The sequence below is a fragment of the Falco cherrug genome, chromosome 8 (assembly GCF_023634085.1).
Source record: "Falco cherrug isolate bFalChe1 chromosome 8, bFalChe1.pri, whole genome shotgun sequence".
Classification (NCBI taxonomy): domain Eukaryota; kingdom Metazoa; phylum Chordata; class Aves; order Falconiformes; family Falconidae; genus Falco; species Falco cherrug.
The window spans coordinates 63,166,333-63,445,316 of NC_073704.1; the positions used below are offsets into that span (position 1 = coordinate 63,166,333).

A 278,984-nucleotide genomic window follows, 5' to 3' on the forward strand; every position below is an offset into this window, starting at 1 on the left:
TATTTTTACCTTATCAACTCTTGAGCTTCTAAAAGTCCCAGACTTCAGACCCGGGGCTGTGGGGTGCAGCGTCCCCAGGCGTGTGACCCCATCCCCGCTTTGCCCACCAGGCCTTGCAGTGCCCAGCATGCCCGACCTACCGAAGCTGGACCTCAGCCTGCAATAAAACACAGTTGCACGGAGTCTTGCGGCGTTTTTACAAAGTGGACCTGGCCTAGTTCCCGACTCCCCCCCCAGACGTGTGTTTCCAGTGTCCGTGGCCCCTCGGGGACACCAGGAAGCAGCCCTCTATCAAACATGCCCCTGAAGACTTCCTTCCTTACACCAAGTTCCATTTTATAAATTCATGAGATCAAAGCTAGGCAGATACACAACTTGTGTTTGTCCTTTCTTTCCTAGTAAACAAGAGTGGTTTTGTTTCTTCCCTTTCTCCAGCTATTCCTTCCCATTCTCTTTACCGCTTGCCCTTTATGGCACAATTGTCTTTGTAGTACTGAAGGACTCTATTGGCCCTTCCAATTGTTTTATAATATTTCTATTAAGTTGTTTTATAATATTTCTAGTGTTTCTTTCAAAGAAAAATCTGAGGAAATTTGACATTTCCTTAACTGCAGAATTTTGGGGGCTGAGCCTAGCCCGGATCTTAAAAGCAACTGTTCCTAACAGAATAAAGTCATTACACTACAACTGCTAGAGAGACAATATAATATGCTCTCAAAAACAACAATCAGGTAACAACACATTTTCAGTCCCATAAAATCTATTGAGACTAATATTTTTTGGTTTTTTGTTTGTTTACTTCATTTTGAACTGCTGTGGTAAAATGAATGTTTCCAAATACCACGTCTATTATTGTTCCAAAGGTCAGAAGTTTGTACTCTTATTTGGCAGAACATGTTATCCTTTTTCAACTTGAGTACATAAAATATTATTTCCAGTAGTGTGGGAATCTTCTGAGATTCCCTGCCAGGAACTCAAATTGAAAAGCTGGAGATAAAAAGTTCTCCTGAGTAACTGAGGAGAAGCAAGTAGAAAAGAACTGAAGCATGAATCCTTTATTAAGAGATTCTTTTTTTCTTATTTTTTCCTTCAAGTTCTTTTCTTTCTTTTTTTTAACCAACGATGTAATAGCAAATCAAGTAACTTTTCTTTATCAGCTCAGTTTATAGTTAAAGATCGTATAAAAGACTAGTCAGTACTCCCCAAGTGCAGGTGGCTGGGGAAAGAAGAACTTGATGGCAGACTAGAATAAAAAGCATAACTGAAATCTATGCATGCCAGATCTCAAGGATCTGTAATGATTTACATCCTGATCTCAGTTTTTAGGAGGTAACTCATTCTACCACCTGTTCTAGCTGTTCAGCATTCCTGCAATCAAAATAACAAAGTGGGCATTCAACATGAAAATAAAATCAGTAACCTAAGTATTCCTTTTTCTTTTGCACACAGATTGTCATATTCATTGTACATCGGCCAACAGACATGGATCGAGCAGTAAGGTAGACAGAGGTACTCGACAGGAGCCAAAGCTGCCATTCCAATTTAATTGCTTGGCTCAACTGACCCGTGAAACAAGACTTTCCTCACTCCAAAAATGCCTGAATTTGGGTAGGTAATGGCTCTAATAGCTGCAATTATTCCAGGGGCTATTTTAGTTGTCAGGTTTATTTTCCCAAATATCTGGAGAACAATGGAAACGAGTGTCATGATCCTAACTGCTTACTGGTGTTACAGCCTATGTCTCCACATGGTAAAGCCTATGTAGTTAAACACAATTAAGAAGCTTTCACAAGTGAGTAATTTCAGGGCTGGGATTAAAGGAGGTGGCCAAGCAGGATGCCTATTGTCTGTGCAGAGGGGAAAATTTGCTTCCCTTTTGTCTGGATTGTGTCGCTCTGCCCGAATAAAGCATCATTAGTTATCACATAGGTTTTTATTTATTGGAAAAGAACAGTATCTGTAGTCTTGCATATAAGAATTGAAGGTGTCTTGCTATTTATACAGATGAGTTGCAGTCTCAGGAGATTAAACGTTTCTGCTTCAAACATCTATGAATTTGAGAAGATCAGCTAAAATGCAAAGAACATCTCCTCCTGGTATGTTCCCTCAATTGTTCTGGTTCACTGACACTCCCAAAGATGTCTTTCCATCTCATGCCTTTCACGACCATGTGCACATCCCAGATTCTTCAGGGTAAAACTCAACTTCCTCACCTCTCCCAGTGGGAAAGATACATGATCATCAGACACTGAAATATTTTTTACTTGTATTTTGATGTATTCTATATATTTCTCATTCCCGTGAGTTTTATTACAGCCTGGCAATTTCCTTCTTCTCATCCTCCAATACGGCTATTGGGCTATTGGTTTTGGTTTCTTAGCTTTGGAAAAAATTCCCCTTCAGAGATTTATTCAAATCATTGGCAATGACTACTAGTAAGTATGTAATTAACATACCGCAAGGAGGACATACAAACTAATTCTCTGCCTGAATAGAGGAAAATAAAATGTTCTGGGATCCCCCATTGGGAAGAATCTCTTCAGATTGTTTTACCATATATGCTTATTCTGATGATTAACTTCCCAAATAGAACACATTCAGTAAAAGTGCATGAAAGTGGGGAGGCAAAGGGATAGTTAATGATTTTGTGCAAGTGCACCTTTTGCAGGAAAGTTACATTTTTGCAGATGGCCCAACACTGAACAGGTACCCAGATGAGAACATTGATGTCCTGTCTAAAGCAGCATTTTGCAACCTAGAATTTCAATTTCTGAAATTATGTCCCAGAAAATATGAAATACCAAATTATTTCTGCAAAATCAATAGAAAGAATGAAATGGTCATTTTGTATTGTACCACTAATTTTACTCCATCTAAGGCAAAGTTCCCCGCTGTGGATATTCCTAAAGCTTCAATGCAAAAGATAATGGTAAAATGTCAAAATGAAGCATGAGAACTGTGAGATCTTTGTGTTTCTGCTGTATTACAATTTTTTTAAGACTAAATACTCATCTTTGTTCTCTTTAACTCAAGACTAGCATGGCTTTCCTTCCACGTACAGACTTTTCCTGAAGGGTAAAACTAGAAAGCCATGTACACCTAAGCAATGACGGAGCTCATCACGACAGTAAACCCCTTATTTTTCAGCCTTAATCAGCAAGACTGAAACAAATGAAGCCTAACGACTTCTAAATGCAGGGATACAATGCTTTACCTTCGGTGGCAATTTCCCTTGCTTTTCACGTTCCCTGTCACACATCTTTGAGGGTCTCTAATGTGCTGAGTGCTGGTGTGAATGTACTGTGAATACAGTGAGCCTTAAGATTGAAAGGTTTTAAGATTGTATTAACATGCAAAGAGAGGGGGATGACAAGCCCCAGCTGCTCCCTGGAGCAAACTGAGCTGTAGCTGTGGCTGGGGAGATTAACAATTTCCTACATCTTAGCTCCCAGCTGAAAGGGGACGTCTCTCGACTGAGGGCACTTTATGGGATGTCTTTTGGAAAGGCTTTGTGGAGGACAGGTGATAATTCGGAAATAGCAAATATTTCATGGTTGAGATGCATCGTGGGGTTAGGAACATCACACCATGGCCGTCATGTCAGGTAATTCCCTGCCAGTCGTGCACCAGATCACTTCTGGAGTCCTAGTTCCCAAATTAGGAGCAAACAGTTAATTAAGTTATTGGCTATTCATTTACTAAAGTTTCTATGAAAACAAAGACATGCATTGATACAGAGTCCGAAAGTTGCCAGTGAGGACAGTGAAAGCTATTTATGTTGAAATAGCACTGGCTGTCTCATGACACTTTCACGCATGTTCTTGTCTACCTCATCTCCCGTCCATGTCCAAATGCGAAGAGACACGTATCAAGAGGGGCATTCCTCTCCCGTGCCAGCTGCTGAGTGACTCAAAAAGTGCAGTGAAGTGAGGAATGGCTGGCTGCCCATCCTGCGCCTGCCGCCACGCTGCTGCAGAATTACCAAGCTCTGTGAATGTGAGTGAGCGGGAGCAGGAGTGAAAGGACTCCTGCCAAGTCACCAGAGCATCCAATCTGCCCCAGGCATGGTATAGTGTACAACGTTATCAAAAGTGTCTGATAAAACTGAATAAGAACTGACAAAACCATTCAAAATTGTTATAAAATACCATCTAAAATAAAACCAGCTGTTCGCTCAAAGGCAGAAGTTCTTGCCCCAAACGCAATGAAACAGCTCTGTACGAAACAGGCTCTTCTATCAAATGGTTTGTCTGCCTTCTGCTGTTTTATTTTTACTATGCACAACCTACAGATACTTGATTCCAGCCCCAGCACTTCGTTGGCAAAAGCTAAAAGAGCATATGGACCTGTCTAGATATTGGAGGTATCCAGCAACAGTATACAGATGTCCAAGCTCTAGCCTGAAAAAATTAAAGATGGGGGCGGGGGGGCGGGGCGGGAACCGGCCCTGACAGGAGGCAATCTGGAGCCTAGTGACTACTCCATTTGCATTTTCTTTGTTGTTATAATCAGGTTAAGACTTTAGCTGAAAGATTTTCTTCATTTGTAGCAGGAAACCTCATGCCAAAAAACATTAGGAAGAGAAGGGTGGGTAAAAGAATGGGCTGGGCACAGATAAGATGAAGACTTTTGAAAAATAACAAAAGCAAAACAAAAAGAAAGAACACTCTTGCCATGGGAAACTCCCCACCATTAATCTGGCAACAGTAACCAATTCAACATATCTTATTGCAAACATTTAATGTCTCTTTCATTAATTTCGGGGGTCAGCTTCAAGTTGTACAACTGGAAGTTGCAAGACGATTTCACAAACAGTGGGGATTTTGTGACTGTGACCTGTTGTAACCCAGAGAGAACATGCAATGGTATTTGTATTTTTCTACTGAGTAGCTGTTTTCAGAGGCAAAAAGCCAAAGGCTTGCATAACTCCATATTACCATTCTGTGTATCTGTGACATTTCTAAGTGGACAACATTTTCAGCTAGTAAAGGAACAGGGCATGCCTACGGAGAGGAGCCAGTTTAAATACGATGAAGACTAGAGTAAATAGGAGTTCAGTCCTCCCCCTTTTTTAAGTAAATGGAGTAATTCTGTGAGCATGTGGAAAAATAATAAACAACCTTTCTGCTGCCAAATAACAGGCCAACAGTCTAGACTTTTAACTGGCAATCAACTAGATTAAGAAATTGTGGATAAACATCTGACATGCTATTTCTCTGCTCTATGCAATGGAATATATGCTACTTATTTGTGAATCCTACGAGAACCATTACAGCATTTGGATCCAGATCAAGGCTGGGGAAGACTTGCAGTTCTTACCATTTTCTTGCTGCTGGTGTCACCAGCAGGATACTTTGCAACCGTGAGCATTGCTGTCATCCCTGAGACCAGTGCAACAATTCAGCCAGCATCACATCAGCTTTCCACTGTGTGCATATATTTTGTATGTTTGTAGGAAGATACGTGTCTCTGTGCTTCTGTTTCTGTGTGTGTGTATAAACTGTAATTTGATTACAAAGAAATGTTGCACACTTGAGGAGACTCGGTTCAGGCCCAGGAGCCAGGAATGCTTGGTGAACTCATTGCAAAGTTATGTGGGCCAAAACTCCTTGTATCATCCTCTGGTTTTAGTCGCATATTGATGCTGTCGGTCTGATTTTTTTGATGAAGAGAGTATAAACAGCTCCCACTGACATTAGTGCGTTAGCAAGCACTCAGCTCCTCTGTGCTGTTAAACTGGGTCCCCTTGCATTGAAGCGCTCGGTGTCAGAGGCAGTTGCTTTTATCATCTGCCTTCGCACAATGACATACAACCTTATTATTCCTTATGATCTGTTCTCCAGCTTTTAATGACCTTACAGAGCTAATGAGATGTTTCATTCCCCCACCCAAGCACAACCATATGGATGAGATGGTGGGAGCTCGCTGAAACCATTAAGTCTCAGGCATGCAGAATATCCAGAAAGTTCCTGTTTTCAGCGTGTCGGTTTTAGTCTTCAAATGCAGAAGCGTATGGCATGCTCACATGATGTCAGCAGCATAACAGAACAAACTGTCTCCTGCAGACAAAATCCTGCCTATTTTTAACTTTAAAAAGAGCTGCAGATGACTCTTCTTCCACTTGGTGTGGTTTTCCTCCCTTCCTCCCCTCCTTCCAGAGGCCCTGGCCTTGGTAACATCCCACAGCAATTCTGTATCATGGTAGAAGTGATGGCAGGGGATATCGGTCCCAGAGCCCGGGGTGGCCTCTTCTCACAGCCCAGAAGCTCTCCTGCAGTGGACAGCTGAGGTGCTTGTGCTGAGAGACCACCAGACTCTCTTTTCCCTTCATACATCAAAAAGCCAAGACATCCAGGAATGCCAGCCGTCCTTCCTCGGCTGCAGTGGAGGGACACGGACCCAAAAGGAACGGCCTCGCCAGGCGCAGCGTGGGAGCCGAAGGTACAGCACCTGCAAGAGCCAGCGTGCAGGGTCAGACAGCTCCTGCAAAACCTGCTCACTTCTCCTTTCGGCACACAAAATGAGGAGGAACCCTCACTGCAAAGCCTGCCATCCCACCCCAGGGTCCGCAGCACCTCCTGGCAGGGCTGCCGGGGCAGGGGAGTTACATGTGCGGGGAGAGGGAAGCGTTACTCCATCCTGTGCTTTTCAAGTGGATGATTGAACCGGTTGGATTTTTAAATGCTAAAAGTACAACCGCTCACAGTCTTCCTTGAATGAAAGGAAGCGTTGTGTATGAAACACAGGAAGAATTTCCTTTACTGTAACTTGTAGGGAGCAGAGCAAATAAAAGCAGAACAGCAGCTAGATGGAGGTCAGATGATCGTGTGATTCATACGGTGATGCAAGTTATCAAGTGCGCAGCTCAGTGCACCGCCCAATAAAACCAGATGCCACCTAAGTACACAAATATCACTTACCTCCAGTCACTTACCCCACATGGAAGTAGTGTCACTCAGAGCAGAATGGGCTGCTTTTTTTTTTTTCTTCCCAGTTTCCTACTATGAATTTAAAAATCAGGGAAAGATCTATCAAGTAGGACAGTGATGATATTGAGGCAGAAGCTGGTTTTTTAGAGTTTTAGACCTTACATTCCACCTAGGTGAAGGTTGAGACGCAAACGTTCCCCAGTCGAAATACTGAAGAGGCTGCGGTTGGGTTATCGGCAGAAATGTATTTTCAATTTCCATTAGAAATGGGAACACAACAAAATTCATGCAGAAACCAAGGCTGTAGGAAGCACACTGACTTCCAGAAACACCCCGACACCAAGAACAATCTTTTCAAGGAAATACTCTTTTTAATAGCTGCATATGAAATGACTGCACAACTTGAACCAGCAAACTTTGACTTTTCTGGAAAGCTGAATGGGGCTCGCTGTATTTTGACACGTCGCAGACAAGCTGTCCCCCGAGTGCCCCAGCTCCCCTCCATGCCATTGGGAACACCCTTAGTGCCGTACCGGCATGCTAAAAGCCATGGATGGTACCAGCAGATATCTCAGCATCTGAATTCTTCAAACTGCTTTAGTGACTAATATTTTTCTCAGCGCTTGGGCTAGTGGGCAGATTCTTTCCATGCAGGTCTGCATTGCATTTGAATGTTGGGTTTCATCACTGTCTTTGTCCAAAGCAAAATTGCCTGTGCTGTGCAAGTGTTTTCTTTTATGTAAATAATTGCGTAGTAGTTGCTATTTTATGAACTACTGGTTGGCTCTGTCTGCGGGAGGGTGTTACAAATGCACTGCACTTTTCCAAGAAGGTACCAAGAGAAATGGAAACAGTCTGTGGGCTTGCAGTTAAGGAGACCTTGAGGGAGCAGGAGCCACCCCAGAGTTTTTTCCAGTTGTGGTCGAAAAGAAGGATATGCTCACAAATGGTGAAGACTCTGCAACCAAAAATGGCAGTAAGAGTATGTCCTGGCTTTTTTACAGTAAAAAACTAAGAGCACAGAGCTCAGCAGGACCCTGTGTCCGGGGTGGGAATTACCAGTAGTTGCAAAGGCATCTCCTGGGGTCTGGCCAGTAGCCGGCACTGACAGACTGTGCATGGAGACAGGTGCCAGAGGCCCCACAGGGGTGACAGTGCAGGGACTGTCGCACTGCCTACCAGTGGCGGTGGTCAGAGTCACAGAGTCACTGAGGTTGGGAAAGACCTTTGAGATCAGTCCAGCCACTTACCCAGCACTGCCAAGCCCACCACTAACCCACGGCCCCAAGCACCGCACCGACGTGTTTCTTAAACACCTCCAAGGACGGTGACCCCACCACTCCCCGGGCAGCCGGGTCCAGCACTGGACAACCCTTTCTGTGAAGGAATTCTTCCTACTCCCCCATCTGAACCTCCCCTGGCGCAACTTGAGGCCGTTTCCTCTTGTCCTGTCGCTGGTTACCTGGGAGAAGAGACCGACCCCCCCTGCCCAGCCCCCCTGTCAGGTGGCCGTAGGGAGCCACCAGGCCCCCCAGAGCCGCCCCCTCCCCAGGCCGAGCTCCCCCAGCCGCCCCCCATCAGACCGGAGCCCCAGCCCCTTCCCCAGCCCCCTGCCCGTTCCTGGACACGCTCCAGCCCCCCAGCGTCCCCCCTGCAGTGAGGGGCCCAAACCTGAACCCAGGGTTCATGGTGCAGCCCCCCCAGTGCCCAGCACAGGGGACGGTCACTGCCCTGGGCCAGCTGGCCACACCGTTTCAGATACCAGCCAGGATGCTGCTGGCCTCCTCTGCCACGCCGGGGGCTCATGCCCAGCCGGCCGTCAGCCAGCCCCCCAGGGCCAGCAGATGAAACTGTAGGTAACACCGTGGGCAAGGAGGGGGTGACAGGTCTGTTGGGAAAGTATTTTCCTTGCTGAGGTAGCAGGACCGCCACGTGCTCCAGTGATGATGCTCAGCTGCCTCTTCAGTTGACCGTCTGAACAGGAAATAGTTGAATCACAAATTAATTAGAAATGCTTAATGAGCCCTCATGCTTTGACTGTGATGAAGGCAGAGGACAGACACTGCTGATGGAAGACATTGCCTCTAAAACTGCCTCTGTGGTACATGTTCTGAAAAAGAGGGAATTCACCCCGTATTCCTGAGCCTGATGACTTGCTCTGGTCAAATCCCACGTGGCTTCTGCCGACTGCTGCCCGAGCCGGCGATTCCTTGGCAGACCCGAGGGTGACCTGCCGCCGGAGCCTGCGATCCAGCGGGGTCAGCAGCGAGTGAGCCCCGGAAAAACCAGACAAGGATGTGACAGTCAACTACAACCTATCTGAAAAGTTGTGTTTCTGTTACGGATTATTGTCCCCCTAAGACTGGGAGCCTGAATTTGTGGCTGTGGAGAGCTGCGATGGCCAGCGACATGGGGGTTCTCACTAGCCCAGGGCAGGCCCCTCCATTTTAATACTAAATGAATTCAAGCCTACAGTTCTTAAAAAACCTGTATCTGTTTCCTTGGGAAGGGCCTGCTTTACCCTAACCTATAATTTAAGAAATGGTTCGCAGATTTAAGCTGTATTTTGAAAAATAAATTTGCCTCCAGGCTGATGGCTTTTACAGCCTAACCAGCCCCAGAACACTGTCATGTGAAATGACAGAGATCAGGACCTTTATTTAAACTGTTGGAGCCGTACAAGAAAAACAAGCTTGCAGAATAAAGCGCACAATCATTAATTACTGAGGCACACGCAACACAGCTGTAATTATCTTGTTCACCAAGAATGTCTCCCGCAAATTTTATCAGTCATATTGTTAATAAATGCAAACAGGAGCCCTTTCAGCTCTTTTGGTAGTGATCAAAATTAGACAAGATTTCTAGTTACAGCTGCTATTAATAAATCTGCTCCTTGAAAACTTGGTAGTTAATTTCTTAGGATTCAGTGCACTCAATAAGCTATTGAAAAATATAATTGCTCGTGGCTGTAATTTTGAAGTAATTATAGAAGAATTGCTGAATGTAGTCTTTTCAAATGCATCAAGCTTCTCCAAAGTGAAAAGCATCTCTGGCAGGAAAATAAAGCGCACAAACCCATTTGTACCCTCTTCCTAAAGTCATGGTTTACAAACGCCTTTGCAGCGCAATGACCTTTCGCGCTCGCCACGCCAGAGCCTTTAAATGAGGCCGTTTGCCCCAGAGAGGTCCCACCACTGATCCCATGGCAGCGCTGGGAGCTGCCCAAGCGACCTGCCATCGTCACCCCTACACGGGCTCAAGCTTTGCCTCCGTGCGCTCTCACTGCTGCCATCACTGGTGACATCAGTGGAAACATTCTAGAAATTCATTATATTATCCAAGAAAACTGAAGTATTTTGTCTTTAGGAAGTAAGATGCTCATTTCTCATGGAAACGCTCTCACCCATCTTTCTCAGCCCGACTACACGCACTTCCATAAGAAACACGGCTTTCATTTTCTGTGCCACTCAAGGAAAACACGTGTTTTCCATTAACAGGCTGGGACAAACTCCACCTTCAGCTGTCCCACCCAACCCCAGCGATGCCACAAGCGACACATACGTGTGTCCCAGAGTGCGACCTCAGCCCATCCTACTCGAGAAGGAGATAACGATGAGAGTGCACAGTCCTGCGCCTTGCGCATCGCAACCGCTCCAACACGGCAAAGCTACATGTGGCCTGCACGGCGGGACATCGCTGCAGCTCTCTGTGCCTCCTTGGTGGTTTTCCTTAAGAAAAAAGCTAGGTCTGTCCTACCAGCAGCACAAAAGCTCATGCTAAGGAGTTAACGAAGAAGAAAAAGCAAGTTCCAGATTAAACAGACACTCTGGTTACAGTGGTTAGAAGGAGCAGCCAAAAGCATAGCGGTTGGAGAAAGTTCCTCTCTCTTAGCAGTTTAGAAAGTGCAGGATAGATAAAACCTGGCAACAAAAAAATACCGGCATTGAACCATGCTTTTACTGGGTAAAACCTGGTGGGCCCAGGGACAGCCCCCACCTCTGGCAGCTGTGGCTCCCTCTCGTTCCTGCAGGTTCTGGTTTGGTAGTGGGAGAACAGGTGAGCCAGGGCAGGACGGTTCCCTCCTGCCACCCTCGCCCCCAGGTAATAAATGTTGAAGACTTTCCTTGGTCTTTTCTTCATCTCTGAGAAGACACATCTGCAGCAAAACTGTTACCAAAGGAGCTGGGTTGCAGGTCCTCATGGAGAACAGCAGCAAACAAAGCACAGAGGCGCTCGGGGAGCGAGGGGTGCATCGCTCCATCCTCCCCCCCAGACCCCAGCTGGGGCTCCTCTCCCTGCCCCCGGGCTGGCTGGGGACGGGGCACAGGCAGAGCAGCTGTGTCACAAGGAGAAGGTCCCTGCTTCTCTCCTGTGCTGCTTCTGAAACCCGGGACCAACCTCCGGCCCAAATTCTTCCTTTGGGGTGTTGCGACAGGGACCTTCCGGCTGGTCCCGGCTGCCCATCGGTGCTGAAGGCAGCTCCGCCGTGCTCTGCCCGGGAGCCACGGTTGCCCACCCTCGGGTGCTCAGCGCCCGGGCCGTGGCTAGATTGCGCTGCAAGGCGCCGGGACGGAGCTCTGGTGGAAATCTGGCCTGGAACAACCACGTGTGCCTGTGGCGGGGCTGGAGCGCCCGAGCCCCAGCGTGAGGAAGCCGCCCGGCCGGGCTCACCCCGCAGAGCACGGGGCCGGTTATCCAGCCGTGCAGCCCAGCCGGCGGGTCCCCCGTGGGTGCCGGCGGGTCCCCCGTGGGTGCCAGCGGGTCCCCCGTGGGCGCTGGTGGGCCAGCGCGGCGTGCACAGGCTGCCCTGCCACAGACCGGCCGCGGCGGGCGTTGCTCAAACCCACAGAGACCTTGAGCAACAGGTACCGGGCAGAGCTGGGCTCAGCTGACGTGCACCAGCGTCACGGCTCGGGACGGAGCACGGGGCACTGCTCCGGAGCTGATGGCGTGGCAGAGCGGCTGTGCAGGGCCCGCAGCCGGCAGCGCAGCAGTGCCGCTGGGCGCCCCACCACAAACACTCAGGATGTTCTTCAAGTCGCCTTTCCTGCAGCAGTGACGCCTCAAACCACAGGCCCAGCTACTCGCTGTCGTCTGCCTTGCTCCTGCACCTTCTGCCTCTCCGCAGTAATTACCGGTGGTTACACGGAGCTCCTGGTGCCCTGCGGAGGCTGGTGCTCTGGAGCGCAGCTGAAGGCAGGAGCTCAGCGGGGACTCCCCACCCTCGGAGCAGGTGTCTTCAGCTCCAGCTGGGAGCAAACAGCTGGAACAGGCAGAGGTTCAGAAATCAAATTCTGCTGCTGTACAAATATTCTTGGCAATGAAAATAAACAAAGACATGGGAGTAACATGCTTCCCCCTGCTACTATGCTTCCTAGGAGGAGACGGGGTGTAAGAGAACAGGGGACCTGCACAACGGTCACACACTGGCACAGGCTGCCCAGGGAGGTGGTGGAGTCACCATCCCTGGAGGTGTTTAAAAAACACGTCGGTGCGGTGCTTGGGGCCGTGGGTTAGTGGTGGGCTTGGCAGTGCTGGGTTAGTGGCTGGACTGATCTCAAAGGTCTTTTCCGACCTCAGTGACTCTGTGATTCTAAGGCCCAAGTGGGTGACACGAGGGTGATGGCTCACGCCAAGCTGTGCATTCCCAGAGGCCACACGACACATCCAGCCTTGCAGGCCAGCCGGCAGAGCTTGGGAGGCTGGAAACGCTGCCCAGCAGCAGTGCCCTGGGGAAGGGTGAGCCACAGCAGCCCTCTGACACACAGCCCCTCCTGCCAGCTCCCTGATTCCCATGGGGATCCATAGCTCCACGGGGATCCATAGCTCCATGGGAAGCTCCATGTTGGCACCTCTGTGCCGGCTGGGGCAGGACCTCACAGCGCTGTACTTGGGTGCTGAGCAAGCTGTGTGCCCTGCAGTGACAAAGCTGGCACAGCACCGCTGAAACCTGGAGGAAATATATTAAAAATAAAGTTTTTCTATTACAGACAGTATAGAAGTGCATGCTCTGGAGCAGCAGTTAACCCCTGCTCTGCCGGGTGGGAACTGTGCAGTGCCTCTGGTGTTACCGCAGCCAAACACTGTTCGTGTTTTTCCCACTTTTCCCCCCAGAAGGTGGGGATGGGGGTTCCTGCTGACCTCCAGTATTAATTTACTACCACAATTAATGACACAGGGCACAGCTGATTTACCTGCTAGCTCCTCTGCCAGGAGAGGTCTCAAAGCAAAGCCCGCATTGCCGGGGAACCAGATTCTGCTCTAAAAGCTGGCATAGATCCCAAATGGATTTGGACTTGTGGTTCTTCGACTGTCAAAGCTGAAAAGCACCGATTTCAGTAAAGCAGCAACTCCAGCCAGCACCAGCGAGCACTTTTCAGCAACCCGAGCGCTGGTGTGTTTAGATTTGCCTGTAGCAGCAGCACAGATGATGTTACTGTACGCGGCAGGACAGGACGGCCATGCAGTTGGTGTGCAGCCTGCAGCCGCTCCTGCAGCCCATAAAAACCGAGAGGGTGGCTGGAACAGAACGTGCCTGCTGCAGCACACAGAACAGAGGCATCACTTTCAGCACAGACTCAGAAGACGTGTGTATCTCCAGGGTGTCTGCTTGTTTATAACTCCAGCTATAAGGTCACTGTTTTTTAATGACAAATGTTTAAGTCATGTTTGCAGCGAGAGAAGAAAGCGGCAGCAGTCCAGCGGCGAGCTGTGTGGGAGCTCTGTGCGCCGGTGCAGCCAGCAGTGACACAAGGAGCTGCTTTCTGCCCCGCGGGTCCAGCAGCTGTCCTGTGGCTGCTCTGCACTAAGCCACACAGAAATAACCGCCCCTGCTTCTGCAGACCCCCCGTAATCACGCAGGGGGTGAAAGACGCTGTGGTACTTGGTGGCTATGGCTTGCTTCCCTGCCTTTGCCTAGGCAAAAGTGAATTAGGTTTCCCCTTTGTTTCAGGAAGATAAAGGGAATTACAGAAGAGGAGTAATAATACATTAAAAATATTGGCTGGCAAGCACGGTATCGCAGTATAGTTGGAGTGTTAAAAGGGAAATCAATTCTGGGCATTAAATCAGTGTTTTCTGGATGCTGCAGTGACTACACGACTGAGTTTACTGCTAACAGGCACTTGCCAACACCCACACAGAGACACCTGACCCCAGCCAGCCTCGCACATCACGGCAGGAGGGCCCCTCAGGACCACCTACCCTGTAACACCAAACTCCCTGCCCTGCCTTAGGTGCCCGCAGCCAACGGGGTCAGCGCCCGGCACGCTGCAGGAGGGCTGGCAGCCTGCTTACGGCACCGATGTCCCGCAGCAGGGTCTTGCCGCCTCTCCCGCTGCACCAGCCGGGACCGAGCATCTCCCACCGCAGATCTGGGGGGCCCTGGACTCGCTGCTGCCTGCCCCACATCTCCAGCGCTGCTCGGAGTCGCAGGCTCTGCCTTCCGAATCCCTCATGGCACAGAATGCGGGGCCCAGCAATCACCCCGTCTTCATCGTTACTAAAAGGCAACTAATTCTCTGTTGATCGCTTCTCGCCACCGCACCCACACGCAACACGAAGCCGTTTGCTACCACGCTACTTGGGATGGGAGGTGAGGAGCAGTCGGAGCGGCTCCCCCGCTCCCTGCTCCTCGGGAAAGCTCGCGGTGGTGGTACCCGCACCTCCGCCGGTACAGCCCTCACTCCTGGAGATGAGACCAGAGAGTCTGGTAACAGGAATCTTCTGACCAGAGAAGACTTGGCAGGTGCAGGTGGAAGCCCTGGAAAGCTCCGGCCTCTGCCGCGCTGCCGGGCTGCCATCGGTGCCGGTCACCCGCCCTGTGGCTGGTTCTGCAGGATGGGGCCCGCGGCCACTTGCCTCTGCTCGCACCAGGCTCAGCCTGTGCCAGCCCCGCACCCAGGGGCGCCCGGGGAAGGCACGTGCCAGGGACACAGACCGTCAGAAAGCTTATCAAAGCTGAGGGTGCAACCACGCCAGCGATCTCCATCTCCTGATTATCGATTCCCTCTCCAGCAACACAGGACCCGCAATAATCCCAATGCTCTAAAGGCCGCCGTACGTACACTCTACTACACCTTCCCAAGTTAATTCTTTTACCTGTTGTATAACCTACTACTTCTCTCCTCTTGACAGCACTCCATCACAATCTGAACTTACATTTAATAAAACCTTACAAAGACTTCTCGATAACCTTCATTTGCAGCGGCCCAGAGGGACAGGGAAGGGATTGTAACTGGGGAGATGGGCACAAACCCGGTAACTTGCAGATGAGGAATTACACTCGACCCGTGTGACCAACCGCTTTGCAGGCAACTTTAGGAATGACCGCACCCACCCGCGCGACGACCGCGGCTTTGTGCATTCGTCTGTTCTCCTCGTGCGCAGCCAAGCGTCAGTACAGACGGCCAGGACCAGCCTCCCACCTTGCTGTCGCTTTCTTCAGGCCAACAACATTCACAGCTGAAGGGACAGCAAGTTCAAACACCAGTTCCTCTTTGAAATGATTAATTCCCTGAAAGACTCCAAATAAAACGGCTGCAGCACCCTTAAGTGCTAGGCAGCAGGTCTCAAAAGGCATCTGTGATAGGGGCAGCCAGACGTCCAGCTTGCGGTGGTTAAAGCTTAAACACTCACCAACACTCTCATGCTATGCGTATAAAAAACAGACACAAAATGTACTAGAAGTAAATTGACATACTGTATTTATTGCACAAATTTCCCCTAAAATTGGGAATGGTTATTATAATACAAGTGCACATCTTGGGAAATATATACAAAAACAGAAGAGGTAACAAGTATGTACATTTTACCCAGCATTTTACAAGTACCACCATCTAAATAATTTAGAGAAAGCAAAAAATTGTCATAAAACACCTATAATAACTAATGGGGAAAACATACGCAAGGTGTAAAATCCTTTCTTTTAAATATTTTTTGTTCTTAGCAGCCCAGTGTTTGCCAATTGCAACAAAAACAAATTTGCTAATTTGTGTGCCTAGTACACTTAGTTTTTAGCCAGAAAATTAAGACATGTTAATGGAGATTGGTAATAGTGGAAAAAAGAAACCAAATGTTAGTTTTCTATTCACATAAAACAATCGCAATATACTTTTAAAAAGTCGATGCTATAGTCCTGTAAAAGATCCCTTTTTGTATTGTTTGACAGACATACGTACCGTGTTGTTCACGTACCCGACAAGTTAACTTACAGAAAACCTTCCCATCGCACGAGGGTTTTGGCTGTGCCGGACCATGGCGCTGCTCGGCCACCCCCGCACCAGGAGCGCCGCTGGGGCTGGGGCTCGGCGGGGCTGGCACCGGCCAGCGGGTGACGAGGAAGCCGCATCGGTGGCCTCGTTCATCCATGGCTGATTGAACACACCGTTACGATGACGTTAACGGGCTGTGTTAGGCAGAAGACAGCAGAGAAGGATGCCCACCACCCACCACCTTTTCCTCCTCCAGTTAATACCAATTTAAGCTGCGCAGCTGCGCAAGGGCCTTTCTTGAGTCAAATCCATTTCGAAGCGATACCAACAAGTCGCCTAATGAGGTTACGTGGAGGAGAACAGAGTGTTTTCCTGCAAAGGTGCATCATCAGCAGAGTCCCGGGAGGCGCCAGGGCGCAGTGCGGCGCTGCCCAGCGTGCAGGAGCCCCCCCGGCGGCAAGGGCAGGAGCCCAGCCCCGCGTTCCTCTGGCAGCGCCGTGACGCAGCCCGGCAGCACGGACATCACCAGGCTACAGCTGCAAATCTATGTACAACGCTCAGAATCGGAACTATCAGCTATATAACGTATCATAGCAAAGAGTTAAAAATTCATGTTCTGAGCTCAATCCTGTATTTCATCAAAAACATGTTTACACCACTGGGCCCCTATGTTTTGTGCTCCTTCCAAAAGCCAGGTGTAACATCATTGTGTGGTGAAGAAAGGACATTTGAAGCATAGGGGAGAAACATATCCTTAGATCACGAATTAAACACAAGTTTCTTCCCTGCAGCAGTCAGCGTTAGATTTTATATACAAAAGTTTCAAATGACACTGCCTATATTAACGTCTGGTTTACTTACTGACACAGACTCGGTACTACACGGAAAGGGGTGGGGGTTTGCCATGTAGATCTTTCCTGGAACAGAGTCCTTACATTACAGATTTTGAATATTACTGAAAAAAAAACCACTCCGGGTGAAATCCTGGCCCCAGCAAAGGAAGGGAGGAGAGTTTTGTCGTTGACAGTGGTGGGGCAGGGATCTCTCCTATTGTTTTCAAGTTTATCAAATGGTTAAAATAGATTTGTGTTTAAAATAACTCTGCAAACAAGAATAGCAGGTGTGCTACACTACTGAAAAGATGATTACAGAATGACGTATTTCTAGAACTGTTTATAGAGTCTAGCGACCAAGTGAACACGTATCTCCGACTTCTGTGGATAAACCATAAATTGCAATATACCGAAGAGAATCAATGAAAACAGACCCTAAAAATCAGCAACATTAATTGGCTGCTAGGACAAATACGCAAAGAAAAGCCTATAATGAAGTGTCCAGTTAAACTGAGGTAGTAGAGCCTTTGAAAACATAATCCACCTACCACTGTATATTTACATTACTTACACCAGATTGGGTCCATCAGCTATTCGTACAACTATTGTATATACAATGACAAAACAGTGATGGCTGAGTGAAGGAGAAATGCCGAGAATAAAATAAACAACATTTCCTGCTGGTAATCGCACAAGCGAGTAGAAAAGGGATTAGAGACATCTGCATCAAGGGTATATTTTTGAAAAAATAATTTTGATATTACTATACTATGGTGTAATCAATGTTCAGTTTTTGTAGAACGGTTTTAAAAAATATATCAATTAGTTACCTGAGCAATTAAGGGTAATAGCCTTTTCAGTTTTTCCCCGATGCTTTGGTACAGTTATTTCTAGTTCATTATTTCAATAGCTGACTGACTGCTGTAAAAAGAATATGATGTTGCAAGAACATTATAGACCATAAAAAAGTTAGAGGTAATAGTCATGTCATTCTGGGGACCCCACAGGGAACTTTCAGCCAACATTCTCTTTAGATTTTTTTTTTTTTTTTTACATTTTGATTACATTGTGGAAGAGAAGCATCACTTAGTATAAAGCAACATTTAAACATTATAAACATTTAATACTGGTTGCAACATCTGGCCAAGAAAGAGACTCTCCATCGCTGGTTTGTCTGTTGGCCTCTTCCTCCCTCCTCCTTGTGCCCTCCCACCCACCCCTGTTATTCCCTCTCCCCAGGACAAAGATCATAAATAAATTTTGGAGCCGAGTGACATTAATAAGCTTTTTACAAAAACAAACCAGCCCTCCCACCCCTGTTCTTCCTCTGGGAAGTATCCAGAATTTGACTATGACATGAAAAAAATAGAAGTTGTTTACAAATCATTGCAGCTTGAGAATTACGGATCTTAACGAGGTCCTAATCAGTAGAAGCCAGTCTGAAGACAACTGCTGCATTCTCTTAAGTTTGTAATTGGTGATAGCATCACGTATGTCTCAAAGCAGTTCTTCCTCACATTCCCCAATATAAAGTACAGTTAGCCATTGTGGTAGAAACTGGTAAAAAATGCAGATCTTCAGCTTTTGCTGAAATCTTCGCTTTCCTGTGGCTGAAATCTTAGGCTTACTCATTTCTCTTTTTTCTTCCTTTATCCTTTTTTATAAATGACCAAGTGGGAGAGGGAAAGTCTCCAACTGTCTGTGTAACGTGCAGTCATATATGGAGGTGCTGCGGCTCCAGGAGCAGTTTGTTTTAATTGCATCAAAGAGAGAGGAGCCAGAACAACTTCGCCTTCCACTTTGTTTCCAGAGGGGGGGAAAAAGTCAATCTCTGTGGCCTCTGGCATTTTAAAGTAGTATCTGGGCAACATACGGAGAGTGAGTGCTTGCCACAGCTGCCAGCAGAGGGAGGTCACTGGATTCAATCCTAGAAGGAAGCAGAAGAGTCACGTCTAACCTAACCCGAAGCGTAGCTGGGCTGATCCCGCGCGGTAGCGGCCGCACCGCCTGCCGAGCCTGCGGCGCTCGGGCCGCCAGCGCACGCTGCGCCGGGTGGCCGGGCGCGCCCCACGCCAGGGAAGCCCGTCGCGCTCCTGTGCCACGGCAGCGCCAGCGCGGTTACACCGCGCAGCCACCACCCTGCTCCTGCCTCCCCTCGCTCACGCTGACAGCGACAGCTCTGCGCCGCCAGCGCCGCCCCGGCTCCCACCCGCCTGCTCGGGTGGTTTTTTCCCCACAGGGCCAACAAACCGGTGAGAAAGCAGACGGGGGGAGAAAACCCAGCAGATTCCTTCCTCCTCTCAAAGCAAAGGCAGCAATAGCTGAGGGGCCAAGCGCAGGAGCAGAGGACTAGGCTGAGCTGCGTCTGCAGCTCCCAAGGAAGCCCTGGCACTGTGCGGCAGCTCACCCCGCTGCAGCTGCTGCCCCATCTCCAGGCTCCACACACGCTCCGTGTGCCCGCCTGACCACCCTGTACTCCTCTGCATAAGAAGATACTCAAATCCTTCCTATAAACACCCCGTAAATAGCTTCTCTGCCTGTGCCCCACACCCACAGAGAGGTATTATGTGCCTTACATGACATAGAGGGTGTTTTCTGCCACGTAGGGAAAGTCAACCTGGAGGAGTCAGGTGCCCCACGCTGTCGAGCACTGACTGACCAACTAAGGAAGGAATCTGATAAGCTCTGGAGTGCTGAGCCCACCTTCCTGCCCGGAGGGAAGAGAGAAAGGTTGGGGGATCCTCGGGACCAAGCACTGGCTAGGGAGAAGCCTGCAGCCATGGGTGATTTATGCCACTCTACGGTTCCAGTCCCACTTAGGAATCCGTTTCGCTGTGCTTAGAACAAGCCCAGGCAGAGGATTTGGCACCAGGACGCGCAGGGCAGCGCTGCTCGGAGCGAGTTTGTGACCGTACCCCAGCACCATGCCCAGCTCCTTGACGTGAACTCTCATCTGGCCCTTGAGATACTCGGACAGCATCTTGCTTTTGAAATAGAGCTCCTGCAGCCGATCCTCCAGGTGCATAACACACTAGAAAGACAAAGGGAGTTGTGTCAGGGAGGAGACAGCGCCATATCCAAACCGCACCCACCTCAGAGCAGAACACCGCGGACCCCATACATCTATTGCCTTTTCCGTGGCCGTGTCTAGGTGAATAATTAGTAAGATATTCACTGGCAAGACTCTTACTTTTGAGCAGAAGCCTTTGACTGCATGTTAAAACAGAATTAATGAGACAGCTGTCTCGGCTACAGAGTGGTGTTCAGACAGCTCAAAGAGTTACATCAGGGGACGCACTGGCTATGAAAACTGCAGCTACGGGTATGTAAACTAGGCAGAACCTTACAACCTCTTTAACCTGTGAAGTGAAAGGATGCTTTAAAAACACCGCTCACTCGATTGTCATTCATACTTACAAAGTTTGGAGATAAATTATGCTTGTAAAGCTGAAGAGTGGAATGAAGCAGGTTGGAGACGAGACTGGAGACTAACACTTCTTTTCCCAGCTTATTATCAATCATTCGCCTCTGGCTACTGGCCACTTGCACCGTCCACTTGTCTGTGTCAGCAATAATGCAAACGGCTTCTGCAATCGGTTCATCCAGAACAGGATGCTAGAAACAGAAAAAGAATAGCAGAACCCTGAGAATGGCAAATGACAATGGTCCTTTCACAAAACATCACCATCCTGGATAGCAGGGATAGCATCCCAGGCACTGCTTCATCTAAAATACAGCAACATGTGCTAGCATTGCATTCCACCTACTAAAATCAGAGCTTTACTGGAAGCAAGGTACAGTCTTAGGAGGATAGTTGCCATTTTACATTTTCTTCCAGGCTTGGAAGTGTGTCACTGGCTGACAATTATATCTTTTGATACTTGATATAAAGAGTTTTGACGTATCTGAAGGATAATCTAAACCTCTAAAAAGGAAAGTACCAAAAATCCAACTTGCTGTTCGACAAGGCTGTGTTAACACGGTTGGATTTATTCCCAGTTGTCACTGGTTCCCTTTACGGGAAGGCCGGCAGAGGGAGTCAGGAACCCAGCCTGCGCCCAGCTCCTGCCTGCTTCCAGCCAGCCCACACCACGGAGGTTTTAGAAAGGGGGAGCATGTGGAACCCCACTGTCCTTCCCCGGCACATTTTTGGGGCTGACTGTTAGGAAGCATCTCCTTCCAAAGAGTCCCACAGGGACTTCACAGCGGGCTGGGATGCACTTACTATTTAAGTTAAACATATAAAATGGTGCTCGGTCCTTTTGTATCCTCTCAATCTTTGACTTTTGCAATTGAAATGTAAATCTCCTGATGGACATGCACCACAATTCGGTTATCGTCATCATCGAATGGTTTGGGTTGGAAGGGACCTTAAAGACCATCCAGCCTAGTGCACTGCCACAGGCAGGGACACCGGCCACCGGCCCAGGCTGCCCCCAGCCCCGTCCAGCCTGGCCTCGGGCACTGCCAGGGATGGGGCACCCACAGCTGCTCTGGGCAGCCCGTGCCAGCGCCTCGCCATTATGTCTCAGACACATCTCTCTCACAGCAGCAGCTACCTCACACTGCTGCTTCTGTTGCCTGTAGTTCAATTACACTTTGCAAATGGTTTAAACGTTCGGCTTAAAACACAAGGGTTTCAAACAGCCCCTAGAACAACCATGCAGGGAGCACACTCACCCCCTGCGGGGCCGGGCACAAGGAAAGGGGGCAGTAAGGTGGGCCGGGCTCCAGGTGTGGTGCACAGCCTTAACTTCAGAGGTGGGGAAGAAGGGGACACTCCGGAGGCTCCCAGGGGAGCGCTCAGAGAAGCAGACTGCTCACCAGTCTGTGCACGGGTCTTTCCCCATTCCCTCGGGAATAAACTAGAGGGGAGCACAATCACACTCTGCAGCGACAGCCTGCTTTCCCCTCGTCTCCTGATGACTTTAAAAGGGGTAGGAAATGCCACGCTTCCCAGTCATGCCCCAGTTCATCTAAGGAAATGCTTCCGTGGAGAAAAGATGATTGCCAGCACACACGAGAACTGCGAGTCCCCTGAGGACAATTACCTTCATATTGGTTTCTCCTTTCCTGACAAAGCCAGCCGACACTATAGGACACTTTGACTACAATCCTAAAAAAGGAGTAAAGTCCCCAAATACTAAGCATTCCTGACGGCTTCACCACAGGTAACATATTTTGCCCCGCAAGCAGCAGCACACTGGTTAAACGTGCGTGGGAAGAGGAGGGAGCAAAGGGAGCTTCTGCACAACCACCGCAGCCAGACTGTGCCCGGGAAGATCGGCACAGCAACCTCAGCGTCTGGTTGTGATTAACATCATTCCACCGCGTGGGTGTGCAACCACCAGCAGACTGCCATGCCTACAGGAGACTCCTCTCTAAGGCTGAGCACAGAGATCCGTCTTCCCAAGGGCATGAACCTCTCCACTGGCTTCAGTGGAAATATTAAGTTTTTGTGCTCCAGATTTGCAGTGAAATACCCGTGTTTTTGCAGATGTTAATTGAGAGAGAGGAAAAAAATCGGTGACCTGGGACTGGGGAAACCTGAAGAGGCTGCAACAGTAAATATTTCCACTTCCAGCAGGTATGTACATTCAAAAACATTTGCCTTTCCCTACTGTGACAAATACATTTACCAAATATAGCTTAATTACCTGCACAGCGTGAGACAAATCTGACACCAAACAGTGCCTCAGCTTTTCATCACTTCCTATTCCTTGCAAAACAAAGTCAGGGACGTAAGATGAACAGTAGCCACCTAGTAAGGATCTTCCAAAATTGGCGATACTGGGCTGGACAGAGTTCACTTCAACTAATTTTGACCTGCAAGAAAGGTGTATCAGAGACACATACAATTTGCAAACAACAAATTCAGCTGACAGAGAGGTTGCATTTTCACTTCTATCACATCTCTTCTAACTTCCATTCAAGCACTTTTTAAAAAGCAACAGTTTAAAGTCAGCTTTTGCAGTCAGCCCATTGTGGAAGGAAAGGAAACAAGCCAAGACCACAATACATCATTCGTATTTTTTTCCAGACCACTGATCCCTCGATATTCTTCTACGACCAGCGGGCGCAGGAGATACTCTTCCAGCCACTGATGCCAAGTTAGGCAACGTTCCTCCAAACATGTGACATGAGAAGAGGCTCTAACTTTTTTAGGCTCTATTACTGCTTAATAGTACTTACCCAGGGAAGGGAATCTCGTATTCTTCTGCCCAATCTTCTTGCTCTCCTCCATAATAGTTACCGCTTAGTCTAGTTAGATCATGACCTGTATCCTCACTTTCGCTGTCACCCAGGGCACTATCTGAACTCTCATTTCTTGGAATGTCCCAATCAATTCCTGGGGCAACTTTTTTCTCCACGTTTTCTCTGTCCCCATGGGGGACGCGAATAGAGATTTTCTCTCTTTGGTCCTGCTCATTAAAGCAGTTTTTGTAGGTCTCTTGTCGAACAGAGTCCATAAATTTACAAAATTCGCTAGGTGGTTTGCTAGTCTTTGTACACAGCTTTTTAGAAAAGTCTAAACTACTGTTGTGAGCAAGAAGGTCTGTAGCTGCTTGCCCTGGAATATCATCAATAGTCCGGGTTTCAACTGAACTGTCATCAGTAAAATACTCGTCAAACAGACTCATGCTCTCGGCGTTGTACGGATTTGGATTCCAGCTCTGATGCTCACTAGCAACTTCAGGAAAGGGTTCAGCTGTCCCACAGTCTCTATTTTGGTCCTCGACAGTTTGTTTAGCTTCACAGTTCTGATCAGCAGACGCTCCTTCCTCCGTCGCTGGCGGGCTGTGATGCCTAGCAATTTGTTCCGCTACTGCCTGACTTCGGAGTTCGATGTCTGAATCAGGTGACATGGAATCTCCGATGAGGAAAGTCACCTTTGTCTGCGCTTCGGCAGCACTGCAAGAAAATGCATCGCAGAAGAGCTTATCTGGTGGCTTCTTCTCCACAGCAATGCCAGGTGACCTTGTTACGCTGACCGCCTGGTTGCCCGATTCCAGCGAGTCTTCATTCCTCCACACATTTGCTGTTGGCTCCAAACCAGATTCTGTCACTACACGTTTTTCTGGTGAAGCTGACCCTGCGCACACCACGGTCTCTAGTTTTGTGTCCAGGCAGGATCTTGGTGGATTAATATCAACAGCATCTTCCTGGCAATCGTCAGGAACGATAGTTCTGTTCTCATCTGAAGAAGTTTCCAGCTCTACCTTAGGAGTGCTTTGCGTGTCTTCTCTCTCTTGCTGCGAAACACCTTCTATGTTTTGTGCAAGGGAAACGGGACATTTGCAGTATTTACAGCTACAGTTGGGAGTTCTCATTTCTTCAGCCTCCGCTGGTAGCAAGTTGCCCCTGTTCTTGTGCATTGTGACAAGCACATACTCGGATTCTTCTACTTCTCCCTTCTCCAGCGTGGTAGTTATAACAGTTCCAGGCATGACAATGGCTTCATCTTCCCCATTTTCTAGAAGATGCGTTTCTTGAAGTTCAGAACATCTGATGAAGTAAGTAAGGAAATAAAGCAACCTCTGTACCAGGTCATGCCTTTTGCCAACCACAACTGTTTTTGCTAATCTCACAGGTGATCCAATAGCCCCATACAGGTCACCTAAACCAGGAAAAGAAACAGATAATTATTTCCCACCTTTATAATAAGTTGTTCTTCTAACAGACAATTGTTGTGGCCAGTTTTCAAAGGCCAGGTCTACAACAGAAAAATTAGTACTAAGGCAGAAGAGCGATGACAGCTATGCTAGTTATTTTGTTTTCAATACAGAGAATCTCAAAGATGCTGTTGGTATCGTATGTAAGGTGACACACTGGTCAGGGAGACATCTGATCTTGCACATTAGGGAGCGTTCGCACCACCTAACTTCAGTGCCTAGCTCTGGAGGCTTGTCTCCTGTGTTCCTTATATAGCCATCAAGAGAGAGGAGGCATCTGCTCTGAATGACCCTGGACAGTCTGGAAACTGGGCTGAACTTTTACCCACAAAGAGAAAGCTGTAAGGAGAAACAAACCTAATGCCAAGGACCGGGGCAAAAAGCGGCAGTGGTGGGTGCACAGCTGAACCCAGCCTTCTCCTCCCTCCCTCCCCTTGAGCTCTGCCATGCATTGTTTTGACTGTACTCCAGATTCACCTGGAGAAGCGCCTCTGTGCATGTGCTGTTCTGGAGGTCTTAGGGCACTGCATGAACAGGGATGAAGGGACGAGGGATCCAAGAGGCCTCGAAAGCCAATGTAACCACAGTGGATCCCTTCAGTCCCATGAGGTCTGAAACGAACTCTTCTTGCCAACTCCCTGGCCACTCCTGCCTATACCCGAATAGGGCAACCTCGCAAAACCTTTCTTTCCCTTCCCTAACCAAATTCCATGAGAGTTTGTGTGCAGAGCAGGACGAGCTGACCAGGAAGTAGGAAGCTCATCTCCCCTTCTCTACTCAGCAATTAGAAGACAGTATGACCAGGTACTCAACTGACTAGTCTTTGAGACCTTACCCAGGGTTTGCCTCGTCATGATTTCCTGTACTACGTCACTCCTTTGCCTGCTGTATTGAGGGTATGTTCATTTTTATCAACTGATGGATCTTCTTGCCTGGCTCTTTCGAGAGCCAGGCTTACTGATAGCAGCATCCCCCAAAATAAGAACCGATTTCCTTACAGAGGCAGGACCAGAGGGGGACTGGAATCCTCCATCATCACCAGGGCAGCTGACCTAACTTAGGTGATCTGCCACAGATGACTGAAGAGGTCTTTACTTTTTGGCTGTCATTTCATCATTGATAATGCCTTAAGAAATTAGGGCCCATATAAAAAAATACAGTGACCACCTCTAAGTTTGAAATACGCGCTTTTGTCTTGTTTTGAATTAAACCAAAAATTAACGTGGGGGGAAGTAACAAGCATCCATAAAACCCACCACGCGCATACCATTTACATAAAGCTTTGGACGGTTTAGTGATGTTTGCCACATACCGAGCTGTGCCCACAGTGGGTTGTACGGGTGAGTTTTGGCCAGCATGTCCACGCTCTGGGAAGAATGCTTTTCCAGGAAGATTCTTATAGGCGGCTGGCCGTTTGGCATGACAGTAGGGACCCAGGCCAAGTGGTTAGTCAGGACTGCAGTCAGTAAAGCTGGTAAAAACCTGAAAGCAAAATGTTCAACACAGGTTTTTTTCTAGGTACACACTCAGGATGTTAAACTGACAGCAGTTCTACAGCCTGTATGGATCAAGGATTGCAGAAACAACCTAACGAAGTCAACAGAGATTATTCCTTCAGTCTTGGCTCTCTGGGGGGAGAAGGGAGGGATGTACCCTCCCTCCCACCCCTGCAAAGCTCTTTTTTAGAACACAAATTTAAAGTAAAATGAAATATTTTAAAACTGTGGCATCTCAGTTCCTCTGTTTGGTAATAATTATGAGACTTCCTATTTTGCAAGCTTTGTGTTGTAAAACATCTCAAAACCAACTTACTTTGTTCGCTGTAAGAAAACCGCGGCACTGTGTGGCCTCTGTACACTGAGATCCTAAACCCTTAAGATCTGTGACTGTTGGTGAGAAGGAAGTCTATTGCGACCAAACCTGTAAAATACCTGGGTGCTGTGTTCTTTCGTCTAACTGTGATGTGATTTCAGCACATACAGCTGCTTCGTTCCAAAAATAACACACACAGCCCCCCAAAGTTCTCTGGCTCAGCCGGAGAAGGCTGTGTCCTTGCACTGGCAAAGCAGTTTTCACTAGCTAAGCAAGTAAGGTGAAAAACCTTTCTGACAAAAGTTAACTATCTGAGTCGTTGCAAGGACTGAGAGTGGTTTCTGCTCCATGGAGGGAAGACTTTCCTTCCCAGCCCTTTCCTGGCAGGAGCAGGCAGAAGCACAGCCCCAGAGCCCCCCGCATGCCGACCGATGGTGCTGGCAGACGCCGCAGCAGCTCAGGTGCACAAAGGCCACCGAGCCTCAGAATAACGTCATCTGAACAGTCTGCAAGCGTCAGGAACCCTGCAGCTTAAACTTAGCCGTTTCCTCACTGTTGCCTCACAGCCGAAGGAGGAAAGGAGATTTAAAACCGGATTGAAATGATATGGGGCTCGATTTTCCTCTTGCTTCTGTCAGTGTAAATCTTACTATATTTAAAATAAAGCAAGCAAACCCAAACAAATGACCATGTAAATGTAACAAAGATGTATAGGGATCAGAATGGCAGGGTCCAAAGGGGCCAATCCCAGGAAAAAGCTTCCACTGCAGCAGGAGATGATTTTAAGAAAAAACCTCTGAAGCCCTGAGCACTCCCTGTGGTTTCTCCCATTGCACTGAGGCAGGAGAAGGCAGACCACGCTGACCACCAGCGGTCACCCTCCCATCTGGGGGAGAGAAAAGAGGACAAGGTTGGCGGCCGAGCTGGAAGCCAGTGAGCAGCAGCCCCTTCCCCCCCGCAGCCAGCAGCTTCCCATGAGCTAACAGCTGGTCCTTCAGTGCCATTCTCACTCAAACTTCACATGTTTGTGCTTGTTTTAGGACTTCAGTGGAGCCAAACGCTTTAAAAACTTCCTCTATTCATGCCCTGGGGAAAGAGGATGAAGTGTTGACAAAGGAGGAAATTTATCAGATTCTCCTGAGTTTATCAAGAACATTTTCTCTCTCAGTTTTTAACAACTGCTCACGGCTTTGTCCTGAGGGCAGAAAGGTGAGCACTAACGAAGCACACCATTTCTCCAGTGGCACTTTACAGAAGTCAGGTTTAAGAGCAATTTGCGGTCAGACAGTATTACAGGCACGGCCCGAACTGAATGTCTAACCTTGCTCATCATATGATAACTGATTTTGAAAGGTAGATTAATGCATTTCATAAGGTACGTTCATCCCCTTCCAGACATACACACCCATCACACGCTTCCCATGGACATGTTTCAAATGTTTAGCCTCTACCGACATTTAGAGGACTGCGGGGAAGCAGGCATTTAATGAGATCCTGCCTGATTTCTTTTTTGTTTTAAAAGGAAGGTATTTCTGGATGGTCTTTTGATTCTTTTGATTACCAGGATTTTAAAAAACAATTCAAAAATTGGTTTGAAAGAACAAGGCATAAACACATATATAACTTAAAAACTAAAATCCACCATACTGGTTTTTAGAAGCATTTTCCATCAGGAAAGTGAACTCCTTCATGAAGCGGTGGCAAAGCTGGTTCTTTTCTGGTGTCCCCGACATCATAGTAAGCCAGACAGGCTCCCCAATGCGTGGCATCGTGTACAGATTGCAAATAGTTGTTCTAGAAAACAAAACCAAAAAATCCAGAAGAGTGAACAAAAGAACGAAAGGCAGAACTCCCAACTCAAAGAATTTACTGCAGCATTCAGTTCCAGCTGTCATTCCTATCAGAAACAAGTTTTCTCTCATCAACCATTACCCAAACTGTGCTGTTCATTAAATCGCATGAATTCACCCTTCCACCTCAGAGTGAAGCCTCACAGGTTCTTCATGCACCTCCCTAAACCGAGCCCAAACACAGCAACAACTCACTGTCAGAGGGCAAGAGCTGCCCTGTGCCGAATGGAGAAGTACATCAGTTTTTGTTACCTCCCTGCCTTCTCGCCATTTCATTCAAAACATGTAAATCCTCCCACAGTTCTGCTTGATTTAACGACTACGGCAAGTTTATGTGTATCTGACTTTTAAAAATATCTTAACTTCCTCCTTGCTTTAAAAAATAGGTGTATCTCCAGGCCAAACCCACCAAAGCATGGATTTGTAGAGCAGGGGGGCCAGCTTACTTCTTTAGCTTTGAATACAGCATACGAGAGTCAAAGTCACCCCAGGGTTTTCCAGGATTACATACCTACCCACATCCTTTTTGATTCTACAGAGGACAGTAAACGTCTGATTAAAACTTCAGGTCTGCAGTAAAGCACCAGATTAACCCCCCACCAGTTTATTCTTAAAACAAAACTATAGTTTAGTTTAGATTTTAGAGGCGTTTAAGTGCAATGCCTCTGCTATGACAGTATGGGAACCTGCGTTTTCATCACAGTATAAGCCTGAAAAACCAAAACAACAAAGGAAATGACTGATCAATTCAGGTTTCTCCCCACTACTTTTTCTAGAAGAGGTATTTTCGTTTTACAAGACAGAGATTTACATTATCCCTAGAACCATCCTTGATTTGTAAAGACCTTCTATGGATACACTTGGCTAAAAACTTATCGACACTTCCAGCAGTAAAGCAAGGGCTGTGCATGTCAGGCAGGCAAACACACTGGAGCAGCAGCTGCCAAATCTTCGTGGTTTAGTGTTTAAAGTGAAACTCCCTGGGAAGTGAGAGCCCCGCACGTCAGCAGCAGAGCAGCATGCAAGGGCGCCGGCGCAAGGGGCAGGAAGGAATTATTCCCTGGGTATTCGGCAGAGAAGAAAGCAGCTGTACAGTGACAAGACCCCCCCAAGAGCAGCTCCCCAAAGGGCAGCAAAGGTGACCAGGCACTGTGCCAAGGTCACCGTGACTGCTCAAGTAGAAAGGCGGTGAGGAGGACAATGGCATCTTCTGCCTTATTTCTTCTATCAGTTTTCATTACGTACAAAATCCATCCTGTGTGTTTGCAATCAACCCCATCTTGCTCAAAGGTGAGATTTTCAGACACCCCACTGCCACAGACATGAGAGGAAAGTCAGAAGAATGGTCAGTGGGCTGGAGAGGGGGCAAACTCAGGTTTCATGCTTACCAGAACACAGCACCCAGAGGGCCTGCTGCCTGCGGGGCCAGTTTCCAGCAGCCTGGGAGCTGCTCTACGTTACCCTCTGTGGCGGGTCCTCTCTCGGGGGGAAGCACAGCCTGCTTACGGACCTGGGCACGGCAGTCCTGCCAGGGTCAACCAGTGGGGCAGGCAGCCGGGGATACCGCACTGCCGCACCGGGGTGGGGGAACCGGAGGGTCTCCGGGGACACCAGGATTTCATGGCAGTAGCAAGCTGGGACTAGAGGTGGGATTATTAAGAGAAGGCTTTCTGTTCACAGCCCGTTAACAGATGGATGGATGGATGTTGAAGAGGCCCAAAGAAAGGGAGAAACCCCAAATCCAGGGACTTCAAAGCTCCATGAGTTTCAAAGCTCTAAACAAGTATCGAAACTTATATCCCCCCACACAGCTGACCTTAGAATCTGAAAATAAATTGCACGACTTAAGGTAAAATACAGCTTATTTCTCCTTCATATGCAAACGAACCCAAGCCAAGCCTCTTGCAGCTTGGCTGTTTTGATAAAAAGAAACGACTTCTATGCTAAAACCAATATATTAAAATATTTGTTTTTGTTGAAAAGATAGACCGAGTCTTGTGATTCGTTATTTACTATTCTGGTAACCCTGGCTGCATCTGCAACTGATAGTGTTTCCTCAGAGAGAGATCAGATTGCCCTGGCCGGTGGCCAGCAGGCATGTGACTGCAGTGCAGGGAACCCTCCATGCCAGCGCAGGCAGCAATGGCACACAGACCAAGGGCAAGGATTAACAGCTTTCCAGCTCTGCAAACACGGGGGGAAACAGCTCCTTCAGTTTCTTAAAGAACCACAAAAAAAAAAAAAAAAAAAAAAGCCCCCACACCCCCCCCCCCCAACAACAAACCCTAAAACACTACAGGGAATTTACCCGGATTTAAAAAATAACAACCATTGAAAACCAAATTGAAGACCCCTCAGCCATCTGCAGCAAGAAGCCCCCTCCCCTCTGCTTGCTGCCTCCCCTCCCCACCCCCCGCCAGCATGGAGCAGTGGCATGCAAGGGAAAAGTTCAGTTAACGAGAGGGACTGTTCTTTTGAGGGTTTTGGTACATTTGAACCGATTTGTATCTGGAAATGCTTCTGGGAGGCAGAACTCCAGTCTGGACTGATGGGCACCTCAGCACCAGCAATGGGTGCAGCCAGCACAGGGGGCCGGGGGAGCTCTGCAGGAAATTGCTTTGCACTCAACAGCGGCTTGAAACCCAACAAAGCACAACCCAGCCATACAAAAATGAAGGCCTGAGCAGAATCCCTCCTGCAAACCCTCTGGGGTTTGCTGCTCTGCAGATGCAGATGGCACCGAGTCGAGCAACCCTGCTGCCTGCAGACAGGACGGCACTCACGGTGCTACGAGTGCCACGGCAGCCGCCCCTGGCATGGCATGGCGGCAGATCAGGTGTCACGCTGCTACCTGCTTCACCCTCACCCAAATACATCTCAAACCTCCCCGGCCTTTTTCCTGGTTTTTAATACCAGTCTGAGACATCTTTCCCTGGCGCTGTACAAACCAAAGGAGCCAGATGGCTCCTTGTGGATGAGAGCATCCCTCTGCAGCGCCCTTCCTCCCTAAGGGAAGCACTCCTGACCCTCAGCACTGTGCAGTGAGAGCTGCTTTGCTATTTAAGAGTTGCAATATAATGGCAAAGCTTAGCTTCTCTTTAGAGATTGTTTCAAAAAAAGAAAAAAATCAGTGGTTTAAAAAACTTAATTCATACGCATCTGCTCCCTATCCTCATCGCTTCTTTCCAAAGATGATTTTTCCTTAAAAAGGGGAAAGAAAACAAAGGCAGTAGTAATTGCTGCAATGACTGCGGGAGCGGGGCTCCCCCACGCAGGGAGCCCGCAGGACTCCTGTCCCATGCTGGCACCGGGGCCAGCCTGCACTGCTGAGCAAAATGCACCACTCGGTTCACAGCAGCATAAGCTGCTTAAAAATTACTAGCATAAAATAGGATCAAATCTGGCTGCCAGAAAGCAGAGAGGTGTTTCCCTGGGCCTTGCCTTCAGTGTTTCCTTGCCAGTCTGTGTATTTGCCACACAGGTATTAGTCAGATGCGTAATCTGTATTATCAATGTGCTGCGTTGGCCTCAGGGACCGGGGGAGTCGAAATGTTTATGCAAGTACAGTAGCTTATTTCCTAAGTCATGTGTCTGCACAGCTGACATCCAAAGAGAGTTTTAAGCCTCTAAGTCAAGTGTTAACAGCTAAATCCATCAGTGCTTTAGAAAATTAAAAATTGCTGGAAATTGAATAATGATGCAAGGGTAGGCCTGGAGCTGGGCACCAAACTGATGCAAATTCACCAATAGCACAAACCTGCAGAAGCAGCCTAGCCCTTCCAGAGAAGGCAGCTTTGTTTTTTGCTGGATGAGACAACAAGAGCAAAGGAAGAGGTTGGTTTTGCTACCTTCTTTTTCCCCCTCCACCCTCCAGTACCAGCAGGTAAATGCCTGCCAATGTCCAGCTGACCCTGTAGCCGGCTCCTTACAATAACCCTGCTTGAAGGCTAGCCAGCCGACCTACAACCACAGCACCTTCCCTGCAGATGGGGACTTTTGGGTGGCAGGAGGGTATGGTAACAAACGTCACACTCCCTCCTCCCTTCTGGGATCAGCATGGCAGCGTGTAGCTGGTCCCCCATGCCCCAGTGACTTGATTTTATTCTGATCACCACAGGAGTACACACTAGCTACACTTGACAACCTCTGAAAGCTGGGGTTTAAAAAAAACTGAAAAAAAATCTCCTTCAGAAAACAAACAAAACACCCCAGACTGCAATGAGTTAAACCAGCACAGGATTATGTTTTAGAAACACCAACCCACTGAAGTCAGCACCCTTCTTCCCTCCAGCACAATTTGCTAAGAGAGCAGGAATCAACACAAGTCTCAGGTTCACCAAAGGACTCAGGCTCCTGACTTCCCCGTGACTTCAGTGGGAAAGCAGACGCCTGAAGAGATAATACTGGCCTAAATGGGTTTGCTGGACCTGTGCCAAAGCATCTTTGCATCCAGCCTTCAGTATTTAAATACGCCTTGTTTTCCTTACCAGACCCACATCGTGTTGCTTTGAAAAGCAAACAGCTTTTGCATGTTACAGAAACGCTTTTCTTGATGGCAGCACACACTGCCACCCTGAGACACCGCAGAGGCACGAGGACCTTGCCCGCTGCAGGACCTGCCCGGGCTGGGGGCACTGGCTGGTGCACGCCTCTGAATGCACTCACTTAAAAAAACCAAAAAACAAACCCAAACCAGAATTGCCAAAGTCTGCTGCCCCAGGAAATTAATTTATATGAAATTAAACTGGATTTAATTTACTTCATTACAGTACTACAGGGTAATATTTGTATCACCATGGAAACCTCTGCATAAAACTGGTAGTGGGACACATGCTCCCAGCGCTGGTTGCGCAATGGCCGTGTCAAGTGAAGGACGGTGCTCGCCGCGGCTCAGCAGAGTGCTCAGCAGAGTGCCAACCCTCCCATGTCCGCCGGGACATTATTTTCCTCCTCAGCCCGATGAGAGGAGACTTCCTTGTCCCGTCTCAGCTCAGCATCACCGAGCCTCCCTCCAAGGAGGAAAAAGCAAGCACGGGGGATTTTGCCTGGGTTTTCAGGGTTATTTTTGCTACATTTGACTTGGGATACATGCCCCTCCCCAGCACTCAGGAACTGTTTAACTTGGAAGGACAAAGGAGAACGGGCAAAGTCCACTGAGTGTATCTTGAGGGGGAATGTTTGGGGGGAATTTTTGGGAAAACAGCTGGGGAGTGGTGTTAACAAGGGGTGGGAACATGGAGAATGGCTCTGGGTGAGAGCAGGAAGGAGAGCAGAGCTGGGGGGAGTGGAGGAACCACCGTGGCTGCTCAGAGTTGCCGAACTTGTCTCGGGCCCCTGGGCAGGCTCGGCGGCTCCCAGCAGTCACAAGCTCTCTCTGCTCCCTCTCTTGGCACTGCTTATCCCAATCCACCTCTCGCCGCAGGCCCACGTGCTCTCTTCCCTGCCTCCTGTCCCTGCGAGCATATCCTCTGCCCTTCCATGCAACTACATGGAAATGAAGTTCTAAAAAAATAGAAAACAAACCAAATACACTGTGCCTTCATCCTGCAAAACCATCTAATCCGTGGCATTCAGGTAGTAACTGCAATTGCAGAAAAATGAGTGAGCCCTCAGGATCCTTTGCTGTTCAGTAAAATACATCCTGATTGTCAGGATTTTCTTTTTGTAACATCAGAGTGCTCTCTTCTATAATGCCTTTTAAACGCAGCTCTACACTGGTTGTAAAAGGAAGCACTTTGCCACTCCCATCTGAGAGGAGATGAATCACTTGAAACAGACGGATTTCATCTTAATTCCCTCCCCATGACTTAAACTCTGGAAAGAAAATACAGTTAAATGCCAGGGATGTGCTTATCTGCCTTACTTTGTACATTAACTGTTGAATGGAGATGCTCAGCAGGTACTGATAGCAAGAGATTACAATACTGCATTTTACTGTGTGAAAAAGATAGTCCTTCTTCTTAGTAGCTGGTTATCTGAAACGCCTTTAGAGCGGAATTTAGAGATGAATAAAAGCTTTGCTCACACATAAGAAAATACACACTACAGGAAGATTTCCCTAACATGGCTTTGCAATTTTTTTCCCTCCTCTCATAAAAGACAATTCAAGAGGTTGCTAGGAGCTTCATTACTTCCTAAAAAACAGAAAACCTTAATCGTCTGTGTCCTGTTCACACCAAGCCCTGATGGATATACACACTTGGCAAAATCTAAAACCACAAATGGATTATCATGGCTTGCTATCACCAATACCTTTATTGTACTCACTTTTGCAGAAGACTTCAGACATTGTAAGTTACCTATCCTGCCCTAAGAAGATCCTTCTAAAACAGACTTGAGTGCTTTTGAAGAGACAGACACAACAGATAGGAGACAAACTGCTCACCTGAATTCATTAAGGGCATCAACAATTCTGTTATATGCCAAACTCCGCTGACTGGCATCAGCTGATCTACGACTCATTTTCATAGCCTTGAAAACAATCATTAAACAGATAAGTAACACATAGCTACAGAAGGACAAAAAAATGGAAAAGAGTCATGTGTTTTACTTTATCTTTCATGCAACTAGTCATGCAACTAGTTTTTTTAAGTGATAAAATGATGTTACAAGTGCCAACTTTCATTTCTGAGGAAAGACAGGTGAGGCACACGCAACTGCAGCCTCTACTACCTGTGTGTTTTTCATCATTCAAGGCATAAAAGGGGTCAAAGTTTTCATTGTAGGGGCAAAGTAACTACTATTTCCTATAAGAGAGATTTGAAGCAAATCTAACCGCACATCTGAACCTTCGATCTTCAAAAATTTCCTACACATCAGAATCCAGAATCAGAGGGTAAAATAAAGGGAAAGAAAAAAAATCTCGGTATTTATTTACAGCCTGGAAGAGCCTAGAGATGGGTTCTTACTCTGCAATCCACTACACTCAGATACAGCTGAAATGGAGGTAGAGGTGGCCTTAAAAGCACCTTTCCCCCTTGGCTGATCAGGGCTTTGCTGGGAGCTTACACAGCACAGCGACTGTTCTGGCTTTCAGCAATCCCTGTAATGCAGCATGCTCTGTTCTCAGCTCCTCTTGTGCTTCTACGAGCAGTATGAAATATCGTCAAAGATGTCACGGAGCAAAACTGGTGCAATTCCTACACCCAACAGCAAGCTGATCCCACTTTTGTAAACTATTACAAGAGTTGGGGATTAAATCTGACAGGGCTGGGGGGGAACATAGAGCAATACAAGTGCAAGAATCAAAAGAGATTGTATTTACCTGCTCTATTGCACTCTTCAGTTTGTTCATGTGACTCTCAAAAAGAGGGAAGTGTGAGAAGAAGAACTCATTAAATTTGTTGTTTTCATCTTCGTCTCTTGAGAGTGAAAAAATAACTCCAATTGCTATCTTTTTCTTCCTAACAATTCCTTGGCTAGGACCAGAGCTGTCATCTGACAAGTTAAAGCTTTCATCCATGGACCTTGAAGCATGAAAAAAATAGAAAATTAACGTAATCCACTGCTTAAAGTTGTACCTCTGTTTCCTATGTAATTTCAATTCTTGAACATTTAACTTCAATAAGCACCTTTTGTGTGCATGTGTTGTCAAACTGTCACCTTTGATAACATCCACTTTGCAATTTTTTTACAAGCAACCATTAACTGATCCTGCAATCACAAAAGCTGGAGCCAGATTCAAAGCGTCTGTGGGATCAGAATATAGTATTCTACTTCTCTCCCACCTCTGCCAAGCATTTGTTTGGAGTAGGATTTTAGGGCTTCTTATCCTCAAAAGTAAAGCCTACAGGTTTACATTTTGCTGAAGGCTTTCTAGTTTAGTCCAAAACAATGAATGCCACGAAGAAAACAGATGTTAAAAAAGATCAGGCGTTGAAGTGCAGCTTGACTTACACCTCTGTGAATATGCCACAGAAAGCAACAGCAAGAGCAGAAGTACATAGGCAAGAGCAGAATCAAGCTGACAATGGTGGAAAAATCTATGGGCAGCAACCAGCATTTTCACTCCCAGCTCACCATCGAGGGAAGACCCCATTCTCCAAGCTGGTAGTCTGGCTGCGACGCCAACGCCGCTGGTAACTGCTAGCACAGCTTTTGTTAAACGAAGAGCCCGGAGATGGAAACGGAGTGATGAGCAGACTGCTAAGAGATGCTGCAATAATAAGAGGAATAAATAAAAATCTCTTCAGAAGAAAGAGCACTTGGAAAATAATACTCGGAACTAAATGAAGCCCCTCAAGGTAAACTGGTGTTGCTTCTCAAATGCCTTCTCTTTTGCTTATCTGTGTTTCTTATCTAAAAATAACCAGTTCATAGTATTAACAAGATATACAAGCACTACAAGGGTGGGACAGTCCTGCAGCTTTACATAACAGGCAACATACAGGCTGCACCTTGCTCATCAACCCTGAGTATTGGGCAAGAAATTCCTTGTGGAAAGGAGTAATGTTACATCCTTCAACAGCCTTTCCAATCCTAACCTTAGGTGCCCAATATCCTGAATGTGGGGGGAAGAGAGGGGGTCATGGAGGCAAATATTAATGTTTTAACATTACCATCCACCTCAGCTTGGAAAGGACATGACAAGTATCATTTAGAAATGCTGCACACCCATTTTAATATTTAATTTGCCTTGCTTATTTGCAGCACGCTTTAATATAAACTGCACTGCTGTTCAGATTACCTCTGTGAGGTTCCTAATGCAATACCCTCGACACCTACAACATCTGTACACATAGATACAGGTATGCATTAATGCTTATATATAGCAAAACAGAACAATCACATTTTAGCACAGGAAAAACTATTTCGTGATGTCTAAACATCTCACTGGTGGCTATTACTGAATATTTTTGGAGTCTACAGGGTTAACACATGGAACTGACATTACCAGATCTTGCTATACCGCTGTCTCTGTCCTCATTCTGCTCCCTCCCAGGCATATCCATAGGGTTGCTATGAACTGTAAAACAAGGAATACCAATTAGCAGGGGAATATACAGTTCCTTTCTTGTTTGCAGATCTCCATGTAATTAATGAAATAAAAACATGCTCATTAATTCAGATCAACAGCACTGCACAAGGCCATCACCAAGAAAGACTGCTTAGCTGAACAAGCCAAAACACTTATCTGAAAAACTTGTATGTATTTTTCTGAAGTCCATACGTTTATTTTAGTACAAATTAAAACAATTACACTTTGTTTCTTTACACAGATATTTTAAAATGAAATTTTAATGTACCAGAAGGATGCTGGTCACATTAGTAGTGCACAGGGTACAGACAAAAAACTCACCAAAACCAATACAAACATGACTTCATTCATATACCAGCTTTCTCATATTTAAATTATATACATAATTTAAAAAGGATTTTACAATGCTGTCTTGAAGAAAATAAATATTTTTAAATTGTGATCATCGCATTGGTTGTTCAACTAAGCTGTAAGCTGTCCAGATTCACAGTCTGCATATACCCAAGATCAAAAGCGTCTCAGGCTCAATAGTCTTTAAATGTGATATATTTTATACATGTGTGTGTGAAATAAAAGCTACTCAGCCATGGAAATAAGACCCAGCCACTAAAAGTAAGAAATGTCCATTTCAAATGAACCTAGGTTAGCTTTAGTTTTTACAGATTGGTTGAAACAACTCCAGGTCAAAACAGATTGACACTACTGTGAAGTATTATTTCCAGAAATATAAAATCCACCATTAAATGTGTAAGTTCCCAATATTAAAAAAAACAACCAACCCACCACAAAGAGGACTATTAAAATGCCTGCTGTCCTCTGGGGATGTAAAACATGTGTCCAAAAAGGTGTGAGAGCAGACATCACATGCTTTTTTTTTTTTTTTTTTTAAAAAAAAATATATATACATACATCTTATTTCCAGGGCTAAACTACAAATCCACACAGTTTTGTCACACCAGCTAGACTAGCCACACAGCACAGCACACAGCACACTGCAAACCTGCAAAGAAAGAGGCGCTCCGGATCAGGCGGAGCGGACCTTGCTCTGAGAATGCCCGCCTAGGGCTGCAAAGCTGTGAAAGACCTACATGGCAAAACGTAAAATACACATGAAAGAATGAGGTTAGTAAAGCAGAACAGTCTGTAGGGAGGGGGCCAGGGCAGGGAGAAGATATAAGCCAACATAAATGCAGACTAACATATGCAGGAGAACAGCTCTTACGCTTAACAAGAACGTTGGTTCAAGGATATGCCTTACACTTGGACTATATAGTATTTATAGAATTAAAATAATAGACCCAGCTTTACGCTGTCTCCCATACAACGATGGGGTTCCTCTACAAGGGCTTTTTTTTTTTTTTTTTTAAAGTTGAAAAATGATTAATTTATGCAGGCTCAAAGCCTAACTTGATCACAAACAGGAGATTCATGGTGGAGTACAATGTTTGTTTTAACATCCACACTGGTGGGGTGGCTGAGGAACGCTGCTGCTGAAGACAGGGAGGATGGGGGAGAAGGCAGGCAGAAATTCGTCTTAGTAGAACCAACAGAAAATTACAGGCTGAAGTAGTTCTGAGGACAGTCAGTACATCAGCTTAGTAAAATGATCATACAGAAAACAAATGTTAGCAGTCTCAGCAGTCCATTTTAAAAGTAATACTGGACCCTAGATATACCAGGGAAAGAGTGTATTTACTGTACAGAGAGCCAGGAAAAATGCATGTGTAATTTTAATGAGTTAATTGCCAGTTCCTCTCCTCAATTTGAGGCTTCTGCTCACTCAAAACTTTCTGATTATACAAAACATGAAGGTTGCACCTCAACAAAGCTCCCTTCCTTCCCCTTAGGTCTTCAGTTGTTAAAGAAAAAGACAAGACCACCAGTGCTGTGTTTTTGTTTTTTTTTAAACCAGCATATCTAAAAAAAGCAGCTTGTAAACAGTTCGCAACCAAAACACACAGACCCTTCTCCTATTGCAGGCTGGCGAGGGCCAGTGAGTCAGGAGCAGTCCTTGCTGCTGAACACAGTTGCTAGAAATGCCGCAGTTACAGATTAACTTCTTTACCTGCTTTACCCATGGTTCCCTCAGCGCTGAAATGGGAGCTGTAAACCAACACTGTCGAACCAACTGAAAACTTGTGCAGCTCAATTACAAAGAACGTTTCAGCATCCTCTCCTAGCAGGCAATCTCATCCCTTCCTGTTGCAATCCTTGCACCGAGGTGCCCCCACCTCCGGGGCAGCTCTCGGGGCAGTTGCCCTTTCTGCCCGGTGGGAAGGGTCACCCTCACTACAGAGCCGGGCATGAACACGTGGCACTGGCTTCACCTACATCACACTGAGTCCATGCTTAACAGTTGCATTATCTGAATTTGCACTTGCAGTTTACATCACACTGGCGATACAGCAAACTTTTGCCAAGCACGAACCACAGGAAAGCCCTAAAAGTAGATGGAGTTCCTCTTAGACCAAGCACCTCATTCACCCATGCACTGCAACAAATCACAACTGAAGTCTGACAGAAATACTCAGTATTAAGAAAAATGCATCTTTTAAACTTTCCTGATTCAGTAAATTCAGGAAGCATTTAATAGATAATAAGCTCTTATAACTTTAATTGGCTTCCCTTATATAAGGGAGCTTTATATAAGGGCCCTTACTGAGCCTGAAAAGCATTTAAGCCCAAAAAGCATTTAAGCCCATACTTAAATGTTGTCTCATCGAAGTCAGTGTGAAGGAGAGAAGTAAACACACCCATCAAGAATTAGGACCATGTCAAAGCCAGAAACCCAGTTAAAGTAACAAAGTCATCAAATTCACTCCTTACTTCCCACCCCAGAAAAGTGTGTTTGACACACGGCAGTATTTTGGAAAGCAGAAAGCAGCCCGATATTCCACCTACTACAACGGACATTTGCTTGGGAAGTCAGCAGTCTAAACCAAGGGAAAGGGAGGATGTGCTGAAGAGCTCATCAGGCTGCTCCACTGGACAACCAAGCACTGAAGCATCTTTACTATCAGCCCCGCTGCCCTCCAGGGGGAAAGCCAAGACCCCCTCTGTCTGTTATCTGAAGTTCATGGAGCCTTCACCTACAGCACTTCCATGAAGGCTGAGAACCAAAGATGCCAGAAAGGTTTTCAAGACTGCTCAGCTTCCACAGACAGAGAGAGAAAGAGGAAAGAACAAGAAGCTATTCTGTCTAATCTGATACAAAGCTCAGCACAACTGTGCAAGGTTATCTTACACAAGCATGGAATGTGTGGCCACATGCACTCAGGTGGCCAGAGTACAGAACAGAATGAAAATTATTAACAAAAATAAAACTGGGAAACTGAGCCAGGCAGAATCAATCCTGCCTGATCTCAAACATGCTGCTTAGAAAGCTCTACAGACTGTTATTTTCCAATATTTTCTGTATTTGAACTTAAGTATATCTAAATATTTCTATTATGCATTTTATATATACATGTACAGCTGTATATATTGAACCACTGTTAATTCCTTGAACTGTCCAATTTATTCTCCTCTAAACCCCACCGATATTAATCTGTTATGTCTTTAGCTTTTTTTTTTTTATTTGCTTCTATTTAGAAGACTTTCATACTCTCAGTTTACTCAGATTACTCAGTTAAAGATAGCAGGAAATAAAATCTGGTTTTAATTACCTATATTCCCAAGAAGTCCATTCATAATTGTACTGTGGTCAGGCTTTAACGTATTGCTGTCTTGATTAATGAACTCAAGACTGTCCTGCAACCTGTTACAAACATAAAACACACAACTAAACCAGTGATTTGCATTTCAGTAGAATACAGAGTTACTTCATTATAGCCCAAATAGAATGGACAAGATAAGAAGGCAGGCTTCCACTAGAAAAAGCTTTTCATAGCCTGAGTCACATCCTCAGGTGGGCCAATTAATTCACAGAAAACTAAACACTGAACCCTCTGAAGCCAGATGTTTTTTAACATCTTTTTTTTCACCTTGGACTGAATTCCCCAACTCCAGTGTTCTGTCCTCATCCCTTCTCCTTTGGTGGTTGCAGGTACATTTGTATCTCACAAGATCAAGCTTCACCATATCAGCATCAAAGGAATGGTTCATTCATTTGCTTAAAGCAAACAAGAGAACCACAAGGGAAGGTGAGGACACTAATGACAGGATGTAACAGATCAGGGAACAAGAAGTTACTTTTCTAGAGAAAGAATATGGAAGGTCCAAAAACAAACTTCTGTGTTTTTACGTACATCTGCTTATGTGCAATAGATACAATTTGTAACGGACTCACGTATTCAAACTTCCGTAGATGCTGCTTCCAGTGCGAGCTGTGAAAACCTTGCTGAGCATGAGCTGAGGAGGTGAGCTAGAGGACAAAAAGGAAGATGTCAGTCAGAAACACAGTGCCAAGACAGGCTTGTGCTTTCCATTCCACAACCCTCCAGATTTTACAGACCTAAACACAATGTAAGTCTTTTGTGTCAAAAGGGACATCAGAGTAACCCTAAAGCAAACTCAGAAATGCCTTTTACTCTCCACTTGCGGCATTCAATTCATTACATATTAGCACTAAGGAGTGAGTCTTTTGAAAAATTAATCTTACCGGATCTGGTGAATTTTCAGCGTGGAGCCCTTGTAGCTCATGGCCACAGAGCCAAACATCATCTCTCCAAGCATGTTAGCATCTGAGGAGCACCGAGAACCCTGCAAAAAAATACCCTTCAACATTTATTTTTAAGCATTTTAGAAGCATACTTCTGTCAAGCCAATATAAAACAAAGGAAAATAATTCTTTATTTAAAAGATAAACATGCAAAATATCCTGCTGTAACACTGCTGAACACGCTAAGTTGAACAGTTCAATGAAGATAATGCCATCACAGAAAACAGTCTTCACGTTGGCTGTGAGCTAAACCACTAACATGCAACAAAGCTTAACCCATCCACAGGAGGTGAGGGGAAGCAGTGGGACAACACTCTTTACTGAGTAAGAGCCATTAAGCCTAAACCTTGTGTCTGCTTGACAAGAAGGATTACAAGTTCATAGAGATCTTACACGGACTGTGCATCGGAGCCAAGCTGGACCGGTGCTTTCTTGACAAAGACTGATTCCTAACTTATCCATGGATGGTATTTTATATTTGATGCATTTTCCCCTGCTGCTCCCGTGATGGTACCAGCAAAGAGCTGCAGCGTCATGATGCCAGGATTAGGTTGTGCAACTTCTGCTTCTCGGTTGCTAAGAGCTTGCTGCAAGGCATACTGGCTAACTACAAAGGAGGAACATCATTATGCCACATCACAGGCTAGATCAAACACTGCAAGCAAAAATCTAAAATTAAAAAGTTACTCGGGGCAATTGAGTGGAGACAACTGCTCAGCTGACAATCATCTTATTTGTATACCTTCAACAACTGTTATTACTGTCCCTTTATCCAGGGCTGTTTCATCTCTAGGTGAGCAGAACATGAGTGCTGGGTCTCCATTTGTGCCTTGCCCTGAATAATTGAAAATATCGTGATCACTCACTCACAGAGCTCAGGCAGTTCATAGATGAGGTACTTTGGTACTGTGCAAGACAGCAACGCATTGCCTCCAAGGTGCATGACAACTCACAACACTTCTTGGAGTACTCCCTCCAAAAGGCCCCTAAAACCAGTCACAGAAATACCTTGTGTTTGGAAAATGCTGAGCACCATACCTCTCTATCAGTTATCCAAGCTCTGAACAACCAGGATCCTCACTCAGATTCCTACCCAGGCTTGGAATACACCTAAATATTTTGCCCAGCATCAGACAGTGAGCTCAGACCACAACAAGGGGACAGGGTGTCCACATCGCAGACTCCTGCCAGCAGTAAGGAGTGATATGAAAATGACCACTTTATGTTTCTGCTCACGCTAGCCCGCAGAACAAGGGCAAGAGCCAGGAAATGCTAATCAGCCAAAAGGCAACGCGCTTCGAACACTTTTCAATTTTTAGCTCTTCTCAAGCACTCTCAATTAAGATGATGGTACTTTAACAGACATACCATTAACCTCTGAAATCTGCTATCAGTGCAAGAAAGAAAGGGGATGACTAAAAGCAACTGCAGTTATAAAAATGAGGATACAGTTGCAAGGTTTGTTAGCGTGCGTATGTCAGGGCAAAATCTGATCATTTGCTGGGTTTCACAAAATTTCCATGTTTACCTCCCAGGATATCACGCTGCCTAGGTGCACTGTAGGCAGTACTGGAAAAACTAGACTTTAAAATCAGTCAGTATGACCCAGCAGCTCCAAGGAAATGCAGGCACAGATGTTAATGGCTCTAGGAAATGACAGGTCTGCCAGCATCATGAAATCCTGAAGAACACTGCAAATTACTACAGCCAAATGTTATGATTGTTATTTTTAAGTCTGTTGCAGATCTCCAGTTGAAGGACTCATTCTGAATGAATGTCAGGCCCTTGATGGTTGGTTTTGGTTTCAACTTTCTGCTGTTGTGAAAATCTAATTCTAAAGCTGAGGAAAAATACTTTAAGATAAAGTATTGATTTTCTTTGTCAAGCAACTGAATTTAAAAAAGCAAGGGAAAATCGGCTGCTTTCAAATTTAATTATAGGGGTTTCCCTTTCCTCTGAAAGACAGAGACAAGCAATGCTGAAGGCAAAGAGCATGATAAGATGCACCCATGGCCTGTTTCAGTCTGGCATTTCATTTACACTTAATAATTTTACCATGCATAACAGAAGATACACATATGTAACGCATTTAATATGGAAACACTGCTACAGCTCAACTCTTTGGGCCTTTAATGCTGCAAAATAAAGGTCACTCAAGACCAAAGTAGAGTGCAATCAACTGAGGAAAGGAGTTAAATATTAAAAACTCAAACAAAAAATAGCCAAGGAGCATCTGGCAAAAAGGGCACAACCTCCGGCACTGACAGCTTGGACACAAACCAATTCCCTAGGTCATATTTACAAGCCCACATAAAAACCGATCATAAAATACCCACCAATGTTTGTTACTGCACATTAGCATATTAGAGGTAGTAAAATTTGCATGATTTGGAAATTATATTTCTGAATATATTCACAGCATTTAGTATTCCATTTACTGTACCTACTGTCCTATCAATAACTAAGTACCTATGTAAATTAAAAATGCAGTACAGAAACAGATGACAAATGTCGTCATAAACAGATCAGAAAGGCTTTCAGTCCTGACTACACTGACAAGCAGGTACCGAGGTAATGCCAGCACCGTAATGTGCAAGTAATTGTGGGCAAGCTTAGAACCAGCCAGCTTCATCTTAATGGATTCTAATCACATTTGTGAGGGAAGGATAGGATGTAATTAAAAATATGGAAGCCTGGAACAAAATCCTGTATTTCACCTTGCAATTGAAATCGCTCATATATAGTCAAAGTGTATTTAAACAATGGGAAACATAAAGAACTATTTTAAAAGTCCTACAGCATTGTATTATTTGGACTTCCATTTTACAGCTTTCAAAACAAACAAACAAACAAACTTATAAATACCGCAAATACATTAAGTAACTCCCGAGGTTACTAGACACAGCAGCTGGAAGTTAGGAAATGCCAGGCTGACCAACGTCTGTCTGGACAAACTTACTCTGGCCCTTCTGCACACATGATACAAAACTTTACTGTGCAGTAAAGAACTCCTGTACTTATGGCGCTCTGCTCACTTGCTGGGGAAGCCTGAAAGGAGTACAGGGAATGCAGTAGATATTTTACAATAAATACACTGTGGAAACCAACTGAAGATGAAAGTTTATCACACGCTTTCTGAGCCGGTCACATAGCTGCACGTCATTGCAGTTCAACTCAGTAAGATTTTGACTAAAGGATACGCGTGAGGAAATGGGGACTTAAAAAGGAAAACTTTCCACAGCTTTAAAATACGCTGTTGTGCCAACCACTAAAATTAATTTCCTTTAATAATGTTGACCATTGTTTGCATAGAGCCTCCCAGCAGGAGAGACAATCTATGGATAGTGGGGGGCATCATTTTGCTTGTCACACAATGCACGAAGGAGGTTATTTTATGCTGGAAGGAAGCTGCTGACAGAAACGCCTCTTCCTTTCATAACTGCGGCTAAATGCCCTTCCAGGAAGGGAGGAATGGAAAACAGATCTTCAGCCACCTTACTAAAGCTGTGGAAAAGAGTGTGATGAGAAAGAGAAAACAAGAATACGCGGTTTGCCAAATATAGAGGAGCTAACGTGACAGTGGGAAAGTCAGCACTGAAAGGTTCTTCATTTATATCTACGGTAGATTAAGACATCAGTAGTACTGTACTTCAGAATAGGTTGTGGAGATAGCAGCTTCCCCCAAACACACAATTACTTCATTACAAAGAGTGGAAGGGCTTAGATCTATTTTAGGGTGGCTTAATATAAAACACTTGTGATCCATGGAAGGAGAGATGACAGAAATATATCCGTGTCAGATGACTCTAGCTACCCTCATGGCCAAAATCTCTTAAGCAAAATTAAACTCTAATGCACCCAATCCCTTGTTACACAGACTATCCCAATAGATTGCGTGTTACTCTGTTATTTCCCTGGCATTCAGCAATAATGTAAAATAAACTACCTCATCTATACCAAGATAAGGTATTTGAGCCAAGGCTGGTTGTACCAAAAAAGTGTTATCACTTGGGTCTTAAGACACAGTAAATGTCCTGGAGAAACTGCTGCCATTCAAGAGACATCCTGAGAGAACCAGCTGGTTGGTTTTAGACTTGTTCAAACTCAAAGCTACAGAATTAAACATTACTGAGTTAGGACCAAAGTCTGAAAACTGCTCTCCACCACAAGCTTCTAATTTCAAGCATTTTAAAACATTCAGTACCTCACCTGCCATTAGCATTTGACATGGGTTACGCAAAAAAAACCCAGGAAGAGTGACTCACCTGGTATTTTGGGCATTGTTCTTTTGGATCAGAGAACGAGGAGGATGAATTGATTGAACTATCCAAGGAAGAAGAGCTGTCTCCTCCAGGCTTCAGCTGGCAACATTTCCCAAAAACTCTCACTTGAGCATCACTGCAGAGTTTCTGAAATATAGACAACACGTGACTGACGAAGACCCATGACCTGAAATCACCATTTAGCAGCATTGTACTACCCTGTTTAAGTAAGATATTTAACAGCTGAAAGGCTTACACCCCAGGAAAACAGTTAACAGAATATTTATTATTATCTCTTGCAGCCTGGCTGTATGGAAAAAAAGCTGAGCTGTTTTACTTCCAGTTAGCTAGGAGGTAACAGGTCACTCCAACTCCATGTTCCTAAGTAGCCATCCGACCCTGAAGCTTTACCAACTACTTTTTTAGACCCAAGATTAGCAGAAAGAACAGTACCAAAGCATTTAATGGAAGGATGGCAACAATAGGCTCCAGCTGTCTTCATCTGGCTCCCTGTGCCCACTGGGGCAGAGGTGACATGGCAGTGTGATGGACACAGCCCTCCAGAGCAACGATGCCAGCCAGATCACGACCAGGAGCAGTTCACGATGTACAGGAAAACACACTGATTAGGAATAACCAAGCGAGAACAACACACAATCCAAGAAAGATTCACACTACAAGAGTAAGTGGAGAGAAAAGACACTTATTTTTATAGATCTCTCCCTAGCTGTGTCTAAGTCCCCGGTCTTGTTAAAGAGTGGCACAGAGGTGACATGCTCCTCTTGTTTTCAGTACGAGGGAACTGTGAGGCTGAGAAAGGACAAAGCTTAAAAACACAGTGTTACAGAGAGGCCAGAAAAGTTTCACAAAGCCATGGAGAAATGGTCCAAAGGGTGATCTGCAATATTCGGACAGAAAGCATAGCAAAAAAGGGAGTTAGGAGGGCTCAGGCGGAGCTGGAGCTGACATACAGGGTAGGCAGGACCTGTGTCCACTAAACACACACAGTATTACCGATCACTTGCGTGGGAGATGCCCCACTACTGTTTTGTTCACTAAAAACATTTGCGATTTCCCTGGTGGAATCTCAGTATCCCAAGCAGAATCAGCATCCGTGTTAACGTCATTTACACTTGCACTAGGCAACCCTCTTCACCTAAAGATCTTAACGTATTTTTCATATACTCATTACACTTCAACACACCCACGTAAGGTTGGCATTATTTAAATTTGCTAGTGAGCAGCACTAGGGGACAGAAATAGTCTACACTGCTCAAAATTACATACTAACTCTGCCCTAAGATCTTCCTCATTAACATTTCCTATACAATCACCAAACCAGTAAGAGCAAGCTGGAAGCAAACCCTACGGGAAGTGAGATTCGAGGGACAGATGGAAATACAGAAGTGCTGTTACATGTCACAGCTTCCCCTGGACTCACACGTCCGCATCTCAAACTAGTGCAATCTTTAATAGCTATGCAAAAAGGAAAATGCATAAGGAAAAGTGTGAAATACCCAAGGCAAAGGGTGGTAACTTCATGACTGTTCTATAATCAGAAAAAAATATACAAAAAGATGACTGCCCCTACTGCTGCCAAAGGATTTTGATGAGGGACAAGATGGGAATCCCATGCATCTGTCCTAGGCTGCGCAGGTTACTTTTTTCCCTGCTAAATCTCGCCCACAGTTAGGGATAGGTGACTTTTATTTGGCCCTAGGTGAGATTTTATTGGGCGAGATTTAGCAAAACAACAGAAAATGTCAGGGATTATCGAGCTCCACACAGCAGTCTGCACTGTTCCCCCCATTAGTGACTGCTGCCACAGAAAGCCTTAAGGAAAAATGTGCAGACAAATCAGCAATTCCGTGGCAGAGGGGAAGGAAGCACTCACTAGCCGCTCAGTCCTGTGCTTCACTGACATATACACCTCCCATAGTAGCATCCTCTCATTACGACATCGTCTTGAGTACGTTGAATTCATGCAATATGTAGATTTGCTAATAGCTAGTAACTGTGGCTTGAGCACAGTACACAATGGCTGGAACATGTGAATGATCATCATATGACTTCAGAGGGAACTCGTGAACTAGAATTGCATTTTATCTCTGACACAAACAACAATGTCCTAGGCTAGGCAAGCATCATGTGATAAAACCACATAAAATCCACAGGGTTACAGAAGCTTTTGCAGGCAAACCACATTTCAGCTTGCATTTTCCATCAGATGTTGAAAGTTCCTTCTAAAAAGTTACAGTTTTAACTAACTAAGCTTCCTTGAGACTGTAAAGCCAGTAAATGCATTTCACATGTGAAAAAAAATTCTGTGCATTAAAAAAATAAACTGGCTAAGTTTGCAAACGACTGACTTCTAAATCATTTCTTCTCATTATCACTGCATTTTTCTGCATAGCAACTTTCCCCAGATCCATTGGGAGTCTGGTATCTTGAAGTAATAGTTGCCTAATTTAAATAGCAAGCCAGGAAAATGGCTGTTTGGTCTTTGCAATGGAGTTTAATGAACCAAGACTCCTGCAAGGAGTCTGTAAAGGAGGTCAGGATCTTTCACATACCACTTTTCAGAACGTTGTGAACAGTAAATCCCTCCTAAAATGCAGATCACTGACAAATTTCGGTGTTTGCTCTTTTATAAATGTAGCACTTGCTTAAGAATAACCTGTTGGACAATGAGTTATCTGCAGTGCCCCATTCCTCTGCTCCAAATGTCAATGGTATTTTAGATACTAAAAATCTTAAAATATTATCCATCAAAGGAGTGGGATTACTTGCATTCCAATGTAATATTCCAAAGATATTCAACCCTGGTTCCAAAAATAAAAAGGTAACCTAATTATTTAAGAACTGTGCGAGGGAAAGTTTCAAAGTTGTGGATTTTCTTTCCAAACAGACACAGTTGCAAGAAATCAGATCCCTAGGCAAAGTGCTGCTGGAGTCCTCCGAAGTGCTCACTTTTGCTGGAGAGCAGAACATCTGCTGGAAGGATGCCGCGGGCAGCTGCTGCTCCTGGCTGCCACGCTACTCTCCCCACTGTGGTCACAGTCTTTGTTCTTTCTCTGCCAACTTGCTGCAGATACCGCCCCGCTCTAAAGACTCCCTGACAGTCACAGTTCTTACATTAGAGGTCATCATCTGCTCAAAGTCTTGGAAGACCTATCAGGTAGTACTGAAGATAACTTAAGAGTAACATGTCTTTATAGTACAACAGGTACAAAGTAGTTTTCCTCTACAGTTCTGCTTCTGGAATCTCTTTTCTCCACCTCTATCAGTAAAGACCTTTAACTCTTTGCAACAAGGTCTATGAATTCCTCACTAAGTGGAAAGTACAGGGCCAGTGCTGCGCAGAGGAAGAGGAATTTCTGCTGGACAAGTTTTGGGTCGGGGATAATAAGAAACTTGAAAGAAGCCTGGTGTGTTGAACTAAATCCAGACTGCACGCGTGTGTGTGAGGGCTGTAAGTGACAGAAGGAAAGAGAAATGTCATCATATGCTTTACTCTTTTCTACCTCTCTGCAACAGCAGGTGCTCAAATACCACTGTGGTGGTAGCGATAAAGAAATCTGTATTTCCAAGGAAAGCTGCCACTCTTCCAAGAGCTCTGTACCTCATTTCTAGAACAAGTTTTTCAGCAACATTGAAAAACTATTCCTGAATAGATAAATTAACTCTTTTGCTTTATTAATATGCATTGGTCTGAATAAGTAATTAAATATATGCATCCACCTAGGACATGAGAGTAACCTGAATAGACATTCATTTCCTCCCTTCAAGTGCTGCTCTAAAAATCCAGTAACTTTCTTAAAATGCAGCTGCCAAGTGCTACATTCTCCCTCTATTTCCAGAGCAGTCAAGCTCCTCTATTACTCAGAGGTCAGTGAAAGAAGTAAAGACAACCCTACACTCCCCCACTCCACTAGCAATCTTCCATTTCTGTTTAGAGAGAACAAGCAGAGCTAAGAAGGTGCAACTCGGTCTCTGGGCTTACAGCTTTATCTGTCCGCTCGCTGGAAATCTGTCCACTGAGAGCCACACAGAGACCAGAGTCTCCATTTCACACAACTCACCTAAAATCAAAAGGCTTGCTCTCCAATTACTAATCCCTCAAAGCAATTTGCTGTTCAACATTTATCCAGTGCTGAAGTATATTAGAACACATGGCTAATCCTGGCTTGTTTAAAACAGCATGCCATTTTTTCTACTTTGGGATAAATATGACATTCGGAGTGAAAGAAATTGCTGCAGTAGGGGATCAAATATCATATGACCTTTCAGTTACATTATCTCAAAGATAAAGACAACTAGGTTACATGGCAAAAGTGAACTTTTCATTCCTCAAATCCAAGTCTCCTGTTGCACCTCTAGATCTCAAATTCTGCAGCCCAGGCCACACTTTCATTTCTTCACAAAAACAGAACAAACTGCTTCTGAAAATCGTCTTTTGCCTCTGGGTTGTAGGAACAAGCCACTGCCCTTCTCTGATTCGTTGTCTTTCCCCTTCTCAGCCACACCACCCAAACTCTAGATCCCTGCTCAGCACAGTGCACAGCGTGGCTCTTGCTTTCTCTCCTCCCTTCTCTTCCTCATGGTCCCCTGATGGTGCTTCTTCCTCCCTGGACTCCATGCCTTCCTCTAGGCTTGTTTTTAGACTTAGGAAATCTTTTAGCTTCTTACATGTCCACCAGCACCAATCTTCAGTCAAATCCCAAACGGTAACCACTGTCCTGTCATAAGTCATCAGTGGCCAACTTAACAAGGAAAATGAGCAGCTCAATGAGACAGCTAACCCTGACCCTGAACCCGTTCAGCCTGCTCCGAGGAAAGCCCTGATGCATGGTTCCCCTTCCCAGCTTCTTTGGTTTACTCCCCACTTCTCCCTCGTGGCACCACTTCTGTGGCATCCTTTTCCCAGGCAACTGCCAGCCCTTGGAGGAAAAATCCTCGTACTTCAGCTGGCCTTTGCACACCGACATTTACAGTGACATAACTCATGTACCACGCAACGGCAGCGGCACAGTAAAATACAACACAGCCTTCGCGTAAGGTTAGCGTGAATGCAATGTCAAGGTTGAGAAACCAAGCACACAGGGGTCAGGAAAGGCAGAGCCAAGGCTGAAAGCTCAGCACTGGCCGGGCCACCTGGCCTCTGCATCTTAAAAAGGAAGAGGAGCTGCCTGTTGTGCTGGATTTGAAATTCAAACCAGGCTCCGTATCTGAGCTCTTGGAGGAGTATACCTGTGGTCACACACAGCTCCTGGCTTGGAAACTCAGGGGTGGATGTGGGCAGCACCTCGCACAGCCACAGGGCACCGCGCAGGCGGCCAGGGCCGGTGGTACAGCTGAGCAGAAAGCAGCAGGGAGCTGCTAGAGGAAAAGGAGCAGACAAGCACAGAAATGAGTCTACTGGTAGAAATCAGTCATAGGTTGTAACTCTGTCACCTGCAAATCAAGTAACACAGTCTGATTAGAAACGAGACACTTATTAGCATGAGGAACAAACCCTGAAGTAACTTTCTAGAGGACACAGTGGATCAAAACCATGAGTTTGCCCACAGAAGGACTTCGATATCCAAAAATCCAAGGGATGTGGATGTTTGGGTGTGGAACTAGACTGTTTAGTAAAGGCGTCAGTAACATCGACTTCTCGTATCACACGCTGCCCTGGTACATTCAATATGCAAACGCCTGTCGTGATACATTTGCTCATGACCTAGTGTCACCGGGCTGGAAAGGGCAGCCACTCTCTTCTGGGATGCCCTGGCAGAACTCAAGGCAGGGGAGTTACCCAACTTTCTATGCTAGGAGGCAGCAGCCTTTCGGCTCTGCTTACAGAGCCTGGCTGATCAATAGCCCATCCCCTGGAAAGCTGGGGAAGAACCTCTCCCGCTTAGCACCAAAAAAGGTATAGGACTCACAAAGGGGATTTCTCCGCCTCCCCCCCATGCCAAGTGCCCACAGCTGCCTCAGGCAGATCTTTGCCTGGCCTCGGTGGAAACGCCTGGCACAGCCTTTGGCCAACATTCCCGGTGCAGCCGCCAGCCCTCCGAGTCACCAGACTGCTTCTCAGCGTGGCTCGCCAAGTTTAACTCTAGCAAGACCCAGGGAAAACATTACTTCTCCTGAGCAACTGAAACATTTTAATGGCCAAACTGTTTTCTGTCTCTGTGCAATACCCTCCCAGAATTCTTGTTTACCTAATATTTAGCTTTACTGAAGACACTAAGAGGTTGATTTAATATCCAATGAAAACACAAAATCCAAGTTTGTGTTACAGTCACATTTCCCTCATGGAGAACACGAACCCAGTAATGCTTTAATAACTAGAACCCAGCTTGGCGTGAGCACACACTCTGCAGTTTTCACTCATCAAAAAGTCAGACATTACTGTTTTATTTCTTGAAACATCTATGTCTGGAAAAGTTTGCTCTGATGCTCCTTAAATTTTATAATTATACCTTCCCTTACAGAATTCAGATGACTGAGCCACGTTCAACTTTGGTCCACCGCACACAACTCTTGACATATGTAAAGATTTGATATATAAAATAGAGCAAAGTATATCTCATCCTGCTGCAGGCATACAACTCTTAAATTGTAATTGCCTTCACGTCTCATAAGCAACAGAGAATGGGAACTGAAGAGCACAGTCACATAAAGCAAACTGAAACCCTCTCAGTTCCCTGCATTAGACCAATTAGACTTCAGCCAGAACAGTCTGGCCACCGCTAGGCACTCTTGCAAATCTACCCCCTAGTGTTATTTGTAAATCCAGAGGTATAAATCATGTTTGGAAATGGGGCGGGGGGGACACAAGAGATGCAGAAAGCGTTGGCTCTTGTGGGGTGGTGAACAGATACCCTTTCAGAAGAGAGCACCCAGCCCACACACGTTTTGCTGCAAAAGGGCAAGAGTGCCTTGGAATGTGCTTAGAGCCAAGATCTGGCTTTGTATAGGCAGGGTGTGTCTTTGTTAATGAAAATCATGATAAAGAGCAAGAAAAATAAACAATGCAATTCCTTGAAAATGGCCAGTACGTACTGCTAACTGTACAAGCCTGTACTAAGCTTGCAGCAAGCCGAGCAGAGGACTCTTCTGCACGTTTTTACCTGCAGAATGTTTCTGTTACTGCAGTTTGTTTTACCAGGAAAGTTTTTGCCTCACATTATCTGAGTGCTGCAGAAGGCAGATATCATGGCAAGCAAATGTTTCAATATATTCTCTTTTGAAGTCTCCTAATACCACAAGAAAGAAGAAATGTATCAAGTTACTAGAGATGAGTACTGGGCATTAGGAACACCCTGGGAACAGTCTTCCTCCACCAGTCTCACATACTCATTCCACAGAGATGGTGAATACAGCTATTTCCCTCCCCCCACCCCCCCTTAGCAAAGAAAAAGAAAGGAGAGATTAATATGGAACCATATTAGCTTCATTATCTGCCATTTATTCTGTTGCTGCTGAGCTGCCACGCTCAATGATCTGTCTGAAATAAACCAAAACAATGAAGTTTGCAACTCCACTATGCAAGAACAGATCTATCTTAAAAAGGTTTTAGGCTTTCAAGAAATCAATTGAAATTATGGTAAGAGGATTTATACTGCACAACATCTTTTTTATTAATGAAGTAATACTTTTTAATTAATGAAGTAATAGTAATAAGCACAGCCAGCAATTCGTACCAATAAACCACTTCTAAAGATCTCTTGTCTTTAATAACCTATTTTCCTGGCAAGAACATCTAGTAGAACAGGAACTTATAAATTATAAAGCTATTCTAACAAGTTAAAATTAAAGAGAAAGAAAGTTGCACTTTGTTCAACATTTGTGAAGCTTGCTTTACTTCCCAAATTCTCAAAAAGAAATAGGAAATGGGGATCTTGACTCAGGGCTATAAAAGCGCTAGAGTAAGTAACAGAGAAGCCTGGAATTCAGTGCCTGATGAGACACAAACTGGCTCCCAGAGGTTAGGATACACGGACATAGGAAGCACTGCGGACCAGGATGAGAAGCAATCAGGCTGGCAGCACTCAGCAACAGGCCGGAAGAGTTTACAAAGATGGATGAAGAACCTTCTGGCTGTACTCCCAACACTCAACATGAAAACCAGGGCTTGGGGGTAACATGTTTCTTTGTCTACTCCTGCTTACAGAACTTAGTAGGTCCTACGGGTAAAAGCAACCGGGATCATAAATTTCAGTTCATGCAGTGCTTTCTGCTTGCAGAGCTTAAAATTATTTGCAAATGTTTTTAGAGATGGTGAAAAGGAAGTTCAAAGCAGCGCAGTTAAGTTGTCCAACCTCACACAACCACTTACAATAGCACTGTGGCTAGAAATTAATCTTCTGGCCAGAGCCCTTAGAAGGAAGTATCCTCATCTGACTGCATCCATTACAGTTTCAATTAATAGATTACCATGCAGACCATGCCAAAAGGGCAAACAGAGGAAAAGTTTTCAAGTAACTTTGTGTGAAAAAACTGTCAGCAGAGCATAGAAAAGATTGGCAAAAGCTAACCAAAGGGGACACAAGAGGACACTGGAAGGATCTCCTGATTAAGAATGCCGACCCCACCACAGCATAAAGGCACATCCATAAATATCTGTTTATGCCCTGCCTCAGCTCCCCAGCACTGCCTGCTGCAGCCCCAGGAAGGAATCCTCCTCTTTGAAAGAGCAGAAAGTAGATGAGCCAAGGAATAAAGAGATCACTATAGTATTTAAAGCTGTTAAGAATCACTGAAGCCTGAATGATTTGCAACTTGACAGGAATTTAAATACAGTCCTGCATATAACCAAACTTTCAATGTTAATGTGAATAAAACAGAACATTTGCGATTTATCAATCTTGCCATTTAAAAAAATATAGACAGTAACCGTGTAAATTAGTAAAATACTCACCGACACCGAAACATCTTCTATTTTTCTTTTAGCACTGGAATCAAATAAGACATTCCGTCCTCTTCTTTCGCAGTCCTGATACACAATCAGTCGGATCTGACTTGGGTCAAACTCCGGCAAAGGCCAGCTTTAATTAAACAATAGAAGAGCAGAAGGATCAATTACTACAACTCTTTATTACACTGATCTTTCTACATTATCTGTATATACAACTTTATTAAAATAGAAAGTCGAGTAAATGCAATGCCATTTCATAGAACCTTTTGATGCTGTAGCCAGAACTATGCCTTTTGGTTTTTCCTTTCCCCTACACTTGCCAAATTACATTGGCATAAACGTCACCAATCCACTACAACCACGTACAATGACATGTGCAGCATTACTAGCTCTTGTGCTCTGTCTTGTGATATTTAATGTTTTCTTCAAGTTCCAGCTTTTTGCAACCAAACTCATAGAAGAGCTCAGCTTTTGTGTTTGAAGACACAAGAGCCCCTCATTACTGCAAGCACTAGCTTGAAAGCATTCACAATTCAAAAGAAAAAAGAAAAAAGGTATATATTCACACTGGCCTCTCCCTTAAGGAATGAATTTCCACATTTGCAGTCATGGGTTTTCAGTCTCATGGGTTGGCAAAGCACTGAACTCCACAGCTGAAAAAAGGCAAAGCACTTTTCCTACCCTTCTTCAGGTTTCACAAACACTATATGTGTATAAAACTTACTGCAGCATTATAAACTACAGCGTTCATGTTAATATATATACGTTGATGCTGGGAAACAGCCAGCCATGTGTAGCTTGGTCCTGGCTATACTCAGGTCCTTGCTGCATTCAGACTTAGAAACAATCTTCACTGAAACCACTGAAGTTCAAGGCCATGCTGCTGCACGGGTCAGCAAACTACACGCAGCAGCCCTAACAAACCTATTCCCAAACTGGTTTTGCAGTTGGCAACAAGGAAAGGAGCTTTCCTGAGCCTCTGCCCTCCTTAGTGCTGCTGAGTTCAGAGGAGCTCTGCAGGCTGAACTTGCAGGTCTCAGGCTTCAATACCACTGCAGAATCTTGCTTTTAAAGGTGCTTTGTAGCCATCATCTTAAATTTCCCTTTTAAAAAGCCAGCCATCACCTTAAAGCCCAGCAAGCATTGTTGCCCATGGGCTTGAGAATCCATTTTCACTGCTACCTTCTCAGTTCTTGGAAGACAGGAAACAAGGCACCTGCTCTATCCACGAAACCAACAGGAATCACCTTTCAGCTAGTTACAAGCCATTTCCTAGATCATGCGAAATTCTATCTTCCTTATCCTTGGCTTTTAGGCAAGCAGCGTTAGCATGAAACGCCAAGAAGTGAGAAACGAAGCCCTGGAACTTTCCAGCCATTAATGAAGGACACAGGCTCCCAATTTACCAGAAGGACCCGTACATTTATTTCAGAAAAAAAGACACCCGTAAGTGACAATGCAGATTAAAGTATACATGGCATGCTAGACTCCAAGACTATGGTAAATTTTACACTCCTCTGTCCCTCTAATTCACCATCCAAAAGGTTTCCCCTCTCTGTGCCCCTGCTTTGTGTGATCAGTACACTTATGAGGATTTGTAACCCAACTTCTATAACTGGTCACAGCAGAGAGTCAATTTGATCACCAAAGCCATGGTTACCTACCAGAAGTTTTTAAGACTGTCCAATATAGATCCACAGGCTTTACAACTAGTGTAGTCCTAGCGAGGTGAAACTAAGCACCAAAACATACAGTTAACTCTGTCTCTTGAGAGAGGAAATACACTTCCCAATCTGCTCAGCCCCACCATTTAGCAACAGGAGAGAAAAACAGAAGCCGCAAAGAAGATAGCGTGCAACAAAAGTCAAAATCAACTTACTACAAGAAAAATGCTTGAGCAACTTGAAACTGAAATAACTTGATGTCTAGATTTGGGGGCAAAGACCCACGCATCCTCTCTGGGCACCTAAAAGCCAAGCATCGTCCACAGAGGGACATGCCCACGCAAAGAGCAGATGGCAAACTGAGCCAATTCTCTACCAAAACCCAAGCACAGTGACAGACTCAGAAGAGCCAATGTCTACCGGGGGCTCTGCTAATAAGTCCCATCTTGCACTTCAGAAAATGTAAAAAACCAAAATCCTTGTTGTTTGATGCATGTTTGGAGCGTTACCAGCCGAGAGGCTCATGGGCACTAGAGCTGGGGACGGTTACTGGTAGGAGCCTGACTGTGGCTGGAGGTGAGGAGGTAAGTGAGACCGCTGGATGAACTGGCTACCTGGAGGAACCATCTCCACCTATTCAAGTGACATCAATGGAAGTCTGGAAACTCATTTTGTTTCCAGATAGGCCACTGTGGCTCCTCATAAAGAAACAGTATGTGACAGTAACAACAAATGGCTTGCCAAAAAGATGGTATCGCTTGCTCCACCCTTGCAACACATCTCATTTTCCTTCAAACTCAGACAAAAGCATGCCTTCCATTACCTAGTACTTTTGATATTTGACTTTGAAATTACTGGCAAAGAAGGGCAGTAGCTGTTCCAGATCTTAGGAAAGTCTACTTGTAAAAAGCTCCAAGAGCAGATTACACACTAAGAGGAGAGAAAGCTAAATATAAACTCTTGCTGTATTCAGAAACATATTTGATTGAGGTAAGAAGAGCTTGTTTACTCTTCAGGTTCTTCACGTGACGATTTAACTTTCTCTAGACGAGAATTTAGTAGGTGTTACCCATCGTAATTTGTGATAGTTCCAAATAAGCGTTATTGCCATTACATAATAGAGTCCTTAAGCACATTTCAGCCTTGCAAAAGCATTCCCTGGCAATAGCAGGGCACTTCCCAAACCAGAAGAAACTTTAAGAGAGCTGGGGGAAAGTTAATTTAGACAGACAGTAAACAGAGGCAGACTGGCACCTCTGGCTCCCCCCACGCCCCAGCCCCGATGAAACAGGACGCAGAGTAGCTTTGCTTTTGTTGTCAGCAGCTTTAAAATACTGTTAAGCTGGATATCGGGGTAGATTGTCCCCAGAAACATACAAATTGCTGCGTGCAATACCCAGGGCACGTTCTCAAAACAAATGTAACAGGGCAAAACTCCAGCGCTGCTCTTCAGGCAGATGAACACTGACCTAGATCTTCTGAATATAATTAGTTCTGTTTATAAATGGAAACTGACATTTAACTGATGTTTTCTTGAGATTCTTATAGGAAAACCAGGAGACGTAGAATCAAATGTTCTAGCGATGTTAATGAAAGGTGAGTCTCCATCTCCCACGCTGTTCTGGAAATGACGGTTCTCTTAATGAGGACTTTTTCCTGCATGACTTATCTACCCCTCTTTGATCCTTCCTTGAAACTGATTATATTTACAGGAGAAAAACCAAAAACAATCCCAGAACAAACAAACATACATAAAAACCACCACCAAGAAAACCCCAACAATCTTTTCAGCAGTGGAAATGTTTGTGACTTTGCCGCACAGTTAGTGCTGCAAGTTCGAAAGGAACAGTGATAAATTATTTCTGAGCAAGACACCAGTCCTGCGGAGATCCCCACTACACAAATGGTGATGCTTCTAGAGCGAGATATTCAGAAATACCTATATGAATAGCATGGGGTAGAAATCCACTGCTGTATAAATGCTGCGTGGGATATTTCAGAAACAAATCACGTAACAGCAGATTTCACACGATCACAGACTGGTTGAGGCTGGAAGGGACCTCAGGAGGTCAACTGGTCCAACCCCCCCGCACAGATGCTAATGCAAGTACAAAGCACAAAAGGAAAGGAATTATTTGGCACAGAAAGGCAACATTCCACGTGAACAATTTTGAAATTATTAGAAATTAATAATAATGAAATCAAGTCCTGAAAAATGTTATTTTCATGCATGTTCACACTTAAGCCCTAGTACTGTTCAGCTCTTCTCTTTCACCCATTTCATTTTCCTGCCTTTTTTTACCTTCAACCATGAAATATAATTTGTAGTTTCCATTTAACAGATCCATTATATGCTTCCTGACACCTGTACTGTGAGTTGCATGGCAATCCAGAACTCCAAATGTTCTCCATGGATGGATTTTCGCATATATCTAATTTCTGGAGTTTATTACTGCCATAGACACTTCTCAGCAAGAGGCAACAGAATCGCTTTGAATTGGTATTGTTACACTCTGTGCAAGTTCTAACAGAGGAAACGACAGCCACAGAAATCCAGAGTTACCACTCCACCAACTAAAATACAAGATTCTCCCCTGTATCTGAAAGCAAGTACAAGTACATTCCTTCCTCCCTGTTTCCACTACAACATGAACAGCACTTCTTCATTACATTACAGGTTTAGCTTGGTACTATTTTTCCTCTTGCCCAAGACTTAACTTTTAAAACTATTTCATGTTAACACAGCTTAGATAATTATTAAAAAGTAATTGGATACTAACACAGACATTTTAGAAGTCTTAAAGTAATTGAACAAAACTGCTCAAGATATTAAGCACGTAGGAAATGTAAAAAAAGTTTGCTAAAAAGTAGTTGCTCAAAACTAGAATTTGACTAATCATTGAAAAAGTAATTTGAAACTATCAGTCAAACTATTGTTTTCCTACATCATGTTACCCATAGTTATAAAAATTGCCTGGTGATGAATCACTTCGAACTATTTTTAAATGCATCTACGCACATGATATTTATAGTTTATGCTAGCTTATCTGTTCTGCATGTTTTTCATGTTAGCACCTTTTTTTAAAATGCTGACAGGAACAGCCAGGGCAGACCAGACAGCAGGTCCACCTTGCCCCATGCCCTCCTCATGGGGCTCCGCACAGAAGGAAACGCCTTCCTTTACTCCTATTAGATGAACATCAGAACCGAGGCGTAGGGATCCCCAGGGCTTATCTCCAACTTCTGCAGATGATACTCTTCGTGTATGATTGTTGTTACGGCGGTGCTTAGACCCAGCCAACTTCTACACAAGCATTGGACAGAGACTGTTCCTGTCTTGAAGAGCTTACTTCGTAAATGTGAGACCGTTCCACTGGGTGTGCTGGGATACTTCAGACGCAGATTATCTCCACGTTCCACAGAGAACGCATTCACATTGAAGCGTGCTCATGCGTGCACACACAGCCCAGTAATACTGAGGATCGTGAAGTTGCTTTGTTATAGGGATGGGTGATCAGAAGCAGAAGGAAAATGGTCCTTGTCTGGTCCAGCCACCCTACCATACACCTCTCGCCCCTGACCGAGATGCTTTTTCCAACAAGAAATTCCCTTCTCCTGCCCAAATTCCTCTGCACACTTCTATTGCCTGCTACTGGATTATTTTTTCCTTTTGGCTTTGAGAAGACACAGCAAAAGTTGAGTACACAGGACACACAGAGAGGGTATTGTATGGATTTTAATACCTTGTTACTGCAATTCAGTAAGTCACTTATTATTTGACCATTATTGTACGCAGACAGCTGTGTAGACCTTTCTGAAAGAGCACAACTAATTTGGAAGCAATGAAAACAGCAATGTACGGCATGTTAATGATGCTTCCAGCTTTGGAAGACAATCCATTAGCCTTCTTCAGAGAGGCATGGGCAGGTTAGTTATTTTTTTTGAGAATAACACCTGAAACACAAAAGAACTTTTATCAGGATTCCCATGATAAGGATGATCCAGACTGCACTGCCAATTTGCAAAACTGGCATTTTCAGCAAGAGAGTCCATTTAAATGCTGGTGACTTAACACGACCATACGGCTGCGAGGAGGAAGAAGATCCCTAAACTAGAGAAACCACGGGGCCTATACTTAGAAGAAGTTTTGCAAGATAATTGTCTTTACAAGAGGCGGTCACTTCAGGGTTGTGTGACTGTTGTGGTAAATGCCTGCTGATTCTGCAGAGAAAAACCAGTGTTTGTGACTTGACCAAAGCCACGGAGGAAGCCCGTGATGATCGATTGCGAAGTCTACCCAGCACTCTGGGCGACACTGCCCTCTATCACTCTGATCTCAGCTGGGGTTTTGCAAAACTCAAGGGACGTCTACTCTGGGTGGCTTGGAAAAACCAACAAACAGTGGATCATCTTAGGGACAACCACCCGTGACGGTTGGCTGCTTGCAGCAGTTGCATTTTTCAGGTTTATCACAAGGAAATAGTGTTTCTTTAAAAAACAACAACAACAACCCAAAACATAAAACATAAAATCCAAGCCATCCCCTTTTTATTTCTTGAAGGAGGGTGACATGTCCACAGGCACTGCAGCACTGTAGAGGTCAGCTCCATGCTACATCTATAAATCCGTCTCATTCATTTACCAGCTTAGTGATCCTCACCTTGAATAGCTGCACTACTTGAGCTCCAGGAAACTTCTGCTGCTTATACTAAGCACATATTGTACACTAGCCACATATTCAGTCAGCCAGATATTTCACAGTTGGTATAATAAACTTAGATCTAAACATCAATTGGCTTCCGAGGTCCTTGGCTCTGTCCAGTTCTTTAAGTGTATATGAAACTGACTTTATAGTTTGTTTTGATTTTTTTTCTCCCTTCTACCAAGTTATTTGGCTCTCATCAAGACACCTAATTTATACTCTAAAGTCCAATACATGAGCCAGATGCCTTTCCACAAGCAAAAAGACGTTAATATATATAGGTTAGGTGCAGTCCAGTTAACATATCAATCATAATCTGGAGTATGATATTGAAAAGAAATAGGTTGGAAGGTTTTGTTAAAGAGGTGTAGCATGTTGAGTAACTTTGCAATTTGCACAGCTTCAGAATTTACAATTAATATTAGTAATTTCATAGAATATTTTGGGGACTACTTCACACACAAAAAAAATGTTTGTTCAGCTTATAGCTGCTGTAAGCACGTATATGCATGCAAACTTACGCACATACACACACACACACACACAAGCTCTGTGCTCTTCTGAAATACCCGTTTTAATAAAAAATACACACAAACAAGACACAGCTCCTTTCAGTTAAATTCACCAGCACTGAACACAATGTTTTATATTATTCAAGCAGACCGCACCTCCCTTTGCAAAATTATAACACATAGAACCAGTTCAGGGGGGAAAAAACCCAAAACATTTGTGCCATTTAGCATATAAATATAAGAAAAATCATACAAAAATTAAATCCTTAAAAGCTTCATATGCCTGGAAAAGAAATACTTTCATCACAGACAAAATATTAAGCCATCAAATAATTAAAATAATTGCAAGAACTGTGCGGTGATCGTACCTGGGAAGCATCTTTGTCCCCCGAGCAGTTCCACTTTTCAAAATCCCTATAAACTCCTGTTGTGCCCAGCTGCCAACTCAGGTTAATAATAGCAATGAGCCATATTCATCCAAAACCACAAGACTGTCAGGTGACATATCAAGAGGTCTGAATTTAACTCAAACAAAAGACTCTCCATGCTGCAATGCAAAAGGCTTAATCCTAGCAACAGGATCACAAAAACCACCTTAAAGCGAGCAGTTCGCCGAAGCACAATATAGGCGCTTGCACCAGGCTGTGTTTGCACTGCCCTGGAGTTTCATAACCCAAATCCTGCCCCTCCATTCTGGTGCACAGCCCGGGGTTTCTGCTCAAGTGAATACCGCCCGTCTTCCCCGCGCCTTTGTCTCTTCCCGTGTATTGCTGCAGAGAAGATCAATCTAATTCATCGGAAAGCTAAGTGCTGCTTCGGCAGGCGCCGGAGCGTACATGTCACTGCCATCTATCCTCCTCTAGCGAGCGGATCGGAGTTGAGTCTCATGACCCAAGTCCCCTGGCAACTGTGGCTGCCGTCCTGCACCTCCACGAGCCGCCACCGCCGGGAATTCAGCCTGCTGGGACAAGAAGGGAGCGGGGGGGGGAGCAAAGCAGGGCGGCCTCCTTCCAGGCTGCACCCCCAGCCCTCACATTCCTGGAAGCGACGGGATGCTTGTGCTGCGGCCGGGCGCGGAGGCAGAGGGGTGGAAAGGCGAGCGCGGACAGCCACCACGTGACCCAGCTGTCAGCGCGTGCCACCTGGAGCCGCCATCCGCCACCAACCCCAGCGCCGCCGCGACCCCCGCGCACCATTTCACCGTTAAAATAAAGGCCTTTAAAGGTTTAACCGCGGGGGGCTCGTCCGCATGGGTGCTGGGAAGCGGGGAGAGGCGCCGCACAGCCACCCCTCTTTGGTGCCCGCCTTCGCGTGGCTGGCGCCCAGCGGCGCAGCGCGCTCGCAGGCGAAGCAAAGCCAGCTCTGCGCCGCTATCACAGCAGCGCCCGCTCCCCCCGCCGCTCCTGTAAGAACAAAGGAAGCACTGTATGCCCTCTAAGGGCTCATTAATATTACAAGGGAAGCATCAGGAACGTGCCAGACAACTGGATAGCAATATAGAGGGATTTTTCAGGGGGGGAGTGGGGTCGGGAAAGAAGTGAAATAAACGTCCTAAGAAATCCTGACCGACCTGGTAGCTGTAAACAAGGTTTCGTGATTGCTCCCTGTGGTGACCCAGGCCATGCTAGGAAGGCTGCCCGGTACACGACAAAAGCAAAAAGCTTGCTATTTAAAGAACTTTTTTCTCTAAATTGCGGGGGAGGAACGAGAGAGATGAACAGGGAAGTGAAGAAGGAACCAAGCATCCAAAAAAGCAATGCACATTAAAAGGCATCAAGTCTTGTCACAGGCGTAGGTGGGGCTAATCATTCATACTATTAATTCTGTATTATCTTCGGACAAAACGCAAGAAATATGTAAAGGCAGAAGACTGTAGCATCATAGATCCTACATCCCCGCCCCCCCCCGTATCTGAAAACCTACAGCTTTTGCCAATATTTCAAATACAAAGGCAGCAAAAATCCATTGATCATCAGAATCTCCTGTTCCACTGCATCCCATAAGACAAAGTCTAGGGCTACTGACAATTCCCCTGTATCACAGAGTGGGTGAGCTGACACTTGTTCATGGGCTCTGGCCCCAAGACGCAACAATCCCAACAGCCCAGCTGACGTACTGCCCTCTGAGATGGCCTCCACCGGAGAACACTGAGCTCCCTCTTCTGCTACATGTCTCCTGGACTAAGCTAAGGAAGAAATCAAACTATTGACACAACAAATAAATATGACACAACAGCAGTTTTGCTACTTAATTACAGGAAGGTGCTGGGCAAGTTTTTTGACACAAAAGCAGTAATACTAAAAGATAGGTAGGTACTTGGTTCCAAATCCGAACTGTTATCTTTGGTGACCAGGAATGTTTTACAGGAAGTTTCTCATTTCAAAATGAAGAGTTGAGGCCCTGATGCTGCACAGACATGTATTATAGACCTGCCTTTTCATATGTGACTAGTGCCAGGGAACTCAATGCAACTACTCCCATGAGCAGAATGGGGCATGTCCTATTTTACAGGACCCATGCCTTTAAACCGTATCTTGCCTTTTAAGCTTAAAATGCCGAGGCTTGGGAGTTGTAAGCAATAACATCTGACCTCCTACCTTCCCAATCTAGTGAAAGGAATGTGCTGTGCACAGTAACTTACCTTACCTGTGTGGCAAACGCATTGCTCTCCAAAGGTTACTGATGTCAAGAGTGACCTTTTTTCTTAGACATGCAATGGTGAGAAGTTCAGTGCAATGCATTATGTAAACATTTATTTGCAGAAGTAACATCTAAGGTTTCCATTTTACCTCAGGGTAACCTGATGCGTACTAAAGACAAGTGCTTTGAAAGCAGACCCAGCCTCCATCCAACAACTGACCAGGAAAAATATTGTAAGGAATTTCTCTTCAAACAAAGACAGACTCAAAGTGTACAGAGAGTAAACAGTGCTTTAGCCAGATCAGTAAATATTTATTGCTTGAGGAAGGCCTTCAGATACTCAGTGTTGGTTCATGCACGCTGTCACCGTTCCCATACCCAAGAAACTACTCAGGCCTCTAAGATTAAACATGCACCATCCTCTTCCCTAGGTGTATATCCAGTCACAGGGAACATTCTATTTACTGAGCTGGAACACAGGAGGTAAGTTTTCAAAAACAATGTCTGATTCTAAATTTCTGAGGACACTGAGATTTTCTGGTCACACCAGTACGTACCTACGGTATTTGAAACCTAGGTCCAAGTCTGCGCTCAAATCCAAACGTACCGGCTGCCAAATGCAGACACAAAGCCAGGCTCCGAGAAGGTTCAGGCTGTGCAGGGAAGGGGGAACACAAGGCAGGTGTGCAGAACCATAGCCCACCCTGCTCAGCCAACAGCAGCTTGCAGTGCAGAGGGGCACGGCGCAGCCCCTCGGCCACTCCTCGCTGCTTGTCTGTGCTGTTTCTAGGGAGGGGTGTGTGTGTGGAAATAAAAATAAAACCCAAAATGGGCCACTGATCAGTAAAAAGCTATAACTACAATATTGAGTTATATTCCAGATACAGTAACTTGTTTTCACCTACACCATGAAAGCTTTACAGGTTTTGCACAGGCCTACAGCACCAATCACTGAAAGGTATCTCCAGAAAGCTGCCTTTCCCTGCCCTGCATTCCCCCCCAAAGAGTCCCTCATTCACCACCTAGGCAGTATTTGGCTTTGGCAGGGAATATGATAATCTCCATCTCTTCGAAAGGGTGCAGGCTTTTGTGTGTGCGTGTGTGTAAATCTGAACTCGGAAAACAAAGCTGATAATACTACCTAGCTTCAGAAAGACACTTAACAAGTTCAAAAAATGAAGTGATCAAAAGCTCCTGCCTTAGCACCTCACAGAGAGATCCTGGGAGGGCACTCCAGTATCCACGCACATCCACCCAGTTGCAGATGGGAAGGTGTGGGTGGCAGTGTTCAGCCCATCGAACAGCCCTGAGAATGAAGCACCTCGGAGCCCAATGGATTCTGTGCAGACCCCGATGCCAGACTGCGGCTCTGGCTCCTTCCTAAACATACTTAAGCCAAAAAAAAACCCTTAAACCTCAAAACAAAACAGCACCAAAAAGAGTTACTTTCTTAATTTTAATCCAAAGGCACTTCTGAAAACATTTAAAGCTACTGCAAAGGCTCACAGGCACCTTATTGGGTATAAATCATCTGATTTTAAACCGAACAGACAATAGAGTTTTTCCAACCACAGGCTAAAAAAGTAATGAAATGATTCATTCTCGGTCTCCACTGCCTTAGCAAGTTTTTTCAGTCTTTCTCCTGAAAGAAGGCTTCCCTCACACATGTTGTAAATGCACACAACAAAGAACTGGCAAGCAAGCCAAGAAATGTTTATTGCTTAGTAATGCACGAAGGTAGGAGCTGGAAGCCACATTAGACAAAAAGAGAGAAAACCAATTAGGATTTTATTTGAAACCTGACTAGCAATAGTTGGATACCATTTCTTTACAAATACTCACCTTAGTAAGATCACCACTGAGCCAGACTCTTACAAAAATGTGCTTTCTGTCCATTTTTGCATCCCTGCAAAAAAAATTCCACTGAATTCCTCACTGCTGAAGAGGAAGAGTGGGCAGTATTAAAGCATAAACCCACCATATACAACTGGAGCACATACACATACCTGCACGCACCATAGATAAGCACACACAGACATAAACTCAGCCAAAGGTCAGCAGGAGCCAAAACTATGAGAAAGATCACCGCAAGCAGCCTGCAGGCTTTTCAAAACCTGGGCCCCTATTTCTTTAAAGGAAACCAGATTTTTAATACTGAAAAGTGCTTTTCAGATGCAATTAAAAAAAAAATAAATCAGAGAACAGTTTATAAACTCTCCATACACCGGATTCTAACTAGCAGCAAGAGGTCTCATGACTGGAACAAACTGTCTCCATCGGTGATGTAAAGGAGCATCAGCATAAATACAACTCTGCCTGGGAGCATTCCTGGAAGGTACAACATAGAATATTATCTTTCTTTGTAAAACGTGGATGCTGAGACCTCAGCAAATCGACTGTCCCTTCACTGTTATAATTTTTCAAGTCATGATAGAAGAGTCTTAAAATAAAAACAACTATCAATGTAAAAATCTGATGCATGGTTAAGCTACTGGAACATTGGTGTTTGTTTTGAATCACATTTCCAGTTGCAATCTACTATAAATAAGACACCGAACAAACCTCCGTAATACCAACTGGTACTGCGAGACAACAGGGCATTTTCCCCCTGCCAAACAGTTATTTTATTGTGCACTCTCAGGCGTGCAGAGCAGAATAATCTTCTGCTGTAGCTATTAAAGTGTAAACAGTTCCGTATTGTGTGTCTTTAATGAAAAGTTGGGGAGAAAAGAATTTCCAATACAAATTGCTTTTGATGCACACCAACAGCTGTTGGAAATAAAGAATTTTCTAAAATCACACAGAATTATCTAGTGTAGCAGAAGAGGGTTGGCAGGGGGGAAGTCTTTTTCCCCCTCCTTTATGCTGTGTAACTCTGGTGATGCCTAGATACGTTCTTTAGTGTTTAAATCCACACATAAAACTAACTTCTGTTTTCCACCCCCTCTTCAAAGTGTAAATGACAGCACAACACTCCATGACATGCAGCATCTATCTGTGCCCGATACGTGAGAGTTTCCGGAGCACAATAAAGCGACCTTTGCCTATGAAAGCCAGCATCTCTGTTACATCTGTGACCACTGTTGAGAGTTAGTAATATGATAAAAAAGTGACTGTTTCACAGTGCTAGACAGAACAAAAACAAGCTCACAAGCTTATCGACTGCAAAGTTTGCTTAGGTAACTTAATGGTAAATTGATGCTTTTTATTTTGGCGATCATGGATATTAATAGATGACACAAAAAAAAAGAAGATACATTAGAGTCAAGGTTGACTTCAAGCACTCTGTTGCCATGAAAATTAAGACATCTTAGAGGGATTGCTATAGCTCCACTATTGCTATTGACTCTAATATTAATAATAAGAAGAAATCCTTGAATGACTCCTGATATAACAAGAGTACTTTGGTTGAGGAATCCTAACATTTTCATTTTTTTAATAGGCAAAAATTGAATTTGCTGTATTTATCTTCAGCCTAAAGAGTCTTTAAGGCTTTTATTTTCATGCCCTTCCCAGCAATTTTAAGAACTATGGCAGTTTTCTTTTCACACAGTGGAAACTGAGATTCTCAATACATTACTTCAGAAGATATTAAAAAAAAAAAAAGCGCACTACAAGGTCCGTAAACAAATTGTTAGTGTACTCTAGCTACACCTGACATCCTGACATGACACATGATTTCTGCACCAAGCAAACACACCTAAATAAGCATTCATTCTTTTAACAGATAGATATATTAAGAAATAAATAACTTTTTAAAAGCTAGAAGACTAGAACATAAACAGCTGTATTTTTTTATGTCACGTTTTTTAACCTGTGAGCTGTGCCCAGGGCCCTGGGATGCAGCAGGTCCCTGCCGGGGCAGCTGCCCAGACCCTGCTTTCTCCTGGGCTCAGCACAGCCCCGAAACCCACTGACCTTGCAGCAGGCGGGCCAGAATGATCCCAGACTGGTATCTCCTTGCCTGGAAATACTGCATCATGGAGTACTCAAACCACTGCTACTTCCAATGCCAGGGTATGACAGCAATAAAACTGCCCGCTATAGATCCAGGCATCTGCTGCACAGCCCAGCGCATCCCATGTGCTACCTGGGAGCCCACCACCGTGTCAGGGTGGAGGTAGCCATCTGTTTATGCTGATTAAAACATCCTGTAATACTTGTTTTGTGAGTTTTATAAGGGGAAAAAATATTGCCTTGGTGGTGAAAGTCATACAGCGCAAGCAGGCAGCGTGGGGATTTGAGCATTCCTTGGCTGTAGGCCATGTCTGTGTAATTGATTAAGGTGGCTGCACTTGTGACTGAGTGATAATTGAGAGCCCAATAAATCTCCACACAAGTATTTGCCACCCAGAGATGGAAAGCAATTGTTACGGACCTTTCATAACATGCTGCAAGCAAAACAATTACAACTAAAACTAAAAATACCAAGAATGCCCCCAGACCACTCACAACTTCCTTGCCCAACATTCACATTTTCAGTTAAATTTCCAGGAGTGTCAAACGCGCAAGAACTACACACCTTCAAGCTTTCAGCTAAGTCATTCCCAGCACAAACTCAAATCATCCCACTTTCTCAAGATTTTGTCAAGCACTTCTAAGTCTTCTCTTCCCCCTACCCCTTGTCTCATGTATCTGCAAAGACAGCATTGCTTCAGCCGAGGTTTACATGATCTTTTTTCCCTTGGAGAAAAAAAAAAAAAAAAAAGGCGGCAAAGCTGCAGCTGTTAAGGTTTCCTTGGAGAAGGAGGAAGACAGATGTAAGTAGTTATTCTCCAAAGATTCACAATGATCACTGCCTGAGCAGCATTTTACTCTGTCCCTCATGTGACTGTTTAATTAGGTGTTGATTCACTCAGTCATGAGACACAAGGAAACAGGGCTGCAAGCCCTAACGTCAAAGAAAAAGTAATGCCTGTTCTGCCAGTTTCTGTATTAGCAAAGCACAAAGGGGACATCCAGTTCTGAGAAGCAAAACTCATGTTTCCTTGCCCATAAGCCAAACCATCAAATCGCTTCAACCTTTCCACATGAAAAAAAAAAAAAAAAAAAGACAAGACATGAATTATTTCGGAGCAAGATGCTTGTGAACTCCCCGATTATTCTCTGCCGTAAGAGCTGAGACCAGCTTGAGCGTTCGCAGCGCAAACTCTGAGGCTCTGCGAGCAGGGTGTGCCCCTCCATCTGGTAATCCAGGTCCAAGCTGCTTCAGGATACCACGCTGGGGCTGGTTTGTTTGCTTTCGGAAAAAAAGAATACAAGTTATCTTGCTATGGCTTTATTCCTGGTTGTTAACTGAATTTCTTAGCCTTATAACCAAGAGGCTTTTCTGTTATGGGGTCCAGTTGCCATAGCAACATGCTTTCAAAAATATCAAAGAAATTTTCAGCACATGGTAAACCAATTTCACAAACTGTATATCTGTAATAGGAAAAGCTAGCGAACAATTATTTATAAGTACTCAGTTCAACTGAGGTTTGACGTAGGGATAATGCCAAAATGCTGCTTTCAGTCTGAAGCCTGGTGTTGTAGAGGACTATGGTGAACTTTAGCTTGCTATGTTGCCAGGTCATTTATCAAGACAGTCACGCTCACAGATGATTATCATTTTTCCGACGAAGGTGACATTTAAGCTCAGCGTGTCACTAAAACGCATTAAATGCCAGAAGCTTTTTTCCTGAAAAATACTACCTTAAACCTTTTATTTGTAGCATTTTAAACATTGCGTGTTTTGTAGCCTTACCCTCCACATTTGTATAGATTTTACTCAAAAACAAAAAAACCCACCCCAGACTCTGGATCACCAACTTATTTAAAACATATGCCTAATGCTAAGCACATGAGCGGTTTCGTTGGGAGCAATGAAACTACTTACATACTTAAAGTAAAGCACATGGCTTAAGCAGAGTGCTGACTCAGTCTTATTCCCCCCTCAGATTTCACCAAAAACTCATCTCAGTTACACAGGAACAACTGCAAACTAAAGACAGAGGATGATTGTATAAACAAGTATAACAAATTAATATCTATGAAATGAAATCCCAGTCTGGCCTATCCATACCTGATGCTCATTTACACCGATACCCCATGAGAGCTAATGATAGATACTCCCCATGAATCAACAACTGCCTGACACCACAGCGTTTGTCACTTGAATCTATGCATCCACCAACACCTCCAATGTGATGCCTGGCCCAATTCTGCAACCCTTCTGCACAGAGAGCTGCTTCCATGACAGCTCTGTGCCCAGGGGCCTTTAACCAAGCCCCTTAGTTAACCCTCAAAACTACTAACCAGGAAGTTCACTGCATTTCAAGACTACTGCCAGGCTCTGAACCAGAAACAATTAGGAATGCTTTCACAGAGCTGCCACGTAACATTAGTGAGTATCTAGGTGGACTGGCTCTATCCTACGGCTGCTTTTCAGGAGGGAAGACTTTCCTAACTTGGCTCCAACCCGCGGACTGAACATCCCTCCCTTACTGGCTCTACAAGTTGAACGGGCCCCTGCTTAATTTGCAGAGAGGATGAGATGTTGATTTGTGCAGATATTGCAAGAGCCCCAAGACTACAGTGAGGAGCCTAGACTGCTCAATTCTCCAAGGCAAGAGTCATGCTGCTCAATCGTTGCCCAAATTAAGCATGCAAAGGTGACCTGAAACTATTTCAGGTAGATCTATATAGAGCAGACACTAAAAACATTGCTCGACTTCACTTTTATGTAACTTATAAGGACACGAGGACAAATACAAATCAAGATTCTTGAACAAGCCACATGGCCACACAACTTCATTTAACATCTGCAAAAAACCAGATTGCCAGAATCATGGAACAGCCTGGCTCCTAACAACACACTACAAATGTGAGGTCCCAAATACTTTGGTTCCCCAAAGCAGAAGAGCACTTGTGCATGCTTTTAGCTGTCAGACAGCTAGTGGTCCCTCTGATTTTAAGGAAGCTGCTCAAACTTTAAACGAAGCTTAACAAAGTGCTCTAATGGGTTTGCAATGGGTTACTGAACTCCGCACTCGTATTTCCTGCTGTCCCCACTGGTTTTCTAAGTGTCACTACATGCTCACAGCCCTGGGTTTCTAAGAATGGCAGGAATGGGAAATACAGTGTAGGACTAGCCACTGCCCTATCATGATTAAACAAAATAAGCTTTTCAACATGACTGTCCATCTAGAGGGATTTTCTACTGCAGAACAGCTGAACTGGTCAAGTCTTACTAAGAACTATGCAAGACAGATACACGCAAGCTCTGAGCATCAGCTGAAAACAGTCCCGATGCGTCCACATAGCTTTTCTTACTGCTAAAATCCTAGTCTGCAACAAAGAAATTGCAGATTCAGCTCAGCATGTCCTCCCTAGGAATCAGCACTGAAACTTTTCACGCCGCACATACACACACCTTCCTTATCGCAGGATTGAGCTGAAACACACAGTCCAAACCAGCTCTGCCTCACAGCTCACAGAATCAACAGAAACACTTGATAAAACCTACATTGTTCTGCTGGGAGAGGTTGTACTTAATCAAGAGAGATATATATATTTAGTGTATGTTCAATAAACCTCTTTTTGCCGGTGGTAATGGTTTGATGAGAATGTAGCTCCAGATACTCCCAGCCAACACAGCTTGCCAACAGATGGGGCAACTCCTGCCTGTCTCCCAAGAGGGACTCTCTGGGGGTTGCAGCAGAACGAGCCATTTCCCAACTAGCTCCTATCAGCTCAGCATCAGCTCTTGTATCTTCTGTACTTCACATGCTGCAGTCTAACAAGAACATAAACCCCCCAACATTTATTGTTTCCTCTCATTCCCATGGAGTGGCACTCAGCTTTTCTTTCTCATTCAAAAGTTCTTGCCTCATCTTTTTTCTCCTATTCAGTCAGTCCACACGAGCATCCATAAGATGTGGGAACTCAAAGAACCCTAGTGCTGCAGGTATCCCGCTGTGAACCACTAACAGCGCCCCATGAAGCTATTTATTCTGCTGCATCAAGAGGAAAGAAGGGCTCACGTGCTGGACAGCAATAGCTGTCAATGCCACCAGGACATTTTGGACTTGGTTGTTTTGTTGGATTTTTTTTTTAAATGAGCTCTCGACAAAGTAATCGCTCTCTTGGCTCTTCATTTCCCTTTCCCCTTCTCATGCTAGTGCATGTCATCTGAAGTGACACAGCAGTAACCCCAAACAGGATGCACCCTACTGCTTCTGGCAGGAGGAGGAGGGGACAGTACAGCACCCAGGGGAAACCTTGAGAGGAGAGGCAGCACTGTAGGTCTCAGGCAGAACAAAACTAAGAGAACAGAAAAATGGAATGGAAAATGAGTGAGGCTTTAACTCTTTTCCTCCTGTGTGTGTGTGTGTGTGCGCATGTGTGTAAATACTAGTTTCCAAAGGAGAGCCCCAAACAACAGGGACAGTGATGATGAGGGAGAACATTACAATGAGCAGGGAATACCAACCAAGCAGAAACAGTCCCATTAAATATATGCATTAAGTTACAGCAGCACCACCCAACTGCCTCCAACTACACCTGCACACATATCTTTGTATCTTTCCGCACACAGGACAGCTCCAAAATGCTACCACTTTATACTCATTACACTCACTTCACACACAGCATCTCCAAACTTTTATTTTTTTGTATTCAGCAGCTGTCATCGTTCACATCATACCTTCCAAATAAAAGCCCATGGCACCCCCCTCCGCTCTGCTTTGCTGCAGCTACGCAGAAGGTGCAGGCAGACTACCACCAGCCCTTCTCTCCATCAGCAGACACATAGGCAGTGGTCCCCAGCTGCTCTAGGGCTGCATGCACTGTACTGATAAACGCTGGGAACAATCTATTCCTTGTCCACAAGTGAAAGAAATTCAAAAGTCTCTCCATCTCTTCTGTTGCCAATATCTGAGCTTATATTTATACAGCACCTATTCCCCCCTGCCAAATCCTAACACACAAGTTTTAGAACTATGGTTCTGGCCTAAGAAGCAAACAAGTCTGTCCAGCATTACATTAAAACAATTTAGGCCTGTCTACACAGTGTACACATACACTGAATTTAGCTATCTCACTGTTGGGGAAAAACACAAAAGACCTTACAACAAAGACAGCAGTCAAGCACTGCTGAACAAGGTAGGCAGGCTTCTGCTTCATGGTCTTCTGATGGCTGAGGTGCACATACACTCAGAGCCGTGACAGCCAATGAAGCCACCTGGGTGTATTTTGAAATACACATACACACACATATATATACAGGAGACAGAGATCCGAGAGTAGGATCTTTCTTGCTCTTAGGATCTCTTTTCTTCCAGCATAAATATCCTTTAGCAAAGCTCAAGGCTGCAGCACTGAAAGCCTTCAAATCCCACTGAGTTACACTGAGAACTTTATAGGGTTGGGCCATTTTGCATTTGCTTTGTTTCCAAGTTTCTCTTTTTTTTTAAAAAAAAAAATTATATTGAAACAATCTCTTGCTGAACTCCCTGCACCATGTTATTTTCCTCTGTTTTCTCTACCCATACAAATGAGAACAACCGCCATTAGTGAATTTTACGTCATCTTGCACATTTTTTTCTCCACCGCAGGTATAGACTAATGTAATCTCCTGAGAGTAATTTAGCTGGTTTGTCCTGCTAGCTTGCTAGCTACCAACAGAAAAGATGAGTCTTTAAGTGAATACATACCAATCCGGGGGACAGGATGGGACGTGGACAGAGGACAACACCAAAAAACCCCAAAACCAAAGCCCAAGCAAACAAAAACCCTAATACCCAGTGTCTTACCTTCTAACCCCAATGTGAAAAGAAGTCCTACAGAACACACAAACACAAGCTGTCTGCTGGTTGTCAGCATTCTTCAACCAAAACAGAAAATCTGATGGCACGTTTTAAAAATAGACACATTTTCAGACTGATCAAAATAATTCATTTGAAGATAACTGCACACAAGGTACTATGAAAAAAAACCACTAGAATTTAAAGCAAGTTAATTAAATCAGTCATATCAAAGTGGTATTCTTCCTTATCTGAAAAACAAAGTTTGATAAACATTGCTGTTTATGTAAAGATACAATTCTGTTAGTCTCATAAGAATTTAAGTTGCTTTGATTTTTTTTCATTCTATCCTTTTTAATTATATCTGTTTTCGAAAAAGAGGTCATGAGTTCATGATTAGCATCTCTTGTATGACTAGCAAATGCATGTAGTTAAGAAACCAACACGCTTATTTTCACAGCTTCTCAGCCCTTCATGCTGTCAGTAGAACAATTTCCTTTTCTACTCAGAAAGTAATTTCCAGTAACTCACAGCAGCTGAAATATGTTTAAGTACTGAAAAAAGCCAACCACCTTTTTCTGTCTGACTATTTAAGTTGTATGTCAGAGTTTGGGCTGCCTTTAAATAGAAACACAGTTAGCACTGTAAGCCAGTTCGCTTTTTGAGGGATTTCTTTAACTCTGTCTTAGGAGGTAATACTGTTGTTTTTCCTGTAGGAACAAGAAAATTCTGGCAGACTTCTTCCTTAACAGCTTCTCAGATGTTCAGATAATATAATTCAACTAGGACAACATTCTGAGAAGGAGAGTGCATGTTCTGCAGACCATGTTTTGCAGCCTGTGTTCTCTGAGCACACAACCACAAAGCTTATCATCTGCACCTATTTTTCATTAACATCTGAACTAACATCATTTTTCTACCAATTTCTGGTACCAAGTGTCACCAAAAGGTGTAACCAAATCATTCAGCCAACTCTCCAAACGGCAAGAACTTTTTCTAGGTAGGTCTGGGGTGGGGTGGGTGGGTGGGTGGGGGTGTGTGTGCACGTGCGTGCGTGTGCAAAAAAACCCTCACAAGAATCTCATTCCTGTTTGATAGTTCATTTCTCAGCTAACTGCTCACACGTGCTTCCTTCTGACTTGCTGTCCTCTTTCACAATTACCCTGAAACACGCCAAAATAAGTGCTGAGTCCACAGTCTCTGAAGGTCTGTTTATACCTTGGGACAACACAGTGCAAGGCACGCACAAGGCAAGAGAAATGCAAGTACATAGCAGATGGGTGTGTATTTCAGTACTAGCTAGAAAGCAGAATAACTGGCAAAGAGAAATTTTGATGTCCTGGTATTCACAGTAGTGTGGGACTGGCCTTTCTTGTGGTCACACTATAGCTGTTTCCTGAGCAAACTATGAAGCCACAGGTGTGCTGTCTTCTTCCAATACTCGGGCTGTCCCCACGTCTGCTCTGACATGCCTTCTGAAAAGAGCAACATGACGAGGTGTAGCCAACTCGGAGCTTCATGGGTACTTACGGGCAGGAAGCACGCAACAGCATGTGCAGGATTTTCACTCAAGTTACAGAAACTCAGCTCACTCAGACTTCGGCTCTCGCATTCTCCACCACACATGACTGAAGCCAACCAAAAGGTGTTGAAATTACTAAGAGGGGAGCGCGAGACTGAGCGCAGCACTGCATGAGCCACCATTTCCACAGGTAGCAAGGCTAAAATAAAAACCGAAGAGAGCATACAGCAAAGCAACTGCTCCAATGGGCTCTCTTGAAGTGGAAAATGACAGAGAAACTGGGGTGAAGATACTGCTCTGGCTTAAAATAGGCACAATGCCAGGAACTAAAGTCAGGGCTGAACTGAGCTCAAAGTTTCTTCATTTATCGACTAAAACAGATGGCAGAGAACTGTCATTTGGCTCCTGTTTCCTCCCAGTTATATATCACACAAACTGAAATGGTAGAGGGTTTGTGGTACTGTTACAAGTTTAATGTTCTGTTGACATTCTGGCTGGCGCAAGGGAAAGACATTTGAAGACACTACTAATGAGGCAACAAGCACATCTGGATGAGTACCGTGGGCATGAACAGTACCTATAAATACGATTGTTTCTGTGATGTATTTTACTCATTTTAGGCCAAATCGTTGCTGACAACGTTGTGGAAACATCCTGGAGAAACAGAGCAGGCTCAGTGATATGTAATAGATCATTTCCATGCTTGAAGATTACCACGTCCAGCAACAGCTGCCTCCTGGGTCTGCGCTCACGTGACAACCGCTCACGGAGTATTGCTGGTGGTTCACTTGTTCAAGCTGCAGCAACAGGGTATCTACAGCTGAGCTTCTTACTAAGTGACACTGGCATCACTCAAAGAGTCCTCTACCTATATAAAATGGGGGTTTCTTTCAAGGCCATAGTTTCAAAGACAGATAATACATAAAAGCTACATTCTAAGTGCAAAACTATCGGACAAGACTGCTTAAAATAAAGAGCTTTTCCATTAGTCAAACTGCTTAAGTCCAAAAGTTTAATTACTTGATAAGGGCTATGAAATTACTTTTTCAGAAAAGACAGAAAACTTTGTACAAACACATCGCACTTGCGGATGCGTGCTATGTGCATGCACTGTTAATATGCTGTATGTAGTTTGTATAGTATTTTGTGCTGCAATTTACATGTTTGAACAAGTTTCTCTGCGGTGTATTGTATTCTGAATAACAGTATCTACAGAAGCTATTGGTTTCAGAAAAGAAAAAGGTTGTACTTCTTACGCAAATGTGCAGAATTACCTCAATTAAAAGCTTCAGTTGAGCACTAAGCAACTGCACAACGCATTGTTGTAAAAAATAAATAAATCCTTTTTAATACAAAGACTACATAATAACTGTTCACACTTCTACAGAGCAGAACACATTTGGGTATGTATTTTTAGAAGTGATTAATCCTGCAGAGAGGACTGCGCCTTTTGAATGTAATCATTACGGTCACATTCCTTAGGCACAGCAGAATCACATGTGTATTTTGTGCAAATGAGTTTTTTCAAAGGAGTATTTCCCATATATTAGTTCTGTTACCACTCAGTGTAAGGTGGAGCAGCTGGTGCATTAGCAAGTCATTTACAGATGAATAAAACGACTTCCTGTTTTTAATGGGCAGAACTTTTTTCCCCTCCAGCAGATATTCTATAGATTAAGGTTCTCTATCTATACCACAATGCAAAATTTTTGAAGTCTTCAGAGACAAATTCTGCTTTTTGCCGATTCTGGAAGCCCAGCACAACCACGCTGTGGATTCGCTGGTGCAACTCGGAGCTGCATTTTTCCTAACGTTACTCACGAACATGTGATCTTGCAGACATTCTGCTCCAGATGTAGCAATAGGAGGGAACACAGCCTCTGAGCATGAAACCACCGTGTGCGTTACTTTCCACTCGTAAAACACGCTTCTAAAGTGGTCACCTCCAGCATTCAGCCAAAATTACAACACAAGTTGCAGGCTCCAAGTCACACTGGACCAGTTTATTCCAGAACAGAAGCCTGAATTCATCCAAGCTGTCACCATGAGCATACGCTAACTCAGAAGCGAACACACAGCAAAGGATAAAGCCCTTTGAAAACACAAGAAGGACAATGCATCAGTCAACCAGAGGGGCTGGCCATCCCAAGAGAGCAAGGTTGACAACATGAGACATGTAAACACACCTTCAGTCACCAGAAAAAGAATGGTAGAATTGTTTCAGAAAAAGAAGCCCTCACAGTGGACAAACAGGTACAGACAGCCCATGCTCTTGGCACATCTTCATACCCCTAATGACCTCACCTGGAGAAGGAGGCGAAAAACCAGAACCCTTAAGTTGGCAGAAACACCTTCTTGCAACACTTGCCAGCATAACCCAAGTGTAAAGAAGCATTTTCACTCCAGTATGCCTACACATACACACAGAAACCATGGCAAGAAGTCAGCATAGCCTTTCTCCCACAGCGGAGATGATGGGCCAGCTCATCTTGTCTCCACAGAACAAGCATGGCAGCAGGGTCTGTCTCAGCCACATTGGGTCAAACCCATGGGGAAGAGGACGGCAGACATCCATGCCTTCCAGAGGGAAAACAGCCACATTCTCTTGCCTGGCACGTGCAATCGGAAATCCAACAAAAACTCAGAAGTAAAATCAAAGGATTCACCTGGTCAGCTGGCAAGATCCAAACTAGCACCGTGGCCTGAAGGCCTAACCACCAGAGGTCCAGTGGTGATTCACTCACTCCAGCTTCTCCTCAAAACAATTTCTAACTTAGAGGAAGGAGATGAAATGCTGGAAGGGGAACCAAGAAAGTGACTGTCCCAAGGGCAGCTTAGCAAGGCAAGAGACTGCAGGCCATGCTCAGACAACCCGTGCCATCCCAGGGGGAGGAAGCGATGCGGCAGGCTGGGAGGAAGCCAAGCACACGCACTGACAGCGCCGACCTTGTGATGTCCACTAAGGGCAGTGTGACCTCGTGACGCCAAGTTCTTAAGTCATTGCAAGATCCCAGCCACCATGGGACATGTCAGTATGAAAGGCAGTAAGGGTGACCCTTAACCTGTGAATTAGCTCATTTTGTATCTTTATCTCCTTCCAAAAAAAAGAGAAAAAAAGAACAGAGGGCTTTTCCACGCCACTGTTCATGTTCTCTGTTCCACAAGCGACAGGAAGAAGCTAAAGCAAAGCGACGGCTAGGCAGGGTGTGTTCCCAGCAGGGCAAAGGAAAATTTTCCAAGGGACAAAGTCAGGTAGGCACAAGCACCCCAACAGTTTTCAGATCATTTGGTCACTCTTTGCATTCACATGCACCTAGCATGATGGGGGCAACGATCCAAGTTAATCTCTTTGGATCTAACGACAATACAGGTAAATAACAATCCCTGGCTGGACCACCAACCCTCTGATGTGCAGCTCCCTTCAGCCTTTGCACAGACCCAGCTTGCAGCACTGACTTATTCACAGCTAGCATGTAATACTCAACGACATGCCGGATCTTCTAGCAGCAACACATGCCTACCTGAAGAAGCACTTGGGAGACCTACAGAGTGGTGTCAAGGAGGGCTTGGAGAGCGGCCCCTTCAGCAGAATTTGTCAAAACTTTCTCTGTGCTCCAGAGGTGCTTACTGGAACCTATTAATTTGTACATCTCTGCTTCCAAGACGAAAGCTGACCTAAAGCACTGGAAGGTACATAAAAGCTCAGATGACAGGAAATGCAAAACAGAATCTGGCAAAAATAAGTACTTTAGAAAACAGCAATATATTTCAAAATACAAGCCAAAGTCATTACAGCGATAGAGAAAACCATGCATAAATCAGAGTGAAGTATTTATTAAAACTTGCTACATTCAAGCTAATGAATGCAAGTTAAAAAGCCAAAAACTCTTCCAGAGACATTACAAAAAAGATGGATTATTTTTTTTATATAAAACCCAAAACTTAAGGGACGTTAAAGGGCAGAAGTAATCTTAATAAAAACACATGAGCATTTTCGATGTTTAAGAATTTGAATAGTCTTTAAAAATTATGGGACAAAAGCTTTTTGAATTCATGAGAAAAGATGAAAAGCTAGTGCTATTACAAAATGAAGTCCAGCTAAAGTTCTTTTTGAAGGTAAACTTTGAAGCAGTGAAATGCCAGGAGCTTTACAGCTACTGGTGAAAGACTTGCAGAATGCCAGAAGTGAGCAAATATCAAAACACACTGTTTCATTAATAGCACGTTTTGGTCAGACTGGCTTGACACACTGACACCAGTGCTGAGGAACAGCTTTAAAAAGCCTTGTGCAGTGCTGTTAGGATAATGAATTTGCTAGCTGCATTGCTCACAAGGACTGACACAGCTTGGTAAGAGATTTGCTTCCCTGGGCTCCAGCCAGGCTGTACACACAGCTACCTGCTGTGGATGGAAATTTGATTTGACTGGGTGAAGCAGGATACCTTGTTTGCTGTGGAAGCAGTAATTCAGTAAGAGTAAATTCAGTAAGAATTTTGGCAGTATTTTTGTCAGTTTTTAAGCTCTCTCTCAGATCTGATGATACTACTTAGTCCAGACACTGCTGGCTCTGAGTTCCTTTGGCATTTCATGGAGCCATACCTTAAAAATGGAAAGCAACATGGCAATCTGTGGTGGTTACCCCTGTCCTGAGCACAATAAATTATTTATGTCATCAGTGCTAGCCACCTTCAGAAATAATGTGAAAGCTTGCCAGGAAGTTTGATGGGTAAAACTTTGACTGTAAAAATCAATGTAAATACAACTTTAATGTTCCACTTTCACCTTACTCCATCCACCACTTTAAAAAGTCCTCAGCTACACTTTGTTAAATGTCTTCAAGTCTCTTCATAGTTTATTTCAAGAAATCAGCTCCTGGTTCAAGAAGCATTTATGCCTTTGAAAGAAAGCATACAGCATTTTTACTGTGCAAGAACAATAGCTCTGCAGAAGAGCTGGCTCATGAAGCATCTTTGTATCATGCTACCCATTTCCAACTCCAGGTTTATTGCAATTCCCTTGATGAATCCCACTGCCAAAAATCCTGTGAAAGGAAACAAATCTCAGGATACCATTTAAAATCACTGCCACAGAGAACAGAAAGAGTCTGGGCTGATGGGGGATACATGCCTAGACAGATTTCAGGAAATACTACTTTCCAGCCCGCCTTAGGCCTTTCATATCTCACAAACCTGGCAAACTATTCTCTCAATAAAGGAGCAGCACATATTACAGAAAGACCCCAAAAAGCACGCTTCCAGGATGACAGAAAATGGCCTTCTCCATAAAAAAGAACATCTAAAGTTATTTATTCCTGTATCTTCCCACTTGGAAAACTGTGCCTGTCCTCAGAAATACCCAGATAACCAAAGCAAACCCCTAAAGGAAAAATGTGCCCAAAGATACTCCACACCATTGGTGAAACTCAAAACTGGAAGGGGTTCTTTCAAGCTTGAACAATTACCACACAGCTGTACCTCTACAACAGGTGCTTTAACAAGAGCAAAACAGAGTTTGCAAACATCGGTGGAATGTCCCTCGGGGTGAGATGGTTCTTTAGAGCTCCCTAGATTTAAAAAACAAAACAAAACAAACTCAAAAAAACCCAAAACCCAACAGACACACACTGGAACCTTTATTGAGCCGTAGTGTCAAAAGAACTCCTAATTAATAATCCCTCTACCCCCAGCTAGGTGGGAAAGATGACTAGAGATACAAGGGAACACATATTTGAACTTTATACATAAGATGGGAAAAAACCACTGAGTTTCTCTCCTACATACAACCCCAAAACGTACCAGGTCCCATAATGCAGTATTGTAGGACCATCCATCTCCCTCTGCAGTAGGTTAACAGGGCTCCAAGCCCAGTTACTATCTCAATGGATGCACTCTGCTGCGCTCCTTACAGCTGTATTTACCGTTGGAAATACTGCCCACATATCTTAACAACAAAGATATAAAGCCCAAGACCTCTCAGTAATTTACTGAGCCCATTCTGGAGAACAAAAACCTGGCTATCAGTGATTTAGCAGCTCCCTCTTCTCCCAAGCACTGCAACAGACCCCTAGAAAGCCAGAAGAGAAACAGCAGCTCAAAACTGCTATCTGTGGCAGTCAGTACTGTAAATGTGCAGTGGAATGCTCTGTGTGCCCATACAGTATCTAGCAGAACTGCGTGGCTGCTTCTGCTTAGTTTAAGGAAGTTTTTGTAAGATTGTTTCCATTTTACTACAGAAATTGATCAGAACATTCTGAAATAGTGTTTATTTAATTGCTATTTAAAAGCGTACACACCTTTTAGAGCTTTTACAGCATACAACTCATGTGAACAGCTTTATACATTTTTACAACAGGAATACTTTGATTCTGAAGTTCTAGAAAACAACATACCTGAAATTTCATATTCCCAATCCTGTATCAGCCCAAGCATGGGCTGAGCTCTCCTGTCACCAGCAGCCACCAGTGCCAGATGCTACAATATGGCCAAGAGCTCCTATTTATAGTAAAAGCTACCCTCAGGGAAAATCCACTCACGTGAGTACTATTTGCAGTAGATAGCAGGTACTCTACACCTTGGAACTTCAGGGTTTGTCTCTTCTTTAGAATACTTGCAGGTGTTTCTGTGTTTCTTGTAAACAGATTTTACCACTACAATTTTGAATATTCTTGCTCACCATGTGAATATCCAGCTGTACCAAGAGACTTCAGTCTAAAAAGCCAAGCCTGCCAACTGCCCTCTGTTGAACTGAAGAGCTAAAATACTAATACGTAGTGGATCTATTGTGATTTTCTAAGGTTTCTTCTGTAAAATAAACTGGTATATATATATATGTGGAAAAAAAAAAGGCAAACTGGTACATGAGCAAATGCTTGACACTTGCTAACTTACTGGTCACATCACTAGAACTGTCAGCCTCTCTAGCGCCTACTTCTGAAGGATTGTACCCAGTCTGCCTAGACCCAGGCTCGTAAAATTTCACACACCCACAGCACAGAAAGAGATTCTGAGTAAGGGGAAAAAAAAAAACACCACCAAACAAATAAATCAACAACTAAACAAAGTACACTTCCCCTGAAAAGTATTATTTTATTTTTGGAACAGTGTAAGCTTAGATTAAATAGAATTTATGTCCTGCTAAACTTTGACAATGAACTTGACAGAAATGCAAAATATATTCATAGTCAAAAAGACAATGAACATCAAAATCATCCTTAAATGTTCTGCTATACTGCCGTCATTGCCAGAGTAGTTGGGCTTTTCTCTCTAAGTACATGCTATTCACAAAATCTATTAAGGGAATTTATGTATTTTTTAATAGTTGTTCTACACAGTCTCTTCAGTAAGAGGACAAAGCTTTCAAAGTGAAGACGGTCAGAAATAACAGCGCTCAGAATATTTAGAAAACGTTCTGTTATTCAGAATATAAACAGACAGTAATATATCAATCCATAAACATAACCTAGCCCAAATGAAATTGATGAGGCTGGTGCCTTTAGGTTTACTGGAACCAGGAGCAGTCTAAAAATCCAGAGTGCTTGTTTCCAGTCTCCGAAGACCCAGCTGTAACAAATAATGGTCTGTTTGGTGTGCATTATCCAAGAGTTTCACCAGTAAGTGACTAGACCCATAGTGAGGATTACCTAAAGACTTATCTCCATTTGAAAAATGAAAGCAGCTGTTAGGCAACATGCCTAGAGGGCGTCTGTATTAGTCTTCAAAAAATAGTACTTGGCTATCCTAAGAGCCAGGTCTCTCACCCACCTCCAGAGCCTTAGTCAGAAGAGCCATCAGTCTCTTCCTGGGATTTTATACCTGTGGGTCCGCCAACAAAAGTAACTGCAGATTCACCCGTTACCAGTTGACAGTTCACATCACAACACGAAACAGCGCCATGTAAACAGAGGAGGGAAGAGCAGGCAGTGATATCTTTCTTTAAATTTCACCTCCAGTTTGGTACAGAGTGATGCAGGTGAAGAGGAAATAAAAGACCTTGCCAAGTACTCACTCTTCTCTCCTTTCAACACAGGCGTGATCCCCACATTTCTGCCCCAGGGTCTGCACTGCAGCTGTTGAATTAACCACCAGTCTCTATACAAATTCATTGTTAATGAATGTCTTAACAGGGAAGAAAAGGCAAGGCAATTACACAGAGCAGTCCCGGTGCCCCTTCCCCACTAAGGGGTCTGATCCTGGTATTAAGCTGCTTTAGAAAATGACAGAGGCATCATTAAAACGTTTCACCTCTTTAAAAAGATTATTAAAAAAAAAAGGAACCACCATTCGCAGTAAAGAGTGGCGAGGTGTGTGAGCAGCTGTGACTCCTGTCTTTACAGGGTGTGTGCTAGCAGTTAAAGCACTGGCTTCAGGTAGTGTCCAGGAGCTTGTCCCGACTCTGTAAGGACACAAAAAGACCCACCAACATTCTGTGAAAACCCTGATGCTTAAATGACTGCAGATAGACTATTAACCACCTAAATTGCATCACTGCAGTTAAAAGGGATATCCCACCACATAAAATTAAGCCCATCAGCCAGAGACCTACCTTTACAGAGCAATCCCAAGGCTGCACAGGTAACAAATTTAAAGGCAGCGGGTGGGAGGAGAGCTTTACCACACTGAGAAGTGTTTTAACAAGTGCACAACTCTTACTAACGAAGCGTACTGTATTTGCATCCAAGCCTGCACTTCCAAAACGATTTTGCAGGTTCCCTCCTGCCGCCGCCAGCCAGGCCGAGGCCCGCTCGCTGCCCAGCGCCTTCGCCATCCGCTCGGGGAACGGCGCTTCGCCTCCACAGCCACAACAGCCACCTGTTCCCACGCGCGGCGGCCCCGAGCGGACCCCGGCTCGTTCCTGGGCCCCGGCGCTGCCGCCCGCCCCCACGGGGGACCGGGAACCCCGGCCGCCACGGGACCCCCGGGGGGCCTGTGACCCCCGGGCCGCCCTGCCCCGCTGCCCCTCGACCCCCCACGGGGCTTGGGATCCCCGGGCCGCCCTGCTCCCTGCACACCCGCCTGCAGGAGCAGGGGCCGGGGCCGGCTCCCCCTCCCGCCTCCCGTGCTGGGCTTGGCACCCCTCGGCAGATCCACTCACGTCGCGGATACAGCGTGACAAATTTCACCAGAAACCCCACACCCCTCCCGGCAGCAGCCAAAACTTCACGTTTTATACCCACCCACCCCTCTTTCCTCTACGTTTCTAGAGGCTGCTCCCGGGGGCCGCCTCAGGCGGAATGGCGCCCTCCCCCCCAGCCCGGCCCGCAGCATCCCCGCAGGGAGCCGCGGCCCCACACCCGCCCCGGGAAGGCCGGGGGGCCCCGCCGCTGATGGCGACCGGGTGAAACCCACGGGAAGGCGGCGACGGGCCGAGCTGGGGCTGAGCCCCGCTCCGCAGCGGGCTGCCCGGGCCGGGGGGGCCGCCCGAGCGGAGGCAGCCCGGGGCGGCGGGGGGGAAGGCGGCCAGGCACGGCCCAGCCCTGAGGAGAGGCGGCCCCGACGTGGCGGCCCCGGGGGCTCCCGCCCAGCGCCCGCCTGAGGGGCCGGGCCCGGCCCGGGGCACCTCTGCGCGGCCGGGGCTGCGGCGGCGGGCGGGGGCCGGAGCCCCGGGACCAGCGCTCCGAGCCAGGCTAAGGGGAGCCGGGCAGAGGGGAGCCGCGCCAAGCGGCCCGCTGCAGCACGGGCGGCGGCCGAGGGGGCCGGGGGCTGCCGCCCTCCTCCCGCGGCGGGGCAGGGCGGGCGGCTGGGAACTCGGCGCAGAAGTTTGGGGCCGGGGAGAAGGGCGGCCCCGTCCCGCTTACCTGAAGACACAGTCGTCCCGGGCGTCCCTGGCCGGGGAGTTCAGCCCGTGCTTCTTGTTGAAGAGCTTCTGGAACAGGGTGGGCGGCATCTTGGGGCGCCGCCGCTGCCCCCCGCCGCCGAGGCGCTGGGCTCCGCGCAGCGCCGTCCCCTCGCCGCGGCTAGTTCCGCCCGCCCGACTCCATTCGGTGTCACAGTCATATGACAGAAATTAGTCACCCGGCGCTGCCAGAAGGGGAGGGCCGGCGGGGCGGGCCCGGCCGGGCGCTGCGCGGGCCGCTCACTGGCTGCGGCCCCGGCCCCACGTGGGGAGCGGCCCCGGGGCGAGCAGCCGCCGCCGGTAGCCCCGGGCCCGCCGGCGGGGAAGCGGCAGCGCGGCCACCAACGGTGGCGGGGGACTCGCCCGCCCCAGCAGCTTCTGCGGCGGCAACCGCGGGCGCGGGGGGGGGGGACACACACGCAGCGGCCGCCCCAGGATAACGCGCCCCGGCCCCGCTCTCCGCCAGCGGGCAGGGAAGACAGAAGCACCAAAGGCACAACGAGGCCCAGGCCCAGCACCGCCCCCCGCGGCCCTGCCTGCACCCCCGCCCCGTCCTGCCGCCCCCCCCCCCCCCCCCCCCCCGGGCCAGCGGCACGGCACCTGAGGGGGCCGCCTCCACCTCTGTATTTCGGACTTAATACGCGGCAGGTGAACGCAGAACAAGCATACAAGCAAAACAAAGAAGTGCGATTGCTTTTATAAAAGCAAAAGGAGCCGTGGAGTTTTGCAAAACTTTTATTAGTAAATGTTTAAATGAAATGGAAATCTTGGTTACAGTTAAGAGTCTCCTCCAAGCCTTGCTGTTCAGATACAACACTACTAGAAAGTTTAATTAAGGACTGAGAAAACTGACTCATCTGCTTTCCCTAGAAAATGGAATTAAACTGGGTATGATGTAAGATTAAATTAAGCAGATTATTTTTAAAAGGCCTAATTTAGTGCATGTGTAACATATCTATACAACAACTCTTGACAGTCAGCCATCTGTAGGAACTTTGGTTTTCATCTACTAGAAGTTGAAGATAATTTTAACAGAAAATAGGAAATGACATTTAGATGCAACTTTTCCTCCTTGTGCTGTATGGAAGATACAACTGCCTGTCACAGCTTTAAGAGATGAACACCCCCTCACCACGTGAAAGCCCCCTAGCTTCGAGATGGGCACGCAAATACTGTCTCAGACATAAAAAGTCCTGAGGGAACACCACGAACTAATAGAATTTTGGCCAGAATACATAACTCTGCTTTCAGTAGTTCCACAATTTACAGCGATGAAGATTTAGCTAATATCAAGTACAGTACAATTCAAGCTGAAGAGTCCCTTTAAAAGTAAAATACTAGCCTCTTCCAAAACTCTATTAATAGAGCAAGTGATTCTGGTAGGTATGTCAATCAAGCCTTAACCAAGGGAGTGGAGGGTGGGCAGCAAGAGAAAAAGTGATAAATACAAGTTTAATCGTCCATGCTCTTGTTAAAATCTCTGTACAGGCAGATCTTCATACCTACACAAAGAACACTAGTTTCAACCGTGTCCACTCAGTGCGCGTTGCCTTCGGCCCAAACCTCTCCTGCGTTTAGAGATTATGAGCCAGAACAGAACCATTTGCACGTAAGGGCTTTACCCTCCAACAGTACAACTAGTACATGTACCCGTGTAGCACTCTGGTGTGAGAAGCAAACATCTTTCATCATCTCCAACCACTTTAAGTCAAAGTCTCCTAGAAGTACACTTCAGATAACAGAACTAACTGAACCGTGTTAATGAAAAACCTCTTGCATATTTATATTATATATATAAATCTATATTAAATACAGATTTATGTATAATACATTTACTAAACATGCATTCGCAATGCACAATTCCTAGTGATGAAGTATTATCACAGTTCTTGCACAGACTGACTCACTAAGCAATTCCATTCACGCCATTAAGACTTCATCATGTCTAGGATGAGAGAGAGCAGCCCTATTGACACTGAACAGATTTCTCTCCTGAATCACTGCAGAAATAAGCTCTTCTGTACTACCCGTTAACTGGCTGTGACCCATAACCTTTATCCACTAATATGGAAGAGCCAGTTTCCACTTTGAATGAAATTTTATGCAGTCATTCTTCAGTTTAAAACCAAAACATGGGTAAATGCCTTCCCTTTGAGAAAAGCAGAACAAGAGTAGATATTGTTGCGGCCTCAGCATGAATAAGATTTCCTTCCCTGGGGCAGAGCGCTAGTCTGGTAATTAATTACACTTTCTCTGAGAGTCAGACAAAAGATGAAAATAAGAAGCAGCGCTTTCATAACTGAAGGGAAGGACAAGAGAGGTTGTGGCTCATGGTATTTCTGTCCTTCTAACATAGCCTCCTCACATCAAGAAAAACAAAAGCAAAACTCAGCAGTATTTGGGCTGCTACAACTAACTCCAGGGTTACACACCCTAATTGCTTCTCTTGTACTCTCCAGTTAGCTTGTCAGTATTAGTCTGTTTCTTGCATAGAAACTTCAAAATGGTTTGAGGTAAAGTAAGTGTTTTTGCCTAGGACTCTGAGAATACCCTTATGACAAACATCTCTCATCCTAGATCATCCTTTACTTGAACAATCATCATCATAACGACTTACTAGATACATAACTTTCAATTTTGCTTAAAACTGCATCAAAGAGCTCACCTCTAATCTCCTAGGGGCTCTAGATTCTTGCATAATTACCGGTGGCTTAGTATTTGCAAGAACAAGGATATTGATAATTAGAAGCATACCTGAGAGGACTCCAAGGAGTTATTGGCAGAATTCATTCTACTAACACTTAAAAGGAAAAATAACTTAATGGCATAATTTCTAACCTTGAGCCATATGGTATGTTTATACAATACTTGTTCGTAGACTAATCTAGCAGCATTAATATGCACTTCCTTCTACCCCAGAGCTCAGGGTCTGAACTTTCACAGGTATTTTCAAATGTAGTCAAACTAATTAAAGTTGTGGATTTTCTAAGTCTTCTTGACGTGCTCTTTTTGGAAATACACAACTATTTTCCAGGGCATGAATATTCTGGGTGATAATACTGAGAAACAAACTCAGACTTTAAGAGGTTTGGAAAGCCATACTATAATTTTAAAACATTGAAAAACTTCCTTTATAACTACAAAAGTCTGAGTAAGGGGCAGTGTAGTGAGAACACCATAGGGGATCCAAATTACTTTAGCCTGCAGTGAATTCAAGTGGAGAAAAACCATGCTCTTGTTTTCTGAAGCATTCAGCACGTTTATGGATTAACAATCCACAAACTGAACTGGAAGCACTGACTGGGAATGTATCCTATATGCCACACAGTGTGAGAAGGAACCTGAAAATCCAGAATACTGGCATCAGTTCTTGAGACAGTTCAGCTATAAAAGGGTTTTTTCCACCCTTGTATTCATGTAAGGCACCTACTTCCTTCACCCAAGTCTGAAGCCACTAGAAGACCCAATGACTGAGATAAGTGAAACTACAAAGTGACAGAGATGAAGACAGGAAGGACTCCGAGATGACAGTGGATGTGCCTAGAATGGTGACAGCGCTTATCATAAAAAGCTAGCATGCAGTGATGGTAGGGTGAAGAAGACTTGTTTTCATGTTCTGTAAATGAATTTACAGCAGAAGACACAGAGTCCTGTACCTCCAAAGTTCTGGAGACCAAAGCATTCAAGGAGTGCATTTATACAAAGCATACATGGAGTACACAAGAATTAGCTAGTGTACTATTGACTTCTGGGTCGCTGAAGGTAGATGAATGCTTTACACATGCATTTCCAGGACATGCAGCTACCTTTATAAACAGCATTAACACTGCTTTACTCAAGCAGGGGTAACATCTTTAGATACAAATGCTACTGGAGAAACCTAGAAATCCTGGCAGAGCAAGGGCCAAAAATAATTCCATTAATGCAATTGGGTCTGCTGTTCCCAAGTCACACTTTTTAAAAACCTAAATGAACTGAAGAATCATCTTTAAGGATTTCTTACAGAACAACGCCCAGCATAAGATCTAGTTGCTCGTACAAAACCATTTAATATTAAGTACTTGTGTGAACTATTTACAAGCTTACAGCAAAGCATTGTACTAAATTTCAAACAATGTATATGCCAAAAAAAATAAGGCCATTAATTACTGGTTAGTAGTTCTGTTTCACCTCCCTGCCACAGCAGAAAGACAGTTATTTCTTCTGTTGACTCCTGCTGAAACCCAGAAATCTCATCTGTCTTTAGAGTAGATCCAATTTTTGGTACTCGTAATATTATCTGGTGAAAAAAGGGTAAGTTAAATACTATCAGTTAAGCAGCACATTCTCAAGCGTAAAGGAAAGCTCATTGATCTGACAAGCCATTTAGATGTTCAACAGATATCCATGCTATCATTTCTTTGGAGGAATCTGAATCTTGTAGGTCAATTGCCAGTGAGAACAGTAGTTTTGAGTGTATGTACATTCCTAACGAAGAAAACCATCACTTGAAAGACTCCTTGAGCAGAGATGAAAACATCCAGCATACACCTCACCACCGCCACCTTTATGCAGCCTAATTCCCGATTCCTAGACTTTTCTAGAAAAGCAGTAACAAAACCAAACTAGTGTTCTGCCAACACTGGCTAATTCCTGAGATCCACTTGCCTATCAAGTACAACTTATGCTCTGTATTACCACAGTTCTCTTGGGCACGACTTAACATCCTTGTTCCTTGATCTGTACAGAACCATCAAATGATTGTCATTAATTCATACTTCCACACACTTAAAAAGCACTTCCCTGCACGCTAGATGCTGAATGTAACTCAATCTGTAATGAAGTAGGAGAGTATTTGGACCTAAGAGACTGCAATTACATTGAAAATTTGTGTATATTCAGTATTTTTGAAAGCTATTATGCTTATGCAGTATCTCTGTATTAAATTAAAGCAGCCCAAGTGACACATACAACTGGCAGAAAGCTTGCAGACATTGTCTGGAAAGAACGACTTCAAACTTAGGAAGATGTACGCCATCCAGCGGCACGGCGGGGAACTGCAAGGGAGACTGGAAAGGGAGCGGATTTCGCCTCTACGGTACTGATGAGTGAGTTTTGTACACAGTTCTCATTTTTGTTTAACAAAAGCCTAGGAAGTGAAGAAAGGAGATTCCCCTATGTTAAGGGTCTCAGGAGAAAAACACAGAAACCTTTAGAAAGAAACTGGTAATTTTAAAATACACCCTACTATGAGAACTACTTTCGGGAGGGGGGGTGGGAATACTGAACGCTAAAGAGCTCAGTTTAGCTGAGCAAGATATAAAACACCCCAATGGCTGAAAAGTTGAAGTCAGATATATTCACACTAGAAATAAGGCACAGGATAACAATTTACTAAACAAGCTGGTATCTTTTCTAGGGAGTCTCTATACCAGCACTGAAGCTCAAAGTTACGTTGAGGAGTAACTGGAAGAGGTGCAGATATCCCGCTTACCTAGCAGCACTTCAGGCCTTAACGATCCAGCCTAGGAAACGGCTATACTGTATGAATTCCTTTGCTAAAGGTCCGTGAAGGAGAAAGCGTTAGTGTACTTCCTTAGCGAAGTACTGTTGCACAAGAACACTGTTAGGTCAGAAATTCAAAGTTTTCAGCCTTTTTTACTATTTAGCCTTGTGATTCTTCCAAATATTCAGACTTAACAAAAAGAAGCCACCTTTAAACACTCAAACAGCCAGTGAACTGCACAGTGAACCAGTTCTAAATTCTGTTACCTTCAGGGACTCCTTCGGGAAGGCAGAACGCTTTTGTGTTAACTGGAATTGGGTGAGGTTTGGAAGGCCTCTGGCGTGGTGAAGTTCTAACGATGGAGCAGATTTCTTGTCTGCCACACAGAGGCTGGAAAGATTAATGACATTTCACTCATACAACTATTTCCATCGAAGAAACTCTTCTAGGGAAATTAAAGAGATGACATGCAGATTTCAAGGGATGTCATTAGAAAATATTTAGGACTACCTGTGTACACTTAATATGCTATTAGAAAGGGTGATAGAAAGCTTCGAAGTTTAAAAATTCTCTTTAGCCATTTGTAATACTGTCAGGCTTAAATATATAGTAAATTACATACTAGCATGCCAAAACTGGATTTAAAGAGTATAATAAAATCAGGACCTCAAAACCATTCTTTTCTCCTGGAGTTCAAGGAATATTTCTGTTTCTGAGCTCAGAGATGCAGGAACAGCTTCTTCTGAATTTACATATGGACCTGTGGTATTCAGCAATAGGTCTTCTGCAGGTGAGGCTTTGCACACCAGTGACAAGCTAAGCTGCAGCTCCATCAAAATTTTAAACATACAGCAATAACTGCCCAAATAAACAATACACAACAATTCAAATTGACCAACACTTCTTGGCTCATGCAAAAGATGTTCTGTTGCTTAAAAAATATAGTTTAGGACTCCAGTAATTCCTGTCTTCAGCCTACAATGAGACCCTGACGTTCTCTATTCGTTAATCTAGTATCCATGAAACTCAAGTATGCTTGCAATAACACTAGGAAATCCCAGTATGGTTTTCTGCCCAATACTCTCCTGCAAAATTACGCAGACTTTCTATTTTAGCAGTCTCCCTTTTTCTAAAAGATGTTAAGAGTTTGCCAGTTTCGTTGGGAGCTATGGCATGAAAGCGAGAGATGTCACTTCTATTCCTGCAGAGAGAAGTGGTGTTACTATACTACATTTACTGGCAAAGAATTCAAACTGGCATTTAAATATCAAGTTTTTATCAAAGTAGTAATGCAAGTAAGGCTACCAGGTGCCATTTTTAAATTAGAAGATGTAAAAATACAAAACAGATAACTACCTACAACAAAGAAACGAGTTATTTTAACTGTCCAGCTAATAGAATTTAACATGTAGTTTGTTGTGCGATTTGTATTGTAGCACAAGTATAGCCAGAATTGGACCTTGCCGTGAAGAACTATTTGTTTGGGTTTAATCATTTAAAAGAAAAAAGCATCAGGATAGACACTCACATTTAGCTCTGCAGGCTGAGCATCATCAAGATTATTTTCCCCTGTGATCAGCATGGTGGAACTCATTTGCTAAACAAAAACAGAGAAGAATTCAGCACCAATTATTTGCTGTTTATTATTAGTCCTACAGTATTCCCTTAGTACACAATACCATTTATAACAACTCCATTTAGAATTAATAATAGTTTTTTTCAGGTTTAAGTACTGAATTCCTGTTGTTCACTTTTTTGTTCTTATGCTTTCCAAAATTAAGACAAAGAATCAGTTTACTGCAGCACAAAGCACACACATTTCAGGTCCCCGTCACAACTAGGGGATAAAGCACTTCCTACCACTTCTCATATTTAACTGTAACTTTTGTCAGGATTTAAAACACTCATGTCAATTTTATATCTTTGCTAATCAGCAGGGCACAATGGGAATACTACCCACCACAGCATCTGTCCGTTTGGATGGCAGTACATCTGCTGCCAACTCCACCGATTTGGCTGAAGTGTTTCCCGAGGCATCAAGCTGACTGAATGATAACGTAGAATTTTTTTCCTTTTTCTTACACTTCAGCATTTTGGGTTTAGCAGTTTGATTATCAGACTAAAAGGTGAAACAATTACATTTTGCGTTATAAAGTGAATCTCCATAGTCTGGTGAACATTAACAGAGTCCCGCTGTCATACCCAAACACAACCAATTCAGTACCACTGGCACAGTCTGAAAACCAGTGAGCTCAGGGGGCACCCACGACTATTACTGCTATTCTGAGGTAGAGCAAGCTACAGCTTCACTACCAGATGTACAAGCTACAGGCAAGCACCCCTTTCAAGGGAACTGCAACACTTCTAAGTGGAGTCTTGCATGTATACAGGGAAAGAGCAAGTCATCTGTGTTAAAACCTGGCTGATCTATTAAGGATCCTTCACCTTTCCTTCCGGTCCTAACGGCGAAGAACAGCGCATACCAGTTCTTAGGTCTGGAGTTCTCTCTCTTGCAGCTGTAATTTTACAGACATTTTTCCCTGTGATAAAATTTTCAACAAATTTAATTAACTTTGAGACAAAGACCACAACTACTCTCCAACCCATGTCTTACAGGACAGCTTTCAAAGAGGGATCGTTCCAAAGACACCCATGTAAACACACTTCCTCCCTTCAGTACAACCCTCCTCTCCCTCCCAACAGGGCTGCTTTTACCCTTTCCTTGAGGAAACAAGGTTGCTTATTAATCTTATGCTCACCTGGCTATACTGCTAGGCACTCATAACGTGGGAGCAGAGGAACTGCATAATCACAGCAGTCTTTGCCAGTGGCAACTTCTGCTGCTATTACTGTCCAAATTAAGCACGGGAAAATTATGCGGTACCTGAGCTGTAGCCAGAATTGCATCACTCAGAGTCCAGAACTGTAGCTACATGAGAGACTACTAATAGTATTTGTGAAGCTGCTATAAAATAAGTTCAAGTAAGGAGCATGACACAAACAGTTCTGTTCCTGGATAAGTCAAATAAGACTGATTTTCATTGAGCATCACAGGTGATTCAATAAAAAACCTCAGGGTTTGGGGTTTTTTTTTGCTCTACTAACACATGAATTAGAACCAAGTATTACTCACAGAGAAGGTTTTCAATTCACACTTCCCCTTCTAGACACAGCTGAGCTTAGCCTGTGCTGGGGGACAAATGACCTAGTGGAAGCTTGGTTCTCTTATTTTGGCATCATTTAAGTTTGGGTAGAATATTCTGTTGTCTCACAGCTAGTACAACTGCTTCAGGTTGTATTTTACCTGCCAAAGTAGTTGAAACACTTAACGCTGAAGAACTATAATTGCAATTTGATGGTCGCTTTCTAGAAGAGGAGGAAAAAAGTGAACAACTATTCTGAACGAATGTTAAAGTTAAAAAAAAAAAAACACAACACCACCAATGTATAAGAAAATAATAGGAAAATATAGACTGGGTGAAAAGGGATAAAGCTTCTTTTTAAAAATATCGTTACCGAGTTACTTAATCACACTTAACAGTTATTTGATAGTTTATCATCAAGTCACACAGCTTATTCTGAAGATACTTGCAATTTAAGACCCACAGAAGACATACTCAGCACTGAAGCATATTAGGACAGAACATATTCAAGGAGGATGCAGGGGAAAATTAGGTTCACAATAAAATTCAGATTGAATTGTGTAAAGATCTGTAACACTGTAAGATTGGTATAAATGAGTTATGAATGGAAATGTCTGCATGTAAAAGACTGGAAACAGCAGTACAAGGGTTAAAAGAATTTATACTGTTCCTAGAAAAACACTCACGTTACTCAGGTTTTTATGTCAGGACCTGAAGGCAACACTGTGACAAGGCCAAGTACAGAAGACCCTTCATTGTGACCAAAGCATCCTGCAGATGACTTGTCAACAGAAACCCTGGCATCCTAACAGCAGGAGGATGGCACCGGGGTCGCAGCATATCACATACACCATTCTACTTCCTGGTAGACATGTATTACAAACAACAAAAACTGACAATGGGCAGCAACCTGCCCCAAGACTTAAAAAGGCTGAAGTCAGCATTATTCTGAAGGAAAGGCGTACCCGTATGAGCTGATGATTCCTAAAGAATATAAAAGATGCACCCAAAACCTAGTTTTGTCCTGGCTAACTACAGAACACCAGAGACTTAACGAGGAGTTGACAAGAGGTACCCTTCACACCCTGTTCTGCACAGGCAACGCTGGCCAGACCACCTGGGCACACACACCTTGCTGACTGTGACTGAATGAAATCTGACAGCGTAAGTGCAACTGGATAAAAGCAAGTTATTTAGGGATTTTGCAAATAAACATCCCCTTCCCCAAAATCCTTCAGTGAGTTTTCTTGCATTGATTTCCCTACAGTTACAAGATCAAGCAAATTCTGTAAAGCAAACTCTTACTTGACTTAATGCACCAATTTCAAAGTCAGCAAAGACACAGGTAGCTGAAACTCAGAAGAAGCGTGTGCAGGATCAGAGGTTTATTCATACTGGCCTTTCTTTTAAATACCATTCAGAAGAGAAAAAACTGAACATTTATGTGCATCAAAGAGTCTGCTTTGCACATTACCTTCTAGCGTATTGGTCTTGAAAATCCTCCGGACCAGGTTCTAAAAAAACCATAAAAGCTAAACTTTAAAAGAAAAAGCAATGCAAACTAGGCAATGTTTTAGTGCACAATGAATTATAAGGCAAAGTATTACAAGCAAGCACAGACCACTAACAGGGAGCTGTTCCCCATTATGCAGACATGCCTTAATGAAATTATTGTCACATATTTTACACAGGTTCCTTGCAACAGGGTGAGGTTTGTTTATGTATATATTCTGAAGTACTGTAGAAAAGAATTACCTAATATTGCTGAAACATTTGAGATCTGTGGCATCTTATCTATGGTCACTGCTCTGCTGGAATTCAGGAGAGTAGAGTTCTTGTACTTGCCAAAGTCCTCAGAGTAGAAACTGCTTTCTTCTGGACATAAGAGATATAATTGCAAGCTTCTCATGCTGAAATTCATTGAGTTATTAAATTTGTGGCCAAAATGAAAGCAATCACATTGACAAGATAGGAGCTCCAAAGCAAAGTGAAAGCATTGCCTTGGTTCAAACAGCTGCAGAATAGTTTCAGAAGAATTTGACTCAAAGTAGATTTGTTGGTCATCCCCAATAAGCAGCTTGTGTGTGCTGTTTGGTGAATACTTTTAAGTTTACAGTATCATGCACATTACACCAGGACCTGATTCACACTGGATTGGAGGACCAGATATACAGATCCCATGTTAAGCAAAGGCTGGCTTACAGCAAATATGGTGAGTCAGACCCAAGAGAGGCCACTAGTCTTCCTATTGTAGATAGTCACCCCACATTTTCTACGTCAAACAAAGATCAAAAACCCAGAAGTCTCACCTGAACATCTGAATGTTTCAGGGGATGGGCAACTGCTCAGGCTGTCACTAGTACTTGTGTTACCAACTGCAGTTCTATCCACATCTAAACATTCTAGGAGAAAGGTTGAAACACCTGTAGGAAGAGTCATTCCTGTACCTAGAGAGAGACACAAAAAAGCTGGCTACCAAAAAAGGAAAAAAAGTATCATCTTGCACAAACAATTAGGATTTCCTTATCTAAGTTCCATTCCTGTGATGAGTTAAATATTGTCAAGTCAGTATCTTATACCAATTCTTAATACAGTTAAAGAAACAAATAAACAAAGGGCACCCTGAAGCCAAATTTACACTACCATAAGCTAACAGAAGGCAAGTTCCTTGCCCAAGGCTCACCAGAAATACCTGAAGAATTTAGCCTCTGGTAAGGCAATTCTTAGGCAGGTTTGTTTTCAGAAGGACAAACTATTTACCCACAAGCTTTTAAAAACACAGCGCTGAATAAATTGAAGAACTCATGTCAACAATTAGTTCTGTCAATGATAAAACCAAGATCATGCGGTTTTCAGCAGGCTGGGCTCAGGACCATCTCGGGTCTTGTAGGGGTCCTCTCCTGTTTGTGCTACCTACACTCAATTCATGTGAACCAAGCCACATGCTAGACTAAGAGGCAGAAATCCAGCCAGTGGTCTCAAAACCTTTACTTTCTAATACCACACAGTCAGAACCAGTACAAGAACAGCACGCCAGTACTTTTATAGAACTATAATTAAAATTACATAACAAATTTTCTATTTAGTTTTATATTTAATATTTAATATTTATATTTATTTAATATATTTAATTTATATAATTTTTATATATTTTATATATAAATATATATTTTTATATAAATATATAAAAAAATATATATAAATATATATAAATATATTTAATAATATAAGATATTGCCATTAAACTCACTTGAAGTCCATTCAGCATCTTTCAGACTTTCTTTACTTTCAGAGCTGATTATCAGGGATTCCTAAAATTAAATGACCAATGCAAACAACCTGAGAAAACTGGATGTACACAAAGAAACCCAATTAAATGTATTCCTACATTAGTAGATCAGAAACTTCCTGTCTGGTACTTCACCACTTAAACTTGCTATTCACAGTGTAATTTGTACTAGGGTTTTTCACGCATTGTTAACGAATCAGCAATCTGACTTTAAGTTCTAAAATTCATAATGAATACCCCATCATTTGATCCTAAAGTCTTTGTTGGATGAGACTTCCAGTGAAGGCATACTGACATCAACTGCAGTTATGCACAATAGCAGTGGAGTAACAAATTCCCCTGTCGTTGGTTTTGGTTTAGTTTGCATTTTTTGTTTGTTTGGTTTTTTTTTTTAACCACTGCTCACTTTCAGAATCCCGGACCATTTCTATAATTACAACTATGTCATGTACGTAGTGCATTCTACAAAACTAAGTATTTGCAGGAAAGGTAAGTAACTGGTGGACTTTAAATAAGGGCTAACATTTTAAAGAAAAATATTTTTATACCAACATCACTGGAGCCCTTTGCTGTAACAGATTTCAGTTCAAACACCTGGTGAACTACTTTCTTGCCACTGCAGCATTAATCGTCCTTAACACTTTTGTTCAGTCATCTCAAAATACTTTGTTCCAATTTTATTAATACAAGGAAGAGCATAGCAGTGACTTGCCAAAGGTCTGTGTCTGAACTAGAAGTGAGCAAATTCTCTGGAATCACACTCTAATGAGATATCTTCCACACAACACAACTGCTACAGTCTTTCCTTGTTAAAGGATAATTAGCATTGATGTTTTCTCATGCTACTAATAGCTCCAACAGCTTTTATTCTGGCCAAAGACACAAGGAAGTGTCACCAAAATACAGGACGAAGTTCAGCTGGAAGCGTGTGTGCACACACATGTAACTCACAGAAAATTCTACTTGATTAGAAAAATAATTTAACATGCCACATTTCTTTGATTCATCCTCTATAAATTACTAGCAAAGAGCAAGACAGCATTCTCACCTTCAGTAGTACAGTGCTTTCTTCTGTTTTCTCTACTTTTATTTCCAAGTCCGTTTTTTCTTTGACATTTACCTGATTGCTGCAGTTGAAGAACAAAGCTAAGCTCAATATACAGAGCTACAATGGTCTAGAGGAAAGCAACAAAAACTACAAAATGCCCTTACGAGGTGACAACAAATAATCTGACAAACTTTTTTTTTACTGAGAATTTTTTTTTTCAGTTTTCTGAGTTTTCTCTGAACTGAACTTTCTCTGTTCTGAACTGAAATTTCTCAGTTTACTGAGAATTCAGACTGTGTCTCCCCAAGAGATGTCTCATGCAGGCAAAGCAGTATCAATGATTAGCTAGTGTTAATAACAGTGTATTTGAATGAGTTCTAACAGACCTTTGGTTGCAAGAAGGGCTCACATTGGTAACTTCAAGATTTTCGTTGATATCTGGTAGGGTTTTCACACCAGATTTTTTCTTCAGACCTAAAGAAGAATAAATATTTAGCTCAGTAATTTTAGTTTTACTATTAGAATGTAGATTATTATTTCTAATAGGACATCTTTAGCTGTTTCCCCTCTTCTATGCTCATAAAAATTTTGACCCTAATATCAACAAGCACTGAAAAATCTGAATTTGCTTCATTATTTTTACCCAAGCTTTTTTTCAGCAGTATATCAACAAGACAAAAAAAACCAAACCCAAACCAGTAGACTTCAAGAAATACTTCAGGTGTTTTAGAAACCTTTTGATTAACAGAAAACAAACAAAAAACCAACACTCTGGAAGTGACCTTTACTCCACCTAGGTTCAAAGTACTTCGAGTCTAAATCAGTTTTAAATAGTTTCTCAGGCATATCATAAAAATTTCTATACCACCTGGTGCTCACTCTATATAATTCCAAAGGCCATGGTAACACACTTGCTTAGGAACCAGGAAATTTCAGAAACATATTTCCACATCCTAAAACCAACTTTATAAGCTGTTTAGTTTTGTGGTTACTTTCAGTAACCAGGAACTAGAAACAGCCACACTTTTCTAGAGTGCACTTTCACGACAGCGAGTTAAATGAGCACCCATCCATCTCCACACTCAGCATGGTGCAGAGGCCTTCAGCTGAAGCTTCCAGGGAGTTCAGGACAGGACAGCGTGTGAACAGGGCTCATCCCTTTTCCCTCTTAAAGCATGGAAGTTATGCAAAGCAAGCAGACCTCATGGCGCCCAGTTGGGTACACACCAGTACAGACCACCGGGAGCAGGAGCCAGCAGAGCAGGACCGAGACAGAAAGTAACGTTCATCATACTTGTAACAACAGTTCAAAGTCTTAAACTGTTAAGTTACCAAGATGAGAGTGGCACCAAGACATCCCACGCTGGTCTTTCCCATTTACAAAGTTACCCAGCTACTGCCAGCCTCCACCCGAATCCCACACCTTCTCCTCACACCGTGTTTTTTGTAAGGGCTCCGACTGTCAACACGAGAGCCGCTCAACCGCACTCCACACCAAGACTGCTCCTTTTGCAGAGTACATAAAATAATTTTTTAAAGCGACCTCTCAAAGGCGGGCAAGGCTCTTGTGCGGCCATCCTGACGGAATCAATTAGCTGGGGGGGCGAAAATAAAGCGTGGCTTACAAAAGGAAAACCCGTTTTTATGACCAACAGCTAAAGCAGCGGAGCGAGCCCGCTCTGCCCAAGCTGCCCCCAGGCCGCCCCCGCCAGCCCCGCCGAAGCCACCAGCACTCAGGGGCTCAGCACGGACAAACCCTGCCCTCAGGGCGACCCGACCCGGCGGGCGCCTTCGCCCGCTCCTCCCGCCGCCGTGGGAGGCCGAGCGCAGCACGGAAAGCACCGCCCCGGGCCCGCTGCCCCCGGCCCTCGGCCAGGTCCCCGGCGGCGGGGAGCCCCGGCGGCGCAGCACTTACTGCCGGGCTGCAGCCCGCGGCGGGCCGCGCTCCCGAAGAGCCGCCGCCGGGAGAGGCTGGCCCGGCTGCCGACTCCGCCCGGGTCAGCACCCGGCAGCGGGGACAAGCGGCGCTTCTTCCGCGGCGCCCGGGCGTGCCGGCACACCCGCTCCATGGCGGGCCGCGTCCCCACGGCAGCCCCGAGCGGCCGGGGCCGGCCCCGCTGGCGAGTGTCGCGCCCTAGGGCCGGCGCCGAGCCCGCCCCGCCGCCCCAGCCCGCATGCGCGGCGCCACCCCCGGCCGGCGGCAGGCGGCGCTCCCGGCCCGCGCCAGCGCTCGCCGAGGGGGGGCGGGCGGCCCCTGCGGGGGCTGCTGGGGGCGGGGGCGCCGCTGGTCCCGGGCGCCTCAGCCGCCGGCGCCTGGCCTGAGGGGGTTCTGGTGAACGCGTGTGAACGAGGGTGGTGGGGAGGCGGCGGGAGCGCTGCCCCGGGCGGACCCCGCGGCCCTCCGGGCGGCCGGGCCGGAGGAGCCGTGAGGCGGGCGGGCGGCGCCAGGGGCGGCCGCGGGCTCGGAGCAAACACCGAATTCTGAGGCCAAATAATAGCGTGTCCTTGCCCGGAGCAGCCCTGCGGGCCCTTGCGGGGTGGTGCCGCCCCGACACCCGGCCCGGCTATCTGGCAGGGCCGGTGCTCGGACACCTGGCACCCGAATGCGTGCCTGACCCGGGCGGGCCCTGCCCGGCTCACCGCCCCTAGCACGAACCGTCTGGGCGATCCTTCCCCGCGCCTGGAGTTCCATCCAGGGGAGAGGTGGAAGCGCACGCAAAAACGGGAATGGAGACGGAATGCTTTTAAACTTTATTGGTTTAGACACATAGTCTGAAAAAATACTATGCATTCCCAATTGTCAATTCATATTAAACAAGCATATACATTTGGCTATATTATTATTATTGATTTAAAATAAAAAATGAAACCATTACAGAAAGTGCTGCATCTTCAGAGAACTTTGCAACATTTTTTTCGTAGAAGATTGCTAAAACCAATCTCAGGTTCCAATATTCCTTTGGTTGTTACTTTATTTTACACATAATTTATTTTTTGTTTACAACACGTTTAGTATAGGCACACATTCTGCGTCACCGTACGGATTGCGAGGACAGAGTGCTGGAGCAGCAACGTTTTTTATAAAAGAGCTTTAATCGTACATCAGTCTATGAGAAAAAGCTAACGAGCGGTTTTGAGAAATGGGACAAATTTATTTCTTTACAAAAGTTTCCATAGATGACTTTTTGACGTACATGCTGATATACCAAAACTGCTAAATCTTTAATTACAGATAAGATTTTTCTTTTTTTTTTTTTTTTTACACAAATGCATATGTTCTATTTTAACCCCTTCACCGTTAGTTGGAAATAGAATAGGCAACATGGAAACGCCTCATTTGTTTGCTGCTTGTACTTTGCTAAAATACATAACAAAAAGCTGAAATGAAGGGCTTAAAGGGGCTCTAGATGCCTCAGAAAACATTTTATTTTGGAACAATTCCAGGGATCGAAACCCTTTTACCTCCCAGACTACAAGCATCCAGATTTCTCCTCCAAAAAGCATAGCCTTAGCTTCGTCATTTTACAGGAGTAAGGGTGGTATAGAAACCACTGCATATGCAAAGTACTAATAAATGTTAATTCCAAGAAGAAACAAAGATCTAATTCTGGTAACTTTTATTTTCCATAGACAAAACCAAAGTGAGCTAAAGATACAAAAAGTACACAGACAGAATTGCCTCTAAATAAAATGCTTTTCCAAATTTCCTGTAAGGCATCAAGAGGTCTTTAAGTAATCTGTTACCATGCAAAAATAGTATATTCTTTCCCAGTTTACATTCATCTTGAAGCAGTTTATTTACATATAGATCACCAGTTTGTGCTTTAAACACATGGAAAATAAATTAAAAAAAAATTAAGTTAATTTGTTTCATCCCAGAAGATTAAGTCAGATTAGTTTCTGTTATATGCAAGAATTTCATATTCATGGCAAAAATGACACTGGACTTTATTGATGCTGATACATACTTGCTAACAGTGAGGACAGATTGCAAAACAGTACTTTATCAATAACTCACCGTCTCTCTCTCACCTGATGTGCGTCAAGCATTTTAACTGGCAAATGTGCCTTTCAGGACAGAATAATGCTGTGTATTTCCTGCCAACATGGGGTTAAGACTGGTATGGTTTCTGCTCCCACTTGTGTGTACCAGACCGTTTCTGTGGCAGAATGGTATTTTCTCTGTGCAATATATTGAGCAAAGAACATACGAAACACATAGCTAAGCAATATTATCTTCCTGGAAAATGTATTTTATTCTGAGTTTTGTATATGAGCACTGGAGACAGCCTCCCAGTGGTTTCACAGGCATAGCACCAGACGCGGGAAGAACCTGCTATATTTAACACGCCCAAGACCACCGTCCCTCAGCCCGCAGCACGCTGGCTGCAGCACCCGCCGTTGGGCGAGGGTGCCAAATGCTCTGTCTGACCCGGCTGCGCGAGGCCGCTGTGCTTTCGCCGCTCCGAGCCACAGCCTGGGCGCAGGGGCTGGACTCTGACCGTGCACCCATCCCACCGGCCGTGGCAGGCTGGAGCGGTGCTTGTTTCAGTGGGCTCGCTGGATTCTTTTCATTAATTGATTGCGGAATGAAGCCCCAGGTGACAGCGACTAGTTCAAACCCCAAAGCTGTCAAGAATAGGGCTCTTTACAGGGAAAGGTAACTTGCATCACCATTTACACGCTTGAGTCTAAACTCTTTCAGTAAGATGAATATCAATAAATTAATTTTGTAATTAGTTATTTTGAGGGGGAAAAAAACCCCACACTGGTTACTGAACAGCCCTGGGGATTCTTCCTTGGTAGGCACAACAAGTATTTCAGTTTAAGAAAGCTCAATGCAAAATAAATATTCCTGCAATTTGAGGAGAAGCATGTTTGTGCCTAGCTTATATGTTACGCATGTATTCTTTTCGAGTTTTAATCTCTTACAACGTTATTACAATTACGGTGAGAGAGACTGACCTGCAGAGGAGCATCTGATTACACAAGAAAGCATTAAAGAAAGATTTTAGTTTATTTATACAGCTTTTCACAAGCTCTGAAAATATTCACACTTTTGGTGTAACAACCCAATTTCTCCCAAATTTTGCGTCATCCTAGTGTGGCCACGTCCCTATTTTTTCTTTCTTATTCTTTTGGTGTTCTCATCTTTGGCTCTAGTACATCTGACATTTTGCATCAAATACCAAAAGAAGTTACCCAGCATTATATACGTAAAGCTAACAGCCACCTAAGCTGTAAACAAACTCGTACTGGCATCTTCTATACTTACACAAAGTCAGAGTTTAGTTGTCTAGAAAAGTCTGGTAAACTGAAATCAACTTAGGAGAAAAGCAAATTAAATTCATGTGGTAGAAAAAGGTCAGTGGAAAATAGCTTTTCTGTACTTATGTAGATGACTAGTTTTGCTTTTTATTTAAAAAATAAGTCACATTAAAACAGACAGGAAATTGTATTGAATCTAATTCTTCATTCTTTGAAGCATGCGTATGTAATGACCGTCTTTTGGCTGATACAAAAATGAGATGAACTAGATTCCTCGGAGATGAAAATCCTTTATGACTTGACGTAAAGAGCCAGATTTTATCCAGTAATTCCTATGCCCTGTAGATGTGGCAGACACAACTTCCCCAGGGATGCTGTTGCTGCGTACATTGGTGACAAATGACTGTACAATACCATCAGGTCACAGTAGCAATATTTCTTACTTGCTTTGGACTGATATGAGTCATTGCACTGGAATCAAATGAGGAATCAGGCGCAAAAAGGGATTCAGACACGTACTCGCGCATTTGATAGATCAAATCACCATGTTCTTTCTGTGAGTGATGGTGTTAGCTGACAACAATTTCCTTTGTATCATTTTGTTCTGAAATCACTGCAATAAATCAGTCTTCATGTAACGCTAACTCATTAATTCAATTTATTTCATTTTGAAGCATGCAATGGAATCTCAGAGGGAAAGTAAGAGATCGTTCAGATGAAAAATTTAAACTTTTAGCTTCAAAAGTCTACAGTGGACTCCAGTTTAAGAGAGAAAATAAGTGTGCTTTCACTGTCCTAGCAAAGATGATCTAGCAGGCACAGCTCCATGCTAGTATGCACTGGTGCAACAAACAGCAGCTATTAAAATACACATACGTATTTAGGACCCTGTTTAGCAGAAGGAAGCCACCGGCAATCCAAGTATGCAAGCTACTAGACTTGTTTTCTCATTGTTTTGTACCGTGCTTTGTATCAGGAGAGAGCTCTAGAGTCTGTTCCTACTCCACGTGGGACTTAGCCCTTTCCTAATGGCTGCAGCTGGCTGTGAAATCTAAGGTTTCATCTGGAAAACTTGCTCTTTACTCCAGAGAAGGCCCTGGAAACGATGACAGCGGGCACTGAGGCTTCCAGACGCCTGAACACAGATGTTCTCCCAGCAGGCCATTCTGCAGCCACGTCCAATGTTTTACCATGCTGCGACAGCTTACAGCAGCAGCGGCTGCCACCGCCTTTCACCCACCCCTGCGCACCTTGCAGGGCAGTATTTTCTCCTCTTCCCCGGCCAGCCGAAGGATGCCCTCCGCTGCTGCACCACGGGCTGGCCTTCCTCCCAAACGAATTCATTTTGCTAAGCCCTGTTCAGAATCGCAGCTTATATACCTTGTGCTCCGTTTCTTTAGCACTGCTTCTGAAAGGGAGTTAGTCCAACCGGATGATGCAGTATTAGCAGCATGTAAAGTAATAAATTAGGAACCGGGAGCACACGGGTTAATGTGAACTCCCACAGAAAGCTGCCACAGAGCCAGCGATGCTTTTGCAACCTTCTCGGTTTGAGCAGTTCAGATGTCCGTGAGTGTACTGAAGGCGGCCCTAATGCAAAATCAGCACGCCGTGTATAAACTGAGTTCAGATGAAAAGGAAAGAGAGGGAATTCTAGCCTAGTGCTTCCTACCCTGTTCATGTAATTTCCAGGTAATGTTAATCTGTTCGATGTAATATACTCATAGGTCTACTAAGTACAAATAGTGGGAGATTCATTCCTGTTTGTATTCTGGTTGTTAGGTAGGTCATTAATGATTAAAACAAATCAATGCCAATTATGTCTTGGAAAATACAAAAACTATCACTTAATATATAAAACAATATCCAGCTTGAAGTTGCAGATCAGGGAAAATAGACTTTCATCATCGATCACTGATTGTTTGAGGTAGACCACATTATTGAATTATCCACAATTTTAGTTTCTAATGTATTAGTTTATGTACAATCTAGTATCAACAGACATACGTGAAATTTTCTCTGTTTGAATTAGAAGTGTTTATAGTTATTAATAAGGTACATTTTCATAATTTACTTGGTCATAGACTGAAATTTCCATATGTTTTGTGGCAATTTAGCATAATTCTTAGTAGTACCCTACTGTGTACATAGAGTAAAAAATAAACTATCACACCTGATGGAAAAAGAAGGAAAAATGTGGTTAGTGCTGACATCCTAGAAAAATTAAATGCTCAAATGTAAGATTCAGATGCTTATCCGTTTCAGCTGTGTCATTCTGGCTCTGTACTTTTGAGTATTATTCTAATATTGCTACGAAGTCCATTATTCAGAAGATCCTTGCAGTGATTTCAGATGGAGATGCTTGAATATAGCTCTTCTATTTGTTTTTTGAAGTAATCTCTTAGTTCTGGTCTCTTAGCCTTCAACGTTGGTGTCAACAAACCGTTTTGTACTGAGAACATATCAGAGTGAATATAAATAGCTTTGACCTAAAATAAAAGAGGGATATATTTATAGTGAAAATTACAGGTGCCTCCCTTAATAAGCATAACTCCTTACGCCAGCCTTGCTGCGGTTACCTCTGGCTGTGCCTGGAGCCCAGGGGACCCTTCCGCCAGGTCCTCAGGATTTTCCTCACCTGCCCAAGTTTTCCAAGGTGTCACTAACTTCCCCCCACACCCCTCGGTGCTCTCTGCTCTCCTGCCTGTTCTCCCGTGTCCGCGCTGACCCGCCAGCCAGCCAGCGCAGAAGGGAGCTCTCCGAGAGAATGTGGTCATAAACCCCTTCTCCGTGTGACACCAAGGCCAAAACACAGCGAGGCAGAGCGCAAGGGACCACGTCAGCGTGTGTGATGTTCTACCTGGCAGTACAACAGGGAGGGAGGGAGCCCTTCTAAGAGCCATCACCCCCACTGCACTGCAAAAGTAAGGAAGCAGCACTAATTCGGTCGTGCAAAATTATCGTGAAGTTTTGCAGGCACAAGGAGTGTACATGGTGATCATCTTTAAAGATGAACTGATGGTGGCTTACTAGCTAATTAAAATGATATAAAATCATTCAGCCTAGGCAAAGGGGTTGTGCAAGGCGGCCCTTGTTAGCGGTGGTGTCTCTGAGCACAGCGGGGAGCCTGGCAGCGCAGATGGGAGCGAGCTTTTTCCTTCCAGTGTGTTTATGGGAGTGCCTGTGTGGGAGAAGGCAGAGAACTGCTGCGTGACTGGTCATAGTCCACCGATTTAAGACAAAATTCCCCAGCCATCTGCTGCTTTTGTGACTCTCCAAGCCAGACCGGTTTGCATTTTGCTAGACTGGGAGTTGCAGGAACATAGACTGAGAATCAGATTTTAAATTCCCATTAGATACGTGATTCCTTTTTCCCCTGCAAGCATTGCGGTCCAGTTCCTCCCCCAGTGACGCCCTTCACAAAATCAGTGTTCGTGCTGCTGATGCCTCCCCCACTTGGCTGCAGAAGCCATAGTTGCCATTTCTAGCGCAGCGGTCCAGGCTCAGGCCCCTGGCGCTGCAGACCGGGATGTGGCTCTTTCCCAGACGTGGGATCCCATCCCACAGGAATATTAGCCGTAATACCTGGCTCAAAGGTTGGTTTTAAGATTACGTATTGCAACAGAGACTGAATTTTGAAGCCCTTTAGTTCTGAAATGTGAAATGTTCATTCTTAACTTTTAGAAAGGTGGCAAGGCTTTCCTCGCTACTTTATTAATTGCAAACTGCTGGTAGAATAGATTACTTGAGGATATCTCACACTGTGAAGACTATGGCAGGAGCAAACAAGACTTATTACCACAGACAATTATGTGCATTACAAATGCGCTTTATATTGAATTTAATTTTTAAATTAATTTCTTTTTACTATCATTTCATTTGCATGTGTAACTGAGAAATAAAAAAATAACAAGTTTATGTTTAATGGTGCTTCTGCTGCACTCAGATATGGTGAACTACTCATTAGAATTACCACCCAGAAACAGCCTAAACAAAAGCAGAAAGGCCTTTGCTAATTGCATGTAATGACTAAGATGTTCATTATTTTAACAGAAATAAGCATTTAACATTGTAACATGTGATGGATTTTATTTTTTTTTAACTGTGTCTTTAATGCTGTGTAATCTCTGGCTGATTTTGGATCTCTCCTCAAGTGTTTGTAGCCCTGTTGCAGAAATATTTACACAAGCACCAGAAAATAATTAGTGCACAGGCTGAAAATAAATAAACGAGCAGCATTTCCTAGGTCAGTCATAAGAATGGTAATTAGCGACCCAGTTTCTTTACAGTGCTTTCAGTGGCAGAAGAATCAGTCCTACAGATATTTATCTTGACTTCTGGTTGTCAGACTGGAGATTATCCATGTCCCTGGATTAGGTTTTTACCTCCGCACCCAAAACTTTCAGTAAATTCAATTGAAATTTCAAGCGTGAGTGGAAGGCAGAATCACATGTATATATTTTTCAGAGGAACAAATACAACTTGCCAGCAGTGTGCGGCTGCAACAATGACATGTAGTAACATAACAAATGCTGACAAATCCCCATTCAGTACAAATGGTCACATTGCTCGCCTGACCCCCCCAGAATAATGTATTAATTGTTTCATTTTACCTGCTCAAAGGAATGGAGTCCACTCTCCTTACCTAACCGTACCATATCTTCCATTATCGCTTGCTGCAGTTCCTGGGTTAAAACACATAAATTGCTCATGAAACAGCAGAGTCAACCTTACGCACAGTTAATGTCATTGTTCATCATGAAAACGTGTTTCAGAGTAAAGTTCAAGCACCTTATTGATAATTAATACATAATTAGAAAATATTATATTAAAGAAATGTACAAATGTTAAACTTGAGTGTGGTGGTGTGAACTGTGTCCTCAGTATGGAAAGTACGGTTAGATAGATGCTTAAATTTGCAATCCGTCAATCGCTTGCCAGACTTGGCTGCAGCATCATTTCCCACAGACACCAGTGGGATGGTTCAGTGACATCAGCGTCCATCGATGTGATCCAACTGAGTTATTAGAGAGCATGTGTAAATAAGGCTGCGGTCCTTATTTGGGACATCTAAAGAAACACACACGACCTCTCCTAGTGCCGTCCTGCTGTTCCCTGCCAGACAGACCCTTGGTGCCCCAGTGCAGGAGGCTGCAGAGAGCTGTACCGTCAGTCAGCACACATCCCTGTATCCAGGTCAACCCTGCTTGATTTCAGTGAGGAAATCATTCTTGTCACTGAGATCATTAACAGACACCTACTCTAACTAGGTTATGCTACAGTGAAAAAAATGTCTTTCCTGCAAATAGATAGAAAGGCAAACCTTATTTTTACAGAGTTCTGCATATGTTCCATCGAACCCTCTTTTCTTTGCCCAGCCTGGCATAACTTCGGAATCGGGCACAACAATTCCCACCAGAAAGGCCTGTAGGTGAAGGAGAAGGAGAGCTGCAGGCAAAAGCTGAACATTAAGGCTCTACATTAAAGTGAACATACAAACCGGCTGAATTTGATATGTGCTTATCACTTCCTGTTTCATTACATCAATAATTTGCTAACATGACATAGTGACGTCTATTTTGGTGCCTTCGCCTTTTCCTCAGATAAAACTGTTCTCTCTGACTGTTCCTGCATTTGCCAACAATTTTAACACCTTCAGCTGGGGTTGTGTTCTGCTCGGACATTATTTAAATTACTTTTTACATAAGCCAGAGCAGAACGTAGCCCGTATCATTTCTACACATGCAATTCGTAGGCCTGTGAGTCTCAGGCAAACTCCAATGCCAAAGGAAGCCTCACGTTTGTGGCCAGTGAATGCAGAGGAATGAAGTGCAATGGTTTCAGAAGCTGTACACGTTTGTATAAACATGCAAACAAATGGGACAAGATTGGTCAAAATGGGTAGGCAGTGGTTGTGGAGCAGCGGTGGCTTTGCATTCCTCTGGCTCACGGCATGCAATGCGCCCAAGGAGTGCGCTGGAGGCCCAAGGGGTGACACTGAAGCAAATGGAAAGGCTGGAGCTTTGGCCACAGCGTCCTCCAAGCTGCTGAGGGGCAAACAGCAGCTGAGCTCCTGCGTGGCTGGCAGCCAGCTCCAGCGCAGGAGGGAGACGTCAGGGCAAAACCGTGGCATGATCCACTCACACTTTCCCCTCAACCATGCCCAGCTCTCCATCTTCTATTTACAAAGAATAAAGTAAAAGTTTCTGAAGATTTAGTTTTTACCTGCAGGCTGTCTCCATGGACGTAGATCTGGGCAACAGGGTCACTGCGGATATAGATATTCTCTATCTTCTCTGGTGCAATATATTCTCCCTGAGCGAGTTTAAATATATGCTTTTTCCGATCAATAATTTTAAGAGTCCCATTCTGTTAAGAGAAAGAAATGAGATGCTCTCAGATAAGCTATTTAACCACAGAGACAGTAAGCAGTCTGGTTTTAGCAGATCTCTTTGAATTGCCAGAAAATGCTTCACTGACATATTGAGCTTATTCTACAAAACATAAAATTCATCCTTTGTAAAGATACATCTGCTTGGAAATTTAAGTTTGGTATTTGAAAATTTCCATGGGATAATACAATCGACATGACTACGGATCTGCTCCATACGCACAGGCAGCCATTTCCCAATGTCTCCAGTGTGAAGCCAGCCCTCCTGGTCCAGTGCTTCAGTTGTCTTCTCTTCATCTTTCAGATAACCTTTGAAAACATTTGGTCCTTTCACACATATCTGCAAAAGAGTCAGAGTTGCTGATAAATTATTTTATTATTCTGCTGTAAATACTAACAAGTTAAACAGTAATTAACTAAAATAAAAATGTTTTAAAAGTTGACTTAATGGCTGCGCTCCACGAAACTAAAATATATTTTGTTATAAAATTACTTATGGATTTTTTCAGACTAATGGGAGTTAGTTTTTCAGACTAATACGAAGCAGGGATTGCAAAACTGATATGCTTGAAGTTGATTCGCATTCAGCTTGCAGTTAAAAAACCCCAAAGTTATTTCAATAAGTTTAATTTATGTGCAATGTGGAAATAACAGCAATGTAGAAATCACACAATTCAGCTCTTCTTAGTTGAACTAATTAATTCAGTCTTAGCTGTTAAAGTAATCAGGCATGGCATTGGCTGGAAGTACTGGCACAGCCCCTGTTTAATTAATGCTTTGCTGCTCTGTTGCTGAATTGACGTTTTCCTTTCCTGGTTGTTATATGTAACGCATCAGCAACCATGCACCTTACAAAGGTAAAATGCTTCTATAACTACTTAACACAGTGTTAACTAGTGAGTATTTGATATAAAAATTTGATTTTCTACCTCTCCTTCTCCTTTGGAAGCAAAATAATTCAGCTCTTCCACATCCTTCAATCTGATTAAGTTACAGGGCAAAGGGGCTCCTACATGACCTGGAAATCAAAGTTATCAAGTCACTTGTCATCTCTCCTATAAACAATAATTAGTGTTTATTATTAGTTGCTTGTGTAGTTGCAGATACACTGGATGTTCTTGCAGGAGCTGTGTCTGTGTGCAGAAATAATTTCCTCATTTAATGTTTTGAACTATGAAGACGAAATACACAACCATCCTATTTGGATATAAACCCTATTGTCAAATGTTGACATACAGACTGGAAAGGCTTCCTCTTTTTTTGAGCTTAGCTCATTCTAAAAGCACACAAAGCTCTGGACTCCCATCACGTTAATGACTCTCAATTATTTTAACCCGGGAATACCAACTGCAGTGACATTATGCTGAACACATTTCCCCCCACCCCTACAGTTTCTCCAAAGATGACATGAGGACACAGTCTGCTGTAGCCGACAAGTGCTGCTAGAGCACCGTGGTGTTCCAGACAGTCCTGTTTCCCCCAGAAACAGCCGCTGGGGAAGATGGACTGGAAAGGGGAGTCCCAGCTGCACCGCAGCCCTTTGTGCACAGTCGCTCTCAGGGGCTGAGGTCTCATTTTGCAAAGCAGCCAGATCAAAGCGTGCTGAGGATGGGGATGCGGTCGGGGTGTGAGCGGCTCTTTGCCTGGTGCTGTCAGAACACGGGCAGGGGGGTGGGGGGCAGCGAGCCCCAGGACACACCAGTATCTCCAAGGGGCTGGTTTGGGTTTGAAGAAAACCCAACAGATGGCCACTTGCGCTGGGAGAAGAAAGCATGTGCTCTTCTCTGGGCATGGAAAAATCTGGGTTGGAAAGATGGAAGCATTTAACTGGCCAGACCCATTAATGTCCAGTGTCCAGGTTTTCCATGTGAATGGGTGTGATACCCTTTTCAAAACATTTTTTATAAATACTGATGAATTATATTAACAAGAAATTCAGCTGCAGTACTTGTATGTGTTATGTGAGTCTTGCTTAGTGCTAATTTTTATCTGATTTTGTCAAGGTTCCAGAGTTTTGAAAGCCCTGAAACATATGAAGTATGGAGTAGCGGTGGATCTGTATTCAAAGCCTGTGTTTGCTCACTAAGTACATGAATGTATCCATCTTTTCTTTGTTCTGGCATTTCATTCTAACAAATGTTGTTTTAAATTCACCTCCAGTGTTCTAGAGAGGACTCACAGCACCAGGAGTGCAGGGATGAGAGTATCACAAATAACAGCTCAACGACCAGTTCCAAATCTCCCGAGGCACAGGTGCCCAGCATCTGATCCCTGTGTATTTATTCTGGACTAGCGACACTTTCAGGAACTTTACATTTTCTGAAGATTAATTACATACTGGTGAATGTTGTGTAACACCCTGGATTTTCTAAAGAAATGCACGTTTCTTTTTTTTTTTTGGAAATGTTGGAAGAAAATAATTACCTGATGTCCAGTCACCTGGAGTTGTAAAGGTGCATCCAGCTGTGCATTCTGTTTGGCCATAGCCTTCATAAACCTGACAAAGAAACAGGTATTTTTAGAACACCACAGATGATTTCACTATTACAGAACAAAATTCTAAGAATCGCCTTCTGTTGCACAGTCCTGTGAGCTAACCCTGCCAGCTGCAGGGCACGGAGCACATCTAACCCAGGGACGCGTCCCCAGCTCTTCCTGCGCAGAAAATGTCATGTACCTGGCTATGAATGACCATGGCTCTGCAGAGCTGAAAAAAGTGAGAAGACAAGTTCAGCACTTAGCTTTTGAGTCAAGAAATATGTTACTCTATGGAAGCAAAAGTGGGGGGAAAGGTATTTTTGTGGGACATTTTGAAAATATAACTTTTAAATATTTTTTTGCCTAATTTTAGGCTCTTGAATGAGGCCTTTTCATTGCCCTGGGCTTTGTAGTCAAAGAGAAATAACGCAGTGGACATCTTAAGTGGGTTAAATTGCCATCTGAAGATTATCTTTCTCCATTTATATATAGAATAAAACATGTGTAACAAAGTTCCTAGCACACGCGCAAGCACTTTTAATTGCACATACTCAGTTAAGTGCTGAGTGGCAGGTGGGATGAGTCTATGCGCTTTTTTTGGCAGCTGCCAGCAGCGAAAGCAGCCCTTGCCTGCTGCCCCCTCCCCAGGGCCGCTGGCCGCCCCCCCTCCAGCCCCACAGCTGCGGCAGCCCCGGGGACAGCGGGGCACTGGCTCTGCCCCGAGCCCTGCAGCTTGCTGCTGCATCAGTCCTGGCAAAGCCGTCCTAAGTGCAGTTCTGAGGTTCTAACCCTTCTCCTTGCTTAAATGCAGGTGTGGTGAAAATGGATTGAATTGATTACTGCTAATGAAAAAGTCTTTGTAATTAGAAATCGCTTCACTCAGACAGTGAGCTCGGGGAGCTCAAGGACAACTGTGATGAGCAGGTGGGATTTGTCCTGAGCCCCCTGCACGAGCAAGATATGATCAGGACCATCCCAACAATAAATTTTGCATGTGGCTGTGTCGTGGTGGTGACTCCACCACACTCGTGCATCTGCCCAACATCCCCGGCATGTGTGAGCCTTATGGAGTTCATGAGAGAGTGCGCGCCTGCACTTAGCCTAAACTTAAAAGTTTACATACACTAAGGTGCATAAACTATTTTTGTTTTTCACCGAGTATAAAGGCAGGCAAGCTTTGGGACTGGGCAGAAGCCTCACCCACAGGCGGACGCACCACACAGGAATTTCCCAGTTCCCAGAGACTCCTGGCACTGGCTGCAATGGGGCTCCCAGCCCAAGTGCGGGCCTGGGTGATGTTAAGGTGGTAATTGGTGATGGATCCTTTCCCTAGTCTCTAACGCTTTGCAGGAATGATTTGATGCTTCACCTTTATCGCTCTTTTATCATACTGTGCATAATAATGAGTGCTATTTCCTTTTATCATATTGCATGCTATTTTCCTTTGTTGTATTGTAACAGAATAAACTGCATTTATTCTTGCATTTGATTTGGAATTCATTTCTTGCTTGGTATCCAGTCAATCAGCAAACGAGCAAGTGCCTTTCCCAGCTAACAGTAAGTGAACAGCCCCGGGCAGCCGGGTGAGCCCACCTGGCATCCGAGGGCTGCACGGAGGAAGCCCAGGACGGTTGGAGACGCGGGGGCAGCACCGGTGACAATCATGCGAACGCACCCCCCCAGGCTCGCCTGTTTGATAGCAGGAGAAAACACAAGAAAGCATCACAAATTACTACGGATGGCAAAACCTGGGTAGGCTGCAGACCTGCGGGGAGGCAGCCTCAGCCTGCAAGAAGCACATCTGACTCTGGGGAACCCCGGGTAAAAAACAGGCTCTTCCCCCAAACCTCCTGCCCAATAATAAGCAAATTTTTTGCTTATTTGCAACTTGTCGTTCTTAATGAATTGGCTCCCAAGCCATCTAAAATAATGCTGTCCCTTTTTTAAGGCAGATGACCTTCAAATATTTCTGGAAGGCGTTACATCAATTCCTGTGTTGCAGTTTACTTCTTTCACACCCCCCTCATTTCCTTCTTCTTGTTCTAAGAGTAAAAAGAAAGCCCAGCACAAAAGAAAACAACTCCTGATTGAGCCTGCCAGTCTCGCCAGATCCTGAATCAATATGCAGCCTGGCTCGCCTCGCGTCTGTGCTCCCGGCAGCGCCGTGTGAACTCTGCTATCTTTGCACACTGAAGACAACTAATCCGCGGAAGAAAAGTACAGTCAGTTTCTTTAGTTAAAAATAAAGTGGCATGTCTCCAGATAAGTTATCCGATTGAAAAAACGAAGTAATCAGAGCCTCCTAGAGCAGTACGGAGCCTGGAAAACCTGGTTTAAAGCCAATGTTATCTTTTTTTACTGAGTAGATGTGTGGAAGACAGCAGGGCATTCTGATTTCTTTCTCTCTTGTTAAACCATGATTTACACATGCATTTTTCTCTACACCCTTGTTTTCCTAGGAAAAAAAGCCGTTTTGAATATGCCCCGCTGAAACCGCCCTAAATCCAATTGTATCTGTGGAGAATTTGCAGAAAACTTTGGAGCAACATCTCTTTGATCAGTCACTCCTCTTCCCATGGCCGCCTTCCTGGATTCCACCCGCAGCGGGAGGAGACAGGCGGAGGTTTGATGCCACCTCTCCCCTGCCCGTTGCTGGGCCTGAGCCGGGAGAAGCCACATGTCCGTGGGGCACAGGCTGAGCCCAGTCCCCGCAGGGCAGAGCACCCAAATAAATGGCGGGGGTGACAGCTGCCCTGATGTTGGAGGCTACGATCCTGCTTCTGGGCAACTGCGCTGGGCAGAGGGCATGTGCCTCCGCACTGCATCGCATCCCTGCTCGGTGCCTGGACAGGGGCACAGCTTGTAGCCGGGAGCTGCACAAAATGGGTCCTGTTCTGCAAACAGGGGGTGTTGTGGCAAAAGCTGTCTTAGTCTGCCTTGTGCTTCTCCCTTCCCCACTGGAAAATCCTAACAGAACTGAAATTTTGGCATCTTATGCACAGTGTTTAAAAATAAATGCATAAAGAAATGTGGCAAAAGTTAATGGAACAACAACCCAATGGCACAATCCATTTCATTTTTCTTGTCAATGTTTCGCTCTATTTGCTCGTGAGCAGCAGCTGCCCGCAGCTCACCATGGGGCAAGCGGCCCACGCTGGCTTCAAGGAGAACCAGGCACTGCTGCAAGAAATAACAATTCTTGGACTTCAGACTCACTTCTTAAATTGCTTACCTGTATTTTATTAAAGAAAAGTTTATCCCACAAGCTGTCATTTCTAATGATCCCATTTCGAACTTCAGCCTTTTTCCGTTTTGCAGCAAATTCCAGAATCCAGCGCTTGAGGGATGTGTCTGCCTGGCTGAAGATCTGCGGGAGCGCAGGGTGGCCGGCGGTGGCACCGGGAGAGAGAAAACGTTAGCAGTGGCTCTGACAGCTGCAGCTGCACATCCCACCGGGGCACAGCTGGGTCAGCAGTGCAGGGCCATGAGGCTACGCTAGGGCTTCGTCAGCGGGGGCGGGGGGAGGAGTGGTTTATTTCGCTCCATTTGCTATTGTGCATGCTGTTCCTTGGGGAGCCAAAAAGAGGGCGGAGGACAGCATAGGCTTTGACTACATTTATATGACTGCTATTTCTGTATGATTTCTGTGATAGGATTCAGTGAAATCATGCCATCTGAGCAACTTGAACACCAGAGCAGGTATCGGTGCTGGCTGAAGCGGCGGTGGGGGATGCATTTACCTTGGCTTCATCACTAGCATGAACTACACCTCCACAAACAAGAAACCCCCAGTGCCCATCCCTCTAATAAGGCACCAGAACCCCTGATCCAATGGTCCTGACCTTGGGGAAAAAGTAAATCAGTAGCTTTTCCTTAAGCTCATCTTTGAGGATAAATCTTCTGAGGAATAAATATTCCCAGCTGGTCAAACAGATTTAACATGATGACCAGACATGCCTGTCTTAAACACATTTCAAGACCATCTCTTAGTTTTAAAGATTTCTAGATCCAAAGGCCAACCTCACATTTACACTCCCTAAATCCTCACAATCTTTTTGCAGTTCCTGATTTTCAGCTGTTATTGCCACCAGAAAGAGAGATTCCAATTCCAGAACTGGTTGAAGGGCACAACAAGTCCTGGTGCATCCAGGTTTGATTGGTGTTTCTGTAATGAAAAAAATCCCTCATCTCTGGAAATGTCACTAGTGACTTCAGTGAGAACAGGGCGAGATGCTAACACAGAGGAATTTCATATTAACATGAATAGCCATGTCTGCAGTCTGTGTAAATCAACATAATACAGACCTACAGATCGGAGCAGCTGTATCAGTTATGCAGGGTAAGAACATGTTTGCAGCAAAGCAGGAACAGTATCATCTGCTCAGGGAATCTCTGTGACAAAGGGAATTCTGTCACCTAAGTACAAAAGGGACATAAACTTTATGATTACAAAAAGATAAAATTAAACTCACCTTATCATACATTCTGTTTAACAGCCGTGGCACGACAGGGAAGATGGTTGGACGCAATGCTTTCATATCGTCAGACAAGAGACGAATATCTCCTTGAAAGAACCCAATTCGCCCTCCATGGCAGTAAACTACAGACTGACAAGGAGAAAAAAGAACACATGTAACCTCTTTGCTTTTAATTCCCACGGCAGAGCATCCCTCCCAAGCGCAGAAGTGCCCTTCCTGAAATTCTGCTCTCCGAGATAGGAAAAACAGGGCTTCACAAATACATATAAAAGTAACAGTAAATTTTGCACTGAATAGAAATATATGGATAGCTTTGGGCACTTCTCAGTACTGGTAATTCAGCATTCACCAAATTTGCCACTGTTTCTGGAAGAAGAAGGAAGCAAAAGCTTTTATAAGGGATTTCCCTTTATCCCTTTATTATTCCCTTTATTATCCCTGCACACGGGGGTGGAGAAGTCCAAGTTACGGTCAGATTCTGGATCTGAACTTCTCCTCTGAAGCCCAGACCTACCACAGCAGCTCACAGCATGAGCACCTACTGTCAATAAAAACGCATATTAAGAAACACCGTAAAACATACTGAGCAGCAGCTGATTTTTAGATGTTAATACTTTAGTTTTGTTTAAATTCAACAACATAGACTATGTTAAGAATACAGTGCCTGAGCCTGTATCTCAGAAATAGAAGCCCACTTTGTAGAAGGTGCTTTACTTCTATGGAAACAACAGATCCAGAAGTTTTGTACTTGGTAAGAAAACAGGCCACTTAGATGGGATCAGAGCAGACCTGGACGTGCAGGATGGGGCAGGGGAGGCTGCCTGTGATGCACCAGCTGGCAGCTGAAGCAGCAGTTCTGGCAGTCAGTAACCCTGCAGAGGACTAGTCACTAACTTGGGAAAACTGGTGGTTTATCCCTGGAGAGCATTTGGGGACCAGCATCACTACCCTGCTTTCAGAGTGGAAGCAGGAGAAGGCGTCCTCAGCACAGCACCTGTGATGCGGGAAGCCGAGCCAGCCTTCCTGAGCCCAGGCCAGCGTGCTCTGCAAGGGGTAGACCGGGAACATCAGCTCCCTTTGGTGGGCTTGTCTCCCCCAGATAACTAAAAGAGTTTAAAATTCTTTAAGAGACACCTAAGTCTTTTTGTGCTACCCCTAACAATCTCTAACAGTAACTGGAGCAGTCTTGCTGCTCTGTCATCCAGTTAGAGATTGCCTCCATCAGCTGAAACCACAGGAATTTTATGTCATGTGGGTTTAATGAACATCATGCTGCCAAACCTGTGTTTTACACTGCACGTGCATTAAAAAAAATAATGGGAAAATATAATCAGCGTGCTTGTTGGGAATTAAAACTAACTGCTAGAAATTTTTAGCTTTAAAGAATGTATCTGTATAATTTTGACTGTAAGTTCCAGGAACTAATAATGTTGGCTAAAACTAGGGATGCTGAAACAGCGCTTGCCGTTCAGAATGCTTTTGAAAATTACTTTTTAGCATTTTGGAGAAATACCTTTATATTAATGAGCTTTTTTAGCAGGGAGGATAAACCTGAACATCCTTTGGAGGCCTGTCCCTTTCAATATGGCAACATCCTGTGCAATGAGGTTATTTCAGATGTTTCTAATTTCACACACATACCCCCTTCCCCTATCAGATGACTTTTTAATAGTTATATTCTTCCTTGCCTGCAAAATGGTTTGCCTGAAGAGTGGTGGCACACCGACCAACTTGCTTTACAAGGAAGGAAAGGCTGTGCTGTAATTTTCCAAATCTTTCATGGACTTTCACTTCCAATTTGCAAGATTTTTAACAGGGCAGAATATATTATTTCTGGCACAGATGTTACTAAGGAGTGGGAGGCTTATATTCGGATGCTTGTCTGACTCAAAAAGTATGCTTTCAGCCCGAAACAGTCCTCCCAGAGAAAGCACAGAGCTGCAACTGACTCCAGATCCAACCTTCCCCTGTTGGATCAGTTTTGAGTTTGAAGGCTCTCAAGCCAGGAGAACTGAGGCCATCGTCCCATCTGACTTGCCTAACACACTGGCTGCAGCACAAATCATCACCGGTCTTTTCAGAAAGAGATGTAAAAGGTCAGTTCCACGGGCCGGCATGCATTAGCACTTCTATTTGCCATTATTACAAGGGATGCTGGCTCCCCATTATTGCCTGCCGTACACTGCCCTGCCAGGAGGATCACGTGTGTCACACCATGATCTTAGTTTCCTCTTTTTCAATATCTGCAGGTTTTTTGCAGATCTGGTTATTTACGCAATAAAAGGATTTTAGCTGGTGGAGAAAACATCACGAAATTATTTTGACTCCCCCGATACCTGATCCTAGAGCGCTTTGAAAAGCTGCCCCCAAAACGGTGCCGGTTGATGAAGGGCTGTTTTCCAATCTCAGAGCCACCAGTGTAAGCTGGAGAGCCTGGGAAACTCTCCTGGAATCGCTCTGGACTCACGGCCATGTCACCAAGACCAGAGACCAGGCCCTGGTGATATGCACGTGGCACTTCTGGAGTACAAGTTTTTTTAGTGCTACAAGATATCGCTGGTTATTTAGTATTTTTTTTTTTTTTTCCGCGTGGAAAAAGGTGATTCCCACTGACACTAGGACCTTACCTGTACCATTCTCTCAAACATGTGTGCTAAAGGCAAATAGGAAATGTGTACATCCTCACAAGTAGGAGACCACTGACTCTGGAAGAAAACACAAGGAGCCCCACGAGGCCTCGTCAGTTCAGGCAGGTTTCTTACCTGTATAACTCTTTCAAACATGTGAGCCAGAGGCAGGAAGGAGATGAGCACATCGTCCTGTCTCGGAAAGATCACTTTCTGCAGGTGAAGGGCATGGGAGACAGAAAGGAAAGAAACACTGACAGGAAGACAACAAGAAAGTCATAAAACAATAAAAAGAAAAATGGCACCAGAGGAGCAAAAGGGTAAAGACTGTCAAGAGAGGAAGGGTGCAGCATACAAAGTGAAGCGTTAAGCCACAGTGTCAATGAAGCTCAGTTAGCAGGAGGAGTAAAGAGCACGGAGATGTACACAGAGGGCAATGGAGAGGCCTCTCCATGGCAGAGGGCATATCGTATCCACACAGCTCACGCTGGAAACGGAGGCTCACCCTGACAGAGAATCCCATTTTTATCCACTGCTTTCTACCACGAGGTGCTGAGACCATGCTTTGCACACCCAGCCGCACGCAGACCGCAGGATCCTGGTGCAAACCTGCAGCAGCCCCTGGGAATCAGCGGGGCTCTACGGGCACATCGGTTTTCCACATTGCACAGAGCCCGTCAGAGATTCACAGCGTTACCCAGAGTCACAGCTAGAGAATTTTTTCTTTTCCTTTGGTTAATCATTGATTTGAATCAGAAGATGTTGGAAAAATTAATGATGTTTTTTTCAGCTGCAACAATTAATGGCTTCTGTTAGTGTTTCTCATAATTTTAAGTGATTAAAATGTGATTTTAGGGGCATTATCGCTGCCCCACAGACAGGTGCAGTGGGGAAAAAGAAGGCCGGACAAATTATTCAAAACATAAAAGTGACCAAAGGCTTCAGTTTGCCAAGGTTTTAACGCTCTCTTGCAGACAGGGCTAAACAAGGGCCCCAAGAGCCTTACCTGATCCATGCCCCAGAAGGAAAATAGCCTTTCGACCTGCATTTCCAAGGGTAAGGCTTGCCATAATATTATGGATTAGAAAAACTGAAAGCTTGATTACCCAGTAACTTGCACCAAGGGCAGCGGTTAGTGGAAAATGGGTATAAAATCTATTAGCTCACAGTATTAACAGTTTATACCCACTTTGCATCTCCACTGCTGTGATGGAATCGATAGCCCGTGACCTGGGACATGGCGGTGGATGGAGGCACAGGAGGTTCTTCCTCGGGGAATATTTTATTGAAGTTAAAGCTGGGAAAGTCAGATTTGGGTATGCCCTCCCAACCATTACCTAGTAAAGTCAAACATGATTGACCACGTGGGCATTTTCAGCATCCAGTTTCATATTATTTTGTCTGTCGGTCTGAATTAAGCCATTAGGGCCTGCAGATCTATTTATACATCATTTCAAATTGGCCTCATTTTCTGCAAGCACAGTAATGTAAAACCAGTAGCATCACCAGCTATGCTGCTCTTTTTTTCCCCCACTGCTTTAAGTGCCTAGACAATAAATTATTTGGTTTTAAATTGGACCAAAATGATGACATTGAATAGTATTTCAGGTTGGCACAGTTGTCCGGTTAAATGTAAAATCAAAACAGTTTCTTGGCATTGGAGAACACCCTTATAATAAAGCTCTAGGTTCACTTAAAAAAAATTTCTATTTATAAAAATCACTGAACTAAGCAAAACTGGCACAAGAGCATGTAAACAGCAAATCTACAGTGCTACTCAGCTTGAGGTATTTTTATTTTATTAATTTATACTGCTTTCAAGGATTTTGCACCCTTGTTCGATTTCATTACTGTGGTTAGATGTTGCCCCAGTTGTGTGGATCAGCTATGGGCATTTACACTCTTGCCAACAATACTCTGGTGACAGAAGCTATCAAATTTGCAACCCCTTACACCAGACTTACGTCTCAATCTGATACCTTTGAGATTAAACAGAGTCCCACTGCCATCAGCGAACACTAAATCCATCTCTGTGGGCCACTCCTGGAAGATGCCAAGTTCCCTCAGCTCCCTCTAAATTAGTTTTTTTCTGCCCTTTGAAGCTCAGACCTATCTATGCATCAGCTTTTATTTGCGCATCGCGCTGCCTCTGAAGCCAACAAAACTCCGCAAGCTGTGAGCACGTGAGTTCAGGGGGATTTCTCACATCATGTGTCCAAGTTTCTTTATAGGAGTGTTCTGGAAATCTCAGAAAATTCAAGGATTAAGACAGTAAGAGTGCAGTATTTTCCGCACCGATGATAACACCAGCAAGGGGTAGAAGGTACCAAATTGTCTGTCCTGTGTCTACATGGCTACCTTATAGAATTGCCTGTTCACTAAATAAAAAAAATATTGATTCTTTATATTTGTTAGGTACAAGCCGTATGAAATCCTTAATATGTTGTACTAAAGCAATTCTGTGTTCTGTATCATTTCTAAACACAAGCTTACACGTCGCATGAAACCGATTATATAGGTATTTGGCTAGTACTATGCTTTTTAAAAAATATGTATAGCAGAAACCGAGATATAATTTAGTATCAATGAAATTAAACGTTCTTTTAAAAAACATGCCTGTTCTTATACATACACACACTCCATATGCAGAGAGCTTTGACAGAAATGAGGGCATTGTGTGGTTATGACGGGACACCAAGAGCACAAGCGGACACTGTACTCTTTTTCTCAAGCACTGGTTGCAGGGCTTGTTTGCTCTCCTAATCCTTCAAAAGGAGTTAATTGATTTACAGGAGCCAGTGCCGCTCCTCTGAAGCGCTTTGCACCCTACAGAGCCCAGGAGCCAGTGCTGGAAAGGGGATTTAATGCCCTCCAGTGCTGTAAGCTCAGACTTGCTCCCATTTCCAAGGATTTGGCCCTCTGAGTAAAAGACGTTTCACCTCTTATCTGCAAGAGCATACTCCCAGCCCATGCAGGGGCACACCTTAACCCACACACTCTGCACATAGCAACATTTTCTAGATCAGGGTATTCACCTCCGTCACTTTCAAAAAGCCTGAAAAATCAGCAACCACGTTCCCATGAGTCAGCATAGCACCTTTGGGGTTTCCTGAAAGGAGACAAAAAGTGATTTTAAAAGATGACCCAGTAGACAATTTCCAAAAGCTTAACAAAAACCAAACCAAGAAATGGTTAAGTTTTAAAATCAAAAAAGAGAACTTAATATTTTATGTAATTTTTGCAGTCATTTCTGTGCAGTAACATGCACCAAAAGCACTTACTACAATACCCAAAATTTAACAAAACGATACGACAAACACTAATATTTCTATTGGAGACTCTGAGCAAGTTTCCACCTGGAATAGCCCAACTGCAATTTATAAGAGCACTCAGATGGAGACACTTGACAAGCACGGCCATCTGACCCAGCTGGCTGTTCTTGACTAAGAACGATCTGGAATACCAACAAACCCCATCTCAAAGGCTCTTGAGCTCCGACTTAGCCAGTGCACTGGATAACCCAAACAATGCAGAAAACCAGTAATACATGGTGAAAATCAGGTTACAAGAAGACTCTTTGAGACTGCAGTTAAGGAAAGTCATTAATATTATCAGCAGCAGTGTAGAGGTGTCCTGGAGACACACCAAACCCATCATGGAGCCGGCAAAGCCCCCATGTCACATCCCAGTGCTGGGCACTGTGCCTGCAGCGTTTCACCCGCTGCCTGTGTGGCCACCTCCACACTGTCAATATTTGCTTTTGCACCCTCTTTTCTCTTCTGAGCCAAGAATTCCCCTTTGCACCAGGACACATCTTTCTGTACACCAAAATAGGGAGTTTGTTAAGCAGCAAATGCCCAGGCTGAAACCTCCGGGCACAAAAACCAGAGCCAAGGGCCCCATCTGAAACGCGCTGCTTGCAGTGCTGGCATGGGGGCTCTGCACGTCCTTCTGTCATGGAACTGTCCCTTTTTCAGCACCCTCAAAGGGTTTATTGCCAAAAAGAAGATGTAGCTCAGCTTGAATAAAGATTACAGAGCCAGTCTCTCTCTTCAGCATGTTTCTAAGCAGATTGTTTTAATTCGATCACACTGCTGCAGCACGGCTCCTGCCACACCGTGCAGAAGCAGCTCAGAGGAGCTTTACCTGCAGGTCCCCTGCCAGCCCCGCACGGAGGGCACGGGGATGCGCCAGGGGCTTTGCCATGCTCTTACAGTCAACGATGGATACAACAGCCTCGCAAAATTGTAAATCACCCAGAATTTTATTCTGGCTTCCTCAGATTAGGAAGGGGCAATGGTGTTTTGTGAACCAGTTTCAGCACAGGCAAATATGCTTAATCCTTTCGGATTCAGATGAGTTTGCGGCTGCGTGGCTGGCAGCCCTAGGGTGCAGGCATGCACCCACGTGGCACAGCCTGGCTGAGGTCCTGCTCCAGTGCTGAGCCCTGTGCCCTGCCAGCTCAACTGACATTGCTTCTACTCAGCCTCTCAAAAAACTAAATAAAGGCCCCAAACAAAAGTAGTAATTATTGCACACATTTATTGCACTGAAGCAGGACATTTTGAACACAATGTATTTTAGTGAAAATCCGTATTTGAGATTCCAGGTGCCGTTGAGTAATTCCGTTCCCAATACTTGCAGATGAACACAACGCACAGGAGGGTGTTTAGGCCATCAGAAGCCCAGAGGTGAAGCTAGGGCTGACATCTTTGCCAACCACAACTGCTCCTGTCCTAACACGTTGTACCAGACAGGCTTGCAGGCACCAGCTCAGCCAGGCAGGCTTCATTTCAAGGTGTCTGTTTTCACAGCTGGGTGCACACATGGATCCAGACCTCAAGAAAACTCCACAAACTAATGTCAGTTGTAAATACACGCCAACAACCCAGAAATTACTCGTGTTATTTTACTTGTGTCTAGTCAAATATGCATGTCTAGCCCCTGCAACTCTACAAGTAGTCATACTCCCGCAGCATCGCACAAGTTTCTCTGCATCAGCACCCAGCAGGTCACACACTGGTGGAGGGGATGTGCTTAGTACTGGTTTGGAAATTCAAAACTGTGCCCTCCAGCTATACAAACAGCGGATCTGGCTCCTGCACCTTGATGCAGCTCTTCAGACTTCTTTTGGAAGGTTTCTCAAATGCTTTGAGACCTCAGACTCATTTACTTACTCCACCTCTGACATTAATGCAAATTCAGTACCTCTGCTCAGCTCACCACGACACACTGGAAGCAGCGTGAATGTCCTGACTCCTTCCTCTGTGTCCCATCTGCAGCAGGTTCAGTGTCCTGGACAGGCTACAGCGTTAATGGTGTCAAAGCAGAGCAGCAGTGTTAGAGCCAGGATAGCCTTCACCAGGAGAAATCCAGAATAAAACCATCCTGCCACAGGGGAGCTGCAGCTTTTTGGGCTGGGGAATTTTTAACCTTCTTCAGTAGTTTTGTTTCAAGAGTTAACCTAGCGAAACAGGTGCCCCTTGCTACAAGCCCTTTCCCAGAATTACCACTCCAAGAGAAAAAAAGGTGGCACTGATACTGTTTTTTTTTTAAAAAAAAAATATAAAAAAAAAATCAACGCCAGATCTGTATCACTGCTCTCAAGTTTGAATTTCCTCGTCAAGACATGCCTTGTGTGTGTTCGTATGGAAACGGGCGCACTGTGATCCCCATCAGTTAATAGCCCGGGTATGGCAGTTTCTCCTTATCTTGGTGCCAGGCTGGTTTGACAGTTCTCATAAGCAACAGAGGAACCTGTTCCACATCGTTAAATGGCTCTTTCAAGTAGCAGCTCCAGCACTAACTTGGTGGCATGATCCGTCAGTATTTTGGGATGTAAGCACCTTCCTCCTGCTGGGAGCCTCCGGCACTCAGGGATATCCACTGGCAGACTGTGGGAAACCACTGGGAAGCAATTTTTATCCAATTGGTTACAGTTGGATCCTTAAGGAAAGGATAGTTTGCTTCTCTGGAATGGCCAGCATGAAAAATTGTACCCTGATGGTTTGGAGACATCTGTGTGTCTTTGGCCCACTTCTGTGTGCTGACTGTTTCTTGGTACAACGGTGAAAGCTGGTCTTGTCATATGAGCTCAGCCACCCTGGCCTCTCACTTCTCCCCAGGGAAGCATTTGGACATCTGGTCCTACCAAAGAAAAGCACACATTAAAGTCTATTTCTGCTTGTTTTTGTTCGTTTGTTTTTGTTTGTTTTGTTGTTTTGGTTTTTTTTAATAAACAGCTAAAATTGTTTCCTATTCTACAATTTCCAGTTTACAAACTCTATAGCTAAGATTGTTTCACACAATGCAAAAGTATTTAGAGCCCTTCAGAATTGGAAAAAGCCCTTGAGAACATATCTATTGGAAGAAAATCTAAAATCCAGTCATTAAAAATATCCTGATGTAGGCTATACAAAAAGCCAAGCCTTTTATGTCAAAACAACACATGGAAAACAGACCAGAGTGTTGATGCAGCCCCTGGAAAAGCCAGACAGTGATGGGCAAAGCCCTCCAGCAGAGTGGAGTGGAGGGTGGTTCACAAAGCATTACTCTGTGAGAGTTAATTTGCAGAATTTGAAATCTCTGGTTTGGATGGGAGAAAGCAAATGAGATCCCTGGTTGTCCTATTTCTGGAACTTCAGGCATGTTCCTAAGAAAAGCACAAAGTCAGAAACCGGCCCATGATTGCATTTGCAAAAATAATTTCGAAAACCCTTCTCTATTGAGAATTTCTTATTTAGAAATAAAAATATCAGCAAAAATGTGACTTGAAAAAATAATTACTTTGCACTTCAAAACCCCATACAGACTGTGCCCTGCTGTATCTGCAAGCATGGCTTCTTGGGTTTCCTGTAATTCCCGTTTGTGTCTGGCCACTTTGCGCTGGCACAGCCGGCGCTCACAGGGTACATGGCTGCAATGTCCGTATCCTGCACTGGATTCTATCTTTCCCTTTCAGGAATTCCCACTGTGGGACAGAGCAAAGCCACAGGCTCCTTTCACACAGTGAAACCTTGGGTACTCTGAAGCGCTCAGATCTCAACACTAAGAACAATGCATGAAGGTAAAAAAAACAACAAAACTTTTTAATACATTTTGAGTTTGTACGTGGAGTTGATAAAGCAGTTGCCTACCTGATCTGTAGTACAAGTCTTCCGCAGAGGTGGAAGCTGACGATGCCCCCCCTTGCTCAGCCTAATCCGCAGGCTTTGCTCTCTGCAGGCTGAGCAGCACGAGCAGCTCCCTTGGTGTCGAGAGGCATCTTCTGCTTGCCTGAACGAGTGGAGGCCAAACTGAGGATGCTTTGGGGTAGGACCAAGTGTTAGGCAATCCTGAGAGCCCAGGTGAACCTACAAGAGCTGCTCCAGCAGCCCATGGAGCATGGTGCTTCCCTGCAGTAAGTATAAAAGCAGTTTCCCAAGCAATCATGCCTTGTGCATCTGTGCCGCCTGCCTGTGTAGCTTTTTGGTAGATGTTACAGAGGTTGAGTTCTCAAGAGTAGGAAACTCCTGCAAGCTATATGAAGATCAGGGTCTGGAAATCACTGCATCTGCTAAGAACAGGCAGGAAAATGCTGTGCTCCTCTCCAAGAAAAAGGGGCCAGTGGCACAGGAGTCCCGGCAGGGTGGGCTACCCAGCCTCACCCCCGAGGGCTGACCCAGGGGTGTGGGCAACACACCAGCACGCTGGGGCACGCTGCTGAGCGGACAGAGGTGCTGGGGACATCAGTGGGCTTAGGATACAGAGAATGGAAAGCTGTGGACCTGCATTTCTCTTTTTTTTTTTTTTTTTTTTTTTTTTAACACCTGCAGAAGATAAATACTGATCAATCAAGCTCTTCACAACAACACTGCAAAATGAGAAGCAGAAACATGGGCAGATTTCCAGAGAACTGGAAAATCATTCTTCCAAAGTGTATGCCAGGGGATTCAAGTGAAAATTAAATTAATCATTATTTTTGATTTGCAATCTACAGAAAAAAATATATATATTCTTAAATGCATAGAAATATCATTGCTATAGCAGTATAACAGCAAGTTTGCACATATTGAGGTGGTATTAATAATTCATTTCATAATCTATTCTAACATTATGAAATTAAAATGCCTCTTCTGTTACCTGTAGTGCCACTAGTAAAACAGACAATCGATAGATCTTCTGGCCGAGGAGGCTAGAAATACACAGGGAGAATAAGAAAATCACATCAATCAAATGCAGAACAGTCAATGGTAGACAGTTGCCATCGTATAAACTTGAAGATCAAACCACTTATATTTCAGCTTTCCCATAAAAAGCTTTCATTCCCCTTGGCAAATATAAGAGACCCTCATAAAACTCTTTTTATCAGGTTTCTTCAGTTGATGCAGACTCTATTCCTCCCTTATGTTTTGCTCCAGCATACACTAAGGGCATGCTTTAGTGTATGAAGACTCTGATGGAATATTTGTCTTGCAGTTAGTATTTTCAAAGACACTGTCTATACCTGGAGGCGTGTGGGAAAGCTTAAGATAATTTACTGATTTTCAGATAAATTCTGGAAATGTGATTATTGACAACAGGGGACAACTTCCCGAAGCTGCTGATTGCTCTCGTTACCAGTAAGTGTAGAATATTTTGGGTGCATGTACGTGCTATTTTGGGTCATGAATGAATAAATAAGCAGCCTGAAAATCAGGGGCTGCTTTTGGAAGTTTTGCACTTTTTTGGAAGTATGAGCATCCAGTGAAAAATAAAAATGCAATTTTCAAAAAATATCCCAGAGAAATACTGCCAAGTAGTGTTTCTGAGCTACAGAAACCCCACTGAAAAGCCAGAAGTGCAAACGCATTCCCCTAGTGCCACTTGGGTACAGTAGTGGAATTAGTGTGGCTTAACAATGGCATTTAATTACTGTCCCATTAACACATTCAGCAAGGATGAACTATGTCAGTCAAGTGTCCCAGGTGGAGGGTACGAAGTAACCATTCACCGCAGATATGTGGTGTTATCGACAGTCCTTGGGCTCCTCCTCCACCTTCCACGTGGAGAGGGTGACGGCACACAGGGTTCCTTCTGCCCAGAGCAAAGCCTTCCCTCTCTTGTCAGGGAAATAAATGTAATGTACCCAGCTGCAATTATAAGTGGGAAAAGCAGCATGCCAACACTCACCACAGGCACATGTCGACTCTCACGGCCACAGTCCTGAAAGAAATTAAAGAAACAAAAATGATTCCCACTTTAATTCCTGTGGTGTAACTCACTTGCTAATAATTGCAAACCATTACAGGGGAGCATGAGCTGGAGCAGAAAAATTTGTGGCTAACATTTAGGTCATCTTTTCTATCCAAAGTTTCTTGCATTAACTGCAACACCATTCTTGGATTTCAAGTAGTGCTTGGGCTGGCTGAGCTGGATCCAGGCTGTTTCATAGAAGTGTGAGGCTGCAGGCTTACACGTCGGAGGACAGTGGCTTGAATAGCAACCCCCCTTTGCAGGCTTAAACCGCAGCTGATATCTTACTTGAGCAGGAAGGTTTGAGACATTGGCTCGCCTGTCAACAAAGACTAACACTAAGAGGCAACTGCACTGATCAGCAGTATCAGCCACAAGCTGATACTCTCCAGGCACTGAACCTGCCACATAGTTCATGAGTCCCTGTATACTTCATTGTATTTTTATGGAAACTACAAAATATAGTAAAAGAAGAGGGAGAGCAAACTTACCTCCACCTCCTGCATGGTCTGGATGCAAACTCCACAGCGCCTTCCCCTCTCCGTCAACTCCTTCTCAAAGGGATCCATCAGGATGATGGAGCTCAGACCTGGGGTTTCTCTCCTCTCCACGTGGTCGAGGAGTATTCTGGCTTTTTCAGGTTTGTCACAAATGACTGTGGAAATGTCAGCTGGAGGAAAAGCAGCCAAACAAGCTTTTTAGGGTAAATCTTTTTTAAAGCAAGACTGGCTGCTGGTTCATAGCTAACATTGCATCAGTCCCGATATCCACTTCAGGCTAACATTAGAAGTCTTAGAATATAACATATATTTCTCTTAGAAAACTACTGCAATTCTAGATAACCTAAATCAATGCCAAAGCTGTAGCTGACATCTACAATTATTCTGGGATTCAGCTCAAAAAACTGAAATTGCTCACCATGTGGGGTAAAAAATCTAGGAAGCAAATCATGAAGCAGCACACGAGTGGGTGGCTGTGGAGTAATTCCCGCAGCCAGAGCAGCCCCGTCCCTGGCTGTGCATGACTGGGCACATGGGAAACGCGGCAGAGGCAGCCCTGACCCTGCATGGAGACACGCCGCTCCCCAAAATCCTCTCTAAGTAACTTCAAGACACTGAGTGACTATAATCACCTGTCTTTTGGAAAGCAGAAGAAAATACACTATTCTGAGCAACAAAATTGATCTCCGAGAAGATTACATTAATTTTGTTTTTACCTGTGTTGACAATGTAACGAATGGCTCCAGGACCTAAGGTATCGTAGAGGGGAACCACCACCATGGAGTAGGTATAGCAAGCCAGCTCGGAAATGATCCACTGCAGGAGGACATGGAAGCACGAAGGTGAGAACGGGGCCATGGGAGCAGATATAGCACACTTCAGAACAAGCTTCAAGTACAGAGCAAGCTCACAAGGCAGGAACGTTATCAATACAGCATCAAGTTGAACTTAAAGTCTCACCTCTGGACGGTTTTGAGCAAAGACCCCAATGAACTGCTTTGTGGAAGGCTTGCAGCCCTGCTGAAGAAGGCCTGAACCCAGAGCTTCTGCTCTTTCAGCCACCTGGAATAAGAGGTATATAAGAAATAACAAAATAAGTGAAGGCCTAACATGTATGGGGAGGGTCTCAAATTATTCTATCTAAGAGCCCAGGGCTTTTTGCAGTATCACAAGCCATCAGTAGCTGCCCAGCAGTTGAACTCTGATTGGCGATGCCCATGGCCTTGGAGCATGTCGGTGCTGCCAGCCAGAGCGGGCTCGTGGCACTGAGCGGGTCCCCGAAAGCTGACACACCTATACAAAGCTGGGGTGTGCCCGGCTGGGGAAACCGAGAGCCCCCGCACCATCAGCACCCCCTGGGCTAGCGCGTGCGTGTTACTGACAGCGCCCTCACACCCCTCCTGCCGGGCACCGGGGGGAGGACTTTGCAGGGGGGTTCGTGTTCAGCTCACCTCCTTGTAGGACAGCCACTGGTAGGGCTGCTTGGGCTTCCTGAACCCCAGGCAGGGGCCGTTTTCTGGAAGACAAGCAGAATGACGGAGTTACAGGGGCAGTGCCAGGGGTCAACATGCCACGCTGCAGGGGTGCAGCGGAGCCCTCAGAGTAAATCTGTTATTGGGGCTGGCTCTCGCTCCTGGGGCAGAGCTCATGGAGAGCCCAATCAAATTAAAAACATGAGTGCAGCTAGTGGGAGACCAGCTGCAGGGATCTCCCAGTCGCCTCAATGCTCCTCCCTCATTCGCAGAGGAGACACCAGCGGTTTGCCCCTGAACAGCCTCATTAAAAGGCTTCTCCAAAGGTAGTGTGAGCACCAGCGTCTGATGAGGGCTTACATCCCAAACACCAGCTTCTACTGCTTTCACTGCCTTTTCATTTAAAAGCTTCAAAGTGAAAACTGCCATTTTTAGCACAGCCTACTCTGGAAGAGGGTAAAACAACGCACAGCGCCAAGTGACAGGATGAATATTTGAAAAGTTTAATTGATTTACTAACTGTACTTACTTGCACAAGATTCATCCCTCCATACTAACTACTGAGTTATTTATTTACCCCTGTCTTGCAGGGTGGAATATTTGTAATTCCATTGAGGCTTTTGGTGGTACCAAAAATTAACCTGACAATGAAATTGTTGTGTTCAGTGAGGCAGGACGTCGTAAGCAGCTAACACAGGAAGAGTTACAGAAGAGCAGGGAAGGGTCATCATGGCTTTCTGGAGCAAGAAATGACATCTCACGAGTGTGTGAGAGCTCTTGGATGGTACTGTTGATCATGGGGTAAGGGCGAGGGAGCGATACACCACACTCAGCCTTCCTAAGAGCTTTTGCCAGAGTCCCTCACCCTGCCCTATTGTGGAACAAAAAGTGAGCTGGATGAGTAAGTGATGAAAAGGCAGCAACGAGCAGCACTAAGTATCAATGTTTGCAGCAGAGGAAGAGCTCTGCTGTGTTCCACAGTTCTATGCCCAGATCAGCCCCATTTAATGTATTCACAAATATTCTGGAAATGAATAATGTATAATGAGCTTTGCCAATGCTGCAAAACTGAGGATGTTAAGCTGTCTGCCAGCAGCAGCAAAAAGATCTCGTGGTACCAAGAGACTTCACAGTAAAATTCAATGGCGTTAAGGGCAAAACAATGCACATTGCAAATAATAACCCTAATTAAACCCCCCACGCTCCAAAAGTGTCACCCACACCACCATGGGCAGCACAGGCTGCAGCACCTGCCCTGCCCTTGCTGGGTATCCTCCTTGCTTGGACCTACCACTCTCTGGATCTCCCACTTCCCCGGCCTCTGCCTCTCAGGCCTCCCACTCCCACTGGACCTCCCGCTTTCCCTGAGCCTCACACCCTTTTTCATCCTCCCACAATACTTTTGCCTCATAGGCTCTTTTGACCTCTCATACCTTTTCAGCCTCGCACTCTCTGAGCCTCTACAGTATTTTGCCCTCCTACAAGTCTGGGGACCCTACACTCCTTGGGTCTTTCAAGTTTCAGTGGACACCTCATAGCTCTTCGGCCTCCCACACCTTGTTGGTCTCCGAGAAATCTTTCAGCTTCTACACCTCATTGGCCTCCCACATCTTTTTAGCTTCCCAAACCTTGTTGGCCTCTCACACCTTTATCAGGCTGAACATCCCATCGGTCTCCCACCACCTTTGTTGGCCTCTATACCTCATTTGGTCTCCTACACCTTTTCAACCTCTACACTTGTCAGCCTTCCACATCTCTTGGACCCCAGCATTCAGGCCTCTCAGCCTTTGGCGTCAGCACTCCTGGGTCCTCCCACAGTGCTTTGGCCTCCCACATATAATAGTCCTCTGTAGTTTTGGGGCCTCCCACACTCCCTTAGGCTCTACAGTCTCTGGGCTTCTGCACTTTTTTGGCCTCCCACACGCTTTTGGGCTCACTCTCTCCTTCAGCAATCATATCTCCTTCAGCTTCCCACACTATTTTGCTTCTATGCTTTGTGCCTCCTGCACCCTTGGGAAGTCCTACACTTTTCAGCCTCTTCACTATTTGTGCCTCCCCCATTCGTTCAGCCTCTTGCTGTTGTGACTTCTACAATTTTGTGGCTTCCCACATTCTGGTGGCCTCCGTCTCCTTTTTGGGCCTCCCATGCTCCCCTGGCTTTTGAGTCTGAATGGGTGTCTACACCATTTGGGCCTCCCACACTTTTACGGGCTCACACACTCTCAGCTTCTATGCCCTCTGAGCTTCCCCAAGCCTCTGAGCGCCCCCTCATTCAAGCCTACACATTGCCTGGTCCTCCACCTCTCCCCACCTCTGCCCCAAGGCCTCCTCATCACCGCGCTCTCACCGGAGATGCTGAATCCCCTCCTGAAGACCTCATACATGGTCCTGGCATCGTCGTAGTAGTGTGTCAGCAGCTGCGGGCTGTCCCCGATCACCGACCGGCGTGCCCCAGCCAGGCCCTGGGCAACATGACAAGACACGAAGTGACACAGCCATCAGCACTGCCCGGCGGGCGGGAGATGGGGAAATCCACAACCATAAAGCTCCCCAAATGCCAGAGAGACCTCTGAAGCCACCACCATATTCCTGCCCCAACACCCAAAGGGATGGGGGAGGCGGGACATCCTCCTCAGTGCCCCAGGGACATGGGCAACCACCTGCCCAGAGAGGAGCATTTGACCTGCCTCATTGTTTGGTATTTCCCAAGGAGATTCGAGGGGGAATTATAAATGCGCAAGTAACAGAGTGGGGATGTGCTGGGGGAGCAATTGGGCTCCACAGGTCCCCAGGACTGGCACCGCGGACACCTTCTCAAGGACATCTAGACCAACGCCAAGGAGAGGCTGAAGCAGAGGCCAGAGCCCAGCGGGTGGGTTCAGCGGTGGTGGCTTAGGAGGGGGCAAGGGGAGGCAGGCACCAAGCGTGACCGAACCACAGCTGCCCTAAGGGGAACCTGTCTTGGAAAATGTAGATTTCTCCCACCCTTTTTAAAAGTTGTTGGAATTAGAGGCAATAGCGTTTTAGAGGGGACATCACAAAAGGCTTTAAAAATTCCCATCATACTTTCAGATATTAATTTAAGTGGAAACAATTTTCAGAAATATTTCTTCTCTTTAAAACAGAGCAGCTTCATAAAAACTTTAAAACCTTTTACAGCCATGAAAATTAATAACTCCTCAGCCTCTAAGCATGGATTCAGGTCTATTTTTTCTTATTATTACAAAGTTTGCCACAGCAGACTCGGTAATGGGCACACAGAAGATGTGTCAGCTGATTTGATCTTATCAGCTGTTGCCTTTCAGTGGTTTCTCCCATGCCATGGCAGCTCCTGTAATATTTGGTCATGGATGGCTAAGCAAAAATAAGACCAAAACATTGCCGAAAATCTAAGAGAATAAATTAATGGGCTGTAGGCTAGCTTTCCAGTTTACAGCAAAAGGTGAATTAAGGAGTGAAGTGATCCCTGGCATAGTGCATCACACGACTGATTTCAGGATGAGGTTGAGAAGCCCTCAAAACCAAACAAAAGCACCTCCTGGCATCCCCAGGCATGTAAACCACCGGTGGAACCCAGTTGCTCCCGCCGGGGTGCCTCTGGCCTCACCTCGACTTCCTCCGACTGCATCCGCAGGTCGCAGGGCGGCTTCACGGCCCGGGGCCGGCTGGCAAACCAGTAGGCAACAACGGCTGCGAAGGCACCAATGCCCACCAGTGCTGTGGCTGGCAGGTTGCGGAAAAACTGGCTGAGGTCATCGAACTCAGGGAGCCGCAGGCTCCGCAGGATTTCCTGAGCCTGCATCTTCTCCAGGAGCGAAACGGCAAACTCTGCAAGAGCCAGAAGGATGCTGTCAGGTCAGGCTGCCGGACGAGCGCAGGCAGCATGGGGAGGACATACTTTCCCTTGTCAGCCATTTCAAACACACTGCTCTGCTGACCCACGGGGCGCCCACCACCACAGACCTTCACTTGGGAAGAACAGCATCTATGGAAGAGATACAAGAAAGGAGGAAGCATCCCTACAAGGGCGAGCAGGAGCAGCCAACTCACTTCTAAAGGAGAACTGAATACAAATGTACATTAGGGGATGCAGCTGCAGTTAGCTACAGCAGACAGATGCTGTGACAAGCTCTAGGATCCAGCTATGACTGTACCCTGAGGGCTGCCAGGAGCTTGATCTGCCTTTCCCAAGCAGCAGGGGGGCTGCATGGTGACCACAGCCCCTGGCAGGGTCAGGCAGTGCGGCACCAGCTCCAGCCACAAGCCCTTGGCTCAGGTGGAACGGGGCGAAGCCAGCGTGCCTCTGTGTGCAAAACGCTGTGCGGACACGCTCTGAAACACCGCTTTCTGCCCTTGTGCCAGCTTCATGTTCTCGACTTCAAGTTCCTTATGATTTACATCAGGGTAAATTATAGGTGATTGAAGCCAAGGAAAATTTCATTTCATTGCTTAAACATTTCCTGGAAGAAACAACAAACAGCTGCCGAGTGGGGATAAAGGAGTGCCAGGGTATCAGGCTGAGAGCACGCCAGCGCAGGGTCCCCACCCTGCCATCCTGCCAGACACACCGTCTCCGGATGCTCCCCTGGAGAGATGGGTGGCTCCTGGAGTGGGAAATGCCAGGGCATTCCCCAGCGGGCAGTCCTGCAGGGTGCCGTCCCGGCACCAGAAGGGAAAGGCTGCAGCCTCGGCTCCTTGGATACAGTGGGACAGCCGGGGACCCCCCAGCCCCCACTGCCAGCCCCTGAACTGCTCCAACAGTGCTCAAAGCAAAGAAAAAACCTTTTCTCCAGAGGGTTGTGCATAGAGGAGACGGGTGATAGGACAAGTTTTATGACACAGGATAACGCTGCTGTCCCCATCTCATTCACTATATACCTGCCAGCATCGTTTTGCTGTGAGCGCAAGGAGGGCAGGTCTCTGCCATACGTACAGTCTGCCTTGTGCCAGACTCACAGAGCAGGAACTACTCGCTGGGAAAGCAGAGGACAAGCAGCTGATGGGGCATCTTTCCAAACACAGCCGCTGCAGGTTGCCTTACTGTCCTCTTCTGCATGTACAGAAACGGGCACCAGCAAGAGAAGCCAAGCAGCCGGCTCACTGCTCCCGGGGCACAAAGTGAGGCTGTCCTCAGGGGACTTGTCTTTGGGTGTTGAGTACACAAGAAACATTTTAAGTAACTCGTATTTACAGTAACAGGCCAGTATCAACTCCCCAGCAGGGAATCTCCAGTAACAGCCACCCCTGCAAAGGACAAGCCAAGCAGATGCTGTAGAGGAGGGAATCCAAACAGTTAAGGTTTCCTGTTAAGCCCCACAGCTTTCTTTATGACTTTACCAGCAATCAGGATCTTAAAGAGAAAGCTTTTCTGCCGCAGGAGCCCAGGCAGCCCCTTTCCTCTCACCCTCTGGCCTCGCTCCAGCTTGTGGAGTTACTGAGTGATTAACAGGGGGGCTTCGCTCCCGTGGCAGGGCCAAGACTTCCTCCACAATGCCACCACTGACGTTAACACAAACCAGCTTTTTTCCTCCTGGGAACAGTGTCTGGGTTATGTGGAAGGTCAGGACTACCCTCTCACAGCCTCTTCCCCTATTTGTGCCAAGTGAGCTCTGGAGGCTGGAGCAAACATGGGGGCACCCCTCACCAAGGCTCTGGAGGAGGTTTTCAAGTTTGCACGAGCAAAAAAATTCACAGCAAACAATTAACCTCACCCGTTGTTGGGCTACAACATGGGCTCTGGCCCAGTCATCCCTTGGGCTAGATGTTGCACCCCAGTGCCAGCCCAGCATCCCGCAGCCACCTCTGCCCCCGCAAGAGTTCCTGACTGAGCAAACCCTCTGGGACCAGAACCAGCCTCTCCAAGAACAGCTGCAATGAGCACAGCAAATGGATCAGCATCCAGATGATGTTACTGTGCAATAGCCACCCAGGGGGTAATTTTGTCCTGAGCTTTTAGCATCTTTCCAGAAAACTCCACATCTGGTAAGATATCGACTACATGGGTGCAACATTAGGATGCACTGAGACAGAGTGCTGATTTCTCCCTTCTCCACATCAGGCTGTGAAAAGCAGCTTGCCAAACACACATTTACTAGCAAGCTGCAAAAAGTAGGAGAGCTCAGTGAGGGAGCTATTCATTTACCGATGAATTAGCTATTTGTGCAAAAGCATTTCAGCAAGTCCCACTTAAAACAGCCTGCTCCCAGAAAAACAGCCTGTTGCACCAAAAGTAGCTTCCCAGTTTACCATGGTTGTGGTTACACTGAGATCTTGAGAATGACTCCCTCGACACCAGCCTGTGAGCGGTGTTTTGCATCCACCTGTGCAGCAAACCTGAAAGTGGAAAGCTGGGAAGATGCTTGTGGGAACAGCAAAGCAGCAGCAGCACTGCCATGGGGGGATGTCCGGCCACAGCCACGTGCTTCTGCCCTGCTCGGCTGCGGGTGCTGCCTGGGGAGCACCAGGGCCAGGCCCTTCTGTACATCTGTAGGGGTACAGGGCATCCATGGGCATCTGGAGTTTGTAGCAATGTCAAAATGATTGTGAAAGTCAGGGTCACAATAAAAAGAATGAGTGTTTGAAGACAGATGCTGTTACAGTACAGGAATAAAAGTACTTCTGTTATAATCACAGAGTCACAGCAGGACCAGGGCGGCAAGGGGCCGCTGGAGCTCACCCCGTCCCCCCCGCTGCAGCAGCTCTCCTAGAGCAGGACCCACCACGTCCAGGCGGGTTTGAATGTCTCCAGAGAAGGAGACCCCCCCGCCTCGCTGGGCAGCCTGTGCCAGGGCTCTGTCACCCGCAGGGCAGGGAAGTTCTTCCTCACGTGGAGCTGGAACTTCTCGTGGTGCGGTTTGTGCCCGTTGCCCCTTGTCCTGTCGCTGGGCGCCACTGGAAGGGGCCTGGCCCCGTCCTGCTGGCACTCGGCCTGAAGATATTTGGAGACATGGATAAGGTCCCCTCTCAGCCTTCTCCTCTCCAAGCTGAACCAGCCCGGCTCTCTCAGCCCTTCCTCATCAGGGAGATGCTCCAGTCCCCCCCTCATCTTTGTATCATAATACAGATCATGAAGAAAGCGTGGTCACACCTTTACTGACTTTACAGCCCTTTCACATGTATCAGGTGTGATTTACATCAGTACCCAGATTTTGAAAAATGCTCTGGAGACATCAACAGCGTGGTTTTCATCTGTTGAAAAGATACAATGCTTCAATACGGAATTAAAAATTATTTATAATTGCTAGGAGGTATTTGGTTTGAACAAAGTGATGGGCATAGTGTTCCTTGGGTTTGCATGGAGTATATGCCCCTTATTGGGGGGGTGGCAGGGACACCGTGGGCCATCGAGCACCACGAGCAGGGTGCTATTGGCAGCATCTGCCTGCAGTGAGGTAGAACATACTGCAGCAGTCAAAGTTACACAAGACCTACGGGGAAACTGCTTAAATTGCACTCATTCCATCCGCTCCCAGGGGAAAAATCAGAACATTTACCTCAATCAGATGCTCATGGTACATTTCTGATCACTTGTGCCACATTCTGCTGCCTTCTCCTAATGCCCTGCTCAAGCCGTTATTTCCCACCAACCTGAAGTTTTCGTTGCACAGAGGATCCTATCCCTGGCACAGATGGCAGAATCCTTCATTTGTAACCACATCAGCTGGACTAAATAAATAAGCATGACTGGAAGACAGAAATTCACTTTTCCTCTGCTCAAGGGAAGCTGTTGGCCCATTTCCATGGTGAACTTACAAATTCCTGCAATCATGAAGTCTGCAAGGATTTTTAGATCCCTTGTGATTAAATAAAGCCATACGTAAGTACTTTCTTGTACCCCAGAGCGCACTGCGAGCAGATGCTGCCACCACCTCCGCCTCGGGAGCAGCAGCAGGATGCTCTCCACACCCCTTCTCCAGCAGTTTTGCCCCATTTCTGTTACCTGCAGTGAACCCACCGCCCTGCTGCAGTGCATGCTCCCTGTAAGCCACTGGCCCTGGGCGCAAGAGCAAGCAGAGCACAGCACCCATGCACGGGGCACCTGGAAACACCGGCATTTCCACTTAGTCCAAACAGGACTTCACATTAGCACTGGATTTCTAAAGTATTCCCATGGCAGAGAAAAGGGAACAAATACACAAGGGGGGGACAGAAGAAAGCGGTTTGGGGAGAGGAGGTAGTGCTGGTTAGCTGGGAGGAGGGATCACTGCCCGAGCCAGCCGGCACGCCTGAACCTCCCCCACCCAGGGCTGGGGTGAAGAGGGCTTCTGCAGCCGGGCTTTGGGTAGCCAGCAGGGACATTGGGCTTTAAATCACCCACCAGCCTTTGTTAACAGGGGACAATGCTTATTTATTTTTCCGGTTACAAATAGCTCTATTGTGCGATTCTGTTTTATCTTTTCCTGCTGGAAGTGATTCTGTAACTCCAGCTCAGTCAATGGAGTTCCAGTGACATAAACCAGTGTGGGAAGAGCCTCAAAGTACTGGTGTATCCATAATGCAATTAAAATTTTACCCATTCTGTGTGGTCGTGCAGTCACATCCTTCCTACCATTACATCAGCGCCTGGGCGCCTGCTTGGGAAGGAGAGCTCCTTTTGAGATGCCTTTATCTTCTGCCCACCATGAATTCACGGCGGGGTAGGGAAGAGGCAGTTGATTCATTTTACATTGGAAACCGGGCAAAGCATCTAATTACAATCTCTATACTCAAGCAAAATAATAATAATTTTAAAAAAGCTATTTACATTTGACTTTATAGTACTAAACCAAAATCAAATGAGCAGTTTTTCAGGCTGTCTAAGAGAATTAACAGTTTGCAGTGGAGCACTACAAAACGCAGCCAGTGGGCACATGATGGCTCGGAGCCCGCAGACCCACAGCTTCTCCCCGTGTGAGCTGCAGCGAGGGGAACATGCCTGTCAGCCACCGCAGATCCGTGTCCTTGGCTACGGCACCGGCTGCTCACTCATTTCACCAAGGAAACAGAATTTACAGGATCTAAAACATCTCAATCCAGAGAGAGAGATTTAGAGGGATTTCACTCAAGTGAAACAGTATGAGCTTGTTGAACTCCTAAAGCTGTGTTTTCCCACATTCAACTCCGCAGACCCCAGACTCTGAGATCTGTAGAACCGGGGTCAGTGACAGAAGATTTGCACGAGGAAGCACCTGGCAACACTTGGCCCATTCTCCCCTGCCGAAGAAAAGCAGGCTGGCAGTACTCCGCACACACGGGGCAGGTGACACTGGGATGAGGATACAAATCATCTCATGCTCATGTCACTACGTGAGTCTCCATTTACGTAGGGTAACGGAACATCCAAATTCACAGGGACACATAAAACCAGCAGGTATTAGTCAGACTGCATCACTGGAAACCTAATTAAATGAAAGCTGTTGCAGTGATTAACGTGTTTCTAAAACCATGTGCGCAGAGGCTGCTGTAACCAGGCAGGCAGGGGGCATCTGGGGATTTTGTGTATTGCTTGCAGAATACGATTCTTTTTTTACTTTCTCTAACTTGGCTAGGGTGGCAGCTTCTTGGGAGACCACAGGCTATGAATTCCTAATCACTGTTTTAATTAAAACGGGAGGTGACACCAGGCCAGTCTCTGCCATGCATCTCTGTGCATTTTGCTTCTACAGGCACGAAGACAAGGAGCTGGATGGACCTTCAGTTCCCACCCCAAGGCCCGTCTGGGCTCAGCCGAGGAGGCGGGACACCAGCCACCCCGCAGCAGAGGGGTCGCACGCTCGCAGAGACGGAGATGGAGAAGATTTTATGAGAACAAATGATCTAATGAGATCTCCAACCGCAAACCCTGAAGTCCAGCTTTTGTCATGCTTCAGCCCCAAACGCAATACCCAGTGTATTCCAAACCTGCAGATTTTTTTTTCTCTTTTGTTTTAATTAAAGATGACAAAATTTGGGAAGCTGAGGGTACTTGGCCACCTTTCTGTTTTCAGCTGGGTTTTTAATAGTTTTACACGTAGTGTTTATGGAAGTGGTAATGCCACACTTTACAGCATGTAACAGTTAATAACAGGGAGGAAATGCCGTTATACTTCATGATCATTACAGACAGCTACTGAAAACCTTACAGAAGGACTACGCCGCTGTGACACCAGACGCCAGACAACTGGCAAGCCTTACAAACTGCTTGAGAAAGAGTAAAGGGGACGATAAAGGGGAAAATATGAGCACCAAAAGTATCTGAAACTATGAAAGAATCCATGTGCAGAAGTCCAGTAAACAGCCCCGAAACGAAGCAGAAGATCAAGCGATACTTCGCTCACATACTTCTGCAAGACTCCTAACTGCTTCTGTCCGACATGTGCTGTTGTGGTATAAACCCACTGCCACAACAGCGACGCAAAATCCACCACTGCTCGGTGCAGCCCCCCACGAGCGGCTCAGGCACCAGCAACCCCACAGCCCTGACCCATCTTGCACAGAGATGTGTATGCAGGGACCCGCTGTACTCTGCAAGGATTAATCAGCTGTAATTACTTGGGATTCAGCAATTATTGGGGTTATTGGCTGAATCAAGGCTATATTATTCAATTTTTTTTTTAAACTTTACTTGCCTTTGCTCCTATAAAGTGTCAGGTTTCACTATAGCCCCTTTCCCCATTTCATGCCTCTCACCTTTGGTCAGACCACTGAAGCAAACTCCCATGGCTTCCATGTGATGTATCACTGCTTTGATTTTTGGGACAGTAAATTTCCATCAAAATTGCGTTTTCCATTTTAAAAAAATGCCCCCCACCCACGAAGACAGACCAAAACAAACTCTTGCAGGTGCTTAATTTTACCCACTGCGGGCAAAATAATTGACTCCCAAGCACATCATCTAAGACCAATTACCGTGTTTTACTTAGATTACGCAATTCTTTACAGGGTCAAATAATAATTGTATATTTAATTTCAGAGTCAAAGCAAAGGCATTAGTTCTCATTGACTATGGTTCCACCAGAACTCAGTGAAACATAAAGGGGAAGGAGAAAGAGAGAGAGAGAGAGAAAAGGAGAAAGAGAGAGAGAGAGAGAAAAGGAGAAAGAGAGAGAAAAGGAGAAAGAGAGAGAGAGAGAGAAAAGGAGAAAGAGAGAGAGAGAGAGAAAAGGAGAAAGAGAGAGAGAGAGAGAAAAGGAGAAAGAGAGAGAGAGAGAGAAAAGGAGAAAGAGAGAGAGAGAGAGAGAGAAAAGGAAGACTTTAGAGATAAAATTGCTTTTTTTTTTATTAGTATGCCAGGACTCAGACGCCATAAGGTGTGAGAGGGAATGGATGCAGAATACAGATTTGCTCTTGGACATCTATTTGCATGGATGGTGAACAAGGGAGGAACAGCACATGATGTCTGCGAGCCTGTGGCACCTCTCCAGGGAGCAGAGACTGGAGAAGCACCAGTAAGCAAGAAATTTAATAAAAGCCGTTTATAACTTTTATATTTTGTTTTTGCTAATGAAAAACCTCCCTCTCCCTTTCCTTTGGGAATCAGACCCGTCCAATCTGTTAAATTGGCCTCTTGCCAACAAGACTATTAAAGAACGAGGTTTCAATGGTACATAAGCCTCTTTAGCTTGAATTGCTTTCGTGCTGGCAGAGCCGGCCGGGGGCTCAGTGCACCCCGACCTGGGTGCCTGTGGCATGGGAAGCAGACGTGGGACCACAGCAGTGCATCAGGGACTGTCCCCGTGCCACTGCCTCCCCACTCACCCCCCAGTGCTGTCCCTCTCCGGTCAGCAAGGCAGTTATCTGCCACGGAAAAAGGCTTTACGTCCGGGTCAAGCCTCTCTGATCTGCTGGAGAGGAATAAGGCAAATAGAATTCACAGCAAGCAAGCTGGCGCTGCTTTCGCGTGACCTCTGGTCACCGCACAGAGCAGCGAGAGGACAGGGATGAATGAAAGGGACTGGTTCAGCACATGTGGGGGTTGTGGTATAAACTTGGCCCAATGACGTAAGCTGGATTTATTTTATTTGATTTATTTTTATTTTATTTTTTTTAGGAGGCAGGCACCTCCTAAAAAACTGCACCACTAGTTTCAGTCTGGGTGCAGAAAAATTTTCTCAGAGGAAAGGCTGCCAAAGAATTTGGTACCATTATATACACACAAAATTATCTATCTGTATATGTGGATGTATATGCTTGTGTGTGCAGATATATATAAAATATACACATATAAAAAATTTCCCCTGCTCTGGGTGACTATGATTAACACTTGTGCCAGTAATATTGTTGCAGAGGCATCTTGAGCTCGTGAAAAAATTCCTCACCAAGTACCTCTTGCATGAACAGCATGACGACAGCACCACGTTCCACTGTGGCTCCCGGGGACCGAGCTGGTGGCAGATCCCAGTGCTGGGTGCAGGGGACCCCACTGACCCACCAGCCTTCTCGCCACCCAGCACCAAAGGCAGGGTGCAAATGAAGGATGAGAATCTCTGAGCAACCCAGAGGAGCAGCACTGGCCTCTGCTCCCTCCTGCTCCGCACCGCCGAGAAATGCATTTGCAAGACTCAAGGTCTTTGCAAGCATCTGCTAAAAAGGGAAAAATGCTAACAAGGAGCTCAATGTCCTGAAAGTCCAGTTTTACAGAAAGAGCTCAGTAATCACACATAGAGGTATTTAAAGTAGCTAAAATATCTACAGCATACCAGTCCCTTGCACAGAGAAATTATTCAATAAATAATTCAGCTGCTGTGTGGAGATCTTACTTCATATATTTGGGATGTTTCAGAGAACAAAATCCACCACCCAGCTGACTTGAAATGCCCTGTGCTGGGAGCCACGTCACCAGCTCGTCCTCATCATTCAGCATCGGGTCCACCTATCCAGCTGTTGATGCCAAACCTCCCAGGAAAGCTTTGTCCTCCAGTCGCACACCTCCTCACCACACTCAGGCACCACTCACAGATGTGAGCCAACCTAAAAATACCTCTCACACCCCCAAGCAGACTGGCACAGTGGTACTCTGAAGCCACCATGACTCACGCGTACAGGAAAGCTGAGAGTGGGATTCTGGTCCAAATCTGCCATTCGTCAGGATAACAAAGCCTCAAGAAGCCCGTGCAAGTATTTTAAGTTTCCTACCAGAAGGGAAAAACTCCACAGCTCTGAGCTCTGCTGTCTCAAGTCTCCAATTGCCTAAGGCCTGGTGAATGAAAAAGCTCCTCTAACTGCTGAAAAGTCCTTAAAATGTTACCCAGCACCAGCACGTGTTGTTCCAGAGTCACGAGGTTTTAGTGACCAGGCTAAAATCCTCAGCCTGTGGTTGTAGAGGATGAAGTTCAGATGGCAAAACCCACCTGGGATATTTTTGCACCCACCATCCCCCTTATCTCACCCTTCTTGTGCCAGCGTGGCTGCTGCATGCTCACCCCGAGCTGGCTCAGGGAATTCCTCCAAGCTGAAACAAAACCCAGCCCGAAGAAAAAGCAAACCCCCAAAGCGGTGTGGTTTTTTGTGTCTTCGGTCTTTTGCCTGCAGCGCTATCAGGGCTGCTGTGCCAAAACCAGCTCAGCAGCTGCAAAGTTTCATCTGGGGAAGCCACAGCCTGATCCTGCCCGCATCCTGCCCACTGCCCTGGCTCTGCTCACAGGCGGCATGGCCCTGGGAGCAACCCGTGGAGGTGACTAAAGCAGGAAAGAATTTGCCCCTCAGCCTTATGGCAGAGTTTACAGGTGCCAGCGAATCCTGTTCGTGTTTGTGCAGGCACAATTACAGCAGGGCTGTTCTGTCCCTGCATCCCTGCCAAGGCTTGGGTTCAGTTCTGGAAGATGCTTGCAGAGCATCTGCAAAGCTCCCCCCACCTTTATGATTATCTGTGATCACTTGTAAATCTCAGTTCTTGTGAGGAAGGGGCTGTGTTTTTTGGTGAGGGTTTTGTGGGGTTTGGTTGGGGTGGGTTTTTTTAGGGTGGGGGTTTTTTTGAGTGACATTGACGGTTGACTGTCCCATATACTATATGGTTCTTGAATGCCACATGACAGACAATGAACAAACAGCTTAAATAATTGCATAAAAATAGTTATCTAGGGCAGAGTACAAAGAGAAGCACTGAATGGAGTGAGAAAAGGCAGCTGCACCCATGGCACACTGTTTTGCAGAGTGGAAAGAAAAAGGTGCTCCGTGAAGAGCTCGATGGCTTGTTGCCAGGCAAAGTTCTGACATTTGTCTTCAAATATTGGTCGGATTTAAACAAACCTCCCTGTCTGTAGAGACCATGGCCCAAGTAAGAATCCCAGTAACCTTAAGTTTTTGCAGCAGCATCAGTGCTGGTCGATGCAGAGGTGCAGGGACCCACCAGCCCAATGTGGCAGGGAAGGAAAGGGAGGTCCAACCACAGCACCCAGCAGGCTGGGGAAGTTCAATTCCAGCCTTTGCTAATTCCCATTTCATTGTTCTGGTTTCTTTTTCTTCCCCCGCCCCCACCTCCTTTCTTTCATGACAAGCACACCTTCCATTGCTCAGCAGAGGCTGCAATTTACAGTAGCGCTGCACCCGCGCTCCCAACCCACAGGCTACCCCCAGCTCTTAGGGGTCACTTTTTGCACCCCTGCAGGCTGCCCTTCAACACACCCAGGTGGGATGTAACCTGCTCTGCAGGGCTCGTTCTCAGTCTCCCTACCTCAACACAGCAGAGCCAGGCCTTGTGTGACCATCACAGTCTCCAAAGCCGCTAGCCCAGGGCTGGGTGGAGGAAAAGAGATTTTGGGTGAAATTTCCCACTCTTGCATGCCCAGGCAGGGAAGAAGCAGGTACACGAGCATGCATTGCCCTGGCTAGTGTGGGCTGGCTCTGCTCTGTCCCCACAACAGGTCACTGCCAGGCAAACAGGCAGGTCCCAACACTGCCACTTCCCAGCCCGGCTCAGCTCTCCATGACCCTTCACATGCTGCCCTTGGCCGTGTCTGCATGCTCAGTACGTGTGAGACCAGTCACAGTGACATGGGGAGGGCTGAAGGGACACCAGAAGGCAGGAGCTGGCCCCTGGCTGCTCTCCCACTGTGTACACACACTGTGCCAGGCTGGGTTCCTGCTTGCTGTTTGCACAGTGGGATGGGGCGACCCAAACCCACCCCGCTGCTGGAGTGGGGCCATGGGGCTCCCCGCCCCCAGCCGCTGCTCCCCTCTGCCTTATGCCCACCCTGGGGTGCATGGTGTTGGCCTGAGCAGGCAACTGAGCTGGCACAAACCTAACCGTCCCTCAGAAGTAACAGGAAAAAATGCTTGGTTGCCATACTGTCACCACAGGTGGGGGCTTGGTTGGAATCATAAGCACTGGTGCCGGGATGGAGCCAGAAGGAGGTGTGCAGGGAGGGCAGCTGGAGAGTCTGCTGGCACCACGGCTCAGGGTGGCCTCGTTTAACGCCAGAATGGCAGCGCACAGTGGCAGGGACCACCCTGTGCTTCACCTGGCCACAGCTGGTGGGAGCAGGGCAGCTCCCCAGCCCACCAAACCCCCACCTCCTGCCATACTGGGAGCACACTGCTGCCAAGGCCACGTGGGCTCTGGTGCCCCACAATGTGCCCTGGCTGGACAGCACAGTGAGCCCTGCTGGGCAAGGAGCCCTCCTGCCTCCCCACTCCCACCCTGTCTTTCCCAGGCACCAGCACAACTATCTGTGCAGCAGCCCAGATCACAAATATCTGTGATCCAGCTGCAAACCTTTCTGGGTTTATTGCTGCTGTTTCTTTTTGCAGCAGTACCAGAATAAAGTGGTTTCTGAATAACACTCTGAGCATCTCGCACGGCTGTTGCTTTACGTTCAGGCAAGTATGGCAGCCCTGGGAATGCATCATCCACAGTGATGCACAAACCTAAACAAGCTCATAAGAGAAGACCTTCCATAATGCTTACGAGACAACGCACTGGCATGCTCAGAGCTAGTCCTGCAGAGGACAGGAAAGAACAGGAACGTTTTGTACACCACTTCCCAGCCATGCATTAGCCTGCATTCACTGACAGCTCAGACTGGACTGAAACTCTTAATTGGTCAAATTTCAATTTTGTGGTGCCTTCTGCAATATCAACAGTTACGTAGGAAGCATTTGCAGCAGGGCCAAGTGGCCCAAACTGCAGCTGGCATTGCTTCCAGCCATGAAGATCCCGGACATCAGGGCTGTTACTGTCCACAGGATGCTGCCCATGCCATGTCACACTGCAGATTTTCATCTGCTACTACAGAAGACAGACTGAGAGCTGCTAGCTTGTAATATATAATAGCTAAGCACTATATTTATCATAAGGAGCAATTCTCTTTAAACCAATATTACAGCTTGAAGAGCTCCCAGACCTACTGATCTGCCACCGCAGTAAAAGCAGAGCATGGAATAACAAGCAGACTAAAAGGCCTTCTGCTAGTCATGTGTCACACGCGTGCGCGTAAAGGCAGTGTTATGACTGTCACACCAGAATCTGAAACTAGAAAATGACATTGAAAATGGGAGCTTAAAAATAAAAGTAACAGTAGTGTCATGATCTAACTATAATAAATACAGTTGTATCCCTCACTTACAGTAAGCAGTCTATAATTAGACCAGGTTAATTACCAATCAAGTGGCCTGCAAGTTGTAGTGCTTTTCTGAAGGACCCTGTTGTCGCAGTTGGGAAGGAGCAAGGGGACCCTAACGGTGTAAGCACAGCCAGAGCGAGCAGGGCTGTGCCCGGACCCTGCACGCATGTAACGTGCTGCCTGAATCAGGCCCAGGCTTTATCCCAAAATAAACCAGCAGCTGAGGGCAGGTTCAAAAGTTCCTCAAGGCTTAATTGGCAACCTTGCAGAGCAACAAGGGACAAGAAAATAAGGGTTAGGAAAGAAGGAGGTCATGTGCCAAAAGACCTGAAGGCAAGGCAGCGGGATGGCCAGCTGAGGCAGGAGAAGCGCGGTGCGGCAGCCTGGCCCGCTGCACAGACCTGCCGGCTCCTGCCATGCCCTCTGCCTGCCCGGGCCCTGCGCCAGCACCCGCGGTCACCACTGAAACACGGCGCCTGTAAACAGCCAGAGCTTCTCAAAATAATCTTTGCATATTTTCTGTGCATGAGAATACCACCATGTGTTTAAAGGAACATAACTTTACATTTCACTTTTGCATGCAAAGCCAGTAAAAACAAACCTATCGCTGCAGAAACAGCCTCTGCATCAGGGACCGCTCTCACCGTGCCGGAAAACAGCAAATAACCACGTTTGTCGGTGCAGATTTCCCAAGGAGGCCCCACAGCTGCACACAACCACCTCGGCAGTGGTACCCGACAGCCATGCTGACCTGCCATGCTGTGTACACTGCCAGCAACAACCATGAACCCTCCACAAGCCTCTTGGAAACCCCTGAAGGCACCTTTTTGGCATCCCCAACCCAACCTGTCCCCATCACACCCAAGGATGGGATGCACCAGGGGTGGGGCACACACCAATGCAACACAGCAAGCAAGAAACCACATTCGACATCCAGAGTGGGTATTTCATGCCTACAGTGCACATGCCTAAAAATAAAAGGCACTACTGTGCCTAAAACCAGGGTTACACCCCACCAGCGTTCATACCCCACACACCAGTTTTTCCCCACGTGGATAGAGCACGCACATGGTTACGTGTTTGAGGGAGGTGTGAATCCACAGTGTTTGGTTGGGAACCACATCACACCGCACATTTAACACTTGTAACCTGCCACTGCAGTGTAGCTTTGGCAAAGGCACCTGCCAGTCACCAGCATATGGAGATCCCATGGACAGTGATGTCCATCCCAAAGAGCCTACCTCATGTCTGGGTGGTTGAAACTCGATATATAAAAAGCCTGGAAACTGGCAGGGTGCCAACCACAGCTACATGAGTTTGCCAGTCCCCACAGAGCTCCCGGTATGGGAAACAAGCCCTGATGTGCAGGGGCCGAGAGTTTGGGGGAATAAAGCCCAAAATGGCAGAGCCCCCCCAGGGCAGCCCCAGAAACCAGGTTCCATCTCTGCAGCTCCATCTCTGCAGCCAGGTGAACTGTCCCTGACAGGTGGCCAGAGCGTGGCAGAGGTGCCAGCCCCGTGAGCCCCCGGTGAGCCCCCAGAGGGTCCCCAAGCCCCAGGCTGGAGCTCCACCAGCCCTCAGGACTGGCTGCCTGCGGGGCCGCTGCTCCCAGCGCTGTGACCCCCGGCCCGACCCAGGCTGCAGCCTCTCCCCCCCACCCTGAGGCTGTTAGAAACACCTGAAACAAAAGCACACTGCAAACCACCCCCCGTGCTGTTTCACCCCGCCGGCTCCCCCCGCACTGCCACACCAGCGCACGCAGCCCTCCCCGTGGCAGCGGTACCCGTGGGTCCCTCTACCCGGAGGGATCCCCCGCACCCCGCCTTTTTTGTTGTTTTTGGTGGGGTTTTTTGGTTTTATGGGTTTCTTTGATATTTTTTCCCCGCCAGCATCCCGGAGCCCAGCTGCCGCTGAGCCTGCGGCTGCACCGGCGTGGGCGAAGCCCTCCGGGGTCCCGCCACGCCAAGCAGCTCATCAGCAAGAGCACCCGAATAAACAAATAATAATAAAAATAATATCCACGGACTTACCAGCTCCAGGGAAGCGGGTTTCCCCTCCTCTCCCCTTACAGGCAGTCAGCTCATGGCTGGGTCTCAGGCTGGCGTTCCATGGACTTGTTTAAGAACTGCTGACTCCAGGACGTCCCACCCCCTTCCCATCTGCAAACTGCTGAAAGAAGTTAAGCTTGGCTAATATCAGCTTAGGCTGTATTAGCGCAGCAGCAGCAGTGCCCCGGTGTAACCCTTGAGGCACTGGAGACTCCGCATCCCAGCCCTGGGAGCCTGGGCTAACCCTCACCCCCTCTGCTCTGAACGTTGCACGGGGTTGGCACATCGCTTTATGGTACTGGAGGGTTTAGGGCTCTGAACAGCCTCGAGGAGGTTTTGGATGTAACACTGCAAAGCCTTCCTGCAAATGCTCCATTTAAAATGAAAGGCAGAAACGGGTTTTGGTTTTTTTTCTTTTGGGAAAAGTCATCATAAAATCAAGTTTCTGACGCTGAGAAAGCCTATGTCACCAGTCCTAGTATGCTGAAGTAGAAACTTCATAGCTTGAGTAGAAAGAATGTAAATCATCTGAATCAATAAAATAGTAAGGGAATAACTATTGACAACATCATCCTTATATTGTCACATGTATTAAAAGCAAAGAAAAAACAAACCTGGCATTTCAGCCCAAACCAGGTTTTGTTACTTTACGCTGATAATAACAAAACAAAAACTCTGCAATTCATTTGAGGTGGTAAAATTATTAATGTTTAAGATTTTGAGAGGTCAGGCTGAAGCATTTCTCCTAACTAAAAGAACATTCCTTTCAACTGAAAACTGATAGCCTCTGCTTGCTTCCAACGCCCCACTCCTGAGCAGATAACAGCTCAGAAGTTAGCTCAGCTAACCACCAGCAGCCCTCCCCTCCCCATAGTGCCACAGTATTTTCTGTTCGATTCCTTTCCTTCTTAGAATTATGGCAGTTAGGGAGGCACTCGAGGAGTCCATCCCTCCCAGGGGTGGATACCTGGCTTTGTTAACATTGAAAATATTGTTTTCCTCACCTCTTATCTTTTTTTTTTTTTCCCCAAAAACCATATGTAGGCTGGATCTCCACAATCACTTGGCAGAGAAAAAGGGAGCAAAGGGAGAGATGCTCTCTCATGATTATCACAGTTAATAAAGTTTCTATCTGACCTGTCCTAAATTGTACTCACAATATTGTGCACTTGAAGCGCATAATGGAGAATTCTCAAAGAACACTTAACACTCATGAATGAAGAGAATATTTAATGAGTTTTCAGGCAAGCTTGTCAAACATCACTAGTTTGGCTCACATGTGGGTATTCTGCAATCAGGCTGAATTCAAAAAATTGCTAGGGTAGGGCAGAGGGTCCTGGCCTAAACGGTCTGCAGGTGTAAATCAGCATCACAGTGCTGACTTAACGGGACCTCAGCAATATTCACCAGCTCAGATTCTTCCCCCTTTGTTCCTTATGAGCCGCAGCTTGATGTAGTCAGGAAAATATTTCAGGTGTGTGAGCAGCCCCAGCTGGCTGGGTGCTTTGGTGCCTGTAGCCCACAGATACAACACACTTGTGTTCCTGATGGAGTGCTCCCAAAGGGATGTGGGAACACTGATTTTAAATAAATATTGGATTAAACCCAAGTGAATGTGCTGCATTTATTTATAAGAGCTCTTCTTTCAAGCTCCTGTTGGTAAGAGATGCCTTTGCCCATCTCTGTGGAGCTCACAGTGGGCAATATACCCTCCATGTAGGAGGAGGGCTTCAGTAAAAAAGTCTTTCAGGACAGCTTCAGACCTTTCTACCTCTTCAGTAAATACCCTGAGCAGTTCTCTTTCTTTTGTCTTGCTTTTATTGCACATACACGCAGCATAAGGTCTCGCTTGCTGGAACAACCATAGGAGAAATACAAGTGAGAACAAAGGGAGGAAACTGGATTTAGGCTTCCTGCCTTCAGGGAAGATGGGGGTAAGCACGCTCTAAGTAATACACCGAATAAAAGCTTCCCCAGTGCCCCAGCATTTTCTGCCAGGTGACTTGCAGAGCAGAGTAATCGGGAGAGCATTTTATGGGAAGACAACCACCTTTTTTGGAGGCGCAGCCAAGGGAAAGCATGCAGTTCACCATAAACAGGGCTTTGCTCTGAGAGCCTTTGGCAGCAGAACGCAGCGGGCAGCTCGAGTACGTGTTTAGATCCTCCTGCAGATGTATTAGCTGTGCTCTGCAGAACGTGGGGCTGAGCGCAGAGGTGCTGAGCACCCAGGCGCCCGCCAAGGCAAGAGGAGCCACCAAGCCCTTTGTGCTTCAAACCAGGACTCAGGCTGGCCCTCACCGCAGTGTGTTAAGTAGCAGGGACGTTTATGTGTTGCACATACAAAGGAAGTAAGACTTCACCTTTTGTGCCGATTATTGCTCAGTCTAAAGCCCAGTGAGATCCAACTACCAGTAAAATCAATGGAAAGACTTCAAAGGACTTTTATGGGATTTGGCTGAGACCTCACCTGTCCAGGAAAACAAAAAAAGTTACATCAGTAAATTATAGTTCTATTAATGCTCACAGTCAAACACAACGTGAGAGTACTGTAAGAGAAAGTAACCTATTGAGTTTCTCTATGCTTTTAGGCTTTATCAAAATTAATGAGAAATACATATTAAGGTTGAAATTTAAACAGCGATGCTTATAGCCAGGAGGATGTAGAGCCATCAGAGCAGCTAAGCAAGGCTGTACCACCAGGAAACCATGCCGAGCTCAGAGCCAGCCTGTGGGCTCCTGGGCTTTCATCACTCCACAGCCCAGAGACCCACAAAGCACTTCAAAATTCTGAGGACAAAGCACTGAAGACTGTTGCTTCATCTTTCAGGACGTTCCCTTAACCCAGGGAAATAGCTTCAGTTACACAACAGAAATCTGCCAACAGTATCTCTACGTTCCTTAAGGCTCATCCATGGAAAATCCTGCCACGACTGGAAATAAAAAACAGCTACTAGTTGAAATAATGTAAGTCATGTAAAAGATGAGGGAACTTTACTCCCCTGTGTTTCTTTTCAGTAGTCTCTTTTTCCTTTCTGTGTCTTTCGGTCAGATATTATGCTTATACTGACTATACAGCGTGCATTTTTGACCACTTACACAGAGCAGCAGGAAGGAAGCATGCTGTATGAACAGAGCAGAGAATTAATTCAATAATTAAGGACACTAATATGAGGCTACCAGGGAAGTGTTTCTGCCTCCTCTCCCTCTAGCTCTCATTTCCTTACACTGCAGGGATGCCAGTGGATGGCAAAGAAACAAAAATAAACCCATGATGATGATTTTACTGCTTATGCATCTCTTTCCAGCTGTCAGCTTCAAAACAGTTTACAGCCACCCAGAAGCACGGTCTTAATTTTGCAGCACTCAGCAAGGTGCAGGGGCCACATCCTGGCCCAGTCCAAGGGGCTCCCTGCTGCATCCTGGCATGTCCACAGGGCTGGCACGCACCAGCCAGAGACCCCAGACCAGCCCCAGGATCCCCAGCAGTGAGGGCCTGGCACTGCACTGGAAAATCAGGGAAAAGGGGCAATTGGCATCATGTCCGGGAAGGTTTTTGAGAAATGTGTAATTGGGCTGTGATTTGAGATGTCCTTAAATACTCGAAGTGAAATACTTCACCAAAACTTTCTTTTTTCCTGACAGTAATAACAAGTGGTTACATTGGTGGAATGTTTTTAAATGCTTGGTTTATGTTTCAGGGGCTTTGCTATTGCTTTAGGGCTTTTTTAAATTTTGTTAACTAAAGCAGCAATTAGGTTATTTGTATTTTTGTTTCTAGCCAGTTCCGCTTTCTGATCCCGCACCCTGCAGCACACTGCACGTTTCTATGCCTGACTCTGCTGTAACTCACTTTTGCTTTCCTTTTATCACAGCTGTTTTAAATTCCTTTCCTTGTGAAGACATTTCTGCCCACGCCAAATTTTGCAAACTCTGCCGAAGTCTGTCTTCGGCCACACATAAGGGGATTTGCAATTCACAAGTATACAACACCTTTCTGCTGCCTCCTTGCTGTCAGGCTTTCCCCCACCTGCAGCCCCCTTCAAAAGCAGCCTTTAACCCCCCCTCTGTGGGTATTTTTAGATGTGTCTAAGACACTGGAGCAAGGTTTCAAAGAGTTAAGGTGGGGAGAGGCTCTCAGACAGCCCATTCTTCAGTCTCAGTGACCCAGAGCTTTTGCCTTTTCAAACTTATTTCACTAAATAAAGTGAATAGAGGATATGCAAATGCCTTTTCCCAAAGGAAACACAGCCCTGAATTGTTGTTGGCAGGTCAGAGCATCACACCACCCTCGGCAGCCTCTCAGCTGCGGGGATTTGCCTGGCCAGGGAGAGGCTGCACAAAAAACCCTTTTCAGGCAAAATAAACCCGGGGCTGGGGCGGTCTGCAGGGGCAGAGGGAGGGGGGCATTGTGCATCACTCCCCCAGCAGCCCCAGGGCCCCAGCTGGTCCATGACAGAGCATCTCCCTTGTGTGGAAAGGCCAAGAGAGCTGGGTTGGTTTAGCCTGGAGAGGACCTTATCCATGTCTCCAAATATCTTCAGGCCGAGTGCCAGCAGGATGGGGCCAGGCCCCTTCCAGTGGTGCCCAGCGACAGGACAAGGGGCAACGGGCACAAACCGCACCACGAGAAGTTCCAGCTCCACGTGAGGAAGAACTTCCCTGCCCTGCGGGTGACGGAGCCCTGGCACAGGCTGCCCAGCGAGGCGGGGGGGTCTCCTTCTCTGGAGACATTCAAACCCGCCTGGACGTGGTGGGTCCTGCTCTAGGAGAGCTGCTGCAGCGGGGGGGACGGGGTGAGCTCCAGCGGCCCCTTGCCGCCCTGGTCCTGCTGTGACTCTGTGAGGCGGGGTGTGCCAGGGAGCCCCACAGCAAACACGGTACTGTGGGACCCAATCTCTCCTCAAAGTGGGCATCAGGGCACTGGTACGACTTGGGGAACCTTTTGCAAGCAGGCTGCTCACAAGCTGCTCTCAGCTGGGGTGTTCGAAGGGATTATTTGAACATTTTGCAGAAAACATAATTCTGAACTAGGTCACCTGGAGATGTGTTTTACCTAAAACAGTATTGGAGACACCAAGTAAAATACATTTTACATTCCAAGAGGGATTCTAATATAATTGTCTCTTCCTCCACCATTGGAAACAATCTTGAAACAAGCTCTAGTGTTCTTTCCACTTTTTACATGGAAATACTGTTCTCTGCAGAGATTTGCATCATTCACATCTTTCAAAATTTCAGTGCAAGTTTGCCTTAGATCACTTCTAATTCATTTAAATCAACAGCAGAATGATTTACTCTTTCTAGATACCTTTTCAAAGGGAAAAAAAAGCGCAAATTAAATCAATTTAGCAATCTCAGTACTGGTTCCTGCGCCAGCCAGCTCATACTTGCCCTTGGAGGGAAAAAAAATAAAAATCCCAGCTTAGCAAACACCTCCTGCTTTCCCCGGCTGTGGCTCTCAGCTGGTGCCATCTAGCAGTGACCGGGATACCCCGGCCATCACAGCAATGTCTACATTGCTTGTTGAGCTGATTTTAGGGATTTGGCAGCCCTGGAAAAGGAGTTGCTCATCACTCTGAAGGCAGAGGGGAACATGGCTCGGACCCTCACCATGCAGAGACATTTGCAGGTCCTTCCCTGAGGAGGCTGTTCCTGAGGCTCCGTCTCTCCCCAAGCACCATCACCAGCTCACGCAGGTCTGTGCAGCCCGGGGGCTGCTCTAGCTTGTGCACGGGGGCAACTCAGTGTCTTGATGGCTGGTGGGAGAAGGAAAGGTCACCTTAGCCACTTTTCTTTTTGGCCATGAACAAACGCAGTGGGTTGGCTTGCCTAGCCCAGGAAAGTAGAGCTCTGCAGCTCTCCACTCAACAGATCGCACAGCGGCCCAAAGAGAGCCATGGTGCCCTCTGTGCCCAGCCACGTGCTGCCTATGCTCCCCACAGCAGGAAAAACCCATCCTTTCCAAAGGCAGAAGGTACCAGGCTGAAGAGGACCTGGCAGGATGAGGGCAGAGCTGCCACATGGGCAACAGCCCCAGCAAGGAGGCAGGGCTGCGGTCGGGCAGGAAACACCGGGGGAAAACAAATGGCTGGGCTGAGACATCACGTTGGCATCTGAACAAGCAGGATCTGGGTTAGCCATAAGAAAATCCGAGCTGAAACTTGGAAGGTTTTGAAGCAAAAGTTTCTAGAGCAGCTTTCCAAAAATGAAAGTGGATTCACAGCATGGAGGGTCACGCCTCTGTGGAAGGGCCAGCCGAGGTGGGACCCCACACCAGGTCCCTGCCAGCCCCGCACTCCTGCTTCTGGACCCAAGGATGCACCTCAGAAACAAAAACTGTGGTCAGGCTGATAGCCTGAAAGTGGCTATCCTTCATCTGTGGTCAAAGCACAACCCCAGTGGTCCAGATGGAGCATCCAGGTGTTTGTTCCCAGGTGTGGGACTGGTGCTCCCCTCCTTCCTACCATCACCAAAACCCTCTGCAGCAAGCACAGTGAACACTTGTCTGAGTTTGGCCACTAGAAGATGGGCTTGTGCAGGTAACCGCCTCTGCCACAGGCAAGTGTGGCTAAAAGGCCCTTTGCTGGTGTTATTTTTCAGAATCACCCAGGCTCTGATCACTTGTGCAGGGTCCTGCTCAGACAGGGATCGCTGCTCCCTGGGCCAGCGACACACTTTACCTCAGTGAGCAAAGCCACCTAACACAACCCAGCTACCTCTGGGGCATCAGCCTCACCAAAGCCAACTCATCCAACACTGATTTTGCAGCATTACTGTGCAGTAACGAAGTGGAAACTCTTCACCTTGGGTTTTCTGAGATTGCATCTACACCACAGCAGCCACATCTTTGAGCAAATGGAAATGTGAGCTGCAGTCTTGCAACACCACAGCTCACAGGTCTAAATATAAAGAGTTTTCCTCCCTTAATTGGGGGTTTCCTAATGAGATGGTGATTTCCACTGAATGATACCTTTTTTCTTTTGACAAGTGACACTTTTTTTCCTGTGGCGCAAAAGAAAATCACTTGGACAAGGTGGCTGGATTTATCTTCTTTCAACATTTTCGAATGGTACACCACACAGCCCGGAAGACAGAAAAGCACCTTGCGTGGGTAACGGGAGCTTCCGCGACAGCAAGTGGAATACCTGGGCTTTGTGGAAGAATCATCGCAGGGTCTCGCCAAAGCCTACTGTGAACTCAGCCCCCACCAAGCAGGGGTCGTGCTTTTAGTCACACTTCTCCAAAGCATCTGCTATACCTTGTAGCTATATTACTGCCTGTAAAAGCCCAGGCAGTAAGTAAGGAATGTGCAAAGCAGGGCTACAGCCAGGAACACGGGGCCCAGCTCCGGGGTCCTGTGGGCTGAACTACCCCTACGGCTTTGAAACTCTTTCCTAACTAAAAATCCCTGCTCATCTCAGTGCCTTACTCTTTCTCACCACCAGCCTCCAAGTTTTCCATAGCACTGTCTACAGCAAAATGGTACAATAATCTATATAGAGAGCATAAGAAAGCAGCAGAATCAGGCAAAGCGTCTATCCCCCTCCTGCCCTCAGCCTCACCTTCCTCCCCACCAGCCTCGGGTCACCTTGGAGGTTCCATGACAATGTTTACAGTACAAGGAGGACTTGACACAGTAAATGACTTGTCACCAGCAAGCGCTGATAGCACGCTATAGCGATCAATCCGAGTCCAGCAAAACATTTGCCCGTATCACGCTGTACGGTATCAACACTAAGTTCTTTGGAGTCTTTAAGAAAGGATTTGCAAAGACTGAATCAGCATGTCTGGGAAGAAAGCCCCTGGAGAGCCAGTGGCTCACAGCAAACTACAGGAAAGTGTAGAAAGGAGCATGAGGGCTCCCACTGGGGCTTCATGGATTTTACAGATATATTTCAAGCATACTTACCCGTGTTTTAAAGCTACATGCTCTCTGATACACTTTACCCCACTGCATTGGGCTGGTTGCCAGCATAAGAGGGTCCCTGGGTTCACAAGCTCTGCAAGCCCTCCTGTCCGGAGGGAGAGGAGAGAGGCTGGAGCTGTTTGGACACCGATGCCTTCTCCAGAGGGGACAAGGCCAGACAGCTGCAGGAACGAAGCACTGCAGGAGCTGCCTGTGCTGCTGGCACCCGCAGCCCTGCAAGGATGGCAGCAGGGACAGATGGGCCCCCGGTGCCAAGGACCCGCAGGGCTTTGGCTTCACACGGTAGCACAAGAGACATAAATAGCAGTGATGGAAGAAACTCATTACTTGCATTGATCCATCACCAAAGCAAGCAAGCAGAGCACTTAAAAATAATAAAAAAAGTGTATTAATAGATGTTGTTTTCCTGTTAATTTCTGATCAGAACGAGGGTGATTAAGTCGATCATTTTGTTTGAGTCTATATGAAGAAATAATCAAGCAAAGCCAAGAAAAAAGCCACAGGAGACGAGCTGCCCTGGACGCCTGTGCATCCATCACAGGGCAAATGCCTGTGTCACGTCACGTACCATCGCTTCTGGTCTCACCCAGACTTGCCTCTAGTTAGCTACAAGTTATTCAGGTGCTGGTCACAACTGTGCAGTGATGAAGAAATAAGATGCTGGTATTTCTCTCAAAGAACTATCAGAAATGTAATAACAAGGAAAGGTTTAAACCCTGTGGTACTCTGCAGTGTTTGGTGATGTCAGAACAATGGCAATGGCACTTATACCCTTCCTGATGTAACTGTGTATTTCTGTGGATAACTGGCTAGCTGAAAAGGGTCACATAGACATAGTCCAGCTGGCTGGACAAAAATGCACATCGCTCTCAGCTTATCTGAAGTAAAGCAAAAATACACTGTCTTTGGCTGTTCTTGTTACACAGTAACAGGAAGATTTCGGTGGGAAAAGAATGTTGCAGGTGGGAACAGATAACTACAGAAGAGAAACTAGGGGCGGGCTTGGTATTTAGGCAACTAACCAATAATGAGCTTAACTTTTGTAATATGTATGAGCTAATTATAACAAGGCATAAAAGGTGACTGTAAGGTACAATAAAAGAAGTCTGCTGATCACTCATATTGAGTGACTGTGTCTTCCCTCCGTCGCAACATATTTCTTTGTTGCTGGCTTGCTCTCAAGTCAGCTTTCCTATTTCTGTGGATATTACCATCTGCCTTCAAAGCTTTTCTTCTCTTTTTGTTACTTGAATATATTTGTAATATCCATAGTAGCATGGAGACAAGAATCAAGTAAATGTCTATATTAGTCCAGAGCAGCAAAGAAAAATTGCTATGTGCTGTCTTTCCCTGCAAGCAAGCAGTGAAATCCAAATACATTTACTCTTTCATTTTGATGGTATCTAGCAACCGTTCAAATGGAGCAGTAAGAGGGATGGAGAATAAAAGCAACTAAACATACCTCATCAAATAACACAGGCTTTGCCCCTTGTGCAGCAGCCAGCACACTCCATGGACTGGGCTGAGCAGCCTTGGGCATCTGCTCTGTTCCATACACAAAGCACAGCAGGAAGCATTTCTCATCCAGAGACCTGAATTTCAGGGCATCATCAAGGACTCCCATGTCACAGCCAAGAGCTGCGTTCAGAAGTGCGACTGTAGAAGTCTGTTGTGGCACCAGATGAACCTCTTGCTTCCTTTGCAAGCATACACTGAGAAATATTTGGAGATGTGCCGGTGCTGACAGGGAGAAGAGACACCGTGATGGCAAAACTCCCTTCTGCCTCCACACGTGGGTGCGGGCACCTGCCAGGGCCTCCAGCGCCCATGAGGAGAGCAAACCCTCCTCTTCCTCACTGAAGGCAGGACTGACAGGGTGGGGGGGGTCAGTTTAGGGCTGCAGTCACATGAAGTGAGGGGGGAAGAGAGCAGAGTCGTCTCTGGGATTTCCTACTTAAGGGGAGAGGAGCAAGGGGTAATGTGTAACCTCGTACTGCTTCAACCAACCCAGCCCAACATGCAAATCCGTGGAGGAATTTTACTATACCATTCTGTGCATCCATCAGATCATCCAAGTCTAGACATTGGGAAATAATTAGCTTTGTCTTTCTCTGACTTCTACCATTATTTCATTGAGGTGAACATTATAGCTCTCAACTAGTCAAAACCTTTGTGTAAAGGCACCAGAAATGAATTTAAAATAAATAAGAGTGCTGCACTGGGCTGCAACAGCCAAGGGGCCCCTTGCTCAGTAAATCAGCACAGCCACTGTGACTCCTTTGCAGCATGGGGTGGTACCTGAGGGATGGGGCCACCAGAAAACTGAGACCCTGTGCAAAAGCAGTGACTGCAGACACAGAGCTGAGCCAGTGCCACGCTGCTGGGTCAGGCAGGGCCCTCACCTCTCCCAGTGGGATCCATCTCCCACAGGTGACCTGTGTTGCCATACATCTTGGCTGCTGCTAAAGGCAATAACAGCACAGCTGTCTTCCAAGGGCACTGGTTCTGTAGAGAAAAACATTAGGCTAAAGTCCTGTCCACACTTATAAAAAGAGCACAGCAGGAAAAGGAGGCCATGAGTCAGAGCCGCACCTGGACGGACACATGTGTTGGGATGGCTGGACACACACGGGGATGTGTTTGGGCACAGCAGGATAAACACCGAGATGGGAGGCACAGGGATCAATACCGTAGGGTGGACATGAAGGTCTGGGAGCAGGAGCTTGCACAGAAGAGCTGTTCCCAGCAGACCCGGTCCTCCTCCCATTGTCATAAACAAGCCTGGCGCATCCAGTAAGGCAGCTCGGAGCAGTCCCTGGGGCCTTGGGGCCCAAACCGCTGTAACAAACACTCGCCTGCAGCCTCTGAGCCAAGTCCTGCTTTCTGATTCACCCATGTAATTCCCTCCAGGCCATATTTGCACTGCATGAGTTTTGCTACAGTTCAAAAGCAGCTGATTTAAGCTGCTGATATAAGCAACTGTAAGGCCACTAACTTTAATGGGAGCCACCAGGATATTTTCAGAGACCAAATTCAGGCCAGTGATATTAAGGTTCCCTTTTTTTCCCCCCCCAGTGTGAAACAACCCTTTTCATAATCAAAAATAGCAAGTAGATATGAACATATATAATCATGATGTTTTCTGTTCTTAGCACTCCCCCTCCCCCAGAATATTTACCTAAGGATACAAAGATGCTGTCTTTTAAAATCATTTCCCCCTTTGTATTCATTTCCCTTGGAAGCTTGCCTGCCTAGAGGAAAGCTGTTGGACAGATACAGGGGGAAATAGCACAGACACTGAACGTTACCTTTCCTTAGGACAGGGACTTCACACAGATTCAAAGGATTCAATTTTGAATTGGTGTGGCAGATCATTTCAAGCTGAACCTTCAGATGCCTTACAGATAGCCTCTGATTTCAGGCTTGCACGTATTTTCTAACCCAGACACACTTCGAATTACTACCGCCTGCCCAAGACAATGGGATTCACCATCACTAACGCACAAGCACACACCCCCGCCATGGAGAAAGCACCCTTCCAAATGCACCCGAGATGGACCAAGCGAACGAAACGGCAGGATGATTTGGGAGAAGGGATGTAACGCGTTCCAGCTCAGCACGCCGCACCGTGCTGCACAGCATCTCACAGCATCCCAGCGCGCTGCACAGCATCTCACAGCACCTCAACATCTCAGCGCGCCGGCTGGCCGGGCGCACCATGCGGCAGCATCTCCCATTTCCATCTTGGCCAGGAGGTGCGCGCTCCCGCCTGCCTTTTCCCTACAAAGCGCCTGAAATCCCCTTTGCCTCGGAGCAGCGGGGGCGAGCGGGGAGCGGGGGCGCAGAGCAGCACTCCCAGGGGCTTCCAAGGAGGGGGGGGCGGCATTCCCGGGAGCGAGGAGCCGGAGCAGGGCAAATCCCGGAGGCCGAGGGGTTTCGGGGGGAGCACTCACCCAGCAGCAGCCAGCCAGAGCCCGCGGAACCCAGGAGCGGGGCGAGCATCCCTGCGGCGCGGCCCGCTCCGCTCCGCGCACTGCGGCGCGCTCACTGCGCACCGGGGCGGCCCGGCCCGCCGCGCCCCGCCGGGCCCCGCACGCTCCCCGCCGCTCCCCCGGCATAGGGCGGTATTTTTAGCAGCCCTCCTCCTCCTCTCCCCATCCTGCCGAGCCTTCCAGCTCCGTCTTAAAAGGGGCGATGCTGCTCGCTGGTGTGCGGGTGCTCGTCAGGCGAGAGCATCCCTTCCCCCGCGGCGGGGGAGAGCGGGGAGGGGAGGGAGGGGAAGGGGAGAAACTTCATCCGTAATGACTGTTATACTCGCCTTTGGCCGATGAGATTGCCTCTGGACGGTGACCTGCACAGGAGCAGTCCTAAACCCCCCTGACCGCCAGAGATGCTGAAACACCTACAGCTCCATCAGCAGAGCCCAACAGACAGCAGCATCGCTTCTAGGTATTTCAACACCCCAAAATACAGCTAATGGCTACTTAAAAAAAAAGGAGAGAAACTGTGTATGTGAAACTAAATACATGGGGGAATCGCAGATTTGTGTTCTTAGTTAGCGCTTCCCTCTTTCCCTGAACAAGCTGGTTGTAGAAAAACCAGTCTCCAGGCTCTGTGGTACAAAAAGGGTTTGGCAGAAAAGGGCTTTAGAAGGGCTGCACCAGTGGTGAGACAGCATCTTACATCCCTCTGGCAACCACAGTGCCAGTGGGGTAAACAGGACAGGAGTGGCAAGAGGGAGAACACACTGGGTTTTTTTTCCTCCAGCCTTTTGAGTGACTAACATGGCAGATCTGCAAAGCAGGCAGAACCCCTTGCTCAAAGCTGTGATATGCAGCTAGTTAACTCTTCATGAACATGGACCAAGATACACCCCAAAAAAAATCCCTGCCTGTACCATGAATTAGCACTAGTTCAGGTATGATTACAGCTGTCCAGGGCATATGTTTCCTTTGAAGATAAAGGCTTTTGGTTTTCTTAAAGGTGAGAATGAAGTTGACGTAAATCAAGAATTTCCATTTCATGGAAAACCTGGTTTTTCACAATGTGGTTTCCTTCTGATTCACTATGAAAAGGACTTTGACAGTTTCCTACATACAGAGGACCAGCAGCTGACTAAAAATGATGTCACTTGTATTAGCACCACCACTGCCCACTCCTGAAAGCTGTTAGAAAATTCCAATATCCATTTTGCTCAAGGGCTATTTGGCTTCCAAGATCCAAGGTCTGAAAGCAGAAAACCATCACCAAGCGTACTAACAACCAAGCTGGGAACCAAAGACAACTGAAGTTCCTCAGGCTACAGTTCTCACAGTAAATGCCTTCACAGCCATTGTGACCAGCTACACCTGGTGTCATAAAATCAGATAAAACAGCACTCAGCAAAATATTCTGTAGTAAAGTAGATTGCAGTGGAGACTAAAACAGATTATAGATTAAATACTGCACAATTTATTTCAATTATTTGCCTAGCCTAGTCCTACAACCTTCTCTTTAATGATAAGAAAAAAGTTTCTACCCTCCTCCCTGTAGCAGATTTTGTGTTGGAAGGCTGTTAGCATGTCTCATCTTGTGCAGGCGACCCAAATCCTACCATCCCTGTCTCCAAGCATGCCTAGCCTTCTCCCTGAACACCAGTGCCCTGTGCTGACCCCTGCTTCTGGCCTCCTGAAAACCCGTGTTAGCTAGAAGTGACAGTGCTGAAGCTCATTGATAGGACAAATTGAGTTGTCCCAGTGATATGCGATCTCTTGGTCTTTCAGGCGCTGAACCTTTTCAAATAATATTTCCTTAGGGAAACTGAGGAACCTGTAGAAACTGGTTGAAGTGTACCAGCTCCCAGAACTCCACTACATACACTTACAGCATTGCACATAGATTTGCACATACAGTTACACAATGAGTCCTGAACACCTTTCCTCCATCTACCATAGGAGGAGTGAAGATCATGGACACAACAAATAACCTCCACGCTCCTGCTTCGGGGAGCTGCAAGGTGTCTGCCTGTGCTCTTCAAAGAAGGGCTTTCCTCACCTCATCTCCTGCAGCAGCTCCTCCAATCTCTATGCGGATTAAAAAAAAGCAAGTGCCTTCCTATGTTTCACCACAAGCTTCCTGCCTCTCTGCAAAGTTCTCATGAACTTCTTTCTAATTCATGACTTTAAAACCCTCGACAGCTTTATACATCTCTGTACACTGCAGCCCAAGGCCAGCTTGGCCCAACTGGTTACCAAAAGGCTCAGCTACTGCATTTTCTCAAGCTGTTCACATCTCAACAGCATCCAGTTTACATGCTCTCACTGAATTAAGTGCTTTTTCTTAGTTTCCATCATCTGGGATGATAATAATGGAGATTTTTTTTTGTCTCCAGGTGTCATATACTTGTCACAATGCTGCAGAAGTTTTCCACAGTAAGAAACCACCTGAAATCTTATGAGCCACAGAATTGCTCCAGGTCACTACTAACACCACAGAGCCATCTCTCCTGCAGAGGACAAGCCTTCAGCCATAAAAAATTTAAGCCACAGGCCAATGGCAATCTTCCTAAGAGCCAGAGCAGAGGACATCATCAGAAGAGACTGGCCAAGAAATCTGAGCTTATACCCCTCTCTAAACTCTGTTAGATTTTCCAATTCACCCCAAAACCTGTTAGCACCAGAAGAACCCTCTCCTCTGTGTTCCTTCACATCCTGGTGTGGGTTACAGAGAATATACACTACAACACTTCCACGTGAATGAGCAAATCCAAAGTGGCTTCTACTTGTTCTCACAATTAGGTGCAATAACATTAGTCTGGCAGAGAGGATATATCAGTTTTTATTTCTTGCTTGAATACTTGTATGTGTCTACTCAATGGTCCAGTGTAATCTGTTTGCCCCAAGTAACACTAATATAAAAAACCTCAGAAGTGTTCCATTCCGTTAAATCTTTAAAAAAGATATATTAATATATTTCAAGCTGCAGCTTCTCTGATTTTTATTTCAGGTTTTTCAGTCTCTCCTCATTCCCAACCAGCTGGTAAATAGTTACTATGGCAGCACTTAATGCAGAGTGACTCAGCACTCCCCCACATTTCAGTTGCAGCTTTGTCTACCCTTCTGGTTTTTTATGATTATAACCTTGTCCTTTCTTTATCATTTCATTGCAGAATTATGATTTTTTAAAAATATCATTCTACCCTTGTGTAATTCAGCATTTACTGAGGGAATCAATGCAAGAATCTGCTAAGTAAAGACCATACCTATTCAGGATGCTATTTCAGCTTTCCTTTTGTGTTGATCAAAGATGTTTGAACTGTTTCCATCATCTCTTAGTGTTTCTTTGGAGTTTTATATTACCCATTGCAAAGTGAGCTAGTCCAACATCAAGCCACAGCATCCCCAGTCCCAAAATGTCCCAGTCCAGTTGACTGTGAGCAGAACACCCCCCTTGCCTTCATTATTGTTCAAAGCTCCTTGCTTTCTATTCCTGGGAAGGAACTTTTTTTATTATTATTTATCTTACTTTGAAGGCTGTATTTACACTGTGAGTTTTCTTCTTGATCCCTTCTTTGGTCTTTAGAAGTAAACCAGACAACTAACCCTCATTACTAGCAGCGCTGCTGTTTGAGTACACAGGCATGCTACATACCTTTTTGCCTGTATCTTAAAGCAGAGCGTGGAGAACAGGAATCCACCACACATCCAATTGGCCACATCTAAAATCATGAGATGGTTTTGGGGAGGCATCAGTTTAGAAATAATTAATTCTGATAACAGCGAAGCCTGCAAAGTCTGTGACTTTCCATCTCGTGGTTGCATTGCCCCAGGCCAGAGGGTGTGAAGTGTGAACTCTCTCATGAGTGTGAACTCAACTGCTTTTCCTGCAGTTGAGGCATTTGTTTTACCTTCTTCCTGCCTATCATAACACAGGTGAGTAAACTGGCTGGCTGGGTATCTCATCCGAGTTCATTTCTTAACTTTCACTTTAAGATTGTAGATGACAGGCTTACAAGAAACAATATGTCAAATATCTGTGGAAAGGGTTAGGTACTTCTCCAGTACACCTGATGAAAGATAGTTTTTTTAGGCCCACAGTGCAAAATGTAGCTAAAGAAGAACTTGGTTTTCTGTAAAGCTCCTCAGGTGCCTACCGCCTTTCTCCCAGCTGTTTCCGAGCACTGACAGGCCCGATGTCACGCCGCAGGGCTCGCAGCCGCTCCCCCCGCCCAGCATCTCTCGGGTGGCTCCAGAGCCAGTGACACGATCGCGCCCGGGCCCCGCGGGCTGCTCCAGCACCACGGACAGCGCCAGCCCCACATTATCCTCATTAATTAACGGGCCCATTCTTTGCAACTAATTAAGAACCCATTCTCTGACCCATTAAATCACCGACATTTGTGACGGGCTCCCTCCTGTATTACTTGCCAATATTAGAGACAGCAACATTGATTAACTTATTACCCTAGAAGTTGCAGTCGTTCCTTCCCTGTCTTCCGCTTCTGCACCAGCCTCTTCATTAGCCATTTTATTTTTTTTCTACCTGTGGGAGAGAAGATGACTAAGTCCATGCTGTAATTCCCAATGGTCCTTTCACATGGATGAATGTGGGCCTCTGAGTGAGGGCCAGAGGGCAGCACGTGCACTCAGGATGAACAGAGGGCATATTTACCAGAGGGACAGCACACAGGTCAGCGCTATCCGGCAGCCTGAACCCAGAAGAAGAGATAGGAGGACTGACATTACAATAAATCTATTTTGCATCTCATAGCCAAAAGCAGTACAAAGTGCTGCTGAAAGCTGTACAAATACAGCTTATGGTGCCAGCTCTCCCTACCTGCTGGACCTTGAAGATTTAGAGAAAGATATTTTGGCTAAATGAAGGGACAAGATCAGCCCTTGAGTCAACAAAAGCAGTTACTGACTGACCACTGCACAGGTACCTAAAGCATTCTCAACTTTCATATTATTCTTGTTAGCTTGCAGAGCACTTTGATTTGCTAGCAGCTCTCATCTAAGATATGTTTCTGTCAGTGTGTACCTTACCTTAACAGCAGGCATGGTTACAGCCAGGGTGCAGCAAGGGCTGACTGCTCCCTAAGACATGGTTAAGCTGGGAGCTGAGCACGGCACATCTGACTGCACCAGCCAGACTGCAGTCCCATGGCACCCAAGCACAGCAAGCAGGACAGGCCTCAGGGTGGCAACTGGGGAGGGGCAGCCAAGAGCCCAGACCATCAGGTACCTGTGTGGTCCTGAGGTAGGTCCAAGGTCAGGAAGCCAACCCACAGGCTGGGGTCCAAACCAGCAGGTCCCATGGCCAAGCACAGACGTGACTATGACTGAGCTGGAGACCAGCACTCCTGCAATACAGGGCAAGAATAAAAAACCCTGGGACTGAGCTTAAATGGGCTCCTGGGCCCATGGGGAGGGTGTGGGCAGGAGCCCAGGTGAGGCTACTCAGGACCATCAAAGCTTCTTAGTGCCCTGAGGACTCTGAAAATTAAGACATTTCTACAGTAAGAGCTGCCTCTTAATGTTTGACACTCAGCATTTGGCATAATGAAGGCCCCACATGATGCTGTAATAGCACTAATTAACAGTCTTTCATCTGTTAAACTTTCACAGTAAAGACATTTCATTTGGTAAGTGCATATATGCAACATACATACACACAAATTATAATTATTGGACTCTGAATCAACTTACCAAGTGCAAATTTTTTACATGTCTCATTAATTTAATCAAATTCAACTTATGCATGACTGTTAGCTGAGATGAATGACCTTAGTGCCCAAAATCTTCCTAGCTATAAGGAAAATGCTGGACACAAAACCTCTACTTAACTATTCACAGGAAAAAATCAGTTGATCGTCTATGCAAACTGGGAAAAATAGAATATTTTGTTTTGGGATACAAAAACACCAGCAGGTATTAGATTAGAAATGGTATAATGACCTAGTTTATTCATTTGGTTTCTGGTAACGTCCATCCATCATCATAAACTCTCTCTGAACTACTTCTGTCCGGGTTATGCCAGGGGAGTGCAGGTGCCACTGCTGCTCTGCGGCTGCCCCAGTCCCAGGCTCCAGCTGCAAAAACAAAGTACAAAGTTACAAGAGCTTTTTGAGAAGAAACAAATCCCAGTCCCACTCTTACTACATTACAGTGTAAAATAAGAAAACAAGTAGTTCTATTGTGGTTGTTATGAGACAAATTAAGTTATCAGAATTGGACAGAACTTGTTTAATCTTGTAACCCTTCATGCCAGCTATGCTGAAATCACACCAGACAAACAAGAGATATTCAGCTTAACTTCTTCTGGCTCAGAGCACATACTGACAGCTTGAATCCAAAAGGATCCTGTCAGCACACAGGAGCAAGCTCTGGTCACACTGAGGCCATGGACAATAAGGATTCATTCTGTGGAAGGAAATTATGTGGAGGAAAAACTCCACCAGACTGGGAGTAAAGCATCAGCCCCCTTATATAAAGACAAAGATACATTGTAATGACCTTTGCACTTTCATCAGACAAAAGCTCTTCTTTTGGGTTTGGATAATGGAGAAATACAGATACTGTGATTTGGCTCAAGATTAATGAGCCACACCTCTAAAGCAAGGAGGTGACAAAGCCGGTACCTGAGCACATAGGAAAGTGCCATCTTTTCACAGTGCTTTGGGAATTCCTTGAATTTAAGTGGAGTTTTAAAGGATAACATATATATTAAAATAATTTTGACACAGATTTTGGATGGAGGATTCATCAGCATTTAAGTGGTTTATACTGACTGTTAAACTCCTTGTACTTCACTTTCCTTTCTTCCCCAGCCCAAGGATGAGGGCTGGGAGGTGGGTGAGGGGACACCAGTGCAGACCCGCTAACGGCAGTACCTCGGCATTGTGTGGGCAGTGAGGTTGTGCAGTGGCTGTAAAGTGACACACTGTTCACGCTGGTGATTCAGGAAAATGTAGATCCTATTATTTAAAAGCAGCCAAGCTCCTTTCGAGCTGTAAATGCTGCACAGAGAGGCAAAGCACTCTGTCTCCCCAACCTAGGCGAGGAGAGAGATGCCCTCATGGCCGAATTTTGTTATTGATCAATGATGTGACCTTGTCAACAGCAGCAGACTGCAGAGCAGGGCAATGAGCTTTCTGCTTTGTTCTCTCCTCTAGTAATTAATCCCTTTTGCCCCTCTGGTTTTGAGGAAGCTGCCATCTGCTGTCAGCTCAGGCAGGCAGACATACAGCGCTGGGGACGGGGCCAATGCCAGTAAAAGCAACAGAAGCCAAAGACCTGCAGAAATGCCCCATCCCTGGCAGTGCCCAAGGCCAGGCTGGATGGGGCTCTGGGCAACCTGGGCTGGTGGCAGGTGGCCCTGCCCGTAGCAGCAGGGCTGGAACTGGGTGGTCTTTAGGGTCCCTTCCAACCCAAACCGTTCTGTGATTCTGTGATTCTATGAAATTGTGCAGGCTGAAATGCCTTTTATATGACTTCTTATTACTATCTGTATCTCACACATTTATTCATTATTTTACATACTTAGCTTGTACTGAACTGCAGCATCTTTTAAACAAGCATTTGCACTGAAGACAACAGGCTGTTTAAGCCAGTCTTTCAGGACTTTTGGTGTTGTTTGCCTTCTTGCCACTATCAGCTGCCTATTTGTGTTGGTTTAGTTAAAAAACAGAAGGAATAAGTCATGTAAATTTTATAATTTAAGAATTTAGAGAACTACTTAAAAAGAAAGATAAAAGAGGTATGAACCAGAATGTGGCAGGCAGGAGTTCTGTAGGAGCATCAGCATGGAGCCCTTTTGTGCCACATGGGAAGATTGCTGTTTACCAAGGTAACTGCAAAAGTGGCTGTGAAATAGTAAATCTTCCATTAATATTTTGAATCAAGGAATATATCTCACGAGGGAGTAAAATACACTGTATGGTCTAATAAAATGGATGCAGTAAAAATGAATCCTAGACTGAATATGTGGATGTAGAACTGAATGTGCAAAAAGGGACATAAATAAAATCAAAGCAAAAAGGGGTTTGAATCATTTCAGTCAAAGGGAAAATGTCATTGCATGAAACAATAAATTCAGAGGAAGTACTCACAAAAGCATGTGTCATCAGCAGGGTTTAAAGCCAGAATTAGCAGCACAAGTGACCTGCATTGCTTAATGTCCCTGGAAAAGGAGATGGATGTGATGCTGGAAAGCGGGGAGTGATGCCGAATACTCTCTGAAGATGAGTATGAGGCGTCCTAGCAGGACCTTGCAATGATGAGTGACTGGGCAAGAAAACAGCACCAAAATGTCAGTGTTGGTGAACACAGGCGTGCACATGGGAAACATAACATCACTAAAAATAGCAAAGGGCTCTTCATGAGTCTTACTCAGCCCAGGGTCACTGTGGACCATCCTCAGCTGCATCAGCCCAGTTGTGGGAAAGGCTGTGGGAAAGGCTAATAAAATATTCTAAATTGTTTGGAAGTGATTGGAGAATATATAAAAAAAAAAGGAATTGCGTGTGTTTGCCATATCTTCAATACCGTTTATGGGTCTGGTCACCCCGTCTCTGAAAGGGCACCACAGAGTACAAGGGGGTGCAGGGGAGACTGGCGGCACAGAGGAGCTTTCTGAGCAGGGGACACTCAGAAGAGGAGTGGTGGAAAGGGAGATCCTGGGCTTTGCAATCAAGAGAGGCAGGAAGAAGGTGAATGGCAAGTGATAATTCTTTACTTCTCGAAATGGAAAAATCCCAGAACTGCCAGGCAGCAGCTTGGAATAAAAGAAAAAAGAAAAAAAATAAAAGAAAGAAAGAATAAAGAATAAAAAAGTACATTCTTACTTAAAACTCAGTTAAACTACAAGGTTAATTGCTGTGGCATATAATGGAAAGAAAATGTATATGTAAGTTCAAAAAAAGTGACACAAATTCATAGGTCATAACTCTGTAGCATTAAATTCAACAATGGGAATATTACACTTGTCTCAGAGGTTTCCCGCATTGCCAGGGGCCAGGTGTCAGGAGGACATGGCAGGGCAAGATCTTTCTATACCCTTCGCAACTGCCTTCCTGAAATATCCACTTGCTGCTCGCAAGACAGCGGGCAATGACAGACCAGGACATCCAGCCTCACATTCTTCAGTAACGTCACTATGTTCTGACGGACAAGCTCAAAAGGAGCCATCGCGTACTCGTTGGCTGCATGTAGACATGTACATCGAAGTGCAGGCAAGGAGCTAAAACATTCACTATACACAACAGAAAACGAAGTGAGTTTGCTACTACATTAAGAATAATTCTGCTGAGCTAAACTTTTTATACCCAACAGGAGAGACAGTAACTCAGCTCGGGTCACCGCTGTGATGGCAACAGAACCAAGGGATGGTGCTGCTGAACAGCAAGGTTACAGCCAGCTGGAAAAGCACGGCGGGCTGGAAGCCAGTCAGATGGGAGCTGCTAGGCCACCATTAAATAATTTAGAAATGAAATACCTCTGTTGCAGAGCGCTCCAAAATCCACGCTCATATTTTCAAAACCTGTCCTTCTACCTGCAAACCTGTAATCACAAACACGGTGATGTTCCTGGAGAAAGCGAAGTCCCAGGCACGCAGGATCGCTTGCGCCAGCTTTAGTACATGGGCTGGGCTCTCAGGAATGGTCTCAGGTTGTAATTCCAAATGGGAGACTCCTGCAGGAGCAGCGGTGACCACTTCTGCAGACGCTGGGCTCAGGGAGCTGAGACGGCAGCAGACTCTGACATCTAAGAAGACACTAGAAGTGACCGTGGAGTTGTGAGAAACCTCCAGATGATGCCCATATATCCTCCTATTGCTTGGTCTTCAGCAGCACCTAAACAATCCCGTGGGCTGGTGCTTATTCACACGTATTTTGGTGACAAGTTTCTTAAAAGAGGAACTGGCCATACAGCTTCAGGCTGCCTTGAGAGGGGTTTGAAATAATGGCTGTGGGACTGAAAAGAGGAAGTTGGTTAACGAAATGAAAAATAGATGAAGGTATCAGGAAAAAACATGAAATATTTTGGTATACTTTCTATGAGAGAAAAAGCAGAAGCACAGAGGTAAATTCTGACTTTAGGTCTTTCCCCGCTGTGGTGCTGAGAGTTTCAGGCAGTATTTCTGTTCTCATGTGCTGTACGAGTACATGTCAATATTGTGATTAGCTGTCGGCACAGATTTTTCTCACTTTCCTAGTCAAGAAGCAGAAACAGTCCCCAGCTGAGCAGCTGCTTTGACGGTGGGACATGAGTGAAGAGTTGCAATGCTTGGGACTGATGATACTGGCGTAAAAATCAGGTGGGCTACAAAATCCACAGAAGGCTTTGACTTTCCCTTTACATTGGTGTTTTGACACCACCTCTGGAACATTGAAGCAGCTGCCTTTGAGCACACGAGGCCTCAAGATCTTCTCCTAAGGCAGGTCAAGCCGTTCCCTGGAGAGCAATGCTCCCCGCTCCCGGACCGAGCAGGAGAGCGGGAGCAGCTGGAGCTGCCAGCCAGCAGCACTGAAGCAAAGGATGTTGTGCTGCCCGTGCCGCTCCGGGCTAATGGGGATGAAGGCGCTGTCTGCTTGTTGCTTCAAAATAACATGCTTTACTCCCAGAACCTACTGCTCTTTTCCAAAGGGTGAGAACTATTGAAACGCAGTAGTTAATTAGGCAGATGAGACCTAGAAACCTATTTCTCAGTACCCAGGTGGAGAAAACCAGACCAAAATCCTTACAGCAAGCTGAAATCTCCCCCCTTTTATCCTCCACTGAATAACCTGACTGATAGATGTATTTGCTTTCTCAGCCCTGCGTCGTTGCCATCTGTCTGCTCGTGGCTGTGGGGATGCTGCCGTGCAGGCTGGTGTGTGGTGCACACCAATGGACATGGGCTGGGCACCCCCATCTCCCCAGCTCTGTGGGGAGAATTGGGTGTTGGTTGAATTGGCTGAGAGCGAAATGGCCTCTTTTTTCGTTGTTGTTGCTTAAAAATAGCATGGCAATTCTAAACACTGATGTTCCTCTCAGCTGATTTGGAAATGTCAGAAACTTCCAAAGGATGTGATTAAACTTCCAGGCAGGATCCCTGGCAGCTTCCCAGGAACTGCAGAGCGCGCTGAGACAACTTGCTCCACAAACTTCATCCTGGGCTCCTTAACCTCTGACTCTCGGCATTTTTGTCATGAAGACACTGCTGATTGTGGAAAACCTTCTGCCTGAGAAAGTCCTGCCTTGCCTGCAGCCCTGCAGTAGCTGAGGCATGGCCAGTCACTGCCTCGCTCCCGATGGGAAGATGAGATGCATCCCGAGGGGTAAGGTTAGGTTTTCCCATCTCACAGGATTTTCTGTTCTCAGTTTCACCCATGGTTTTGGCCAATTACAAACCAAAACAGTGGTGCAACCGTGGTGATTTCTCCAATATTACTCAACCTGCTTTTCAATTAGCTACCTGAAACAGAAAAATGTCATTTCTTTTTCCTAGCAGTGAGTAAAGGGAAAATGTTAAAGTGAAGTAGACATTCATGATATGCTGACCAGTGCAGAAAGCTGGAACTGATAGCTAAATGCCCATAATTTAGATAAACCCAGGGAGAAACAGGTTGGAAGATCTTTGTCCTTCTCTGAAGACTGCCTATTAGTGAGAAGACTACCTATAAGAGAGTTATTCTGATTTTTCTAGGGATTTGCATGGAAAAAATGGACAAAGTAAGTATAGTTTGCAGTACAAGACATGGCCAAAAGCAGGGAGGGCCGGGGAGCGGCAGGAAGGCAGCGCTGCCAGGGCTCACCAGGGCTTGGTGCCCTGGGGTGCACCACCAGCTCCCACACAGCCACAGTGATTTTTTCCATCACGCTGGATCCCACTGGTTTTACCAAGCGGGATGTGATGCTCTCTCATAACGTGCTTTCGGAAGATGCACCTTCTCCCTTCTGCTGGGGAGCCTCACACACCGCTTATCGTTTTCTTTTGCCAACAGACTTGTAAATGTTTAATCACTAGGTCAAAATTTTCCATGCTGACTGGGAGCTTATCTTGAAGATGTCAGTTCAGTAGTTTCTAAAACAGGACTAAGTAAAAAAAGTTACTTAGTAAGACTGAAAACATAAAAACCATCTTTGAAATCTCTGTGGCCTTACACAGTGCAGTTCACCAAGGTTACAACCATGCTGATGTCACTGGGACTCCACAGGGTACCTTGCCTGGGATTTTCGTTTTCGGTTTACTGGACAAAACCCCCTCAAAATTAGGTAGGAAAAACTACTTACTAAGGATTATTAAAGTTGCAAAGCAACCACTTAGAAGTTAGAAAATGCTATAGCAAGACAACAGCTGCAGTCCAAGAAAGGTCCACCCTGAGCAAAGTAGGGGTTGAACAAATTTTTAGTGGGGAAAAAAAAATACAAAACATAGCTAAAGGGAGTTTGAAAGCACAATGTAAGGAGATCAATTTACAGTCACATAAGTAAACTTCATTTTAGGATTTTCTTCCTTAGGAATCATAGAATCATTTAGGTTGGAAAAGACCCTGAAGATAAGCTTCTGAGAGTTCAACTTTGGTCTTATTAGCAACAAGGTACAAAAAGTGGTAAAAGAACTCATTACACAGACAACAAAAGGAGACAAAGTCAGATTTGTGAAATCTGTTACCAGGTCACTTGTATCCCAGGCTACTACAAACCTGCAAAAAATGCCCAGGTAAAAGCCTTGGCTACAGGGACCCGATCAGCACCTGTGGCTTTATGCTGATAGTTCCTTTCTTGGAGGCTGAAGGTTCATTTCATGAAAGATATTCATAAATAAATCCTCAAGTACCTTTAAAAACTAAATTTTCATTCTCTCTGTGGTTACTGTGCATAGGCAGCATCCTTCCTCCGAAACAGAAACCACCAGCTGCCATTTGATGTCTACTGAGCATCAGCAGCTCACCAGCACTGGGAATGAGGAGTTTCCAGTCCCTTCCCACAGCCACCTGCATCCCAGCATGCTGAAGGATGTCTTCCAAATCACAATGGATTAGGAAAGATGACTGATTTCTACACTTGTCATTGACAGTGGCCTGACGATCATCAGGCTGGCATCAATACTCTGAATTCTGTCTTGCATTTGTTATATTAAATGTCACAAACTACTTGCTGTACTTAAATCATTCTCGTTTGCCTGATTTAGTTCATGGAGCTTCCCTGATTTGTGTTTTGGACTGATCGTGATTATGGGCTTATTTCCCCTCCTCTAGTGCTACTGATAATGTCTCTCATTCATGTAATGCCGATGCAGCCAACTAAAGCTTATGCCACAGAAATTTATAAATGTAAAGCCTCACTGTACCTCCCTTTCTGTACACAGCCACTACCAAATGCACCTGATTTATTGAGAGTTTCAAAAGAAGGAAAAAAAAATCAAGAAAAGTAGAGATAACAATGAGTTCTTCTAGTCAGTGCACAGATTATCACAAAATATCTTGAGATACTTCTTGGCCACGTGGGAGCAAATGACACAAGAACGAAGCGTGCCTGTCCTGTGCTCAATGCAGGAGCGACAGGAGCCCAGCGGAATGCAAGATTACGTGTACAGGAGGACAACAGACCTCAGACTCTGCCAGGCATTGGGAAGATGCAGACTGACCTACGCAACACAGCTGACATTATCATTAATGTTTTTACTGTCAGAACAAACTTGCCTAATCTTGTCTAAACGCAGCCAAAGAGCGGGTGGCAAGCACAGGTGAAGCAGCCAGGCTGCAGCCCAGCAGAAGGCTCCAGCTTTGCGTTTTCATGGCAGGCTGGCAAAAGCCATGACCTTTCCCCTGCTGAAGCCTGGAAGCCTTTACATGACTCAGAGAAACTTTTTCAGAGGTCTGTTCCAAAGCAACAGGCATTTGGATGGGTGCCAGAGTCCATGGTTAAAGCTCTCCTCACACCTTTGCATTCCTGATGTCTCGGCGAGACCTTGCGAAGGTTCTACTAAGAGTACAGAAAAGCACTTGCTGCCTGTACCTGTGGGTTTTGTTGCAAACCATCTGTACAGCTTCTGTAGGAGACTGGAAATAAAACCTGTGTAAGGTAAATTAACTTTCTGACACAAATATTTCTGTTACTCTTTTATTCCCTCAGGAGTTTGGTTAATTAAACATAATTAACAGGATTGTTAAATCAAGATCACCCAAGAGTAAGTCTTAATAGTTCCAGGAGAAAACATTATATGGTTGTAAACATATACACATTTTGAAATAAGTGACTGGAAGGAGAGTAAATAAATTGAGATTAGCGAGCATGGAGGATATTTACCCTTTTGCAGAAGCTCACTCCGGAGAGTGGGCATCCCAAAAATCAACTAAAACTTCAGCTCAGCTTAATGGGAAGCTGAGTGTCAGAGTAACTCAGTGCCTTGCAGTACAACGGCAGGGCGGTGATCCACCTCTGGTTTGCCATCTATTCCCAGTCACCCCATCGCTGCAGGAGAGGCCAAGTGCTGTCCTACAGGCTGCATGCAGTGACCAGCGGTGACAGCTGTGCAGGCGGGCTCGCTTGTGCTGGGGGCTATGGACTGAGACAGCTGCATTTCTTCAGTATTTACTGTACCAACAGCACAAGGTTGGTACGATGTGCTACCTTCAGAGAAACCAACCTCACCTCATTACCAGGAGATTCTGCTTGGAGTCAGAAGAGAGGGCATCCCTCCTTCCCCCGTCCTCCAGCTCCAGCAGGACCAGAACAGCCCCTCTGACTTTGCAGTTTTCCGCACACCTCTGGGCATTACAGAAAAAGCATTTGGGCTGATGTAATCACCACCGATGACTATGCACAAATCTTCCTCTACACCACTCTCCAAGACAGGTCAATGCTGCTCATCTGCCACAAGTGTGCCGGTTCCTAGAAAGGGCCCTTGCAGGTTTCTTAGAACGGAGCTGTACATTAGTTTGCAAAGAATCTAGTTTCCCATCTTGCAAAAGTTGGCACAGTGGCTGGATGCTCACGGTTTTACAAAACACTACAGCAGTTTGAAGCCTAAGGCTTTGGGGAGATTTTCTTTCCTAAGACCAGATACTAAACATCCAACGCACCAACTCCGAGCTGTATTTCTAGAGGAGAACCTACATGCTGACCACGTAACCCTCTGTAACTAGGTTATCTTCTTGAGGCTCTTCCTTTGCCACCAACACACAGCTGTTATTACTCATCTGTTGCAGAAATTTGGAGCAAAGATTCTGTAAGCCAGGATGTATGTAGGAGCTCTAGTCAAGAAAATACACTAGTTATCTTCATAAAGAAAAAGAAGCCTGAAAGAATAATTAAATAAGATAGCCACAGCTGAGCCTGCAGGACATGATGCAATTAATTTTCACGTTTCTAAGGCTCTCTGCATCGTGACCGTGGCTGACTGCCAACAGTCCTGAAAAACTCAGAGGACTATGGGAATTTCTGGGAGTGGAGAAAGGCAAACACAGCCTGGGGCCAGAAGAAAGCCAAGGAGCTTATGGAGCAACCAGCTCGGCTGGAGCTGCCGGGGGATCTGGGAACCAGTTCTCTATCGGTCTCTTCTGCAAAATAAGGTGGTTGATGAGTTTTAAAATAGCCAGTATGGGTTTGGGGTGACACAATCTGTTCTTCAGAGTTAATCTGTTCTTTGGCAGAGTGACTGCCCTCGCGGGTGAGGGGAAGGTGTTGCTGGGCTCGTGGCAGTGCCTGGCACAACAGGCTCAGGACTGAAAGGTTGAAATGTCTGAGGACATTTTCTTCAGAGGATGAAACGTCTTGTTATTGCGGACAGTTTCCTACCAAATGGAGGGAACACACTGTGGGTTTCACAGCCAGGTTTCCTGGCCCAGATATAATAACAAAACAAAGTAATGATGAACCATTTGAATCACAAAACAGGGACAATCTTTATCAGATTTGAGTGTGATGTGTTCTCGGGAAGACGAGGCACAAAGCATGACACTTACGGAGGCAAGTGGCCAAAACACAGACACAAAACAGCCAAGCAGCACTGAAGGGTCACAGACATCAGCTATGTTTGCCTGGTGCAGGATTATTTTGTATTTCTTCTTTTCTTTTTTTTTTTTTTTTTCCTGTTCCACATTTTATAAATGTGCAAAATCTGTTTGGGACCTACCAGCAGGCTGTGGAGATATAAGACACGACAGATCCTTACTCTGTCCTGCACATCCCTGGAAACATCAGTAAGTGTCTCGCTCCTGTAATGCAAACCCCTTTCCCGATGAAGCACTTCCTCAGAGATGGTGCTGACACCAGACGGTGACACTGTTTTTCCATAACCTCCTCAGCGCAGCTATTTTCTTACTCTAACAAGCTAGACTGTATCCAATAAAGTAATCATAAAAGTCATAGTCCTGGCATTTATCTCAGATTATCAGCCTGGAGTTTAACACTGGCTTTTGTTTTTTCTGGCAAGTGTCTTGCTTGTGGGGCTGTGTGAGTAACTGCTTTATGCTGGCCTGTTGTAAATCGCTTGCTGTATTTGAAGTATTCTTACTAATATGTTTTACACCTGTCGGTTTCCCTCCTGGACCACTCATCCCTGTCTGCACACTCTCACCCTCCTGCCTAAGCTTTCAGCCGGTCTTCAGCCCTTGCCTGCACACCAGGTCCCCTGCTCTGGCATGAAAGTATGTCCAGGATGATAAAAAATTCATCCTGAAATATGCATGACCCTGACAGCTGCACTAAAAATGTTGGGAATTACCAGAGAAGTGTCATAGATTATTGCAGGAATGTGGAAGGAATTATTAAGCACAGCTGAAATATTAGTGAAATGATGAGGAAACTATAGCTCATTGCTGGAAACTACCTCTTAGATTAAAGATGTAGACATGTGGGAGCACTAAGGTGGCTGGAAGAAAGCCTACTGATGATGTGATTTGCCCGTATCTTAACTTAGGAGATAGGTTTCTCCTTTCCCCTCTAACTTTACATTTTTTTAAAGGCTGTGCAAACTCACAGTGTTGTCTACAAAGTGCCTGCCACGGTGCAATCTCTTTCATATTACAGCAGGAGAAAAGCAGGTTGTTATAGTAGGGTCAGCATTTCAGGAGGTTGATGTATTCAGTGAATTTAATGAAATGCATCCTAGAGGTGCAAAAATGCAAAACTTTGTGTGACTTGAACATACCTGATAGCATGTGAGCTAAACTGAGAGACAGCATCCAGCCCCCTGACCTGTAGGCAATAAAGCACCTGCAGGCAGGGTAAGGGAGTGTTGCCCTCCTGGAAGATGCCCCTGGATATGGTCCAGCCAGAGTAACACCGCAGCCTGCCAAGAGCCAACCTGACTTTAAAACCTCTTTCAGCTTCCAGAGGGCAATAACAAACAGAAAGCAAAGCAGATCATGTCAAACATAATGTTTGGAAAAAATAGTTTGCTCTTTGGACTTATACTTTGGTTAGTAGAAAAACATTTCTTGAAATGTTTGCCTAAGACTACAGCATGTTTTCATAAGCAAATTAGGGGAAAGTAACTGAAATTACTGTATGAAGTACATCACTGCTAAACAGAGCAGGTGAGCAACAATTCACCATTGGCTTACAAGGCTGTAATTAGCCCCGGCTGTAAGGATCTGCTCTGGGTCTAGCGTTATTCAGGATTTTCATCAGCAATATTGGATTAAAGAGCAAAGTACACCCTAACAAAATTTCTGGATGATGGAGTGTGTCCTCTTCCTGCTTGCTCTGAAGTGGGCTAGGCACGGGAACACACTGAGTACAGGATTCCTTTGCCTTCCCAGGAGATGGCTATAACCTCATCCCGCACCCTCAAGTGCATTCTCAATAGCCCCGGAGTTAATAAATAGCACTGTGATGTGGAAACCACATTTTCAGACTGTAAATAAAACATGGAGAACTACTGCTTGGTTCACATTTCCACTTGTAGCCCAAACCCAAACCAGTGCGAGATGCCACAGCCCAGGCTGATGCGGAGACCACAGCTCTCTGCCAGGACCCCAGCACCCCCGGCTGAGCTTCCCAGTGCCAGCCTGGGGGACAGCTGTTCTTACGAAATCCCATTTTTTTTATACCCACAGGCCAGGCTTCTGAATCATCCTTTACCAAATTTCTCCACTTGATATTCATAATTAGCCTGTCCTGTGCACTAGCAGCTCTACCCATATTAAATTAAATTTGATGGCAAACTGTTTTTTGGTTGCCATTCAGGTTTAGTTTCCCCCTGGGACAGCTGGGGAGCCCCCCCCCGAGGCTACAGTGCCTTTCCCCAAGCGCCCCAACACGTGACACCTCTGGCCTGACTCAGTCAAGTCGCAATATATTTCCTGAATTTAACCACACAATTCCCTGTAGAAACTGTACAGGATAGTTCAGGTAGATATCATACAGATCTTAAAAAAAAATAAATATTCTAGTGTTGAGCACTATAACCCTAGGTGTCTGGGGGAGCCTGTACATTTTCTTTAAATGACCTCCAACTTTTTCAAGTGCTGAAGAATTAATATAAATCAGGGTTTTGTTCTCCAGCATGTACAATTGTGCATACATTTGTGTATATGTGTCTGTGTATAGCCCGTGAATGCACGCTTTAACATCTTCACACATGGATACAGACACCCGGCTACACTTCACCCACATGGAGGATCTGTGTGGCTCACCCTGGGAGTACACAGAGCGGAGGGGTTTGGGACAGAGCCTGCAGGACCGCTCTTCATGTAGAAAGTACGTAGACTCTTACTAATTTGAATAACCAGCAGATTCCATTCCTCAGGTAAATCTTCCCCGCCTCCCCTTCAGCAAGAGCCTGTTTGTGGTGAGATATTAATCATTTCCTCCAGTGCTGTGTATATAAGAGGAACCCCCGGCAGAGGCAGGCATCGCTCACCCAGCCGAAGGCAGAGCTGACATCGTGATGCTGCTCCAGGTCGTGGCTTTGCTCAGCCTCGGGGCGCTGTGCAGCTCAGCACCACTGCAGGCATCCCAACCCACCAGCTCGTCGACTGAAAAGCACCCCGGGACTTTGGTAGGACTGATGATTCAAGAAGTTCTTGAACACATAAAGGAGCTAAATTTAACTGCAGTAAGTTTCTTTATTTTGAATGGCTTTCAGCCAGCTGCCTTTCTAGTCCAAGTTTTGTTTTTGCAGTTGCTAATTTCATTTTCTCTTCACCAGGCTCCCAGAGTTGTAACTGTGAATGCTATGGTAAGAAACTGCATACTTTTCTTCTCTTTGAAATTATTGTCTCAAATCCCGAAATTTATTTTCCACTTCAGAACCTAGATAGTACTAAGACAGCTCAAACCCAGGGAAATGCAAAGTTATGGCCAGAACCTACAGAAAGCTGCTGCCCATGCTCTGTCAGTAGGCAAAGGTCTTACACGTGCACTGACATATTCTCCATAGCCTCCAAAATTCACGCTGAACCCTTAGTTTTGGAACAGTCAGAAATTACTATTAGGTCTATATCCCATACAGACCCATTAACTGCCCTGAGCTGTATGTGCCTGCAATCCAGTGGGAAAAATGAGCTTTTTATGGAGGAGATGAGCGGTGCAAGTGAGAAGTAGGAGCCCATCTCCTATCAAAAATGAACATGAGGCAAACAGCACCAGCCCCTCTTATTCTCAGGGAGAAAAGTTGCAAATTCACAACAGCAGCAAGAATTACTTTATTTCATCAAGCAATTCTGATCTAGTTTTAACAGAGACATGACAGCAAGTAACGAAGCCCTAATGCAGGGTTGGCCTTTCCCTCTAGGAACAAACGCCTCCCGTGTTGGACACCTCTAAATTCTGCATGTCCAGTTTCTAGTGGCACCTGCAACTTCCATCGAAGGCAGCAGAGTATTTTTTTGTCCCTGGCATGTTTTTATATGAAAATTATAGACTGCCCCATGGTTTCCTCAATTTAGTGTCCAGTAAATTGCTGAATACAAAACTAGGGGCTATGCTTTAAAACGCAGCTCTTCATTCCTGTAGGTTATTATTTTTCATGGGTATCTAAATTCCTGGGATATGATGTGTCATTTACGTGGTACCAACGTATCGCACAACTGTCGCAATAACTGTCCCCTGTGCTTGCAGGTGGAAAGATGCATGCAGAGCCACCTGAAAGCCTTTATAAGCACCTTGGAAAAACTTGACATACAAAGCAGATTCATCGCCAAAAGACTGACCTTGCTCGAGGGATACCAAAACGTTATCCCCAAAGTAAGTTTGACTTTGTGATATTCAATAGCACAATATTCAGCAAAGGCTGTTGCATAACGGGACACAGCAGCTGGGACAGGCACTGATTTGGCTGCAATGGGCACTAGAAATGTCTTCTGAAAATTAGTATCATTAAGAAGGGTGCAAATTCTTCCTTGAAGCACTCTCCCTTAAGAAGCCATGTGCTGCCACCTTTCCCCGTGGTAATCTCAATTGCAAGAACCATAATAATATGAAAAGCAGCTGGATCTGGGTGGCAGCATCATGACACCCTCTGTGCAGCCACCGTCGGCACACCAGCACGCCGCCTCGGGGTTTCCAGAGACCAGCTCAGCTCTCCCAAACGTGTGGGATATTATAGCCCATTCTATAGAAAACAAATATATCAAATAACTTAAATATGATAAATAGAAATATGATAAATATTTAAGTTACATGCCTGAATTATGTTCTTTTTTTTAAAAAAAGGATCTTGACAAGGAATGTAAGACTGTTCAAGTAACGAGCAAAGTGTTCCTGGACACATTGGGCAATTATTTGAAATTGCTCTCTGAGAAAATTCCAAGTGCCTAAACAGAACAACAGCACCAAAACCAAGAGGAAATGAAGAACCTGAACTCTACTCCAAACAAAATGTGATTCCACTATTAACTTATTCTCAGGAATATATGGCCATAGAATATTTTTATATAAAGATATATGGGGTTTGTGTATATATATATGCATATGGGTTTGAAGTATATATATATGTATAAAAACTGATGGTATGACAGCAGCCATGCCTGCCATAATGATTGAAACATGCTGTTCTGTTAAAAGACAGGTATTTAAAATAATATTTAAATATTTTATATAGTTTTAATATTTTAACTTATGTCATACTGATTCAGAAAGAAAGAGTAATTTTATTTATTTATTTATTTATTTATTTATTTATGGCTACTTTGAGATATTTACTGTGATGATGCTGTATTTAAGTGTTGACTTCAGGAACCTGCTGTTGAGTGGTGTGTGAGGAGGAACCCCGTGGGTCCCGGCTGGGGCTGCAGCCACACTATGTCTCTAGCACACTGCCCCATGCCACCGCCCCAGGGCTCGGCTCTGCATCGCCCCAGTGCTCTCACAGCTGGGACAGAGCCACCCTGAGATGGGGACAGGGCCATCGGGGCCACCCAGCACCTTCCCCTCCCTCTCAGCCCCCAGAACCAGCCCCGGGGCTGGAGCAGATTCACTCCAGTTGTGAGCTCCCATCTCTGCTCCCTCCCTGGCCGTTGGGATCCAGTGGGTAACTTCAGCCACTACATGTTTTATTATTGACTAAGCAGAGCCGTGTCACCCAAATCCAGCCAGACTCCGGGTAATACAAAAGCAAACAGGGCTCTGATGGTCTTGTTTGCTTTTCCTCAAAGTTTATTCAGCTGATATGAAATGTTTCCCATGTCTCATGTGAGCTGCATTATAGGGAGCTGAATCAGGCAATACTTGTTTTTCAAATTGTTTAAGTATCCATAGCTATGGGAGGTACTCAGAAGGTGTGTATCCATGTAAAACTACCAGTTTAGATACTGAAAGTTAATATTTAATAAAATAATATTCAAAAGGAATGTTACTGTTCAGGCCAGTTTGTAAGGATGCGTGCCATGTGTCGCCTATACTGACGTATTCATTACCGAATGTTTGCAACCTTCCATGAACACAAACGGACATTTAAAAAAATAAAGACATTTTCTTCCAGAATTAAGTGACGTTGATTTGTGAAAGGTGAGCAGTTCAGAGCTGTTCAGGGGAGCTGAGTGCGATTGCCAAGTGGGATGGACACATGGATGCTGCTGGGAATGGGGGGCACGCACCCTGCTCAGGGTGAGCACCCCACATCTGCCCCCACCCACCCAGGCACCTTCCCAAGGACCTGGAGCCCTCATGCTCCAGCCTGGCCCTGAGCTCAGCTTTGCCACCTTACACTGTGCTTAAGACAAGTTTTTAAGATGAGCTGCCCTCTCGCTCACTAGGGTGACTCATTCCTGGCTGCACTGTGTCCCTGCCATGCTCACGCTGACCGCGGCGAAAGCAGAAGAGCTTTCACTTGCTGCAGCCAAGCAGCATCCCCTCACCTTCCCTGGCACGGGAAGCTCCAGCACAGAACATTTGAGAAGCATCCGTGTTCTTCAAGAGGATGGGGATGGAGGGGACAACCCAGCAGGGGTAGGTGCCCAAAGAGTCAGAGAGATGCAGCCACCATGGCAAGCACCAATGGAGCCAAACACAGAATGCCTCACAGAAACCTCCAAAAATGTGGTTTTTTCCCCACTGACAGCATGGTGGCCCCCAGCCAGGGCTTGCTGCAGTAGGGGGCTGGCTTTTACCCCTGTCCCATCCCTCCCACACTGCAGAGCACACCCTGTTTTTTCAGAGATGCACACTCCCGATGGTCAAACCAAAAGCAGCTGCACTTTACTGCACTTTACGTTCAAACAGCACCTTCCCCATTCAAACAGCACCTTCCCTGTTCAAACAGCACCTTCCCCATTCAAACGGCATCTTCCCCGTTCAAACAGCATCTTCCCCATTCGAACAGCACCTTCCCTGTTCAAACAGCACCTTCCCTGTTCAAACAGGGTGTGTGGCAGAGCCCAGCCAGGTCAGACAGACCGAGTTCACCCCCTGCTGCAGGAGGAGTAGCCCCCGAAGCCCCCACAGCTGGGATGCAGCTGCCAGCCCTGGGAGGGGCAAGTGCCCTGAGCATCCCTGGGTACCATGAACTGCCAGGGATGCGGACAAGGTCATCAGTGCATCGGTTTATATTGAATTCCCATAGGAATTAGGAAACCTGTAAATAAAACCAGACCACAAATCTGTTTACTAAAACCAGAGCAATGTAGAGTGAATGTCCAGGTGGACACCCTGTCACTAAACACGTTTAAGAAAATCTCTGGTCCTGAGCAGTCTCGTTCAGTGCTGAAATAGTTCAATAATAAGAACCACCCTGAAAAGGCTCTTACTGACATTGAATTTCAAAGTTTATATTAGCAATGAGGTGTTGAATTTTCACCTATATTATTTTGAATTACATTTAAATATCTTACATTAAATTTTAAATCCCCCTCCAGATAAAAGGGAAGTCATGGAATCACAGGTATATGAAAAAGAGAAAGATGTCAGGGTTTTAAGTAGGAAGCATGAATCAGGCTCAGTGTTCTTGCCATGACACTCCCGGAAACTCTGACAAACGGACAAGAAGGAAAAACGGAGTGTTAATAACTCAGAGTCAACACCGGGCTGGCTGCAGGCACCGCACCAGAGCTGTTGCCCAGGGCACCAGACTGCCGGGGGGAGCGACAAAGTGGTGGGCCAGCGGCTCCGGCAGCGGGATGGGGGCAGCAGGTCCCAGCTCCGGAGGGAGCCTCCCACCTCCCAGCCCTGGTGCCGGCAGCACCCTGCAACGCTCCCCGGCATGGCACAGCCCGTCCTCCCCACCGCCCTGCCTGGGCGAGGCGAAAAGCCCACGTCGCTGGGGTTTCCAAGAGCCCTACCGTCATCTCTGATCCCATGCAGGCGTTAAGCCGACCAGAAAACTGCAGTTCAAATAGGAGTGAGGAGGATGGCTGGTTTCAAGCAGGAGGCACAGTCTTACCAGCGGCACGAGCACCAGCAGGCTGAGCACAGTTGCCTGAGCACGATAACCACGACTACATCACAGCTTCAAGAGCACTGATAAGAATCTTGCATCATCACAACACAATAAAACACACGTACCTTAAAATCTTAGTTAAGTTGCAGCTTTGACTTTTGAGGGCTGCTGCAGGATTGTTTGGATAGGAAGTAGATTTTTTTTTGTTAAAAAATGATTGATGCATTTCTTGCACCACTATCAGGAAAAGCAAGATCCCCATGCAGATCCACGAGCCCCAGATTGGGATGAGATGTGAGACAGTGGCACAGTGGGGGAAGGTCCGTTTTACGGAGGCATGTTCTACTTTTAGAAGTTGTAGGTGTAGGTTATGTTTAGAATTCCCCATTTGATAAGCAAAACATTATTCTCAGCAAAACCCATCTCCCCACCATGGTGGCAGGACAAGCAGACCCCCCAGCCTGCCCGACACCTTTGAGGTGCACACCCCATGCCTATGCCTGTCCATGCACATGGGCTCCATGATGAGCTCTCCAAGGGTGGGAAAAGCCAATCCACCCTGTGTAGGACCAGCCACAGTCTCCTGGGTGCCCTCCATACCCTTGACGGTAGCAGATGTCCTCTGTCACCACCATGAGCGGGGCTGGAAGAGGGTTTGACCAAGAGACATCAGGCTCTGGGAGCGCGTGGGACACACAGCACACCCCACTCTTGCACAGACACCAGCATCTCAAAGCCATGTTTTGCAGCTCAGTCCAGGGGTGTCTCTCCTAGAGCCCCACTTTCCAGGCTGCGGCTGGCTCTGGAAGAGCTCCTCCTGCGCGGGAGCCAGACCACCCAGCATCGCCTGGAGAGGGGCTGCCCCAGCCCGCAGGCGAGCTCCCTGCCAGGGGCTGCCCCTCATTTATTCCGGGGCAGAGCTGACAGAAAGCAGCTTGGACACAGAAACACTGCTCCCGAGCTCCATCCTTCCCCTCCTGTCTGAGCACTGCTTCTGCTGCTGTCATTTCTTAGCCCTAATGATGGGAGGGATGGAGATCAGCCGTGGCATCACACTCCTGATCAGCCCTCTATAGGGGATGGGGATGCCATCGTGGCCAGATGAAGGCAGCATCAACTCCATCAAGTAGCAATCAGCAGCTAAATCTGGCTTAATGTTCCACAAGGGTAATTCCCCATTTTCTTTTTTGAAATACTTGATAACTCATTTTCTGTTGTTATTTTACTTCCTTTCTCAACTTCAGTTCTCATTAGCCACTTGTCAGGATTCATGAACAGTTTCTATATTTTGCAGAACACGATCCCTATGAGTTCTTTTCTCATTTGTATAGTCTCTTTGCCACCGAAAAATCAGATGTCCTTTTCTGGTTACCATCCCTCCAGAGCCGAATCTTGGCAGGTCAGTGGGTAAGGCTTGGAAACACCCATTACAGGTTGTTTGGATGGATTGTCTGTGTTTCTGTCAGGCTCTCTGGGTTTCAGACGGGTGACTGCAAAGGCATGAATCACCCTTAGATACTGCCAGCCTTCTCTGGACACTTACCAACAACTGCCACAGCCACCGCACACCTGGGATAGGCACCAGGCTAAAGATGCGAGAGCTGTGGGACCATGGCTTCTCCCAGGGTCCCTGGGGAGCTTGTACGGGATTTACACCCTAAACTCAAGCCCAGAGATGCCTTGCAATTACCGTCCATGGGTAGGAAGATACAAGAAACTGTAGGCATAATTTCTTTCAAAAAGTAGGGAAGGTGTTTTGTTTTCTTTGCTGTCAGGGCTGGAGGGTGAAGCACGCGTGTGATAATGTATGTTGACGCATATGCACCAACCTGCCACCACTGGGGCTGGAGAAGTGCGGAGGCTGCCTGCAAAATCTCTTCTGACAAAGCAGGTATGTCACTTCTTAGAATTAACACCAAAATCCAGAATTTATCTCTAATTTCACCTGAAAGGTAAGGAATTTGTTGTGGATCTCCAGGACATCTCTCTGAGCAAGCAGGGAGATTTCCCTTGCTTTCCCAAGCTGGACAGCTACAAAGAGGTCTGTGAGTCCTAAACCATCCAGACCCTGCTGCCCCCACCAGACAGAGGGACCCTGGCAGAGCCTCGAAAGACAACGGGATTGCAACAGAGGGCAGGGGGTCAGGAGGCCGGGATGTGCAGAATGAGTTGGCTTTGGATTAATTTCTGATTTCCTTAGTCTGTGCAATCCTCCCCTGGTCCTGCAAGGGAAGGGCATGCCTCTGTGACTCACAGGCTTTTTTTTTTTTAAGTAGCTACAGAGGAAGTCATAGAAACCTTGGGGGAATACCTTTTGATTAAACAAAATATCTTCATGTGCCCAGAGCCTATTTCAAAACACGCATCCTCTGCTCTTCACTTAGCCTGACTTGGACCCACGCTCCAAGGGCCACTTTCCAAGTGGACAGCCCACTGTCCAGACATCTGGCCATGGACCAGCGACCACAGCCAGCACGTGAAACACGAAAGGAATGTCCTTGGGCTGGGGAGCAGAGCTGCACATCTGGTGCAGATGCCCCGACTGAGCAGAGTCACCAGCGATGATGATTTCAGTTCCTACTCTTTCTGAAACAGCATTTAAAATCACCCTGCAGCGCACAGAGAGGTATGGTTTCCTTCCTTCTGCAGAGGCAGACCACAGAGATACCATGCTGCTTAACTCCTTCCAGTGCCGAGACGAGAAGGTATCGATGCTGTTGCACAAAGATCACTGTAAAGCATTGGCCTCCCACATTCCAGGTTAAGTCAAACTGGAAGAGCTATGGAGAAGGGCCGTGGAGGGGAGGAGGGAGCCCATCGTGTCTTAAGAGCCTGCTCAGAGGTGTATGAGTGCAACTGCCAGCTAGAAATGTGGCAGGGGCAAGTATCTGGGGGGAAATAAAAGCATTTCAATGTCACACAAGAAGGCCTAGATAAGAACTTGACACAAGCATGAAAAGGCTATTCAGAAGTGTGAAGGGAGGCGCTGATCAATCTTTTCTTAGAGGAATGAGAGCAAGAAGATAATGTTAAGATAGAGTGTCATAAATTAGTAAAACTACTTCCAAAAATGTCTGCTTCCCCCCTAATACAACAGGGAGCTTCACAAGAGATGCTCTTCAGCTGGCTGAACTTCCATTCCAGTGGTTTATATGTGCTGATGACCATAGAACGACCACATATATGGAGATGAACCAGAAGTTCTGCAAATCCTTCAGAGGGACTGAATTGTGCTCCGAAGGAACAGTCTCCACATCACTACGCTGAGATTGCTCATCAGGATTTCTACTCTAGTCATGCAGAGCCCAGCTCATAAAAATGAAGTCCATCATCTCTCCAGGCTTAGAAAAGTGAACATTTCTGTTAGTTTTCAGTTAATTTTCTGTTATCTTTTCAGATTCTCAGTTAATTTTCTCTTAAGCTTTCCATCCATTTCTAATGAGCTAGGCCATTTTCTGTTCATTAATTTAATTCCATGTCTGACTAGGATATGGGTATTTCAGATGGCTCTGCCCAGGAGTGAAATCACATCAGCGTTTTACATCTCATTAGCTGTAAATCCTCCTCAGGTTTTCTAGCGGAGGTGGAGTTGGATGGAGGTGCTGCTCCATAAGCCCTCATGGAAACTCCCTCTCGGCCCTCTCAGCATCTCACACAAGCTATCCCCTAAGTGCAGAACAGAAAAGAAAGGTCAGCGCTGATCCTGCCATGAGAGGAGCAGAGTGGCCACGGTGGTTTCATTTCTGAGTGAATATTTACAAATGAGTCAGTTTGTGAGAGACCAACTGATCAGTGTACGTACAGAATACCACAAGTTCCATCTTCCTTTCTGATTTTATCAGCATTTTTTTTCCACCCTGGCTGCAATCTAAGAATGTATTTGCATGTCATTAGAGGCTATAAAAAGACTAAAGAGAACAAGGTGGTGTCCCAACTTCACAATTCTGTTTTTTTCCAGCAGTAAAAGTCTGCCCTGCCCACACCTTTCCCTTCTGCCCTCTTGGCAGGGACTCTCATTTCTTTAGCTAGTTTTGAGATAAAAGCAAAATCATTGATGCTCACCAGTAAGTTCAGCTGCAGCCCTAATTCCTACTGCTGGACCTGGCTGCAGTATACGGTACCAGGAGGCACACTCGTCCACGTGATACGCACGATCCATTGCTTCCCCTTAAATCGCACGGTATTCCATTTTCTCCCCAGCAGCCAAAGCAGTGCCAGGGATGTGCAAAATCCCAAACCACCCGTTCGCAACGAAGGCAGCAGATATGGGGCGAGCATCTGAGTCTCAGCCGCAACTGTGCTTCCTGGGGTGTGCAATGCACGGTGTCACTGGAAGGGTCCACACCATTCCTGAACTCATTAAAATCCAAAGAACAACAGGGTTTTCTTTAAAAGGGACCAGCCATGCACCGTGGTGGCTGGTATTCACTGCTGCTCCCCTCCTCTCTGGCTGAATCCACACAAATCCCTCGATGGCACGAGGCAGAGATATCATTCCAGCGTGTGCTGCCCCACCACGGTAACACACATGGAGTAAAACCGATCTGTTGATTACAGGGAAATATTGGGAATATCAGGGTGACTGTAACAAGGCAGGAAAACTACTGCGCCAGCGGGGTCGGCGCAGGCAGGCAAGGGAGCACGGTCTGCTTGGCACCGGGCTCCTGCTTCCCCGGCGGTTCATCCAGCAAAGGCTCCTGAACCGAGCTGCAGGGAACGGTGGGGAAGATGCCAAACTCACCAAACAATTAGCAAAATGACTGAAAGCAAACAACTGAACAAGACTGCTCCTCAGGGGAGGGAGGTGCCCAGCAGCAGCTCCAAGACCTGGTTTGTAGCTAACACGGCAGCAGCTCCTGATGTAATTAATATCATGCAGGGCAAACGCTGGAGTTATAGTACATGTTCTGTGCAACTTCAGCTCAGGGACCAGTAGGAAAACACCACATGAGTGTAGGAAAAGCAGCATCTGGGCTTTCATCAGCTTGGATGGCACATGTGTGGGTGGCTCACCAGCTTTTGGCTCAGGGGAGAACAAACAAAACAGTCACTAGAGCTATCTATGTACCACCAGATTGTCTTTAAGGGTAGGAAAACCTAATGCACATTAAAGGATGTTAATTAGACAATAAAACTCCTGCTGTATTGAAATAGCAAAATTTAAATTACAGAAAAATATATGAACAAAAAATTCTGAGTTTTTGGATAGTGAAGAAGCAATGTCTTGCAGGTGTAATCCTGGCGCAGTTTTCATTCCTCTTGCTGTGAGCACAGGGGAGCTGTGCAGCAGGGCCAGGGGCCAAAGGCAGCCCTGCTCCCCTCCCCAGCAGGCTCTGCAGGGCTGGGGGGCAGGAGAGGGCTCTGCTCAGAACCAACCACGGCCACCCCAGCACCCACCCGGAAGCTTGAGGAGCAGTTCTGCCAGAGCCATCATCAGTGGGATGCAGCCCCATCACCCAAACTTCCTGCAGATGAAGTGTATGGAGGTACTGGCCAAATGGTTTCAGCATCCTTAGCAGAGGACAGAAACTGGGCAAATGCTCCTTAAAGAGCAGCCAAGGAGCAGCTCTGCTGCCCTGGTGAGATGCTGAGCTGCCCCGGAAGCCCCGGGCTGGTCCTTCGCACCGCTGGGGCTCAGAAGGGCTCCCAAATTTGTCATTTGTATGTGAGCATCGGGTTATTCATGTGGTTCCATATGACAACCACACAGAGCGAGGCAGAAGCATTAGTTCGTCAAGGTGAGTATTATTTAGTGTAATTGTAATATTAAGTGGGGTGAATGTGAATGTCAAGACCTGAGAGCCATTTATGTAGCCTTGGCTTATCTTGTACCAATCTTTAGACAAGATCAGTTCATAAAAATGCATCAGCATCTAAAATCAGAATGGGCTCAAGTATCTGAATTACGTAGCTCCTACTGAACTGCTGGGGGAACCCTTATTTTAGAAACAGTTTCCTCAGTCAGATAAGAAACTAACAGCTTCCATTGTGCAGGTGACTACTCGCCTTCAGTTTAGGCATATTTGTGGTGAGGTATTAATCATTTCCTTGCAAGAGAGCCCATATAAGAGGAAGCCAGGAGTCATGCTCAGTCCGAGGAGGGGAGCGCAGCGCTTTCACCACGATGCTGAGCCTGGCTGCAGTTTTGCTGTCCTTCGGAGCGCTGTGCCTCACGTCCCCCGTGCTACACACCATGGGAACAGACTGCATCACTGGCTCTCTCATCCAGGAGACCCTCGAGGAGGTTCAGACACTAAGCTCTAACTCTAAGGTTGTTCCACTTTCTTTGTGCCCCACATCAGACTTTTTGCGCTAGAGGAGAACCTGTTATGTTATCATTTATCATTTTTATCCATCTCTTTCAGGGCAGCAGCAAAATCCCACCTCTGGTAAGACACTGTCTGGCTCACATTCCAATGCTGTGTGCTTGCTGTGCAGCTACTGTGCTTTTCAAGCTGGAAGGAGAAAGTGGCCCTTGTCCAAGCCCACTGAGGATGCCTGCAAGCTTTTATGCTCTTAAGACAGGTCTTGGATGGCAACCGAGCCATTCATGGGCTTTGCGGGAGCACTGGGCTGGAGGGACTTGAGCTGTGCTGGGAAGTGATGCTCGGCTCCCCCAGGGCAAATCCTCCTCCCTCCATTGCCACCAAGGCAAAGCCATCTGCCTGGGAAACCAGTGCTCGGGCTACTGCCTGCAGCAAAGCCGTGCCAGCGCTGGCTACCCTGCCCATCACGGGGCACGGAGGCAGAAGTGACCATCTCTGCAGCCAGCTGGAGGCAGGCATCCCCCTGCCCTGGGGGGCGCGGGGACAGGCTGTCCCCCCCAGCCCTTCTGGGGAGCAATGCCCACGCTGCTGGAGCCAAGGGCAGCGTGCTTCAGCGGCGGGCTCAGGGGGGCAAGGAGCAGGCGGCAGGGCTGGAGGTGCAGCTCAGCATCGCTGCCTTCCCGTGCCTGGGCGCTGCTAAGGAAGCAACTAAAAAGCAAATGGTGCCCAGTCCTGCCCAGTTCCACCTCCACAGCCTCGCTCTGTAGCTTTCAAAGGTAACATCAGCTTTCAGCAGAGCACTGGGTTGCAGAGTTGGTTCCCTACTCTTAAGGTGTCCAAAGTTACTATAAATTTTTGGCCTCATATTATTGCACAATATTATTTTTTGTAGTAGGCATTTTAATTGCATTACCGTGATACAACCTGTGCCAGCCAGACAGCACAGAAAAGACAGAAACAACTATGCTTTGTTATTGCAGAAGAGCATGATGGAGATGGAAGGGAATTTAACCACCTATCTGGAAGGATTTATTGAAGCCCTAAAAAGCCACAAAAATACTTCAAAGACACTAATAGTGCATAATCTGCAGAAAATCCAAGCTGATGAAAAGTCATGCCTCAGGTTGATGGTATGTTTGTGTTGCATTTTCTGCTCACTATTTTATGTTGTTTAGCTGACCACGAATAATACTGAGGTGTTTGTCCTGATGTCACTGAGAACAAGTGCCTGACTAAAGCACAGAGCTGCCTCCCAGTCGGGTGGCTGATGGGAGCAGCTTCCAGCCAGCAGCTGTCACTTGGCCACGGCCTTGGTGCCTCCTCTGCTCTGCTCACCTCTTCCCAAAGTCCTCTCGCTAAAAGAAAGTCCATCCACCATTTGATGGACGTGCCCGTAGAGATGGGGACCAGACCCCCCAGCTGCTGCCCCAACCTGGGACTGCTCTCGCTGGGGGATGGCTGCACTAGCTGCAACCTGCAACACATTCCTTGTGCTTTCCTACCCCATTATCTTCCTCAGAGACTTCGTGGTCTTAAAATTAATTATTAAGAAAAAAACTACAGTCAGGGAACAGAATGGGATTTGTGTGCCCAGATTCTCTTCTTTCAACTGTCCTCCTTTCTGTCTGCCCCCAAGCCACAGAACTGGAAGCCAGTGGAAGAGGAGGATTTTTTTGGAAATTTGAAATATTTCTTAAGGTTCCTGAATCACAATAACCTTCTGGACAAAACAGAGTAGTCTTCAAGAAGTTTGAAGCACCCCTGGTCCAGCTGCTGGGAGATGAACTTTGCATATCCTCATGTGCATATCCTTATTCCAACAAGCAAGGCTATTGGGAGCTATTATTTATTTATTTATCTATTCATATTTATTTATTTATTATATATTTATATATTGCAGAAATTTCAAATTATTTATTTTTATAATGAAGACATGCAGTATCTATTTACTTTAGGAACCTGCTGTTGAGTGGTGTGTGAGGAGGAACCCCGTGGGTCCCGGCTGGGGCTGCAGCCACACTATGTCTCTAGCACACTGCCCCATGCCACCGCCCCAGGGCTCGGCTCTGCATCGCCCCAGTGCTCTCACAGCTGGGACAGAGCCACCCTGAGATGGGGACAGGGCCATCGGGGCCACCCAGCACCAGCTGCTGGCCTCAGCTCCCCTGAGCCACCCGTAGGCACGACCAACGGTGGCTCTTCAAGATGCCAAACCTTAGCGAACCCTTGACAGGACTGCTCGCAGAGTTGAGGCAGAGCTCATCCCCAATTAGAGCCTATGAATGCAAAAGTTAATTCTCACTGAGCCTTACGGGTGCCCCATAGGGATAAACTGCCTAAACAAAGCCTGATGGCTGAGAGCCTGGCACACAGCATATTCCTTTTATTTTCAATCAAACCAAGTCTTCATACAATATGCTTTGATGCTGTTACACTCTGGCTATTTCAGCATTTTGCTGCTGCAGCTGAAGTTTTCAGATGCCTTCAGAGGAGTTTCACATCTCTTTAGGAGGTTAAGGGCATTTTCAGAAGAAAGTCTTGTAAAAGGATGCAACTCTTTACTTTTCAAATTATGCCTAAGTACTTGTATTAACTGAAGAACATTGCCATGCTATGAACACAGTGACAATAATTTTAAAATGTCAAAAATCCAAGGTGCAAATTGTGGAAACATGACTGTTCTTACAGCTCTGTGTTGCTGACACAGTGCTTATACATTTTTTACAGTTAAAAATTTGGGAAACTTGTATGTAGAACTCTATGAAATGTAACTGAACTCTAACAGAATCTATGCAGAAATAAATCTCTTGCACAAAGGTGTGACTCTTACTGAGTTTTGTGTTGTTTATGGTGATTTAAGGAATATTCTATCTAAAAAAAGTTAGACTGATCAAATCAGGGTCTTCTACTAGTGAGATTTTGACAGCTTCAGGAGGTTATTATATTAAAAAACATGTAAGTTGATTATATAGTCTATGGATGACTGACACCCCTGTGTAGAGGATCACCATGAGGTCCAGATACCACCCAAGACCACTTGTGTTTTCAAATTTGGGTAAGCAAATAACTTTAGCAATTTTGGGTAAGCAAACATTTCAATAGTGAGTTAGGATTTTGTTTCTTTCTTTGCTCTCACTTCACAGTGGACATCTCATGGCAGCATCTCCCCTTTTCCACCTGGTTAGACATTCTGATTTCAGATATTCTGAATCTTTCGATTCACCCACATAGAAGAAATCAAACATTTATCAAACAGCCATAAAATCCCTATTTAGGGCTGGGATGAGGCAGCAGCACCATCCTGCAGCTGCATCTGCCACCCCATGGACCATCAGGGTGGTTTGGAGCACACCTTCCCCTCCAAGGGGATTCTCCCACCCAAATTTCACCTTCAGGAAGCAATCCTAGCCTAGCCCGTGATCTTTATGTGTTTTTGCAGGCATCACTGAGCACCTGCAAAAAAATTCCCTAAATACCATGATTCACAGAGAGCTGAGCAGGGAGCAGTGCTTGTGCAAGCTGTGGTGTGCCTGTGGGATCCCCCGAACACCACGCTGCCTGCAGGAAAGGGCAGGTTGAAAAGGCAGGGAAATCCATGCTGGAATCTGCAGGGATTCCTTAAGGCAACTAACATGCTTGAAGAATTAGGTAATATTTTTAATAACACCTGAAGAAGAGTTTTTTGAGGGCAGGGGAAGGCAGACAGTAGTCATCACGTGAACATAAAGAAAACAAAACCAAACAGTAGTTCAGTCATCGTCACCCTGCCTCCCCAAAATAACCAAGAATAAAGCTTCAACCAATTCCTACAAACATACAGAGTGCACAGAAAGAGGTTCAACGTTTTTAGTGGCTTTAGGTCAAAGCAGCTCATCCTGCGAGCGGTGAGGGGGAGGGTGACAGCAGGTACCTTCTGTGCCCGCGTTGCCAGTCCAGGAAAGCCTCACATGAGAGCCGAGGGGACGCCCCACTCCCACCTCCCCCAGAGCAGCACACAGCCTGCTCAAAAGCTGCTCTTGAAGGGCAGTTACTGACCTCCAACTCAAAGCCTGAAAGCTCTTTGGAGAGCTGGATCACAATCCAACATGCTGCATCCCAAGCCACTCTCTTGTTTGGAATTGGGGGCAAACGAGAGGAACAGTCACAGCCTTCCAAGGAGGGAAGGGGCCACAGGCTGTGGGATGCGAGGGGAAGGCATGGCAAAAGGCGCAGCTCACTTCCAAAGAAGGTTTTGCTTTTGTCAGCACAGAACTTCTGAGAGGGAGATAGAGCCATAGGCCGGGAGCACAGGGAGATGCTGTGGATGCGCATGGTGGGGAAGGAAGGCTGGAAAATGGTTCCCTTCGGGCAGGCTGAACCCAGCATCATCACTGCCAGGTGCTTGGGGAAGGGCAGACACACGTACCCCCAGACACTACCTTCCCTGCCCCTTGTTAAAATGCAAATACAGATAAAATTGCTGTCGCTATAAACCAGGTCATCTGACCCGGGCAGCTCGTCAGGCTCTCGGGCTGGGATAAATCAGGAGCAGGCAGCTCTCCTTGCTCCCGGGCCTGCGCACAGCCGGGATGCGCTGAGGTGTAGCGAGTTTCTCCTCCGACAGCGAGCGAGCAGCCAGCGGGCTGCAGCTGGCGGTGGCTGCTCCCTAGGTGGCAGCCCTTGCCTGCCGCACGTCCCCCCGGACCGGGACCCAGGCAGAGCCAGGAGGCGGCGGGGGGGCTGCCAGGCTGGTACCCGCTCAGCCTTTTCATCAGCTTTTCTCAGTATCACCCCAAAGGGCTCAGAAGTGTCACGGAAAGGAGAAGGAAGGCTTCAGGCAAGGTATTTTCTGAACGAGCCTGGAAAAGGGCTTGCGTGCCTCAGCGCCCCAGCTAAATGCACACCTCTTTGTACAAACCCCCAGTCTTTCATGTTCGTTATTTGTCACTGCTTTGGGGAATCGCGTGCTTGCTTGCTTATCCCAGCTTCTCAAAACTCCCGCTGCCAACACCCTTGGAAACTCTTTAGCTGGTTGCATATGTGAGCAGTCCTGTTTATAACATCTTTGTTATAAAACACCTTCTTGTTACCAAAAGGCTATCGATCCAACGGGTTGAATAAAGTACAGCAGATTCTTGCCTTTCATTACAGAAAAAGTTAAAAGCAAAGCAGTGTGGCTGCAACTGTGCACGCAAGAAGCCGCTGGCCACGAGCAGGAGCCAGCACACGGGTACGAGGACTCGGTCCCTACACCCAGCCCCCGCAGCACTGCGGAGGTGCACCCTGTGCATGGCCCGGGGAGCTGCCTTCTTTCAGCTTCTGTCTTGATAACATCTTGCTACTTCTCTCCAACAGTTTTAAAGCCGTTTGATGCTAAACCAGGGTATGTTTTCCAGGTGGGTGAGTACTAAAAGGAGCCATGTTGCTCCAAATGGTATCTGGTGTGGAAATCATTCAATGAACAGATTTAGTGGGTGTCAGTATTTGCCTAAATGCTTAGATGAACATACAGCCCAAACAAACAGTGGTTTGCATCTGGTGGATCTGGTTATTAAATCCTTGTACACAGTAAGACGTGGTTGAACCTTTTGTCAGCAGCTTCCCCTGGGGCGAATGATCCAGGCAGGGGTGGGAGAAGGTAAAGGGGACGGGCTGTCCTGCCCTCTTCTCTCCCACCTTCAGGCGTGAGGAGCAGAACAGACTCCCTGGTGTTACAAGAAATACTGACATTTACACAGGAGAAAGTACAGAGAGCTTTGTGTTTGTTTTTTTTATCTTTTGGTGTGCCAGTTTAGCACATTTTAGTGACTCATTTTAATCAACTCTACCTAAGGCTGTCAGCTGAAAAGAGCTTGCAGGTGCCAAATGTTACTTGGTCTCCCAACAGCTTGGTTGGGAGAGGAGGGAGCCTGGACACCAGAGAACCAAGAGCAGTTTGATACTAAAATTTGCCCTTTGAGAGGATGATTCAGGCCTCTCATCAGAGGGGTGAGACAAAGCAGGGCTGCAAAGCACAGCCATGACAATAATTTCCCATGTGGTTGTTGCTACAAGTACCTTTCACATAGCATTGGAAAAGGTAAACACCTGCTCTGCAAACTAGTGAAGTTAAATGAACTGTGAATAACGTGGTCACAGTTAACACGCAGACTTATATTTTCTAGTAGGGACAACCCAAAACATACCTAGACAAGTAATTTAAAACATCATCCAGTCTCAAATTTTCATATTACATTTAGATGAGTATCCAAAGTGAAATGTATCCCTGACTCAACAGCAAAGATTTCCCCTAATTAAATCTGGTAAAATCCATTTGCTAGTTCTGCACTGTCAGACATTTTCTGCGAAATACCATACGTAAAGATCAAAAAGAGGTTTAGAATAGAAACTGGACCATATTTAGGCCAGACCCTCAGCTGGCACAGGTTGACAGGGATATTTGCAAAGCTCTGTGCTGATGTGCCCTGGCTGAGAGCCTGGCTCCTCACTAACCCCTTCCAAACAGCTCTTGCCAAGCATATTTCTGCTGGCACTCTTAGCGGGCTTCCTCGCAGCTCGCTGCTGGAGTGGTGCTGAGCTGCTCTGAGCAGGATGAGGTGAGGCACCAGGAGCTCCTGAGGCCGGTTACAAACCCCTCCTCTGTGCTGCCGCTGTGGTTGGCACTTGCGCTGACAATCAGCAATTTCCCTTTTCTTGGTGGCCAGAAATAATCCCTCACTGAGAGCCCCCGTGATGACACTTATTTCATTTGCTGCAATATTAATTGCCATCCATCGTGGAACAAATCAGACTTTTTTTTTTTTTTTCTTTAGAGCTGCATTATCTTAAAGTTACCTAATCCCTGGCTCTGCATTCACCCAGGCCGTTTTGCTGTTCAAATACAGTTATCTAGGAGGGAGCTCCCTCGTGTTTGCTCTGCTCTTAGCTGAATGCGCTGGGGAGAACCACAGCCCCCCCAAAAGCTGAGGAAAGCCTGGCCCCCTCCTGCAGGCATGCCAGGGTCCCCCCCTAAAGCCCCCTTGACACGCTGCCGCACAATGCTCCACTGTCCCTCCAGCCCTTCTCCCCACCTACGGACACGTTCCCATGTGCACAGAACACAAAGCACCTTACTAACTTTGTGAAGTACTACGTAAGGGTCAAAGTATCCTCAAGGAAGTGACGAACATTCCCCACTCCCCAGGAATGAGAAGCTGCAGTTACCAGCTGAGATTTGCACAGCACTGCCATAAAAATTAATTACACCAGGGTAAGATCCAGCCCTCACACTTACTAATTACAATGAACAAACAGCCTTTTGTTTTCTTTTCAGGTCAAAGAAAAGATACTTGCCATAGAAAAGTAGTCAGTTTTGCAACTGTACATGTCTGTGTACCCCTCTGCTCCCACACGCCTGCCCACGGGTGCTGTAAAGATGTAGATGATTGATTAGGTCCTACGGGCTCCATCTTCAGCTGATATTGGCTCCAGAGGCACTAAAATCTTTGAACTGCCGTAATTTACAGCAATACATGATGTAGTCTCATCTGATGGGAAACAGTCAGCTTCATGGCTGTGCTACTACGAGTAGAATAATTTCTTCAGATATTAATGTTCTTCTTTCATGATACCTTTGTACATCATCAGTGCCCTTGGACATTGCTCTTGCTTGAGTTGAAGCACTGCTCTGGAGTTAGAGGCTTTAGGAAGTTTACCAGAACATTAACCAAGAATATTTCTAAAATCAGATATGCTGCTAATATGACAGCACAACTTGTTGCTTTCCTATTTTAATGATTTATGAATGAGATAAGATAGTAATCACATCCTGCACTTACTCAGCTGCTCTATATAAGCGAGCTCAGCATCTGCCGAGAGAGGTGAGCTTGAATTCAAAGCCCATTTCAGATAAAAACGATCGAGCTCTCCAATACAGCACCTTGAAAATGTATCTTCATCTGTTTTTACTGTTTAGCTCCGGGGTATCCAGTTCATTTCGTCCTCTGAAGGAAATGCCACATCCACAGAACAAGACTAAACACACAATAATCGACGAAATGCTTTGCTTACTTGACGCTGAAAATGAATCCATAAAAGTAAATAATTTTCTACTTCCTCTGCCCCAGATACACTTTTTGAGATGATTTCAAATTTGTAACTAATGAATTTCTATTGTTTTCAGGTGCAGTTATCCGAACCGCTTCACATAATGGTAAGAAACTAATTTCCTATTCTATTATTATCAGTCGGAGTCTCCAAAAGGAACGTAAAATGTAAGCTCTGGTATAGCAGGTCTGAGGACATTTAAAGGCAAGATGCAGGATGCTCGCTGAGATGGGACTGCCAGCTGGGCTCCACCTCATTCCTGCCCTGGAGGCAACTGTGCTCCTCTTGCTGTCCCAAAATATCAATAGTGTCCTGTTTTTAAAAGATTACGTCAATATGGCTAATAATCCAACCTAATTGCTAACAAAAATTAATAGCATGCCCTGCCTCAGTTTGTATTGGTTATTTTTAATGCTTTTCTGGAGAAATTTCTGTTGGTGATTGTAAAGCCTGGTCTCCAAATGACTGGGAATATAAAGAGAAATAGTTAAAGCAGTTCTCTGGAAGTGTCCTACTTCCAAGGCAAAGACAAAAAATCAAATCACTCCTTGATTTAGATGGAATTGAATCAAATTCCCAGTGTTGTCACATTCAGCACTGACAGAAACTGAACCTTTTTATTGCAAAGTTTCCAGCTATAATAGTTATGAAGACTGTCCTTATAACAACTCTTAAAAGAAGGTATAAAAAGGAAATCAGATCTAAGAAGTTAAGATTTCCAGTTGGCATATTCAATATGATTTATCAACAGTTCTTCTTAGAAATAAAAGCTTTCTGGTTGCAAGCTAGAACACTATTTGCTCTCCCTTTTCTCCTAGAACCCAACTTGTGCACATAAAACCACAGAAAAATTTATTCACGAACTAAAAAGGATACCCAAATGGACGTGTATGAAGACAGTTGAAAAAGATATGGAAGAGCTAGAAAATAAGTGTTCCATTTTGAAGGTAAGCTTTTACTATTTTTTGGATTTTGAGTTTCAAATATTTTCCGGTAGTTATCCATTAATCCAGTTTTTTTACATCGGGGTGATGTGGTTCAAATGCCTGGTGGCTCTCTCGGACACATGTGGAGCAACCCAGCAGCTGGAAAGCCACAGCCCTTTCTCCAGCTGGGCAATGCTGCTGCACCTACTGGGCTGCACCGGTGCCATCACCTGTGTTTTTGCACAGGATGGAGAACAGGGCATGAATCTTTAAATGAACGTAAAGATATGCTGAGAAAACATCAGGAGCTGTTCTTGTGATTTAAAAGAAACCATCAAGCTTCCCTAAAAGTTAATTTCTCTAAATGTAATAATTAAGGAAACAGCAATGGAAGTTGTTAAGTAACTTCACCTGTCACTTAACATCTTGCTCACTTTTTGGCAAATCCTAGTTCAGAGTTTTGAGATTTGTTAGCAAAGAAATGCTTCCTCCTTCGTAATTTTGGGCCAGCTGCAGCCTCAAGGAAGGATGTTGAGGTCTGTCTATCATGCACAAATTAATTCTTATATGGACTATATGAATATAGTTCATTTAGACATGCAGTAATGAAGATAATTTATTAGGTGCAATTAATAATGACCTGTACAGCTTGTCCTTCAGGAAGAACAGGGCAACACGCAGCAGAAAAGATACAGACCAGGAATACTGCAGAGAAAGAATCTGCCTTTTCAATATAAAACAGAGATAGAGAGAGAAAAGAAGGGGATTGAAAACGAGATTTGCACGTGTTCACCCAGTGGCTGTACTTGCAGCAATGACTGTGCTTAGACACTTCCCTGGAACAGAGAAGCAGGCTTTAGGGAAAACCAGACATGCATCAGTTTGCTAACTACTGCAGGTTGCAGAAGAATCCATGTCTAAATCTGCCACCCAACCAAATGCCTGCTGAGCTCCACTCCGCTGCAACTGGATCCTCTTCTGCTCAGTGCTAAGAATGAATGTGGCACGATGTTGCTGGAATCCTGGGGGCATCCCACAGTCCCTCTCCGTCCCCAGGATTTGCATATTACGAGAGAAATGTTCTGACCTGACTTCCCTGCTTCCAGGTTGGCAGATAACTCCCCTGCCCCCAAAAAACAACCCAGAAAAATCTGCAGTACCATGAAAGTCAAAACCAAATAGCAAAGTCTTATTTGACTCATGATTTTTAAGAATTGTGTGCAGTGGTTTGGGGCTGGTGAGGGCCAGCTAGCCAGCTTCATCCTCCATCCCAGTGAGGTGAGGAGCCACAAATAATGTGCAGCATTTGGGTGGAATTCCTCCATAACACATACATCAGTATCTACTCTTTTCTCTTAGAAATCTTCATCCAACGACAAAAGCTGCTCAGACACAGCAAAAACAAGTTTCTCACAATTTAAAGAGAGTCTGAAAGAATTCTTGAGATGGGTCAACGAGAAGCAGGACTGCAGCAACATCGTGAGAAATGAGTCGAATTTCTTCCTGGACAGCAAATGCAGCTGCCCTGACCCGTGGGACCACCGCAAAGGCTTGCTCTAGGGAAGGGCTGGCCGGGCAGCGGGGAGGCTGGGGGGAAGTGGGGGGGAGAAATGGCTGTAACAAATTAGGATCTTTGCCAAGTGTTAATGCAAGCAAGTGAATTAAAACCGTACGCAGCACTTAAAGTTTTGTACGACAAGCATGGCCAAGTATTGTCATTTACGTCATGCAGTTACCAAACGTGAAATGTCGCTGTGTCACCAGAGACACCTAGTAAGGCTTGAAGGGGGTGGGGGTGTGGATCTGCACAAAAGACCCAACCCCGACCCACAGACCACGAGACCATTCAAACGCTTTGGGGACTGGGGCCAGGAAACGTTCCCACAGGTGGGTGCTGCCAGGGTGCCTTGAGGGTTGGGACAGTCAGTGGGGATTTACGGGACCCAGCACAATGGCAGCCCCTGGGGAGGGAGGGGACCCAGCACCCATCGTTCACACCATCTGCTTTAACCCCCCAGCACTAAAATCCTTGGGTTTAATTTCTACTGGTTTACAATGAATTTTAACATGAACCTGACCAAATAAACCTTGACGTCTCACATGCTTCCCACTTTGGTCACGGTCCCTTCTCCCAGCATACTAAAAAGCTTTTGCTTTGCTTTGAAAAAGCTTTTTCGCCTGAAAAAAAGCTTTTGCTTTTTCAGCTTTTTTCAGTATACAGCATTTATACAGTTTATGACTGGATCCAAACAGATGCCGAATCACATGCTTTAAAAAAGATACAGAGCATAACATTCCTTGCACGAGACCTCACAACGCTCTGCATAAATCACCAGGTGCCAGATGCTCTTTTTCTGACGTATATTTGTATCTTTGCAAAACAGGCAAGTCTTAAGCAGAGATTTAAAAGGGAAATTTTTTTTTTAAATGCAGACTATCACGACTAGCAATTAAGAGCAATTCTGGACACAGCAATACTAGTTCTCTCAGTCTGAAATAACAAAACCAAGATAACAGACATAAGAGGTCCTGGATGATGGATCCCCCCAAGGTTGCTTGCCTGATGCCTATTTCCATGTGTGCAGGCAGCAGCGACACAGTTGGATTCACAGGCACCACAGATTTCAAGGGGTTTGTCCTCAACACTTCAGAGAAGCTAGGGGAATCCAGACAGAAATAGTTTGCCATAAAATTGAGCCAAAAGACAACTGGCACCTACCATAATGAATCTAGCTGGTATTAGTTAAAAATCTGTAGTTCTTCTAATCCCAGCAAAAGACTGAGACAGGAATTTGAAACTGCTGTGATAAAACAAGATGCAGTCATCAGATGGTCCTTCTAACTCAGAAATATCACAGATACCTGTTTGTAAGATAAACCTTATCTCGAGTGCTTCACCACACTTGTACTCACAGCCTACCCAGTGTCTGTGGGTTTTGGTCAAGGATTTGTGTTGAAGTCACTAATGACCATGGAAATGACTTGTCATGAATGTAGGATTTATCAGACAGCTAAAACCAGGTACAATCCATATACACACACAGACCAGAAGGTTTCCCATAATGCCATAATCATTAACAAATATCCCGTCTAGAGCAAGATATCAGAACTGATTTTTGCAGCTGACTAAAAGATGGTAAAAAGGAGAAAGAGACACAGCATTTATAAGTCACATGGAGAAAAAAAACTGTCCTATTTTCATGCTTCATTCCAAATTTAAGTAGTTTTCTAGCATGCTCAGAAGGCCCCGAATCATCAGGCATCTCCAGATTAAAACAGCAGCAGAGATGAGGTGGTACAGGTCTTGGCTTAGCTGTCTGCATCTTTCTGCATCCCATGCAAGGTGAGCCTTTGGAAAACCCACATCACAGCGATCTTTGAAAATTGAAATGAAATGATAAATTAGCAAAGCTCAAAGCCTACGAAAACATCTGAAGTACCAACATGATTTGAATTGCAGCAGGGTCCTGAAGTGCCATATTCCAACAACCAGGAAAAGGATGAATTTCTGTGGCTGTGCATGAAGGGACGGCACCTCCACAAAGAAACAAACCTCCTGAGTTACTGTACTTCAATTATTCACAGCACATACCGTAAATACAAGCAACTACTAACCTTCCACTCAGAGCAGCTGCTGAGTAATACCTGAATTTGCTCATATTCCAGAAGACTTTAAAAAGCACCAGGCTTCAAACAAACCACTTTTAAACTGGACATCTTCCAATATTTTTCATTCTTGAAATTCACTGTTTAATTTTATTTATCTGTGATTTTACTTTAGTCACAGGGTTTTACTCGAGTCATCCACAAACTCCTCAAAATCAAAGCCACACTCTGCTATGCCTCATACCTCTACAGGGTGAAACAACCAAGCAAAACTTACAAACAAGGAAAAAAATAATACTGTCCTTGCACCCCAGCATCTTTTAAGATATCAGAGTACGTATTATGATAGAAGTACCAAAGCTGGGCAAAGTTTTTAAAAATAGACTCTGACGCAGGTTACACTTAATGTTGATTCTTCTGTGGAAAAAGGCAGCGGCAGAATTTAGGGTGATTACTGATACAATCTGAAATTGCTTGCTGAAGCCCTCCTGCTCTCAGCTGTATCAGAGAGAAGACTCGCACAGATCCAGCCCACAGGATTCGACCCAAAGGTAACACAGTCAGATAACTTCAGCACGTAAATTATTTATTCCCACGATTCTATCAGATCAGAGTGAGGAAATACAACAGGCACTGAGGTTACAGTACTTGTTTATCATAGCTGAAATATTTCAAGCTTTTTTTTTTTTTTTTTAAAAAAGATACACAAGAGTAGCTAGCCACATCCTTGAGTCACGAATGCCATGAGCTGTAGCGGCCAAAGAATATATTCTTATTAAAAGAAGCCGTGGCCTTCTCTAATAATAATTGCACTAAGAGACAGAATGGAAAAATAATTTTAAAATACCATATTAAAAAAAGTCAACGGAAGAAACAGCAAGTATTAAATCTTTCGTTTGAGCTAACAGCCCATCAGTAATTCATAGACTACAAGTACGGTTACCACTGACATTGACCTTATGTAAAAAGGTATAAAAGAATTTATTTCCCAAAGATTTGAGATCTATAGGAACCCAATCTAATTCTGGTCAGAGACAACCCTGAACCAATCCCAATTCTCTATATCTAATTTTCTAAGTTATTTGAATCTTCATCCAGACCTTGAAGCTTTTTAAGTGCAATGCTCTGAGTATTCTCAAAGGCAATGGAAAAAAAAAAAAGAAATCTGGATGTAATACTCTTGGCAGCAGTACAATCTTCATTCTAACAACTTCCATAAGTACTGTGCTCTCATATCTCAAGGCATATGTTATCTGTGATACACCTCACATGCAAGCTTTTTTGATTTTTATTACTTGCAATTAAATGTTCCCACTCCATCCTCATGGCAGGGTGTAAACTTTCAGCGCAGGACAGAACTCAGGAGGAACCTCCTTGACTGAGTACAACTTTAACCACCTACCACGAGCAAACAAATAAACCAGAAATAACAGGGAAGTCCTGTCCCTGCCTTTCTCCCCCTCAGCCATCTGTAAAAGCGTCACCCAGCCGTGTCACCTCTCCGAGCCGGGCCACCAGCAATCCCCTCTCAATAAGCATGGGGTCTGACCTGCCCAGCTCGCTGCCAGGTCAGCAGTAACCCATGCCTTATGGTCTCCATAAATCCAGACACATTACTCTTGAAAAGCCACGACCCTCTCAGAACCTGCTCGTGATATCAAACTTACCAAAATAACGGCTGTTCTCCCTCAGCTTAAATATTGCCTTCAAAAATCGTGTCATTCAAATAAATCACGAAAAAATTCAGCAGCTAGAGCCACAGGTGCAAATCGTTTTCCTGGTGGCCAGAAGGCTACAGATGTATCTTGCAGTCTCCAAATCACAGGATGGAAATGAGCTTACCTTTTCCCTTCCTTTTTGTCGACAAGATGCTACCCAGAGCAGAGCCACCTGCGATCATTTACCGAAAATCACAGCCTATGATGGAAGAGGTTTAAGAAGTATTTTAGCTGTTATGAAGTTATAAAGGAAGGCTTATTAGCTAGAAGATAAAAAAAGAAAGAGGTGTTCTACACTGAGAGAGACCTCCCTCAGACAGAAGTGTGAGATAAGGTTGCGGTTGAAGAGCAGCAGGAGCTGAGAGCACAGGCAGTGGTCATTGCTGTGCCTCAGCTTCCTGTGCCATCCAGTCTTTATTCCTGGAAAAGCATCATGAAATGAAATTAAAGTGAACTTACTTTGGTTTCTGAGATGAATGCAGTGCTGCTGAAAGGCTGGGGATGGATAACCCTGGGTGAGGAATTCTGCATCCCAGGGATCGGGTCCTTCCCAAGTCATGCTGCCACGACCAGAGTCCCACTGCAGCACCTGCCTGGTCCTCGCCCTTGTCCTCTGCCGGTCTGCTAACACAGGGCAGGGGTCAGTCCTGCAGCATCAGGGCTGCTCTGCAGCCTGGCAATCCAGCAGAATGTATAATGCAGTTTCCAGAAGCTCAAATGAACTTCTAGTTCTGCGATCTTGCCAGGATTCGAATCAATCATCAGAAACATCCTTTATCCAGTTGTTACTCACTGAGCTTCTCAGTTCTGCAGAACACATCCTTACCCAGCAGCTCTTCTGCTTCTGCAGCTTTCCCATTACAATAGCACCTCTTGGAGTTAAAATGCATTAAAATGCAATACCGGGTACTAACTATTAGCACTACAGCTAGTACTATTTACTAGCAATGCAGTTTAAGTTATAGTTGATCAATCTAATAATGCAGCATACCAGGTAGTTACGTGCCTACGAGCGGTGCACATCGTGTGAAAAGCTTTGCTCATGACTGACACTTGCAGAAGCAACAGCTGCTCTGCCATAAAACATCATGACTATAAGACACAGTTTCAACAAGCGTTGTAGCTGGTTCCAAGCAGTTTCCATAAGCACTGCTTTGCAGCTGGTGCACATCTCTTTTATACTAACAAAAAACCAGCTTTTGGTAGTAAAATTCCATTTTAATTTGCACTCCATTTTAACAGAGTTTTGGTACCAGTTTTTACAGGTAAACCCCAGCCAACCTGAGAAATGCAGCTGCAGGCCCGCAACGAATGGCAGGAGTGCAGCTGCTGGGAAAGGGCAAGACAAAGCCCTTGGAGAAGAGCAGTTTCCACTGGCACGGCCTCAGCCAGCCCCACAGAAAGCTCCTACGCCTGCACCATGCCACTTTGCCTCTGAACAACTTACCTTTGTTGGAAGCGTTAGACAGCATTTCGTTGGTAACAAGCCAATGCACCTGTAAAGGTCCTCGGTGCCCCTGATATTCCAGAAACAGCGAAACAAGGCAGGGCTTCAGGTGAGCCATGTTCTCGGGGGAAATGGGGTTAATAGTCAGGCTCTGGTCTGCCTTGCTTTGATGTGCTAAACAACATGGGTTTCAGGTGTGCTTCCACTTCGGGATGACTCAGATCACACCCCACAGCCTTTTCAGCTCAGGGCAACCTTACCAGAAGTTATAAAAGCTGCTAAAACTACATAAAATGTCTTATATTTACTACAGGTAACATGCTAAGGAGACAAGGTCAATTCTATCTCCCTGCCACTCTCCAAAAGGATATTGCATCAACTTACTATGTAGACACAGCACAATGATTTGATGCTTTGGTTTGTCCAGTGGAAGAATATTTTTCTTCATTGTGTAAGTTATAATTGCCACTTTGCCTTTTCACCCTGGCACATTGACCTACTGCTCCCAGACCCAAGTACTGCACTAGCTCCTCAAAGGCTGTCAAGGGTTGAGCATCAGTCAGAGGTGAGGATTCAGGGATTTTGTTAACAAGGAATTTGTTTTTAATATTACTTGGCATATTTTAAAGTTGTTGGTTTGTTTTTTTTTTTACTAGAAGTACTTTTAATAAAGGAAAGCTGGTTTCTAGGAAACAATTCAGTGGTCAGGCAGTTGGACATGATCACTGCAGGTCCCTTCCAACTGAACTATTCTATTAATTCCTCCCTCCCAAACACTGAACGCTCTTTCTCACACTATTTGAGTTGCAATCTGCAGCCGATGCTCTGGCAGACAGCTCACCCAGCTGGATGCGATCAGCCACGCCGCTCCCTGCAAGGTTTTCGAGCTGTGTGTGTGTTTACGTGGCACCCGAGATGGGTCCGTGGCACTTGTGTTTACACAGGGCCCAAGCAGGGCACATCCCACATGCAAGGGTCACTTCAAAGCTGGCTGTGGCCAAGCCTGGGTGAAAGGAACAACTTGATAGTGCTAGCTTTGAAGAATTTCCCAAAATAAAATTCCCCAAAGAATTAAACCCAAATTACAAGTCATTATGACTTTACCTAAGAATAGATGGGTCAAGTGTTCAGCTAACAGGGGCTGTCGCGTATTAATAGCTCAGGAAGCTTTTCTTACAAACATTAGCATGCTTGGGTAAATCCTTATTTTTAGCAAAGAGATTTTGTGGCCATCTATGCAGTCTGAGACACATGAGAGATTTGATCTGGCCCATATTTATAAGAAAAGCAGAATCAGCACAGCACTGCTGGGGTAACGCTGGGGGCACTTACAGGACAGAGCCTCTAACTCCTTCCAGCGCACGATGACTCCGTGCTGGGTCACAGCAGTTATCTAACCCAAATCACTCCTTTTGCACACTCAGCTCTGCACCCTGGATCTTGATATCGAGATGCACTGAGATTTTCCACCATTAACTGATACCGGTGGGAGATGCCGTTGCCCTCATCTGTATATCAAGCCCAGGAGCCATGCTGGGGCATTTCTCAGAGAACATCTTGTGGCTAGTGGTGGTTGTTTTGAATGACATCCCGCACTGAGCTGCCTTTAGGCAATGTTTCTTAGAGACAAAAAGCTTCCTTGCCCATTTTATCTGTTTCCAGCTCTTGCAATAATTTTTGTGCTGGTTCAGTAAAAACCAGACAGCTGTTGCTGAATAGCCATGGAAATTGAGGGTATTATTTATTCACAGGTTAGGTAGGAACATTATGCACTTCATCACCCCAGCCTGATGGTGTAATTCCTGATCCAACAGAGGGATGTTATTTGCTGTTCCCTACAGCTTCTCTATCACAAGGAAGGATCAGATTCAGCCCATCCTGTTCTCTCTTCTGCTGGAAGCTTCCAAGAGGCCCACGGGAGGCACCAGGGGCTGTAGCTGGGTGGCAAGACTGGCATGGGGGAGCGATGGCAGAGCTGATGACTCAGGGGATGCTCCATCACTCCAAGCAACACAGTGGGAGCAAGCCCTGCAAGTCAGAAGACCTGCCCCAAACTCAGCCTTAGATACATGCCTTGATGCTGAAACCAATGCACTGGCTCCAGAGCTCGCTGCCCAGACTCTGCAGCCAAGAGAGAGGCAGATGCTGCCAGGATGTGGCCACCGACAGGGGATGCACACCCCCTCTACGCTCAGCACTACCCGCTTTCCAGCTGTACCGAGGTGCCGGGCACTAGATGAGATGAAACCCCCTTGCAGCATCCCTGCCAGGCTGGCACAGGCAGGGCAGAGCGGGAAAGGAAAGCCAGTCCTTGCACTAACATAACCAGGAGAGCTGGGGGAGAGGAGCACTCCTCGGAGCACCAGCCCCGCTCCAGGCAGTGGGGTTTGACAGGCCTGAGTTTCTAAATTCCAACCTCCCAGCTAGGTACAAGACACGCTTCTGACTTCCTGAACTTGGAGCTCCTGTTTCTGAAAGACCCGAAAGTGCAACCACAAACAGAGCAGTGCCTTGGCAAGAGCTGAACGCCAAATGTGAAAAAAAACCAAGAGAGGTACTCATTGCACGATGGTTAGTAAAGCAGCTTCTGATGTGTGCGAACCTCCAAGTTTGTGGTTTCTCAGGTACGAGCTAAAAATGGCTTTTAATCATTAAATCATTTCCTCCTAACTGCTCTCCAACTCTTTTATTGACCAACAAATGTGAAACTTCATCATGCAAACACTCGTGCAGATCTTTGATTTGCTCATCGTGTTCATGAGGGTTTGCCGGGTAAGGACTAAACAGGACAAAAATGACACAAGATTCTCAACAGGAGAAATGCCACTGTTGAAGGCACAGGCGTGGGCTTGTGTCCCAGTATTTCAGAGATCAGCTGGTAAGAACTGGCTGGAGTTTGACTCCTGGTGCACTCTGGAAGCCAGCATCACTCCACGGAGTACCCTGGCTGCACATGGGGGGTAAGGTGGCCATGCAAATACCACCTGTTTGCCCAGGTTGTGTCCTGCAGCTCTCTCCTTCTGCATTCCAACTGAGAAGGGAAACACTGCTGTTGGGCCCTGGATTTCCCACAGTCTTAGTTTTATTTGCAGAATTAGCATGCTAATTTACATGCTTTCTCTCCTCCTGCTTTTGCAAGAACATTTTTACTCATTTTACTTGTAAAAAGGAAAAAAAAAGATTTAACAGTAAGATCTAGTGGCATGAAGCAGAAATCTACCTCACAGCAGCAGACCATCCCAATGTTGTCAGCTAATGCTGCTCTTGCATTCCTCAAGTCTCGCAGTGAGCAGCGGCACAGCAGCAATTAATGCATTAACCATGCTGGTGCACACCCAGCACACTCCTGCCATCACCCCATCCATTGCTGGTCACACAAGGCAGCTGGGGACCAGCACAGCATGCTGCTCCAGCCCTTGCTTTTGCTGCCCGTGCAAAATCACAGCTAACAAAGATGGGAATACTACTCTGAACTCATGTTAACTCACCCCCTGGCACCAGCACCCCCTGGGAAGCGCCAGCCAAGGGGTGCCCAGTCGGTCCCCAGCAGCTCGGGGGCCAGGCACACATTGCACGCTGCTGTCTCACTCGGTGCTACAAGACACAGCTCTGCTCGCCAAGGAGGCAGGTGGAGCGAGCACAGCATTTGGCTGCTGTCCTCCACCTTTAAATGCACCCAAAGTTGTACAAATGTTTTTTTGTGTACCACTTCAAAACCAAATACAGCTTGCCATTTCCTCTTTCCGGTGAGTAAAACCATGCTGGTTATCTAAAATGTCCAACTCATCATTTACTCAGAGCAAAATACACAGATGAAAAACCACAACGATACAGCCTGTGGAAAGCTTCTGACTAAAAGTGCTTGGGGGGGGCGGGGGGGGAGGGGCACAGAGGGGCAGCTGTTCTTCTATCACTGGCAACACAATCACAAGTGACCTGTTCTGGGAAGGAATATTCAAAAATGGGAGCACGTAACAATTCGTATGCTCAAGCCTCACTCAGGTACAATTCTGAGTCATTGAGCAATCTGAATTTCTATGCAATGCGTTAATACAGAAATTGTTTCTTTTCAATGATCCAAGTGATGTACAAACTCTTTCTTGCTTGAATGTGACACAGTGGGACATTTCCACTCAGCAACAGTGCCCAAAAGCATCAGACCACACTGCCATACCCAGGTGGCTCGTTCTCTGCATACATGGTGTCCCTGAGCTCCCCCGTACCCTCCCAGTCCCCAGGCATGGCAGGTAAACCTCTACCAGATGCAAATCATACTAGAACTATATTAAATTAAGCAGGCAGGTGGCAAGATCCAGCCTTTCAAATATAAAATGTATTTCACAGAGAGATAGCATTTCATTTTAAGTTGTGCAGACTCAGTTAAACAGAAACTCCTTCTCATTGTTAAAAGACCTGGTCAAATAAAAAAAGGTTTCAAGCATTTGTGCTAACGCTTTCTCAGCCTCTCCTTATTCACAGGAGCAATTCTCATTAATGCCCTTAAGAATTTTTTTCAGATAAATCCAACAGGTGCCAATACCCCATCAATACACACTATTGCTTGTGCCTATAATGTTGCCCAAAATGAGAGTAAAATGCAGATTTTCATCCTTTGTTTGGATGCAAAAGATTATGACCTTATGGAGGTCTTGTCCGCAGCAAGAGTGAGAAGCACCCCTTGCAGCTCCCCCATGCACAGAGCCACCCTAGGGTGAGGACCCACCTGCAGACCCCCCATCTTTCTGCCCGCCTCTGCTCACAGCCCCAACAAATGGCAAGAATACTCTGGCAATGCACTTACAAGAGAGCCCACAGCTTACCACCTCTGGCAACCTTCCTCCTCATGGTGCCTTTTTAAACAGAAAAGAAGCTCAACTGTGTCTTTGGCAGCACTGGGAGGGAGCATGGGGAAGGCACATGGTCCAGGGCTGCCTGCCCAGCTGCTTTGCAGGGCTTGGCATCCCTCAGCCCCTGGGAATGGCAAACCTACCACCTGCACCTTCAACAAAAACATGAACTGTGATGGTTGTTGGGAGATTTCAGCAGCGATGCTGCTCCTGCCAACTGGCTGCTCCACTCGGCTGCACCCTGTGCTATATAAGACCAGTTCCCTTAACTGCCTGCATCCTCTGTGCTAAGCACCAGCCCTCACAGACCTGCTAGTGCCCTTCACCAGCTCCTGCTAACTCAGTGTTGACACAAAGGGGCTGCTCTGAACCAGGAGCACCCAGCAGGCGCTTGCCTGCTGCCATATGCACAAGCCCAGCACAGGGCATTAGCAGGATCCAGCCGCACAGGAGATCACACAGATTTTTTGCATGCAGAGTTCATGGGGAAGGTTGGGCAGCAAGCAGGGCCTCGGCTGGGCCGATGGGCTTGGTAAGAGATTTCCATTATTTACTTTGGCAAGGATGAAGCTATGTGAAGAGCTCGATGACCTCAGCTGCTTTGTCTGCTAATTTAAAACAGCTCCCTCCCTCCTAACCCAGAGCAGCCTGTGGAAGAGGCTAAGCTGCAGAAAAGGTAAGATCCACCTGCAACCGGCTCATCCAGAGGAAGAGCCCATGTTCCCAGCTGCTAGAGCAACTGGGGAAAGCCATGCTGGAAGCAGATAAAAACCTTTGCAGGGTAAAGGAGGACACCCACAAGAGTCAGACTCAGCTCTTTAGTGACAGGATGACATTCCACAGGCACATGCAGCGAGCACTGCTCCCAGAGAGAGGGCTGCTGCAGCCAGCATCCCACTCCCTCCGGCACACACAGGCACATTGTGCATTTTGCAGTATTTCTCCCACAAAAATACATGTGTGGAGGCAAAGTGAGACCAGAGAGCATGAATAAATTAACACTTGTTAGGAAGTGACAGCCATAAGGCCACAGGTGGTATTAGGGTTTACAAATTCATATACCTCACGGAGTCAAGACTTTCATTTGTCTGCCCTCATTCAGGAAGACTAAAACAGGGGAAATCAATACAGAACCAAGCAAAAACATTTAAGTTGTGGTAGGACCTGGGAGCAATCTTGCTGCCAGCACATCTGAGGTGCAGCATCCATGGCTGCATGTCTGCAGAGAGCTCAGTGATGCCACATGCACTGTTGTGCACCTGGACTGCAGCCGCCACACTCAAAGTCACATACAACTGCTCCATGGCCAAAGGAACAAGCAGTCCCATGGGCCCAACCCATCTACTCCAGAAGATGGGGTAAGTGCCAAGTCAGCCACTACTCCAGCTACTTCCAGGCAATGAGTCACTTACAGACTCGTCTCGTCTGTCTTGGTCTACAAATTGAGATACGTAGAGGACTGCTGAGCCTTGGGAGACCACGGCTGGGTGAAGCACTGCAGCCCAGACAAGCAGAGGAGACTGAGAAAGTTCATCAGGTCCTGTCAGGCCTGTTCTCTGGTAGCCTGGATATGCACCATGATACATCCAATCTTCCATCATTTTTGCAGATACAGACCACAGACACTGAATATCCTCTACAGCTATGAAGTGTCTCGAGGCCCTAAAAGACCAGCAACCACACAAGGGGCTGTTGCTGTTTGCTCAAGCCCATTCCTGTGTAACTTTACACCACCATCAGGCTTCAGATGTCTCAGGGCTCCCACTTGCACACTGGAGTTCAAGGCTAAAAGGATATCTTTGAACCCAGGCCCTCTTTTTGCAGCAAGCGTTGAAGGAGAAACTGTATCAAGGTCTGTGGTCAAAGATATGACCCTACCTAGACTGGGCTATCCTGTTTTCTGACAAAAGTGCATCAAAACATCACTCCAGTGAAACTCTTTCTGGTCTTCTTCATCTCCTGGGAGCAAAAACACCAGGAAGCAGGAGCACAAGGATGTTCTGAACGCTCAGACAAGCCAGCAGCACAGCTGCACCCAAAGCCCATCCCTTATGGCAGCACAAGGGAAGGGGCAGTGCTCTACCCTTTACCAGCTCACAGGAGCTAAAAACCAAAATAATTTCATAAATGCTACTCAGAGGCACCCCAGAACAAACAAGGAGTTAGAAACACCTGGGGTTACACCGAGGACACATTCAGGTCTGCCATTTCTGACTCACAACTTGATCCAAAACACCTGGAAAAGTCTATTTCTAGCCTAAACCACCACATGGCAGAACAGCTTCACCCACATTCTCATTTGCCAGCAAACAGCCCTCTGTGGCTTTGCTTCTGGTACCTGGGCTGCATGAAGATTTACAGCAGAGCACGCCACAGGCAAGAGTTTAATCAGAGCCATGAGCTGTGGCCACAGGGCTGCCCACCTCCATCCTGTGGCCATGATCACATCCCTGCTACTGCCCACCTGCCCCAGAAGCTGGAAACTAAAACCACAACCACACTCCTCCCACCCTTCAAAGAGCTGGGTGCTGGTTCATGCACTAGTTACACCTGCCCACACACTGCAAGGAGAGCTCAGGTCACCAGGGCCCTGGCTTCCCGTAGAAGCTGCCAACACAGCTGTGAGCCCTGGGAGTGGGGGAGAAAAACCAAGTAACAAGGAAAAAAGAATTCTTCAGCTGTGTAGTGAGTTTTGACCCAGTTGACACTTAACATCAAGTGAGCAGCTTTTATCCTTGACTTTCTTTCAAGGCATCACTAGGAATTTGCAAAGAAATATCCTGAAGTGTATGCTTGAGCCAGAGGCAGTCTCCAATAGCTGCAGAATGCCTGGCAGGCAGTTTCTCCCAGGAACTTTCAAACAAAGTCTGTCTTTGGGGCAATTCTGTGTGCAAAACAATAAGCAGAGGTAAGTTATGGGGTGCAGACTACCTGGCTTTGCTGGAAGGTCAGCTTCCAAACAGCACTACAGGGTGGGTGAGATTCTTCTCTCACCTGCACCAGCATCCCAGAGGGTACACATTGGTTAACCATATCTTAATGTTACTACTAATTTGTGTGACCATCATGCTGTTGCCCAAAGACACAAGAACAACACTCTCACTTTGAGCGGTGCATCCCATGACAGTCCCAGGAAAGATCCTGAAGTATGTGGAAGCTGAAGTATCCACCTTTAAGCCCGTGCTTCTGGCAGCATAAGGCTGGCAAAGCCACAGAGATGCCTTTCCAGAGTTAAGGTGATGCTGTAGACAAGATGGAGAAAGGAGGCCAAGACAGGAGTCAGGGAAGTTGGAATCAGATCAAACATAAGGGCTCCTGGGGCTGCACCAGTCTGGAAGCACTTAACTGGAACCATCCTCTTTTTCGGGTTCACCTCCACCTCAGAGGGATGGGAGACAACCACCCCCAAAGGGCAGCACAGAGGCAGTAAACACATGAGCATTTAAGGAAGGATTATCTGAATCACTACAGAGGGCAAGAGCTGACCTGGTTAAATAAACACATCCTCACCACACACAGCCTAGCCAGTCTTTTCCCTGCAGGATGAGACAAGTTCAGGACTAAACATGTGAAACCGGTCTCTTTAAATTCCCATTACCTAGAGCTCAAAGATCACTGGTTCTGGCCTTTTTCCAGAGTCCCTGACAAGGGTTCCTCTTACTTGGGCCAAAGGAGCACAGGCTACACTGAACTGTGCCCCAGCACCAACTCTGGTTACTGGAAGAACAGAACGAAGAGGCTTGGGGACAGCTGTATCCTAGGCTGCAGTTTACACACACATCATCCTCATCTCAGAACTTGGCATCATTGAGAAAAGACTTTTTCTCTTCCCACATTAAGGATTTTATAGCTCAGCTGAGGTCTACAACTCTTCTATAATATAAAACAGTCCCCCTCCCAGCAGAACACCCCAAATGCTCTCAGCCATAGATTGTACAGCTTCCCTTGGCTGTCACAGCCAAACCTTTTCTCCACTCACTACACATTTTAGTCTGGAGGCCAGTTTTCCCCTCCAAGATGATTAGATGATTTTCACATGCTTTTCCCACTGTAACAGGAAAGAAAAGTAATTTCTAATGCACACAAAGATAAGTACTTCACTAAGTCTATGCAGCTGAACATTAATGCTTCAGGTGATTTCCTGACCCAGCTGGAGGGCTGCATAATCACACAGTGACACAGCATATGTCCACACAGCATTCAGGCCAGGGGTTAAGAAACACATGCTCAAACTGGATGTGGATTAAGGGTGGTTGTTCTTTTTATGACTACATAAGCCACAATAAGAGACTATCTTTCCATGAGAGTGCACATGGTGTCTGCTTTCATCAGTACCTGTTATGCAGAGCATCACCTTAAAGACCTCATCAGTAAGCTAACACTAACAGATGTGACCTGAAGATCTCTACAAAAGGTCCCAAAACACTCTGAAGGGTATGGCAGCTACTTGTCCACGGTAAACCTTTGTAGTGTGTACAAGTATCTGTACTAGTACTTAAACCCTGTGAAATAAAGAAGACTCAGCAGTACGTCAGGAAAAAAAAAATTCCAGTCTTAACAAGACTTAAGGACTTAACTATACCTGTACTTACAGAAGCTCCCTATGCCTAGGTGAAAGAAAGCTTATTTGTTCCAGCACATGAGTCTTCTCTCTTTTAGGTCTAAAAAACTATCCCATAGACTTAATTTTAGAGTAATTGCCATATTCCATTCATCTTCTAGAATAATAGGAGAAAATAGGGAGTATCATCTACCAGGCTACACAAACATGTCAGGAGGTTACTGAATGCCCACAAGTCACATGCTCTTTTCTCTCAAGTAGCTATTATTCTTCAGATCAGATTAGCAGTAAGTGAATCCTGCACACAGCACAAAAAGCAGCTCAGCGTTTGAGTCTGCATCCACACTCATGACATCCTACTTCAGCAATGGACTGGAGCAAGGTAGAAGACAACTCAGAAAAACAGGATAGGGTTTTGCTGGAGAAAATAAGTAAAATGATCTTAAAGAGTTCAGTATAATACAACAGTTAATGGTATTTCCAGCCAACTACACTATTTCAGAAGGGAGATGTGCAGATTTTTGGCTAGAGTCCTAATGTGAACTTTATCTGTCAACATGGAATGTTGACAGAAAGTTTAAATAGATTGCTCTTCCTCCCCCTGAAATCCAAAGTGTTCCAACCAGAGACTGTGGCTTTGGCTCATCATCAGTTCTTCACATCTGTGAGGCTTTCATATGTTGAAAGCTTTGTTATAAAGCAACACCCCTTATTTCCTAAGTTTACGTTGTGCTGAGAGATTTTACTAGGAAAACTAGAGGTCAACAATGAAATATTCTGAACACCCAGCCAACAACCACAACATTCGTGGCAAGCAAGGGAGCACTGTAAGATATTAGAGAGGAACTATTGAGCCATGCTGTGCTTGGTCATTACTGCTTTATAGGGAAAAAAATAATCTTGCAATTCCTATAGCTACCTGCTGTAACTGTTCACAGAAAGCTTATTTACAAGACTAGATGCTCTTCTCATTTCAACATCATTAAATGGAGCTCAAGAAGCCTCTGCCTGAACAATCCAGTGCCTCTCTCTTCAACAAGTTGTGTAACAGAAAATTCTAAGCTTCAGTGAATACATGTACTTGCATGCTGCATCTAAATGACTAAAAGCTAACTAACTGTTAAGTTCATAAATTTCTCACATCTAAAATTCATGGGCACATGATCTATTGTTAAGTCACATTGCTTTATTACCAATAGAGTAAGTTGATGGCATACATCTGTTATACCTAACACATAAACCCTTTCTGTTCCACAAATCTTTCCTAGGATGACAGCAGGTGCCTTACTTCTAATCCTGCCCAACAGTTGTTTCAAGCATTACCTCATTCTAGCTCATCCAGTCTTTTCACAACTTAGAGCAACGGTGAAGTACAAAGGAAACCAACGTTTGTCATGACTGCAACTGGATGTTTCAGTGTAATTGAAGTTTGTTTCACTTTCTCAAACCAGTTTCATACATTGGTATATTAACAATTGCCCAAGCTAGTCTTTAAGCAATAACTGACAGTTGTAAAACCATTACCATTTTGGGCTTTGAGTTCACCTGCAGTCATCCATATCCCCAAGAAGTCATGCCCATAGCAGAAACAGCCAGTGAGAGATCTGAAGTCAATGATCCCCCTGCACAGTGGCACACTGATACAACAGTATGGTACTAACAGCAGGTTTCTACATTTCTGAAACGCTTGCCTATTTCTCTACAACTTCACTCTTTTTCCTTAGCAATTAACTGTCATTACTTCTGACTTGTAATTCAGCACTGGCATCTCCTTTCTCTTGTGGACAACACTGTCCTCCATGTGTTGGCCTGGGGCCATTACACACATGCTAACAAAGCAAAAAGGCAGAAAACCTGAATCCTTGAGTTTTAAGAGCATGATTATTTCCAGCCTCTTTGAAGGGAAAGACAAACCCCCACTCCAGTCTACAAAAGTCAACTAAGATTTGCTTGCAAGACATCCTACTGACTTCATTAGGTGTTGAGCTCTGCCAAATCAGGTGTTCCTGTGGTAAAAAATGCAGTGTTGTATCAGCAGAGATGCCTACTTTTAGAATCAAGAATTGTCAAGATTGTTGAAAGTTTGCTTGTATCAAAAATATAGTGCCCCACAAGAGCAGTTACCATCACAGGGAAAGGCTCCGCCTAAGTGTAATACTACTGAGATCCCAGCTGCCATTGGCCCGAAGCATGTAGCCTGCCTGCTCCCAGGATACACCGCAGTTTCAGCACACAAATGAAACCTTTCCAGCTTCAGCACAAGATGCAACAGTTCTCTGGTGTGCTAGAGCCCTAAATAAAACACCATCCAAAGCCATGATGCATTTTCTACAGAAAAAGGGCAACAAAGCAACAGGCTTTCATTGAAGGAAAAAGTACAGGCCCACTACTCCCTAAACCCAAGCACTGATACACCTATTAAGGACACAATAGAGAATCACTTTATGGAAAGAACATTTATTTTTGTTTCAAAACTTGTGATCCATAGAAATACAATAAAATCAACATGTACGCAACTTTTAAAAAAACTTTGGTTTAAAGAAATATGTAACATCTAAATCTTCTGAGGTACAAAAGGCACAAGACCAGGCACCCATACCAAATCACCCACAGCACTGTTTGCACCACTACTACAGTGAAAGCTGGGAGGGCAGAAGGCAGGTCAAAGGAGGGTGGCAAGGGGAACATGGAAATAACAGCAACCAAAACAGAAGTATGTGTACAATGCCATTTACTCTTTCACAGGTGTTACATATTTTGTTGTCCTTTTTTGGTAAAGTGCCAGGACTCTTGGAGAAAAGGATGGATCATTTCTTAGAAATGAACTGGAACAAACAACAATAGAAAAGGAGGCAGAGAAACAAAGGCCTGCAGCAGGCTGGGTTTCAGTCAACCTCTGTTCTCCCACAAGGTCTTAAGAATTCATTTCCTCTTTCGTGAAACCATTTGTTTGAAACTGCAGAAAAAAGGATGTGAAGTGAATTACCACGTACCCAGTGCATGTATCACCGCAACCCAGATGGCTGCTCCAAGTAAAATGTCATTTCAGTCTGATGATCCCTGTTTATACTTCTCTAACCATCCAACGGGAAAGACACAGGAAGATGCAAAGGGCTGGGGAAGAAAGCATCTTTCCAATTGCACAGTTCTGGTGCCAACAGTAACAAAGCAGTGCATTCTAGATCTGGTAACATTTATCAGTCCATATGCTCTGGCACTCCAAGGGAATGCCTTGGAGGCTGGGGAGGTGGGTATGGGAATGGATGACATGAAGCTTGAAAAGCTTTCAGTAATTAGCAGAAATTCCCAGCATCTAGATGTTCCTATCTACCTTACAAGGAACTGTCCTCGTTTTGCAGTTAAAACTATACACAAATCTTTGTAGGAAGAGACCCAATTCTAGTCAGGTGATAATTCAAGTCATCCTGATGCGGCTACACTACACAAACACAGTGATATTCTTACATTTTGTGCTGCCATTGACAAAAATTCACTAAAAAAAGCTACAGCTGAACAATGTGGCCACTAAATGCTACATGATACTGATGGTCAGAGTTTTCATTATGGCCAAATTATTCCAGTAGTTAAAATGGAAACACCCAGGTTATTAAATGCTGTTATAAGGATTCAGTATATCACCAGCTTTGCATACACATGAACCTTCCTTCAGGTTTTGTTCCTGAAGGAGTATTACTTACCCCACTTACACCCTACTAGTACTGGACAAGCTGCATGCCTTGTTCTATAATCACCCTCGCCACTTCTGAAAAGATTGTACCAAAACACTGCTGTTCCCTGAAAAATGAAACCAGATCTGGATTAGTCAGAGCCTAGTCAATACTATTATTCAGGTTACAGTAAAGGTAGGGGAGAACACCTATGAATTCAGCTGCAGACGCTTATGAAGCACTTCAACATAGGTCACCACTGACAGCACAAAAAAAACCCCTTAGTTCCACTCCATTAATTCAACCACATTCAGAATAGTGAAGAGTTCTACCTGAACACAAGTTCTTTGTTAGTACCAGCTCTAGACAGAAGCTGATTACATTACACATTGCAAAACAAAGGAAGCAACCCTACAGTCTAACACATCAGCTGCAGCTGCCTTGATACACAGCAGCCTGTCAATCAAGCTGGACAGGACAGCACTTTGTCACATTAATGGACTTCTAAATGTATGCAGGACTGTACTGTGGAAGAGCCAGCAACAGGAGGGAGGAGAAATCAAGCAAAACACAAACAGACTTTACCTTCTTGGGCCATATTGCTGCCCCAAAATCTGGGAAAACTGTAGCTCCTCCAGCTTCTACATCACTCATCTGAGAAAACAAAGTCCACAAACTCTGTCCATTTACAATGCTTGTTGCAAATTCAATCCCACAGGCTAGAGTGCCCCAAGCCCTAACAGAGATATCTACTTGCACTTCTATGAGAGGCACTGATGAGGAAAGGATGCACTTCAACCAGCACAAACTGCAAAAGTAACAGTACCTGCTACCAAAGGCTTTTATTTCAGATGAAGGCTTTTGTTCAGCACTTGTCTGGATTATATGTAATTTATGGCACAATTAGCCATAACAAGTTGTGTACCTGCAGTGTTAATAAGTTCTCTAGAACAAGGGAGAGGACTTCAGAGTAAATCAGTTTCAAGAATTTCATTCCAGTTTATGATCCAATTAGGAAAACAAGTGTCTGTTAAACTACATGTTTCCTCAAATTGAAACCATGTCTTTGGAACTGATTTTCATAATTTAGTTTATGCATCTTGGTCAACCACTTCAAAAACTATACAACTTTTAGAAAACCTCACTTTCTGCACTGTTTCTATGCTATTCACCAGTGATGTTATGCCACTTCAAGCACTTTATGCATCTCAAGCTTTAATACAAACAGCTATGGGACTCAAAAAAAGCATCTATCTTAATGCTTTGCCCTTCTACATTGGCATGAATTTAACCCTACTGAATTCATCATTAATGATGTATTCACTATAAGTTCTAGACTTGATCCAAAACTCACCGAAGTTCCTGGAAACACCCCCATCAAACAGATAAAGTCTTTCCACCAATTTCAGTGAGTTTTTGATCAGATTCTAACTCTAAAAGAAACAAATTAATCAGATCCAACTCCCACCAATTTAAACAGCAGAACTACTATTAATGCATTCCCCAAGTCCCCACATTCTCTATTGTAACTTGGATTTCTGTTTAAAGCAGATATTACCACTCTGGTGTCCTCTTGCTTGGTACCTACAATAAAAGGGCATAAGATGCCACAGGTGCACAGGTTTTTGCCCCTTCCAACTAGAAAGCATGTGCATGCAACTTTGCAAGTTAATACCTACATCTTAGCAACACAACCACTCTTTTTAGTAAGGGTGTTGGTACATGTATGATATGTTCTGCACAGGACATACAAGGGTAAATTGCCTTTGACCATGTACAACTGGCAGAGAATAAGGTGCTTATTGATTCTAAATTAAGGCTTGTCCAAGAGTCTGAGAAGCAAACAATACAGATTGAGACAATTAAAAATTAAAGCCTCTTTGCAGCACACTTTCACAGCTACCTATCTTATTCCAATTCTTGCTTTGGAGATTTTTCTCTCCCCTGCCATATGAAGTTGAAAGCATTTCTGGTTCTGTTCTGAGCTGCATCTCACACTCAAGATATCAGCCCAGCCATAAATGCCATAAATATTTCACCACAGAATTTTAAATCTCAAGTTGCATCACTCAGAAGTTAGACCTAGAAAATTAGGAGATCCAAATTACTGATATAGTAAGCATAGGCTGATAGATAAAATACTGTCAGAAGACTACTGTGAAAGCATTAGGCCACTGTCACTGGCACTTACATTTTTGTTTCCAGTGTACATGGTCTGTAGGCTGTATAATGCATGCAAGTAATGAGTCTTTTCAATTCTGCATTTAACTCGGTTGCACCAAGTTTATTAGCTATGTCTCCTCCATTTGCTGAAGCGTCAGCTAGACCAGAATAACTCCAGCTTTGACAAACAGCTACAATGGAGGCTGACAGACCACAACATCAAGTGCTGTCAAACAGTGGTGGGAGAGCATGACTGTCTCACAGTAAGTGGCTGATAGTCAAGTTCTCAAACAACATACCACATGTGGACCCCAAGCACTCATCTTTGAGAAATAAGCCAAAATCTCCTCTCCGACCAACAGGAATCCAATGAAGTAAAAGATTTCATAGTATAGTGGCCAAAAGGGGAAGCTGGGCCCTATATTCAAGTTTTCTGCTCTGAGGTTAAATACCACCAGAATTCTATCAACTCAGACAGGACAGCACCTGATGCTGCAAGAATAATGAAATCCCTACTTCCAGATGCCAGGGAATCTCTACAAATAACCAACTGCACAAGCTGTAAACAAGATGCAGCAACAGTTACACTCAATGCATAAAGGATCATCATACTTACATAGTTTAAAAAAGTGGCCACACGATTTCCAGTCCCTAACCGCTTGAAAGCATCTGGCTCATCTTTCTATAAAATTAAATAAGAATAACTGCAAACTTCAAGCTCACAGACAGCAGACAGACAGAGGTACTTACATAGTTAAGAAACGTCGCTAGCCTATTTCCTTCCGATTTGAGTGTGCTGTCAAATGGTCGCTGTAACAAACAACAACTTTAACCCAATTTCCAAACAGGCTCACATTAGACATATATGTGTAGCTCTGCAGAGAGATCCTTAAGCCCAATTTAAAGAGTTGGAATAGGAAGGGGACAATTGATACAGGGCAACATTAAAGCCATTACAAATTGCAGCCAGGGTGCATAACTGCATGCACATAGTACTCAGATGCTAAAAAAGTAGCACTGGAGCAATTCTTCGGGCAGTGTTCTCAGGGCCTGTGGCACAGATGTTATCCAAGTAAAGTCAACAACAGGCCATTAGTGCATTGGACACTGATCCAAAGTCAAGAAATTAGGTGAATATGAAAAGCTGATCTTCAGTAGGTTTTAGATAACACACTCTAAATGTAGTGGTGAACTCAAAGAAGTACTGTCACAACAAGCAAAAATTCATCTTCTGCCAGCAGGCAAAAAAATGCAGAATAGCAGCATGAACTTCTTTCAGGTGGTTGCCTGTTTAGGACTAAGGACCACATCAAAAAGATCAAACTGTCTTTACTCTGCAGGAGACATTAAGTTTCATTTGTTGAAGTATGAGATCTGTGGTGCCAGCTTAGAAGCAGAAAGAACATCTAGAATACCAATGTGTGTCTCCTCCCTTCAAAAAGTTGCAATTAAAAGTTTTACAACCTTAACAGTCAGGAAGTAATTTCAGCCAGGAGACATTAAGGTGCACTCTTCTACAGACAACTGATAGCCTTTTAACATTCAGAGAAAAGAAGAAATCAGTATTAGAAAAAAGCAAAGAAAAAAGCCACCTTCTCTAAGACGTTAAGAATTCAATCTACTTGAAGTATATGTTGAGTAGTAGTAAAAGGTCTTTCCTGAAATGAACATAAAAATCCAAAGACTTTCGCATCTGCATACGCAAACTCAATCCAAAAGCGCCAACATAAGAGCACTAAATATAGGGGATTCCCTGGTTTCTGCAACTGCTGCCAAATTCAGGTCCAGCCATACATTTCTGAACTTCAGTAACAAAAGACTTTTCAAAATTTTGAGCAACAACTAAAATCTTTAAGTTGTAATATGCAACTATTAAAAGAATCCTTATCTGAGAAATGCAAGGGAACAAAAAGCTGCAAGGCTGGTCAGGAGATGGTAAGACACAGCCATACCTCTGTATTTTGTTACTGAAAAATCTGTGATGCACAGAGAGCCTGGAGGACCCGTCCAAAACTAGGGCAAATTCTGCAATTGCCTTGCCTTAACTAATGACTGCAGCCAAGGTTACATTCCAAGCAGAGCTCTGCCCCAGCTGCCTAATCCAAAAGTCAAGTCCACACTGGCCAATTTGATGACTAAGGTCCTTGAGTTCAAAGGCTTTGAGTAGAATTTAAGAGCATTTGCTTGATTCAGGAAACAAAGCAGTCAAAGTTAACAGGAAAACTCTTTCAACAGGCCAAAGCTAACGAATATGAGCTTCCACAGTGTTGAAATTCAGGATTTTTTTATATATATTTTAACAGTGCTAAGTTGGGTGGCCTCAATTCTGCAGTCAATTACTGGGTTGCACTCCGGCTGCAGCCATCCCTTCTACCAGGTAAAACCACTGGGACAGCCTGAATTAAGCTAGATTCCATTGAAATGCCATGGTTCTACTGGAAACCAAGACATCAGATGGATTTTATACAGGAAGTTAGCAGTCACTATAGCTCTTCAGTACGATTAGCACGTTCCTAAGCTGTTTTAGGGTAATAATTAAGAATCTGTTTCTCTCACTTGCAGCAAAGCCGAGCTGTTACCTGCCAGGTAGAGCCCTCTAGTGCCTAGCACAGATCTGGCACCCACCAGCTGCAAGTTCTGCTCACTGTAGCACTGCCCTCCCGACCGCTGACCCGACAAATCCTCTTTAGGCCCTATAGCTGCAGCCACACTAAGGGTTTTGCCAGAAGGGCTGTGTGACCCATGAAGATTTCCATAATGGCTACTTTTTCGGAGGGAGGTAGAAGGATATCTTCTCCTCAGCCAGCTCCTGCAAAGTGCTTTAAAACAGCCACCAAAGGCAGACTTGGACAACCTTGCTGAACTCAGAAGCTTAACGGAACAGCACAGACTCATGATCCCGGGCCTGCAGACCTCAGTTTCCAAATAAAGTAATGGAAAGAAAATATTCAAGTGCTGCGTGACTACCTTTTAGTGTCACAGAATCGTTTAGCTTGGAAGAGACCTTTAAGATAGAGTCCAGCTGTAAACCTAACGCTGCCAAGTCTACCACTAAGCCATGTCCTTAAGTGTCACATCTACAGGTCTCTACACTGTAGAAGGAACCAAGGTGACAAAGACAAGCAGGCAGATTTTTTCATTGTTCTATTGAACTTTCAGCATCAGAGAAGGCAGCACAAAGGCTTTTGAAAAGTCATCATCCATCCATGCAACAGGGCTATAACATTAAGCGTTTTAAAAAACAGTTTCAACAGTTTTCTGTCAAAACTAACTGTTCCCCCCTCCCCAACCCACTAAAAAAAATATAATTGAAAGTGTGATCTTACCCTAGAAAAATCAAAGTGTGGCTCATACTGCCCTCCCATTCCATAGTTGGCAACCTACAGTGTGGAAGAAGGAAGCATAAGCATCAATTGAACTGCAAGTGACCGCTGCAGAAGATAGTATTTCCTCTCAGAAATACAAAACATGGTTTAAGAAACAACACTTTGTGGCAAGATTGTTATCTATAGCACAACTGGTTTCTCTTTAGATTGCTAGAAGTGAGGTACGTGGATGAGAAACAACTTAAGTACTCTTTCCCCTTCACAGTTTAAGGGTTTCACTGAGAATATTTCTCAGTACCAAATGTTTCTCAATAGCAGCACTCTACTTATCACTACAACAGCCTGTTTAACTTGAATTAGCTGCAATAGTTTTACACACTCTTGCTCCCTCCTCTGAAGAACTGAGTGTATGTAGTTCTCCAGTATGTGTGTCCAAACTAGGAGACAGAACTAGGCTGCGTCACACATGACATCAGATAAATAGGCCTACCCAGGAACACAGAAGGCTCAAAGCAGCTTAAAAGCACTGCTCCCCTTACTTTATCTGAAGATCAGCGAACATTGTTTAGTTACTCTGAGGCTGCACTTCACAGGTCTCCCAGAACAATTCCCTGGTTTCTGCGGACAGCCAGTAATCAACAGTACTTCAAGCTCTAAAACAGGAATTCAAGGAGCATGGAGGAAAAGCAGCCATACACAGGCTAAGGTACAACTATTCTGGCAGTGCTGTACCACTTCTACTCTCCTTGCTCTCCAGAAAGGTATAGATCAAGAGTCATACAAGAATATAGCAGGACTATGAAAAATATTTGGGTCTTTGGAAGGTTCATCTAGGAAGAAAGTTCAGCTTTTGCAGACTTGAAAGTAAGTGGCAGGCATTTCTCTCAAAAAAAACTGGTAAGTCACAAATTCCTACACAAAGTTAATCTTCCATGTCTTTGATACCTCCACTCTTCTCTGCTTGGCACACAAAGGGAAAGCCATCTACCTGCCAGGTCCCTACAGCTAGCAGCAGCTGGAAACACCCCATACTCTTCATACAGGCCTTACCTACTCTGTGTGCGTAGTCAGCACACCATAGAACGAACCCCTAAGAGGGACTAGGTACAGGCCAACTTTGTTTATATCTGCATAAGCACCAGATCACCCCAACCAACAGCTAATTTTACTGCTATTAAGTCTGACAAGACAGGTGTACCAACCTGCAATAGTTCAGCTGTTTTCACTGTCAACCCTGTAATCTGCTGCATTCGTTGATTCACCTTGGCCACAACAGGATCATCATCTTCCTCCAGCCATGAACTAGCGTAAGAGAAGGATTGAAACATTATTTTGGAATACCAACCACAGCACCGCATTTCCCAAGGCAGAAGGATCCTTCTGCCCCAAGACAGATAGCTAAGAGCCATTTACCATGCATTTGTTGTGCAAGCTCTTGCTACATGCAAAGCAGTTCAGCTGTAGGTAGCAGGTGACAGCTGTTAAGCACAAAAACCTTAAAGCTAAACTCTTCTCTATGCTTACCTTTTTGATACCCTGTAGCTAGCCACTGTAAGGACACCGGTTTTGGGATCACGTACTGTGGCTCGTGCCAGCTGTGTCAAAAAAATCCCAAGGGGAAAGAAACACATCAACTACAGGTTAGAAAAAATTTCCTCTCATCTTAACCAAAATCAACACCTGATCTGTCCAACTTCAGTGTATCACTGGATGAAAGTTATAGCTCCAACCTAGAGAGGTTTTTTCCTATTTCTGCTCAATACATGCAGAAACAAGTGCAATCCATCACCTGTATTTGATCCTGGAAAAAGAATTTGACTGCACAAGCCACGATATTCATTAAATCCATAAGTACTGCTTGCTAAAGAGGTTTTGAAGGTACGTTTTTTAAACAGCTGGGGTCAGTATTGGCAAGAAGTAACAACAGAAGCTCACAACATACAAAGCCCAAGGCAGAAAACTCCTGAAGGCAACTCTCAACATTACCATGCTCAGATTTTCCAGTTGGAAGATGCCTGGAACATCTAATGCACAGAGACAGTTTGAGTTGTTACACCATGAAGGTAACTTTGCAAAAGCACAGCTCACCCATACACTTTAAACAGTAAGTAACACATCACCCTTAGGTCACATCATATTTGTAGGACAATTCTGGAACTTGGCAAGACTGATTATGTTTGCTGTAGCATCAAAGCAATAGACTACTGCCAGCATAACACAAGTCACTTTGGTTTTACATTTGCAGCCGAGACCAAGAACTGCGACAGTCCTTTTGCAAACTCAGACCACATTTAAATTTAACTCCTGCAAACCACACTTTAAATCATGCCTCCTTCCTTCCACCTAACTGTAGGTCACAGAAAGCCTTTTATTTGCATTTTCTTCAGAACATGCAGTCAATTATTTCCTTCATTTTTCCTCAGTTACATCTCCAGCCAGCTTTACAATCCATGTCAGCTGTCTTGTCCCTATACAAGAGTTTTGGCACAGCTGTTGCTGTAATTCTGACTCACTGTTATTTTGTTCCAGATTTCTCCTGCATAAATCATAACAGAAGAGCTGGGCTGACTGAATGTTGTTCTTCACTCATTTAACAAAGCATAGCTTTCGTGATATAATTTAGCTTCCCAAACTTTTCATTCTGTTGCATTTTCAAGCTTGTATATGTTTGCTTGATTTCTGCACCTAGCATTTGACCTAAACAAATCGGAACTAAAATAAGGCTGGCTACATTCACATTATTACATATCTCCTCTTTCTGATAGGCAGGCTTCTTTAAGACATACAAGCTACACCTCACTTGTTATAACCAACTGACAAATGTAAGGCTTCCTCTCAGGGTGGAGAGCGCAGCCTTATAATAGTAATTTGCTGGGCTTTGAAGAATCATCATAACACACTGGACTGGTCAGAAGCTTTACCCAGTCTTCCTCTTGAGAGTCTACATTTAATTCAGCATGTAGTCCATTGGCTTTTCCTTCTGAAATTCCATATTGCTGAAACCCTATAGCAATGAGTTTGAAGATATTCATGTGTCTCCCTCCACACTTTTTTGCCTGCTCAGCCATGCCTGTATTGCAGGGAACAGCCAGAATTTTGGGAATTGGGTTCTTATACTTTCAGGGCAGACCTGTCCCAATGCTACCTACACCAATGAAGTTAAGGATTTTCTTGACCCTTCCCAGCCAGCTCTGATGTATTGCCTGAGAAGCTGGAACTACTTTTTGGAATTGGAGAACAAGTGATTGCATTTTGCAAAACAAGCATGAAAACCAACTTGAATACAGCTACTCTCAATCACATACAGATGTTGTTTCTCTACAAAAAGTATTGGCAGTGTAAACTGCAGATAATGTTAAAGTTCTTGGACCCCAAAGTAGAAATTTCTTGCAAATACATTTTAGAACAAAGGAAGTGCTCATCTTTCTGAGCCCAAAACTAACACACTACTTCAGAGTTCTGTCAAAGCTTCCATGATTGCTAACTAAAATTTCCTGGCTGAAATTAAGCTATATTTATTAAGGACCATCTCATTACAGGACTTGCTTTTCCCATTCTTTCAGTAGTACTGCAGAATTTAAAGCTATTCCTGCAGCTAAGCTATAGATTTAGAAAAAACCCCAACGAATTAAGACAATGCTTGCTTTGTGTGAAAACTTTCATCTGAAGCTTAAGACCACAATATTTACCTATTCTTACAGGAAGTGGTCCCAGTTCTACACTACATAGATTATATGAAAAATTCCTATGCTATTAGTAATATAAGCAAAACTCAGTGAGCAAGACTTAAGATTTTCAATAAATCTTTCAATAAAAAGGGAAAACACTAAAAGAAAAAATCTGTCTTATTTAGAATGTCCTTATTTTGATAAAATAGATTGTGACACACCCTATTTGAATGTTTCCATTTCATCTGAAGCTCTTGAAGTTTTACAGTATGATGTAATAGGAAAAAGTCTCCATTTATGGAGGTGAGAGTCCTCACTGAGACAGAAGTGTTCTGCCAATACTCCCATGGCTGGCTGGTAGTCATAGAAGTCCAGCTTCACAAACATCCCAAATTATTCATGTTCCTAGGAAGCATCAGTTTCTCAACCTAACTATATGTTTACATTTAGAAATACATACAGAAGGGTAATTCTTGACTGGAACTTCAATATACCACTCTTCATAGCAGTAGCTAGAGGAGTTATAAAATGAACTATTCTTCTATAAAAATAGAAGCCTTTCATTTTACATGCTTGTTAGACCTGACAAAAAAGGTGTAGCGTCTACTACTGACCTCACACTGCCACACTTTTTTGCCAGAAAGGAAACAGACAGGAAATTCCACCTCCAGAAAAAAATCAGACAGGGTAATTACTAGCTTTGCATTAGGTAGCTGCTTTTTTATTGTGTGCAGTCATTAGAATTCACACCATGGGTAACTGGTATTGCATCAAAACTAGGGTTGCTACTCAAAGCTACTGCATTTGAGTTGAATCTACACTTAGCATGCTGAAGCTGTCACATCTGTTTCTTTGCTGCCCAGACAGCTACCTAGGTGGAAAGGTCAGAGCTAAGTGCTCCAAGTACTCCATCCTTCAAGTCCCAAATAGGAAATTATTTAAGAGCACAAATGATTTCTCCACTGTGTTAACTGTATCACATTATTTCCAATGAGCCGTGTACAGCCTCAGGAGAACACCAGAGTTCCACTCATGGATGCACCACAGCATCTAAAGTGCCTGCCTCTTTGCAGGTCTAGCCAACAGTTTGAAACAGCAGCAGTGGATTCCAGGTTACCTGAAGCAGGAAACCAAGCCTCTAGATATTCTTCTAGCACAACTTAAAAACCAACACATTGTTTCTTTCCACTTCTCTTTGAATTTAGGCTTTTTTTTAATTTTCATGTGAAGTTTGGCTCCATTTCAAAAGGCAGGCTTCAGGTATATTGGACATCCTACTTTATCACTGTCAGTCAGTCATCTACCTTTTCAGGTCGAGTGCCTAGTTTCCTAAAAGGTTTCTAAGCCAGTTACTGAGAACTTCACATAATTAAGTGCAACAATGCATAAATACCTTCAGGAGCCTGGGCTTTATGGTCCTACATCACCAGGCAGTTTCGAAATCGTTCCCCTTAGGCTCACAGCTGCAGTGTATCATCTGTAGTATGAAACCAGATCTTTCAAATCCTTTGCCTAGTCTTTGCTAACAGAGATTAAAGCATGGAATTAGCAGTCATTAGTGAGATGGAAGAGGGGAAACTTACCCTTGGCTTAGCTAGTTGTTTAATTTTCTCAATTTCTTCATCAGACATGACATCATAGTACCGTACAATATGAGGGCTATCCCATTCATCTTCTTCCTTAAAGGGAGCTATGAGCAAATGAGGGTTTCTATTTCCATCGTGGTACCTACAAAAGAGCCTTTTCTGCCTTCGAGGTGTCTGAAACAAAATGCCAAACAAAACATTGTTTGCTTAACCACTTTTCATGAACTTAAAAACAGGCAAGACAAAAAAAGGAAAGTGAGCTTCATTCCACAAACACTGTAAAAGTCATCAGCTGACTAGCAAATTTAAGAGGTAAGCATGAGTGATTCTGCAATTTACTGCAAATAAAGAGCAACATATGCCACTCAAGATACCACTGAGCAACATCCAAAACACTAAAGTTCAGGAGAACTAAATCATAATAGGTTACAGATCAAGCAAATAATTGCACCAACAGCCACCTGTAAATAAAGTGTGGTTCTTATGATTAAGACTATGCAGATGGAATAAATGGATTCCTTTCCCTGCACTGTGAATTAAAGCCACATTTTCAAGAAGTAACAGAGACTGGCTGGTCAAAATAGTCACTGCAGCACAAGGACATGTCTAAGATGCAAAAAGGAAGGAACAACACGATTCCGTAAGTGTGGCAAAGCGTAACCAACTCTAGTGGAAAAAGCCTCCAAGTATATTTACAGCCAGCATTTGAAATGGCCGAGCAGGCAGACTGAGGAGAACCAATCAATTTTCAACCTTGAAGAGTTACAGTTGAAAGCTGGTTTTCTGTCTAGGATTAACAGCTAAAGATAGAGAGGCCAAGACAAAGTACAGATCTCAGCCTGGACAGAACTACATTTAATTTTTTCTTAAAAAAACAGTTTCACAAAGAAAAAACTTAACACGTTCCACCAAGCTTGATCACCCTTATGCAAAGGCCGCGTAGTCAAGAAACTTTTGCCTTTCTCTTACCATTTTTACCCCTTCACCTCTGCAAAGGGCCTCATAGATATCACGCTCTGGCAAGTAGTCAAGAGGCCTCTCATAGGCACCACTTTGCACCACTGGTTCTGTTGTTGTCACGGTTTTGTTTATTGACCTCTCTTTCTTCTCTTCCTCTCTCTCCTTCTCCAGCAACTTCTCAAAGTACCGCAGATTACTGCCTGCTCTCTCATGAGTACTGTCTTCATTGGGAGAAAAACAGACAGAACCAGTGAGGTATGTAATCTCAGGAACTGTTAACACAAACAGGTCTTTGTATCAGAGACAACTATAGTTCTCCCCTTCTTAAAGCACTATCAGGCAATCAAAGGCATCGGCACCGGGAAATTTCTGTCTTTGCAGAGGGAAGATAGGCATAGTGTGCAAAAGAATCTTTTCTGTAAGGATCTGTCACAAAACTTGTATTCCGGGGGTGGGGGGGAAATAACACACAAATCCAAATGGTTTTGGTCTTCACATACCTCCTTTCCTTTCAGCTTTTCTGACCAGTTCTACTTAAGATAAGCAGATCATGAAGCTCATCAGCAGAGATCAAGGTAGTCTACTTGTTGCACCCCTCCCTTCCACCATGCTCCTCATTCACACTGTGCAAGCATGCTTTAGCCAAGGACTGCAAGGGAGTCCCAGCCACAAACTTCAGTCCCAAAGACTTCCTCACAGTTGGGAAGCTCACAGGTATGCATTACCACTTTAGCAGCCCACCCACAGCATCCATCTCTAGATGTCTGTAACAGGCTTATATGGGAGGTATCCTGGATCACTACCATCATTGAACTTATTAGTGATGTATTAATCATGTTAGTTGAATCAATAATCATCATCAATAGGTCTTCACCCAGCATAACTAAGAAGGAACAATTTCCCATCACCAATGTTTCTGGACACCAGCACCTAGAAAACTTTCTTTCCCTTCTGGCCCTCCCAAACTTAACTGTGTTTATCTTACACAACTAACCCAGAAGGCCACTGAAGTAACCACTTAGTACAGCTTAGGCTAATAGTAGCCAGACGAGGAAGTTGAGCCCAGAGCAGAGAAAGCTGCTGCTCCCAGAGGGGACTGCCAAGTCTGTTCCATTGTTTGGTGCAGATAAGGATTTGGATTCTGCTGTCAGTGCTAAACCCTATTGCAGAAGGAGCTAGATTCAATACATATTCTTTTTCTTCTAGATTCTGATTTATGAATTCCAATGCCTGCAGAAATTAGACCGATACATATTTTTCAAAAGAAAGGTTTCAACCACACTCAGGATGCAACTAACATCTAAACTAAGAACCACAGCTGGTTAAGGAAAAAACACAAATACATAACACAGCAGATGTTAACTCTATGCAGGAAGTAGGCAAAGTTGGATAGAAAGCAATGTTTATTTGCTTACCCAAGAAAAAGCTAGAAACAGACCTGAGAGAAAAGGAGGTTTTAAAAAACTCAACCTGTTCTAAATATTCAAAAATAAATACTTTAAGATCTCAGGTAAGGTAGTCTTTCGGCATCAAAAAATACCTGCACTGAGGAACGAAGAGGAGTATATGAAGTCAGTAGGACTTTACAGAAGTTACAGCACACTGCCCAAGTCTGTGGTAGTCTTTATCTCCACTCGAGAAACTCAAGACTTAACCGCTACCAAACACAGTGTGTCAGTGCACTGAAGCAAAGCTCACAGGTACTGCAGTCAGACACACATTTGGTCTTTGGGTAATAACTGCATGGACTATAAGTCAGCTTGCTAAAGTTATTTCATGCATATGTAGAATAGTTGTCTTTTCCAGGACCTATGTTTATTTTAAGTCACCTGGCATGATATCCTTCCAGTCAGCTCACCAATATGTATGGGCCATGACTGCTCTTGGCTCTGTTGCTGGCAATACTCCCGAGTGCTAGGATAGGGTGTCTTTTGTTCTTACCAAGGGATATCAGGCGCCTGGTAAACTCCATGGCTCTGTGTAAATCCCCAAACTGGAAAACAGCATAGCTGAGATAATCTAGGATCTCCACTTTGCTGACTGTTGTATCCTCCCCCTCATCATGTTGTTTTAAGGCTTGTTCCATCCAGAGCACTGTGTGATAGTAGTCTCCATCATTGTAAGCAGTCTTCCCCATACCAAAGCAGTCACCAACTGTCAAAGTTGATCTATATTTTGTTCCTAAAACCAAAAGGATAGCTTTAAGCAATCCACACAGAAGCATCTTTGCCTTCAAATACATGGGCGCATTGAGGAACATCTGTAAATACACATTTTCATCATCCAAAAAGGCTTCTAAAAGTCAATACTTTCACAATATTTTAGGTTCTGTACTGAACTGATCACCCTCAGAGTTAAAGATTAAATTCTATCCTAATTCTGTGCATTAATTCCTTTGGAAATTGAGACATTTAACATAGAAATTACAGCATTAAGCTATTGAGTGTTCTGTTTAGACAAAAGCTGAGCAGACTAGCAGCTTAACAGATTTTACTGAACCTACAAATTAACACCGGTAGATGATCAGAGAAGCCTGACCAAATGCAGGGCTAGCTTGTCTGCTCGTTACTGGAGATGGGTATTTGTGCGTAAGAAAGCTGATGGCTATTAATACAAACTGTGTATCCATTTGACTAACTGCACTGATTTCTGGTTGCTCCAGCTCAGCAGATACACGGGTAAGACTTTAAGTTCATTGTTAATAACCTAAATATAACTAAAACTATACAGTCAGCTGCTCTACCTACACTTCAGCAAAGCCTATTCAGCTTGTAAACAAGGTGTTGCTACCAACCATAACCTGTCTCAGTAAGCCTCTCATAAGCAGCAACAAACATTTATCAGGACTCAGCTGCCAAAACACTGAAGCATCCCAATATACTATGCACTTTCCAAAACATCTCTGTGGCAAACACTATTAATCCTCATTTCACAGATAAAGAGCAGAAGCAAAGTTATTCAACCACAGCCTCACTGGAAGACCACAACGAACAAGAACAGAGCCAAGCTTTGTAAGAGCCAGAGCAATGAATTATGGAGCAGCTCCCTCCCTTGGTTCATAAGTTATTTGGGGCAGGAAGTATCCATGGTTATCTGCTTACACAGCAACTAGCACAAGAAAGTATGTCATCCTTTGTTGTTTTGGTATACCAATCATAAAAGCCAGCATTTTCTTTTAAGTAATACTAATTTTTAAAAAACACACTACTTGAGCTGCACGCTACTGCGGACCATAGCTCTGGCTTGGGTAGGTTCTCAAAGCACTGACATAGATAATGTCCTCAAGAATTGAAGCCACACAGACACTCAGCATCACGGTTCTTCCTCACTACGGAAAAAGAGACTTCTGGAGAGAAACACCTTCTGCAAAGAGCTTGAGGATGTTACCAGTTCCTTTTAAAGCAGGAGACCTTTGTGCACTTACCTGGTAAGTTTCCTCGAGAGAGGGTTTCAGGATCCAGTTTGTATGTGTCCTGCAGGCGCATCAGAGCCTTTGCAGCTCCAGTCTCATCTTCTTCAGTTGGAAAAAACTGACGCTGAATTGTCAGATTTGTAATAAATCCTTTGCAGTAAAAGGGGAAGATGTTACTTCCAGAGTTTAGATAAATATCAGTACCAGATTACCACAGAAAAGGAAACACCTGCTGTGTTTTGGGAATTGAGATTCAAATAATCCAGGTTTTAAGTGTCTTATTAGGCTCCCAAGTTATAAACACAATGCTTTCTGTCCCATTAAGAAATACAGCTCACAAGCAAAAGATAAAGGATAAATAACCAAAACTCTTAGCTTTCTTGTGCTACACAATTACCAAAGTACAATGTGAATCTATGATCTTCATTTTCCCGTAATCTCTTTCTAGCATGAAAGCTTAAGAGCTTTCATCAGTTCTCTGGAACTATCGAGAGACAACTGCAGATCCTCATACTGGACAATTTCAGATTCTGTACTCCAACCTGTAAAGCCACGAGAGCTTTCAGGATCTCAGCCCAAGGGACACAGACTCTGATCCAGGATCCCCTAAATAGGGCTACAGCCTTACTCACTAAGAGGCTTTTAAACTTGACAAGTAAAACCAGATGACATTTAGAAATAAAATAAGTGAACTACATAAACATATCAAGGTTACACAGCAGGTTGGTTGGGTAGAAGCAGGGCGATTAACTGAAGGAAAACCACCCAGGCATTTCCAGTCACACAGCAAGCAGAACTAGAAAAGGAAGCCTTTAGAAAAAGAATTAATGACAAAAATACTCAATAGAATTGAGTATTTTATTTCCATCTAGGATGACTATTCCAAAAGGCAATAAAAATCTTAGCTGGATAAAACTTCCAAGTACCTAAACTTTAGCATATGCAGAGTACAAAGGGAAAACATGTGTTCTGCCCGAAAACAGTCTCTTCTCCCTTACTTTCAGGGATCCAGTAAAAATAAACCTCCATTTAAAAAAACAAAACTGTGGAAGCAAATTCAGGCAGACACTTTGACAATGATGCAAAACCAAAGATTAGTACTGGAAACATTTGATTCAGAAGGCTAGGTTTACCGATAGCAATTGTGTATTATCCTGTTATCAACAGACCAACTACAACATCTGGCAACTCCAGTGCTGGGGCTGATATGAATGCCTTCAACGATGCAGCATGGGTCTCATTTTGATTCTTAAGTCTTACACACTGATCAACATGGTCAAAAAAACAATGATCACGAAAATAAGCAACAGACTGGGAAAGCAGATAAGTGAGTTTTACATATAAAGGAACATAAAGCTCAAGACTAGGCATAAAACAATAGTTGTCAACATAGCCAACAACTTTAGCATATCCTATTCTCCCCTTTTTCCCTTAACAAAACAAGTACCAGCTTGAGTCCTGACTGAAATGTGTTTCAGTGGCAAGTTTCACTCACTCAGGTAATGTGTAAACAAGAGGCCAGTCATTACTTTAAGTTTCAAACAAGCTTAGCAACAATATTTAAACCACAGCCGAGTTCACAGCTTTTCAGAATATAAGCAGCAACTGTGTCATAAGGCTACCTCCTGATATCTTCCCCACTTACCATTTGTTGTATCCTGAAGAACTAGGTTTTCCAATTCCAGCCAGTCTGTATTTAAACGCTTCACCAGCTTATATGCATTTACAGGATGTGCCAGATACCCTTCTGGATCAGAGGTCGATTTGCTAGTCAGTATATCCATTTTTTCAGCCCAGCTGGAATGGGAAGTGTATACCTCAGTCTGAGAACAATTTACAAACGCACATATTCCTTCTTAAGTCATTCCAATTACACAGCTACAATCAATTTATTGCTGCTTTCACCATCATCACTACCTCTCAAGCTTTCAACTTCACAAAGATAGAGCGAAGTACAACTGATTTGTAAATTACAAGTCTTTCTTTTAAAAGGGATTTGTTTCCCTGCTTACTACTTCAAGCCTTACTACTGTATGCATGCATGTCACTTGCAATGAGTCTAGCCATTAATTTTCAGCACAATACACTTCAGAAAACAATGACATAGAGCACACAATCACCATGACTGTCATTTATCTATCTCTTAGTAAAAACATAAATAAAACTCCAAGAGCTTTTTAGCTTTACAGAAACTAAATCCTAAACTTTGGTTTTCAGACTGGAAACCCTCAGAAAGTACAGTGGCAGTGCTGTCAGCCACCCAGATTACACTGTTGGTCAGCTTTGAAGCAGTAGTTAGTGGGAAACTTCATCCTCTGGTCACAGTACATTTGAACTGCCAACTACATTGCTGATGCTACAGTGAGAATTTCTTCTGTTGCCCTTCATATTATCCCTCAACACAAACACCTGGCCAAGCTATGTGTTCCTCTGATACTCAACAGGAAGAAAACACTGCTGAGAAGCTAATAACTGAACTCAAAGTCCCTGCACTGAACTGAACTCAACTGAACTGGACTCAAAGTCCCCTTTGAGCATGTATTCTCAAATTCAGTAAGCCATGAATGAACTATGGTTACAAACAACTTCACATAAGCACAGATAAAATATTGTCAGACTACCTGGCTTCTTTGTACTGTGATGCTGCAACAGAAAACAAAAGATTCCAGAGATCCTTTGTAGGGATATCAGATCATCTAACATACTTAAGACCAGTCTTACCTGCACTCCCTTTTTAGACTTTCACTGCTCCTAATATTTATTTTGCAAATAATACAGTCAAGTTCTAGCCTCTTTACTCACAACACAATGATTTTGAATTTTGGAAGTAACACACAATGCTGAAAAGCATTACTATATTCAAATGATAGAATTTAGCACCTCTGTTACCAAGTATATGCTTCATACACTAGCAGGATACAAGGACTCAAATACTGACGCAGTGATAGAATACTCTTGCTTACAAATACAGCAAAATACAAATCATCTGAACACTTAACACATTAAAAAAGCACTCACACACATCAATGTTTTGCTCGAAAAGGCAGCTTTTCAAGAAATTAACATCTGTGTATATACAAGTGCCAAGGCATTCCTATCATTTCACTGCTCCATAGCCCCATCCCCACCCTATAGCCCCAAAGGAAGATCAAACCACTACATATAGCCTGGAGTTTAGAATTTTTTTTGAAACATGGCTCCATTTAAAGACACTCAGCTCTACAGAACCTGGACCTCATTTAGACTAGTGTCACACCCTATTAGATACTACTTTCAGCTCAAGAAAACATGAACAGTCTTCCCAACGGACACAGAGAACACTGATTGTCAGCAAGAGCCTTTCAAGTGATCTAAGCAATCAGGATAATGTCTCAGATGTGCCGTAGCCAGGTCAGCAACTGATGGGAACAAGGCAGGAAAGCTGTCCCTGAAGGGAAAGCCAATACAGGAAGGAAGCTGGGGATTCAGTGCATGCTCCACTAAATGCAACTGCCACACTTCACCGTAAGCAGTGCCAGTGCTGTGAAACAACAGGCAGCGCAGAGCGCTGGCACCCAGAGGCATTTAACTCACAAGTGGGCAAGGCTCCTCTGACATAAGTAGTCTTCTCCACAGGAGCACTGTAATGGTACAAGGAAAGGGAAAAGTGGGAAGAGCCCAGCAGACAGTTTCTAAACAAGCAGACAAAGTCTAAATGATATCTGAAGCAGGGCCCCTTCTCTACAGGTTTATGGGAATAAATTACAACCAAGTGAGTACCTATGGTATCACTGATTCTGAGGAAATACTAACAAGATCCAGCAGCAAGAAGTAATGACAGAAAGCTGTGGTGTAATCAAACACAGATGAGCCATTTTGTCACCCTTCATTATGCAAACCTCTTCCCCACCTTTTAATCTGAGAGAGCTTGGTCTCTTCTGCTCTGATATATTCCTTTAAAGACTGTACCAAGTCTTTCTCTGCATAAATCAGGTCTGTCATTTGACCTAAAAAACAAGAGTATGAGCAAATGTTAATCAGACCTAAAAAAGTAACAGTTTCCAACAGCACAGAAGACAGACCTTAAATGCTCTAGGGCTATTAAAACCACCACAAAGAACAGACAAATTGAGGGTGTGCACTTCAATGCCTGTAAACCACAACAACTATTTATACATACAGGTCTGGCATTTAAATGCTTCAAGAGGCTTTTAAAATCCCAGTTTCAGTGGCTTACATACCTTTGCTGCAACTGCCTCCAAATAACCTGTAGTATTATAACTGTATGCAAGCTAGTCAAAAGAAAGGTTTAGCATTAATACAGCTATTGAGTCAAAGCAACAAAAGATCCAAATAGTTGCCAAAGCATCTGTTCTACATATGGATACAGATTAGGTCACACTAATAAATTGTTAGTGTAACCATTGGCATCACTTAAAGTTACAGCTTTTCAATATGGGTAACTGTGGAAACACAGCCTAACATGAAGTACAAAGGAATTTCAGACTAAAGTTTCTAGACTGCCACACAAACTCTCTCCTGATTAGCATTAGTGGAAATTGCTAGCATGTCAATCCTAATTGCTATGACAAATTTTGCTTTTCAAAGACCAAACACTGAAAGACCGGATGAGATTTATAAATGCAGCCACAGCATTAGTTTCAGCATTCCACAGTAATTATTAACAAGGCATGATTAAGCAGATGGAAGTCAGCATGCTGTGCTATTTTCAGCATTAGGAAAGGTTCAGAAACAGCTAAGTGTAAAGAAAAGGTGACCCCTCACAGTAACTTTGTACAAAAAGCTACTTAGGAAAAAGAAAACCAAATAATACACGTAGTTAAATACTGTTTAGCCAACTCCAGAGCACAGGCGCATGTGCTGGAGCTCGGTAGTGAAACACCATTGCCTTGCTCTGGCTGAGTGGTTCCACACAGTGATGCAAAAGAAACCACTAGCAGCTTTGAGTTTTACCATTCAGAAACACAGCTCCACCAAGCTCAAAGCGTATGTTAGAGAACAGCCAGTTTAGTTAATCTCTAATATCCTTGGGGCAGGGGGGGGGGGTGGGGGGGGGGGGTGGGAACTCCCCACAGTATTCCACAGGAAAATATTAGACCAAGTCACAGCAGAAACCTCTGTTGGTGTTTATTTTATTTCACTCTACCAGTCATACATGGTTGCATCACAGCCATTAGCACACAAGAACTAAGTTGTCATAAAAATAAATTTCTTTTCAGAATTTATAACAATGTAAATTCTTTGGTATTTATTCAAGTCTTCCAAGACACACACAAGGGGGATATTTTTTCCTTCTGACCCCTCACTCTAGCTTTTTGAGAAGACAGGAGATCTCAGGTTCTGTGAAAGAAAATATTCCACATATTTATCACTTCAATTATTTTCATAAATCAAATTCAGAACTGTACTTTTTACCATAAGGTCTGTACTGTGTTCAAGTTGACGACAGGTGCACATTTCTTAACACAGGCACTGTCTAACTTAACTGACAGAGCCCCTGGAGAAGCTTGTATCATGTTGCTCACAATGTGCTAAGTTACCCACGTGCAAACAAATTGCACTGATGCAAGATTTGCAATTCAGAATAGCATCAAGGATGCAGCAGAGTAGCTTTTCCTAACATAGACAGTGTTTGATAGGGCCATATGAAGAAAGCCATGTGCTGCAACTGTAAACTTCAGTTTTTGCAATCACATTAACTTCATCACAACATTGTGCATTGGTTCCTTCCATACCTATGGAGGTGAAGAACTCTGCTTCTGTGTGCCAGACCAGGAAAATGCAGGTAAAGAACACCAACTGTAGCCAGGGCTTCATCTTCCAGATTGCTCAAACCTGTAGCAAAAAGGAAAAGGAGGGCTAAAAAGGATTAATATTTGTGAGAAAAAAATCCAAGGCATTATTCTTCCTCTTCAGTCATTTCACCCTCATGAAAATTATTTAGGTCCTTGAAAGACTGAATTCTAATCAGTAAAGCTTGAAAAAGTCTTCTTTGACCACAGAAGCTGTTACTTAACACAATCTCAATGTGTAACCAAATGCTCTCTGATATACTCTTTGGGATTTACATTGAAGACACTGCAGTCCATAGAAGGCTTACATGACAGAAGCAATATATTGTCCCTTGAGACATTGGGAACAAAATCTTCTGCAAGGGCAGCTCAGTGCCTTCCACGTCATGCATGATTATAGCTGGAAAATAGGAGAGTATGAAAATTTGTATTGTATTCCAATAATAACAAAAGTCTAAATTAAATGGTCAGACTTCTAGCATACTGTGAAGCTCAGTTACATAAACTGTCTAGAAATACAAACAGTGAGACAGCCAAATAGAGAAATATAGCATTTTGTAGTGTGGAAGTGGCAGCAATGGTTGGAGAAGTTGAAATTTCCAGCTCTGCTTATTCAAGATGCATCTTTCCAGCACATGGGCCTCTGGGCACAACCCTTATGACTTCTGTATTTCAAAGGCTGTGCCAGCTTAGAAACCTAGCCCCTTGAGATGGAGGCTGAAAGCAAGCTGTTGTATTTCTAAGAGCACAACCCACACAGGACATGGAAGGGAAAGACTGAGCAGACAGGCAGACAAGGTAGTAGCCAAGTGAAGTAAGGGATGCAAGGTTTGTACAGAACAGACTCCTGGGAGCTATAATTCCCCTGGTAGATCTGATGGCCAGGACTGCCTCCTATGCAGAATTTATGAGGAGCCTGCGCTGCACTTGGATCAGCCCACAGCTCACTGGAACCGCCTGTTCACTGATCAGGAACAGCCACCACAGCCAGCCCCCACATACAAGCTCCGCTCTCAGCAAACACTGAGCTGTCAGAACACCCATGCACGCAGTGGCAGAAGGATGATGACAACTGTTCACCTTAATTCAACAAGCAATTCTTTTCTCCTACCCAACATAACTGGGTAAACTGGTGGCTGGAAAAGACCGCTTGCAACCTGCTCTGACTCCAAATACAGTAAACAACCTGCAGCTATTTGGGGCAAAATAGCATCACTTAAATCTGATGAGAAAGGAGGACAGAGCAGAGAACAAAAGGGAAAAAACACAGAATATCCCAAAATTTCAAGCAATGCAGCAAGTAGGAAGGTATTAAAATAAGATAATTCTTGAACAACTCTAGCTCCTTGTTCCCTTGGGGCTCTATATATCTATCTGCCTGCACATCATGAGACAGAAGTGAAAGGTGGTTATCACTCTTTCCTTCTGGGTTTTCAAGCCCACAGCATGATAGCAGCCCTCACCCTCAGCTGAGCTCACCAGCGCCAAGGATGTAAACACCAAACACACCATCAGTGATCACTATCATCACTAAGACATTAGTAATTACTCTGTTCTCTGCTATTTATTATCACATGGCAAGATGATTATTTTTAAGTTATTCTTTTGATTGCTTTAAAAGACTGCATGAGGAATCATGAACATTTACCACAACAGTTTGCAAGCATGAGTAAGCAGGAAAATGTCTCATGGCATTATAATAAGTCTTCTCCTTTCTCTCTTCTGTTTCTCACCCCCCCTGCAAACCACATATTCCCAAACTGCTTGTTTAAGTTAGTTCAGAACTAGTACATGGGTAATCTGAGAATTGAGCAAAGCTGAATGAATAGTACCATGCAGAGGTCTGCCAATACCGAAAGCCACAATAAGTGATGTAGCAGAAAGCACAGCAAGTCAAAAGCACTTGGGAAGTACATTAATTTGGATATATTAAGCCACAACTGTCCCATCTGCATAGCCTGTCATTGTTTCGCAGAGTGTTTTTTTGGACACACTACACAAAACCTGGCAAAACAATTACAAGGGAATTTTCCTCTTAAAACAGAACTCTACATTCTCTGCTCTACACCTCCCCACCATGTTCTCATGGATGAGGACATCTGCCAAGAAGAACACTTACTACAGCTAGCAGCTTGTCTTTATAGCAGATCTTTAACAGCTTTTCCATCCTACTCAGATTTACTTGAGTCAATAAACAGAAACCTCAGTAAACACAGAACTCAGTTCTTGCTTGAACAAGGACACCTGGCTGCAGGGTTTTCAAATTGTTTGTACACATTCTTTTCACAGCTGTTACTTGGAAAACCAGCACAAATAACTAACTACAGGAGGCTGAACATAATGTTATAACCACATTCTTGGACAGCACAAGCATGTGTGCATACACACACGTATGCATGCCCACCCCACCACAGCTAAACCATCTGCTAACAATGAGGGTAAGAGGCAGAAGGGACATTAGCACCTCCTACCTCAATAACTGAGACAAATGTTTATAAAGCCACTGTGTTTTATTCAAACAGAGAATGAAAGAACTTAGTTGCATAGAAATGCCAGATAGGAAGTCTGCATAGCACAAACAACCTACTTTCCTGGCTTCTTTTCAACAGCATCTTCAAATGACTAAGACATCATGCTGGACAGGTGAATTTAGGGTCTCCTTTTATTAAAGGGATACTTACATGGTAACAGCAACATTCCTCTGCACCAGATTGCAAGCACTTGAGCAGAGCAGCTGGGCTCCATTCAGCCTTGGGCTGCAAGAACCTCCCCACACAGGAGCTGAAGCCGGCAGTTCAGGCTGCGCTGAGCTGGGCTTTAAGAGGGCCCAGGACAAGCAGCACAGTGCCCTGGCTTGTCAGGCTACGGCAAGTGCCATCAGCATGGGGCTCCTAAGGCCACACATACCTTTGAGATGAGCACGTACACCACTGCCTTACCTGCAAGACAGCTCTCACTAATGAGAAACTGTCCCAGTAACACTGATAGAACTAAACTTCTCTGCATACAGTAACAGATACTTAACGTTTCGCTCCTTTCCTTCCCTTGAATGTGCCAGCCAGCAAAGCTAAAAACTAACCAAAGGGATATTGTACAGACACTTCTTTAGAGTGTGAGACCTCAATGAATCATTGCTCCCACTGGAAAGAGTGCTGTCAGACTTCAGAGAGCACTGGCAGAGGGGAAAAAGGGTTTTCTAGACAAAATAGACCAGGATGGAATTTTTTCTCCACAAGTTAGACAGAATTCTTTATTAAATAAGCTTTCTAAAAAATCTTAATCAAGAAGATAAAAACATGGACCTGACCTACAAAAGTTTCTTGCACATCTGCCAACGTTATCAGTTTCTCATCCACCCCAAATTTCATATCCAGTCACAGGGGATTCAAGCCAGCTCCCACATGAGCCAAAGGGATAACTTTTTTCAGGTCAGAAGAAACAAGAAGCTATTACTCATCCAGTCACTTTAGGGCTCCCACTTTTGATCAAACTGATAGGATGCAGTCTCCTTTGTATGCCACAGAACAAGAGCATGACCCTAACAGAGCCCTCCTTCAGACAGCAGGCAGCACACCTACCCACATAAGCCAAAGTTAGAGACCCTAAAAACATGAACTTTTCTCTCCATCTTCACCCCACAAAAAAAGACTCAGCAAGTACCATTCACAGTTGGTACCACTGTGTACAAGGGAAGTTGATTTGCATTCTGCCGCCTTTTAAAATAACGTAATAGTAGCAGCATACAGGATAGGTAACCGAAGATGCAAGTTGTGCTGTCTCATGGCTGATTGTTCACTCCCGTCAGTTCCAATTCCCAGATAAGGGTGTCCTCAGAAGAAAAAAAACAAGTCAGAAGAAACCCTCCAATTGCCTGATAGCCTAACTAAAAATGGACTGACAAAAACAAGGCCTTCATCCAGGCTCCAGATTTGCACAGACTTCTCATGGAGGAGAATTAAACTAAGTGGAACATGACCAGCCTATGCAGTCTAAAGAAGAAAAGTCATACCCCTTATTGTTGCTTATTGTGGCAAATCTAGCCAGTGTGACTTGCTGTATTGTGAACTCTCATTTGGATCACATTAACTCCAGAAAAAACCCTGCAGTATTCCTTCCCTCCGCTACTGAGACATGACAGCACTCCCTTTGCTATGGGGCTTCTCCAGGGGAGGTACGGAGCTGGGGTGTGATTTAGCTGCTCCAAACTGCTACCAGCAAAGTCACCTTCCTTTCCAAAGACTGGGGGGAGCTTCAGAGGGTTAATTTCAGCCCCTGTGAATGCATTTCTTCCCAAGTCTGTATTCAAGCCTCCAACCCACAGAACTCAGGTGACATTACCTCACAGCCACTCCAAGATAGTAATACAGTTGGATAACAATTAAAACTTGTATAATTGATAGATCAGAAGTGAAAAAAGAACACTAAGTGTGCAACACTTCATTAAGCCTTATGAAATTACAGTCAAAAACCTGCGTACCATTGCTGGTCTGCAAACTGCCAGCTCACCACATCAAAATGTTACTAATACTGAGCACAGTTCACAGCAGGAATCACTGCTCTGTCAGTATCTTAGGTCATCAGACATCCTCTGTGATGTTTCCTTCATGACAAATTTTAATTACTCCTAACAGATCTAGTTTTCTATTTCTTCCAGGTTTTGAGTGGGGTTTCTGGGTGTTTGGGGTTTTTTCTTTTTTTTTCCCCAGAGCATACAGCAACGGTTTCCTCCAAGTAACTGAGGTACACTACCACTCCCTAGTTAGATTCCATTCTTACAGACCCACACTTTGCTACAGGGGAAGAAGGTTTGCTATGCAAAGTAGTATAACTAGATACTGTCAAAAGCTAACATACCATTTTTGTGAACCACCAGGATGCAACAGCCTACAAGCTGATGACACAAGTAAGGGTTACAGCCCATTTCCTCTTCTGGTCTCGCCTATGCTATTAAAAACACCTGGAAAATCACTGCTAAAATGCTGTTTCCACATGTATCTAAATTTAAAGTATCATGGCAAGATCTAACAAGCAAATCACTACTTCAAAGTCACATCAGGCCACAGATTGGTTCTTGGTGCACATACAGCGGAGGCCCACATGCCAGGCTCTGAAGAATGGCCCATCCTCAAACAGCAATTTGAGGTTGAACTCTCAGATGAGACAACTCCATTTGAGACTTCTCTAAATGCCACAGCTTTCTACCCCATCTTACTGCTTGCAGACACAGCATGAAGTAGTAACAGTGCAACTGGCTTCATTCCCTTTCCCCTCCACAAACAACGGAGTTTCAAAAGCAGGCAACAATCTATCACTATTGATGGCTGTAGATAAGGCTAATTATATTTAAGTGGAAAATAATACAAGAAAACCTGCAAGATTGCTTACATACTTTTTTTAGAGCCAAAAGATGGGCTTAATTGTAAACAGATCTTCAGGATGTTGCCAAGGACAAGCTTCTCTAAGAAAAGCAGTCATAAAAAACCATCCAGGTTGTAGCAGTTTTTCAATTCTTGCAGATTAGCCTGATACATTAGTCAGGAGATGCCTGGCACATTGTGGCAGCTATAAAACTATTTTAAAAAAATATTAAATACTAAGGAAACATTAATTTTATCCTAAGAAAGCAACCACTAGCTGAAGACTTCAAAACAAGTAATTCAGAGCCAAAATTCATTATCCACATCAATTCAGATGATCCAGCATTCAGCTACTCCTCTGACCCACAGAATTTTGGATATAAACGCCTGTCAGTGCCCCACTCAGACTGCCCCATCATATCTCAAACCTCATGTCAGGATTCACACCACCACCGGTGCAGCATGCAGCTAGTTACCTTGCTACAAATAGCTAGCTCTCTGCCACGCCCAGGGAGACATGAGAGGCAGTGCTCCCTTTCAATATTAGGTGCCTCCTCAGAAGCGAGTTCTCTTTCCTCCATCATCAAATAACTGCTTCCCAGCTCCTTCTCCAGTACATGTTGCACTTACTGCTCAAACATGCTTATGCCAACATCACTACCTTGCTTCCCAAAGGGTTTAATGTGCATCTGAAAACAACTCTAATTGGCTAACAAACAATACGGCACAATTACCTTGTACTTTTCAAGGCAAGCCAAAAGGAAGAAAAGTTGTCCACCTGCACACATTAACAAGGATACAGCACATCCATGCAAAACTGTATGAATTTCTTCTAATATGGGACAACTTGTGCCATCCTTCATTATAACAATCTTAGAAATTAATCTTCTTGATTAGCTCCCAACAGTTAGGTTTTTTTGAAAGCCATAACGAAGAATGTTTCTTCTGCACTCCAGCAGGCAAGAAAATTCACGCTAGTCTACAGCGCAGCAAATCTGCCTGCATCTTACTCTGCAGTATCTGCAAGCTCACCCCACATGAAACAGCCTAGATCAAATCCCACAGTCAGTGAAGATGGCAAAACTGCATGCTCTTTTTCCACTAGAGCTTATTTTTTCAATATTAAAATTTAGACTGCATTTTACTTTGCAAATCCCGTAATTTTAATATTACCATGATACTTAACCTTCCACAGGCTCATAGTATTAGGGAAAATATCCTCCTGTTCAGAAATAAGGGGTTTTTTTTGTAGGAAAAGGTCTACTGTCAGCAAACTGTTTCTTTCAATGAATATCAGCAATTTAATTACAATCAGACATTATCGCGGAGGTGCAGGGGTTGACTATTCTGAGATCACCCCAGAACCTGCCCCCTACAATACACTGCATTCTCATTTCTCAGACATATTGAAAACCATACAGAAAAATCAGAACTATTCATAGGAAAAACATCTATGTTTACAGCTTGCTTCTTTGGAAGTTTGCCAATATGCACAGCATGGAAATTATAAACAGACTGGATTCCTGACTTCAACCTAGAGCAAAAAACTTCTTACACTAAACGGTAAATTGTGCTCCCTCTGCTGTTACTGTCTTTGAAATACATAATCATACTCTGGGCTCATACTTCCTTGCACTGCTTCCCAGAGCATGATTAGCTACACTAAAAAAACAGAAACTCAAGAAATTATGGCATAAGCAAGAAGCAAAATTCTTGTCTCTTAGTGTCACAGCAATGCCAGTTTACAGCTGTGGAATAATGTTCTGCCTGTAAAATATGAGTGGCAGTTATTGGTTGCTATATATGTTTCCAACGTACCTGTGGGATTATTTCCTAGGTCCTTAATGCCAGCAAGCTGAAGTATTACCCTGGTAAAGATGGCTGTGGTGGCCTCTCTGCTCAGCTTCACCCGCACAGAGCACCTATAAAATTAAGGGGCCAGAGGTTTTGTTGCAAGAATGTCTCCTAGGGAAGCCTACTTTCTGTACTGCTACAGAACACGGGTGATGCCGGGCTAGGAAAACCAAACACCACAGAGTTAGCTCCAAACATTGTCTTTATTTACACACCGTCTTTCCTTCTTGCTTTCAGGTTACAAGGGCATTTTTTGCTGCTTGAAATAAACTTATTCCTGTCTGGTCAAAAGCATGTTTTGCTCTACTGTGCCCCAGCTGAGCTGTGGTAGCTAACTTTGATACCAGGCTGCTCTCTTGCACAGCCCTTTTCCACCAAGGCTGCACTGCACCCGCCGCGGCGGCCGCCTGCGCCCCCGGGCCATCACCCCAGCTCAGCTGCGCCCGCTGCCACACACATGGACAAGCATGTTTGGGAAAACCAATCTCAGGTTAAAACAGAATGAGACAGGAGCAGAACAAGCAGATTTTGAACACCTTTGTGAAGCACAAGGCACCCTACACTCTGCCCTGCGAGCGTGCAGCTGGCAGCGCACACAGCCAGCAACGCGGCGGGCACCAGGACCTTCCCAAGCGGCGGCATCAGTCACCCCAAACCCCAAAGGGCAAGGAAAAGGGGAACCAGCCCTGCCACGTTTTGGTAACGATAACACTTCGAACATGTTGAGAGAAACCCGGTAATTTTTTTTTATGTTATTTTCGGCTTTTTCCCCCAGGCAAGGGGCACGGGCAGCGCCCGCCGGGGGGCCGGGCGAGCACAGAACCGCGGCACCTGAAAGCCGGGCCCTCCTTCCCAGTCAGCCCCGAGCCCGCTGCCCCCACGGGGCCCGACCCCCAGCCCGGCCCCGGCTTCCCCCGCTCTCCTCAGGAGGGGCCTCCCGCCAGCCCGGGGGAGGGGGGGAGCCCCGAGCGGGCTGCGGCAGCGGCTCACCCGCGGGGGGCTACAGCCCCTCAGCGCTGCAGGGGGCGGGCGCTGCTTCACCTGCGGCCGCGCCACCGCCAGCCCAGACACCCCGGGGCACCGCCATCCCGCCCACGCCCCGCCGAGCGCAGCGCAGCTCACCCGCCAGCCCGCAGCCCTGCTCGCCGCGCTTCTAGAACCGCCCCGGCCCTTCCAGCCGCGCCGCGCCCGGCCCCGCTCCTATTGAGCCGCCGCCACGTTTGAAGCCCCGCCCCCAACCCCGCCCCCCCTACCGTAATGCCGCCAGTAGCGCCGCACACGCCTCGCCGCCCCCCGCGGCGCCCAGCGGCGCCCTCCGTCACCTCAGGCCCCTGGGGCGCGGCCGTGGGGCCAGGCCCGGCCTGGAGGCGGGGTGTTCCCGGGTTAAAAGCGGATGTCACTGAGAAATTAAGCACCTGTAAAGCCTGCTTGCTTTCTAAAAACCCGCCTGCCTGGCTCTGAAAGCCTCTTCTGTGGGGTCGCGGTTGGAACCGGCTGCACTGCCCCTTGGGCAGCTGCTGGTCTCCTCAGGAGAAGGAAAATGGAGTTTACAAGGGACATGAGAAGATGATGTCCGTGCTGGAACGTGACTGGGGTGTACGTGTGGGGGAAGGGGCAGCCCTGGAGCCCCGCGGTGGCTCGTGGGCCGCAGCCCTGGGCAGAGCTGGAACCAAGCCAGAGACATTGTGCCAGCTCCAGAACGTCTCAGGTACTGTTTTTCCCCTATACGAACAGATGTTCACACCAATTAAGAGCAACCATCACTCAACATCATAACCATTACCTTGGCCAAAAATAACTTCTTTTCAATATTGAGAGTCAGAAACCAAATCAGACCATACAAGACACCAAGAACAAGCTACCTCTGGCTTTCCAAATCCACCCCCCACCATCACAAGTCTGTTCGCTGACTGGATATCTAGCAAAATTTGACTGAAAAAGCCAGGTTTGGGGAGATGACTCACAGTATCAGAATCCATAAAGAAAGTGGAAAACGGAAAAAAATATCTAACATAAGGTTGTAATTTCACTGAAGCTTTTAGAAAAAAAAAACAAAACACACAACCAAAATTGCTGATATCATAAACCATAATAAAAGGGTCTGGCTGTGCTGTCACCAGAACATCCTAACAGAGCTCCGAATGTTACACATACATATGCTTTTTATCTTAACATTTATTTGGGTGAAATTAATTTCCATCATATATTTAGAAGAGATTCATTACTGTCAATGAAAGAAGCAATCTGTAAGTCTGTGATGGCACTGCAGGTATTAGTACATTTTAGAGACTGTAAAAACAGCATGTCTGCAGGGACAGTGATGTGGTGCAGAGCTGGGTTTCTTAGTTCTGATGCTTCTTTTTTAACCTATTTTTAGTTTAGACTTTTTGCTTTTATGGAGAAATAGATGGTTTTTTCCTCTGTTTTAGTGGAAGGGACTAAAAAATGTGTGTGTAAATGCATATTGTGTTTGCGTGGCTAGGTTTTGGTCATGGGGGGGATACAGGGGTGGCTTCCGTGAGGGGCTGCCAGAAGCTGCCCCCATGTCCCATGGAGCTGGTGCCAGCTGGCTCCCAGATGGACCTGCTGCTCGTTATGGCCGAGCCTCTCAGCCAGGGGAATTGGAAGTGAAATTGTGCCTGGGAAGAAGGTAGGGGTGGGGGGAAGGTGTTTTTAAGATTTGGGTTTACTTCTCACTATCCTACTCTGATTTGATTGGTAATAAATTGATTTTCCCCAAGTTAAGTTTGTTTTGCCCATGACAGTAACCAGTGAGTGATCTCTCCCTGTCCTCATCTCACCCCATGAGCCTCTTGTTATCTTGTCTTTCCCCTGTTGAGCTGAGGAGGGGAGCAACAGAGCAGCTTTGGTGGGCACCAGCCTGAAGCCAAGGTCAACCCACCAAAAGAAGGAACACAGGGACATATGAATCTGCTGTCTTTGCTCATGTGAATAACAAGCTGTGCAGTCCTTTTGACTGTATGTATAGACCATATGATATAGTCTTAGCACAAAGAGCATTGTAGTATTTCTAAATACTACATTAAGTGTTAGCCATATAAAGTTCCATTTTGCTTTAGCTCTCTTGGCTTTGAAATTCTTTTATGTGAAAGTGCTGGGCTTGCAGAGTGGCCCTAGCTGACACCAGGAGCATGTCTCAAGTTAAAAACAGCTCCTTTGCTTCTGCCTCTGGAATGAGGTTGAGAGATTTCTGATAGAACAGAAGAAGGAAGAGATACTAAGCCACAGTACAGGGAGATGAGGGGGAAATGGCTGGAGGTAGTTTTTCAACATCTGATTCTACCAATCCAAGTTGATGTTCCTTCAGCAACAACCCCAGCTGGCACCTCGAGAGCTATGACATGGGAATATGGTTTAAAACCAGGAGAATCAAGCATTCTGTGAGAGTTTCAAGCACTTAACCTCCTTAAAAGTGGAGTCAAAATCCTTTTGCAGAGAGCTTGGCTGCCAAATGCACACACAAGTATTTTTGGATGCTCTCTTGTCTCTCACATTACAAGGTGTTTGTCTGAGACCTCAGCAGAGGAAATATTAAAACTATCTAAGAGGACTTACATAGTGTGGTATAGTATTTCCCAGAAAACAAAGCACTGAGTCAGAACGGAGGAGGCAGGCATATGTCTGGATACAGAACTCTCTGACATCAGTGTAGCTCAGGTTTCTCCCTGAAACTGTAGTTAAAAAGTACATGTCTAAAAAGACTTTGTACATTAATAAATTCTAAATTTAGCTGTATGTCTGTTGCTCTTCCTTTGTTTCTTGTGAATGAAAAATAATCACACCAGATCCTAGAAGAGCAAGAATGGAAGCCAGAAAACAAGGCATGCCAGCATCAGATCTGTGCTGTTTAAAGATTCAGCCAAAAATCTGACCAGTGTCTTTACACCTACCACAGCTAAAAAATCATGCTATGCTATGGAAGTGGCATCTGCTGAAGTATCATGTCATTATTAGTCTTCCTTTAGTGTGTGCACAGATGGATCTTACAAGCTGAGGGCAGGCTCCATTGCCAGGGAGAAGCAGGGGCTTCTGTTACTCAGTCACTGTCTGGTATCCAGCTGACAGCAACATTGTGGATCATTTGCTGGTAGCGAAATTCATAGCATCTGTCAGGAAGATATCCTGGATCAAAAACCCTGAGTATGAGAGAAACATGGTCCATCACCAGGAAAAAGTGTGACTAAAATGCAAGACTGGCCAAACCCAGGAGAAAGGCTAAGAAGCCAGATGTACACACCTGACAATGAACAGACTTGGATACAATTTCCTCCTTGAATGATACACTACGCACAGCAGCAATGGAAAGCTACGCTGGGTCACTGCACATCCACAGTGCAGTGCCACAGCCCACACAGCCCACTGCTCCTCATACTCATGCTGCTTCTCCGCTTGCCATCTGCTCTCTGGGTTGCAAGTGAATTCGCCCAGCAGCCAGCTCAGGCCAAGCTCAGGTGTCTCTACACAGGGCTGCCCCATGCAGTGTGCTTTTTCCTCTGACAGAACTCGAGACGTTAGTTGCAAACAAATTCCTGCTCTGAATGTTTCCTGAGCAGTCAGACCTGTGCCAGAGTCCTCCTGGAATGGGCAAAGGGCCCTTCATGCTTACACTGGTTTGGGAGCTTGGTCCTGTGAGGTCCTGAGCCACCGTAATGCTGGTGCACAGCCAAGCTGAGCAGACTGGGGAGGTTGCAGGCAGCAATCCGTGTTATACAACATTGCACCCCTTGAGGACACCAAAGTGCAACCGAGAGAAACGAAAGGATGGGATTTACATCTTGAATTCTGCTGCAGATAATCTAGACGAGAGTTAACATGAGTTAAACACACAGCTTTGAGATGGAAAAGGTCTGTCATACAGAGTGGTAGCTCCAGCTGTCTCTGTGCCAGGTTTGGGAAATGAAAGCTGGATTCACGTCAGGAAGACAAGCCCGGGGAGGAATCCGACAGCTTGTGTTCTTCTTTAATGTAATTATGGTACAGTTGAGGCTGGTCTGGCAGCGCTCTGAACCGTGCCCAGCTGCACGTTCACAAGGTCATTTAAACTTCTGCAACCACAGAAATAGCCAGTAATTGCCTGACTAGCTTATTTAAAACTGAGTGCACCCATAGAGAATTAGAGGTGTCTTACTACAGAGAGGGAAATAGACATAGTCTCCCCTTCTTTTCTTATTTAAAATGACACTACCCATATTTTAATTAGATTTTCCAAATTGTGCAGGGATGCCCAAAAGAACCAGGGGATGTAGGGATGCAAATCGCAGCCTTTGCTAAACATTAGAGGGGCTTGCAGGGAGTGAGGCAGCTTTTATAAATGATGTTCTGATGTTCTGCTCCAAAATCCAAAGGCGGGCAGCTCTGCGAAAGCACTGCAGCCTTGATTGTTTACATGCATAGGAGGCACTCTCCAAGCTGAAATATTTTTAAAATCATGTCTATGTTTTATGCTTTTTAATCAAAGTCTGGCCCCCTCCTCAGCAAATGAGTAAGCTGTTTTGTAAACTTGGCTAGCAGGAATGATGAATCACCCTGGGTTCTCTCTTTGAACTGAGGGAGAAATACTGCAAGTTGTCAGAGCCCAGGGGAAGATGCTGAGAGCTGCAGCAGAGTTCAGCAGCAGCCCCAGCTCTGGCAGAAGGACACATTCCCATCTCCCCATGTCACCGCACCCTGGGGTGTAAGCGATGTGGAATGTACCTGGGCGGCTGGCAAGCCCGCAGCTGCTGAGAATTGCCTGTCTGACCTCAATGTTCACCACGTAGCAGTAATTTTCACTGGTAACTGGAAGAAACAAAAGCTTTGAAGTAACGCAGGCAGACCACCCCAGCCGAAGCTCAGTTAGCAACCTGCAAGGGGTTTAGCCTTGCAACACATTTAACATCAGGGTTTGTGGGAGGAGAAGCCTATTTTGATGCAGAATAGAGAAAGTCCCAGAGGGAGTGTGGAAGGGGGCTAGGGTCATCCTGCTCTGCGCTGTGCAGACCTTCCTCCCTGCATGTCCTGGATTTTAACACATATTTTGTACGAGACTGAGTGGTCAATGTAAAGCAGGCTCTATGAGTCATTCTTTCACAGGCTCCAGCATAAATCAAATCCAGAAATAGGAAAGGCCAGCCGGTCACATTATCCCTTTTAGGTTTGGTGAAAGATGTAGTTAAGAAATGTGGGTAAAAGACATTACAAAACCATGAAAAAAACCCACAAAAATCTCAACCTGTATTTTATTTAGGCTACTAACTAGTGGATGAACAGCCAGACCTTAAAAAAGCACATTGAACCAGGCTGAAGTCAGACCAGTATGAAATATTTCTCTCCAGAGGGGATAATTTGCAGTCACTGTGCTTGAGGTGGCTACCGTCTTCTGGGCATAACTCCTTCTATGTGTGTGGGTTTTCTACATGGAACTGAGATATATTTATCCAGAAGAGATTCCACAAATGAGGAAAGGGTCACCACATCTTTTAACTAAAGAGAGCAGCCCAGACAAATGCTGCTAGCAGGTCCTGCAGTTTCACTGCTGACTAGCTCCAGCGCTATCAGCTCCATATCCTTACTCATTCTGTGTCAGCCTGTGCTGGCTTGTCACATCCCTTCTTCACACACAACATATTTTACCTTGGAAGGGAAACCCAGCTGATGAAAAATGGTCACACAGAAGACTCATTAGCTTTGTGCTGAGATTCTGAAAGTTCAGCTCTCAAATTAAAATCCTAGGGAGGTTGACAGCATCCTTCCTCAATTTGATTGATGATGGGTGTAAGTTCCACTCTTGACAGAGCAATGTTCACCCACGACCTCCAGGCTTACCGCAATGAGCAAGCAAAGGGAATGTATCTTTCTTCCATCTGCAGAACACTTAGGTCTTCAGCTTCTCATTGTTCTCACACACAACATCCCCATGGAATTTGTGTTTTGTATCACAGAATCATCATCACAGAATCACAGAATAGTCTGGGTTGAAGAAGACCTTAAAGACCATCCAGTCTGACCCCCCTGCCATGAGCAGGGACACCTGCCACTAGCCCAAGTTGCTCCAAGCCCCATCCAGCCTGGCCTTGAGCACTCCGAGGGATGGGGCATCCACATACTATTTGTGGCTTATGCACAGCCTTCCAGGCCAGAAGATCCGTCTTCTTCCCAGAGCTTTCTCCATTTCTGTCCCATCAGGTGCTTCTCCTGCAAAGGATCTTTTCTGAATTCCCATTTGAGTGTTGAAGCAGGGCAACCCTGCCAGCATGAGTTCTGATCCTTCCTCTGGGCAGCAACATCTGCACAGCAAAATGCAATGGTGGAATTGTTAATTTCTGGTGTCCCAGAAATCCTTTCTGGCACATCATTCAATTTTAAAAATATTTGGCTGACTTGAACAGTAGATCTTTTATTCCTTCCTAGGCAGGAGAAGTACAGTGTGTGCACTGTATACTCAGCATAAGTAAACAGTGGATGCCTGAGCATGGACATTCACATAGAGGTATTAAATAAGGCAGTGAACTCCTTTCACTTCAGTTGCTGGTAGGGGAAAGGACATCTTCTACATATGCCCAAGCTCCAATTCTGTATATAATTCATGCCATGCACTTGCTAAGGTTATCTCAGAGCAAATACTTTTCCTTGCTCTGCCTGTGCTAGGGCACGTGAGGCAGTTAACTTCTGGCGTGATCCAGGGGAAGTGTAGGAGTCAGAGACTTCTTCTGTAATGACTGGTTCTGCCGTAAATAGCCTGTGGTGGAAGCACCATTCAGGTCCTCATTTTCTAAGCACATTTGAATAAAGCAAAGAGCTTAAATCAGGATGGCGTATGTTCTTCCCTTACATTGCAAAATCCTCAACAAAAAAGAGAAAGAAGGAAGTAGACAGGCAAAGGATTGAAACTGCAACTGCATGAAATGTAATTCCGTATCTGTAGAATATATACATTTAACAATTTTGACATGTGAGCAGATTCAAGGGTTCTTTATAGGCATTTTCATAACTCCTGATATAATTGCGATGATATAACTCTCTGTTTTTATTTCCTAGTCTGCCCTTTGTTATATATATCTTCAGCTCTATTTAGCAATTACTGAGCTGAGACATCCCAGTTAATGAAGATTTAAAGCTCCATGGTTAATGCAGAAAAATAATGTTTGGTAAATGTGTATTAATACAACCAAGAGGCTAAGTAACAATATCTGCAGTAGACGTAAAAAACATCCCTTGGCTTTTTTACTTTCCATAGATCTTGGTGGAAATTTGAAAGAAAATGAAATTATGTTTTCTAATTTCTAATTCAAGAAACACATTAAAATACCATAAAATAAGTCTTCATTCACATTTCCGATCTGCTGAATCTGGTTTACATTGCATGTATGGATGACAGAGGAAACTTAGCACAAGGGAAATAATTTTGGCCCTACAGACATGTCTTCAGCTGGTACAAATTGTAAAACTCTAATAATTTCAGGAGAATGACTCCAATTAGCGAAGTTTCAGGGCCCAAGAGATGAAGCTATTTTTAATTAGCTGTGGATCAGACCCTGGTATTATGGCCTCACATGCTGTCCTTGTAACAGCTCTGAGGGGACAAAAATTAAATTAATCACCCTGGACAAAACTAGTATTTGTGTTAGGTTTTCTTTAAGGATGCAACTTGTGGCACAACTTCACAGCTGTGGTTTTACATTCAAGTGCAGGAACTGCTGGTTGGGCAGCCAGCAGTGCAGGACAGCCCAGGAACACAGCCACAGCTGCCCCGCTCCCGGCAGCACCTTGCATGCCTGGGTCTGCCCTTTCTACATCACTTTCAGGGATCATTTTGCTGTAGGAAATTAAAGGACACTCTTAGGCTATCAGAAAGTTCCCTTTAGAGCTGGGCAAAGTGACTTTCCATGCCTCGTTGTGGCAGTATTACTTGTTTATTTCACAGGAGCTGTCTGAAGGCAATGCTGTGGTTTCTAACAGGAGCTCAGCATAGCATTGACCCCATGCTGCCACCCAGGTCCCCACAGCAGCCCTGGGAAATATCCTAAAATCTCACTGCTTGCCAAGGGTTGCGGCTGTTTCCTCCCGTAAAGGAAGGTGTTACAGCTGTTCGCCCCCCAGGCCCTGGCTTCTGGCCAAGGCAGCCCACCAACCCTCTCCCACGAGGGCAAAACACCTCTTTTTTCATGGTACAGAATTAAGTAAGGTTCCTAATACTTTATCAGCTCCTCACTGGTTGTGGCTCACTGAGCTGCATCTTGGTGAAAGCTGGCACTAATCTGCACCACCAGAACCACAAACAGCTCAGCTTTACATTCTGCTGGAGACCCAGTTGCTTTCACCGTAGCCAGGGTTACCGAAAAACATAGTCATGCTGCTACAGGATGCTGGAGAACCACCCTACCTCCTGCTGGTTCCAGTCACCGTCGGCAGGCCACGTCCTCTCACTAATTCGCTACATTTACAGTTAGATTTGTCCCCATCCTGTTACCAGTACTGACCTCGGATGAGCCACCTGCACCGCAGCCAGCACTCGCCCTGGGCGAGCAGGATGCCTGAGCACACCGTGCCTGGAGAGGGCCTAGAGGATGCGCCGGCCGAGGCAGTTCTGAAACTGGCTGCTTCGGCTGTTGCTGTGCAGGGCTGTGCGGGGCTGTGTGGGGCGGTTCAGGGCTGTGCAGGGCTGTGCGGGGTAGTTCGGGGCTGTGCAGGGCTGTGCAGGGCTGTGCGGGGTGGTTCGGGGCTGTGCGGGGCGGTTCAGGGCTGTGCGGGGCTGTGCGGGGCTGTGCGGGGCGGTTCAGGGCTGTGCGAGGCTGTGCGGGGCGGTTCAGGGCTGTGCGGGGCTGTGCGGGGCTGTGCGGGGCTGTGCGGGGCTGTGCGGGGCTGTGCTGCCCCGCAAGTGCGCGGCCCGGAGCGCTGTGCGGCCCGGCTGCCGTTCCCGGAGCGGCCGGGAGGGAGCGCGCCGAGCTCGGGTCCTGCCCGCGCCGCAGCCCGGGGCCGCTCCGCAGGGGCCGCGGCGGGTCACGGGCAGCGTGGCGTGGCGCTCGGCTGCCCTTGGCGCACTGCAGCACGGTATCGGAGGGGAGAAAAGGCGTGGGCTGCAGGGCTTCCCCCACGAGACTGGGTGCGGGATAACTAGCATCAGGTTTAATTTGCAGCAGAAGCCATTAAGCTTAAAATTACTATTTGAGTATCAAGCTGCTGCGGGTGCAACTCCAGCAGGCGGGACGAGTAGTCTGCCAGCCAGCTTTCGAGGAGTCCGAGCTGTCATCTTCAGGAAAGGGCAGGATCAGCCCGATCCAGGTCAGCCAGATTTTTCACCTTCTGGAGCTGGGTGAGGGACTGGGTGCCTTGTCTACCCCTGCATTCCCATGCCTAAAAGCTTCCACAGCTGAAACTGAACATTGAAGTAATGAACGTTTTTCTTGCTGTTGGTGCTCAGAACAAATCCATTCCCTCAGTAGTTGTGCTGGCTCCACATGGCCGTGGTCAAACAGTTACTGTCCCTGAAGGGAAGAGTCTCAGCTGGGCAAGGAAGTGAATAATATGCAAGTACTTGTTACCTCACATCAAACTTCAATACAAATTCACATTTTGCCAATATGTTGCGGCTACACATGTAAGCAATATATTTCACCCTGCATTGCACTAGTAATTTTTAACATGATACCAGCTTCTACTGTATGTAATTTGGTTACTAACAGAGTAACTTTGGCACAAAATTCAGTTGTAATGGTTCCAATGGTTCTGTTCTAGCCCAAGTGGGAAATTATGGGTATTTCTGTATTTAGGATATGTGCTATGCTTCTTTTAAGTAAATGAATGCAAGTGTGCTCCAAAAAACCCAAGGATCCTGACCTTATCCTTAAAAATATTAAACATACTCAAGTATAGACCAGTGATTGACTCACCAGCTTGATGGTGAAACACAGAATTAGGGGGATCAATAGGCTCTCAGTCACCCCAGGATGGGTAATGCCACAGTTACTCTCCTGGTCGTGACAGAATTATTTTGGATTGATCTGATTCAGCTGAAAGGGCAATCTGCTCCCGCCAGGCTGTCTGTGCGGGAGCCCCAGCTGGCTATGAAGGGAGGACAGTTTGTGACGGCCTCTGTGAATCACTGGCACAAGCAGAGCAATGACTGGATGGCATCAGCCACTGCCACAGCTCCTGCTAAATGCAGCCTTTGTCACCACTTCACCAGGGCAGCCAGGAAACAAGTAAGCAGGGAAGAGTGAACTTCCCTTTGGCGCTTGCCTCCCAGGGACCTACACAAACTGTGTGGCCCAAAAGAGCCTGTTTCTAAATTATTTACTTAAATTGGTACAGTCACTTTCTGGGTGGGAATTCAGGTGAGCAGGAAGCCAATGTTAGCTGCTCTGCATCTGGCCCCACACCGGCCAGCTAGGAGTTGCATCAGAGACTCTGCTGGCTGAATTGCAGAATTCGAGCTGAATTGCTCGAAAGCAATTGAAACACAGCAGGATGAGTTCTTTGTGTGGCCTTAGAGATGCTTTCTCAAGGAAGGCAAAGTGAATTGACACCAAAGTTCATCATATTACTGCCTGGACAGTTCTCTGCATCCCTGCCTCCCTTTCAACCCTGAGATGAGCACCAGCTCCCTCCCTGCGGCCGGGCATCGCTGGTGCCAGCTCTGTACGTGGGCTGCATGCTCCTGCGGCCCCGACAGAACCATCACCACCAAAGGGCTCAGAGCCACTGCAGCAGCACCCCATGCCCTCCTGCCCTTGGTTTTGGAGTGGTTGTGGGAGGAGGGTGTGAGGGAAGCAGGAATCATGCAGAGGGAGAAGGGATGGAGTCACTTGCAAAGCCTATGTGTGCATCCTGGACAGCTGAGCTGGGGGGACCCACCGCTCTGGGTCAGACCTTCAGCTGCCTGGAGCGTGGCCACTCTCGGCTGCTTGCTCAGCACCAGCAGAGCCAGACACACGCATATTCCACAGGTAACCTTCATCCCTTGGGAAAGAGCAGAGGAGCTGCAGCTGAAGTCCTTCTTGAAATTAAAAAATAAATTTAACACAACTCCTGAAAGCTAACACAGGCGTGTAGTGCAAAGGACAACGAATATGTCAAAAATACAGCAGGAATTTAACCAGCCCTGAGCAGACACTCCTGTCAGCTGGGTCTGTTTCTCACCGCAGTACAGTATGTTTAATACACCCTCCCTACAAGATTTTTTAAAAGCATTTTGAAATCTCCCATGGAAAGTGGCCAGCAGCCGTGATGCTACCTAATAAAGGCAGGCCCCGCCGGGAGGGCCTGACAGCCCATCCATAACCCCGCTCCCTCCCGCGCGGCCCCAGCCGATAAGGCTGACTCAGCCGGCCGAGGTCTTGCTCAGCGCCGCTGTCATGGGCCTCCGGCTCAAAGCTGAGGGAGCCGTGGCGTGATCGCCCCACCCTGCCTTGGGAAAATCGCTCCTCCATGCTAGCTGAAGTCCTTTATTCCTCCTCCTCTATTGATACGATGTTTGGCTGTGCGTTTCGGTGATGCATCACAGATGTGGATGTTGTAAGCCAGCAGAAGTCCAAATTCCCATCAGCTTGGAAGAAACAGTAATTTTTGAGTGTTCACCACAGAGCTTACTGGGAGCCCACTTCTCTCTGGGTGCTTTCCGTGCCTTGCCGCAGCTGAACTGGAGCATCTATGCCTTGCACTCACCTGCTTTTCCTTTCTGCAGGTGGAAACGCCCTATCAAAGAAGTGATGGGAGCTGGCTCCTTGCCATGGCCTCACTGCAAAGCTACAGAAGCCCGTAGTTTGGTTCTAACAGCATCAGACCTGCTATCCATTAGCACAGGGTGGATGCCAGTAGATGCTGGTGGCAAAGGACTTTGGGGACAGAGAAAACTGGAGCTGGGTGTGATGCTGAGCTCTGTCCTGCCGGCATCAGTGGGAATCAGCCTGGCTTTTAAATTACCTCCGTCAGCCCCGGGGAGCTTGGCAGAGTCCTGCTGTCTGCAGGACACATGTGGGGCATTTTGACCTTCCTACTCCTCCACGGCCTGGCATTTTTATAGCTGCAGATGTGCTCACTAACCACGGAAGCGGTCGGCTCCTCTTTGAATCCTACTCATTCCTAAATAAAAGCAACCTAGTGATATGACTGAAGAGGAAAAGCCATTCTAACAGCTGGGTACAGGTCTTGTGCATTTGTATGTTAATGTAAGATATTTATGTGGGCTGAAGGTGAATAGAATCTTTCATTTCTTGATGAAGTATTTTACTGACAGAAAGTCACACAAAGAGAGAAAGGGAGGAATACATAGTCCCATCTATTAATGCAAGTGCATAAAAAATCACGTAAAATGTAAGATTAGATTATGAGAGAGTCATAAGAAGGACAATTTATAGTTAAAGGTCAAAAGAAATGGAAGATTGACCCACAGAGCAGCTCTTGGCCTTTCATTGGTCTCATTCTTTTGCTCTGTCATTGTTTAAAGCCAGAACTCTGGGAATCCTCCACACCAGGCAGCCTTCTGCCATCTGATGTGCCGTATTTCTGGTTTGAGCTCTTGTTCCCACAGCAACAAAACTCAACATTATTTGTATTTTCCATACGATCATGCAATTTCCCCCTTGCCTGGGGACAGAGGGCCCCATGACTGCCGGGGGGATCCAAGCACGTGGGCAGGCAAGTATTCTGGAAGTGTTGGAGCAAACAGCAACAAATTGGAGGCTCAGCTTTAGAGAAATCCAGCATGATGGTGGTAACATCCAGACACCGAGCTGAGGCAGACAGGCAGAGCCCATGTGGCTTCTCACACAGATGCCGTAGCCCAAAGCCACCCCAGACTGCTAAGGCAGCTGAGAACTGTCTGACATCAGTGCAGCTCAGAGGGGGAAGAGCACTGAAATCAATGGACTTAAAGGGTGTAAGCCAGATAGAAGTGACAGTGGTTAGCTCGGTTGTTACAGCTCCCTTTCCAGTCAGTTCATTAACAGCATCAAAAGCACCTTGGGATAGTTCTGTAGTTCAAGCTGCTCCCTCCACCGTGGAAATCTTTGAGGATGGGTTATTGCATGACAAAACTCTAAGCACAGGACTGTGACCAGCAGTTTAAAGCTGTCCTCAGAGTGGTTATAGCAAAATTCTGTTTTACGCATAAAGATCTGTTAATGCCACTTCTGCTCCTTAAGTGAAGGCAGATTTTTTAAAAAGCAAAAGCATAAGGGGCAAAAGTCTGATTCAGAACCTCAGTTACAAGCCCCAGAAACTGCGAGACCATACTTGGTGTGCCAAAATGTGGACTGTCAATGAAAGGCTGCCAGAGGTCGGGTACTTCATGTCTCTGCCCCGAAAAGGACCACGACCGAAAAACTTGCACGACGCACAGGCACAGCGGCTGGGGTCTCTCCTGCAGCAGGCACAGCAGAAGGGTTCCTTCATTTGTCTCGTGTAAAGCTCTCTTGCTTATGCTCCGGCTTGGTGTTGTGCGTCTTGGCAGGACTCGTACAGCTGGTGATTTATTCCCCCCGCCCCTCATTCTCAGCAGAAGTGACTGGTTGTTCCTCACTTTGCAGCTGTGCTGTTTCTGTACTTGGTACCTCTCCCTACCGAGCTGGATCTTACTTATTTCAGATGTTTTTTTCTAATGCATTTGCAGCCTCTTTCAGCTCTGTGCCCTCCCCAGCTCTGATAAACAGGCTGCCTGCCCTCGTTAGAAGCCAAGACAGTGCCCATGGCATTGCCTTTCAATATGGGCACTCAGGGCTGGAGGATTTTTCTGTTCCTCCCACTAGAGACAGGCTGTTTCTTGGGTGACCTGCATGTGGATGCCAACACCTACGGTCAGACAAGCCCCACTCCCGAACACTCAGTCTTCTAAAGTTAGTCCAGAAAATCAATCCCAAAGCAGCCACAGTTGCAGAACACTAACTCATAAGTCAGTCCAGCAAGAAGGCAGCAAGTAGCCAAAATTAAGCTGCTGGTCTAACACCTCTCTTTATCTGAAGAGATTTTTTATTTTTCCTGGGGGTTTCATACTGGATGAGTCACTTTTCCTTTTAACCTCACTACTCCGAGTGCATGGATGTACATCTGTCATCCTGGCCACAGCTGGGGTAATGCAGAGGTCAAAAGGATAAATAGCAGAGAGGCTTTATGAGCATCCCTCCCCCATGAAAAAAAAATCCCCTCTTTGTAGCCAGGAAATAAAAATCACACAAAATCCATCAACTTGCTTGCATAATTAAGACATTATTGTAAAAAATACCCTATGTTGACTTTCTTTTCCCTTCTTTCACCTCCTTTCTAAAAGCCTCTGGAATAGGATTCCCTGTTTTCCATGGTCTCCTGACATGGTGCCAAACAGCAGAGAGCAGCTGAGGCCATATTTTGTCAAATAACCCAAAAGCCAACATACTTGGCAATAAAGATGCACAAGATGTTACGGTCATTTTTATACAATGAGTGTATTTCATTCTGAGCCAGTCTGTTTTCATTGGTCTTAAAGTTTTTGTGGCAATGCTCTGGCAGAGTGATTATTTTCATTCACAACCAAGTTAGCAATCTGGCGTTTGCTAACACCATTATCACACTAAATTATCAGGAAAGCTTGCAGTCCCTGCTCACATCTGCTGTTCACCTCGGAGACCAGAAATATGGCCACAGTGCTCCCAGTTGTGCGTGGTATTGCATCTAGAGGTAGTCTCGAGTACACTTCTGCCTCTGTAAATCTTTCTGACTTTATTAATGAGACATTTGGAAAACGAGGCAGGGAGCAGCCCCAAGAAGAGCCCCTGGGAATGACCAGCGTGTGTAGCTGAGGCAGGGGAGCCCTCGCCCCACTCCTGTAGAGGGTGAGGAGGAAGGCCTGTGTCCCACAGGGAGAGGGAGGAGGAGGCAGGGCATAGGGCTGTGGTCTGCTCCAGCTCCTGCCCCAGCGCCCTGCGCTTGGCACAACGGTGCAGCCTGGCTGTGCGGAGCTGCTTGTAGAAGGCAATGTTTGCAGCGGGCTGGTAATCAAACACTGTTCTGACAATGGATGCTAACCCCGGCGAGGGGCGGGGAGGAGGGAGGCTGTGTTTCCCTGCCCTTTCAGGGCAAATGGCTGCAACTCTGCCTTCCCCATGCCACCCCACCCCATCCCTGTTGGTGCACCCAGCTGGCTCCTTTTAGGAACCCGCTTGTCTTCCACGCCAACAGATTTCCTCATTGACCACGGTGCTTGGCCAGGTCTTCCTCTCTGGAAGGAGTTTCTGGGTAAAATGGGTACACTCAAGAATCCAGACTCCTGCGCTGTCTTTGCCAGTAAAGATCTGTATTTAAGAACCACCACTGATTTCCTCAAATAAATAATTAGCAATGAGTCAATCAATGTGTGGGGCCAGAAGCTTAGTTGACACAAATGGGCAAAGCTTTGTTAGCGGAGGTGCTCTCCAGACTTTAAAGCAGACGGAGTCTAAGTGAGCTGTTGACAGTAGTTGTGCAAGTGACTAATTAATAGCATGATAGAATCATTTAGGTTGGAGAAGACCAGCACTTTCCAGTCACAGGGAAAGGCAGCGGAGGAGATGCTCCCCAGGGTGCAGACACCACCGGCTCCAGCCTCTCAGGACTGTTCTCCCAAACCAAGTCTCACAGCTGCAACCACCGTGAAGGTGGTGACAGGAATTTGGGGGTTCTGGCTAAAACGCCTCCATGTATTTCACACTGGGGCACAGCAAGGCGAACAGCTGGAAGGAAGGAGAGGGCAGCAGCTGAAAATCGTGTTTAGCCAGGATGAGCACAGCTCAATAACAATGAAGTGATGTAAACCCAAAGCATATCTTCAGCAATTAATTAACATGATTCCATATAAGCAACCCCAATGGTAACCCTAGCTTGCCTTCTGCTGTAAAAGCAGACACTGACTCACAAAACGCTGCAGTCCAAGATTTATAATGGCCATTCTTGTTACCGTCACATAGAAAAAGGGGAAAAAAACTGCAAGTTGGGCTCCAGAAATAAATAAAGAGCAAATCCTTATAAACCTTGGAGCCGATTTAAAAAATAAAATAAAATACAATTTATTTTAAAACCTTTCTGAAACACAGTGTCTTTGTGGAGTTTCTAAATGAGCTAATAGTCCAGAATACTGCATTTTATTCTGGCGGGCAGACTCCAAAACAAAGAGGCTGTTTCAGAGGGGTTTTTACGCCCAGAGGATTAGCAACAGCCTAAGATGCTGTTCCCTGTCCGTGCATCTCCAGGTGTTTTTCAGAGGAAGCTGTGGATGTTTCCCTGGTGTACAGCAGGGCTGGAGGAGCGTGGGGCTTGTGCAGCTCCCGCAGCGGTGGAGCCAGGACCGTCGCAGACTCTCTTGAGTCCCTGCCTGTGATACCCGGAGCTGCACTGGCTGCCCACCCAGGCCACGCAGGCACTCAGCATTTTAATAATTCAAGGAGCATGGATTCCTTCTGTTGTTCCGAAAGTCTGAACAGCGGTTGGTTTTCTTTACGTGTGGAATTGGCTGATGCTCTGCACAGAAGCAGCTGACATTCATTAGGTGTCCCTCATCCAAAGATTTGACCTCTGATTACTAATAAGCTGATTAATAAATTAGCTGGTTCAGAAACATTGCAGAGAGAGTATCCTGAAAAATCTCGTATTCCTGAGAGATTATGTGTGGCACTAATTGCAAATGTATGTTGGACTTCAGCAGCTGTATGTTCTCCTTCACTAAGCACCGTGATAAGGAAGAGCTGATACATACAAGCAGAAGATCTGTTCACTTTAATGAAACATTTATTTGATTTAATTAGAAACCCAGATTCTGTAGAGCATTACTGCTGCCCTGAATTCAATTACAAAAGTATATTCAGTAGTCAAGTTCAAATTAATCAAGACCGGCTGAGTTCAACTCAAGATACACTGAGAGTTGTGGGAACATATTTTCTTAACACGTTCAAATGTTTTTTCCGGTCATGTTGTTATTAATACTAATTACACCAATGGTGTAGATCAGCATACATGCATTTGTGAGCACCTAGTCCTAGAGCATAATAGCAAAAAGCCTAAAGCTTAAAAAAAAAAATCTTATATTTTTTCCTTGGCAATCACAGCAAGAGGAATATATGATTTCTTCCACATTTAGAAAACAACAGGTTTCCTCGGAGTTATCCTGAAGTGAACTCAATTTAGAGACCCAACCCAGCCACAGCAAGTTAAAAGACATCTTTCCACTAACTTCGGTGGGAACCAAAGATTTGCAAAGAAAATGTTGGCACATCTTTAACAACACAGGAATTTTGTACTGAGTTCTTTAGGGAGTAATTCCTTCATTAAATGCAGAAGAAGTATAGGACTGTGTATCAGTTATCATCCATGAAGAGAAGCAGGTGCTCCTAACGTGACTTCCAGACACTGAAGGAAATGAAGCCCCAGTGCAGCCCCAAGTTCTGGCAAGCAGGCTTCATGTGGGAAATGTCCATCACGGCGTGCTTGATTCTCCACGTGCTTTTGAAATACCCAACTGGGAGAGCAGTGAGTGCCAGGGGAGAGAAGCCATGGGCCCCTCCACGTGTGACACCCCCGGGCTGGCTTCTGCTGCCTGCTGCTCCCACACCACTGCTCCTCCAGGTGCTCCCCGAGCCACTGAGGCACACCTACAGCTGGCCGGAGGGGAGCAGAAAGATGGGTTTGTATGAATTCATGGGATTGCAATTTGAAAGCCGTGGACTGTGCTTTTGTTCCCAAAGGCCGGTCACTTCATTTTTGCATGTCTCAGCTTTGCAACTAGAAAAAAAACTTTTCCTTCTCTCCATCTCACAGCAAGATTTCCAGCCTCCATCCATTAGCCTTGGTGACACCAGGAAGGGGAAAGTATAAGCTCCTACCCAGTGCCAGGCTTGTGCTGGCTGGTTTTGCCCCCAGTGCAGTTGCAGAAGGGCAGGAGGACGTGCTAGGGCTGGGGCCGGTTCAAAGGGACATGCCAGCCAGGGCTGGGGAGCTGGCAGCTGGGAGCCACATTGCTGCCTTAGTGCCAAAACACTCCCTACAGCTCTGCTGTCAGCCCCGCAGATGGATGATGATATAGAAACAGGAGCTATTGCCCAAAACAATTCTTCTTATACTAAAAGGCCAAAACCACTGTATCCTCCTCACATCCACCTTGTGGTTTTACTCACTATGACCATGTTTTATGACATAGGTATGTTTGGCTTCTGCAGGAGACAAATCACAGTTCTCAACAAAGCAAATGACTCAAAAATATTACATGCATTTACAGGTCCAGCTGTGCTGTGGGGTGGAGTATGGGCTGTATCTGGCTGAAAAAAACCCACAGAAATTAGGACTAAATATGTGCTGTAGCATAACAGTGACACATTTGTGACAGAGATGGCTCTTGGTGCCTGTAGGGGACACAGCATGCTAGGGAACATGCACGGTGTTTGCACGGGGTAGATGCTGCATCGCTCAGCAATTACTGCTCTGCAGCGAGGTGAGCCGGGGCCAGGGGTCTGATTGAGCCTGGGGGATGGGACTGTGAAGCAGGGCTGGCCTCCTTGATAGTATCTGCTCTGTGGTGGTCCTGTGGGGGAATTTACTTACAGGCAATGGAAAACAAATGGGGTGGTTTTATATGTCACATAACGTTGGGCTATGAAAAGCAAAACAAAGGCAAAAACTTCATTATGCTTAGAAACATCCCTGTTTCATTAGAAACCAAATAGCATTTTGTCTTCAATGACTATAAAGCAAATGTCTGGGAAATATCACAAGCAATCCATTCCATCTTCTGGCCTGCTCCAAAAAGCCACATTGACAGGAGTGCTCACATAGGTTGGATCCCAGCCAATACACAAAATGTTTAGGGGCCCCTTAGTGCATTCAGCAGAAGTAAATCCCCTTTAGGCACCAACCTCACTCAGAAGCTTCCCTCTCAGGCACCTCTAAGGAACCACAAAGGTCATTTCTACACCTCAAAATTATATTTGGGCACCTGTGCATGACATATCACCTGAAAGTCATGTCTGTCTGCATCCATCCATTTAAAAGTCCTGTTGCTTTGGGTGAGTGGGTCAGTCGAGTAGGGACCATGCCTCCAACAAGGAAACCCCAAGTTTTACACAAAGCACCATGGAAGTGTCCCCATGCATGACAGGGCACAGCAGCCATTTGTTAAGTTCCCAAAGCTACGCTGACTCACCATGCATAAGGAATTGACCCTATATATTTTATAGATCTACAAGAAAACATCTTTTCTTTTTTTTTTTTTTTTTTTTTGAAGAGTGCTTAGCACCTATAACTAGGAGCTGAAAACTTGCCATGCTGGGAGGATTTAGGAAACCATCAGGCTGAATGTTTGAAGCATACAGGTTTGCACTGTTCTCCCATGGCGCTGGGTGCCAGCAGCCTGAGGCTGAGGCACCTGTGTTTCCTACCAATGCACAGGCCAGAAAAGCAGAGGAAGTGCCTGGGAAGGGCGATGGAAAAGAACCAGATTTCTTATAAACTAACAACGCTCAAGTTAATGTTCAAAGGAAATTAGTTTTTTGCACATAGAAAGCTTTAGGTGAATGTGATTTGATTGCCTGCAAGAGGAAAAAACAGGAGACTGAAAAAAGACTGAAAAAAACCCTCCTGAGAACACTTTAGAGCGAAGATACACAACCCTGAGCTGTGGGAAAGGCAGAGACCTCCAGCTACACAGAAACCGTGTCCAAAGGAGTGAGATGCTGGGGTGTGGGAGGACTGGAGCCACTGGAGCCTGCAAGGTCTCAGCCACCAAAAAGCCACCGGGAGCTGCTCTGCCCCAGCCATCGCCGACCGGGACAGCCCCTTTGCCCCTCTGGCAAACTAGCACCCCTACAAAATTAAGGTATTTATCACTTGCAACATCCAGACCAGCTGTAAGCCCTCTATTTCTGAAAATATCAGCACTGCAACAAAAGTTAAGAGTTTTCTCAGTATAAGAATGTGAAAATATATGAGACAAACTGTTAGCTGGCATAAAGCAGAGATGAATATGCCTGGACACAACTACACAGGCTGACACCAGCCAGAGATCCAGCCTCGCTGATTAGCTGCCCACGAGGAGGATTATTAAAGAAAGGCTTTTAAAAACACGAACAATAAATTTGCCACCTGGGTATAATTTGTGGATTTCAGTATTTGTTTAGGTCATCACATATTTTGTCTCAAATGAAGCGTCCATAAAGTAGCATAATATACCGACTAACCTAAAATAACTCCATAAATGGAGACAAATTAACAGGAGTTCAGTTCAAACCAGAATCAGGCTTTGTGGTTTGTTTGGGATTCTGCATCCTGCCTGCTCCACCACTTGGGTGCGATTCAGCAGCGGAAAGTCTCCCCCCGCCGTCCCGACTTGAGCTGATGCTCAGACCTAATGGGGTGTGCAATTCTGTCTCTTTTTAGCTTCTTACAGTGGGTGACCCAATCTGATGAGCTAACAGGAACCTTACATCATTACAGAGGATAAAGCTCTGTCCAGGACTAAAAATACCATGTCTGATTGTCCAAAAGGAAAGAAAAAGTATGCTTTCCTAAGCATGTTTAACTATTGAGTTGGACACTGGCCATAACGGCCTCTTACTCATTAATTCTGTCTTCATAGTCACAGAAATAGAGAAAAGACCTAATAAGTTGCCTCACTAATTCAGTGAAGAATATTTTCCTGACAGCGTTGTCCAAAATTTTTTGCGAGGTTCAGCAAAGGGACTTCCACTATTTCCTTTGTCAAATCCCTTACAGGATCAGAAACTTTTAGGTTGTTTTTTTTTCCTGGTATCTATTGTTTTCGGCTGGATTTCATCCCTGCCCAGCAGCATGGAAACGGCATGTGCAGCGAGGGGGTCTGCGGGAACAGTTGGATGGAGGCTGCGTGCTGGCTGGGGACAAGCTGCCAACAAATCATTTCCAAATGAGTCATCAGCAGCTGATGCTCAGTGACTGCGAGATGCAGAGAAACCTCTCTGCTGTTGAACTCAGCTACGTGCGTGCTCCATCCCAGCTTCAGTTTGTGAACCATCAAGATGCTCAAAGTTTCTGTGGCATTTCAAAAGCACTAGACATCCTTCCTTCTTCAGCTCTTCAGACCTCATCTGACTTCAAATGAGGTCTGACTACAAAGCTGGCCCTGCTCTGAGCTAGAGCTCGGGTCCGATGACCTCCGGAGGTCCAGTCCAGCCTCACATGCCCTGTGATTCTTCAGGTGTTTCATTAGTGTGTGTTGGCCAGCGTATGTTAATGAGTGTCTTTCTGAAAGGCGGCTGTGGGGAAAGCTTATGCAAAAGCCACAGCCTGGGCTTCCACAGCTACATCTGACCTACACTCCTGGACTGAGTTAGCCAACACAAAATAACTGTGTAACTGTAAAATTTTACCCTAATCATCAGGCCTTCACTATGAGCATCCGTTGGGGATGAGCAGAGCAGGGCCAGGGGCAGCTCCTGGTCAGGGGGCATCTCCCAGCACCTGTCCTGCAGTGCTTCCCGCTCCTCACCTCGCTGCTTCGCCACCTTTGGGTCACCAACCACTGGAGACATCCCAAAGCAATCTGCGAAACTGCTGCCAAAACACACCAAACCAACCCACATGTTTCTGCATACAAGTGAAACGGGGGGAAAACACAATCCCCAGAGTAACCTCTTTATGTGGCTGTCAATTAAAACCATTGTGCCAATGCTACACAAGAAATCCAATGAATTTTTATTTCCCCCAGGAAGTTACATTGATCTCTGGTGAAGAGGACTGGAGAAATACTAACTTGACACATACCTGAAAGGCGTGAAGAGGTTGGCAGTGCTGTCCTGGAGGGATGCTCACTGTGGCCATGGTGTGGCCGGGCTGTGCCTCCTGCGGGAGCCGAGCAGAGGGGCCACGCGTAGGAGTCCCCGGGAAGGCGGCCGAGGGGCTGGAGCCATGCCGGGCTGCCCTTAGCACTAACTCAGCAATTTCACTTGCTTTGCAAAGTATAGTTTAAAGAATACTTCCGTTCAGAATTATTTTTTCAGTCTCTTTCAGAAGAACAATAGTACACCTATTTAAGAAATTCTATAACTTGGAAAAATACCTGGGGATCCATAAACTAAAAAGCTTCCTTGAACACATGTTTAAACTATTCATGCTTCTCCCGAGACATTCTGAACAGGCACAATGAGCTTCATGTCCACAAAAACAGAAAAGTAAATATTGACCTGCGCCAAGTATTTGTGTTCTTTCTCCCTCAGCAGTGATGCTGATGGCTTTAAAAGTAGTGCTGAAATTAAGATATTGAAAGAAGCAGCGAACAGTTCATGGGATGAACTAAAGAAAAACGATGCAACTTGGGGTTTTCCTGGGAGCAGGCGAGCAGAGGCGATGCCCTGGTGCTGTGCAGTTGTGCGGCGTGGGCAGCCAGCCTGAAAGCAGCCGCTGGCCACGCTCAGCAGAACCATCAACAGGTCAGCATCAGTGTTGCTGAGGAAAAATAACCAGCTTTAGAGCACTGTTAAGATTTAAAGCCAATCGAAAAAAACACATTGAATCTTCAAAGAGGTGCAGAGGAATTAAAAAGCTTGAACAATTCATCCTTCGTGCACATTTTATGAGCCCCCCAAATTGCTAGCATTTGTTTGATCTGGTGGCACCTCGCCTTGAAGGCCTAAACATCTGTAAAAATACCATATTCTTTGGCAACCAAGTATTATTTTGTATGATATCTTTAAAAGCTGAAATAGTTTCCTTTTGGTGGCATGCCATTAACTTCTCCTGCTAACTGGTGGTGTGTCCAGATGAATCTCGGGGCAGCCGGAGGACCCTCTGTCCTGCATGGCTTTTTCAGACCCATCCATCTTTTGCTTAAACCACAGGAGAGGGAATTAGATTGGGTACAATTTCTAGCAGGAGCTGCCTGTTTGTCTTGGAACTGGTTATTTAACCATTTGATGCCACAGTCTCACTCATTTGTTAGAAACATTATTTATCCTCTCTGTGAGGACAAATTTGGAGATGAAATTTGCAAAAGGGCCTTAAATGCCTTGGTTAGAGAAGCAGATGGGAGTTATTAACAATAAATTAAAGTTCAGGTGTAGACTGATTACTATAATGTAATACTGTGCTTGAAGCAGGCAAATACTTCAAATGTTTGTCACATTTGCTTTCCATGCTCCTTGAATTTTAAGTGTTTCTTGTTATTTTTTCAGAATGTAAGGCATCTTTACTCCATAGTTAGGTCATACCCTTGCCTAAGAAAGCCAGAAAAAGACTGAAAAACATCAGGAGCTGCATGCGTTAGACAAGAAATAGTGACATCTGTCTCTTTATTAGGTAGAATCACTGATTAGCCTAATGCCCACTAAACACTCGGGATAACAGCCAAGCTGCTCATTGAAATGTCTTTCCCGCCACCGCTGGTGGGAGCTTTTCTATTGACATCACTGAATATTGGATCAAAGTTCTCAAGACTGCTAGGCATGTTTCTGTACAGTGTCGCCTAACAGCCTTGCAAGTTCTTAAATATCATTTATTTTATTTAAACTCTTGAGTGCAAATTCTACTCCAAATCATGCAACGCGGCTCTCAACCTAAATGAGTTGCCCAGATGCAGCCGAAGGTAGAGCTTTGGCCTGGCCGATGCAGTTTCTGAGTAACGCATTTCTTTCTCTCCACTTCCTTGTGCTCCAGCAAATGTCAGACCTATTTCTCTGAGTAATGACAAATCCTTCAAAATACTTTAAACGTTTGTTTCAGGCTCAGCTTTTCCACGTCTGAGTAACAGCATGCTTGGAATGAGGGGAAAAAAGAAATTAAATTACCATTTGTGCTGAATTAGTTTCATCAAGGAATATGCTCCAGAAGGCAACCAACCAAGCACAATGCCCTGAAGAGATCAGAGGAGCACCTTCAGTGGCAGGAGCCTGCAGCTCATCAGCCACATAATTAGGCGTCAAGAACTTGATGATACCAAAGGAAAGGGATGGACAGGGATGTGCTTGAACTTCTCTGAACAGGGGTGTCAATGTGTGTTGTCCTCTGCCTGCAGCTATCACAATCTCAGCCTCAGCCTAGACCATGCCCATCTTAACCGTCCTTCCAGTCCCCAGTAAGAATTTCCTACGATGAAACCTCTTAACACTAATCTTGTTTGACTGAAACCTATTCATGCAACCCGCTGAGCAGGTACAGGAAGGGTGCTGAGGAACCAGAGGGGATAATCTCATCGCCCACACAGCTCCAGCTGAAAAGGATGGGCACCCACAGCCTAAATCGACAAACATGGGGGAAATCCAGACAGCTCAGACCTGAGAGGGCAGGTTTGGAGCTGCAGGCGAGCGGCTGGAGGGCCTGACAGATGAAAGGAGCAGTGATGGATGGTGTTGTAGCAACAGTCACTGCAAAGGCAGAGAGGGAAACAAAAGAAACAGGATATGGCTGTTTAAGGAGGTTGATATGTTACATTCCTGCAAGCATTTATGAATTCCTGCTTATATGCTAGATTACAAATATTGGCAATTACTTTTATTTTTTGCCTACTCAGTAAAGTTACTTCCTGTGTTCAGGGTTTCTGAATTCGTGCTGTTATCCTTGTGTAATCTGGGTGCGCAAAGGCAGACTTAGAGAATATTAAGAGAGAAATAAGACAAGAGACATAGTAATTCAAAAGACCAATCTTGAATTGTGATGGCAATCTTGAAAATTATATCTGCATGTTATTTGCCTGCTTTTGGTCTCACTTGGTGCTCAGGAGATTCACTGCCAGAAATGGCAGGATTTGGACACTGAAGCATCTTAATTCTGGCCTGCAGGTGAGGAGAGGAAGGTTTAGTCCATTTGTTTCTTCATAGTAACCAAAAAGTGAGGGCTGAGCTAAAGCCCATTACATCAGCGGCAAGTTTTTTCATTTAGTGTCACTGAGTTTCTTCATTTAACACTCATGGACAATGAATGCTTATTCTTCTGTCTAGCTTGAACACCTCAAAGCATTTCACCTCAAACTTCAAGCAGAAGATTTTTTGAAAGATTTTTTGAGATCCTCCTCCAGCAATCTGATGAACTTGGGAAACCAGGAGAGTTTGACTTGTTAAATGCGCATCTCACATCCAGGATAAACATCCCCAAATATGTTTTGCATTTCCCACTTAATCCTAGGGCATGTTTCCTTCAGTTCCCTAAGAAGTGATGTTGTGACTGCGTATTAGCGCATCTTTACCTGTGGTGTGAAGACGCTTGTGCCTCTATGGATAATTTCTGCAAAAGTCCTGTAAGTGAAGAACAGCCTGAGCAGAGGGAGAAAGGGATCGATGCCAAGTACTGAGCTGAAATGTGTGCCTTACGTCCTGTTCTCACACCCTGAGCAATTTTACTCGCCTTGCTTTGCCCTTGCCAGGCAGTTTACACTTTGCAGAGTGCAGCCTTTCACACCGGGTGAGGACAGCTCACGCCGGATTCCCCCTGGGCAGCATATCGGATGCCCTCGGCACAGCCTGAATCCCTTAGCACGGGGCGAGACACCAGCTGCTGGCTTGGGCTACATGAACTCCGGCAGAACACACAGAGATATTTCAAAGCCTATCCTCCTAGTTTTTAGCGTACTGTTTGTCCCTCTGTCCCTATCAGTTTAAGGCTGTGGGATACTCTGACATGAACAAGAAAGCTCCTGTGAAACCCACCTACAGAAACTGTTGTGATTACTGAGGCTTAATACGGCATCTGTGGAACTCAGCCATTCAAGAACAGTTAGTTTGCTGTACTTATCTCTGAACGATAAGAGGCAAACTTTCCTTGACCTGCATAAATTTGGAACATTCAGCTTAATTTTCTCCGGTTGTCTGCATGCTGGAGCTGTACAACACCCTAAAAAAGGAAGCATCACTATCAACAGAGTCAAGAGTTAGGGTGGCAAATGCTGCAGTCCCAAGGAAAGGCTGGGGACCTCTGCTAAACAGGTACTATCGCTTCATTTCTACTGTATGAAATAATGATACTAAAAATGTACCAATTAATTTGTTCGCAGAATTTACCAACAGCTGACTTCTGTCATGATTTCACAAGAAAAAAAAAAAAAAAAAAGACAAAAGCTCAGTGTTTAGCTGCTCGGTGAAGTGACTCACATTATAACAGAAGTTTTGACTTTGTTCTTCCAGACACCGTTTCTGATGGGAAATCAATCAGTTTAATCCCATAATGGGAACATTAGCCTTACAGAAAAAGCAGATCACTTGTAATCTCATCTTCTGCTTACAATGTTATGCCAATATTTCTTCTTGTTTTCTCAACTGCCTCTCATCGGTCACATTGCCATGCCTGCGAAGAGGTTCCAGCTCACAAGGAGGAAGAGCCGGAGTTAATCCTGCCCTCGCTGTCAGTGCCAGGGCAGCAGCTGAAGCCGTGGGGAGGAGGTCATGCACCCCTCAGCTCCTTGCATCTGGCCAATGCATCCCAGGCTTGCAACCTCATGGGTGAGATGAAAAGGAACCGAGCATCTCCTCCGGTGCGGCAGCTGGTGGTGGCAGGGCAGCAGGACAGCCCCAGCAGGGTCCCCACCTGCCCACTTCGTGATGCTCATCAATGGGTTAGTCTCAACCTGGGGGTTAGAGACTGGGAGTAAGATCAGACCCAAGCTAACATGCACTTGGTCATCTGTTTGCTCCACTGCCTGAGGTGGAAAGTGGGACTGAGATGGGGTGAACACAGGGCCAACTCATTTTTCAGCAAAATTGATAGGAAGCAGGCCATACGAAAAAACATCGTATTTTGTTTGTAAAAAGTAAACCGAAACATTTTGTGAGCTTTCTGTGACAAGCTGCCGTGTCCTTCCTCACCCTTCTGCGAAGCTGCCCGTTATCGCGTACAGGCTGCTGCTGTGCTCCGACACGAGCCGACCATGCGTGTCATTGCTTCCTGGTGTTCCCCCTTGGGAAATCCATCCGCCGCCTCTTATTCTGTGTTTAGTCTGCAACGTTTGCGAGGTGGGGACTTATCCTTGCTGTTCAGCGGGCTGCAAAACCCCAGCCGTATGAAATGCTGGTAGATGACTTGTAGTCTGATGAGCAAGGATTAGAATGATGCACAAAAACTGTCTTGCTAATATTTGACAGAACAGAAGAATAAAATACATTTTGGCTGCTTTTTACCCTCTGACTACATCTTACAAAGGATTTACCATGGTCCTTACTGTGAATCTGCATCTGCTGTACAGTGTTTAAGCAAGTCAAAGCTAGAACTGGCCATGCGCAGGACTATTTCTTGCATACAGTTTTCTCCGTAACGATCCTACAAAGCTAGAAAGCTTTGGGAGGCAGCAGGCTGCTCCACCTGAAGGTGATTACAGATGAAGAAATTCTATGGGACCAATGAGATTTTTTTCATTATCCTAATGATTTCTATCAAAGCTGGATTTTTCTCTGTGGGATGCTTAGATCTACAAGATAAACTTTTTAGAAATTACTTAGATGAACAAATGAATTAAATGGAACTCAGGATGACAGTTCTTAACACTTGGGTATCCGCCAAGGAACTTTCAAAAGCCAAAATAATAACTCAGATCTGAGAGATCCTGCAAAGCCTATAAATTAAGTAATCCTCTGGAAACTTGCAGTTAAATCTGCCGTAGGGTTGAGATTTGCCTGGACTTAATCCAGATAATGAGTTTCAAAATTAACTGTTTTCACAGGATGTTGGGTTGGTGGGGGTTTTTTTTATGCTTTGGATTTTTTTTAACTATTAAGTAAAGAAAGAAACTGAAACCCTTAAGAATCTATTGTACGTGAATCCCATCGGGTTAGGAAGGTACCAGAAAGGATTCATTTAGGCAATGAAAATGGAAATTAAGATGAAACTGTCAAGGACTACTGATTAATGTAAGAAAGAAAAAGAGGTTATACTTTGGGAAACACTGGCTACTGGGAGGGCAAATTGCACAAATACCATGGAACATTGCTTAGAGTCTTTACTCCCACAAGCGTTTTGAATTCATGTGATCACCACCACTTTCAGGGACCATTTCCAGTCACCAATACTAGGAGGAACAACCAGTGTTAGAACTTACAAGTGACTATTCACAACAAATGAGTTTCAAACACAAACCATCAGCCACTGAATGTGAAACCCAGTTTTCACAGGAGTGTGGCTGTTCACAAGGCCAGCCCACAAGCTGACATCTAGTGTGGTGCTTAAAGCTGCTTTTAGATGTTGAAGATCTGCATTAAGCTGTTCACAAATGGTCTAAAGGGGCATCATTGATTGTTCCACTCCGCAGCCAAGGAACTATCTTAGATTCCCAGCTTCATTTAAAAATTACATATAGATGCTTTCATGGATTAAAAAGTGCATCCTATGAAACATATATGTACATTAGTTTAAAATATATCCAACACAAGCTACACTGAAAGACAAAGATCTCATGCCTTGGGTAACCACCATGAGTTGAAACAGAAGGTCTATAAAAATATTTTCCTTACCTTAGTGACAGGACAAAGGGGAATGGCTTTAAGCTGAAAGAGGGGAGGTTTAGATTTAATATAGGGAGAAATCCTTCCCCATGAGGGCGGCGAGGCGCTGGCACGGGCTGCCCAGAGCAGCTGTGGGTGCCCCATCCCTGGCAGTGCCCGAGGCCAGGCTGGATGGGGCTGGGGGCAGCCTGGGCTGGTGGCCGGTGTCCCTGCCCGTGGCAGGGGGGTGGAACTGCGTGGTCTTTAAGGTCCCTTCCAACCCAACCCATTCTATGATTCTATGAAAACACTGAAGAAAATTTTCCTAACAACCCATACATCAACTTATCACCCTTAAACTGATGTGAAAACACCAAAACATCAGCAGAACTCATTTCTACTCCCACTAGACCCAGCCTGCTGCAGTAGAGGACTCATGGCTAACCTCAGCCTCCTGAAGCCACTCTAAGGAGAAACAGCCATAGTCCAGAAGAAGGGAATTTGCAGAGAAAGAAAATCTCCTGACCTGAAGACGAACTATCAAGCCATAATGATGCTTGAGATCGCTGTCATGTGGGCAGATGTTCAAAAACAGTATTGTGGGAGGGTGTCATTATCGGGCCTCCAGATAAGCACGGAACCTCTGCTAGACATTGGAAGGGTGGCAGATGGAAAACCTGAATGCTCATTCAAAATGGGACACAAAGCTGAATAGCCGTAGTTTACCCAGTCCGTCTGTGATAACAAAGGAAGGAAACTGAGAGTGTCACCAGTGGCAAAGGAGAGCCAGAATGGAATATTCAAAAAAAGAAACAAAGAGGTGATAAGGCTTCAGGGTGGAAAAATACTGGAAACAAGCATTGAGGAAAATATTGGGGGGGGGGGGGGTGCGGAATAAAAGCAAATGGAGTGGTGAGATTGAATTCGTGAACACGTTTGACCTCTCTTTTGAATAACATGTGGT

The 278,984-nt window shown here is 45.3% G+C and overlaps 5 protein-coding genes across 21 annotated transcripts; 1 reads left to right on the forward strand and 4 right to left on the reverse strand.

Annotated features, from left to right (window-relative positions):
- Positions 1 to 15,617: 15,617 nt before the first annotated feature.
- FNIP1 (folliculin interacting protein 1) lies at positions 15,618 to 85,934 on the reverse strand. 4 transcript variants are annotated; one of them, XM_055718161.1, is made up of 18 exons: positions 85,732 to 85,934; positions 55,120 to 55,246; positions 46,212 to 46,355; positions 41,887 to 41,987; positions 41,575 to 41,649; positions 40,952 to 41,043; positions 38,287 to 38,370; positions 37,203 to 37,274; positions 36,329 to 36,464; positions 35,574 to 35,775; positions 34,695 to 34,780; positions 28,107 to 28,253; positions 25,960 to 26,129; positions 23,167 to 24,592; positions 22,632 to 22,800; positions 20,392 to 20,589; positions 19,890 to 20,005; positions 15,618 to 18,901 (listed from the first exon to the last, which is right to left on the reverse strand). In XM_055718161.1, the coding sequence occupies exons 1-18, from the start codon at positions 85,818 to 85,820 to the stop codon at positions 18,823 to 18,825; spliced, it is 3,513 nt and encodes a 1,170-aa protein (XP_055574136.1). In that variant the 5' UTR covers positions 85,821 to 85,934; the 3' UTR covers positions 15,618 to 18,822. The 4 variants fall into 4 exon arrangements, with proteins under 4 accessions (XP_055574136.1, XP_055574139.1, XP_014136603.2 ...); XM_055718164.1 differs by lacking the exon at positions 85,732 to 85,934 and adding an exon at positions 66,477 to 66,495; XM_014281128.3 differs by lacking the exon at positions 85,732 to 85,934 and adding an exon at positions 62,363 to 62,944.
- A 552-nt stretch (positions 85,935 to 86,486) lies between these two features.
- Positions 86,487 to 100,884, reverse strand: MEIKIN (meiotic kinetochore factor). Of its 6 annotated transcripts, none has more exons than XR_008733503.1 (13): positions 100,650 to 100,884; positions 99,121 to 99,208; positions 98,735 to 98,813; positions 97,648 to 97,708; positions 96,707 to 96,844; positions 96,153 to 96,272; positions 95,872 to 95,911; positions 94,559 to 94,620; positions 93,700 to 93,794; positions 93,215 to 93,373; positions 92,783 to 92,851; positions 91,521 to 91,699; positions 86,487 to 90,048 (listed from the first exon to the last, which is right to left on the reverse strand). XR_008733503.1 is itself a non-coding variant. In XM_055718166.1 (13 exons), the coding sequence occupies exons 1-13, from the start codon at positions 100,801 to 100,803 to the stop codon at positions 90,002 to 90,004; spliced, it is 1,233 nt and encodes a 410-aa protein (XP_055574141.1). In that variant the 5' UTR covers positions 100,804 to 100,884; the 3' UTR covers positions 86,487 to 90,001. The 6 variants fall into 6 exon arrangements, 4 of the variants coding, with proteins under 4 accessions (XP_055574141.1, XP_055574140.1, XP_055574142.1 ...); XR_008733504.1 differs by having other exon boundaries at positions 86,487 to 90,897; XM_055718166.1 differs by having other exon boundaries at positions 91,521 to 91,644; positions 96,153 to 96,269.
- A 590-nt stretch (positions 100,885 to 101,474) lies between these two features.
- ACSL6 (acyl-CoA synthetase long chain family member 6) lies at positions 101,475 to 161,758 on the reverse strand. 5 transcript variants are annotated; one of them, XM_055718360.1, is made up of 21 exons: positions 161,607 to 161,758; positions 134,769 to 134,989; positions 133,509 to 133,623; positions 131,141 to 131,205; positions 130,650 to 130,751; positions 130,406 to 130,505; positions 129,681 to 129,859; positions 129,127 to 129,159; positions 128,098 to 128,149; positions 123,012 to 123,085; positions 119,977 to 120,189; positions 117,344 to 117,478; positions 116,104 to 116,238; positions 114,465 to 114,560; positions 112,818 to 112,890; positions 111,323 to 111,411; positions 110,617 to 110,733; positions 110,228 to 110,371; positions 109,326 to 109,427; positions 108,616 to 108,687; positions 101,475 to 106,491 (listed from the first exon to the last, which is right to left on the reverse strand). In XM_055718360.1, exons 1-21 carry the CDS (start codon positions 161,653 to 161,655, stop codon positions 106,351 to 106,353), a joined length of 2,307 nt encoding a protein of 768 aa, XP_055574335.1. In that variant the 5' UTR covers positions 161,656 to 161,758; the 3' UTR covers positions 101,475 to 106,350. The 5 variants fall into 5 exon arrangements, with proteins under 5 accessions (XP_055574335.1, XP_055574338.1, XP_055574336.1 ...); XM_055718363.1 differs by having other exon boundaries at positions 101,475 to 106,454; positions 119,977 to 120,054; positions 161,607 to 161,757; XM_055718361.1 differs by having other exon boundaries at positions 119,977 to 120,054; positions 161,607 to 161,757.
- Positions 161,759 to 196,425: 34,667 nt separating this feature from the next.
- LOC129736629 (uncharacterized) lies at positions 196,426 to 203,584 on the forward strand. The gene is made up of 6 exons (XM_055718365.1): positions 196,426 to 196,526; positions 196,836 to 196,914; positions 197,040 to 197,080; positions 199,846 to 199,875; positions 200,588 to 200,716; positions 202,055 to 203,584. The coding sequence occupies exons 4-6, from the start codon at positions 199,873 to 199,875 to the stop codon at positions 202,253 to 202,255; spliced, it is 333 nt and encodes a 110-aa protein (XP_055574340.1). The 5' UTR covers positions 196,426 to 196,526; positions 196,836 to 196,914; positions 197,040 to 197,080; positions 199,846 to 199,872; the 3' UTR covers positions 202,256 to 203,584.
- Positions 203,585 to 219,315: 15,731 nt separating this feature from the next.
- On the reverse strand, positions 219,316 to 249,890 carry P4HA2 (prolyl 4-hydroxylase subunit alpha 2). 5 transcript variants are annotated; one of them, XM_055719027.1, is made up of 17 exons: positions 249,783 to 249,890; positions 248,625 to 248,728; positions 241,393 to 241,492; positions 239,547 to 239,643; positions 237,303 to 237,454; positions 235,670 to 235,807; positions 234,187 to 234,426; positions 232,255 to 232,466; positions 231,283 to 231,459; positions 227,556 to 227,626; positions 227,234 to 227,333; positions 226,032 to 226,085; positions 223,456 to 223,515; positions 223,322 to 223,387; positions 221,128 to 221,196; positions 220,573 to 220,669; positions 219,316 to 219,830 (listed from the first exon to the last, which is right to left on the reverse strand). In XM_055719027.1, the coding sequence occupies exons 3-17, from the start codon at positions 241,472 to 241,474 to the stop codon at positions 219,760 to 219,762; spliced, it is 1,686 nt and encodes a 561-aa protein (XP_055575002.1). In that variant the 5' UTR covers positions 241,475 to 241,492; positions 248,625 to 248,728; positions 249,783 to 249,890; the 3' UTR covers positions 219,316 to 219,759. The 5 variants fall into 5 exon arrangements, with proteins under 5 accessions (XP_055575002.1, XP_055574998.1, XP_055575000.1 ...); XM_055719023.1 differs by lacking the exon at positions 223,456 to 223,515; XM_055719025.1 differs by lacking the exon at positions 223,322 to 223,387.
- Positions 249,891 to 278,984: the final 29,094 nt, after the last annotated feature.

Excerpts from the sequence above, each read along its gene's own strand:
- P4HA2 (XM_055719027.1), bottom strand. The coding sequence starts at position 241,474 with ATGAAGCCCTGGCTACAGTTGGTGTTCTTTACCTGCATTTTCCTGGTC. Across the intron at positions 237,455-239,546 it reads AAGCTCTCTCAGATTAAAAG|CTGGGCTGAAAAAATGGATA; the intron begins GTGGGGAAGAGG and ends TTCCCATTCCAG. Across the intron at positions 227,334-227,555 it reads AGCTACAGGGTATCAAAAAG|TTCATGGCTGGAGGAAGATG; the intron begins GTAAGCATAGAG and ends CTCTTACGCTAG.
- FNIP1 (XM_055718161.1), bottom strand. The coding sequence starts at position 85,820 with ATGCCGCCCACCCTGTTCCAGAAGCTCTTCAACAAGAAGCACGGGCTG. Across the intron at positions 55,247-85,731 it reads CGGGACGACTGTGTCTTCAG|CTGGCCTTTGCCGGAGTTTG; the intron begins GTAAGCGGGACG and ends GTTTAATTAAAG. Across the intron at positions 41,650-41,886 it reads CTGAAAATTCACCAGATCCG|CTCACCTCCTCAGCTCATGC; the intron begins GTAAGATTAATT and ends TTTGTCCTCTAG.
- LOC129736629 (XM_055718365.1), top strand. Across the intron at positions 200,717-202,054 it reads ATAAGTGTTCCATTTTGAAG|AAATCTTCATCCAACGACAA; the intron begins GTAAGCTTTTAC and ends CTTTTCTCTTAG.
- ACSL6 (XM_055718360.1), bottom strand. The coding sequence starts at position 161,655 with ATGCTCGCCCCGCTCCTGGGTTCCGCGGGCTCTGGCTGGCTGCTGCTG. Across the intron at positions 130,506-130,649 it reads TTGCTCAAAACCGTCCAGAG|TGGATCATTTCCGAGCTGGC; the intron begins GTGAGACTTTAA and ends GTCCTCCTGCAG. Across the intron at positions 114,561-116,103 it reads TTTTCTTTAATAAAATACAG|GCGAGCCTGGGGGGGTGCGT; the intron begins GTAAGCAATTTA and ends GCTATCAAACAG.
- MEIKIN (XM_055718165.1), bottom strand. The coding sequence starts at position 100,803 with ATGGAGCGGGTGTGCCGGCACGCCCGGGCGCCGCGGAAGAAGCGCCGC. Across the intron at positions 97,709-98,734 it reads AAAGCACTGTACTACTGAAG|GAATCCCTGATAATCAGCTC; the intron begins GTGAGAATGCTG and ends ATTTAATTTTAG. Across the intron at positions 95,912-96,152 it reads AAATGTTTCAGCAATATTAG|AACCTGGTCCGGAGGATTTT; the intron begins GTAATTCTTTTC and ends TGGTTTTTTTAG.